Below are 254,613 nucleotides of genomic sequence, written 5' to 3' on the forward strand. Positions count from 1 at the left end.
AGCGATGCGCCAGCCAGCCTCTCATTTTCATCAAGACCACACTGGTGGCGGCTCCTAATCACACCCAGATTAAACCAGATCCGGGGCTGCCTTAAAATTCATGAATTCAGCTTGACACAAAAAGTGCTGATAGAGGAAGTTTCTCCATTCTTAAAAAACAAACAATCAAACAAACAAACAAGTCGGGAGATGAAAGAACATTTCAGGCAGATTCGTCTCCCCACTATCACTCCGGGCTGCTCAGAATTCCACTACTTAATAAATAAAAAAGCGAAAAATAAAGGGAGACCTTGACTCAGTTCACCTCACAGGGGCAGGAGCCAGGGCTGAAGAATCCATCTGCGCTGTGAGAAGGGCCCTAGACTGGAGCTCTGACTTACAACAGAGCATTAGAGATTTAGAGCCGGAACGGGCCCTCAGAAGCCTTTTATTCACATCACCACCCTCTTTACAGAAAGGGAAACTGAGTCCCAGAGAGAGAAAGGGACTCTTGCTATTCAGTTCTCATGTAGCCAAATGAAGGCTGAATGGCTGGGGGTGAAGGGGATTTGCCCAAACACACTCCCTTCCACATCTCTCTGCTAGGGGCTTGTTTCCTTATTAAATCTCTCTCTGGGTTCCTAATGTAGTCTCGCAGGATGGATATCTCAGAGATCACTAAAATTGCAGAAATTCTCTTTTGAATCAGTTTGTTATCCTCTACACCCAAGCCTGAGCCAGGGAAAATCTCTCCTTTCAGTTTACTATCTTTCTTTCAATCTGAAACTACTTACTTAAAGGCAAAGCAAAATAAATAAAAATACTTTAACGACAATTTCAAAATATAGAAATATAGAGAAGCACTAAAAAGCACAGGTTGTAATATGACTTATAGCCAGGGGAACTGAATCTCCCTCTCTCCTCCTTCATGCTAGTTGGAGGGAAAACTCACTCAATGAGCACTTATTTTATTCTATTTTATTATTTTTGCTGAAGCAATTGGAGTTAAGTGACTTGCCCAGGGTCATCCAGCTAGTTCGTGTTAAAGTGTCTGAGGCCAGATTTGAATTCAGATCCTCTTGACTTCACTGACTTCACTGTGGACGCTTCGGAAGGGGTCTAAGAACCCCTTCAACTCTGACACATGTTCTAAGGTTCTTCGCTGCCAGATGTTCAACAACCAATTCTCAAAGGAGAAAAAATGTATGCATGAAACATGTTAAAATTCAACCTGCATTATTAATGTTCTTGATAACTTTCTTAAAAGTCTAGAAAATCAATAAAACAAACCTTGATTTGTAGCATTTGCTAATTTCTGAGAATTTTCAATTCCCACATTGAAAGTTTAACAATGGACTCTTCTGAGTATGAGTTGGTTTCAACATACACAACTGCTCCCAGCTCTGACACCCCCTGTTCTAAACTACCTCCCAGCCCTGACATCCCCTGTTCTAAGCTCCCTCCCAGCCCTGACATCCCCTGTTCTAAGCTCCCTCCCAGTTCTGACATTCTCTGTTCTAAGCTCTCTCTCAGCTCTGACATTCTGTGTTGTTAGGACCCTTACTCTATGTGACTTTGGACAAGTCACTTAAACCTTTTCAGACTTCATTTGTACGGTTGAAGGAGTTGGATTGAATTCCTTAGCAGTTCCCTTCCAACTCTTTCTGGATTCTGTCTGTAAATTGTAAAATAAGAGGGTCAGAACAAGTGACTTCTAAGGTGTCCCCTGACCGCAGAGAGGAGCTACCCCCCACCCTCAGCTCCATTCAGGGTTCCCTCTTCACCTTTGGCACTACTAGGATATCTCTGCCCCTGGAGACCACAACAAGGTACCCCTTGTAGCTTGTGAGTCAATACTCCCTTCCAGGAGCTTCTGGGAGCTGGGTGTGGTGGTAAGGAGCGTGTCCCTCCTGGTCCCCTTCTTGAGCACAAGAACATCAGAAATGTCTCGTCCTCACCTGCAGACATCGGTCCGGGGCCAAGTCCAAGCAGAGTTCTCCACCTGGGCCTGAAGATGGTAAAGATTGATCTGTCCTAGAGGACAGGGCATCAACCTGGCAGGGACCCTATAAGTTACCCTGGAAGCATCCCTTCAATGCACCCATAAGGAAGCCAGGCCCAGGGAGAGTGAATGTCTTCTCTAAGATCATGGAGCTAAGATGAGACTCATGTTTTTTAGTGCCATTCGAGGGCTTTTTCTGTCACCCCCTTTTTATCTCATCCCTTTCCCCCTTGTCTTCAAACCCCTCTGGTTCTCCTAGAATCTTGTAATAGAGCCATCCCTCTGAGATCCAATCCAGTCATTGTTGAATGGCATAAGATATTCCTGTGGTCCATGGCAGGATCCGGCCAGTGGTAAATCAATCAACCAGTAAACATTTATTTGGTGCTTTCCATGTGTCAGGCCCTGTGCTAAGTGAGGGAGATATAAAAAGTCCCTGCCCTCAAGGAGTTTACAATCTAATGGAGGAGACTTGCGTACAAATATATACAAACAAACTATAGACAGGCTAAATGGGCAGTAATCAACAAAGGGAAGGCAGTAGAATTAAGAGGGGCTGGGGAAGGTTTCCAGTAAAACATGGGATTTTAGTAGGGGTTTTAGTCAGGAAGATCAGTAGCAGAGAAGGGAGAGTGTTCCAAGCATGGAACTCAGCCTGAGAGAATGCCCAGTTGTGTTCAGACAGGCTCATATGAGGAACCAGAGCAGGGAGAGTTTCCAGGAAGGAATCCTCTGGGCAAATCTGCTCAATGAAACAGAAGGAAATACAGTGGGGAGAAGAAGGTAGCTATAGGAATGGTATCTCAAGGTCAAGGAGAAACATGGCCATTGTTCCTAAACGCGTGAAAGTGATCAATTGTCTACTGGAGGGGTGCAGTCCTACATGGGGGCACACAGGTGAAACAATGACCCTTATTTGTTGATGACTAGTGAGGAGTCTGCAGAGGCACAATGGAGGGTCAGTCACATAAAGGAGATGAAAAATGTCTATTGCAGTTGAGTGATTAGCTCTTTAACTACCATATCAATCTTTTAGTGTCTCTGAACCTGTGGGCTCAAGACTCCCAAATATTCTTGATTTGGCCAATAATTGTCTGGCTTAAGTTCCCTAGATAAATGACTCTCAGTCTGCCATCTTGATCTGGAACAGAAAGTGTCCATGTATGTCTAGTTCTCAACAGTTGATCACCTTCAAAGTTGGTGCCCTCCTGGCCCTTACTCTCACCATATTTATTTTTTTCCATTCTAAACCTAGTTGCTCTTGATTTGGCCAATAATTGTCTGGCTTAGGCTCCCTAGCTAAATGACTCTCAGTCTGCCATCTTGGTCTGGAATAGACAACATAGGGAGCCCATGTGTGTCCAACTGTTGATCGCCTTCAGAGCTGTTGCCCTCCTGGCCCTTACTCTCACCATATTTAACTTTTTTTCATCCTGAACTTAACAGACACTAAATAAAACGAGCATTTCCATATACAAAGTAGAGTAGATAATGAGGACTGTACACAAAACTGTGACTCTCTATTATGTACAACTTGCTTTTCCTTTGAAGTTTATAATAAATTCACTGTTACTTTTGAAACTGTCTGGATATGGTACATATATTTTGAACAGACACTGCAGATGGGCAATAAACTGGGCCCAGAATGCAAAAGTAGGCGAGAGTCGAGCAAGATGGATTGCACTTGGAAAATTGGACAGAAGTTTCAGCGATCCCAGGCTGGCGCTAAGAAACACCTTTATCACACCATTCTCCTTTGGGGAGCTAATGTATGGCTACAAATCATGAAAACCACAGTGGCTGAAAAATGAGAGAGGCAGAGGCAAATGGAGGGACTGAAGCCATGTATCAGCAATGACTTATGGGGGAAGAACGGTGTAACAGATATCATCAGGGATGTGTAGGACCAGGAGGGAAGGGTTGTTAACAACAGAAGGACTCAAGGAGGGTCTCTTGGGGGAGTTGCCTCTGGAGTTAGGACTCGAAGGGAGTCACTGTGCAATTTAGGCAATCACACACCACCCTGTTGTGGGTACTAGACTTCATGGAAGATGCTGAAAGCACCACCTTCTGTTGGTGACCAACCCTGTCTGCTGGAGCTCTCCAGGGTCCTGATCTCCAGCACTCTAGGCAAACCATTCACCCTCTAAGCAACTGAGACAATTAGGGTTTCCCGACCCAAACTCCAAACTAGGGGCTCCATGTGCCTCAGAGCCATGAAGCCCAATAGTAGACATGATTTAATATTCTCACAGCGTTGTAAGATTTGTAGAAGTTTTTACAGATGTTATCTCATTTGGTCCTTACAATGGCGCTATGACGTGAATACCATTATTAATCTTCATTGTACACAGGAGGAACCTGGGACCCGGTTGCTGACTAAGGGTCACAGAGCTGGTCAGTATGAGAAGTGGGATGAAGGTAATACCAGGTTTTCTTGACTCCAGTGGTAATCCACTGTACTACATTGCCTGAATAGAGTGGAAGCAGAAATTCCAAGATTCAATCCTTCTTCAGATACTGACCTTAAGTAGATCATTTTAACCCCCTTATTGGGCCTCAGTTTCCCCATCTGTAAAACAAGGATGATAACAGCAGCTCCTCACGGGGTTGTGGTGAGGAACAATGCTGACCACATCTAGAAGTCCATTTGCAAACCAACAGAAATATCAGCCATTGTTCTTGGACAGACAAGGCCAAGTGCCGGGGATATGATCTACTCGTCTGGCAGTGGGAGCCCAGGACGGGCCCGAGCCTGCACCAAGACCTGTCCAGTTTACCAACAGGCTGACCTTGAATGCCGTACTCCATCTCTAGGCTTTCTCCTCTTAGGTCCAGAGAAGGCCGAGCTCTCGGGCCCCTCCTCATCCTGACTGCTCATGGGCCCGGCAGCAAGAACTAGTAAAGCATGAAATTAGCCCTTGTGTGTGCATGGCATCGCTAATGTCACCCCCTCCCCTCTCACTCCCCCCCCCCCGGCACACACATGCCCTAAAGAAGATAAGAAGTGATTTGTCTCCTTAATTACTCGCAGGGTGGGATCAGCCCAGGGAGAAGTCCCTCAAGGATAAACATTGAAGGCAAAAGGCAGACAGAGCCAGGGATCTGTCTTTCCCAGGGGCTCCTGGTGGGTGTGAAGGACCCACATCTGGGACCCCCTCCTAAGGCTCCGAGAAGGCAGCTTGGAATCCCCGTGGGCCTGGTGGGACCTGAGACTGCACTGCTTCCCCCACCACTTTCCCCAGCTGTGGTAGGATGCCATGGCTTCCTTCATGAAGCTTGGGGCAGCTGAAGGGAGGAAACGAGGGGCTCCTCTTCACCCACCCCTGGGAGGCTACTTAGAGACAACAGAGAGTGTCAGAACTTGGAGGTCCCTTATGAATCTCAGGGTCATGTCACCTTGTACAAAACCCTTCCATGCTAAGCCTCCGTTCCCTTGTCTATCTAGTGTTGGGGCTGGGCAAGATGGTCTGTAAAAGTCCTCAAAGTCTTGACAAGCTGTGCTCTGAGATCTCAGCTCTGAGCTTTCCTGTTCTAAGCTCCCTCCCACTCCTGACATTCCCTGTTCTGAACTTCCTTCCAACCCTAATATTCCCTGTTCTAAAACCCCTTTCATTTCTCATTTTCTTTGTTCTAAGCTCCCTCCCAGCTCTGACATTTTATGCACCTTGTCAGTCTGGGGGGCAGTTCTCCCCCATTCCCCCCCATTTCATCCTCCTCCAAGTCCCCTTTCCCCCCTGGTCCATCCCTCGGCCTCTCAGCTCCCCCAGATGGGCTCTGTCTTGTTCCCCTGCCTTACACTGTACCACATCTAAGGTTTTTCATGAGCACCATCTTGTCGGCTACTACAGGAGGGAGGTTGGACTTTCTCCTCCTTTTCCCCCCTCCCACCCACAGGAGAGCCCTGGACTCATGTTCAAGTCCCATCTTCCCTTTTTATTTCCTGGTGTGATGGGCAAATCACTTAAACTCTTTGGGACTCAATTTCCCTTTGTGTAAAACGAGGGGGACAATCCCTTCCAGCTCTGAGCGTTTGCTTCTCTAACATCCCATGTGGGAGAAAGGTTGTTGGTAAAGCCCCCCATCCTGAAAAGGCCTTCTTCCCATCCCAGCCACCCTGTTTCCCCACCGTTCTGGGACCCAACAATGCTGGGAGTTTTAAAGAAGGTCTGGAAAGCAAAGTAAAGGACTCAGGCAGGAAATCATCCCCCGGCTCGAGAACACACCACCACACACACACACAGAGTTTCCGAAATAGCTGTTTTTGTTTTTAATTCAATACAATACTGTTGGTTTTCCTACACCTTGATGGTAAGAGAACAGCAGCTACTACCCATCAGCAACTAGGATTAAAATGGTCACATCATAGAAACTGTACATCTGACTGGAAGTTCATTAATAAAAGAGGAAAGGGACAGGATGGAGGGCTTCCTGGAGGAGAGAGAACTGTCCCTCCTCATCCTCCCAGTGGCTATCCCCCTCCCCCAACCCTGGGGTGTCTGAACCTCAAAATTCCTATTATTGCATGGAGACAAGGAGCTATCTGGGTGTGGCAAAAACCGCTGCTCTGAACATCCAGGAAGTCCCTCCCTCCCCAACCCGAGGGCGCAGCATAGGGGTGAGGGGAGTGACTGGCAAGGGATGAGGAGAGCAGCAGCTACCAGATGGATGGGCTGGAGGGAGGGGGGCAGTGTCAGGGGGAGTTTATTTATTGGAATTCTGTGCCTCCACTAAAGTCCTCTGCTGAAGCCTTGTCATGGCCTGGAAGTGAGCTTGGATCCAACTGGGAGCCCCAAACCCCGTCTCTGGAAAGGCTCTAAGGACAGGTCCGAAGACAGACCTTATATCGGTCTTTCACTGAGCTGTAACCAGGACTTTTCCACCCCAGCCCAAGTTAAGCTGTGGGGCAACCCCACGAGGAAGGCACTGGCCCGTCATCGTACACCCCCGGAGGACAGACGGCGCGACTCCCTCTGCAACTTTACAGGACTTCTTAGGGAGGAGGTATTCCTCCCTCAGAGGTGAGCTACACTCTAGGGCAAAGCTCTGTTTGCCCCACCCTTGTTATAGCTCTCACCCTCACCCATCTGTCTATCAAAAAGCATTATTAAACACCTGCTGCGTGCTAGGCACTGTGCTGGGTGCTGGGGATAGGAAGACAAAAAAGACTTAGGAGTGGGCTTTGGCTTCTAGCGGCTCAAGTTTTGGGCTATAGCAAGTTAAGAGACAGAGAGAGCTAGAGAAATAGACAGAAAAAGAGAAAGATGGAGAAACAGAGACAGAGAGACAGAGAGAGACAGAGAGGCAAAGAGAAGAGAGATAGAGACAGAGATAAAGAGACAGACACAGAGAAAAAAGAAGAGAGAGAGAGAGAGGAGGAAGGGAAGGAGGGAGAAGGAAAGAGGGGTGAGGGGCTTGGATCTGCTGGAAGTAGGTGCATTTTTACTTCCATCTTTGTCAGAGAAAGGATGTCCTGTATATCAGATGTGAAAGGGCAGTGTGGTACAGTGAGCAGAGCACTGTCTAGCGGAATCAGAGTGTAGATTTGAGCCCCTGCTCTACTGTTTATTACTTATGTAGTCTTCAGTCATTACTTCCATTACTTCCATTACTTCCCCCTCCCCAGGCCTCAGAAGCCTGATGTCCTAGAGTTTCTGGAGCAGAGTAGGGGGCTTATAGGAATGGGCTGTTCTTTTCCAAGGGTCCCTGGGTGACAGGACAGACAGGGAGAAAGAGATATCGGGAAGACATCCTAGTCAGAGGTGTAAGGTAAGGGTCCAACCCCAAAAAGGAGGGCTTACATAGAGTCGCCGTCCTGTTTTCCAGCCACAAAATTTGTGTACTTTGGGGAAGGGGGACCTGTAAGTATATGTGGACATCACGGCCCATAGTGCCCTGCTAGCTTCAGTCAATCCTTCTGTCAGGCACACCTCTGTTGAGCATTGACTTGGGCCGCTGACCAGATCATGATTTTAAAACAAATTAAGCATTCTAATGGGGGTCTTAAGAAGGCTCCAAGCCCACCCCCATCCCAGCCAATGGACATGTGAGCTAAGGTCACGTTAGTCTCTGTTTCCTCAATTGCCAGAAGAATCAATGGTCTGGGGCCAACCTCTTCCAACTCTAAATCTATGATCCGGTCTCAGTTTCCTTACCTGTAAAATGAGACTAGCTTGATTGGACTAGATGGCCTCTGAAGCTTCTGCCAGACCAAAATCTGTGATCTTGTCTACCTAGTGACCAAAAAACATGGCAGCCTCTAAGGATTGGAAGAAGGATCCCTTTCTTGAATTATATCCAGGTCCCTGTAAAAGCAGCCTTAGGCTTCCTCTTCCCCTTCTGGCTTCTTCCGAAGCTAAGCCATTTCCCTCCTTCTCTCTTTCACCCCCAAAGTGAGAATGATCCACAAAAGAAAGAGCCCAAGACTTCTCTGCTGGAAATCTGTGAATTAATCCTATTCCTTGATCCTTTTCTCAAAGCTGAAGAGTAGAGACCCCCACCCCCACCCCGCCTTGGCCTGGCCATCTATACCAGGAAGCCTTCCCTGATTTCTCCTGATCTTTCACATGGTACTTTCTTGTGCTGCTTCCTTCATTCAAGTGCCATCTGCAGGGTCCTTTTCCGAGTTCATCTCACCTCCCCCCCTCAACTCCAACCTTTGAGACCAAGGGCCGTATCTTGGTTGAAATTCTTTATTTCTCCCTAGAACCCAGCACACACACAGTAGGAGCTTAATGCTGTTAAACATTAGTCAAGGCTCTGCAAAGGAAGTGAAAGCTCAGAACCAACTAGTACTTTGTGGATTCTGAGGCACAAGAGAACCCTTCTATCATTTTTCCTCCCTCTGATCCTGTAGGGACAGATCTGTTGTGATGCTCACTGACAGAGGACACAAGATCATAGAGAAAAGGAGGATGTTGAGGAGAGCCTGAGATCCCCCAAGGCAATACACTCCTCTTTGGGATGTATCTAAGTGGAGGGAGGTTTTCCTGATGTCAAGCCTAAATTTTCCTCTTAACTTTCCCCCAGCCAGGGTGCCTAGTCCTACCCTTTGGGCCAGGCAGAACAAAGCTAAGCCCCCTTCCATCCAACTTCCCTCCAGATTATGAGAGGCAGACACCAGGCTGCCCTGCAGTCCAGTTTCTTCTTGGCCAGACATTCCCACTCCCTCCTAGGACACAGACTCAAATCCCTTCCCATCCTGGCTGCCTCTCCTGGACTAAGTTTTTTCCTCCCTTCTCTATCAGACTGAATGACTCTGAATAATCCCCTTTGCAGCCTGATATCAACCAGACCTGCTGAAGGAAGTGCTTTCTATCAAAGAAATCTAGTCTTGTTAAATCATGCTCAACTTTGGTCCACTAAAACCTTCAGCTCTTTTTCAGGTAAACTGCTATCAAGTAACCCTCTCCTCCTTCATCTTATTTTTATGAAGCTAATTTTTTTAAAGCATGGGGATAGTATTTTACATTTATCTATATTGAAATTTAACTCTAAGATAGGAGATTCCTGTTAGAGTATGGGTTGGGATGGATGTCCTTTTTTGATGATCCTTTGGTATGAACAAACTCAAATCTCTTTGTGAATTGTGTTTCTTCTGACTTTGGACCTCCTAAAAAGAGGCAGAAATACAAGGGAGCCTAAGCAGCCTGTATTCCACTGTTAAGAAAGGAAGAAAGATGGCACAGAAACATTGGCGTATTCCAGTCCTAGAGAAAATCCACATGAGGTAGTTAACCTGTCCCAACCATGTGCCATTCCTACCAATCTCCACCCTTGTGCTGAGCTCCAGTAAGTCAAACCCACCCTGACTTGCCCTGAGCTGAGAACAAAACATAAAACACATCATTCCTTGTTCAGTTTCACCCAGTTTGATAATTATGACAGATTCTAGATTTAAAAACTGACCCAGAGATTCTATATCCAATAGTGTGTGTGTGCAACACTCCACTCCATTTCTACCCCTTCACTAACAAATTCCTCTTTTCTTCCTCACCCTGTTGGCCATCCACAATTTGCCTTTTTTTTTTGACTTGCCACAATTTGACTTGCCAGCTTGGGCCAAGCTGTAGCCACACTTGCTCTCTCCCTGGCTGAATCCAAATCCCTGAAATAAATTTGTGTGATCATGGGCATATCTTAGCTCTTCTATCTGTAAGATGGAAATAATAACCTTTGCCCCACCCACATCCCAAGATTGTAATGGAGATCAAGTACTTTTCAATCCTTAAGGTATTAGAAAGACGGGAGCACTCAGGGACAATGGGGTGGGGGGAATAGAAGCAAGTTCTTGGAACTTGCTACTGTCTGGCATCCTGTCAGCTGGGTAATAGGATCTGATCACTGGCCTGATAAGGTGTAAAGATAAAAGGCCTTGATTAAACTACAAAAATAAAAAATGCAGGCTGTAAAGAAAGGGCTATATGAATGCATAGGAGGATTTATATGTTTATAATTACTTTAGGAGCCAAGTGTCCCGATGACTTATTTGAGAAATGGAGTTGTTTTCTAGCTTTGGCATCCCAGTTAACCCAAATCTTTCTCTTGAGGTGAGTCTCCTCCCTGGGAGTAGACACGGGTACCAACTAACTCCTTTGGAGGTGATTAAGGTGGGAGATGAGTAAATTGGTCTCATCTTCTCCAGTCAGAAAGATCAGCTTTACAACTCGTCATAGAACTTGTTGGGAGGCTCAGAGTGGGGCCTTCCTCTGAACCTCTCATTTCCCTCACATACCTTGATAACCCTTCAGGACTGAGAGTGAGCCCCCTCCTCACCCAATCACAGCTGGGCCTCCAGAAGGGGACAGGGAGATGAAGCCCCCCCATGGGTCTTTTTATTGCTTATGTGGAACTTGACCCAATACTTTGGAGAAGGGCTGGGGAAGCTAGAGCAAGTGTATAAGCAAATGTGTTTCTGTGCGTGGATGTGTAAAATGGCTTACATGGGTATGAACACAGGTATTGGGCATGTATTTGAAAGTAAATGCTGTGCATCCATAAGCATGTTTCTCCCTCTATGAAATGATAAAATTGGGCAAGATGATCTCCATGGTCCCTCCTGGTTCTAAATATGGGGCCTATGATCCTATATAGGAACGTGTAACTTATAAGACATGAACCCAAATTGCCCAAGAGAGTTTGGCCAGGAGGTGTCCTCTGAGGTCTAGCTGCCTACTGGAGACTAGAAGCTTTGGCTGGTCCTCCCCGAAAGCCCAGGCGGCGACGGACCTAGGAGGGTCTGTTGTCTAGCTCAGTGGTGAATGTGTGTTGGTGGGATGGGTGAGTGCTTGATAAGGGGGATCAGTGAGAGTCAGGCAGGGAAAGGGAGAAGGGGGTCCCCAAAGGGTCCGATCTCCACCCCCAGCCTGCAAGATGTGTGCTTAGGACAAGAGAATGGGGATCTGTCCTGCCCTGCCCTGAATTCTGGGATCTGCTTAGATACTGAAGAGTGAGGCGGCTGCACAGATGAGCCCACCCACGCCCAGTGGGAGCCCTCACAGGATCAAAGGGTCCATCTTCCTGGGCTAACCTCGCCTCCAGGACTTCCTCCCTTCCTTCATAAAGAAGACAGAATTGGACTTGGGAATCAGGAAGATCATCATTCAGATTCTGCTTCTGCCACTTGGTAGCTGACTTCTGGGTCACTGTTTCCTCCTCTGTACAATGAGGGATTTGGGCCTGTGACCACCTCTGGGCAGTACACGTGCCCTCTCCCCTTTCTCATGTTTCTTTGTCCATTTCTCTGCCTCTATTGCTGCAAACATTCAGAACTGACGTGGAGACAGAAAGACAGGACGGATGGAGAGATCACACCCTCCAGGCGTCCCCCTCTCTTTTGGTCGAAGGCCTTCCCTCCCCACTAAGATTTAGAGGGAGGCCAGCAAGAGCCCTGGGGGTGGGCCTACTAAGAAAAGGGTCCTACTCTAAGAGAAAATGGGGGCCGTGGGGCCTTGCCCAGACCCTCTGCCCCAGGAACGAGGGAAAAGCAGGGGAGGGAAGACCACATACACGGAGGGCAGACCTTGCTCTGGAGCCGGCCGGGGCTGGTCAGCAGAGGAAGAAGCTGCCCATCCACCCTCCCGTCCTGCCTGCATCAGAATGCCCGACTCTCTGTCAGCAAGGATCCGCAGGCTGGGGAAGAGTCCAGGACGCCCTGAGCGCTTTGGTCCCCTGCCGTTTCTGAGCTACTGGTTCCCCTTCTGCCCCGAGGAGCTGGGATCAGGTGGTGAGCTCTGAGGTGCTTGCCCCCCTGATGCCCCGTGGCTCCCCCCTTGGCTCTGGCTACCCCAGTGAGACAAGCCTGCCTCCTCTCTCCTATCACTGGAAAAATAGACTACCTCCCCGCAACTTTTTTGTTTTTGCTATGGAAAAAAATATATATGTAGCTATTGGCTAATTAGGGTGCCTTTGGGGTTCCTAAAATACAATCAAGAATAAAAGGACAAAAATTCGACCCCTTCCAAAGAGCGGTAGCGACCTCAGGGGGCTGCCCCAGGTGGCCCCGAGTGCCAAAGGCCGGAGCCCCCTCGTCGGGGCCAGGAGCTGCAACGTCTGCTGCCTGACGGGAGTTTTTGCTTCTCAACGCTTTGCTACCTCCCGTTCCTACCTCTCTATTCTTAGCACTTTCTGGAAGTCATAAGCTTTCAGTAAAAAAAATAAATAAATATATATGTCTTTGTGTGTGTCTATATATGTATATATGTATATAGATACGGAAAGGGCCGAGCCCGGCTGCGCTCTGACCAGAGGCTCCACTCCCGCTGAGTGCCTGGGCTCCTCCTCCCCTGCCCACCTGGCGCGGGCACAGGCCATGCTCCACAGTCTCCCGGGGGCTTGAGGTGAGTGGGCTCCACAGCCAGCCGGGACCCCGGCAGACTCTCACTGGCTCAGGGGAGTCTGGGAAGCAACAGCCACAGCGAAAGGGTTTCCCCCACTGGGCGCCCCGCCACGGCCCCCGGGGGCCAGAGAACCTCATCTGTTCCGCTTGGTCACCCCTTCCCCGAGCTCCACCTCGGGGCGCTGCTTGCGCTCACGGCCGCCCAGCCCCTGGGTCTCCTCGCTGGCTGAGTGGCGGTCCTTGCAGAAGTCTGTCCCCCAGGAGGGCGCAGACAGGAAGCCCCTGGGGTCAACCGAGAAGGACTGCATGCCCTCGGTCCCCACGGGCGGCAGGGGGCCCTGGGCGGGGGACAAGGGGGCCACCGTCGACAGGCTGCTTGTGCTGTTGCACCTCTTAGCTAGCCGGAGGCCCGGGGGCGGGAGGGCCGGGGAGAAGAGGGACGTGAGCGAGAGGCTGCTGAGGGTCTCCGACTGCTCACTGCTGTTGGTGCCCCCGCCCCGGAGGCTGCTGCCCATGCCCTCCTCGTCCGAGGGGTCCATAGAGTCATGGTAGGTGCAGCCGGGACTGGTGCTGCCCCCGCTGCTGTGGCTGCGCTGGTGGCCCCGGAGGCTCCGCAGGCTGAAGAGGCCGCGGCCTCGGAGGCTCCGGCGACGGGAGGCCGGAGAGAGCGCCGCAGCCACGACAGTCCTGTGGGCGGCCCGTGCGTGGGGGCCCGGCAGCCCCGGGCACAGGGCGGCCGGGAGGTCCAGGGTACACTGCGGGGAGTCGCTGAGATTCAGGCTGTCGTCCAGCGTGGTCTGCAGGCTGCCCACCGAGCCGCTGCTCCTGCTGTCCTCCAGGGAGGTGTCGCTCTCTGTGGTCTGGGAGACAGAGAGAGGAGGTCAGGGCGGTGAGCGGGGGGGGGGGGGGGGGGGGGGGGGGGGGGGGGGGGGGGGGGGAGGGCAGGCGGCCCTGGCCCAAGAGGCGGGAAACAGGTCTCGGGACCAGGAGCTCCTCCTTCCGGACCCGGGCCTGCTGGGCCAGGCCCTCGCCCCAAGCAGCCTCCTCCGGCCTCAGCTTCTCCATCTCCCCATCTCCATCTGCCCCAGCCACGTGTAGGAAAAACCAAACCAAACCCAGGGTTTCCTCTAGCTCTTGGTGCCTGGCCCTGGACTGAGCATGGGATAAAGAGGGAAAGAGAGGGAGGGAGGGAGGGAGGGTGGGAGAGAGAGAGAGAAAGAGAGAGAGAGAGAGACAGATAAGAGAGACAGAGACAGAGAGACAGAGACTGCCAATCTTTTTCCTTCAACTATTCTCCCCCCCCCCCTTAGTTCTGGCATCTTCTTGTGTGACTTTACACAAATGATTCTGAGGGAGCTGGTAGCCCAATGGATGAATCAAGAAGGCCTGAGTTCAAGTCCAGCCTTAGACATTTATTAGCTGTGGAACCCTTGGTAAATCACTAAATGCTTGCCTCCATTTCCTTATCTATACAATGGGGATAATAATAGCACTATTCCTTGGGCTTATTGTGATGATAAGATGGAATAATAATTGTTAAAGTCCCTGGCACATATTGAGCATCCTATACACATTACCTATTATTTTGATAATTTCACCTCCCTCTCTTTGCCTCAGCACCCCATCTATGGATTGAATTGAGCGACCTCCAGGGGCTTTTTCCAGCCCTCTGTTTCTGATCCTATGAAAGATACTGTTAGAATGCTTGGACACTTTAAATGGATCTCGGAGACTGTCAGCTCCTTGAGGGCAGACACTGCTTCATTTTTATTTCTGTATCCTCAGCACTCAGCAGAGTGCATGGCATACAGCAGGTGATTGAGATCATAGCGTCCCATCGTTTACAACTTCTGAGCATCACTGAGGGAGCATGGCCGGAGAGAGACTGACCTCAGTGCCGGGAGCAGCTCTGGTTTCTACCACCTCAAAGACAATCCAGCGTGTTCTCCTCCTCCTGAAGGAAATATCAATCCACTCCAGTACCTTTGCCAAAAAGGGATCACACCCGACTAAAAAGGAACTAAATCAGATTGCGTTTTTCTCTGTGGAATCCAACGCTGTTTTGTAATCGACAAACAACTGCGAGGGCAAGTTCTGGGCTCTTTGAAACTTTCGGTCCATTTTGTGGCTATGATGATGTGGACTTTTAGAGATTTTCTACAAAAGTCTGACTATTCCCTTCCCCAGTTTTCCTCAAGGACACCCCTGAGGAGTACCTAGACCACAGACCATTTCTAGAAAGATTTTGTGGAGAATAATAGGTAGATGAATCAATTGTTATTGATGTCTTCTAGTTCTAGTATATGGTATCTGTAGATATCTATGTATATGTGTATTTATAAATATATGTACATAAATGCATGTATAATTATATATGTGTATTTATAAATATAAATGCATAAATACATGTATAATTATATATTTATATGTGTATTTATAAATATAAGTGCATAAATACATGTATAATAAATATATGTGTGTATTTATAAATATAAATATATGTGTATAAATAAATGTATAATTATATATGTACGTGTGTATTTGTAGATATAAATATATGTGATGTCTTCTAGTTCTATGTCTTGCTAGGTAATAATATTATTTATGATTTGTTCTGCAGGAATCTTCCCTTCTTTGAGAGAATTGTGAAAATTGGCCCCTGGCTGTCCCTTCACAGATTTCTTCACTAAGTCAGGTCCAGTCCCTCTTGCTGATCCTACTTCCTTAGGGGCACTGGGCATCCTCCCACATGGGGCATTGGGCATGGAGGTGGTAGAATCCAGATAGGGGCGCCCTGTAATCATTGTGGGTGAGACTAAATCGGTGAAAATGCCACGGATCTCTTCCGTTTTACACCTGGCTCTCGTGCTGTTCTTCTGGTTTCATCTGGATGTTCTTAGGATGATCTAAGGCAGTGGTTCTCAAAGTATGGTCTAGAGAATCCTGGGGATCTCTGAAACCCTTTTAGAGGGTCTACCAATTCAAAAATAGTTTTTATTTCCAATATGGTAAATGTCTATAAACATAACCCAGATAAACAAAAACGCTTGGAGAGATCCTCAATCATTTTTAATAGGATAAAGATACTGAAAACAAAAGTTTGAGAACCACTGATCTAGGGCTTAGCCCAATCCCCCACTAGGCTCTGGGAAGGCTCATTTTCCTTCTCCTGCTTTTCACTGTTCTGTGAAAAACCCACAATCACTCCTCGTTTTCTTCTATAATCTTTTGCAAATGAGTTTGTACTCTAAACCAAAGACTATCGTGTGCCTCTCTGCCTGGCAGGGTGTTTGCCGGCCCGGGTATTTTCTTTTTACCTTCCTGCTCTTTCGGTGGGCAGACTTTTCTAAGAAATGGAGACGTTTCATCAATTTCCCATTTTTCAGTCAAAAGCCCGTTTAAATGGGTCGTGTTGAATTATTGCCATCACCCTCAGTGATGTTTGAGCTGTATTTTCTCCCAACGTGGGGTTCACTTTGACCCTTGTTGCAGCCAGTGGATCATCCCACTCCATGTGGATGGCTGATTCAGACAGAAGCAGCATCCCCTTCCCCTGCCTCCCTAATCACTCATTTCCGGTCTGCTGAGCTACAGTCAGTCTCCCTTTTCCATAAGGGCCATGTTCAGAGCCTTCTTCTCCAATGGAATATTCATGGCCTTTTTGCTTAGGACCTTGGAGAAATCTACCAGGCCCTTTATCTCTCAAACCTGAATTATATTTTTCACAAAATAGATTTTCCTGTCATTCTGCGGCTCACGCCAGCATTGAAGCTGCCAGGGATCAACGGGCCACATCATATTCTTCTTGGGAACTTTTTACATCTCCAGTAGAAGTTGGGGATGTCAGTCAGGGAACAAGCACTTAAGCGCCTACTGTTGCCATTACAGATGCTCAGGATACACAGACAACACAGAAGAGTTCCTTCCCTCACCCAGCTTGCAGGATTTCAGGGAAAACAACACGTACCTCTGTATATTCATGAGTAGAGATATATGTGTGTATATGTGCATACATGCATGTGTTTATACATATAAAGCAAATGTGCAAACATGCACGTGCATTTATACACCTTTAATTCTATGGGTAAACACATTTACATACCTATAAATGGATTTATACACATATATTGTGTTTATAAATAGAAATGTATATGCATGTGTTTACCCATAGAATTGTGTTTATTAATAGGAATATATATATAAATGTGTGTTTGTATATATACATATGTCTATAAATAGAAATGTGTGTATAAATACAGATGTATATGTGTAGCCTGGATATTGTGTGTACACATAGAAATATATGTGTAGAAATACATGTGTATGTAAACAGATATGTGTGTTTACACCTAGAAATATGTGTATGAAACGTGTGTGCATGTGTTTATAGAGATATATGTATAAATCTACTGCATGTGTGCATACATGTATATATGTTCACACATAGAAATATATGTATAGAAACCATGTGTATGTCTGTGTATTTATAAACAGAAATGTACATGTATGCAACATGTGTATGAATATATGTGTTTATAAATATAAATATATGTGTATAATACATGTAAATGTATAGAAAATATAAATATATGTGTATAAACACCTGTATATATATATATATATATGCATTTTATGAACAGAAATCTGTGTAGAGATATGTAAATGTATATATTAATGTATATATAATTATGTATGTGTAAAGGCATGTATATGTATAAAAATGCATATATATATATATATGAATGTATAAATATATGTGATGTATATATAAATGTGTTGTGGCTGGATAGATGTAAATATGTATGAATGTATAAATATGTATGTATGAAGACATATGTGTATACAAATATGTATATATGTATAAAGATGCGCACAAATATACATGTATAAATAAATGTATATAAATATGCATAAATATATAGATATCCTGGAGTATATAAATGTACATATAAACATAGATATGTGCACAAATACACAATATAACACAAGATATCTGAGGAGGGGGTGACAGGATTCAAGGAGGACCAAGGAAGGTATCAGGAAGGCAATGCTTGAGCTGAGCTCAGAGGATTCTTAACGGGGAAGGGGAGGGCAGGGCTGGGGGTGGGCAGGTGGTCCAAAGGCCCAGAGATGAGAGGATGCTGTGTGGGAGAAGCAGCAAGGAGACCAGTGTGGGTGGGCTCAGTGGGGGATCAGCCTGAAGGAGGGGACTCCTTGGTCTCCTTGAGCTCAGAGGTCATTTTACAGACCCAGAGAGGGAAGGAACCTTGTTCAAGCTCCACAAGTCAGTGGCAAAGCTGGGATCTGTCCCCAGATCTCTTTGCCCCTCTCCCACCCTGCTGCCTGCCCTTGTCCATAGCACATAAGATCTCAGGGGGCTGGGGGACAACTGGAAGGTCATTGGAGCTTCCCCTCCCATGTTTTACAGAAGAGGAAACTGAAGGTCCAAGAGCCGGCCCATCCCTGCCCTGCCCTTCTCTCCTCCAGCCAACCCTGCCTGGGAGGGGGCTCTCCTAAAAACCTTTCTCTGGGTTCTAGGAGACGGCTGCTTTCACCATCTGCTGGCTAACCTTGAACTTGGCATCTGGGCACCTTTCCTTGGGGCCTGAACTGCCTGGAGGATCACCTGTAAGCCGGAGCTGGTCCTTGACCCAGGCTGGCCCCCAGCCCCCTGCCCCCACCCCAGGCTGGCCCCCAGCCCCTACCTGTCTGAGGAGGGCACAGTTGACACTTGGAGAGCGTAAGGATGCCCAGGAGCCCTGCAGGGAGATCTTGGGGAGGGTCCCCTTGCAGGAAGGCTTCTCCTCCCCCTTCTGGCTGGTGGCCACAGCTGGGTGGAAGAACTCTGCTGGCACGGGCAGGAGGGGGTTGGCGGCATCGGGTGAGAAAGGCCTGGGGGGAGCTGTCCAACAGAGGGGCCCGGGTGAGACTCTGGCCAGGGCAGGGGCAGCACTCTGGGGGACCGCCCGTGCTCCCCACGCTCTGCCAGTGCTCCCTCACAAGGGTCAGACTCTCCCTTTTGCTTTTAGAACAGGGTGAGGTAGCCAGCGGGGGAGGGAGGACTCAAACCCCCCATTGCCAGATAGGAAAGGCTAACAGCCTCCCACACACACACTCCCCAGTGGTCCTGGGGCTCAGCCTTGGACTCTGTCTGACAACAGCTCCCGGCTCTGGGAATCAGCCCATTATAGTATCATCCTAGACAAAGGCACATCACACCCGTGAGACAGGAGTGGTGGGGAAGCAGGTTGGAGCTTGGAATAAGGAAAGACTATCTAACAATCAGAGGTGGCCACCATGGAAGGGCCTGCCTCGGTAAGTGGTGAGCTCCCCATTGCTGAGGATATCCAAGGAGAGGCTCTTTGGCCCTTCTTTGGGGATGCAGTTTGCTCACTAAGTGAGGTTGGGCCAGAAGGCCTCAGGTCCATGGGCTGAGAAGAGTCTAGGACTCCTCTGACGTAGACATCCCAATGTCCCCCCACCCCCTTCCCGCCACCCTTACTTTGACTGCTCTCGTGTTTCAGCCAGGACTGGACGGGATGGAAGGGGTCCTTCTCCATCTCACACAGGTAGCTCTCTGGGGTTGCCGAGACCGCCGTATTGGACAGCGGGAAGAAGCATTCTCCCAGGTCCCCGATCTGGATTGGGTCAGGAGACTCCGACTCTCCTTGCTGAGAAAGGGAGGGCAGATCAGAGGGCTGAAGGGGCTTTGACATCAGGGATCTGACAGTTTCCAATGGAACGAGCGCTGGATGAAGTCTCAGTAGATCTGGTGCTGACCCTGCCTTTATTCTTTTTTTTTTGTTAGTTGTGTAGTCCCCATCAAGACTCTTAATATCTCTTAATATCATCTGTCAAGTGGGTCACTAATCCCCAATCTGTCCCCTACTTCCTGTAGGCTCAGATGCAATCATATCACGCCCCAGGCTTTGTGCTGGGCACTAGACATCCAAAGACAAAAATGGTCCTTGACCTCACGGAGCTAACTCTCTACTTGGGAAACTAGGAATCATGGGAGTGAGAAGACACAGAAGAAGGGATGTCCCAGGTGGACAGAGCCACTCCTTCGGTGTTAGAGTCTCCAAGGATGTCTCCTAACTCTCCTAACCTGTGGTCTATGAGGTGGTTCGTGTTATTTCCCCCGTAGCGTGTAAACCTTTTGACTGATTTCAGAAAAGCCTGAAAAGCTTTCCATGAACTGATGCTAAGTGAGCAGAACCAGGAGAACATTGTCCCAGCATCAGCAAGATGCTGTGATGATCAATTATAATGGACAGTTCTTCTCAACAATGTGGGGATCCAAGACAATTCCTATAGATGGGATGGAGAATGCCATCCGCATCCAGAGAGAAAATTATAGAGAGGCAACGTGGATCAAAGCAGAGGATTTTAACCTTTTTGTTTGTTTGTTTGCTTTTTCTTTCTTGTGATTTTTTTTCCCTTTTGGTCTGATTTTTCTTGCATAGCATGACAAATAACAGAAATATGTGTAGAAAGATTGCATATGTTTAACCTATATCAAATTACTTCATGTTTTATGGAGGGTGGGGAAGTAAGGAAAAAATTTGGAACTGAAAAATCTTACAAACAAATGAATGTTGAAAACTATCTTTACATGTATTTGGAAAAATAAAATACTAGCAAAGGACGAACAAACAAACAAAAAAAGAATGGGAGCCATCGAAGGGCAAGGATTTACGTTTACCTTTATCTTTGCAGACAGAGCCTGGTGTCCTGCACATAGCAGGAATCTGATAAATGTTTGTTAAACTGAATTGCATTAAAGTTTTATCGGCATTTCTCTGTAATATTTGACATAGAGGCTCAGTTTTCTCATCTGCAAAGTGAAGAGGATTTTTATACTGCCTGTCACAGGGACTATTCATCAGATCACAGATCTGTGAGTGAGAAGGGACTCCAGAGGCCATCTAGTCCAACCTTCTTACTTTACAGATGAGGACACTGAAGCTTAAGAAGGTGAAGTGTCACAGGAGAAGTAAGATTTGAAATTTGACTTGAAATCTAGAGTGATTTCCCATTGTATCACACTTCAAAGATTAAATTACAGTCTAATTTCAATGATAAATACATTCTAATATAATCGAATTATTTGACAACTGGGAACTTATGTATTACTTGGTTTCCAGAAAACTAGATTTGCAACCATGAGACCAAGTTTGCTCTTTACTCACTGTATGATCTTGGTCAAGTCATATTATTCTCTGAGCCTCATGGACTCTAAGGTCCCAGCTTTAAATAGAAGATATTATATCCTGGTTTCAAATTCTAATGTTGTCAATTATGTAGTGAATATAATAACATATTACTATAATATGATAACAAAATATAATTACATATTAACTAGCATTTTACTTAACAAAGTACTTATCTCATTTGATTCCCTTAATAATCCTGTGAGGTAGGGAATAGCATCATCTCCATTTTAAAGATAAGCAAACTGAGCCTGAGAAGTTACGTGTTTTACCCAAGGACATACAGCTAGAAAGTATCTGGGGTGAGATTTGAACTCAAGTCCTCCTCACCCCAAGGGCAGGACTTTTACTCTCTGTCCCCACTTTACACCACCTTTCTGGCCCTCAGTTTCTCTCTTTTCCATTTTGATGGCGATAACCTTAGGATTCTTTGTTGGTTCAAGGATCCAGTTCCCCTGTGCCCCCACTCCCCCATGGCCAGAGCAGAGCTTTCTGCCATTAGTCCATTAGGTGAGGGGAACCCTTTGCATTCTGTTTGTGTTGCAGGGTAAACACTCAGGACCCTGGGGAGGGTGAAGAGAATGGTGAAGAAATTGGTATTTCTGGTTTAAAAAGAGAGAGGCTGGATCCAGGTGCGGAGTCAATAAGTGATAAACAGATGAAGTAGAGGGAGACAGGAAAAAGACGGAGACAGACAGAAAGAGAGACAAAGACTGAGACAGAGAAAGAGGGAGGGAGCAAGACAGAGAGATAGAGAGAAAGAGAAGAGATAGAGACAGAGACAGAAACAGAGAGAGACAGACTGAGATAGAGACTGAGACAGAGGGAAAGGGAGGAACAGTGGGAGAAAGAGAGACAGAGATAGAAAGAAAGAGAGAGGAGAGAGAAAGAGACAGAGACACAGAGATAGAAACACACACAGAGAGAGACACACACACACACACACAGAGAGAGAAAGAGAGACAGAGAGAGATATGGAGGGAGACAACAGTTAGTTTCCCTCCAGAAGCATTCACACAAAGCTCTCACTGTCTGGCAGACTCCAAGGTAGGGCTCCTAATGGGGAAAGTTACCAAAAGCTCTTGGTTTTTACTATGAGTCCAGGCCCCACCATCAAACTAGAGGCTACCTGAGTATGGGGGGCTCCTCTCTCTCCATCAGACCAGAGACTTCCTGAGGGCAGGGATTTGAGTCTTTTTCACCAGACTGGGGGAGTTATGAGCTTAGGGAATCTGTCTCCTCCCTATAATCATGGGTTATATTAGAGCTGACATTCAAGCTGGAAGACTACTCCCCCCCCCCAGATCCCTTATTTGACACAGAGGTAAGCTAAGACCCAGGAGAGGGAGCTAGCTTGGGTCGAACAAGAAAGGGAACTTTGGGGGCCAAGGAAGACTGGAATTGTCCCTTCCAGGGATCTCAGAGGGTCTCTTGCTATATGGACAGTTTCTGGGTTGACCTGGACTCTAGACCATAGGAAGAATCCAAAGGAGGAATCAAATCAGGGTGTCTGGGTCTCTTCCTCCTCGACCTCTTGTGAGCTCTGGACAGGTGTGATAAGGGGCTTATTTACTGTGAATAATTCAGTTACACTCAGACTGAATCTCTTTAGAAGCCCCTAGTCCTGAAGCTGCCTTTGCCTCCCATGGGGAAGCAGGTGGGGCTCCCCATATTAGCACTTTTATATTATTTTATTTTATATTATATTACATTAGGCCATTACAATAGTTCAGGGCAGAGGGAATGAGAGAATGAAGTGGAAAGGACCATAAGACGAGAGAGGAGAATGGGTGTTTGTTGTGAAAACTAGACTGGGCGATTGTTCTGACACATGCAGGGGGCCAAAGGAGGAAAGTTGGCTCTGGGGCACTGAAAGGATCCTAACGCCACTGACAGAGTCAAGATTGTCAGGTAGAAGAGCTTGTTTTGGAGTAAAGAAAATGGGGCTGGCTTTCTATAACTTGCACCTTTAGGTACCTGGGGGGGGCTTCCAGTAAGCGGGGCTTACCTGCGCTATCAGGGAATCATGGGATCAGAGAGACATGGCTGTGGTGCTATAGGGGACATTGGAATCCATCTAGTTTAATCATTTTGCAGACAAGGAAACTGAGGCTTGGGGATGATAGGCGACTTGCCCAGGCTCACATAGATAAGAAGTAGCTGACCAAGAACTTGAATCCAGGTCCTGGGGACTCCAAACCCAATGCTTTTGCTTGTTTATTCTGCTGCCTTCCTTCCCTCCTTTCTAAGAAAGGAAACTTGCTTGTTATGGCTAACAAAGCCTGGACTTGGACGGTGGGCAAGATTTGGGATGTATAGGGGGATGAAACAGACTTTAAATTCATCTTGCTTTTTCCCAGTAAGAGAAAATAGGAGAAAATAAAGGTACTCTTAAACATGAGTGGTACGGCATATGCATAGAGCTCCAAGTTTAGATTCTGGCATATCTGAGTTCAAACCTTGCCTCTGACTTTTACTGGGGGGAAGGGGACAGCGACAGACCATTTATTTCTCCAGCCTCAGTTTCTCCATTAGAATATTCCTCTCCAGGTTGCAGCAATGAGATAACCTTGTCAAAGTACTTGGCAAACCTGAAAGGGCTATTAACTTGCAATGGCTGCTTAGTCCCTTTCCCAGGTGTTACCTTCTGGGGTGACCTGGGGAAAAGAATTCCTGTTCTGTTCCCCCACACACACCTCAAATCCAGATCCAAATGTCAAATGACTAGCACCTGCTCTGTTTGATACATACCTATTTCCCCTTCTTAGCTGCTTCCTATGGAGGTCTGTCACGTATAGAGTTTCTTTTTCAAACCTATGACCCCACTTTGTCCTCCTCACTACTCTATGAGGGGAAAGAATTATTCATCCCATTTGGCAGATGAAGAAACTGATGCACAAAGAAGGCAAATCATTTTTCTAGGGTCACACAGATAAAGGAAGCACAGGGACTAAGAATCCAGCTCTCCTGACTTGGATAGTTGGGTGGCCAGGAGCTCCAATGCAATCTTTCTCACACGATGGAAAATCCCAAGGACCCCCTTCAACCTCTTAGGATCAGGGAGAGCTGTTCTGTTAAGCTTCCCTTCCACTTACTCTTTTCTCACCTTGCTCTCCTTGGAGGCCACAGGGCATGCTGTGGGATCCTCCAAGCTGACATCATCCCCCAGCAGGATTGAAGAGGACTTGTCCGAGTTCAGGGAGAAGGCCTCCACCTCAGCCAGCTGGACCTGGAAGAAGTGACAGACCATCTGCTGAGCCCCCAATGGGCTTAAGGGGTCGGCGAGGGCAAGGGATGCAAAGGGAGGCAAGGTACAGAACACAAATATTTATAGCCATTGTAATAGCAAAGGACTAGGGGAAAATCGGGTTCCCATAATGGGGGAGTTATATGGCTCAACTGCTTATGGAATATGAATGTAATGGGATATTACATGAGTCATGGTAAAAAGGTTAGATTCAGAGAAATCTAGGGTGACTCATGAACTGATGCAAACAGAAGTAAGCAGAATCAAGGGAACTATTTAAACAATGGTCACAAAAATTAGGAGGAAAACAACTTGGAAAGGCACATGGACTCTGATCAAAGCAAGGACCAATTAGAAGGCTCATGATATGGTCTAATCGATAAACTAGAGATAGAGCAGAAGATAGACATTTTCAGACAGTTGTCCTTGGGTTTGTGAGAGGAGGGAAAGAACATAATTAAGGAACCATCACTGAGCTTGAAGGATGGCTGAGGGGTGGTGAAAAGAGGGTCAGGGTGGGCGGTGTTACAGTGCATTGTCTCTATACTCAGAGGACCTGGGTTCAAATCTTGCTTCTGATGCTTACTACCTGAGTGACCTTAGGTAAGACAATTAACCTCAATGAACCTCAGTTTCATCATTTGTAAAATTAGGAAGTTGAAATAAAAGGTCTCTGAGGTCTCTTTCCAGATCTGGATCTATGATGCTGTAACCACCTCCTGAGTCACAGCTGGGATTGGAGGTAGAGAGGGTAAAGGGAATCCCATGCTACTCCCACCCAAGGGGCCATTGATAGGTTTGGAAGGATCAGGAGAGACAGAAAGAAATCATAGCACCCTCCCCCTTCCACCCCATCATAGGCTGTCACTAGGCATCTTAAGAAAAAAGGACCATATCTGAGGAGTTTTGAAATTCTGGGATTTTGTAGCTAAAAAGGAACTTTCCAAGTTGCATCCCCAAATTTAACACGTAAGGAAATAGGTGTGGAGAGGAAAAGATATTTTCCTAAATTCGGAGATAATGTTAGAAATGGATGAGTTTTCATCTGGTTCTATTTCTGGAGTCGATCTGCTGTCTCCAAATACTATAGAACCATTTGAGGCTGGGGTCTAGAGCACACAAACTCTATAAGAGACTTCAATCAAGTTAAAGATCATATCAATAGGAGATGAGGGTGGGATGAAGAGATAGGGATCCTAGGAATTGGATTAGATAACCAAACAAGAGAAACCGGGATGGTAGATAATGCACTACAGCTGGAGAGACAAGGGGCTCTTATTCATGGAGCAGGAAGCAGTTTCCTCCCAAGCTAGGCATATGGGAGGACTCCTTGTTGCCCCTCTATCCATTGGAAAGGGAACTTCAAAATCAGTGAACAGAGCTCTCTACAGGCTAGGACTAGAAGAGATTGCCCCAAGGATGCACTGGTGGGAGGAACTTTAGAACACAGAATGTCAGAAGTGGGAAGGACCTTAGAATAGGGGATGTCAGAGCTGGGAGGGGGCTTAGAACAGGGGATGGCAGGGCTGGGAGGAAGCTCAGAACAGGGGGTGTCAGAGCTGGGAGGAAGCTCAGAACAGGGGGTGTCAGATCTAGGAGGGAGCTTAGAACAGGAGATGTCAGAGTTGGGAATAGGGCAGAATGTTAGAGTTGCAAGGGACAAATTCAATCCCCATTTCACACATGGGAAATCTGAGGCCCAGAGATAGATTATAGTTTGCCCAATGTCACACTAGATATAATGGTAAATCCAAGACTCAAATTTGGCTCTCCTCAACTCTTAATCTAGTATTCTCTCCTCTCTTCCATTTTGAGGACAAGGAAAGTCCCCTTAGGTCATTACAAATGCCCTAAAGCAGGATCACTTCAAGCACAGGTCAAGACTTCCAACAGTCTTGACATGAACAGTATATCCCTGGCAGACCTGTAACTAGGGCAGGGCAATCAGAGTTATAACACAGGGTGCCAAAATTTAAAAGGTGCTCAATTAGCTTTTCTGAACCATCCAGAGCTAGAAACAACCAAGCTTAGTGCCTAATTAGGAAGAATAATTAGTTAAAATAGGAAGCTATCATTTAGGGATTAATGAGATTATTCCTTCTGACTCAGCTGGCCACCTTAGCCTTGGTTTCTCTAGCTGCTGCCATATCTCTAGCTGGCCATATCCCCCGTTCTCACTCCCCAGGTCTTTAAAAGACTTGATTTGAGGTTACATTCCATGCCATTTGCCCCACTTAAAGTATGGTTTATTGATTGTAATGACTTTCCTCCATCCCTGTTGTCAATCTATTGCCTATTCTCTTCTTACCATCCCACAAGGTGGCCAGGGCAGGCTCAGACTGGGACCGAACTCCCTGTTTGATGCACAAATTAAATAGGACCCAAACAGGTCATAGAACATGTCACACAGCATGCCACAGAGGGAGACTTGAACTCAAGTCTCCAAAAGCATTAGCCAAGTAGCAACGGTTAGAAGGAGCTGCTCTGGCAACAGAGGAGCACCTAGTGGGGCTGCAGCTCACCAGGCTGCTCTCCCACGCCATATACAGAGCTGCCCTTTACGGACCCTCCCCAACCCTGCCGAGGAAGACACTCTGGCGGACCCCTGTTCATCAGACAGATCCCAAGCTGCTGCCTAAGCCTATGCCAGCCTGGGGGTGGGGGCGGGGTGGGGGATGGCCCCCTCCCCCCAAGACCCCTGCCCAGATGTTACCTCTTGCTGGTCATGATCACACCTCTCGCACACGGCCGGGGAGGAATAATGGTGGAAGACGGAGCCTGACAGGTTATCGATGATCATTAACTCTCCTTCGAAGGAGTCCTTAATAATTAAAGAGACACTGTCCAGCCACAAGTTCTCCTAGGGGGGGACAAGAAGGAAGGGGGTGGGGAGGGGAGAAATTATTGGAAGATGTCGAAGTTGTCGGTGGGAATTTGGGGAGGGGAATTATTTGAAGGAACTGAAGTCGAACAGCAATGGTTGGTGGGAATTTAGGGGGAGGAATTATTGGAAGGAAGTGGAAGTGAAGGACACAGGCTTCCAGGGGCAGTGTTGGGAATTTATCAGATCCAGAGTTGGAGGAGGCTTGGAGATGACCTGGTCTTACCATTTCATTTTACAGAGGAGGAAACTGAGGTCCAGGGAGGGGAGGGGGGGAGACTAATTCTAGGTCACATCGCTAGGAAGTAGGGGAACCAGGATTTGAACCCATATCCTGGTGGGGGCTCTATCACTGCAGCCCAAGTTTTGCCCACTGTTCTGAAAGAAGCCAGCACTTCTGCTCTTAGGAGAGAGAGCAACGGCCTCCTGTCTGCCGGGCCTCCAGGCCCAACCAACCTCCGCCAGACCAGACCTGACCTTCAGAGCACAGGAGGCTCCGCTTCGGGCCTCCCAGAGGGCCCATGTACTTCCCTGCGGGCGGCCACCGGGCCCGCTATCCTCACCAGTCACCTTTGCGGGCCCTGGGCCCCGAGCCAGCCGGCCGGCGCCCCAATGCCCAGCCCGGCCCATCCTGGCCGGGGTCCTGCCAGCCACTACGCGCTCCCTCCCGTCCCGAGGCGCGCCGGTCGTCCCCCTGCCCCCGGGCGGCTCGCGCCAGGTGGTCCGGGGGTCCCCTACCTGTGCCGGGGAGTAGCAGCGCACGCAGCGGCGCGCTTCGGGATCGGGGGGCGGCCCTCCTCCCGGGCCTCCGGGGCCCGCACAGCCCCCGCCCTTGCCGGCGCCCGGGGAGCTCCGCGAGCAGAGGCCGTGGGCCATCTCCAGCTCGATCTCGGCGTCCATCTCGGCGTCCTCCTGAGCCTCCTTGTTGCTGTCGTCCAGGTGCTTCATCAGCACGGCCACCACCACGTTGATGAGCACGAACTGGGCGGTGAGCACGAAGCTCACGAAGTACAGGGGCGAGATGAACTGGAGGTTGCTGAGGCAGCTCCGCTCGTCGTGGGTGCAGTCCCGCAGCGTGTCCTGGGGGCACAGGACCACAGCCCGGCGTCACCTGCTGCCCGCGGGGCCCGCCCCCAACCGCCCGGGGAGCCCCGGACTCCACGGCCGGGGCCAAGGCACAGCTCACGCCCTTTGGCACTAGTTTCGCAGCAGAAGGAGGACTGGGCAGCCTCCAGCCTCCCCTTCCTAGTCTTCCTCCTCCTACCTACTTCAGAAAATTTCCCGGGGTTCTCTCTGCTCGGCGTGAGTCTCTTCGTGGATTCAAAACCCACAAAGTTTTGAAAGGGTCAGTGTTGAAAAATTACCCATGCATATGTTTTGTAAATAAAAAGCTTTAATTTAAAAAAAAAGAAGTTAAAAAAGTAAAAAGAAGAAAACCCACAAAATTTTGCAAGGGTCAATGTTGAAAAATTACTCATACATGTTTTGTAAATAAAAAGCTTTAATTTTAAAAAAGGAAATAAAAAAAGTAAAAAGAAAAAGAAAACTCACAAAGTCATGGAAGTTTAGAGTGAAAAGGGACCTTGGAAGGTCCCTGAGGTCAACTCTTATTTGACAAATGAAGGCACTGAGACCTTCAGAGGAATAGTGGGATGCTAAGGTCACAGCCAGAGCCCACCTCTCCCCATCCCAACCAGGGCTCTTTCACTGTGCCAGGTCTATCTGTATTGTGTGTAGATAGCTGTGTCTATTTTCAATCTCCTTGGAACTTGTTTCCAATATAGTTATATTCCCATGGCTCTTATCTGTGAGCGTCCTGCTCCCTGCTGAACAATATGATCTTTGGTTGTCAGGTCTTCAACATGCAATATATATTTTAGTTATTGGCATTTTCTAAGCGGAACTTTTTGAGGGCACAGACTATGTATCTTTCTGTCCTCCTCAGAGCCTAGTCTAAGGCTTTATTCCTAGCAGGAACTCAATATATATTTGCTGGATGAGTAAGTGAATGAATGAACAAAAACTCAGGCCTCTTGCCTTTAACCAGGATGGTCTCTACTAGCATACACTGCCTTCCCCAAGATAGCACTGGGGGGGAGGGGGGATCGGTGGGTGGTCGACTGGTGAGGAGGGGGAAGGGAAGGCCCATTGGAGTGTTTAAGTCATTTCATAAATGAGTCACTGATTCAAAAAAGTGGGAACCCTCTCCTCCATTTCTATTTAGGTCCCATCTCCTACCTGAGGCCCTTCTAGATATCCCCAGTATTAGTTATGTTCCCTGAAATGACTTCGTATTAAATTTTTCTTGATTTTTCTGTGACTGATCATTTTCCCAGTAGACTGGAAGTTTCTTGAGGACAGGGAGTGTTTTATTTTTGTCTCTGTATCCCCTGCATATGGCACAGTGACTAGCATATAGTAGTTGCTTAGTAAAAGCTTAAGTTGAACCCACTCTAACCTGAAATTTCTTTTCATTGCTTTATTCTTCAACCTAAACCCATTCCTAACTGGGGATTTCTGAGAGGAACATTTTTTCCCTCCTTCATCTATCTTTTCTTTCCTCCATCTGTCCTTTCCTCCTTCCTCCTCCTCTTCCTCCTCCTTTTCCTCTTCCTCCTTCCTCTTCTTCTTTCTTCTTCTTCTTTCCCTCCTCCTTCTTCTCCTTTTCTTCTTTCTTTTTCTCTGTCTCTCTTTCTGTCTCTATATATTTGTGTGTGTGTGTATATATGTGTGTGTGTATTGGAGATATCTAATCTTGCTGCTCAGGAATTTGTTTTGCTTCCTTCCCTACAGTCATTTATCCATTAATTAAATGAATTTGCTTTCTTCCTTCCTCCCTTCATTCATCTGTTTCTCCCTCTTCCCTTCTTTTCATTCTTTCTTTTTTCCATCTGTCCCTCCTTCTTCCTTCACTTATTCTGCCCATACTTTCCTTCCTCCAACTGTCCTCCTTTCCTCCTTTTCTCTATCCATTCCTTCCTTCCACCTTGTCCTCCTCCCGGTCCTCATTTACCTTCATAATCCCATTCCAGTTGTCCCCAGTGGAGACCTGGAATAGCGTGAGGAAGGCCATACCAAAGTTTTCAAAGGTGGCGTGACGGCTCATGCCCTCACAGGGATGCTCATCGCTGCACACTAGAAAAGGCAGAAAAAAAATGATGTTAGACTCAGTAACCCTCCTCTGGGAGGCTTCCTGGAACTGGCTGGCTGGGCATTCTGGGTAGCAAGGGACCGTTGTCATTGTCACTGTCAGACCTCTCCCCCCAATACTCTGCTCTGGTCAGTGGAGGAGAGAGCCAAGTTTCTGGGTCAGGCTGAGCTGGAATTCTTGCCTCCTGGGACTGTGGGGGATTCTGTGAGGGAGAGAGCAGCACTGTTCCTTCTGCTGGGCCAGCCTTCTGCTCTCTGAAGTGTCCGACACATTTCATGGCAAAATAAGCTCAGGGAAGAAGCCTGGTGTGGCAGAAAGGCAGAAAGGAGGCAGAGGACTAAGCTTTGACATCATTTCTGCCCCTTACTGGTTGTGTACTTTTGGCTAAATCCTTGAGTTTTTCTTGGGCTGCTCCCTCAGCTGGAAAAAAAGGGGGGCTGGGCTGGATGATCCCAAAGGGCTCTTCTTAAGTGAAATGGATGAATCTATGACTTTTTTATGGTGAATGAAGAATACACAAAAAAGATGGCACCTTTGTAGGGATTCAAATCCTCAGTGAAATCATGAGACTTTGAGCTATAAGGGAGCTTAGAGATTATATAGTTCAGCTTCCTCAATTTAGACGCAAAGAAACTGGAGCCCAGATAAAGGAAGGGATTAGTCCAGTGTCACACAGATAATAAGAAATGAAGCTGGGAGTCAAATGCAAGTCTTCTGAAGTCAAATCCAGCTATTTCTCTCTCTCTCTCTCTCTCTCTCTCTCTCTCTCTCTCTCTCTCTCTTCTCTCTCTGTCTCTCTGTCTCTCTGTCTCTCTCTGTCTCTCTGTCTCTCTCTCTCTCTGTCTCTGTCTCTGTCTCTCTCTGTCTCTCTCTATCTGTATTGTGTCTCTCCCCCACTGTGACTCTCCCCACCCCATCTCTTTACCTTCCCCTTCCCTGTCTCTCTCTCCTTCTTCCCAACATTTCAGATCACAGATCTCAAACTGATCAGCTCTTTAGGGGCCTTTTAATTCTATTTTCTCATTTTACTGATAAAGAAAGCTGAGGTTCAAAGAACAGAACTGCCCTGCTAAAAGTCAGGCAAATAGTAAGCGGTAGAGTCAGCTTTCAGCTGATCTAGGACTTTCTGCCCTTGGGTTAAATAAAGTACAACTATTGGGTTCCATGATATTACAGAGATTATCTGAAGATCTCCTCAATCTCAGATTTCCTAGCATGTCCAAAGGGAACCCACCCCTTATCCCGTGGCACAAAGCAATGATTTTTCCCAACAATCCCAAACTATGAGAACTCATAAGATCTCGAACCAGAAGAGCCCTTGGAGATCGCCCTTATATTGCAGATAACTAAATGGTGGCTCCCCAACTGCCCAGCAAAGATCAGTGCCAGGGCTCCCGGCCGCCTCTCTGAGAGGCCATCTTGTTTGATGGCATTCTCAACTCTGTCAGAAAGAAGGGGACAATTCTTTCCCCGTCCGAGACTTGACCCACGTGGGCGGCTAACCTTGCACTGTAATGGGAAAATAGCCCCGCTGACTACTCCTGCCCTGCTTACCCAGCTTCCCAAAGAGCTCCACGCCCAGAGCAGCATAGATGAAGAAGAGAAGCATGAAGAGAAGACCCAGGTTTCCCACCTGAAAGAAAAAATGGAATTGTTAGGAAGGGCAATGGATTCCCCTGGCAAATGGCAGGGCCAGAAGCTGATGGATTCTGAGCCTGTTGTCTCCGATAGAGATTCCTGATGCTCATGGAAACCAAGGACCACGTTTGACCTTTGTCTCTGTGTCCCCACTCCCCAGAACAAAACCTGATACAGCAAGTGCCTAATAAATGCTTGTTGAGTGACTGGAAGGGCCCTTTCCTCCTATCACCCTGAGAACTCTTGTTGGTCACTCTGGACAGAGCCTGTGATTTCACCAAACCACTGAGGAAGCCTCCTCTGTAGTGGGAATGAGTACCCACTCCCCAACTTATGAAAGAATAAGCTGAGATCCTGAGTGCCGCCTTTATCCAGGATCACATGGCGGGGATGCACCAAAGCTGGGTCATGAGCCATGCTTTTCCTAACTCCACTGGGCCACGTGTAGCCCCTTAATGACCCTTCTCCTATAACTTCCTATTGTTTCTCTATTTCATAATCCAAGGCTTTGTAGTGGTCCCTTTCCAAATATCCCTCTCTTTCTCTCTCCTCTCTCTCATTCTCATAGTTTCCACCATTATTTCTGCCTGAATGATTCCTCAACTGACATCTTTGATCATGAGAACTATAGGATCATAGCTCTAGATCTTTCAGATCATCTTGTCCCCAATCCTTCATTTTACAAATGAGGAAATCAAGTTGATTAAAAGTGACTCTGCCAAGATCACACAGGGACCAAATGTCGGGAGGCAGAATCTCACTTGAGCCCTGGATGGATCCCTGAACAGTATTTGTACACATCACTTCCTTCCTTAGGCTCTGCAATCCAGCTGTTCACTATGTGGTACTCCATAGCTCACCTCCAGCTCTTGTGCTGCCCCATTTCTATGGCCACCCACTCAGATGCTTCATTGTGGGGTGAGGTGACATCTGGCTCTCAAAGGCCCCGAGAGCAGTACATAAGTTCTGATCAGTCCCACCAAGTGGGAAAGAATACACTGTGGCCTAATGCTGGACCGTGTGGACCAGATCAACTGAGTGGGGAGAGTTCCATGACCTCACTCAGGGCAGCCAACAGATGAAGACTTTTTTTTAGCCACAACGTTGTATAAGACTCTCCATCGTATAATTTAGTTACATAGTGGCTTGCATGTTTTCTCCCTTCCTGCAGATAATTACATATTGGATGGATGACCAGGATCAGGACTTCTCTTTGAGTTCCGAAAGGTTATCCTGCCAGAAATGGGGATTACCGTCCAAATTCTCAGCAACTGAGAATTGCCTTAAATTATTGATGATTCACAAGTAGGGAAGTCATCCTCTCTTTCATCAGAAGAATTCCCCATTGCAGGGTGCCCTGTCCAACTTCAATCGATTAATATTTATTAAGTGCCTACTCTGTGCCGGGTTCTGGGAATACATAAAGTGCCATATTATGCAGATTAGAAGCACCTTAATGGACTTTCCTCCAGCCAGGGATCTTCCAGCATGTGTCAAAATTGTGCCAAGATGAGACAAGAGAGACCCCTTTGCTCAATAGCCCTCTGGTTATTATCATCAAGTGGGAATAAGAAATATCTCTAAGCAAACACACTCATGTCATGGAGAATGTCCAGGGCAGGGACCAAATGGAAGAGGAAATGCCTATATAAAATAATGGCACCTGCAGATGTCCTTGGTTTTGAGTGCCCTTGGATTAACCCTAGAACATCACAGAGCCTCCTTATATAAGAGCCACTATTACCCTGAAGGGTTCTACTATCCACACAGGAAAAACAAAGTGGATGAAAAATGCCCTTTCTCTAGATTTTCTGTGAGGTTGGATAGACAGCCCATTCAAGGTGACCCATTACAGATGAAAAAAGAGCCAGACCCAGAAGTGAGCAGAAGGATAAAAATGGGCTGTATTGCTTCTGGGAAATTGGGTGGTGTTTTTAATGACCCCGAGCTTCTACCAGAAGTACAGGCTGGGTTCTTCCAGGGATATTGAGTGACTGGGAGTCCACAATCTTGGAAGAGTCGGAGGCCACAGAGAAGTGCCCATTTGCCAAGAGACTTTTTGTTCTCATTCTCAGAAGAGGAAAGGAAGGCCCAGCTTGGAAGGCCCCAGGTCCTGTGGTCACCTCCCTCGTCCGCTAGCCCTGAGTCAGTGCTGGAGGTGGAGGCCGAGGGCTGCCTTACCTGGGGGAGGGCCTGAACCACTGTGTCCAGCAGGGCTCGCATCCCGGTGGCCATCTTCAGCAGCTTCAGCACTGGGGGGAGAAGCCAAGTGGCAGGTCAGGGATGGAGAAGGCCGGGAATGAGTGTGAGCGTGTGTACAAAAGGGGAAAAGGCAGCTGTGATCTGGAAGCCTGAGAATGGGGAGACCTAGAACTAGAAATGACCCTAAAGGTCATTAGTCCAGCCCCTCATTTTCCATGTGATTAACCTGACACTGAGAGCTGGAACTAGATGAGACCTTCAGGGTCCACCCCTCATTTCAGAGCCCATTGGTGTAAAATGACTCGCTTAGGATCACACTTTCCATCCTGATCCTTCCCTTCCTCTCCTAACAGCCCCAAAGGCCACAGAAGGAGGTTCTAACCCACCCACTACCACAAGAAGGAGGGCACTGGGGCTTCCCACCCTGCAGCCAGTTGGGCCCTCAGTCCCTCACACGCTCCTCTTCTATGCTCAGGATTACAGGTGAGATTCAGGGATGGGACTCCCTGAGGGCCTCTGAGGCTTGCACAGGACCCCCATGAGCAGCATCCTCCATCCACCTCCCCCCCCCAGCAGCCCCTGGCTCCTCCTCACCTCGGGCAATCCGAAGCACCCTCATGATGCGGATGATGGTGGGGTTGATGGGCAGGGCGGCGTTGATCTCAATCTCCTCCAGGGTGATACCCATGACGGAGAGGAGCACAATGGCCAGGTCCAGCTGGTTCCACCTGAGGACCCAGGACAGAAGATGAGGACAGCTTGGGATAGGAGGGGATGGATTGGGGAGGGACAGGGAGAGGGATGCCCACGCTCCAAGCACCCCCATGCAGCCCTTCGGAATCCCAGCATCGCAGAGCAGACTTAGGGAGAGATGAGACCTTGGGGCAAGTATTTCACAGAATCACGGACGTAAAGCTGGCCAGTGACTTCCCTGGATCACAGATCTGGGGACCAGCCAGGGAGGTTAAATAATCCGCTTAATGTCATACAAATATGGTAATATCAGAGACGGGATTTGAACTCAGGTCCTATGACTTTTTCCTCTATTCCATCACAGAAGACCACCTTAGAGATCATTGAGTCCTTCAGTTTTCAGGTGAAAAAACAAGGCCCAATGAGAGTAAGGGGCTTGGCCAGGGTGGGATCTGCACTGAGTTATACCTCAAACGCAGGACTCCTGACTCCCAAACCCAGAAGTCTTTGTATTACACACATGGCTTTTCAATAGCCTTTACATGTGGCTGATTTGCTTCTGCTCATCTCATCAAAGGGGAGTCCCTTCTATCCTGGGATGGCCCGTTGCATTTTGGGACAGTGGCCACTATACTTATCCCCCTGCAGTTTCCTACCCCCTTCACTCAACTGTTCCTTGTTTTGCCCTCTGGGGCCAAGAGCGTAGATTTTATCCTTCTTCCTCCTAAAGAGCCAGACACTACACCACAGGCTCTCGAAAGGCCAGCTTTCCCTTTAGTTTTGGAAAAGGTCGAGTTTGAGGCATTGATGGAGTTTCCAGGAGGCAAACTGAGAGTTAAGACCAGAATCCCAAGAAGAAATGGGGGGGGGTTATCCAGCTTCCACCAAACCCCCCCTCCCCCGTGAGGAATAACTCATCAAGCTCACTTTTGGACAGCTCCCATCTTAGGAAGTTTTTCTTTACGCTGATCTCAAACTGCCTCTCTGTGCAAGCTTTATGTAACTCGCTCTCCCACAGGACAGCATCATATGATCATCCATACAATAATCAACATACTTGAAGATAATTGTAATATCCCCCCAAGTTTTCTCTTTTCCAGGCTACAAATCCCTGATTCCTTTAACCTGGAACTCAGGACCGGATGTTCTTTTTCACCCTGTGGTACCCAGAATGCATTGTAATAGTCTACATGTGGACTGACCAGGACAGAGGATACTCTGCTCCTGGAATTCTTTTAAAAGGTGACTTCCAGTCCCTTCATGGCCCTCTGATGGTCTCCTATCTGCTGATGCCATTCCCAAAACCTGGCACTCGGACCTCCAAGCAGCACCGAGCAGGAGACTGCTCTCTTATTCCTGGGCACTCTGGCAGCCGAGACCAAAAGTCCAGCCAGCATCCTAGGCTCTGGGACAGGCTCTCCTCTCTCTCCCGTTAGTGTGCCATGAGCAGCTGGAAGCCCCATGGAAGGGAAGGATGCCTTCCAGCTGACACAATCCCACAAAGAGACACAACACAGCGGAAATCCTCATGATTCAGAGTTCAGATTCTGGGTCCTCCATCTTCCCATTGTGTGACTGACTTAGAGAATGGCAGTTCCCCTTTCTAGGCCCCAGTGAGGAGGATGGACCTTATAAGCCTCCTTCTAGTTCTAGAGTCATAACCCTAAATCCCCCAACCTCCTCTGTTTCTTCTGGAGGTCAGAACATTGGGCCAGGTGGCCTTTAAGGCCTCCAGAAGTTTGAAATCTCTGATCCTCTGATCTCAAGTCAAACTGGATTTGCCACCAAATCACAGGCTGGGAAAAGGATGGTGCCCTGAAAAGCAGCCAGAGCTGGCCGTTGGAAGACCTGGCTTGGCTATTAACTCATGGGGTGATTCTGGGGAGAGTTCCAGGCGGAGTGAAATGAGAAGAGACTGTTTTTGGATAGAAGCAATTAGAAAAGCAATCGTTCTTGGAGGAGATGTCAAAATCAATAACCAAAGCCCTTATGGCATTTTGAAATATATAACATTCTATCTCCATTATCTCACTTGAGTCTCGCAGCATCCCTGTGAAGTAGGCTCGATGGGTATTATTAGCCCCATTGTACAGATGAGAAAACTGATGCTCAAGGGGGAATGTCTTGCCCAGGGTCACACAAATGTTGGATCGAAACTGGATCTTGCTGGTTCCAGGACCAACACTCTTTATACCAAGTAATAGTGCCTCTCAAGCCTAAGCTGGGCTTTGAGGAATTAATAAATTGCATATTGAATATAATATATATATGGAGAGAATATATATTCTAGAGAGGCAGGATGTGAAAGCCGTTAATCGCCCTCTGCTTTTTATTGGGCTCGTGGGGAGCTCTAAGGAGACAGAGGAGAGAACGAGGTCACCCCCACACCTGATCCCAGCTTCCCCACAGCACTGTAACTACAGGTGACTCGGGTCCCCCACTAACGTGCTGGGGAGGAGGGGACAGCCCGGGCCACTCACCTGTCTTTGAAGAAGCGTCTCAGTCCAAATGCTACCAGCTTCAGCATGGCTTCCAGCACAAAGACTGTGGTGAACATGTAGTTGCAATATTTGAGGGCAATCTCCAAGGACTGTGGGGGAGAGAAAAGGAGTCAGGGGCCACCTCGCAGAACTGTCTCCCTCTGAGCCCAGCAGGTGCTGAAGGGAGAAAGGCCTGGCCAGTGGCTGCCCCAAGCCCTGCTGGACCCGGGGACTGGAGGGGGCTGCTGGGAGGTACGGCCTGGGCTCCGGCACCTGGGGCTGTTGTCAGGGAGGCAGGGCCCTGGGCTGGGGAACAGAAAGGCAGCCCCCAAACCTCCCTCTCCCTGTCCAGAGCAGGAAATGAAAGCCAGCAAAGGACCGGGCTTCCGGGCTGGTGTTGCCTAACATAGTCCTTATACTACGGGTTTTAAGATGAGTTTATTGACAAAGGAAACGCGAGAGAATCAGGTAATATTCTCTGAGACAGGACAATGTAATTCCAAGGAATTTGGCCTTCCTGATAACTTCCCTGGACGTCCATATCTGTGTTTCTCTTACGATAGGAAAGTTACGGGTGTTGGGCTGAGCTACAAGCTACAAGATCTTGGACTCAGGGGACAAGGACAAACCCTTGACAACCCTTGCTGCTGGTCCTTTCCCTGTTCTCTTGGTTCATGAGGGGTTAAAGGAACTTTATAATCGGTAGTTTTTAAGACCATGACCAGGGAAGCTTCAGAATTGGATCAAAGGTGGGCACACTAGGGATAGACTAAGTTTTGCATGAAGAAGTCACAGCTGCTTGGAATACTTGTCTTCCTTTAAATTCCCACTAAAATGCCACATTCTGCAGAAAGCCTTCCCTAACACCTTCACTCCCAGGTGTTTCCTCTTTAATTACTTCCTTTGTGTAGTTTGCTTTGTATATATTTGTTTGCCTGTTGTCTCCTCTATTAGACTGTAAGCTCCTCGGGGACAGGGTCTGTCTTTTGCCTCTTTTTCTATCCCATAGTGCCTTACTCGAAATGTTGGTTGATTGATGTTCAAGGGTTAACACAACCTTGATCACAGGCACCTGTTTTGTTATTCTTTTTTTCAATTTATACCTCTCTTCTCTCTGTCTGTCTCTATCTCTCTGTGTCTGTCTGTGACTCTCTTTTACTTTCTCTATGTCTGTATCTGTCTGTCTCTTTCCTCCTCTCCAATGTGTCTCTCTCTTTCTCCTGTCTCTGAGGCGCTCTCTCGCTCTTTCTCTCTCTCTCTTTCTGTCTCTCTCTTTCTCTCCCTCCCTCCTCCTTTCCTTCCTCCCTCCCTCCTCCCATCCTCTCTCCCTCTCTTCCTTCTTCCTTTCCTCCCTCCTCCCTCTTTCCCTCTCTCCCTCTCTCCCTTCCTTTTTCCTTCTCTCCCTTCCTCTTTTCCTCTCTCCCTTCCTCTCTCCCTCTCTCCCTCTCTTCTTCCCCCCTCCCTCCCTCCCTCCTCTCTCCCTCTTTCCCTCTCTCCCTCTCTCCTTCCCTTTCTCATTTAAGACTGTTGGGCAGACTCTTTTTCCCCATCACACAGACAATGTCCCGAATGTCTACCAAGGCCAGAATACAAGTGCCACAGCCTCAGCAGAGTATCAAAGGGCAGCATTCTGCCCGTGTTTACGTGATGGGAAGGGGAAATTGGCTCCTGAAGGGCCTTCTTTTCCTTGAAAGTTGCTTCAGTGATTTCTTCCTGCAGGCCTTCAGGCCCTCCCCATCCCCGCCCTGTCCCAGCTGCAGTGCCTCAGAGCCTGGCCAGCCCGTCTGCCCTTTGAAGGATGCTGACAGCCCCGCTCTTCCATGTCAGCTCAGCCTGAGGCTTGGTCCCCCGCCCAGAGCCAGCCTTGCCTATCCCCCTCTCCCCCTCGCTCCCTGCCTAGTCAGACCTGCGCCCCCCTGGCCACATCACAGTGCTCATTAGCAGGATGAGCGCGGCACATTTGGAGACATTGCTAACCCCTGAGGTTAATGTCAAGAAAGGACATTTCACATCCCTTAGTGCCCCCCTGCCAGAGACAGACTCCTGAGCTGGCTGGGCATGAAATGAACCATTTCTGGTCTTATTACCTAGATAAAAAATGAACAGTAAACAGTGGGAAAGTTCTCACAGACAACTAATCTGTTTACAGATCCCTTGTGGCCACCTGTTCATCCCTTCCCCTGAGACATGAGAAAGTTCTAGGGCCAGAACACAGTTTGAGTTCAGAAGGACGGGGTAAGTGAGAAATGAGACAAGACTTCCACAAGCCCCTTCTCCATTATCCAATTATTCTTCACATACTAAACCAAACTTCGAATGTTTCCCTGAATCTATGAGCAGTGTGTCCCCTCCCCATGCCTCCATCTTTATCTCAGCCTTTATCTTTACCTCTTCCCATCTTACCTCAAGGCCCAAGTGAGACCCCACCATCTCCATGAAGCCTCCCTGGATTCCAGCCCCTCTTCCCATTGTTAACATGCTCCCTCTCCTCAGATCAGTTCTCATTATCTTGTCTTTGTATGTCCTGGATCCCCCCAGGAAGGTGTGAACCACAGGCCCCACAGACTGTGGGACAGAGGATGACTCTTTTCTCACCCTATCCCCTCACATATTCTCACTCCAAGTCCAATGTCTTCCCCTGAGACTAAGGCCTGGGATGAGCTTGGAGGCAATAGTAGAAAGAACACCTGGTCTCAAGTCAATTGGCCTGGGAATTCTCTTCTTCCAGTTATGTAGTTAAAGGAACATGGCAAGTTATTTTCACCCTGTGGGCCAGTTTCCTATAAAATGAGAGGGTAGCACTAGGAGGCTCCAGAAATCCCTTCCACCTCTTGCACTATTATCCTATGAATGAAAGGATTCAAATCCCACCTCAGACACTTGCAGTCTCTGCCCTCTGTCCCTTCCTTTGTCTGGATCTCAGTTTCCTACCTGTAAAATAATCAGGTTTTCGGGGGTCTTTTCTCCCTCTACAATCTGACTCTTTCAACCCTGTTTCTGTACCTCATCTTCATCTTTCAAAGTTTCTTTTTTTCTTGTCTCTGTCTCTCTCTTTCCCTCTCCCAGTGATCATGGGATCACTGATATAGAACTGAGAGGAACCTCAGAGTTCAACTAGTCCAGGCCCTTCATTTTACAGATAGAGAAACTAAGACACAAAGAAAAAAAGTGACTTAGCCACTGTCATAGATCTAGAGGGAACCTCAAAGACCAAGCCTAATCCCATCATTTTAGAGATGAAGAAACTGAGGCATGATATGGTTACATGATTTGCCCAAGGTTACATAAGTAATAAGTGTTATATTAACACCCACAGGTAGAATTTGAACTCAGGTCCTCAAAGTCAGCCAGTGCTCTTGCTGTTGCATTGTGTTCCCTCTCCCACAACCCAGAGTGATGGAGAGCTCTGGCCAGAGACATTAAGATGGAGGTGGGTGTGGGGTGGGGGTGGGGGTGGGTGCTGGGGGTCCACTCACCATGGGCTGGTTGTAGTGTTCCAAGGACATGGTCACGACATTGAGGCAGATGATGAAGGTGATGAAGATATCCAGGTAGTGACTGGTACAGACAGAATGAATAAGGAGCCGGGTAGGGCAGTAGGTGGCATAATATGGGAGCCGCTGGGCTTCTGCAGAAGCAAAGGGGAGGGGACCCACCCCAGGACAAAGAGGGGCAGGAGAGAGAGGAGGAAGAAGGTACAAGGGCAAGGGAGCATTGGAATCAAAGGTCAGGGGGATAGGAGAGGGGGAAGTGGGAGGGATAGGGAAAAAGGGATCCAAGGAGATTAAAAAAGAGAGGGGAAAGGGGGAGAAGGAAGGGATCAGAAGAAGGAGTAAAAGACAGTTAGCAAATTCAGGACAATCTGTGAGGTGGCTCAGATCATGCCTCAATGAACTAAGACCATGAATGAGAAGACAAGCTGACAGGAGGAACTAGAAACAGGCAGGAAGTGGAGATGCCCCGTCTTGGACTGGAGGTGAGACAGGAGAGGAATACAAGGGAAGGGAAACTGGGCTCTCCTTCCAGTGGAGCCAGAGCGTAAAGCCTGAGTGAGCATTTGGAAAGTCCAGGGCAGAGAGACTGGAAGAAAACTGGAATTTAGTCTTATTCCTCAGAAAAATGCCTCCTCTAACCTGAGGGCCAGTGGCCAGTATTTCGCTTCCTCTTTCTTGTGTACAAGCAAAATTGGGAAAGGATTCTATTTAGGAGGTGAGAGAATGTTGGTAAGAACCAACGTCCTTGGGGCTCCTTAGCATTTCAGGCATCCCAGATTTAGCATGGTGGAAGATCAAGACGGTGCCCAGATACAGTAGATGTTTAATAAATGCTTGTTGAATTTAACAGGTCTGGATCACACAAGCCCATCCCATCCTCCCCACCTCCATAATCCAAATTAGAGGTAGGGGGAAAATGGATGAAACTTTGGGGAATGAGAGAGGTGGGAGGAATAGAGAAGAGGAGAAGGTTTTGCTGGGAAAACCTCAGCCTACGAACCCAACGCACACTTAGGCTGGGCCTTACTCCTTCGCTTCTTCTCCAGCCGCCGGAGTCGCTTCTCCTCCCTCCGACGCGCCTCCTCTGCCTCCTGGTGCTGCCGACACTTGTGGAAGTTCTCCACCACCACACCCACAAACATGTTAAGGACAAAGAAGCTGACGATGAGCAGGAAGGAGATGAAGTACAACAACATCCAGGGATTGTGATTGGTCACGGGCTAGAAAAAGAGAAGTTGGGATTCAGAGCTAGACCAACATCTTCCACGACATTCCACAATAACCACCAAATGGCCATGCGGCTTAAATAAAAAGAGGAAAACAAGAGAAGGTATCTTTCAGACCCATAGTCACTGGGAAATTGTTAATCAAGATAATACAGACAATTTGAAATGCATAAAATGAAACAGTTTTGTATAAACAAAATCAATGCAGGCAATATTAAAAGATAGTCAACTTAATGGAGAAAAAATCAAATAGCTCTAATAAGATCCAAGACACATTGTAGATAATTTACAAAAACATAAAATCAACAGTTTCTCCAATAACTACAAAGCTAAAAAATTATGAACTGAAATGCAAATGATCAAAAACAATTTGAAAAAAAAAGTTCTAACTGGAAAAGATCATCAGAGTGTTAGAATTACTAAGAGGTTTACTTATTGAATTTATCTAAGGCTATAAAACCTGAGAACAAAGCTAAGAATTTAATTTTTTTTTCTTCCCCCTCACCACCCCAAACTTTGCTCAATAGGGAATGAGGCAACATTCTAAAGCTAAGTGATTGCTTTGGGGAGAATAAGATGTACTAGAAAAGCAAGATAAGGAAAAGAGATGGGAAATGACAGTATATGCCAGCCAGGCTATTCTTCTGGTCCTTTCTTCTTCTTTCCCTAAATCTTGCCTCCAAATCTTAACTTACTCTGTCCCTGGGATATCCCTTGCCTCTTTTCTGCCTATTCAAATCTTCAGTCTGCTCAAGTCTTCCATGAAGCCTGATATGGTAACTCTAAGCTGTAACAAATACTTTGACAAGGACTGTTAGGAAAATTTGATGGAAGGTCAGGTTGTTTCTCAACTCCAGCATCCAACAGCTTTAGTTTCTCTTAATGGTCTACATTGATGCTGTCTTTTGGTAGATTATCCAGCCTTTTCTTGAACTCATGTAAGCTTTTAGGATACCTCCCACCTTTTAGGATCAGAATCAATGAACGAAGATTTAGCAAGAGATTTCTTTATGCCTGGAATTTGGCTAGAAGTTGAAGAATACAAAGACAAAAGTTAGGAAGTTTTGCCCTCAAGAAGCTTCCATTCTACTGGGGAGGGCAACATGTGTGTGTGTGTATGTGTGTGTGTGTGTGTGTGAGAGAGAGAGAGAGAGAGAGAGAGAGAGACAGAGACAGAGACAGAGAGACAGACAGACAAACAGAGAGAGAGAGAGAGAGAGAGAGAGAGAGAGAGAGAGAGAGAGAGAGATTTAAATGGGAACAAGGGAGATCCTAGCTGTTGGGGAGGAGTTGGGTGGGTGTCTCTTTCTCTATGTCTCCCTTCATCCCTCCCTCCCAGGATCATACAGCCATAAATGTCTGAGGCTGGATTTTAACTCAGATTTTCCTAACTCTAGGCTCCATCTAGTTGCCTTAGGAGTCTCATCTCCAGAAGCAGAGAATCCAGAATGAGGGAGATTACAGTCCTTCTCCTGGGTTTGACCCCTCAGGGCACCAATGACAAACAAGCACACCCTTTGGCACTGGAGATCATGCCCATGATCATGAGGAGGACTTGAAGGACCAGAGAAGATTCAACTTGACAAACAAAAGACAATGCCTGAACTATTTAGGCAAATGACTCATGGGAGAGGGATTAGCTTTCTCCTGCTTGGCTCTGGAAGGCAAAACCAGGAGGAGTGATGGAAGGAGTTGCAAAGTGGTGGATGTTGGCTTGATGTAAACAGTCTCTGATAAACAGTCAAAGGGCTTGGGTTCAGATCCCATCCTTGATGTTTACTACCATGTGACACTGGAATAGTCACTTGGCTTCTCTGGGCTTCACTTTACTCACTTACAAAAAGGGGTTGGATTTGATAGCCTTCAAGATCCTTTCAAAGTCCATCTAGCTTAATGATCCTTTGTATCATAGACTGTCTATAAGAGAGCACTTTAAAAAATAATAATAATAGCTTTTTTGTTTTTCAAAATACATGCAAAGATAGTTTTCAATAAGGAAACACTTATTAACAGGGATAATTATCCAAAGTTTTGGGAGGAGGCAGTTTCTTTAGCAATAGACATCTTCAAATGGAAGCTTGATAATCACTTGCTGGATATAGTTTTTTCTAGGCAATTGGGGTTAAGTGACTTGCCCAGGGTCACACAGCCAGGAAGTGTTAAGTGTCTGAGGCCAGATTTGAACTCAGATCCTCCTGACTTCAGGGCTGGTGCTCTCTCCACTGCACCACCCAGCTGCCCTGCTGGACATATCCTGGAGAGGGAACCTCCTCCTCAGAGGTGGGTTGGGCTAGGTGATCTCTGAGGTCACCTCCAAATCAGAGATTCTATAAAATGTGATGTTGAGGTTATCCTAGGAAGGGAGAGGGAAAACCCTTGAGTTGGGGGGCTGATGTGAATGGTGGGAGAAGGGCCCTATGATCTCTAAGGCTCTAAATACTATCCTCCTGAAATAAGGAAGATCGGGAGATTCTAGACATAGTTTAATAGAAATGGGGGGAAGAGAAGGTGGCAGGCAGTCTCAGGAATAACACTGCCTCAGTGGTCCGTGCATACAACAGCTAAGAGAAGCTGGGGGAGCTCGGGAGCTCTGGGAATTCTGGGGAAAAGGTTGGTCTCCAAAGAGGGGATGAGAGCTGGTATTCTAGCCAGTTCCGCTAGAAGGCCATCTTCCCTCTCTCATTAAGGAGGAGGCAGTATGTGGCAGCTACCCTTCCAAGGGCTGTGACTCATGGGGAGCAGGGAATCTGCAATGTGCTGCGCCAGCCGGCGATGTGGCGTGGGTACTGGAACACCCACAGCCGGGACGGGGGCGGAGAAAGCCAGGAAAAGGCCGTTCAGGACCAAGGCCAGCTCCGTTGCCCCTTTCTGCTGAGAGTTGGAGATTCCAGACAAGAGGGGAGTGGGTGGGATGATGGAGGCCCCAGGGTGAGGCTGGGGGCTGGGACAGAGCTGGGAAAGCGCTGACAGAGCAATCTAATCCTTTAGAGCTGATTTTGCTCTGTGCGTTTCTATCCCTTTATGGAGAGTGATGTGTCTGAGCCCCGAGGCCAAGGGAAGTGGGTGTGTTTTTATAAACTGAAATGTAATAACTTGTCATTCTACCTTGATATTTATCTCACATCCCTTCTCCCTGGAGAACTCTCCCCAGTAGCAGCCCATCCCTCGCTTTCTGAGGCTGGGGGAGGAGGGGAGGGAGAGCTGTGACCTCCATCTGTCTGAGGAGAAGGGGAGGAGGATGGCACTGAGGGGCAGGGAGGATGCCGGGCGACTCTGGGGCTGGGTAAAGGGCTAAGGCATTGTCAGGAGCAGGGAGAGAAGGGGGAGGGACTTTTTCAGACCCGATCCCCACCTGTGACTGCCCTCAGGAAGGCCGGCAGCTGAGCTGAGGGAGCAAGAAGAGCAAATACTAGCCATAACTAATGGAGGCACCGGCCTTTCTCCCTGAGGCCACTGGGAAAAGCTATGGGAGTTCAGGCTTCTGGGCTGGTGTTCCTAAACTGGCCCTTCCATGAGCAGATTGACAGGAGGATAAGGGGCAGAAAGCTCTATAGTTTGGGCTACCTCTGGGGGGCTCTCCATGTATGACTGTGTGCCCCCCTCCAGAGTCTGAGTCATTAGGGAGTGCCATGCCCTCAAGAGGTTGGGCAGCAATCAGTCTCTGTCAAGAGATGGGCTCCTGCTGTATGGGGCCACAGCATCCTGAACCCCTCATTTGAGATCAGTGGCTGAAGGATCTGGGAGTCAATGGTCAAGAAACTCAGACACCCCCTTCCCTTCCCAAGGGGTAGGGGAATGAAGCACAAGCAAACTGTGGTTTCTATCTTCACAACGGCCCCCTTTAGACATCTTTTGCTGTTGTATTTCATCACTAAATCGATCTTTCTTGGTCCAATTCCTTTATGAGACCATAGGGGACATGCCTAAAAATTGTCATTCCTTCCCTCTGTCTTCCAAGATATCCAAGGATGCAGCTAGCTCACTAGAGCCAACGAGCTGCATTATGGGAAAGGAAGCTCTTTTTCTCCATTAATAGATCTCTATTTCTTCTCTCAGATAATGTCTGTTTAGCCTGCAAGTGCTTTCTAGTAACCACGACCTGTCTAACCCCAAAGCATTCTGACAAGCTAAAGGAAAAGATATCTGGGGAAAGAAGATCTTTGTGAACCTTCTCTTATCACACTAAGTAGGTGGTCCCTTATTACATCGACAAGGTTATCCTGCAAATGAAACTATTGATCACGACTCTCTTTTAATTTCTTATGTATCAATTAAGTCAGATTTCTTCCCATCCACCTTCTTCATTCTTTCCCCTCCCTTCTCTGTGACACATCAAGAATGGACCTCCCTTACCCCATCTACTTAAGTCCATGCCTTGATCCTGATCTCACCTCCTCTATAAATAAAAGCAATTGTTTCACATTTACACTTCTCCTTGTCCTTTGCCGGGGTTTCCCTTTGCACCATCTTACTTTTCCTTGTCTTGTAGTTGTGTGAAGTGCAGTGTGGTGCAGAAGGAAAGCAATGGAAGTGAGGTTAAAAGACCTGGTTGTTTGAGGTCCAATAATTAATAGCTAATGCAAATGACCAGACCTCTCAGAATCTAATGACCTCATCTTTGAAATAGGGCCAATGATTTTTGCATTACCCATTATGGCTGTTGTGATGAAAACAGTTTAAAGTCAATAAACACTTTAGAAATTTAAGATATTTGCTGCATCATTATTAGTTATTGCCCCCTTCTATCCACCATTAGCCGAAATAATAACTAAGGTGGGGCAACCAGCACTTTACCCAAAGGTGCTGAAATTTAAGAGGGCATGCTTCTTGTCCCATTAGGAAGACCTCAAGACTTCTCGACTACACCAAAGCTTCCCTGGATGGGTAAGGTATCTGTCCCCAGTTTTCTACCTGGAACTTGTGCCGCCCATTCTGATTGTGCCCTTCTCCTGAGACCCCGTGTCCAGCTTAACATATCACTGCTAGGAGGTTCTGGGTTCAAAGGATACAATTACTACAGTTCCTCCTATTTCTTTTCCCCGTGCACCTCATTTACCTTCTGGCCCAATCTCCAGCCTCCTCCTGGAGGCTGAGTCAGCCAAAGCTCAAGCATTGAATGACAGACCATGGCCCAGATTCTTGGGGAATGGGTCCATCCTTCTTCAGTATGACCACACCTTTGGCACAGGCTATACCCATGGCATAGTGACGGTGAAGGTCGGAACCCAGCAGCCCAAGAGGGTGCCCTAAAGCCTTGGTGCAGCCCAGGGGAGCTCCTGTCCAAAGAGATCTGCTTCCACTTCCTTCCTTAGGACCACAATCTCACTTGCAGCTGTCTCCTCCCATTCATTCCCCCAATTACCCCTGCTGCCCCAGGTTCCGTGACTACTGGCTATAGTTGTGTTGCCAGGGGGGAGTCCACTGAAAGCAAAGATTGTCTACTAACCAGCTCATCTTTCACCATGTGAAAGACAAAGATTTGGGTTGGGTTGGGGGGTTTTGTTTGTTTTTGCATATGGGAGCATCTAATCACCATTTGCTGAATTGAATGTCCAAAACATATCTCTTCTTCTAGTCCTCCTGCTCATTCTAGCCCCCTTCCTTCTTACCTTTACCCCCAAATTTCCCAAGAGGAGAGATATAATACCTGCTGGTCGACGGCCACAGCATCTAGCCCGTTGTACATGATGTTGACCCAACCATCTTTGGAGGCCAGGACAAAGAGAGACATCAAGGCCTGAAACAAAGGATGAGAGGATCACAGGTCTGGATGTCTGAGCCACTGAATCCGATCTCCCACCATTTAGATGAGGATACTGAAGATCAGGGTGGTAAAGTCACTTTCCCAAGACAATGCAGGTTGAATCATAAATGTAGAGCTAAAAGGGGACCCCAAAGGCAATCTAATCGAATCGAATCCCTTCATTTTACTGATAAAGAGAGTGAAGCCCCAAAATGTAACTACTTACTCTGGATCATACAGATATTAGGGGTCTGGTGCCAGAAGGGTACCTCAGAGGACCTCAGAAGGTCCCACCACCCCACAGTCCCCCCTTGAGAAACTGCACTGGAGGAAATGCCCAAGTCGGCCCTGCTCCCTCCTCCCTGCCCCTCCACAGCAACTCCTGCCTTGGGCCCACTTGGGGATCTTCCCCTCCATCTCCATCATCCCCATTAAAATGTAAGCTCCTCAAGGGAGGAGACGTCTTTCTTTTTGCTTACCTTGTACTCCCAGCACTCAATACATTGCCGGATACATGGTAATTGTCTGATTAATGCTCTGTGTGTGTCTATTTGTCTGTGTGTCTTGTCTATTTATCTATCTAGACATCTATTTACAAATCTATTTGTCTAACTATATCTGTCTAGGTATCTATTTATTTACTTCTATATTTGTCAATTTGATTGCATATCTACCTATCTACTTATCTATCTAATATGTTTCTTTCCATCTATCTTTCAACTACTTATCTACCTAGATATCTATTTGTATGACAATTTGTCTAACTATCTATCTACTTAGGTATCTATTTAGCTATCTATTTAGCTATCTATCTATGTACTTACCTACCTAAGCATCTATCTACCTATCTCTCTAACTGTCCATCTATCTATCTATCTAGGTATTTATTTATTTATCTACTTATCTGTCTGCCTATATACTGTCTGTCTATTTTATCTGCTTATGTGTTTGTCAGTTTGTCTATCAGATATCTATTTATCTTTCTACTTATCTAACTATATGTCTATCTATCTATCTATCTATTGTATATCTACCTATGTATGTAAGTTTATATGTATCTATCTAGGGATCTTTTTATCATTTACCTATCTCTCTGTCTGTCTATCTATCTATCCTAGTTGTTCATTCTCTCTCTCTCTCTCTCTCTCTCTCTCTCTCTCTCTCTCTCTCTCTCTGTCTCTGTCTCTCCTAGTTGTTCATCTATCTATCTATCTATCTATCATCTATCTATCCTAGTTGTTTATCTATCTATCTAGGTATTTGTTTATTTATTTGTTGACTTGTCTGTCTGCCTGTATACTTGTCTGTCAGTCTATAAATTTACCCTACCTATGTGCCTATTTTATCTCCTTATCTGTTTGTTGGTTTATCTATTTAGATATCTATTTATCTGTCTAGGTATCTATTTATATGTCTGTCCACCTATATATCTATCATATAGCTACCTATGTCTGTAAGTTTACATGTATCTCTCCAGGGATCCATTTATCAGTCTGCCTCCTGGATGTATCTATGAGATGTAGCGGAATATTGCCCCAGGAATCACAGCCTTCTTTGAGAAGGAGGGTTCCAGAGTGCCAGTGTACCCTCTGGCTCAGAATTCTGGGTAACGGTGCTGCCCAAGGTCACCCGGCTCTGAGCTGAGTCACTCAGCCTGAGCAAACCTGGAGTCAGAGCATTGAGTGGGCAGGGCAGCCGAGCCATTGGATGCTCTGAGGCAGTAACTGGAAAGGCCCCAGCCCCTCCCTCTGGCTACCTCCAGACCGACACCGAAGCCCAGAGGAAGGTGCTCGCCACTAGCGCCTGAGACTAATTCCCTACAGCGCTGGTGGAGAACCTTCTCGTGCTGGAAGAGAGAAGAGACAGGTGGCTGTAGGCCTAGGGTATTCCTGGGTGTCTCTCCATGTGTGCCTGTGGGTGTGTTCCTCCTGTGCTGAGCTTTCCAGGAAAGTCTTATATGCTGGGCTAGGCTGCTGATCTCCCCCAGAGCTGAAGCACGAGCACCAACGGACTGACCGCTAGTGCTGGGTTTGTGTGAAGGGCACTAACAGTTGGCCACCCGACACTCCTTCTTCCCTAGGGCAGGTGAGCACCAGGGGTCATGAGATCTGACAGCCAGAGGCCATGGGGCCCTGACAGTCAGAGACAGCAGGTCCTTGAGAGCTGGAAGGCATGAGACCCTCGTAGACAGAGGCCCCGGGACTCTCCCATTTAGAAGTCATAGGTTCCTGACAAGCAGAGGCGGCAAGTCTCTAAGAGCTGGGGGCATTGGACTCTGTCAGTCTGAGGCTGCCTTTTCAAGTGGGAGGAAACTTAGGGCCAAATATGCTTTCTTAGTTCATTTAATGATAAAAGAGGAAAAAGGCCGGGACCCGCCTCTTGAAATTGTGACAAACAGAAAGGGGTCCTTGCATGAGTGATTTTGACCTTGGAGAGCACCCTCGCTCATTCTGCCATCAGCAGCCCTGGGACAACTCAGCTAAATGAGTTTGCAAACTCTCTCCCATTCACCATGCACAGTCACCATGCCCTCCTCCAGTGCCAGGGCGTGGGCACTCCATCACACCACTGGCGTCCACCACTTATCCCTAATCCCGGTTTCCCAGCAATCTTCAGGTGTGTGGTACCCAATCATACGGGGAAGAGGGGGCAATCAGGAATGATAACATAGAGGAGGAGTCGCCTGAGCTGAAAGAAGGCAGATCCTAAGACTCAGGTGAGGAGGAAGGGCCTTCCAGACATGGGTAACAGCTTGAGCAAAAGCACAGTGGTTGGAGATGTTGTGACGGGGAGTAGAAAGTAGAAGTTTGGTTGGGCTCCCAAATGGGTAGGACCCTGTGGGATTGTGAGGGGCAATGCCATGGAATCAGTCTGGAAAGGAGGTGGGTGCCAAATTATGGAGAGCTTTGGCTGCTGGGCTGATGATTTCCCCTTTTATCCTAGAAATAATAGGGAGCTACTGAAGATTCTGGAGCAGGATAGTGACATGGTCAGATGTATATATGAGGAAATTTAGCATCTGTGGATGGACTGAAGAGGGAAAAACTTAGAAAAAAGTGAAAAGATAGAAGACTGATGCTAAACAGTCCAGATGAGAAGGGCACTGAACATCAGTGTGAGTGGAGAGAAGGGAGCAGATCCAGTCCCAATGCCTTATTTCCCAAGAGCCCTTTCTGCTCTTCCCACAAGCTTCTCCTCTGATGCTTATAATCCCACTTTGAGGTGGAGAGGACACACCTTTCCAGGTATTTCTCAGATGGGGGAGTGGACCACCATCTTCCCAAACCTGCTTATCCATCAGGGCTCTTAAAAGACATTTGTTGAATGAATATTGAGTAAAGCCCAGAGGTGAAGGTGCTTTATCACCTGGCAGTCTCGTGATGCTCCTTGACACTCAGCAAGGTATAACCTGGCTCAGATGCCCTGAGGGTCACTCCCTAGAGACCCCTCTCTCTCTTCCGGACAGCTCTGCCTATAGGAAGGTTCTCCCTGTATCCAGATTAGAGTTGTTCCTCTTCCAACCCCACCCCACCCCCATGCTGCCATTGCTCCTAGATCTGCCTTCTGGGAAGGAAGCCTTGTCCCCTTCCCACATGACAGACCCTGATCGTTGTTCCCAGAGCCTTCCCAGCTCCTTCTGCCAGTCCTGGTTCACACAGGAGCAAGGGCTGATCCCTGGGTCTCCCCCTGCCTCCCTGGGGGCCGGGGGTGGTGGGGTGGGGGCGGGCTGCTCACCTGGCCCAGGTTGTCAAAGTTGTACTTGTGGTGCACCCAGCGGTAGTTGGCGGCCATGCAGTCGGAGCGGTTGGTGATGTTCCTGATGTCGACCCCCAGGCAGTGGTAAAACTTCCCCTTGAAGAGCTGGGGGGGGAAACAGCCAGAAGATCAGAGACTTAGGACAGCAGCCCACCTTGGAAGTCTGCCACCCAACCTTCACTTTACAGAGGAGGAAACTGAGGCTCAAAGGCAGGGTAGGGCTTGTCTAAGCCCACACAGAGGCCCCAGGCCCCCAACTCCAAACCAGAGTTTCCCAACAGGCAAATACTGGGATGAAGGTGGGGAGAGAGGGATAAAATGAGACAATGGGACATGGTAGAAAGAGCTTTGGAGGTGAGTTCAAATTCTGGCCCACCATTTGCTACTTCTGTGACTTGGGGCAAGCTTCCTCTGTGGGCATCGATTTACTCAATCTATAGAATAAGGGGAGAGCCCTAAAAGCACAGAAACAACCATGAGCTCTAGAGTTGGACAAAACCTTAGAAGCCAAGTCCCACCCTCTCATTTTACAGATGAGGAAACTGAAGCTTAATAGATTTACTTTAAGCTTTACAAAGGACTTTTTCAAACATCATCTCATTTGCTCCTCACTTCCTTCTGGCTGTTTTACTCCTATTTTACAGATGAGGAAACTGAGGCTGAGTGCATTTACTGATCTTTAAGTTTCACAAAGGACTTTTTCAAATATCTCATTTGATCCTCACTTCCTTCTGGCTGTTATTACTCCTATTTTATAGATTTGAACTCGGCTCTTCCTGACGCCAGTTCCAATATGCTATTGGTTGAGTTAGCTTGCTTCCTTCAGAGTTTCTTTGCAGATTATCCAGAGCCTGGTGAGCTTTGAAGGGCAAGGTAAAAGAGGGGGTGAAAAGGGGAGAAAATCCAGAGAAATCCAGAGAGATCAGATACTGTGTTCTAAGCCGCTGGTCTCTGGGGCAAGAACTCCGACTGTAAGATGTTTGATAGGGAAAGTTGATACAAAGAGGAAAGGGAAGGTTTGAATCCTGGGAACCTGGAACCTGGAAGGATGTGAGTGGAGAGAGAACATTTTCTCTTCCAGAAAATCAAGCAAAGAGACCTAAACCAGCTACCCTCCTGATCCCCTTCTCTCCAATGGGGAGCCTGCCCACCGGCGCCCGCTCTGCGAGGAGGGCATGGGCGGGCATGTGGGCCCCAGGATCCATGCTATGGCCTATCTATAGCTCACTTTTGAGAGGCAAGAAACACCCACTCCCTGTGTTCCTCTGCAGCAGAATCCCAAAATAAAGAACTAGGAGAAGGAAAAAATATCCTTGTGGGTGGACTTGGGCTCGGGAGGCAGGGCTGGCTGTGCCAGGAGGGTCCAGCCTCGGTATAGGATCCCCTCCCCCCTGGGACCCTGCCGCCCTGGCCTGCAGGTTTCCCCAGCAATGCTGCTTCCCCTGAGCAGGAGGCCAGAGCAGCCCCCGCCTCCTGTCTTTCCTCCACAAGTTGCCACTGGGAACGTTGCTACCCGTCCCTTCTTACCTATTCTTGGACTCCCCAGATGTCAGGTCTGGAAGGGCCATCCAGAGTCAGCCCTATCTGAGTAGGGATTAATTACGGAGAAGTGACGTGGTACAGTCAAAAGGGATTCAAAGCCACTTCCTAACGGGGGACTTAGGCAGGACAATGACCCTGTGCCTCAGTTTCCTTCTCTATAAAATTGGGGAATTAGATGACTTTTAATATCCCTTCTAGACCAAAATCTATGATTCAGGCTAAATGGAAGGTTTAATTCATAGACATGTAATTATTAAGCACCTACTATGTGAGGATTTGGGTGTGGGTGGATACAAAGGAAAATAAAAAACAGTTCCTGCATTTAGAGAGCATCCATTTATTTCCAACCAAAAAACCCAGAATGTCAGAGCTGGAGGAAACTGAGGGGTATTCCTGTCCTGCTCCTGCTGAACCTACACAAACCCCAGACTTCTTAACTAAAAATATTACACCTACAAACTCCAGGCAACTCTCAAAAATGGCGAGTCACAGAGCACAGAGTGGTTGCCAACTTGGTCTGGAAGAGAGTTTTCCTCATCCTAGAGATCCCTATGGCCATGAAATCCCATGTCTCTCAACCCTGGTCCTGTAAGCCCTGTAGAATGTTTCCTAAACATGATGCAATTTAATAGGGTAAACTAGTCAGTGAACCCATTAAATTACATTAATTAGGACAAGTATCAATCAATTAAACAATTAACATGCACTAATTAGGGACATTTATTTCCACTCTACCCCACAGTCCAGGGGTGATGATGTCTGTCTCCTGTTCATAGGAGGTAAGGAAGAGTAGGGATTTGCCTAGTCCTAGGAGGCTGAGCAGCAGTCAGGCCTTCCGGGATGAAATGACTGGGCCCGACCTAAACTCAGGTCCTCTAGATCCAAGTCCAAGGATCAGTGTACTCTGACTGAGGGCCCTATCTCTTCCATTGAATTGGAAGCTCCCCAGAGGAGGAGTTCAGGAAGGAACCATAGTAACACAAAGGCAAAAATGAAACCATTTGTGCCCCCAAGAAGCTTCTAGCAGATGGAGAATGGTTTGTGGCTCCCTCTAAAGCCAAACTTTTCCATTCTGGCATCCAAGACTTATTGTCTCTGTCTCTCTCTCTCTGCCTCTCTCTCTCTCTCTCTCCCTCTCTGTCTCTATTTCTGTCTCTCTGTCTTTCTCTTTCTGTCTATCTTTATCTGTCTTTCTGTCTTTGTCTGTCTCTCTCTTTCTGTCTCTGTCTTTCTCTATGTCTGTCTCTCTGTATTTATCTGTCTCTCTCTCTCCTTCCCTTCCTTTGTCTCTCTTTCCCTTCTGTCTCTTTCCCCTGCTTTTCTCATGTCTCTCCTTCTTGAAGCCTTCCCTTCTCCCCACCCAGCAGACAACGATTCTTCCCTCATAAGACTCATAGTATCTTGCACTTCTCTCAGTTTTCTGTAGCTATGTAATAATTATCTTACACATATGCTATATATATATATATATATATATATATATATATATATATATATAGAGAGAGAGAGAGAGAGAGAGAGAGAGAGAGAGATACTCATTATAAAATGGGGCTAGAAATAGCACCTACCTCCCAGGATTGTTATTAGGTGTTGTTAGGATCAAATGATAAGGTGCCATATGAAATGCTTTGCCCTATAGAAATGTCAGGTGTTGTTATTATTACCATGATTTCTCCTGGGACTCTGTTATATAGAACAAACTTGACTATATATATATATATATATATATATATATATATATATATATTTTATATGTATATATATATATGTATATATACACACACACATATATATATAGTGAGATCCTTGAGGACAGGAATCTTTTCCTTTTGGGCTTTTTGGCTCATTGCCTAGCACAGTGCCTGGTACATAATATGCCCTTTTAAAATGCCTATTAATAACCGATTAGTTGATGTCATTCTAAAATGATATCCCAGCTTTTACTTCCTCTTGGCCCACTCTTTTCACAGTTATTGAGGGCACTAGAGTACTAGTATTTTTTTAAAGATTATGATGAGATCTGTAGTCAGAGGACCTAAATTTAAATCTTGCTTCTCCCACCACCTGTGTGGCAAACCGGTCTGCATCCCTGAGCCTCCGCCTCAGCTAGGAAATGGCTAGATCAGGCTGGATGGTCTGTCAGGTCTCCCATCGTCCAAAGGTATAGAGTCAGCTCTGGGCTTCCCACCCTCCCTAAGAGCACTAGCCACTCACCTGCACTCCCAGGATGCCGAAGATGATGAAGAAGGCGCAGCAGATGAGGACGATGTTTCCAATGGGTTTGAGGGATGAGATCAGTGTCTCCACCACAAGCTTCAGCCCCGGGGCGCGGCTGATGACCCTGCAGTTGTATATCAAGATGGGGGCAGCTAGGAATGGGGGAAAGACTCTCCCTCAAGGTTGAAGTCCCTAGACCAGAACCCAGCCTACCCCTATGACACCAAAAAAGTAAAGTGTCAGAGAGTCACAGGGGAACATCTGAGGCTGAAAGAGGTCAGGTGAGTTGCCATCTTATAATAACTAGATTTAACATTAGGGGTTCCCCGGAAATGGCTGCTGGGGCAGAAAGTAGAGGGCACAGGGAGGGGACCAAGGTAGCCTCACCGTAGCGGGCGAAGAGTACGGAGGAGGCGGAGGACACGGAGGACCCCAAGTATGGTAGCTCCTCCCGCAGAAGCCACAGAGACCACAATGTCAATGAGGGACACGAAGACCAGGAAGCCATCCAAGATGTTCCAGCTGCTCCGGAGGTAGGCCTGCTCCCCAAAATACAGGCCCAGGGAGACCACCTGGCAAGGCAGAAGTGGGGCACAGAGACAAAGACAGGGGCCGCTCCCAATTATAAGGGTCCTCAGAGGGCATTTGGTCCAACACATGACTGAACAGAAGTATCTGCTGTTCAAGAGCCCTGATATTAGGAGCTGTCCAGCATCGGTTTCTTCAAACCACAGTGAAGGTGAGGATAGGGCAGCTCTTCACCATTGCTGGGAATTATTCCTGACCTCAAGCCTGAAGTAACCTCTCGGTAAGCTCCCAATTTTACCCTCGGGGACCCCTCTTCACATCTTAAACTTTTAATACTTGAAGAGAGCCATCACCCTCTCTACCCCAAGTCTTCTCTTCTCCAGAATGAACCCTCTAGAAGTCAGAAATTTGGACTTCCGAATCCTTCCTTCCTCTCCCACAAACCTTGGGTACAGAGACTCCTAAGCACTTTCAGAAGTCCTGTCCAGTTTGATCTATGTTACAGAGCCCCAAAGAAAATTATTGTAACAGTAATAACAGCTGACATTTCCATAGGGCAAAGCACGTTACATAATACCATCTCATTTGATCGTAATAATAATCCAGGAAGATAGGTGTTATTACTATCCCCATTTTATAGATCAGAAAATAGAGGTCCACAGAGATCAAGTCACTTGTCTGAGACCACACAGCTTGGAAGAATCTTATATAGGATCGGAACTCAGAGCTTCCTAATTCCAAGTCTGATACCTTATTTACTGAACCACCTAGCTGCTTCTTAGAGAGGTGGGGAGCAATAATTATTAGCCCCATTTCCCATATGGAGAAATTCATGCAAAAGGCGTTGAATAGAATTTAGGGATCCTAATGCTTATGTGCTTAGGACTAAGGCACACTGAAGAAAATAAGAAACTATACAGAATGTGTTAAGGACACCACTATTGTTTATCTTGTTATACAAAACCCTCCTTGCCCAGCCCTCTGGCATATTCTCTGCCCAAGGTTTAACATCCCAGATCATGCCCTGGAGGATGAGACATTCCCCTAGGGAAAACACAAATACCCCAAACAAGGAAAACCCTGCAGACTAGATTCCCTGGAGATGCTCCAATCTGCCAGAGTCATTTCACCTTGTCTCCTTTTTCCAGTCACCAGGTTCAACCCCCATAATATAGAACCCAATCTGAGGACCCCCACCAGACCAGAGGCCCCGACTATCCTTAATTGTGTAAGCTGGCCACAACGCCTTTAGAGTGGGATGGGACAGTGCCCTGATCAGGACCACGGACAGCAGCAGTGGCTACCTACCTGCTCCACAGCCTATCCTTGTACCTGAAGGAAACCAACACTAGACCAGCCCCCTTTCCGCTACATAATAATGTAACTCTGGCTCTGGCCCAGCTAGGAGGGGCACCCCTAATCCCCAAAGCAACTTCTGTGCCACGGAAGAGCTGACGAACCAAGGGAGGGGATGGAGACCCAGCTGGCGTCATTTGGAGGTTGGTAAGAGGCACTTTGTTCCCAGATACCTCTTCCATTGTCCTGTATACTTACAACTCCTTTTAGTGGAGTGGGAGACAGGAGAAAAACTCTTATTTCATTTTTTGGAGCTAAGGCTTAATATCCAAATGTAACTAATAGTGGAAACCCGGTGACTGAAATTCATACTAAGGTGTAAATGACTGATGTAAGAACTTTTGCTGAGAACAAGGATGGACAGATGAGGGAGGGAGCACAAGGATAACAGAAAGAAGGTAAAGAAATAAACTAGCTTATGGAAGAGTCCTCCCCAAGAGATGGGACATATGGGCTGTCTAGCCTACCTTTAGGGTCATCTCTCCAACAAAGATGGCGGTGAAGATATAGTTGGACACAGTGAGGAATATACGCTCCTGGAAAGAGAAAGGGGTTTAAACTGAGTCCTGGGGAGGCCTCCAAGTGCTCTTCCTCCTTTGTTCTCATCCTTGTGACAATCTCATCACTTTTCAACTACTCTCCCTCGTTCTACTCTCCCATCCCAACTTCACTATAACCCTTATCCGTCCTGACTCTCAGACCACCTGCATCCCACTGGAGTCCCTTTGTGAGCTCTATCTCCCTTCCCTCTTAAGGTCGGGGGGAGGGTGAGTCAATCTAAGTTGGGTCTGAGTTTAATTGTTCTCTATAAGAAAGCATAAGATCCGAAGTCTCTGGCTGAAGAGTATAAACCCCTCATCTGGCAGAGGAGGACACTGAGAAAGGGAACAGTCCCAGAGAGTAAGCAGCTGAGGTGGAATTTGAACCCAGGCCCTCGGACTTCAAACTTAGTGTTTTCCACGGGTCCCTCCCATAGTTAGATGGTAGCAGGACCAGGGTCTGCGGGCAGATTTTTCCTGGAAAAAGCTCAGCCCACCCCAGCCCAGCCCATTCCTGGATGGGCCCACTCACGGTGCTGCCAGCCTCTATCTGGGGCCTCTCCAAGGCGATGGTGATACAGTTGAGAAAGATAAAAGCCAGGACGACATAGTCAAATAGCTTGTGAGTGATGATGGTTTGGCAAAGGACCCGGAACCTGGAGGAGACAGATACCCTCAGTCTCAGCCTCCCTCCCTCCCTCAAGCCCGGGCTTGAGCCCACTGGGCAGAGGGGAGGAGGGAACCAGGGAATGAGGAGGGACAGAAATTATGAACCCGTAGAAAGTGGCCATGGCTGCCATGACAGTCCTGGGGGAGAGCAATGGACTCTCTACATCCTTGGGGTGGAACTGCCTCCACTTATGGAAGAAGAAGCCACACTGAGAACAAAAGAACTCTGAAAACCAGTGCTGATCCGGTCCCCTCTTCCATCTCCTTGGGCCACACTTATTTCCTAGTGTAGCCTCAGCAACTCCCCCTTCTCCAAAAGACCTTCTCCGATCTTCCAAGACACCTCAGAGCGCATCATGACCGAACGAGAATCCCTTAAATAGCATCCCTGATACCGGGGACCATCCAGCCCTCTCTGGGAGACTTCCAGGGAGGGAGAGACCAAAGCATTCTCCCCCTCTAATTTCCCTAAAGCTCTTTAGGGCTCTCCTTCACACACACACAACCCGCTCCCCTCCCTTCGCTGTATCATCCTTATGTTTATCTATGCACATGTGCACACATACACAATTGTACACACACACACACACACACACACACGGCTCTCTGGCTCCAAATCCCAAATGTGCCACCCCGCTGCCCCACATCCCACTGAATCAGACCGTTAAAGTGTTTCAGCCCCTCACTTGGCTTATGAAGTGGGTACCACAGGGACCAGACTTCACTGGCTTAGGGAACTCCCAGGTGGGGACACTCTCTACTAATGCAGATGGGCACCTCTGCACAGAGTCTTAGGGGTAGTACTTGACCCAAGTCTTCTTGGTTTTGAGACCAGCTCTATCTTCTGGGTAACATCTGGGACCATCTCCTGTAGCTTCTCATTCCCTGCACTGCTCCCCCTGCCCCAGGGTCCGGACGCTTCCCCCACCCCCCATCCCAGTCCAGCCCTCACTGACCTGTTCTCAGGAGAGAAGAGGTAGACAGACCAGTCCTCCCTGATTTCACACCAGTCAGGCTTGTAGACATCTATCATCTTCCGGATCCGGAAACATAGGCTCTGATGGGGGGGGGGAGGGAGAGGTGAGAGGGCCCTGGGGAGGGGCATGTGAGAACCTGCTCCCCCAACTCCTTCTCTCATGTCTCACCCCTGGGTTGTCCTGGTTGCTAAGAACCAAAATAGACCAGCCCTTTCCCCTGCTGCTAATGTGAGTCATGGCTGTGAGACCCCCCCTCAGCAGGCTCATCTCCTCACTCCTGCCAGACATCCAAGGATGGCTGCCCCCAAATGTGCCGGGGGTTCCCCTCTGCTCCCTTACTCTTTTCAACTTCACATCCTGGGGCTCCCACTTCAGGTTCTTATGTTCTTTTGTCTAGTAAAACTAAGTCTCCCCAGGAGGACTGTAAGCTCTCTGAGGGCAAGGATCATCTCCCTTCCACTTTTCCTCCCTCAATTTCCTTCAGGTGTGCCTCCTTCAAGTGATGACTTAATGCACAGAAACGAACTGATGGACCATCCCTAACATCAGTTCCAGTAGCTCCTTTCCAGGATCTAGAATCATAGTAGGCTTTAAGCTCCCTGAAGGCAGGTAAATTTGTTGTTTGTTCTTTGTAGCTCCTGGATGAGGGAATCTGGATCTGTCGTTTCAACAATGTGGAAATGACACAGATCTGTGGCTTGTTTGAAAGCAGTCATTATCCACTACAGCCATGTTGCCTCTCTCTCCCTTCTCTTAATAAAAGAGTAAGTAAATCTAGGGTGCATCCTAAATTTGAGGAAAATGGATTTCAAAAAGTTCAGAAGAAAGATAAGAATCTCATGGAGTTAAAAACGGTTCAGGGGAAATCAGTCCATGAGGATAAAACATATTCAAGAATGAAATCACTTATAAATGTCAGCTTGGACATTTGGAATCGATTCCAAAGTGGAAGAAAAATAAGACTGGTCTTTAGAGTTGGATGTGGATGCACAGGGAGCTCACCAGTCAGTTGAAATTTTAGAACCAATAAAAGATTATAATGACAAGAGGGATGTGTTTTTCTTAAGCTGTGTTGGGAAGAAAAGGGGTATAACTTTTGCTTGAGATAATATAGAGATGATATAGAGAAAAAGTAACCAGAGGGATGGCATTTGTAAAGAAAAGGGCAGAACAAAATTGACCAGCAGGAAATTGATACCCAAAATAGACAAGGAGAAAAGAAAAGAATATCCAGTTGCCTTTCATAAATTCAAGACCCTTGAGACCAAGGGTATCCTTGGTGTATCCTAAAAGAGCTAGAAGATGTAACAATTAAGTCACCATCAGTGATATTTGTAAGATCCTGGAAAACAGAAGAGGGTTTACAAAAACTGAGGAAGGGAGAATGTCTCTTAAAAATTTCAAAATTGAGATGACCGCAGAACTAGCAAACTCTAAGCCAAATGCTAGGATAGATGTAGGGACAGATGGCATGTTCAACTGACTGGCAAAAGATACAAAGCCAGGAGGGATGGATAACATCGTGGATGACAGAAACAAATTCCAAAAAGAATACCAAGTTGAAATTAATAACCTGGAGTTCAATCTTACACTTGGATATTAAAAAAAAAAAACAAGACCAGAAGTCTGGGATGAAGGTAGCATGTACAGCAGTAGTTCTGAAGAAATCTGAGGGTCTGAGTGGACTGCAAGCCACATGAGTTGGTAGCATGCTAATTTAATTATGAGCTAACTAAAGAGAAGATTAGAAGTGAGAGTCCTCCTGTGAGAGCCAAGGTTGAAGAAGGACATTTATAAGTTGGAACTGAGGATCACACAGAGGAAGATAACCAAGAAGTGAAGGCTCTTTAATCAGTCTCATATGAAGATTAGTTAAAGGAACTGGATCTGATTGACCTGGACAAAGCGGGATTGGAGCCTGCTGTGACTGGGGCCATCGGGCCATGTGAGGAGGGTCAACAGAACCAGGGGTAGTGAGGGAGGGGGAAGCTGCAGGAGGATGTCAGAGCTGGGAGGAAGCTTAGAATAGGTCCCCCAACTCCTTCTCTGGGAGTTGGGAGGGAGCTTAGAACAGGGGGTGTCAGAGCTGGGAGGGAGCTTAGAACAGGGAATGTCAGAGCTGGGAGAGAGTTTAGAACAGGAATGTCAGCACCTGGAGGAACTATCTAGTCCAATCCCCTCATCTAACAGGTGAGATCCCTGTAAGCAGAGGGAGTGACTCACTCGCATGGCTACACCCATATGGCAGGAGTCTGAGTCTTAAAAGACCCCTGGGGTCCTTTCTTGCACTGAGAGGGAAGGCAGGATCCCGGGTGGTCCCCCGCCTCTTGGCTCAGTGCCCTGCCCCTGCCTCTCTCAGTCACAAGCCCACTCAGGACCACTCACATAGTCAATCTCTTCCTCATCCTCCGCGTGGTCCTTCCGGTTGTCCATCTTGGTGAAAACGTCCTTGGCAATGTTGGGCATCTTGCCATTGCAGTCCTGGTGCTCACTGGCACCCAAGCCTGAGCCCACTTTACGGGTGGACCTCAGATGAGCATGAGGGGCTGGCAGGGGCAACTCTGCCAGATCCAAAGAGTCCTTGGTATCAAGGGAGAGTGTCCGCCGGTGCCGGTAGCGGTGTGGGTGGTGGAGGTGGTGATGATGGGGATGGGGATGGGTATGGGGTGGTAGGTGATGGGAGGGGCCACGAGGGGCACTGTCGTCCCGCTCCCCCTCTGCTGACTGGCCCCTCTCCCCAGAGAGGAGTGACTCGTGTTCCGCAGAAGGTGCCCGGTGCTTCAGGCTGTGACCCCGGGCCAGGCTGTTCCAACTGGACCGGCGGCTGGCCCAGGCTCCACTGTGGCCCCAGGCCCCATAATAGGAGCTGCGGGAGCTGGACTGAGAGGCAGACACAGAGAGCAAGTGAAAGACCAGAAGCAGCACTGCTCTCCCACTCAAGAATTTTCTGTGGCTACCTACTGTCTACCAAGGAAAGTACAAACTTCTTTACTTGGCATTTGAGGCCCTTCAGAGTAGGTACTATCCTACATTTTGAGCCTTATCTCATACTGCCCCTTCCATGTGCTCTATGCTCCAACTAAACTTTCTACTCACTCCCCAATGAGAAACATTCCCTATGATCCAAACTATATCTTAAAGCCCCTCCTGAAGAAGCTTCAATGGCCCTAGATAAAATACAGCTTCATTTAAAATGCACAGTTGTTCATCATTTAAGCACAATTCCCCTCCATACATTATTTTTCACCACTTGGTTCTTTCCTGCATTTCCTACTTCCAAGGCTTTGCCCAGGCTGTCTCTATAGTCCAGGTGCCAAGATGCCAACCTCGTTCACTTTGTGGGTGCCCCCTCCTATAGGAAGGTTTCCCCATTTGTGTTAACACATGTACCCAAGTGGCTCTGTGTTGGGATGGGCGCCAGTCCTGGACACTCAGCAGCATGGAAATGCCGTATACCAATGCAGGCTGGCACCTTTCCCATGGTCATGCCAGGGGCACCAATGGTTTAAGCCCCTTTCCTGGGTCCACAGAGCCAGCGGCTTCAGAGGGCAGACCCCTAACAATGGCCCCGTGCTGCAAAGATTTGGTGTCTGCAGTCTGCGTATGAACTGTCTCCTTGTGGAGAGTAAGCTCTTGGAAGGCAGGGGATGTCTTACTTTTGCCAAGCACAGCCTCTGAATATATATAAATATAAAATATATATACATAAATATAAAAATTATATATGTAAATATAATTTTATATTTATATATTTTATGTTTATATATAATTTTTATATTTACATAAAATTTTTTATATTTATATATATATATTCTATTTACAAATGCTTCCTCTGACTCACCAGAGACCGCTGGTCATAGCTCATCCTCCCCAGAGACATCACACTGCTCTTTCGGGAGTCCAGGGCGATGAGCACCTGGTCCGGCTGCAGAGAGTGGCAAGGGCCAGAGGGCATGCCCCCCGTGGTGGCCAGGGTCCCGGGCAGTGGAAGGTTGGGGTCCAGGTGCCCGTTGGGAGTCATGGGGATGGGGCAGAGCTTGATATCTGAGAGGAGAGGGATGGGAAAGTGAGAGTCACAGAGACACAGAGAGTCAGGACCTTTTCCTGGCTGACTTTCTTCTACAAAGGGACCCTCTCCACCTATACCCCACAACCAGTGCAGGCTCTCTGTGTGATGCTGGGACCCCCTCCTCCTGCCCCCCAGGACACCAGACAGGAACTGCCCTCAGAGATGGGCTGTTTTCTCCACCTCGCTTAGCCCAAATGGGGCAGAACCAGGGGAGAGAGACCTGGCTGCCAAGTGGTCAGGGCCTAAAGCTGCTGGACCTTCCCCCCCGGTCAGTGTTTTACCCCTCCGAGCCTGAGGACTGAACGAATGCGCCAGGGCTAGGTCTGGTCTGCTCTGGTGAGGGTCCCCAACATGTGCAGGCAGGGCATCCCTTACCAAAATGGCCTTCATGCCCCTCTCGGAACTTGTCAAACTCCTCCATGTTGGACGAGCTCTGGTCCTCATCTGAGTAGGAGCGGTTGGCATCCCCCTAGAGGGCAGGGACACAGGGACACCTCACATTTCTATCATCCCCTGTGGGTTACTCCTGACCCACTGAGGCATACACCCCCACTCTACAGATGGTTAAACTGAGGCCTAGAGAAACCAGGGGTGGGCAGGGAAGGGAGGAGGGAGGCAAGGGCCTCCAAGCTGGACCACAAGGTATGGCAGACACCTCTCAGCTTGGAGCTGTGAGCACCTCCTACAACCCCATACTCTACCCAGGGGCTGGGATGACCACCTCCTCTTCTCCCCTTTGGTCCTGGAGGCTCCTTCTCATTCCCTCCTCCCTCCAGCCTTCTCAGGAGAATAAATAACTCCCATTCTAAGAGTGCTCACTTCGCAAGGTGGGGCAGGAGAGAGAAGGGTGGGCGCCTCACCTCTGCCTGGAAGCCCTCCACCAGGATGGCCACCAGCAGGTTGAAGAGCACGTAGTTGCCGAAGGTCATGAGAGCCACAAAGTAGAGGGAGGCCCAAGGAGAGGTGGAGGCCATGCCATTGTAGAGCACCATATTCCAGTCCTCTTGGGTCAGGATCTGCGGAAGGGGATTGGGTGGGAAAGCCCAGTGAGGTGGGATGGGGGAGGGATGAGCAGGGCGGGGGAGAAGGGAGGGCAGGGGGCCTGGGACTCCAAGGCCAGGAGGGAAAGAAGCTCCCCTGCTCTTCCTCATGAACACTCACATTGTAGATTCTCTCCTAGAATTCTGCACTCAGTCCCCTGGGTTTGCTCCCACCTGTGCACTGCCCCATCAATGCACTTCTTCACTTGTACACTTTCTCAGCTTTGAACACTCATACTCACACACTTGTCTTGCACATTCTCATGTTGACTCTTATGCTTGTGCATGGTTCTCAGTCATGCACTGTCACCCAATTTGCACACTTCCTCAACGGGCCACTCTCCTCTGCACAGCTTCAACCTTGAACACATCTGCCTGACACATTCTTATTTCTGAGCTCTCACACTTGTGCAAGTTACTCAAGCGTGCACAAACGGATACTCTCCTGTCTCGTACACTCTTGCTTGTGCGGACTCTTATTTGTACACTCCTCAATCCCTGCAATTCTCTCTCCATCATCCTTGCACACGTCTCCAACTTTGCACACTCACACTTGCGCACTCTCCTCTATTGTGGAGGCTTTTATTTATTTGTGCACTACTCAGAAATAAGCTGACAAGTCCCCTTAGTTGTCTTGGGAAGGACCTTTGTAAACTCCAACTTTCATTATTGCCATTAACTGCATCTCACCCCCCTTTCCCTCGATTTCCCAACTAGGGCTGGGTCACTGCTGCTCTTTCCTGCTCTGCAGGGACATCTCTGGGGAAAGGGGGATGGAGAGAAAAAGGGGATGTGTATTGGGGGATGGTGGACTATGCTTGCTGTGGGTGGTGGTCCCGGTCTGGAGGAGGGATGAGGGGAGGGACTTCCTCTTTCTCCCTCACCTGGAACACTGTGACAATGGCCCAAAGAAGCGAATCAAAGTTCTTCCGGTCGGGTACAGTGTCTCCCGTGTCAGTCTTGAGGCTGAATTTGCAGCCAAAAATGTGCATCCCTAGGATGCTGAAGAGAAGAGGAACATCCGTTGAAATATCCCAGCCCCCAGGAGAGAGGGGCATGGAACACAGAGGGATGCACCCTCCAGTCTCATCCCCACTGGGGCTTTTCCCATCAGCACCATCACTTCCTTCCTCCCCCACACCCCTCCCGCCTCCTGGGCATCCCTTCTCGTCCCTCCGAATCCCTGCAAAGCTCTCAGCTCCCCGTTCAGATGACTCCCCACCGTGCCTTCTCCAGTAAAAGCCACCAGGCCGTTTGCCATTGCCCACATCATCACCCCCTCCGGGCCCTTAAAGGCCCAGAAGGCCGTTGCACCCTCACTGTTAGTTCTTGAAACACCTAGCCCCCTGCAAGACTATGCAAGCGCTGCTCCCCAAACGGGGCGGGTCCTGCTCCTCCCACCTGAAATTACGCTCTACCTATCTTCTAAGTGCTCAAATTTGTACTAGGAGAACGGAAGCTCCTTGAGGGCAGGGGCAGTTTTCCTTTAGAGGGTTGCATCTAGAATAAAGTGGCTGCAGAGCCAGGAGGAGCGCCAAGCTCATTGAGCTACCAGGTCAGTTCATATGGCTTGAGCCTGGGCACGTCGGCTCACAGCGAGAGAGTCCTGGGCACCAGGATCTGGCTTGCGCCTGGGCTCTCCCACTGGGCTGGGATAGTTGGCTGGGGAGCAGCTGTGGGATTCCCTGTGCTGGAGCAGATGGAGCCCGGTTCCTGGGCAGCCTCTGGGAGGTGTGGCTGGCACCCTGCAATGGTTCGCCCACCTGAAGATGAAGATGAAGAGCATGAGCAGCATGCAGAAGGTGGCCACGTTGTCCATGGTCTTCATCAAAACCACCAGCTGGCGGCGCAGGGCTGGCATGAAGCGGACCAGCTTCAGGACTCGAAGCAGGCGGAACGTCCGCAGTACCGAGAGGCCCCCGTCCGACTGGCCGATGATCTCCCAGATACTGCAGGGGCCAAGCAGGGGAGGGCATTGAGCAAGGGAGAAATAGAGGGAAGGGGAAGGAAGGAAGAAAACAGGGAGGGCCAGATGCAGGGAGGGGAGAAATGGGGGAGAGGAGGGAAGGAAGGAGAGAAACAGAGGAAAGAACATGAGGGGAGAAGCAGGGAGGGAAGAAGTGGGGGAGAAGAGGGAAGGGAGGAGAGAAATAAGCAGAGGAAGAAACAGAAAATCGAGAGGCAGGGAGCAGACAGAGCAGAGAAGGACGTTTACACCAGAGATAAGGGGAGCATAGAACAGAGAGGAGGAGATGCAGAGGGGAAGGGAAAATGGAAGAAAGAAGCAGAGGGAACAGAGAAGAAAATAGAAAGAAAAAATCCAAGAAGAAGTGAGATGACACCAAGAAAAAGGGGTAGGATGCAAAGGAAATAATAAATAGAATTAAGGAAAAAAGGAGAGGTAGAGGAAGAAGGGTCCAGAGGCAGAGAAATGAAGAGACAGGGGGAGTGGACAGGATGGGGGGGGGGAGAGGAGAGACAAAAAAAAAAAGGGAGAGACCCTCAGGGTAAATTATGAGATGATGCATAGGGCCAGAGAGGAAGTGGGAGGCAGGGAACGAGCAGGGAAGAGATGGGAGAGTTAAAGATGAAGGGAGGGAGAGAGAAAGGGGAGAGAGAGCCAGGAAGGGGGGAGGGAGGAGAGAGAAGAGACCAGAGAGAATGGGGGTGAGGGGGTGGAACAGAGAATGAGAAATGAGGAGATGGGTTATTGCTGTATTCTGCCTGAGAAAGGAGCGTTCTGGTCATGGGGGCAGACCTAGCAGAGTTAATTAAAACTCCCCTACGTCTCCAAGCTGCATTTTAGCCCAGAGCTTCAACCTCCGTACCACCTGCTTCCACCCACCCCTCTGCCCTCTGACCAAAGCTGAGCAAAATGGACTGGTGAGGACAGTATCTCTTTCCATTTGCCTTTCTCAGCCTCCCGAGGACATGCTGCAAGGCAGGTGGCAGGAGGAGGAGGAGGGCTGGGCTGCCGGGCTGCCTGCGTTCTCAGCTCCTGGGGAAGGGGGGTGGGAACGGGTCATGGGGAGGAAAGAGACCAGGAGAAATACCCAGGCATCCTTAGGTGGGTAGACACAGCCTCTGTGCTCAGGGAGGGGGCAGGTTCCTAAATGAGGGAAGGGGAAGGGAGGGAGCGGCCCAGTCCTTGGCACCTGATGATGACGATGATACTGTCAAAGATGTTGTAAGGGTTCCGTAGGTAGTCGAAGAGGCCGAAGGCCGCCAGCTTCAGGATCATCTCCAGGGCAAACATGCTGGTGAACACCACGTTACTGATCTCCAGGATGTTGGTCAGCTCCTCGGGCTGCAGAAAGAGAGGAGGAAAAACACAGGCAATGACCCTAAACAGTCACTACATGTCAGGGCTGGGACCCAGGAAGGGGGAGCCTAGAAAATAGAATGTGAGAGCCAAGAGGGGCTTAGAACAGGGAACGTCGGGTCTGGGGAGGGGCCATAGAGCTAAGAACATCAGAGGTGGGAAAGGTCTTAGAACAAAAAATGTCAGCGCTGAGAGGGACCCTAGCATATGGAATGTCAGAGACAGGAGGGGCCTTAGAATAATGTAATGCCAGAAGTGGGAGCAATCTTAGAACATGGGATGTTAGAGTTGGGAGAAAGTTTAGAACACCAAATGTCAGAACTGGGAAGGACCTAAACAGAAAGAATATCATAGCTAAGAGGGAGCTGAGAACAGATAATAGAAAAATGGAAACCAGAACATATCTCTTGACTTCTAGTCTAGTGTTCTTTCCAGTACTTGAATGTGTGTTTGTGTGTGTGTGTGTGTGTGTGAGAGAGAGAGAGAGAGAGAGAGAGAGAGAGAGAGACAGAGAGAGAGAGAGAGAGAGACAGAGACAGAGACAGAGAGACAGAGACAGAGAGACAGACAGAGACAGAGAGACAGAGTCAGAAAGAGACAGAGAGAGAAAGAGAGAGAAAAAGAGAGAGAGAGACAGAGACAGAGACAGACAGAGAGACAGACAGAGAGACAGAAAGAGACAGAGAGACAGAGACAGAGAGACAGACAGAAACAGACAGAGACAGAGAGACAGAGTCAGAAAGAGAGAGAGAGAGAGAGAGAGAGAGAGAGAGAGAGAGCGAGCGCCAGACTTGGATATAGGAATGGAAGGACAAAGTAGAGGTGGGGAAGATGACCATCTCTCTTACTGGTGAACCTGAATGAGTCCTTATTGGTTATTTGGGCTAACTGTCATCCTGCTGCTGTTCTCACTGACTGGGCAAAAAAGCTTCCCCGAGGCTCACTGCCATCCTCTCAGATTACAAGACACCCACATACCCCAATGAGTAAGCCCCAGTTGGCAGGAAGCTGAACACGGCCATGGTGCTCCCTGAGCTAATGTGAAGCTTGGCGAGCCGGGATCTGGCAGGAGAGAATGGAGCCCACCAACATCCGTGGCTCTTTCCCCTATTTGGGTGATGGCTGCCAATGCCCCCTATCACCATGTGTCATCCCCACTGAGGCATGTACATTTAACTAGGTCCCCTCTGCTCAGGGAAGGGGGGAGGAGATGAAGACATCAAGAGTGGCCGCTTAGTATCTTCCATGAGCACAGCCCCCAGATCCAAAGGATTCCAGCCAATACCAGGGCTTCTCTTTATTGGTTCCCCTAAAATTGGCCAATAAACCCCACAAAACCCCATGGCCTCCAATTTCTGCCAGACCACCCAGAAGAGCCTGGGGGACCTGGGGGAGTTTCTGGGAGTTCTGCTACACATGCTTGTGACTTTTCAGCATCAGACCCAAGAAATGACTGGCTTATAGCCCTGAAGTAGAGGCTACACCTGTCTTGGACCCTTCTTGAATAAGTGAGTTTCTGCCGAGAGGCAACATAACATGGCAGATAGCAGATTATCTCTGGGTTGAGGTGTGACCCAGTGCAAGACGTGCAGCCCCTCCAGGTCCAGGCAACTTTCCAATACATTAAGTTACAGAAAAATTGCCCATCAACCTTCACAGACCTAGATCTGAGAAGAAGGTGCCCAGACCCTCTGGTTCAACCCACCAGTTTTTGCCGGTAGTTTTCTCCACTGGGTCTGGACCACAAAGAAAGGACCTCACAGCGATCTGGTTTCGGTGGTTTGAACCACTATTTATAGGGGAGTGGTTCTCACCACAACCTGAACACCTTACCACTTCCTAGCACATGGGTCAGAAGGACCTTTGGAGGTCATGCTACCCTATGACCTAATTTTACAGATTCAGAGATAACGGCAGCTCAGAGAAATTAAGAGATCTGCCCAAAGTTACCCAGCTAGTAACTGGAAAAATTGGGAGCAGGACCCAGCCTCCTGTGCTCTATGACACATGACCCTGATTTTTTTTTTTAGTGTGAAGGACATTGTGTTTTCTCAATAAAACTATAAGGTCACCAAGATTGGCCCTGAAGGAAAGATGGAAAAAAGCATCTTTTTTTTTAGAGGTGGGACCTTATGGATATAGAATACTGCCCTTATGAGAGGCAACATGGTGCACTAGAGAAAACATTCGCTTTACTGTCAGAAGACCTGGGTTCAAAACCTGCTTCTGACCCTGTGTAAAAGTCTCCTCATCTTAAAAACAAAGGAGTTAGATCAAGTGTCCCCTGAAGTCTCTTCTTGCTCTAGACCTGGGACCTTATGAAGCATGAAGGCTTTGGGAGTATTTCTCCAATCATCCTGTCAGGTGTGGCTGATGGGTGAGCTTGTTTTACAGACTTCTCATTTCTTCTTGATTTCTCGTTTGTCTTGTTTCAGGTGGAGATCTGATGCTCTCTGAAAAGCCCTCCTGGTTCCTGGCTCATCATCTTAGTGTCTTCCATCTTGGACTCAGCCCAGATGGTCAAATCTTGTCATTTCTCTCTCACAAATACCCTTCTCTTGATCGATCACACAGCCACTGTCCTCAGAAAGATCCTCATCACATCACCCCTGTACTGTCTTGATAGCCTCTGGATGGGTCTCCCTGTCTCAAATGTCTCCTCACCCCATTCAGCTGCCAAAGGGACCTCCCTGCGTTTGACCATGTCACTTCTCTCCTCAATAAACTCCAGTGTCTCCCTCCCTCCTAGTCCTCCAAGATCAAAAGCACTTACTAACCTGGTCCCTTTCCATCTTTCCAATCTTCTTATACTTATACCTAATCTATAACCAGCTCCACCGGCCATCTTGCCAATACCACAGCTCAACTACATGTGCCTCAGAAACTTCACACTTCCTGGCTGTGGGACCCTGGGCAAGACACTTAACCCCAATTGCCTCAGCAAAACAAAAAAGTAAAAAATTTTAATTAGATGTAATCAACATTATAAAAAAAAAAGAATAGCAGCTTCTTGAGGGCAAGAATCCCATTGTTGGCTCTCTATGTATTCCCAGCCAGTAGCATAGTGCTTGGCACACAGCAGGTACTTAATAAATGCTTGCTGATAGACTCAATGACTAATCCAAAGCATCAGTAACAAGGAGAAGAGATTTTGAGCTTTAGAGACTGGCCCCTTAGTTTTAAACATGGAGAAAATGAGCACCAGAGGAGGAGAGATGACTTTTCCAAGGTCCTAGAACAAATGAGTAATAGATTTAGATCTGGGAGGGACTTTGGAGACCTCATTGGAGATCACAGCTCACGTCATTCTATACTCCTTGAAATGGGAGTTGTTTCCCAGGGAGTAAAGCTACCGGGGCTGTCCATACTCTCGGCTCTGTCCCCCACCTCACAACTCTGGGAGAAAGACAATCTAGCATCCCAGCCCGTGCTCAGCTCTGTGTGCCCCCCTTCTGCCCTCCCCTGTCCCCTGCCTTGGCCAGCACCTCTTGGCTCCGAAGGCTCCCCGTCTCCCCCGTGGTCTCCCTAATTACTCAGGGAGCCAGCTGATTATACAAATTAGACATCGGCAAGTAAGGAGTAACCCACTAATGCCCGACTCTGAAGGCGGAAGAGGCGGGATAGACTCTAACAAAAACAAACATGAGGGATGTCAAAGAAAGGAGGAGGGAGGGAGGCTGGGAGACTCATCATAAAGCTCCTCTCCTCTGCATCCTTCCCGGGAGAATCTTGGGGAGGTGACAGGCAGGCAGAGGGGTCTCCATTGGCACTAACCTCCCCAACAGTCTCAGGCTGCACTGAGTGGACATGCTGGGCTTAGCGGGACTCAGCTCCTCCTCCTGAGCTGCATTTCCATCCACCAAGAGACCTGGAGATGAGGAAACTCCTTCCCTCCGTGTGGATGGACCCTACTTGTAACTTAGAATCTCAGGGAGTTGCCTAGGCCCACAAGTGGCTAGTCAGCCAACTTAGGGTCCCCAACCCTGGACTTGAACCCAGTTCCACCTGATTCTGAAGCCATTTCCTTCTTCAGCTCATTTTACAGATGAGGAAACTGAGGTAAACAGAGTTAAGTGACTTGTCCAGGATCACAGAGCTAACAAGAAAATGGTAAATCATTCCCACCCCAAATGGAGTCGCAGAGAGTAGGATATTACTGAAACAACTCAGCAATAACAAATCCATCCAAGAGATCACAGTGCCTCTCATACATGAACAAGTCAAGTCAACAAGCATTTATTAAGCACTTACTACATACCAGCCACAACACTAAGCCATAAGACACTTTATACGCATTAAAACAGTCCTTAGACTCCTTATCTGGATGGATGTAAAAATTCTTTGGGGAAAAAATAACATGCAACTTAAATACAAGTGTTGTTATTATACAACAGCATCCCTAGAATGCCTTGAGGTTTTCTCAGAGTGCTTTACATGTTACCTTAGTTGGTTCTTACATCTTATTCTATTTTACAGATGAGGAAACTGAGGTTAAGAACTTGCCCATGGTCATGCATAAGTGTCCGCAGCAGAATTTGGAGTCCTGGGTCTTGGTTCTAGGATCAGCAGCCAATAAAAGTCCGAGTGTTGTTATCGTTACAGGGTCTCACCCTTATTGGTTTAAGCCTGAGCCTTAGGGGGCCATATCCCCAGCAAGGTCATCTTTAGGGGGCTTCTCCATCCTGCCTCCCCTGAGCCAGACTCTAGGGAAAGAGCATTCTTTCTAAGGAAGCTGTCAAGCTAAGGCTGCAGGGAGACTGTATGTGCTCTGAGTCAGGGTGGGGGTGGGAGGCAGGGGGCAGCCTATCCATGTACCTGTACCTGGATGGCAGGTGTGCCCTGGGAGCATCCATGACTGACTGCATTTGCCAGGGACTTTAGGGTTTTTCTCATCATGAAGGGGCATGGTATCCTAGAGCTAGATCTGGAAAAACCCAGTCCCCTTATTTCACAGATGGGGAAACTGAGGCCCAAAGAAAGGAAGGTCCCACAGGGGATAAATGGATCTTGGATAAGCCTCTGGCCTCAGTTTCCTCATTTGTAAAATGAAGAGATTGGAATAGACATCTCCAGATAGTTGTAATAAATCCAAATCTAGACTTGGAGTCAGGAAAACTTTGGTTTGAACCCCAATTCTAACATTTATTACCCATGTGACCTTGAGTAGTCACTTCCTCTGTATGGGCCATACTTTCCTCATTTGGGAAATGGGTTGGCTTCAATGGTCACTGGAGTCTTTTGCTGCCTCTAAACCTCTGAGCTTCACTGAGATCCCTTTCACAGCTCCAGAAGGAGCTCCACCTCCGGTCTCTGTTCCTCTTGTATCAGGAACCTCCGGCCAAATGTCCCCACACTGGAAGCTACAGCTCCGTAATACGCTGCTGGGGCATCCCTTTTCCCTAGCATCCTTGCCCTCAAAGCAAGATGGAGAGAGAGAGGAACTCAGTTTCATTTCCTCTAAGCAGGAAAAAAGGGGGGAAATGCTCTTCCCAGCCTTATGTCGGGATTCTCATCTATATACTAGCTTTTCAAAAATCCAAATAAAAGGAGAAGGCTCTATTTCCATTCATAATTACATTTGAATACCAAAATGGGCCCGAGGAAGGGAGAACAGAGCCCAGAAGGGAGGGAGGGAGGTTTATTGGGAGGAGGAGGGGTGAGGAGAGAAGACCCATTGTAGGGGAGAGAGAAGAAGAGAAAAAGAAAAAAAGAAGGGAGGGAGGGAGGGAGAGAGAGAGAGAGAGAGAGAGAGAGAGAGAGAGAAAGAGAAGAAAGGGGGGAGAGCGCAGAACTGCCAGGCAGTAATGATGTCAGATGCCGGCTGGGCACCGGAGCCCAGATGCTAAGCAGAGATGCCAATTTCAACCTGAAGCGAACGATGATGTCAGTGGTAATGAAAAATGTAGAAGGCGACAGGCCGTAATGGCCGATCATCCCCCGTCCCTGGTGGAGGAGGCCCAGCTCCCCCGGCCCCGCTCCCCTTCGCAGGGCTCGACAAACACCGGGCTCCCCTCCTTTCCCGAAAGGTCGCTGGCTCCTGCTCCCACGCTCCTGCTGACAGCTGTTTCTCTAGTCAAGCACACACCTGTTAATCTTTTCCTAATGGGCCATCCATCACCTCTCTAACCACCTCCTCTGGAGGGAGGCAGGGAAGGCAAGGCCGGCGGAGGGAGTGATGGAGAGGGAAGGAGACGGACAGACTGACAGAGAATCAGAAGGTGGGGGTGATCCCCGGGGGAGCTGGAGACAGTCACAAAGGGAAGAGAAAGGGGGAGAAGGAGGCAGGAAGAAGGGAGGAGAAAGTGAGTGCAATCGTAGCCTAGCGTGAGCACCACCCTCAGAGGCCATCAGAGCAACGCCCTCATCTTACAGATGGAGAAACTGAGGGCTTCCCCAGCTCCCATCAAGGCTTGGTTTAGCTGCCCCCTCCTACCAGAAGCCTTCCCAGCGACTTCTGCTCAAAAGGACCGTAATTCAGCTCAATCTAACAGACAATTGGGGAGCACCTACTGCACTGGGGCACAGAGAACTGACTCGGGAGTCAGAGGCTCTGTTTGAGTTCTGCCGGTTTGTCTCTTTTTTATTTTTAAACTTTTTTCATCCGGGTCATTTTGGACAATTCCCTAAACTACTCGGATCCTCGATTTCTCCATAGATCTCTAGCTCTGTGGCACTACTACGTGCTGGGTTACAAAGACAAAACAAAAGGAAAAAAGTCCATATGCTGAAGGAGTTCACAGGAGGGGCAGATAAGGTGCACAAGGATAGGATAAAAAACAAAATACCAGCAATACGTAAGCGAGGCAGTGTTGCAAAGTGGTTAGAGAACTAGCCTATGAGGTGCTCTGCGGACCTTTGGGAAGTACCACGGAAGGTCAGTTAAGAGTTATTGAAAGTAGGCAGTCTACAGCATGAATAAAAATGGTGAACACACACACACACACACACACACACACACACACACAATTAAGGGGTGGAGCAAATTTACTGCCTCACATCTTACAGAAATTGGATAGAAATTAAAGAAAAATCTGTAGAGAAAGGGTGGGGTGGCCAGCTGGGTGATTTTGCTGATACAGGGAAAGCCCATGAGGAAGTCCCCTCTCTCCATGAAGATCGGTGATTGCTCAGTTTATAGTCTTACAAAGATGTTGAGGCATTGAAGAGGAAGGTGACTTCCCCAGGATCACACAATCATCATGGATCAGGGGCCAGACTTGAACTCAGGTCAGTAACATAAAAAAAAGAGATCCTGAGAAACACTGAGCCTTAGTCTTGTTCCCCTATTGCCAAGGCCCTTGATACAAAATAGCTCAATCCTACTCAGGAAATAGTAAGAAAACGCCCCACCCCATGGAGGGCTCTGCCTTGTGGGAGGGACCCCATGACCATTAGACACAGTCCGGCTCTTATGGAGCTTACGTTTGTATGGACTGAGACGCTAGGTATCCTGTGTCCCCTAAGGGTATTGTTGGCCACAGCCTGAAAATGAGGCAGCCCCAGCTTAAATGAAATCCCAGACTCTCAGAGCTAGACATATCTGACCCATGAACAGCATCCCTAGCAGCGAGGTCACCCAGCCTTTGTCCAAAAACTTCCAACAAGGCGGGTTCTGCTTCTCAAGGCAGCCTGTTCTACATCAGAGCCATCCAAATGTGAGAAACTTTTACTTATTAAGCTCCATTGTGTCTTAAAATGCTTCCTCTCCTTGTTCTGCTCTCTCTGGGGCTGGTTAATCTTTCTTCCAGATGCTCACCCCTCAAATGCTTTAAAACGGCTGCCGTGCCCCCTTCTCCCAAGTCTAAATGTCTCTGTGAGCAGCCATCACCTCCCAACACAAGACTGCCTACTTTACTTTGGGTCGGCTCTTTCTTGGGAAGTTTTTCCTGACCGATCAAACCTGGCCCTTTACAATGGCTCCTGGTTGGGGCCAGAAAGAATTAGCTCAGTCCTTTATGTGCTGTTCTTCCATCACGCCTGACTCCCTCTGATCCCGTGGACCATGGCAAGCCGGGTGCCTTCAATGACCCAAAGGAGGCGGCTCCCATATCCCCTGGAGTTTTTTCTTCTCCAGTCTAAATAGCCGCACTTCCTGCACAGTTCTCAAAACGTGGGCCCAGAACCCCCCAGGATCCTCTTTCTGGGGGGTCCGTGAGGTCAAAACCAGTTTCAAAATAACACTGACATTTTAACTCCTACTGTGGCAAACATTGCTAGATATAAGCCACATAGACAAACGCTCTTGGGGATCCTTGGTAGTTTTAGAGAGTCAGTGGATCCTGAGAACAGAGGACTACTGATCTACACCATCCTGGCAGGTCAAATGATGGGAAGAGTAATAGATCTGGAGGCGGAGGATCCGGCTTTGAATCCAAGTTCCGTTACCTATTCCTTGCAAGACCATAAGCTCTCTGCTTCTCAGTTGCCTCATCTAGGCAATAATAGGAGAACAGACAGCTTCTGAAGTCCTTTTCTGCTTTAAATCTAAGCTCTATGTATTAAGTGCCTACTGTGCGCCAAGCACCAGTGCTGGATGCACAAAGAAGAAAGCGGGACAGTCTCTGCCCTTTCAGCCTATCCCAGCCCTCTCCCCTCTCCCTTCCAGCTCCTGGATGCAGGTATTTGGTGCCTTCTTTTGCTTGGACTTTTAGGATAGATTTAGGAACGGCAGACAGAAGGGGTCAGAGCTGTCCAAATGCAAAAGGGCTGTTTGAGAGGTGATACATTTGCCCTCTTTGGGGCTTTCCAGTAAGGAGTCCCCAGCCATGACTCCAGGGTCCCACGACTCTGGGATCCTGAGCTTCCTTCTGATGATGCTCCCCCATGCTTAGTCCCTGACAGGAGACAGTGGGGGTGGTTTAGCATCACCCCAATACTCTGGGGCATGATTGGTGGAGCTGCAGGAGAGAGAAACTTGTGTTCGTTCTCCTGAGCCAGCAGCTTCCCATCCCTGGAGAAGGCAGGCACTGGGACGGCTGTCTCTACCTGTCAGTCAGCACATCGAAAGTGTGGCAGAGTGACAACGCAGAGGGGTGGGCCGCTCCCTTCTGCTGTTGTCATCCACCCCCCTCACGGCTCACCGATAGCACTTCTCGGCGGGCACGCGCCTTAGACAGAGCATCCTGAAATAAACACGGGGGTGGAACGGTTGCTGCTCTCTGTCTGGGAACTGAGATTAAAAATATCAATCGGCCCAGAACGATGCTTGGCTGACTTGAAACAATTGCTGTTGCTTTATAAAAATACCTTAAAAAAAAAAAAAAAAAACATTCGCCCGATGTCACCCTTATTTTTTCCCTGACAATCTGGATGTCTGGGCTGCCGGGGGAGGATAATAGGAAAAAATGATCCTAAAACTATCGTCTAATGGGCCAGGGCCTCAAAGTTAGAGTCAGAAGTCCTGAATTCAGATTTTACCTCTGAAATTTATTAATTGTGTAACTTACTTAATCTCGCTGAACCTCAACTGCAAAGTGAGCACAAGTTTGTCAGAAGAAAAGCAATTTATAAACCTCAAAAGCATCAAATATCTGTGTTGTTGTTATTATTGCTCTTCATCTGTGGCTGAAGCTACATATTCACGGCTCTAAAAAAAAGTATAGTCTTGTCAGAGAAAAAAAAATCATAAAATTGGCCCCAGGGCTTCTAGTCCAGTGACCAGCATACAGTAGGAGTTTAATAAATGCTTGTTAATTGGCTCATTGGATCAAAATGTCAAAACAGTAAAGGAAGTTAACAAACAGACCCAATGGGAGAAAATGAGTGCCCAAGGTCCACAAGTGGCTCATTTAAAGGACAATAGGAGGTCATGCAAAGAACCCAGACTTAGGTCAGGAGCCTCAGGATTGCCTCCCGTTTCTAACCATTCCTACCTTGATGTCTGGGATATCTTTTGTCTAAGCACAAACCTCTGGGCTCCCCAAGGTCTTTTCTCGCCACCTCCTTCTCTGTCTTGGGCTCCAGCTTCCCCATGGCCATGTTTGCTCTATTTTTCCCAGCCTAAATATCCTCCCTCTCACTGGAGAACAGAATTGTTAGCTAAGGGGTAAGTAGTCCTGCTTCTTTCCCATTAGACATTGCCATGGCCTCGTTTATGAGACTCAGAGGTCCTGCCTGTCCCTTCATTGATATTCTGGATTCCTTAGGGTTTTCAAAAGTCCTTTCTTTTATCCTTGTGAAGGACCAATAGGAGAAAAACTTGAAGAGAAGGGCGTGTCAGGGGAGGTGATTCCAAATTGGTCCAAATCGGAGGGGTTCAGAGGGTATGAGGTAAAAAGCAACATGAGGGAAATCCACACACAAGGGAGGAAATCCCAGTGGGCACTGAGGCCATCACCAGTTACCAACCACCACGTGCTAGGGATATAAAGACCAAAAAAAATCCTCTCCCCAGGGCATCCAGGTAGTGCAGTGGATAGAGCCCCAGCCCCCAAGTCAGGAGTACCTGAGTTCAAATCTGGCCTCCTAACTGTGTGACCCTGGGCAAGTCACTTACCCCAATTGCCTTAGTTAAAAAAATCCCCTCCTCCCCATCCATGTTCCAAACAAACCTCCCCAGGTTCACTTTGCTGGGGTTCAAAAATGACGTATTTGGTCTCCGGACAAGGTCCCTACCCAGTAATCATAGCCAGCCTCCATGTGTACCGACCTGGATTCTCCCTCTTTGCCCTCAGTCATCTGCCTCTACGCTCATCTTCCCTGTGTCCTTTCAAAATGCTAGCTGGTTGATGAGTTCTCCATGTGGCCTCATCAATACCTTCAGACAGTGCCATCTTTCCTTCATGGTCCAAAGCTTTTGTGTCTGCTGCGGCTTCAGAATTTCATTTGTGTGAGCCTCCCTCCCCCTTGGACCGGCTCCATCTGATCTCAAGCCAGGGAGTTCTCTCCTTTTTCTGAACTCTGAAATCTGCTCCCTTCTCCCAAATTCGGGGGGCACACAGTCTTTTCCAGGCCCTCTTCCCCTGGCAGGAACTCCAAAGATGGCCCGCTCACTTTCCCCCAAGTTTCCCATCATTTCCCCTCCAGTCTCCAGCTATTGAGAATCCAGCTTTTGTATGAGAGAGCCATTCCCCTGGTGGTCACTGATCCCTGCTGAAGGATGACCATTCCAGCCAGGTGAGAGTGTCTCAACAGTCCTGCTTCATCGGCGAAAGAGCTCCAGGGCATCTGCAGAGATCCGGAGACCCCCACTGCTTCCCCTGTGCATGTTCCTGCCCATTCCCATCTTGGATCAGTGTTTGAGGACCAACATCCATCTTACAGAAGATAACTTGTCTAGGGTCATGCAACTAGTGAGAGAATTTGCACCCGTCTTCCAAACTCTAACCCCCACACTCTGCCTACTACAGGAGACTAGTGCTCCAAGATACCAGGCCCATCTCAGTGGGCAGCGTGGTCACTGTTAGCTTGGCTACGGGTAGTTTGTTCAACTAATCTCTTTCTCAGAAGCCTGTCTCTTCAGTCTCAAAATCTTATGTCTTGGATGACAGCACCCCTGGGGAGGGGTCAGTCAGGGGGCCTGAGCCTGGAGAGGTACAGAAGATCTCCATTTTCTCCCACCTGATGGGGCAATCAGTCACCGGTCATCCAGTGATGGATGCTAAGCTGTCAGTGAAAAGATACTGGTCCATGATAAATTCTGAGAGGTGGGGAAGGTGACATGACAAGGGTATGGACATGGGAAGATCCTGGAGGCTACTACCACCAGGCCTCTCCTTGTCGAGAGCCCAGGGGTGTCTTTTTTTAAATTAAGTCAGAATGGCTGGCAAACTAGTGACTCTGAACAAAGAAGTAGGTACAGTGCCTGAGCCATTCCCATGGGGAGTATTTAAGTAAATTGAATAGTCTGAGGACTGGGTTATCTAATGAAGAGGGAAATGAGAGTAGGGAGCAGGATGGGGAGCAGGATGCAGAGGGAGGCTGGGAGAAGAGACAGAATCTCAGAGAGGACTGTGTGGGAGAAAATAAAACTTCTGAGACATAAGAAAGGTTACCAGGAAGAGAGAGAAAAATGAGAGGGAGAGAAGACCAGGAAGCAAATTGGGGGGAGAGGAGGTGGGTATGAAGAAAATAATCCTGGAGAAAAAGATCGTGAGATGTGGGACTAGAAGGGACCTCACCCACTATCTAGTTCAACCATCCCATTTTAGAGATGGGCAAAGTAGGGAAGGGGAATGGAAATGGTAGCATGGTATAGTGGAAAGAATATTGGGTTTGGAGTGAGAATACTCAAGTTTAAATCCACTTAATGCCATGCCTGGGACCTTAGTAAGTGACTTCACCTTCCTCAGGCCTCAGTTTCCACAGATGACCTCTAAAGACCCAAGGTCAAATGGGAAGCTAGGAGCAAAAGATGAGCAGAGACTGAAAAGGATTCGAATGATGACAGATAAGATTTATAGAGCATCTTAAGGTTACCAAAGGGCTCTCCATATAAGATATTATTTTATTGGAAAAGGTAAGCATAGAGTGATTGGGTGGGAGGGAACCAACTCTCACTTGCAACAAAAATCCCTCTGGCAACAACGGTTCATTGAGCTTCTTCTCAAATACCTCCAGTGACAGGGAGTTCGTCACTTACCAGAACATTGTTTCTTCTCATTGTTATGAAACCTTTCCTTATTCTGAACCCAAATCTATCTCCCTGATATCAGTCAGAAGGAGCCATGACATTCCCAGACATCATCTCCTGGCCCCCAGTCCTGAGAGATGGTGCCCACCACCGCCAGACAATTGTTGCACGTTGGTAGGCATTCTTGCTTTGCTCCTTGGCCAGAGCCATGGCTTTATCCTTTCTTTCTTTCTTCCTTCTTTCCCTCCCTCCCTCTCTCCCTCCTTTCCTTCCTTCCTTCCTTCCTTCCTTCCTTCCTTCCTTCTTCCCTTCCTTCCTTCTTATCTTCCTTCCTTCCTTTCTTGATTCTTGGATTTACGGGCTAGATTTCTTTCTTAACAACAATGCCTTAAACTCAAATCACTTTGGCTCTCATTGGCCACAAAAGGTCCCAGTTCAGACCCATTCTTTATTTGGGTCTTGACTGCCTCAGAGTGAATGGAAATAGCAACTGTTTCTGTTGTGGTTAAAAACCCTGAAAATCTTCCCCTCCCAGATTAATGTTTTTCATAGTCAAAAAAGGCTATTCTTTGCCTCTTTTCTTACCTAGCCTTAACAGATGAATGAGTAAGTGGTTACCTCAGTCAAACTGAGACCTTTAAAAGACCTTAGCTTAAAAATGCAAGGTCTCCCATTGCATCCAGGGCTATCTCCAGTCATCTTGAAAATTCAGTCAGGTGACCTTGCACAGCCCTTCCTCAGTTAAATCCAACTTACTTCCATGTCATGACATCACCTCCCTGCTGTCATGGTCCTCGTCAAGAAAGGACAGAGCACAAAGTTGGGATTCCACCCCAGGTGCTATTACTTTTAATTCTATCTTCCAGGGAATTTGAGAGCTACCTTCAAATGTCTGAAATACTAAGTATCATATGGAAGAGAACTTAGCCTCATCCTGCTTGGCCCCAGGAGGTAAACCAGGAATAGTGGGTAGAAGTTGAGAAATGACAAGCTTAGGTTTGATGTTGGGAGAATTTTCCCAACAACTAGAGCTGTCCATGAGCAGATCCAGCTTCCCTGGGGAGCTAGTGGATTCTTCAAGCAGAGGTTGGATGACCATTGGTCAGGGAAGATTTAATTGGGATTCTTTTGGGGACAAGAGTTGGACTTTGAGGTCTCTGCAAACTGTGTCTCTTTCCTCGTGTCCTGTCTTACTCTGGATAGAAAAGGTACTGAGTATGTCAATGGCTGCTGGCACTCAGTAAACATTTGTCAGTTTTGCCATTTCTGAGCTGTGTGACCTCAGTCAAGTCACATGATTTCTCCAAATCTCAGAGAAGATGCTTTGGAAACCCTCAAATGCCATGGAAACAGGAGTTATTATTAAGAATAATACTTTAAAAAATAATAACCACTAACTGAGAACCTCAGCATCACTCTGCCCCTTTCTGACCCCCACCCCAAGACCCGGGGCAACACTCACCTGTTCGTGGTGTTCAATGCCCATGCTGACAGTGTTCACCAAGATGGCAATCATGATGCCTCGGTTAAAATATTTGCTGTCCACGATGCCCCTCAGCTTGGCCCTCACCTCCCGCCATATATCCCCACACAGGCTGGCTGCGCCACTGCCTTTTTCTCCCTCCTCTTCCTCCTTCTCTAGGTCCAGAGTTCCTTCACTGCTTCCTCCACCTTCGCCTTCATCATCATTGGCAGAACCTTCCTCCCGCCCAAAGTCATCATCACTCTCTGCCAGGGATAGACGCTGATCTCTCTCCTGCTGGCAATGGGGGCAGTTGCCAGGGTCGGAGGTCTGTGTCACAGAGATGGGTTGCACGAGAGTATGGGATGGGTAATCCAAGGGAATGTGTTTCTGACATAGCCCTGGAAGGCAAGGGAAAAGGTTAAAGTCAGTTTTATGAATTTCTTGTGGTAGTTCCCAAAGGGCCCCAAAGGAAAGGTCTGGACATTGAATGAGAATCCATTATTCATAACAGAAAGAATAAGAATTCAACACCAATTCTATGCACATTTTTCAAGAATCTACTCTAAAAAACCAGGGCTTAGTGTTGGGGATAAAGTCCCGTCCAAGGGCTTTATTAAAAGAAAAGGAATCAACAAAGGAGAAATTTTAAAATCCTTTTATTTGGGGAGGGGGCCCAGCAGGAAAAAAATTGAATAAGAACCTTAAACAGGAGGGCGAGTTTTTTATGGGGTCTTTGCCCGGGTTCTTTTTGAACCATGGTATCAAAAAATAGTCTTTTAAAGGCAAACCCTGGGAAAGGGGAAAAGGAAAGGGGAGGGGGGGGAAAAAAGGGGGGGGGGGGGAAAAGGGGGAAAAGAAAAGGGGGGGAAAAGGGGGGAGGGGGGGGAAAAAAGGGGAGGGGGGGGGGGGGGGGGGGGGGGGGGGGGGGGGGGGGGCGCTTCTTGGGGTCCCGGGCCCAAAAATCCGCCTTTTCCCTCGGATCGGGGCAAATTCACGGTTCCTCAAATTCCAACAAGGAAAGAAATACCAAAAGTCTGGGAATGATGACTGCTTTGGGGCAGCAAGCTCAGCATCAGTTTTATCCCTGACAATATCTTACACTGTCAGAAGTCAAAGGACTTTTGGCTCTCACATTAATGAAATCCAATATTTAGGTTTGGAAGTTCCTGGCTTCACTTGTCTCATCAAAAATAGCAGCAGCCTCTTCACTGATTCTGGTGACCTTTGGGGTGTTTTTTTTTTTTTATCCCTCAAGGATAAGTATAGGGTTCAGGATTAAGAAATAAAAGAGACTAAAGGCATATGGATGACTCAGAAGTGCTCCCAGGCCATCTAGTCCAAGTTCTTCACTTTACAGACAAGGAAATTGAGGCCCATGAATTTGAAAAGTCTTATCCAAGGTCACAGAGGTCGTAAGCATCCAAAGTCAGATTTCAAGCCTCCCAATGTCTTTCCGCTTTCCAGGCTCCTCTTGTAAAGCTCAGAAATCAAGTGTGTAAAGTGATTTGCAAACTTTAAAGTGTTGCAAAAATGTCGATTATTGTCATTTTAGACCCTCGATAATCTGCTCCAACCTCTCAGTCCTGTCTTCTCTCATACAGATGCCATGTTCAAAGACCAAGGATGGCTCTCAGAACCACGGACAGCGCCCAAAATCAAGGCTAGCTTTTCAGAGCCATGGACAGCATTCAGAACCAAGGACAGTTCCCAGTCCCTCCCCTAGAGTCCTAGCTTTTTCTCCCCTGCCTGTGGTCACACCTGCCCTCCTTCCTTCCCCTCCTCCACCATTTTCTGTCATAGTATGCTATCTTCCTGAGGGACTTGAATAAAAGTGAAGTGTTTTGCCTCGGGTCACAAAACCAGTTAAGCATCAGAACTACCAGGTCGTTACCTCTCAGTTCATGGCTCCTCCCCTCCAACTCTGTGTCCCCAGCTCCTAGCACAAAACCCAACATTCAGCAGGAATTCAATGACTGTTTTTTGATCCTGTGAAGTTCCTGTGGGTCGGTTTCAACTCCCAAAAGATGGACCAGTGACTTTTCTTTTCCAGGGAAGGTTGACCTGTGATTTCAATCAAAAATGGTGGGAAATTCCCCGTGATGCATGCTGGCCCTTCTTTGAACGAAATTGCCAAAAAGCAAAAAATTAAGTGACGGCCAAAAGTCCGGCTGGTAGCCATACATCTCATCAGAGATGAGACTTGAACGGGGTCTTCAATTAAAGCCAAAAGGAAGGAAAAGGAAGGAAGGAAAGGGAGAAAAGGGGGGGGAGAAAAGAAGGAGGAAGGAAGGAAGGAAGGAAGGAGGAAAAGGGAAGGAAGGAAGGGAAGGGGGAAGGGGAAGGAAAAGGGGAAAAGAAACTGGGGTTTGGTATTTTTTGGGATGAATGGAAGCCTCACTGGGCCCTACCCCTGCCGGGCACAAGGGAGGGGTTTGTGGGCTGAATGTAAAAGGGAAAGGCGGGCTTGGTTTTCCGGGATGGCGGGCTTCTGGGCTCGCCCCCGGGCCCTTTCCTGGCTTTGGCCCCTGCCTGGGCGGACCCCCCGGCTCCCACCTGGCCCTGGTGGGGCTGGGGGGATGGGAGGCCAGGTTCGGCCTTCCCGAGGGGGAACAACGGAAACCCCGGGGCCCGGGCCGGGCGGCTGGGGGGAGGAAGGCCCCGGGCCCGATCAGTGGTGTTTGCTTGGTCCCGGAGAACGGGGCAGACACGAGGACAGGGAAAGAAAGGAGGGCCCAAAGGGGGGAAAAAAAAGGGGGGGGGGGAAAAGGGGGGGCAAAACGGAAAAAGGGGGAAAGAAACCCGAGGGGGAGAAAAAAGGAGACCCGAGAACGGAAAAAGCAGACCGGGGGGAAAGGGGTTCCTAAAGATTGGTAAAGAGTCGAAACGCCCGGAAACCAAAAGAAGGGTTAGTGATGTCAGCAGACAAAGGGGGTGAAAAAGGAAAAAATCAAAATGGGGCCATCAAAAAAAGGGATAAAGACAAAGGGTAAACGAACCACAAAAACAAGGACAAAAGGGAAAAAGGGCGGAAAAGGGTCAGAATCCGTGGGCAAAAATAAAGTAAACAACAAAGGGAAAAAGAAAAAACAAGAAAAAATTAATGAGGCATAGAGACACAAACAGAGATAGAAGATAGAAGATTGCTCAGGTTGGGTCCTGAGAGAAACACTGTACAGGGAGGGGCTGAAGATAAGAAATCTCTATCTTCTAGGAATATGCTCAGCGCTAGGGTAGGGCTCATTTGGGTGGCTCTAGGGGACTGTGGGCCTCTGCTGTGAGCTCTGAGTCCAGCAGATGATGGCCCCAGCAGGACCAATCCAAGCTAGAGCCTTCCTTCCCTCTCACAACCTTCAGGCAGGAAGAAACGTACAGGGAGGCGTTGGTCTAAGGGACTTCCCAGAGAGGATGTGAAAAAAGAAGGTTCTCTCTGTCTCTCATTCTGTCTCTGTGTGTCTCTGTGTGTTTCTGTTTCTCTCTGTGTCTGTCTCCCTCTCTCTTTCTCTAGCTCTCTTCTCCTTCCTCCAAGGCTTTCACCAGAAGAATGACAGAAAAACCTCAGGTAGAAGGAAACTTCCCAGTGTCTTTAAATGAGGTTAATGCAATTAAATGGGGTTTAAATAGAGACTGAGCTGCCCTCTCCCTTACCCTGCCCGGCCTAAGAGAACCCATTGAGGAGAGGAGGGAATCCTTCTCCAGGGTCATTTGACCTCCCTATGCCAAGGAAGAGATATTTTAGGCCCTCAAAGTCCTTCTCTAACATTAATCAGCTCTCTGCTTGGGTGTATCCAGAATAATATCAATTTGAGAGAATTTAAAAAGTCAACAAAGAGGCACCAATAAGCTCTACCATGTGTGGTACTGAAGACACAAGGGAAATAGGAGCCCTCTGTCCTCCAGGAGCTTACACTCTGCGAGGAGACATGTAAGCAGGCAATTGTGAGGTGGTTTGTGGAGGCCATAGCCTTCCCTTGGAGGACAAGGAGCAGGGGAGCTCCAGCTGTGTCTGGGCCCTACGTGGAGATAGGAAATAGAAGGTCAATTTGGGAGAGTCTCAAGCAAGAGATTTTTGACTGGAATGTATTGTGTTGGAAACAATGAGAAATTAGCCTGGGAGCCTCACTGAGGGGTGGGGGGTGAGGGTGGGAGGGAGGCCTCTGTGTCTTAGGTTATGTTAGGAAAGACCAGAAGTGCAGCTGAAGACCTAGACAGGATCACAAGTCAGTAAATGTTCTGAGGAAGGATTCGAATCTAGTTTTTCCTGATTTAAAACCAGTCTTTTATCCTCCATTCTCCAAGGTCAACCTCTCTTCTTTTCAAGAGACTCCCAAAGCATCGGGTTTTTGTCAGAATCCCAGAATTACCACTTGGAATGAAAGTCAGAGGTAGTGACATCCTCTACCCAAAGGCCTCTGCCAGCTCTGACATCCCCTGTTCTAAGCCCCCTCCCAGCTCTGACATCCCCTGTTCTCAGCTCCCTCCCACTGACCCCTTTCCAGCCCCTCCCCTTCCCCTTTCTCTTCCTCCCATCTGACATCCCTGTTCTCCCCCCCCCCTTCTCCCCTTTTCCCCCTCCGCTCCATCCCCTGTTCTCATCCCTCCCGCTCTGCATCCCCTTTCCAGCCCCTCCCAGCTCTGACATCCCTGTTCAAGTTCCCTCCCGCTCTGCATCCCTGTTCTCCAGCCCCCCTCCACTCTGCTCCCTTTCTCAGCCCCCTCCCACTCTGACATCCCCTTTCTCAGCCCCTCCCGCTCTGTCCCTTTCTCAGCCCCTCCCAGCTCGCTCCCTTTTCAAGGCCCTTCAGCTCTAACCCTTTCTAAAAGCTCCTCCAATCTGTCCTTTTTTAAAAATCACGGGTCCAAAGGGAACTAAGCTGATTTGAACCCAAGGCCAGGGAATCCATACCTAGCACTCTCTTGGCCACATCATTCAAAGACATAAAGCTCCCAACTCCCAAGCCTCTGATTCTAATCAGTTTGCAGCCTGCCAACCCCACCTGCCTCTCTGCCTCCCATCCCCTCAGGTAGTGGTTTCTGGGGCACCCGTGGGTCCAACATCTCTCCCTGTCTCCTTCCTGCACTTTCTCTCCCTCTTCCTCCCCTCCCAGGGCTCAAAGACTGGGAAGTTGATCCAAACTACCTCCCTGAATTTCAAACAAGGAACTCCCTGCTTGCTCTCATTTGTATAAGCTTGCTTAAGAACTGGTCAGAAAGCCTTTTCTCATCCCCTTCAAAGCAGACTCTAAATCCATTGCATGCTGCCCTCTACCCTTTGAATCAATACAGTCTCTTCCCTCCCTTCTCCCACCCTCTAAACTCACTCTAATGCTTCCCTTTCTCCCTTTCCAGAAAGGGTGGAAATTGGTTTTCTGGATGGGATCCCACTGCCCTGGAGGATTCTGGGAAATCCCCCCTGCGGCTATGGCCCACCCTCTGGACAAGCTCGGGGTGTGCTTCTCCTGCCCCACCACTACTCAGCTGAGCCTCCCTCTTGCCTTCTCACAGGAGATGCCCAGGGAAGCCTTTCAGCAAGGCTGGTCCCAATCCTCTTATAGATGAGGAAATAATAATAACAATAATGTTTTATTTTTTCAGCTCCTTAAGTTATAGCATCTCATCTATTGGGCTACAATGTCCTGGTGAATCCAGTCCGGTCTCTGGGGCCACAGATCCCTGACACTTAGAGAAACAGAGACGGCCGCATGTTGCTGCACCATTCAGGTCCCCACTAACTGAGGCAGTTGGGCTAGATTCCTCCACCATCCTTTTTGGTTCTACATCTGTGTCCTTGGGAGCCCCTGATCTGCCATGATCTTTCTCCCCTGATGCTCCAGACCCAAAGCCCTCTATACCTTCGCCCAGTCTCTCTCCCCTTCTCCCTGTCAACACCAGTCCCTCGCCCTGCGACCTCCATCACTCACCATCTCTGCCCATGCTTGCTGTCTACGTGCACTATCTCTTTCCTTGCTGTTTATGTTCAGGTTAGAGGGAAAGTTCAGGTTTGGGGCCCTCCTCTTCCCCCAAGCTGCCAGCCTGTGGCCTTCCCCCCTTTCTATGCTGAGCTCCTAGAGAGCCATGGCCACTCCCTTGGCCTCCCCTTCCTCCCTCACCTTTCCTCCAAAGCTGCCTTCCATCCCCAGCACACCGCTCTTCCTGCTCATCCCATCTCACGGCCTCGGACCCTTCCAGGGCTTCTCGGCGGTCCTGAACCCTACGGCCCCGTCCCTTCTCCCTGCCATGATTTCTGGGACTTGCCCCCCATGATTCTCCTCCTGCCTCTCCAGCTACTCTCTCTTCTCCCTCTCCGTCATTCACCCACGGCCTCCAGAGCCAGCCCGGGAGCTGAGGAACAAGACGTTCCACGGGCCTCCTTGTCTCGCTCTGCGCTGCTGCTAAATCCCATGGTTTCAAATATTGATTCTCTCACTCCAGCCTGAATTTCTGCCCTAACTCCCGTCGGGCGTGTTGCCAACCGCCTGCTGGAGAGCTCCTCTCACACGTCCTGTAGGATCTCAAACTCAGCCAGAAAAACTGCGTCTATCATTTCCCCCCAAACCCCAGCCCCAAACTTCCCATTTCCCAGGAAGCCATTGCCACCCTCCCAGCCCCTTTCCCTCCCTTACCCTTTCCCCTTTCCAGCTGCCAAATCCTGTCCCTTCAACCTTTACACATCTCTCCACCCCAGCCCCTCTCCATTCAGAGATGTGGCTGTGGTTCAGGTCCTCACCACCAGCCATGGAGACACAGGGGCCTCCTCCTCATTGTCCCCCCATTAAAAACCTTCCTGAAATACAGATGTACCGACACCTCTCCTTCCTTGTGGGAGGCTCGTCTCCCTCCAAACTCAGCTCAAGGGACGGCTCTGCCAGGAAGCCTTCTCTGCCTCCCCTTCCTCCGGTCGCAAGTTCTTTCTCCCTTCTCAGTTCCCTTGGTGCCACCCGGTCTGGAGATGGAGGCACCTCGGAAACCCTTGTTTTATAGCGAGAGAAACTGAAGCAGAGCTTAAATGATCACCCAGAGTCACACAGCTAGGAAATATAGGAGGCAGGACTTGAATCCAGGTCTTCCTGAATCCGTGTTCACAGCTCTCTCCACTATGGGAGGCTGTGGACTTGTAGTTTCCCCCAGGGAAGGTAAGTGAGCTTCCAGGGCTGGGTTATTACCCTTTTTGGCCCCTACAGACTGGCTCCTGGCCCCAATAGGGCCTAGGGGGGCTCTGATTTTTCCAGGCTAGTCTGTCTCCACCCACCAGGCTTCTATTCACCACCAGCCCCGTCTGTCCTGTCCCTCCTCTAGAGTCCTCCATAGCTGGCATTTTCTATTTCAGATCAGACAGTGTCCAAGTGGATTCATGTCTTCCTGCTGTTGATGCAGCTGAGTGGGACCCCTTCCCTCCCTAAGAAACATCGGAGTTGTCCTGAAACTTGAACCCACGGGGCCCAGATGGATATAGAGCACCCCCCCTTCTCCCTCGCCCCAGACTCAAGGCCTACAAGGATCTGTCCCTTCCCTGTCCTTCCCAAGACAGCTTTGGACAAGATAACCCTGGCCCCGCTGCCCTGCCTATATCTGGGGGGCTCAGTTCCCAGGGTTCAGGGGCTACTCTCACTTGCAGGTGTCAGTCCTCGCGCCAGCAGGAGGGCTTTTGAGCTGCCTGTATTCCTTGCTCGTGTTCCCAACCTCCCGTCCCAGAGTCCCTCCGGCCAAGCCCCACGGCCTTCCCTTCGACCAGCCGAGTGGCAGAGCCCGGGAGGCCTTGCCCAGTTCCTCTGTGAATCCCTTTTAGTCCCGGCCTCAGGCTTCCTGAATGTTCGGCCTTGCCTTCCCCTAAGTTCACACCCCTCTGGCCTCTGTGATGGGAAAAGAGGGACAGACTGGGGGAGGGGAGGAGAGCCACGGGAGGACAGCCCTGAGTGATCTCTGTGGGCTCTGCCAGCTGTCAAGAAGGGAGGCTCAGCCTGGCTCTGTGGGCTGCAGGGAGGAGACTCCTGCCAGTGCTAAAGGCACGAGCCAGGATTAAGTGGTCCTGAAGGGTCTGGCCCCTTGATACAGAGTCCCCATTTTGCAGATGAGGAGACTGAGGCCCAGGGAGACAAGCTGCCCTTGACCGAAGGTCACCGGGAGAATAAGAGGGAGAGGCCCTTCCTGCTTCCCAACCCCGGCCCCTTTCCAATTGTGTGCCAGTGTTAAGATCGCAGGCTCCTGCAAGGCGCTGACCTCCCCAGCTGGGCAATGGGAAGCTCTCCAAGGATGAGGAAAGGTTCTCAGAACATCTGGGAGAGCTGCCAGGCCCACTCCAGGAACAGGAATGCAACCAAGCCCTTCCCTGATCGGGCTCTGTGGTAAGCAAGAGGAAAGAACCCCAGATTCGAGAGCTGGGGCTAGAGGATCTGAGTTCTAATCTCAGCTTCACGACCTGTATGACCTCGAGCAAGTAATGGGGGACTCAGTTTCCTCATCTGTCTCTGTAGGCCTCTGTGGGGTCCCTTCTGGCCTCACCTATTACTTTGTGACCATCAGCATCCTCCTGTCTCATATGGGATCAACAACCTGGACCCGGGAGGTACCTGAGAGATCTAAGTCACCATTTCTCATTTGACAGATGGTAATATTGGGTCAGAGGGGGTTCAGGGGATGTGGGGTCTCAGGGACCAGGTCTGGACTTTCCCTCCCTTCCCCTGCCCAGGACACCAGCCCAGGGGAGGCTGGGAGCAAGACAAATGATCCCTAGCCAACTCAGCCGAGATCGGAACTTCCAGCCTCTGCCTTCCATCACTCTCTGACTGGTCCAGTGAAAAACGCATTTCTCTCTGCACCTCAGAAGGAGGCCCAAGGATCCGGGAAACCCCCTTCTCTCCAAAGGGCCCCTCCCGGCCTGGCTCCTGGGCCCCCCACACTTACTATAATCAGCAGGATGAAGTAGATGAAGTTGTAGAAGGAATGGGCGTCCATGACATAGTACATGATCTCAACCCAGCCTTCTAGGGTGATCACCTGTGGGGGACAAAGAAGGGGGGGTCAGCTGGCTGCACCTTGGGCCCTGGAATGTTTCTATCCCTAAGGGGAGACTGGGCTCCAACCCTGCAGGAAGCCCAACTGACTCGCTCTGCCTGCTCCGGACCGTCCTGCAGGCAGCCTGCTGGGACACCACGCCCGGCTGACCAGGCCTGCCCCCTCCGGACCCTTCCTGCTGGGACCCCCGGGTGAGCCGGCCCCACCTGGAATATGACGATCCAGGCGTAGCCGATGTTGTCGAAGTTGATGGCGCCCTTGTGGGGGTTGACGCTGCCCGTGCGGCACACGTTGTAATAGCGGTTCCAGTTGACACACATGCCGCTGATGTTGAAGTCCTGCTGGGCCGCGCTGTAGAAGGCGAAGTCGTCCTTGCTCAGGCAGCACTCCCGGCCCTGCTCCTTGAGCGGGGGGATTTCGTGGCAGCCCATGATGCCGTTGTCCCCCGAGAGCGAGCAGATGAACGGCATCTCGTCATCCTCCTCCGGCTGGTAGTAGGGAGGGAGGGCCACATCCCCTTGTCTGAAAAAGCAGGAGGGAGAAAGGGGGCTCATCCCTGCTCCCCTGGAGTCGAGTGCAGGCCCGTGTCCTCTGCCCACCCACAGGCCCCCTTCTCGTAGGGGTGGGACGCTAGAGGAAGCCCGTTCATTCCTTCCCCTTATCATTCACTCATCGTCTCCCTGCTAACTCATCCATCCTTCCAGCCACTCACTTCTTCACTATCGCATTAATTATCAAACAAAGCTCTGCTGGGCGCAGAGCCCTAGGTGTACTGAGTAAGGGGGTTCTGCCCCTTGGAGCACCGAAGCTGGCAGGCAGGGCCGCCAGCCACACAGATCGTGGCAATATTCAGTATTCTGACCGGGTTTCAGAGCTCATGAAGAGCCGCAGCACAAGGGCTGCCTCCCTTATTCAAAATTCCCCCAATCTCTCTTTTTTTAATTGTGTGCCCAGGAACCCACAAGGCTCAGCCAAGGTCAATGGAGTTTACTGTTGTGATCAAATAAAATTTAAGTTAACTTCGTCTCTTGTGTCTCTGTTATTTTGGATCTGTGATGAGATCCAAGGAGGGAGCTCCTGGCATGGACACTCCCTCTAGCCCTGTCCAATGGGTCTCCAGGCACAGCAGGACTTAGTATTTGTCTGTATCTCATAGCTGTATTTCCCTTAATCATCCTCTGTATTTTATTCACTCAAGAGCATGATTGTGAGAAGGGGTGGGTTCTTTGGCAGACTGTTGAGGGGCTCCATGGCCGACCCCAGTCTTAGATTAAATGATTCATCCAGGGTCTTCCCCCGTGTCAGAAAAATCAGGAGGAGAACTCGCAGCCACATTTTCCTGACTACGAAACTAGCTTTTTCCCAGCGCTCCCCACACTCTCTTGGATGCAATTATCAATCCCCACAGATGCATTCATTTCAATTCTCTCAAATTCTCAATTCTCTCAGATATATATTAATTATGTCCATAGTAGCAATTAGGATAAAATAATAAATGCAAGCTAAGGAGCAGTCAGGTCTCCTTCCCTGCCCAGCATCGAACCTCTACCCACTGCGCCAAACTACCTCTCGTGCAATCACACACATGGACACGTATGGGTAAAACTGCCCACAAATCAGGGGGCGGGAGCAGTGGGGAGAGAGCTGGGTGGGGAGTCCCCATCTGGCCTGGAGAGTTACTAGCTGTACAATTCTGGAAAAATCGCTTCACCTCTGTCTTCCTCAGTTTCCTCATCTGTAAAAGGGAGATAATCATAGCCCCTCCCTCCCAAGGGACACATGTAACACAGTCACGGACACAGAGATGCACACACATACATGAACACGTACATACACACAGACACATGTGCACACACATCGCTGCTTCTTGCTCTCCTCTCTGGGGCCTCCCCTTCCCCTCCCTCTGCCATTCAGCTCTCCGCCCTCCTCCCCAGGCCCCCTTTCCAGCTCTCAGGCTCCCAGAATCCGGACTGGTTGGCGCCTGAGGAAAGATACTTGTCAGGATTGCTCTGTTCTGGCCTTTCCCAGGAAGAGAAAGAGCTGACTTAGCAGGAGTTACAGGAAATAAGTGAGCACAAACAGGGGCTTGAGTCACCCGGGCTTTGTCAGAGAAGCCAGGTAGTCCTGAGGCTACATTAACAGATAATTAGAGTCCCAGCTCTAGACTCAGAAAACCTGGGTTCAGAATCTACCTGGGTGTGATTTGGGGGGCAAGTCACTTGATTTCTCTATTGCTCAGTTTCCTTATCTGTAAAGCAAAGGGGGCTGGATTGTATGGCCTCTGAGCTCCCTCCATCTCTGAACCACTGTGATCCCATGAAATGAGGGGCCTACTTACTTCCCCTTGCCCTGAGGAGGCCAGACCTACCTTGCTATGCCAACTTAATTTTACGAGAAAAGTGAAAATCATTAACATATATTTGAATATGTATGACATATTGGATTGCTTGCCATCTAGGGGAGGGGGAGGGGAAGGAGGGGAAAATCTGAATTACAAGGCTATGCAAGGGTGAGTGTTGAAAAATTATCCATTCACATGTTTTAAAATTTAAAAGCTTTAATAATTAAAAATTTTTTAAAAGAAAGAAAAGTGAAAATCATTATTATCCTTTGACTCAGTGATCTCACAACTGAACTTGTCCCCCAACGAGATTTGAGACAGAAAAAAAGGACCCATACCTACCAAAATAATAATGAAAATTCTCTTTGTGGCGGTAGGGCTCTGGAAAGAAAGTGACTGCACAAGTTGTGGTCTCTGAATATAAAGGAATATGATTGTGCCCTAAGAAATGATGATTATGAAGATTTCTGAGACATATGGGAAGATCTGGATGAACTGATTCAGGACCAAGAGAAGGATTCCCATAGTAACTACAGTAATATCAACAAAAAGCAACCCTAAAAGAATCTGGATTAAAGGCAAAGAACAATTCTGATTCCAGAGGAACAATAATGAAACACACTTGGTGTTTCCTCTTGGTAGGATGGTGGTAAGTTACGGGTGCGACATACTGCATATATTATCAGAAGGAGACCACTGGACCGAATGGTCTGGACCGAATGGTCTGCACCACCGTGACTCTAAGCTACCATTTGCATTCCACCACCATGGCGGTCGGAGCTGTCAGGCTTCTAATTAGGGGTCGCCCTCTCAAGGGCTGCATCCTTGGACCCCTTCATTTTCTCCGTAGCCAAGCTGATCCAATTGTCATCCCCCGCATGTGTTTCTCTGCCGCCTTTGAGCTCTCTGACACACACCGCTGAAAACATCTGGAAGCCGCGTTCGGCTCCGGTTCACCGACAAGACAGAGCACATGCCAGAAAGGACGGAGGCAGAGATGTCAGGCTTATCAAATTTTTAGGTGACATGAAGCTGTCAGGGACAGACAAACATTCGGTGACAGAATCCTGATCTAAAAAGATCTTGACAGCCTAGAACAATGGCCAGATCTATTAATAAAAACCCTAGTGCTGATGATTGTAGAGGCTTCTGCTCAGGTTATAGAAAAACCCCACAACGTTGCCAGAACAAGAAAGGGGAGATGTGACAAGGAGCCAATTCCTATAAAGAAGACCTCGGCGCACAAGCTGATTGCAAACTCAATAGGTATCAACGATGCAACAGGACCGCCAAGACCACTAATATAGACGGAGGTCGCCTTGACAGGTTCAGAGCAAAGTGGGCTGGAGAGCTACTAGCCCCCTCCTTGGTTAGACCACATCTGAGAGCAGAACTGTGTTCCATTTTGGGGAGATTCAGAAAGCAATTAAAGAAATGCATCCAGGCTACTAGGTGGCACCATAGTGGATAGAGCATTGAGTTTGTTGTTAGGACAACCCAAGTTCAAATCTCACCTAAGATACTTCCTGACTGTAACCCTAGGCAATCATCTCACCTCTCTCTGCCTCAGTTTGCTCAAATGCAAAATGGGAATAATAACAGCATCAATGTCCCATGGTTGTAAAGTGCTTAACACAGCACACATAGTAGGCGCTGTATAAATTCTTGCTCCCTCCCTATGGATTCTGGGTGATGGAGGCAGGGGCAAGGGGAGAATTCCTTCCCCAGTCCCCAGCTGCCAGGAAATGTGGGAGAAGGAACAGTCACCGTTAGAGGGGCAGCCAAGAGTTATCATGTCTCCACAAAGAAGCCAGCCTCCGTGGGTACCACTGCATGCAAGGACCTTGAAAGAAAGAAATCCAGGGTCACAGATTTAGAGCTGGAATGCTCTCTGGAGGCCATTTTGCAGATGAGATCTAGGGAGATCGAGGCACTTGTCCAAAATCACACAGGTAATAAGGGGGAGAACCAGATTTGAATTCAGGACTCCTGAGTCTCCATCTAGCTTTCCATTGTACTACAATAGAGGAGAGACTTCAGAGTATGTAGTGAAAGGGATGGTAAAGGGAATAATGACTGGGGAGGGAAAGATTTGAATTTAATATGGGGAAGGGGACACTGGTGGTCAGAGTAGTCAGCAGTGGCCTGGGCTACTGACCATCTCCAGCAGTTCTCATACTGCTACTTGAGGATCAAATGAGATAATATTTGTAGAGTGTTCAGTATAGCACTTGACACACAGTGGATACTTAATAAATTCTTGTTTCATTCCTTCTTTTTCTTCCTTATTTCCTCCCTCCCTCCCTTCCCTCTTTTCCTTCCTTCTTTCCCTTTCCCTAATTTTCCTTCCTTCTTTCTTTCCTTCCTCCCTTCCTCCCTTTACTTTCTTCCTTGCTTTTTTTTCCTTCTTTTCTTCTGACTCCTATGGAGAAAGGCCTCAAGCAAAACAGCTCATGCATGGGCCATCCATAGTTGGGTGTTCATTTGCTTATTTCTTTGTGTGTATGTGTGTATACATTTGTATATGTGTTTGTGTATATACATTTACACATATGTGTGTATCTCTGTATGTCTATATCTATACTCCAAGGGCCTATCATAGTATTCTGTACACAGTGCACAGTAATAATGGTGCTTGATAAATGTTGACTTGAATTTGGCTCTTATTCTTCATGCTAGATTCTTAATTCTGTGAGACTGGGAACCATCTTTTCTAAATTTTGTATCTCCCTTAGTCAAGTAAACCTCTCTGCCCAGAGAAGGTAGTTAATAAGCATTTGTTGGATGATTTTGATTTACAATCACTCTAGGTGCCTGAGTGGGAGAGCCAACCTTCCAATCATTCAAATTGTCAAATGAGTTGTCACCATGTGTGGAACACAGTTGGTACTCTATAAATGCTTCTCATTCCCTCCCTCCCTCTCACTCACATGGTGAAGTTGTCCTCCAGAAAGCAGCGGTTCCGAAGCAGGCCGGCCCACAGCTGCACACCGATTATCCCAAAGATGAAGAAGACAAAGAAACACAACAGCAGTACGTTGCCCAACATGGGCAGGGTGTCCAGCAGCAGGTTCACGAGGATGCGCATACCTGTGGAGGAGAGGGTGAAGGTGGGTGCAGGAAGAAGGGAGAGAAAAGGAAGGGAAGAAAGAGAGGGAGAGAGGAGAGACCACATCATTGGGGAGTCAAAGCAGATGGAAGCAAACTCAAGGTGGAGGACTAAGAAATGGTGGTTTCTATCATGGCCTCTCACAACTCCCCAGTTCTCCTCCTTGAGGAGATTCAGCTCAGAGGGTCTTCTCTCTTCCCTCCCTCCTTCCCCTCCTGAAAACTCAGTGACGATGACAGAGAAAGTTCCAAAATCATGCAGCATTTCAGACCAAGCTTTCTCTTGGAAGGTCAGATATGGCAGGATGCCCCGTTTTTACCTCACAACCCCTTATTCAGGCAAAATGGGAACAAACCACTGGCTCCTCCCTTATCACCTGAAATCACAAGTCTGGAAGGAACCCAGCCTAGTCTAACCCGCTACCTATTGAGAAACTGAGATCCAGAGAAGGGATAATGACTTGGCCACTTAAAGGGCTATGGGTCATAAATCTGGGCAGAACCTCAGAGACCACTTCATTCAACCTTCTCTTTTACAGATGAGGAAACTGAGACCCAGAGAGTTGAACCCATTTGCCCGTGGTCATACAAGTAGTAATAGAACTGGGACGGGAACCAAGAGCCACACAGCCCAGTTATTTAGGATCATAAGGTCATAAATGGCAAGATCACAGATTCAAAACTGGAAGAAAGCTTATTCTCCCTTAAATGCCCTCATTTTACAGAAGGGGAAACCGAGGGTAGGAGAAGTCTTGATTTAAGCTCTAGAACGTAAGTTCCCCGAGGTCAGGATTATCTGCTTGTTGTGTTTCCAAGGACACCTTGGAAAGATCACACATTGTCATGGAGAGCTTAACCAGTGCTTTTCCATTCGTTCATTCATAAGGTCATAGATTTAGAGAGAGAACTTTCAGCATGATTTTATTCATAAAATCACCAAGGCCCACAGGAGTTTGTGTCCTCAGAGATGCAAGCTGGGCTTTAGCCCAAGAGCTCCCGAGGAACACTGTTATACAGACCCACTGGACCCTAGGACTGGCTCCTCAGTGGTGTTCAAGATGAGGGTGGGATGACAAACAATAGGGAGGAGAGATGAGAAATGGGAGGGAGGGATCAATAAGGGAGGAGGCTGGTGTCCTTGACCAGAATTCAATTTGTTTGGGGGCCAATGACGGCATCATTATTAACGAGGTTAATTATTTGGGATTTGGATCCCTGGCTCCGAGTACTGCGTGTTTGTGGATCAATAATTAATGCCCACCACCGACTTCTGCCCCTGAAACTAGGTCAGCCTCCTCCTGGGGAAGGCGGCAGCCGATTCTCTCCAGGCCCCAGAATGAGCCAGGAAGCTGGCCCACATCTGAGTTTAGAGCTTCTGCTCCCCCTTCCCCACCCCTACCAAGTGCTGGAAGCCTTCATTGGGCTGAGTTTGGGTGGGAGGAAACATTCAATGGAACCAACTCCAAAACTCTCTTCACGAGTCAACAAACCAGAGCCACTGGCCCATACAGATTCCCTATTAATCCCCCAATCTCGGCTGCCCCTCCCCAGCACATCCCTCAAAGGAAAGGTTCCGTTCTTTCCCCTCTATTAATTATCTTCTCTGGGGATATGGAAATTCGGGAAGAGGATAATGAAATTCGGGAAGATGTTCTCTGAAGGGCTCCCCAACTGGCCTTCGTTCTCAAAAGATTCCCTCCCGCTCCCCTTCCCAAAGTTCTCCTCCTTTCTCCTGGTGTCCTGGGAATTCCAGATCTTTCCGAAAACCCACAGAGTCCAGGCTGTAATTAGCTAATTAGGGATTTGTAACTAGTTCATTACTTCTGCTGCCAGGGAAAGGGGAGCATTGAAATCAGGAGTCAGGGTAGACCCCGGAAGCCCCAGTTAATCCTCTTTTTATGACTGTGGTCAAGTAATTAGCCAAGTCAGGCTGGCCCTCCTACACCATGTCACCAATTCTCAGGGGGACTGGGCTGGAACCCACAGAAGGAAGGAGAATTGTAGAAGAAGAGAAGAAAAAAAGAGGGAAAAGGGAGGCAGGAAAGAAATGAAAAATCAGAGATGAAATGAGAAAAGAAGAAATAAAGATATGGGAGTTCCTGGGGCGGGGGGCCCTAATGCACTGTGGTAGAGGGAGCCCTGAGTTTGAATCCCACAGCAGATGCTCGCTGACTGACACTGAGCAAATCATTTCTGGGAACCTCCATTTTTTCTGCAAAATTGAGATGAATTTACAACCTCTTGTGAGATAGCTGTACGGGAGGTGGCTCTGCAGACTTCAAAGGCTGGAGAAATGTGGGCTCTTCTCTTAATTGGCCCCCAGCCATGATTTCATTGGTTCGGGGAACTTCCAGTCTAGGAAATTCCTTCTGCCAGGGGAGATCAATCTGTCCCTGATCAAAAGAGTTGGCTGGGGCTGGGGTGGGGGGAGTCCCGAAGGGCTCATTGGGACCTGGACGGCTCCCTTGGCCTCTAAGGCAGGATGTGGCAAAGGGGAGGCTCCCAGCTCTTCCTGCTCTCTTCTCCCCCAATGACTGCCCCCTAAGTCATCACAATGACATAAAAAAGCCACCTGGATGCTCCCTTCCTCCTCAGGCAAAGGTCAATGGGCAGATCTTGGAAGGGACCTTCTCCTCCAGGGCCCTTTACATCGTCTGTGTCCTGGGGGTGCCCATGAGCCCTTCCCAGAATCCCTTGTTTAAATGGGGGAAGTAAATCCAGAACATGGCCAAAGAAATGAAATCTGTGTTGGTTTATTTTTTTATCAGAGAATAAGGGCTAGAAGGGACCTTGAAGATAAAAAGACAACTGGCTTTGGGAGCAGGGAAGGGACTTTTCCCGACTCCCGCAGCCACAAAACGGCAAAGCCCGAGTTCTTTCCGTTGCTCTGCCTCAGTAGGATGGGAATCCCCTGCGGAATATCCTGTGTGAGTGGCTCTCTAATGTTCCAGGGACGGGGAACTCACTACCTGTCCTAGAGCCCCAGAGCCTCTGGTTCTTTAAGTGCCTTTTTCTTGGAGATCAGTTCCTGGACCAGATCCTACATTCCTGGAGCTGGTGGGCTAGGGAAAGGGGGTAAAGGAGATGGCAGCTCCACCGCTATTGATCAATCTTCTCTCCCCTTTCTCTTCTCTCTCTCCCTCTCACTCACTCCCTTTTTTGCTTCTCTCTCCCTCTCCGTGTGTCTGTCTTCTCTTTCTCTATGTCTCTATCTCTCTCTGTCTCTGTCTTCCTCTGTGTGTGTGTGTGTGTCTCTGTCTCTGTCTCTCTCTCTCTGCCTGTCTCTGTCTCTGTCTCTGTCTCTGTCTCTGTCTGTGTGTGTGTGTGTCTCTGTCTCTGTCTTTCTCTCTATCTCTGTCTCTCTCTCTGTCTCTCTGTGTCTCTCTGTCTCTGTCTCTGTCTCTTTCTCTCTGTCTCTCTGTCTCTCTGTCTCTCTCTCTGTCTCTGTCTCTCTGTGTGTGTCTCTGTCTCTCAGTCTCTCTCTCTCTCTCTCTCTCTCTCTCTCTCTCTCTCTCTCTCTCTGTCCCTACCACAGAGTACTTGTATGTTCCACGTTCCCACCCACCCATCATGAGCTGACCATGTGGTCACACTCTTCTGGTGGAGAGGAGAAAAACTCAGTCAAGCATTTTTAAAACTACTCAAAGGCAGGAGAGGGGGAGGGGAAGAGGCAGGGGAGATGAGCTTTCAGAGGGAGAGAGAATTGGATTGGGGTCCAGCACAGAGACCTGGCCTGGTCAGTCTCTAAAGGGCGCTCTAAGAAGGCTAAAATATGGGTCCCCTCCCCCATACACAATTTTGTATGCATACCCTACCAGCCTTCCTGTCTGTCTCCTCCTGGCTCAGGACCAGGGGGTCCTGAGGTGGGGGGTAGGGGAGCTATGGGGCAAGACCAGCAGGGAACATCCAGACTCCAAAGTGAGAGGCAGGGCCCAACTGGAAGCACCTGCTCCATCAGGTGACCACGGATCTAGCATGTCCCTCTGCTCAAAACTACAAAATTGTTCCCAACACCTACAGGGCAAGACTAACGATAACAACCGAGATCTCCATAGCACTTTGAATTTGCACTGAGAAGTACATGCTGTTATTTCCATTAACAGATGCGGAAACTGAGGCAAAGAGCATTTAAGTGACTTGCCCAGGACCACACAGTTAATAGGCACCTGAGAACAGAATTTGAATTTAGGGCTTCTTGTTTCCAAGTCCAGCACTCTGGGAAGGGCAGACTGAGCTGCCTCCACAAGAGTCTCTACAATCTGTTCCCCTTCTTCGTTTCTCCCCCCACTTCCTTCTCATACACCCTGTGCTTTATCTAGCCCAAGGGACTAGTTTTACTGCTTTAAAAACAGTAATTCAATATATTGGATTTATTTTGTAATTCTATTTTTTATTAATTTGATTATAATTCAACAATCTTTTATGCATTTAAAAATATTCCTGATAATGGCTGCCAAACCAGATTGCCATTTGGGTCCCTGGTACCAAAAAAAAAAGGAGATCCCTTGTTTTAGCTGAAGTGGATTTTAGTAGTTTCCCACCTAGGTGCTTTTGCTCTAGCGGTTCCCAGTGCAGACGTGCCCTCTCTTGCCCCAGCTAAAGTCCCATATCCTCAGAAGCCCTTCTCAGAGTCTCCCAGGCTTCCTCCCTTCCTCCCAAGCTTTATTCTCCCCCACTCTATTATTCCCATCCCTCACAACATTTTGCTTTTTTATGCCAGGAGGTTGTGCTGCTATTAGTCTTACTAGATTAGACTGAGGCAGGTACTGTGGACCCACTGACTCTAAATCCCAGAATCCCATGGGTTGAAAGGAGCTCGGAGATCATGACCCCCTTCTAACATCCCTGACTGCTCAGGGACCTTCAGTGATGGGGACCCTCTGCCTCCCAGGGCTGCTTTTGGTCGGCTCTGCTTTTCAGAAGGTTTTTCATCCTCCTCACAGCTGGCATGGGGATAGTCCTAAAACCCAGACCCGCTCCTCGCTGTCCAACGCAGGAACCACCAAGAACTCCCTGTTTCTTCTAGGATAAAATTTTGGCTCCACCGACGTGTTTTCTGCCAACCTCCATTCTGGTTTCAAAAAGACTCTTTATTCAGAACTGGCTGGCCATTCCCCATAGAAACCTCTCATTTTCCACCTCTGGGTCTTTGCGTTCAGCCATGTCCTTAATGCCATTTGGGGTTCTCAGGCTTTATCACCCTAATCCAGGTTTTCTAGACAAAGATACTGGAGCAGTTTGCCGAGTCCTTCTCCAGCTCATTCGACAGGTGAAGAAACTGAGGCAAAGGGTGGAGTGACTTGGCCCAGGATGGTTTGCTGTGTTCCTCTCCAGTTCATTTGATAGATGAAGAAACTGAGGCAAAGGGTGGAGTGATTTGTTCCATTTCTGCCTCGGTGGGAGGGCTGGGAAAGGGGCAGAGGCCGGTGATTCTTGAGTGACTCCGTCACCTTCGAAGCCTGTGTTCTGTCTCCAGACAGTCCCCATCACCCTTGGTTAGATGGCCGTTGGTGTGCCTGGTGGCCTCCACTGGGAGCGGGTGGGGGTGAGGGAGGGAGGGGAGAGGCTAAGGGAGAAGGATAGGGGAGCTGGGAAGGAAACTGGGAAGGGAGGAGGGTTAGACTGAGTAGGAGGCTAAGACGGGGAAGGGAGAGAGGAGTGTGTGACTGGCGGATCTGCCCTGAACAGTTTGCTAAACCAGAGAAGGCCTCAGAAATAGGAACTATTTTGGGGCAGAGACTTAGGGGATTCAGAACCAAAAGGGACTTTAGAGACCATCTCCACAGATGTCTTGTCTTACAGCTAAGGAAACTGAGGCTCAGAGAGAACAAGACTCGTGCCCAGAGTCACCCGGCTGACTGGAAACAGCCGAGCCAGAATTCCATTTTGTGCTCGTTCCGGCTCTTTGATCTCTTTCCCTGTAAAGTTGTCCTCCGATTGCTCAGGCCGGGGTGAAGGTAAGCAGAGTTCGTGAAGGCAATGCCAGGACAGGATGCAAGGGGTCCCTCGGGCCTGGCGATGGACCCCGAGAAACACTTCTCATCGGTTTGACTTTGGCCAGGGAGAGGCTGGGCAGGGGCAGAACGACTTGTTCTGAGTCAGTAAGTGAGAATGACCATCACTGAGGGGTTGCAACCCGCCTTGGGGGTGAGGGGAAAGACCCATTCAGACCAAATCATGGATCGTAAAGAAATGATAGTGGGCGTGATGTGTGTAAGGAGGGTCTGGAAAACTGAATTTCCTTGTAGGGATGATGGAGTGAGTCCCACAGAATGCTTCCTTTGCCCAGGCTCCCGGTCTGATGGTGACTGGCAGTAGGGGCAGCAGGAGGGGTGAGCCAGTGACTTCTGACCCAACTCCCCTCGGGATCATGGGAGGGAGAATGGCTTCTGACCCCACTCCCCTCAGCCTTTGGATGGCCAGTGGCTTCTGACCCAACTCCCCCTGGGATCATGGGAGGGAGAGTGGCTGACTTCTGACCCCTCCCCTCCCATGTCTATAGGATGAGGGTGACAGGTGTGACATGGGGAGTGCAGGGCTCGCGGTCAGAGCAGCCCTGTGACCTCGGGGCAGCCCCCTCTGAATTCTAGATTAGAGCTGAAATGACCTTAGAGGGTCAGCTTAGAGGGGACCTGGACCGACCGCTTCCTTTTTTCAGATAGGAATACTGTGGCCGAGAGAGCTTAAGTCCCTTGTCCGAGATTAAGCAGGTAAGTAGCCAAGGCTGGGCCTAAGGACTGTAGATCTAGAATGAAAAGGACTTTTCAGGCCACTGAATCCACTCCTCCGCATTCACAAACGAGAACAGAGGCACAGAATCACATGAGATTCGAATCCAGGCCCCTGGACCAAAGCCGGTGTCTTCCACTGGACCTTGTCACCTCTGGGAAATGAGAGTATTCAGTGCAGTGACTTTGAGGTTCCCCCCAGCTCTGAATCCTGGCATTCTGTGGCATTTTCTTTCCCCATTCTTCCCGCCCCCCCCCCATCCTCCTTCTTGGCCCTCCCTGGGTGCAGGTTCCAGTAACAGCCTTGGGGGTCAGGACCTCCCTGAGGCTGGAGGGAAAGCCAGAAAACCTGAAGGGGATGGGGTGGGGAACAGAGAAGGGGGAAAGCAGCCAAGTTCCTTCTTCTTCTTCTGCCCTTCTCTGGTGCCAGTTAATCAGGGCCACAGCAGGGCGTGCCGGGGGAGGGCGGGGAGAGAGAACATATGGTCCGTGGCTGCCCAGGTCAGAGCCGCTGGCCCGGTACCCAGGCTGGCGCTCCCTTGGCTGGGATGAGGGCAGAGATAGCGCAGAGAGGAGTTCGGTGGCTCCTGCCAACGGGGTGCACAGCGCTCGGCCAGAGAGGGCACACAAAGGCCCAGGGGCCGGGCTCTGCTGCTGCGGCAAGAGCACTCCCTGAGACTCAAATCCCACTTCTGGCACTCTTCCCTGGGTGACCCTGGACAAGTCCGTCACCCTCCACTTCCTGGTCTTCTCCTCTAACACGAGGGGGTCAGCCTGGACTGGAAGTTGGAGACACAGTGGGTAAGGGTGTTGTCTGGGAGTCTGGGGGGCCCACATTCGAATCCTGCCTTGATTTCGTCCCATGTCAAGTGACCAAACCTCACTTAGTCTCACCGGTAAAATGAAGATGTCGGACTCAACACCTTTCAAAATTCTTTCCATCTTTAGATTCCTTTCACCTCTACATGGAAGGAAGAATGTAAGCATTTATTAAGCACCTACTCTATACTGGGCACTATGCTAATCAATTTACAAGTATTTCATTTGGTTTTCCCAATAAACCTGAGAGGTAGGTGCTATTATGCCCACTTTATAGATGGGAAGACAGGGAACAAGTGAGATTCGAACTCACTTCAGGCTCAGCGCTCTATCCACCACATCCCCAGTTGTCTCTACAGCTACAGTATATATCAGTCTATATTCTTCCTTACCTTCAAGGCCTAACCCAGGAGCTAACATTTTCTTAATTTACATCCTATTAGAAGTCTTTTCCAATGCTTCTTAATTCAATGCCTTCCTTCTGCTAATTATTTCCTATTTATCCTGTATATATTTGTTTGCTCATCGCCTTCCCCATTAGATCACAAGCACCTCGAGCTCAGGAATTGTCTTTTTGCCTCTTTTTGTATCCCCAGTGCTTAGCACAGTACCTGGTACACAGTAGGCATTTAATAAATGTTCACTGAATGAATGAATTTAGCATTTTGAAGTATGTGAAGCACTCTTCCTATAATAACCCTGGATGCTATATATGTTAACAAGGATATTAGGAAGGATGAGTATCATTCTCTTCTCTTTTTTTAATAGATGAGAAAAGTAATGTTGAGAGAGGAAGTAATGAATATGTGAAAGAGGCAGGATTTGAACTCAGGACTCCCAACCGTGGGTCTCATTCTTCTATCACTCAGCCTGACTACCTGGGAACCTTTCCTACCCCCCCCACTCTCCCATATCCTCCCCATGAAGCAGTTCTGGGAGCGTTCCTCCCAAGAAAGCCTTCCTCCAGCGGACGCCTCATGGGGGGATGGAACAGACTCTGCCTTCCCAGAAGGCCTGCCAAAGCAGCCCGAGCTCTGGGAAGTCTGAGCTGACCAGTCGTGACAGATTGTGTGTGTACATGTCATCCAAGGGCCAAGCTCCTGGAGCACAGGGATCGGTCACCCAAAGGCTGGCCACAGGCCGGGGGATTGAGGCCGGAGGATTGAGCGACCATCCAGGGAGGCAGGGTGGACATCTCGCCCAGCTCTGGCTCACACTGCCAAAAGGAGAGGAAGGGTCTTTCTGGACTCAGGTCCAGAAAGACCCCTCCTTGTCTAGCCCTTCCTTCAAAGGACTTGCCAGAGAACTGGAAGCTCTGTTCCTTTGGATCATAACCTCTTGGAGAGCTACAAGTGTGGGCAGCGCCATATTCCCTATATTCCCAGGGTCCAGATCAGGGATTTACACATCACAGCATACAATGGGGTCTCCTGATCATAGATTTGGGGTGAAAGGGGTCTTAGAGAGAGATGTCTTACACAGGACGAAGGGAAGTGATCTGGCCCAAAGTTGTGCAATTAGTAAGAGAACCCAGGACTGCTGGTCCCAAATTCACTACTATTTCCAGTACCCTCCTGCCTCCTGCCCAATGGTTAGTGCATTTCACTGAACTCTGACCTAGCCCAGCCCTACTCTCCTACCCAGTGTGCAATTATCTCAACTTTCAGAAGTTTCTTGTCACGTCTGACTGAGCTTTCTCTCACACACATCAGAGCTGTCAGATTGTCACAGCTGGTGGGCAGAGGGGTGGGGAGAAGGAGGAAGAGAAGAGAGAGAGGGGAAGAAGGGAGAAAAAGACCAGAAGGAAAGGAGGAGGAAGGCAGAAAATAGGGAGAGAGGACCAGAATATATGAATGGAGGTGATAGAGAGAGGGAGAGACAGAGAGACAGACAAAGACAGAGAGACAGAGGCAGACACAGAGAGAAGGGAATAGGGAGGGGAGAGATACAGAAAGGAAGGGAATGGATAGAGAAGAAGGGGAAGAGGAAGGAGAGAGGAAGAAAAAAAGAAAGAAGGAGGAGGAAGGGAGAGGAGCAATGATGAAGAGACAGAAAAAGAGGAAGAGAGAATCAAAATATTTAAGTGGAGGTGAGAGAAAGAAAGAGAGAAACAAAGAAAGAAGGAAATAGGGAAGAAAGAAAGAGAAAGGAAGTGAATGATAGAGGGAAGGAGGGGAAAAGAAGGGAATGCAAAGAGAAGAAGGGAAAGAGGAAGGAGAGAGAATTGAGACCAGGAAAAGGGGAGAAGGGAGAGGGAGAAATGATGAAGAGGCAAAAAAAGAGGAAGAGAGAACCAAACTATATGAATGGGGGTGAGAAAGAAAGAGGAAGGAAGATGAATTGGGAGACAGATACAGAGAGACAAAGACAGAGAAGAAAATAGGGAGGGGAGAGAAAGAGAAAGGAAGGGAAGAATAGAGGGAAGGTAAGAAGAAGAAGGGAGAAGAGAGAGAGGGAGGAGAAAAGAAAGAAAGGAGAACAAGATCAGGAGGCAAAGAGAGGAGGAATTATGAAGAGACAGAGAGAGAGGGAGAGGGAAACAAAATAAGAGTGACACAAAGAGAAAGACACAGAGAGAGAAGCAGGGAGGGAGGGAGGGAAAGAGAGAGATGAGGAGAGAGGGAAAGAGGGAAGGAGGGAGAGAGGGAGGGAGGGAAGGAGAGAGATTATGGGAGACAGTCAGATAAGGAGACACAAAGAGAGGTGTGGAAGGAAAGGAAAGAGGAAGAGGAAAGCAAGAGTAGAAGGAAGGGGTGGGGAGAGAAGCAGAGAGAGCACACATGGAGGAGGCACAAAGTATGGTTCCATTGCCCTTCCTCCTCGCTGTGTGGTCTTGGACAAACAATTGATCACTTCTGAGCTCCTGTTACTCACTGAAGGGGCTAAAATCCCCAGCCCTAGTTCCTAATAGGACCCCAAACGCTATTACAGAATTGTGAAGGGGAGCCCACCTCCCCTGCCCCCCAGCCCTGCAGGGCCTCCTCTGCAGGGTTCCTGAGGGATGGTCAGCCAGCCTCTGAGTGATGGAGAGCTCAGTAGGTCCTCCAGAGGCAGCCCGTTCTATTGTTAGACAGCTCCAAGCTGCCTTCCTGTAACTCCCACCCACTGGTCCTGTTTCTGGAGACACACAGAGATCTATTTCCTCTTCCTCATGACAATCCTTCAGATTTCTGAAGACAGGGATGCTGTCCCCACAAAGACATCGGCTCTTTATTTAAAATAATATTCCACCCTCTGTCCCTCAAAGGAGAAGAACATCATCTCTACATTCTGTGCTGTCCCAGGTCCTGATCCTGGAGCAGCTTTCAGACCCTGGAGCTGATAGTGACAATAAAGGTCATCCAATCCAAACCCCTGCCCCCATTTTATATAATGGGGAACTGAGGCCCAGAAGAGTTCCTGATTCTCCCAAAGCCATCCAGATAATAGGTAACAGCCAGAATTTGAACCCAGGACCTCTGTATCCAAATGCTGAACCTCACTACCCACTTGGTCCTCAGTAGGATGAAATTCTTTGTTGATGGCTATGAAATGACCTTGAGACATACAGATTTATATAAATGCCCAGGTCTGAATCATCCAGAGTAGTGTGGAGCCACAGAGAAAAGTGGAACTCAGGACACTGACTTTGTCACCGTTTGGGAGAGTCACCTTTTGGGGTCTCATTTTCCTCTCTGCAGAATGGGAGAACTAAATTACATGACCTGTAACTTCCTTCCCAATTGTTGACTGATGATTTTATGATTGTAATCAGTAGCTCACTGGCCCCTCCATCTGCCTGGACCTCCGGACCACAGATCTGGGGTGTTCTGGAGTTCTTGCTGAAGTGCTATTCCCCCAGAGGGATTGAGTTGGAGAAGGCTGCGTCCCCTTAGGCTCATCTGGGACAGGACCCTTCCTCCTTGCTAACCCTCCCCCCCCCCACCGTTGCCTTGCATGTGCCACACCAGAAATGTCACATCTCCTATTTGCGCAGGCCAATTGACAACTGTTTTGCTCTTAGGGGGTGTTAAAGGCAAGTCCTCTGACTTCATGCATGACAACCCCCTCCACCCACACCCCCCCACCTACCCCCCCACACACCTTTCCCCCTACTGTAGTGCAGCTGTTCTTTCCCTGTCTCTGTCCTTGGTGCTGAACCAGATGTTGGCACCAGATGTGCTCCCTCAACGCTCCCCTTCCTCCTCTCCAGCACTGAACCTCTCCCAGAAAGATGAAGCCCCAGCTCCATAGGTTCCACTCCATTTCCACTCCGTTCCTCCCTTCCCCTTCCCCTCTCTTCCTTTTGGCTGCTGTCCCATTTAGGAAACCCTTCTGGGGGTGATTGAGTCACTCTCGCTCATTAGGAAGGGCAGCTGCACTAACAGGGAAGGCTTGGGAGTGGGGGGGTTGGTGGGAAGAGAACATCCAAAGGCACTGCAGGAAGAAATAGCAGCAGCCCCTCACCCATCCCTCCCCTGCTGCTTGTGCTCAGCCTCTGACTTCATCTTCTCTCTCACCCCTTCCCAAGCAGATTCTCAAAACCACAAATCCACATGGAAAGACTAGTGTAGACTTGCACAGGAACCCCATCCTTGACATCCCCAGCTGGTGGCTATCTAACCTCTGCTTGAACTCTTCCAGTGCCAGAGGTAAAATGGGCTTACCCCTAGAGGCAGCCCCTCGCACTCTGTGGTAGCTTGAATAGCTTCTTATTGGGTCTTTGTGCCTGAAATCTGCCCATCTGAAACTTCTACCCAGCGTTCCAAGTTCTGTCCTTGGGGGCAGAGGTGAATTCCTCCTCCACATGTCAGCCTTTTGATATCACTTTATCTCTTTGTAGGGCCCAAGATCTCAAGGATCTTCACCATCCTTGTTGCTCTGGGTCTTTACCTCCCCAAGGTTTGAACCAAGTAATCTATGATTCTAATCATCCTGTCTCAGGACACTTTTGAACTTGTAAATATCTTTCCTTAAATGTATCCCCCAGAAACCAAAGCCATCTTCCAGAGGGGGACTGACTAGGATAGGAGACAATGAAATAATTTTTGTTCTGTTCTGATCGAATGCCCTTCTGAAGTCAATAACTGGCCCTCGAGGGTACTATGGAGCCCACTGGCCTCAGGGAGCTGAGAAGAGGATAAAGAGGTATGAGCCTTGAAAGACCACCCAAGGCTCCCCATTGTCAGTGATCCTAAGCTCCTTCCTTAGATCTCTGATATAACAATATGAATTACAGATAAGGAAACTGAGACCTGGATGAGCTGAGTGATTTGCCTAAAGCCACACAGTCATTTGGTGGTGTTATTATTTGTCCTTTGTTCTTTCATAGGACCATTAAGTGGGGGGTGCCAATGACAGGCAAGTGACTTGGATTTAAGTGAGGGAGGTCTGTATCTCCATTTCCCCCTTCAGAGCCATCTGGATCTAATGGCCTAATAGAATTCAGGTCTTTTGCTTGGAAGTTTGATGCTCTCTTGGCCCTATACTGACATACAAAGATTGCCATGAAGAGGTAAGGGAGAAAAGGGAGCTTTGTGGATCTATTTAAGGGTCAGGGATGACTAGACAGTCATCCAAAGGTAGGATGTAGAAGGAAATTCTTCTCAGAACCCCTGAATTACCATCGCTGGTTGGAGCAAAAGGAACCCAAGGATCAGTCTTGATTCCCTTCTCTTGCAAGAATTATAATAGGGCAAGAATGCTGAGAAAGTAGTAAAATATAATGGAAAGTGGGCTGGAATCAATGCATAAAATCTGGACTCAAACACTCACTCTCACTCTCTCTCTCTCTCTCTCTCTCTCTCTCTCTCTCTCTCTCTCTCTTTCCTTCCCCCCCCCCCCACTAGATGAGTCGTCGCTTCTCTTTAGACACTAGCTCTTATGCCCAGAGAGGGAGAGGATTGGACCAGAGGATGGTTAAGTCCTGACATCCTGGGAGCCAGGGAGTAGAAGAATCTTAACAAACTGGTATAAATAAGCAAAATCCACAGAAAGTGTGAAGAACCAGCCACGTCAAACTGTGGAAGAGATTTCAAAGGCGTTGACGGGAAGAGATCCCAGAGCTCCAGCTGGCAACTCGATGTTTTCTCACACTGGGAGAGTTTGGGCTGCAGAGCGGGGGAGGAGGAGAAAGCCAGGTGAGCTCAGGAGGGATCACAGGGATGCAATCATGGCTTCATGGGTCTAAACAGCTGGTCAGAAGAGGGAGCAGGGAGGGGGGAACCCAGGAAGCTCTGCCCCCTCCTTCCTCTCTGCCAACTACTCCTTATCCCTTCCCTACTTAGACCTGCCAACCTATAAGGATTAGGGGGAGGCTGGGGCTCTGGAACCCCCAAACAGCTGCTTGGTTGGGACACTCCCAGTCTTGGAGATTTGGGGGTGGACAGGCTCTAGAGACACCCAGGAGACTATCGGGGGGCCTCAGGTGGAGCCATGACCACACTGAAATACTTCAGAAGATTTCCCCACTTGGAAATACCAAATGATATTCTCCTCCCAGCCCCCTGACCAACCACTCACTCATGAGTTAAGCCCCAAAAGACCTAACACACGCTGTTCCTGTGAATGCCATCCTTCCCTTCCCTCCTACTCTGACGAGTTCTGCCCATCTTTAAAGTCCAATGCCAGAGCCTTCCCCTTCCTCCTTGATTCTCTCCCAATACCACTTGGTGCCTTTCTGCTTTACATGGCTCTTGGTTTTGCATCGCTCTGAGGCACCGACCACATAATCCCATGTTATCTGTTGTATGTATCTTATTTCCCTACGAGACGGTGAGCTCCAGGAGGGCAAAAACTGTCTCATCTAAACTTTTCATTTTTTCCAGCAGCTGCTCTAGACACAGCCTAGATACACTAAGTGTTCTTTGTTGGTTTGTGGGAGCATAAATCAAGAGCTGGAAAGGACCATCTGGCCCAATCCTCTCAATCTGAGGGGCCAAAGAGCCTTGCTTGTCCAGGGGCACCTAGACAGTTAGTATCTGAGGGGAGATCTGAATACCAGGGCTATCTAGCTCTGACTCCTGGGCACCTCAGGTTTGGGCCCATCTACTGTTGCCTGGGAACTTCCAGGGCATCTGTGGCACTCGGCATCATGGGTCTGCTGCCAGTCTGGAAGCCTCTTCTATTGACTTGGGAGAGGGCAAGGAGAAGGAACTGTCACCATCTTGGAGAGGAGCTGTCCTTCAGCACCAGGCCAACCATCAGCATCAGGCAACCATGGATGGCCTAAGGCCCCAAAGGGGAAAGAGGGCAAGGCAGAAAACTCTTGAGGGGAACTCAAAGCACTGGGCTTGGAGCTGGGGAATCAGGGGGTTTGAATTCCACATCAGATACTAGCTGTGTGACTTTGGACAAACTGAGATTCTGGGTCTTGGTTTTTTAATCTAAAACAAAAACAGATCAGACAATTGAACTAGGGGGTCTTACTCCATCTAGAGACCTAAATTCTAATGTGGAAGCCCATCAGCATAACAGATCCCATTGGTTGAAAGCTTCAAGGGTTACCCCTTCCCTGGGGCATTGTGGGGAACCCTGGAGGTCATGGGTGTGGATCATGGCCCTCCTTCAAAATGCTTTGTAAATTATCAACTCTTGTTGTTATTATTCATTCGTGTCCTCTCTTAAAGCTCCAGAGAGGAGGGAAGAGGGGAAGGGGAAAGGAGAAAAGAAGGCAAGAGGAGAGGAAGAGGGGAAAAGGAGAGGAAGAAAAACTTTCTGGAGACTAACGGGGCCTACTGTCCCCAGGCCTGCCGGGACTCTGGTGAGGTTGGCCCAAATAAACAGCAGGAGGGGCAGAGTCTGCACTGCAGAAGTTCTTTAATGATCTGGTCTTTCTTCCAGAATGGGGACCGAGGCCTCGAATCATTGCTGTTTGTCACTGCTGGGGACCTTTGGGAACATCCAGTCCAAATACTTCATTTTACAGGAAGGAAATTAAGGCTCAGAGTGGAAAGTAATTGCCTAAAGTCACAGCAAGTTAGCAGCAGTGCCAGGATTAGAACCAAGTAATCAAGTCGGCAGAAGTCCTGGATTTGAATTCTGCCTTTGATGTTTGCTACCTATGTGTGCTGTGACCCTCACTCCCTGTGAGATACTCTGGACTTAAGTTTTCTTCTCTAAAAGTGAGGGGTCCACGCTAGATGGCCCAGAGGCCTTTTCCACCTCTAGATTGGATACTGACTCCTACCCCCAGGCTCCTACAGCCCTCCTGCCACACACTAGTTTCTGCAGCAGTACTTTAAGAGGAGAGAGCATGGGACGTGCAGGCTGATTAGAGTCTCCCTACTGTCCCTCCTTCTAGCTTCGGGACAGGAGGCTGCAGGTCCCCAGTGAGGGGAGCTGTGGATGGTCTCTACTGACCTAAAAGAAAAAGCTATTCCAAGAAGTTCTAATTTGATGAATCTAAGCAAAGAGCTGTCCAACTTTCTAGACCCCGGGCTCATCAAGGACAAACTTAGTATGATGAAAGATGGTGTGATACAGTGGAGAGAGCTCTGGATGGGGAGTCAGAGGACTGGGTTCAAATCTAAACTTTACCACTTATTAGCAGCAAGTGACTTTTCCTTATGATCTCAGTTTCTTCATATGAAAAACGAGGGCTCAGATCAGCTATAGATCTTTATCTCTCCAACTCCAGAACCTGGTACACAGGAGGTGCTTAATCAATGCAAGTCAGCTATAATTTTTTATATCTCTAGAACCAATGTTTAAGAGAACCTGGCACACAGAAGGTGCTTAATCAATGCAGGCCAGCTATAAATCTTTGTATCTCCAACCCTAGTGCTTAACACAGAATCTGGCTCACAGAAGGTGCTTAATCAATGCAGGTCAGCTATAAATCTTAGTATTTCTAACACCAGTGTCTAACATAGAACCTGGCACACAGGAGGTGTTTAATCAATGCATGCCAGCTATAAATCTTTGTATCTTCAATCCAATGCTTAACATAAAACCTAGCACACAGGAGGTGCTTAATCAATGCAAGTCACCTATAAATCTTTGTATCTCCAACATCAATATTTAACATAGAACCTAGCACACAGGAAGTGCTTAATCAATGCAGGCCAGCTATAAATCTTTGTATCTCCAATCCTAGTGCTTAACACAGAATCTGGCACACAGAAGGTGCTTAATCAATGCAGGTCAGCTATAAATCTTAGTATCTCTAACACCAGTGTCTAACATAGAACCTGGCACACAGGAGGTGTTTAATCAATGCATGCCAGCTATAAATTTTTATATCTCTAGAACCAATGTTTAAGAGAACCTGGCACACAGAAGGTGCTTAATCAATGCAGGCCAGCTATAAATCTTTGTATCTCCAATCCTAGTGCTTAACACAGAATCTGGCACACAGAAGGTGCTTAATCAATGCAAGTCAGCTATAAATTTTTATATCTCTAGAACCAATGTTTAAGAGAACCTGGCACACAGAAGGTGCTTAATCAATGCAGGCCAGCTATAAATCTTTGTATCTCCAATCCTAGTGCTTAACACAGAATCTGGCTCACAGAAGGCGCTTAATCAATGCAGGTCAGCTATAAATCTTAGTATCTCTAACACCAGTGTCTAACATAGAACCTGGCACACAGGAGGTGTTTAATCAATGCATGCCAGCTATAAATCTTTGTATCTTCAATCCAATGCTTAACACAAAACCTAGCACACAGGAGGTGCTTAATGCAAGTCACCTATAAATCTTTGTATCTCCAACCCAATGCTTAACATAGAACCTAGCATACATGAGGTGCTTAATCAATGCAGGTTAGCTATAAATATTTGTATCTCCAACCCCAATGTTTGCTACAGAAGCTGTTACACAGTAGGTACCTAATTAATGCTTGTTGATTGGTTTCTATGATGAATTTCTAAGAGGAAGAACCAAGTAGGGAAGGAGGGTCTCTCTCGACTGAAGGTTATCCTTTCCAAGAGGACACTCCGATTCTGGAAATTAGCTCACTGCCTGGTAAATACTACTTTGAAGAACCATTCCTAATAGTCTACTTTTCAGTGTATATTTAGCTTTTTAATAGTGTCCTTTCTTCAAGGGTCAAACAGTAATACCGAGATGTTTGCTTCCTTTTCCCCACTGATTTCTGGGACTGACTCTGATGTAGAATAGTAAACCGTGGGCAGAAATCGGCTGTGTGCCCATAGTGTGGGTAGGAACATGGGGAGGACAGAGGGTCCCACCAGGGGGGTGTTGGCAGAGCTGGCTGTCCCCCCACCCGGGACGCCAGAAGAGACCCTCGTTCGGGCATGAGACCGGGCCGGGAAGGGTCCTCCAGGCTTTGGACGAAGGGAGCTCTGGCTCTCCAGGGCCACCGTATGTTTTAAGTCAGTTCCATTTATCCGGCAATTACCAACCGCATCCATCTGGGTCAGTCTTGTAGCGAGTGGACACACAGCACCTCTGGGAAGCAGGAGCCCCAGAGGAAAAGCACAGGATCAAAGCAAACAGACAGGTTGGGGGTCCCAAGGCCCAGGCCCTGCTTCTGGCTTTGATATTCACAAGCATGAGCAGTGTGGGTAGTTTGATCTGCAGAAGCAATGACACAGCACCTGGGTTCAAATCCTCCCCCCCCCCCATCACTGATCCCAGCAAATCATTTCATCTGCTTCTCTTTCAAGTGAGGAGGGTGGGCTGACTGACCCTCGAGTTCCCTTCTACAAGGGCATTCTGGGAACTGATCCAAGAACTAACAGCACCGAGGAAACGCTACTTCCCAGGGCCTGTGAAATGATCTGGACCTGCTGAAATGGATGTTCTCGTTCAAACGTATCCTGGCTCTTAGAAAGCACTCTCCTCCCTGAGCCTCAGTTTTCTTACCTGTGAAATGGGGATAATCATACAAGCATGACCTTCCTCACAAGGCCAGGGTAAGGAAAACACAACATGCTGCTGAAGGGGGAGTTGTTCTATCAAGATTTCCCTTGATCCTCCAAAATTCTACCTTGGAAGCCAAGAGGGTGAGGAGAGCCTGGGGAGGGGGACAGAGCACATCACACGCAGGGGGTAGTTTGGACCCAGAAAACCTGAGCTCAGGCCTTTTATCACATATTTGCTCTGGGAGGTTGGGCAAATCACTTGCCCTCCCTAGGCCTCAGTTTCCCTATTTTAAAATGAGAAGTTTGGACTTTATGATTTGGAGATCCCTCCCTGCTTTTCTCAGGTCCTTCCCCCCTGTTCTGAGGATCTTCCCACTTCTGACCTCCCCTGTTCTAAGCCCCTCCCAGCCCTGACATCCCCTGTTCTAGGCCCCCCCCCGAGCCCTGACATTCTATAGCCTAATATTTTATGTCCTCATGTCCCTCCAGGCCTGGACAGCCTTTGATCCTATGAAACAGGAGAGTGAGAGGCCCTTTTCTGGTGGTCCCTGATGAGCCCCCCCTCCCTGCCTAGTTGCCCTCTGGGCTCCCTCAGGGCATTTGGAATGGGAACCATTCCAGGGACAAGGAGCTGAGGAAGAGCAGGCTGGGGAAGAGAGATGGATCATTCTGCCTCCGGCCTCTTGCAACAAATGTCCTAGTTTCTTATTAAAGAACCCCCAAGTGCCTTTCATACTTAAAGGCTGGATTAGCAGCCAGAGGGATTACTGGCAGCCTCAAGGTCCAGGATCCTAGAGCTGAGAAGGACCAGGACAGTCATCAAGTCAGATGCCGTCATCGACAGACTGAGGAAATCGAGGCCAAGGAAAGGAAAGTGTCCTGCCCAAAGTCACACAGCCAGAACTCGAGGACTAGGGAAAACAGAACTCTTACTGGTTTTGATCTGAAGATCTGGGTTCGAATCCTGTCTCTGACACAGGCTGTGTGACCCTGGATGGGTCACTTGCTCTCACAGGCTGCCTCAGTTTCCTCCTCTGCCAGTGGCTTGGGAATCTCATTCTCATCTCTGCAGGGACTGAGGGAGAATGCAACCTGGGAGAGGGACGTGGCCATGGGGGTTCCCTGGGAACAACAGCTGGGGCAGTTACACCCTCAGCCGGGCCAGCACCGTGATCATGTGGAAGGAGGATGCTGCCGTAGTCCCTGCTCACCCCACGCTCACAGCAGCTCCGCCCGGGCTCCTCTGACTGAAGCACCGGCTTCCAGGTGCACAAGCATCCCCAGCTCCCGGCCAGGGGCAAGCTCCCACAGGGCACCGCCAGCCCCGATGGGAAGGACGCATCCTTGAGAAGCAGCACAGGGAGCTCCTGCTTCACGCGGCATCAGGAGTCTCAGGGTCTGACGGATCCGATTCTCTGACCCACCCAAGTCTCTGACCCTGTGACAAGGGAGCCTCCCATTGCAGCCCTCTGCCTTGTTTGACGGCTGAGGAAACCGAGGCTCAAGCAGGGGACTCACTCAGTCACAGCCAGCATGCAGGGATTGAACACAAGAGTTTGGACTCCAAAGTCAGCGTTTTTCCTCTGACCCACAGCCCATCTGGCCTCTCCCTGGGAATAAAGCCTCCTTCCTAAAACCGCTGCCCTCTGCAGTACGGGTCATCTCCCAGCATCCCTCGGGCACTTTTCTTCATTCGTTGCCCTGAAGGTGCAGGAGCTTCCTAATGCAGGTTCTCCTGATCCCTGGTTCCCTTTCACAAACTGTTCTCCTCCACAAGCTTCATCCTGAGCCTGGTTCGGGTTTCCCCACCCCCAACTCTGACCTTCTCTCAGGAAAGCTCTTCATAGCCCTATACAGTAAGGGAAGGACAGGAGGAAAGGGGAGGAAATGATCTCCAAGTGTTCCCTGTCCCTGAGAACTGATGTTCTCCCCAACCAAGCCCTGACCCTCCCCCCCCCCACTCATGACTTCCATGAACGCCACCTCTGAAGGAGGAAGGGGCGGGATGGGGGAGTCTCGCATGAAGCCTGGGATGTCCTCTCCCCACAGTCCAGGCCCCCCCTTCAGAGCCAGATTGCAGCCCCTTTTCTCCCTCTGCCAGAGATCGGTTTCCTTTTCTGTAAAACTGGAGGATAGAAATCTCTCCCGACTATGATGCACTTCACATTATCCCTCCCACACAGGGGGGGCTCTTAAAAAGGCTGTTTCTTCTGAAGTCTTTGGGGTTCGGCTATTTAATGGCCATTAATCTCCAGCGAGCATCCATCCCTAGTAACCTGAGCAAGCCAGCCCAGTGCCAGGGCCAAGAGCAGTATGTGGGCCGTAAGCCCCCTATCTCTCCCTGGCACAGAAGCTAAGTCTGGTCTCCCTCCTGTGGGAAGCTCTAATTCCTCCACATCGTTCCTTCCCGGAGCCGAGTCAGGAAAAGTGAGAGTCGGGCAGGGGGTGACTTACTGGGCACGCGATTGATGGCTTTGAGGGGCCTCAGGACTCGGACTGTGCGGATGGCTGACAGGTTGATGTTCTGAAGGTCCAGAGAATATTCCACCATCCTGCAGGGAGAGAGAGAGGGAGAGTGAGGGCAGAGAGCAAGGGTTCGACCAGTGGAAAAAGGCCTCAGATATCGCCCAGACCAGACCAGCCACAATCGTGATAAAGATAAATCGAGAGGAGGAAGCGGCTGCCCCAAAGTCACCCAAATGGTTAGATCTCAGCCAGGACCGAAATCCAGGTCTCCTAATTCTGCCATTCCATCATCATGGCGAACACTCGTATTATGCTTTAAGGTTTGCAGATTGCTTCACAAGGATTATTTATTCCATCCTCACAACAATCTTAGAAGGTAGGAGTTCTTATCATTCCCATTATATAGATGAAGAAACTGAGGCAGGTGGCAAATAAATGACCCATCCCAGGATCACAGCAATTTGTTTAAGGCTAGTTTTGAATTCAGGTTTTCCTGATTCCAGATCCAGTTATGCTTAGCTGCCCACTATGATGTGCTTCACAGAAGGGGAGGAAGACCTCACTCATCATTAACATGACTCATTATGGAGGCAGGATTTTATAGGGGTCAGAAAGCTGACCTCCCAGTCAGTAAGACCTAGTCCAAATTTTAATACATGGCAGATATGTAACTGAACCTCTCAGGGTCACTAACTCTCTACAATTATAAATGACAGAGAGTTACGAACTTGCACTGGTAGAAGGCATTTCCACACAAGGAGTTCCTTATAGTGATGAAATCCAGGTCTCACCTATCCATCCCCCAAAGCAGGAGCGGAAGGCAGCGGAAGGAATACAAAAGTTACAACCTAAAGCCTGTCTTCCAGAACCTTACAATCTAATGGGGGGGGGCGGCTAGGGGAAGGTGAAAGATGGCGTCAGGGACACCAGGTAAACACGAGGGGATTGCCGATGCCCTGGAGAGAGCAGGTGTTCTGGACAACGCTCTGCATCGCAGAGAGAAGGCATCAAAGTCCCTTGGGAGAGAGTTTCAGCATCTAGGAGTTCTCTCTGCTGCCCAAATTGTGGGTCCAGTCCCTAATACGACCCCTAAAAACATTGCAAGAAATCAGTACTGAAGAGCTGAAAGGGACCTTTCTTAGAGAAGCCGCATTTTAAAGATGAGACTTGTCCAAAGTCCGGTAGGTGGGTTGGGCCCAAGTTCCTGTGACCCTCAGCTCTCACGTCCACCACGATCGTGGCCTGACGTCCTCTGCCACCTCGGTCCACAGACGACCCCAAGTAAGTTTGGTATCCATCCATTACCAAACAATTTGGTCTCTGGAAGACCCGCACAGTAACCCGGGAAACTCGGGGAGGACTCTGAAAGGGGGTGCCTTTGCCTCTGGGAAAAACTAGAGCTAGCTGCTTGTCTAGAAGCATCCTCCTGGTCCCTGCTGCCACCAAGACTGATGGGCATCCAGACATTCAGCAAGGAAAGAACCGAGCAGGCTCTGCCCGTGCCCTCTTCTCATTGTGGTGCCAGGCTCTGATGCAGTGGCTCAATCTCATTTAAGACATGCCCAAGTCGGGATCGGTCTATTGTCTGATGAGCATCATGCCCTAGGGGACTTGACTGAAGGCCTAAATCAAGCCTGCCCCAGCTGTTGACCCCCAACAAGCAGAGCCAACTCAGTTTCCATGCTCACACTCAATTATCTGCCCTGGTAGGGAGGAGAAGAGGCTGTGGTTGAATGACGGAGAGTCTGGAGCCTGCGTGTGCCCACACAGTCAGACTCCCACCTTTAGCATCCCCCTGCCCAACTTTAGCCCCTTCCAGCTGCAGAGCCTGGTGTTGGCTGGATCGAAACACCCCCTAACGATCATCACAAAAGGTATGCTGGAGGAGCAGAGAAAGGCTCTCGTCTGAGGTGACACATCCTGTTGTTGTCAGATGCTAGATAGATACTACACTCCTCGGACCTCAGTTTCCTCGTTTGTAAATTGCTTTAAATTCAATATTGATTAAGCAATCTTGATTTTAAAATTTTTTAATTTTAAATTTAATTTCTGGGATGTCTACAAACTTTCTCTCACTTGAGCCCGACACTAATCTTGCTGTCTGGAAGGAGCTGAGGGTAAGCCAATGGGAGGAAAAGGTGAGCAGCTCTGTGCTTTCAAAACCGTCTCCAATGCAGGGCAGAAGCTCCTCAGCTGTGCCTCTGTGGGCTTCTCCTTACCACGGGGTGGTGGTCAAGGCAGGGAGAATTGTTCCCATTCTAGGGAGGAGGAAACTGAGGCTCAGAGAGAAGGAGCCTCCCTAGGGGCAGAAGAGAGACTAAAAGCCAGATCTCCTGACTGCCAATTCTAGGGAGTGTTTCCACAAGTCCTCCTGTCAGATAAAGGCCGCTGGTGACTTAATAACTGGCTTTTCAAGGCCCTCAGATTAACCATCATAGAGACATTGATCTTGGATTTGGAGCTGGTAGGGACCTGGGAGGCCATTTAGTCAGAAGATCAAAGAAGAATGGCTGCCTTGCTGATCAGAGCGTAGGCTTTGTGCTAGAAGAGACCCTGCTCATCGGGTAATCCAGGCACCCCATTTCACAGGTATAGAAATGGGCAGGAGGGAGGCAGACTGCCCAAGGCTGCGAAGGGACAACTGAGGGTAGAAATCTGGGCCAAGGGGGGAAAGGGATGACGGAGGAAATCGATTAGCAGCCTTCATGTAGCAATCTGTGGCTGAGAGACCTAGCTTGGAAATGGGGCTGGAAAGTGAAAAATGGAAATGGGATTTCTCTCTTATTTCTTTGAATAACCTTGAGAGCAGAAATAGTCCTGATCACAGTTTTAATAGATTTATAATAATAATAAAGGCAGAGTAACTGATGAAGCTGATTTTTCTGTGAACAGCTATGAGTGGGCCCACATGACAGAGAATCCTAGATTTTTGAGCTAGAAGGGGTCGTTGAGTCCAGTGACCTCATTTTACAGATTGGGAAATCGAGGCTGAGGAACATTAAATGCCTTTTCCAAGATCACATAGATCTGAACCCAAATCCTCCCACCTCCAAGCCCAGCTTCCCCTAGCTAGGCCCCATTGGTGACAATGAGGTAGAAAGTGCCTATTTTCTTACACTCTTCCTAGACAGGGAAGTCTCCCCAAAAAGAGCTTGTCTTCTCACAATGAACGATACAATCAGATCAGCTGAATTTGAGGTTTTGTCTCTCTTCCTTAACATCTTAGATGTTACTAGCACCGTAGCCTAGGGAGGAAGCGATCATGAAGGGGGAAACAGGGACTGGTGTGATATACACCCTCATTGGGGAGCACTGAAGGTCAAGATTTCAGAGAAAAACTAGGCCCCAGCCTAACAGAGTAAAGTTATACAAGAGGGATGGAAGGTCACAAGAACAAAATGCTGATCATACAAAAGATGTAATTCTGATAGGAGAGAAAATGGGGGTGGGGAAGAGGAGCACCCACCTAGAGGTCTTTAATCAGCTTAATTTTTTTTCAAAAGGGGAAAATCTCTGTCTCTAGTCACCAATCTTCTCTATGCATCTCCTCCCCTATAGAATGTAAATTCGTTAAGGTCAGGGATGGATGGCTAGTGTCCTTATACCCACAATGCCCAGCACACTTCCTGTATGTAATAAAGACTTTTTCATTCATTCAAAGTCTCCTTTAAATCCTGAGCATCATATTTTAAATGTGAATGTGGTGACCCAAAGGAGAAGGAAGCAAAGAGATCTAAGATTAACCAGTGATGTGACCTGGTACAAGATATTACACTCCCAGAGCCTCAGTTTCCTCATTTGTAAATTCCTTTTAATCAAGTGTTGGTAAAGCAAGCTTGAGGTACCAGGCACTATGAGTTGGGGAATAAAAACAATTTAAATGGTGGTCTTTGCCCCAAGAAGGGGGAGGCAGAGAAGATAATAGGTATCTAAGGTACCAAATAGGACATGTGATCCCAGGAAGTAGTTTCAAGGGCTGAGAATGGGGGAGTTGGGAAAGTCCTCCTATAGGAGGCAATAAATGAGCCAGACTTAGAAGGAAGCGGGACAATCTCTGAGGTACAGAAGAATATTCCATCGTTAGGGACAAGGGTTTATACAAACAAAGACACATAAGTAGGATTGTACGATGTGATGATCTCTATCCCAATCTATGAGAGTCCAAACTTCCATGATTTCCCATGATCCTCCAGAATCCATCCAACCTTGAAATTTTCCTCTGGTTCTCTCTGATACCATCGTGGTACCATAAATGTCTACTGGGTTAGTGAGGTGAGAGGTTGTCACCATTTGTAGCTTCACACCTTTGTCCGGTTGTTTCCCAGGCACGCCGGGCCCCGGTGATGTCTGTCAGGTGGCCAGTCTTCTTACACTCTCACACCTACTTTTATACACCCATGGCCTCCTCCAGTCTTATATTGTTCCTTTTAACTGCAGAGATCGTGAGGTGCCAGGACCCCAATCATGGGGTATCACTAGGAGAAAGCCAGGGTTTTGGCCTCTGTGGCAGTTCCGGGTGTTTTCCCCAGTGTCATTTCTTCCAATTTGCAGAATCCCAGAATTTCGAGCAGAGGAACCCGGGAAATCAACAGAAGTGACCCCTTCTTTTTCACAAATAAGGGGCAAAGAGGTGGTGAAGGAGAGAAAGCACCGGCCCTGAAGGCAGGAGGACCTGAGTTCAAATCCAGTCTCACATACTTATCTTTGTAACTCTGGGCAAGTCATTTAATCCTTGTTGCCTGGGGGAAAACAGATAAGGAAACTGAGGACCAGAGGAGGGGAATGATACTTGTCCAATGTTGTTCAGCTGGTAAGTGGCAGAACAGGAATTTGAATCCGGATTAAAACTCTGCAAATAATTGAATGCCCTTTCCATCACCCTCTTTAGCATAGAACGACAGTCAAGAAACATTAAATGCTATATTTGTACAGTTCTGGACATTGTTTTAAGTGCTGAAGACTCCAAGGAAGGTAAAAATAATCCCTGCCCTCAGGGAACTTACAATCTTATAGGGAAACAATATGTAAAATAACTCTGTACATCCAAAAACTAGAGGCTAATGAAAGGATGGGGAGGTGGATGATTTAGAGCTGGAAGGAATCTCCCCTCTGGATCAATTGCCCCCATTTTACAGAGGAGGAAACTGAGCTAAGTGACTTGACCAAATCACACAAATGGATAAGATTATAGCTTTAGATTTGAATCCAGGTCTACCAAATGAATCCAAATCATCCGATCCAGTCCCCTAATTTTGCAGGGTGGAAAATGAGGCCTGGAGAAATAAAATGATTTGTTCGACTCAATTCTGAGAATGTTCCTCTGAGTTCTAAGTAAATTCTAATTCTCATCTCCCCAAGGTTCTTCTAAGCCACAGAGGGGCTTCCTGTGCCCCCATCCTGCCCTCGCCAGCTCACAGAGGGGCCTCCTCTGCCTCCACCCTGCCAGCCCACCGGCCTTCTTCCCCTCCCCCAGCTCCACAGGGGCCTATCTCTACCTGCCACATAGGAGTTAGTGGGAAATGATAGATTTCCCAACACACGGGAGGAAACCTGTCCAACTGTTGGGAGCACTCCCCCCCTCCTCCCACGTCTCCGGTGCTCATGTGTAAGAGTAATTGAGTGAAATAATTCTTTTCCTGAAATGCGGCCGCCTTGATGTATCCCCCAGAGCTGTCACCGCCACACAAGCACACACCGAATGGAAGGAGAGTTTGGGGGGAGCTGGAGAAGAGGGGTGGGGGGAAGGAGGCAGGCAAGTGGAGTCTGATGCTGTGCGGGGATTTCAGGCGGGGATCAGAATATTCATTTTCATATATATGAAAAAAGCTAAACACCAGAGGCATCTGGGAAGCGGAGGGTGATGGCAACAGTGATGTGGAGGAGGGGCAGGAGGCTGCAGCTGCTGACAGGAGGGAGGTACCCGCTGGCTGACAGACAGACGGACAGGGGGCCAGTCAGGCAGAGGGACAGGAGGACAGGCTGACTGATGGACAGGTAGACAGAGAGATAAACTTCCAGACAGATAGAAGGACTGACGGACAAGCTGACAGACAGACAAGCAGAAAGTTGGACAGATGGATAACGGACAGGCAGACAGACAGATAAACTTCTGGACAGATCGAAAGACTGATGGACAAGCTGACAGACAAGCGGACAGAAAGTTGCACAGACGGACGAGCGGACAGTCAGGCAGGCAGATAAACTGACGGACAGATGGACAGGCCGACAGATAAGAAACAAGACACACAGTTCTCACTCTCGGGGTTGGCAAGAACAGCCGAACACAGAATATTACACGTCTAATAGACCTCAGAAGGTAGAATACCCAAGGGCCTTAGGATACATTATTGCCACCGGTACAAACCTCAGAATACAATGTTAGCACCGGAGAGGGCTTAAAACTTACAGTATTTCTACTGAAAACAAAGGATCAAGGGAGATCTCAAACCTGGGATCTATAAATTTGTTTGTGAATACCTGGACCCCCATATTTCATTAGATTTGATACCATTTTAAATACTGTCCATCGGCTTCGGCAGCCTCCAAAGGAGACCTAAAAGGCTGAGACCCACCACGCAAGGTCAACCGCTTCATTTTACAGCTAGAGAAACTGAGACCCAGAGACCCAGGAACCTCGCACGAGTTGGGCTGCTCAGGCCAAGGGGGCGGGAGGCAGTTCTGGGGAGACGGGGAAGCCGGGCCCCCTTCCCCACCCTTTCTCCTCCATCCCTCGTTCCCATCCCAAGCACATCTGCAGATTTGTCCTTCTCTGCCGATTCTCTGGCTTTCTCACCCACACACAGCTCTCAGGCGCTGAGTCTCCCGGACACACATGCACTCACACACCCACGCACCCAGCACAGACACAGGGCCTGTCTCTCCTCCTCCTCCTGTCTCACCCCGACTCTTATCAGCCTTTCCACAAACACAGGGGCAGCAGCTTCTCGGGGGGGTGTTGGGAGGCTAGAGGTTGTTGGGGTGGGGGTAGTGGGGAGGAAAGGGCGATGGGAGGAGAGAGGGAGCCCCAAAGAGCAGCTCAGCTTAAGGGAGGAAGGAGGCTCAGACTGTAAAGTCAGAGGGTTGCGTCTTCTGACCCTCCCCACTCGTTCCTCTCCCACATGGGGCCCCAAACTCTTTGATTAGCTCAGCTCCTCAGACAGGAGGAAACAGAACCACGTCACTGCTTCACACTAACCCGTGTCTGGTCCCACAAAGACCAGACAGCTTTTTCCAGGATTAACCGGGCGGCTGTGAATATACAGAAAATGTATTAAGTGTATGGGGGGGGATTAGAGAAATAGACTGAAATAATGACAGAAACAGAGACTGAGTTTCCTAAGCCCTTATTATTTACCAAGCAGGCGACACAGTGGATAGAGCCCTAGACCTGGAGTCAGGAAGATTTTCCCCTTCCTCAGTTCAAATCCTGCCTCAGACACTTATTGGCACTTAACCCTGTTTGCCTCAGTTTCCTCACCCGGTAAATGAGCATGGAAACCACTCTGGTATCTTTGCCAAGAAAACCTCAAATGGAGTCACAAAGAACCCAACATGACTGAAAAATGACTGAACAACAACCGCCACCACTGCCATATGCTGAGCACACCAGGGACACCGAGTATCTTCACAAAAAAAAAAAGATGATCCTTGCCCTCGGAGAGTTTACATCCTGATGGGGGAAAACAGAACATAAAAGGGAGCTGGAAAAGGGCTTAGAGAAGATGGCTGGAAAGTACAGTGCTGGGCCCATTCTGGGCCAGAGAAGATTAAAAACAACTTCCCTATCAGAGCCCAGGATGGTTGGAGGGGCAGGGTCCTGGGAGGAGGAGGTGGTGAGGTACTCTGTATATTTGTGAATTCTTTATAAATATACATTTTAGGGTTAGAAGGGGTCTTAGAGTTGACCCATTTTACAGATCAGGGGACTGAAGCCCAGGGAGGCAACATGACTCACCCAGCAGGTAAAGACTGAGCCAGACCTGACATTGTACTGTTCAAACCCCCTCCATCCTTCAGTCCCACTTGTCCCAAATCCCCAGGAAGCCGCCTACATCGCTCCAACCCACAAGAATCACGCTTTCCTGACAGTCAAGATTGTCAGGAGCCATTACTTAAACCCCACTAAGTCTGAGAGGAAACTCATCCACAAGGAAGGCCCTCTTTGGGAGTCTTTTAACAAGTGCTCGCAGATTTCTTCATTCTCATCGGTAAAATGAAGGGGGTGGGCTTGGATGACCTCCCAGGGGGTCCCTTGCAGCTCTCTTGTTTGAAGATTTGAGACTCCTGGGAGTCCATCAAGCCTAATCTGCACATGTGGCTGGGAACGTGGCAAATCTGGTTTCCTTTGGAGCTAAGCTCTAGCCTTGCCTTCTTCTGGCAGCTCTTCTTGGGGCCTTCCCCAACTGTGGCTTCCCCTTCAAAACCTTCTTGTGTTCATCTTGGCTACATGATGTATACAAGGGCATGTTGTCTTCCTCCTTGGAACATAAGCTCCCTGTGGGCAGGATTCTTACTTTGCCTTTGTCTCCACGATACATAGTTCAGTGAGTGTCTGTCACATTGAAGGAATTTAAGGAAGACTGACTTATCTAAGATTTGAACCTGGCCCTTCAGACCTCAGACTCAAGCCTTCTCGCCCTGTGCCACGTCAAGGTCACCTAGATGAAGTCTGAAATCCCTCAAAGCTCTGAGCGCTCCCCATCTATGGCAAGTAGGACTGAAGTAGACGACCTCTAAGGTTAACCGTTGTTCTAGGATCTAAGTTGAGACAACTGGACTGGGCGGCCTCTGGGGACACTTCCAGATCTCAATCCGAGGGGAGCTGTCATCGCTCCACCTGGGGCGGAGGGGGCTGGAAGAACCAGAGGGATGAGGGATGAGCTGTGACATCTCAGAGGCATAGCCAGGGGCTGTCATCAGTTCCTATCCTCTTCTGTCTGACTGCTCAGAACAAGGCCAACTCAGCAGGACAGGAATCCTGGAGGGCAGAGCCATGGGAGGCTTTGGGGAGAGGGCGGTAGAGAATGAGAACCATGACCGTGGGCACCTCAGTTGGCCTCCCGAGCTCAACAACATGGGCTCTCTCTTTTTCCTTCCCAACTGGATCATCCCACTCCAGGACCTTTGGATCTAAAATTCTCAGAAATCCAATTTTGGCACAATTAGTAGGATGCTAAAGCAAAAGACAGAAATTGGAGGCAAGGAGAGAGAAAGAGAAAGACTGAATAAGTCCAGTAGACATTGGGTCTCTTCAAAAAGCCCTAACTGCCCAATAAAAAGTTGTACAAGTTCCAATCCATGGTATGATGGAAAGAGCATGGAGCCTAGAATCCAAGTTAAAATCCCACTTCCCATTATCACTTACCCAGGTGACTGAGGGCAAATTACCTAACCTCACCAGGCCTCGGTCTCCCCATCTGTAAAATGAGGGGGTTGGACAAGAAAGAACACTAGAAGTTTCTTCTAACCCTAGATTCACGATCCTAACATCCCATGATGCAATCTACCCAAATATTCGTATACAGTATGCCAGAATTTGTGGGTGTAAAACTCGAACAAGGCTGTTGTTAGACACCTTAAATAAAGTATTTCAGAGCCAAGTACATACAGTGACCCTAGAAAAGAAAACACTAAAAGGAATCAGAATTTGGATCACTAAAAACAGTCTTCCTCTCAGGACAATGATGGACTCCAGAATTAAAATGAGTCATATATTGTCAGGTAAGCATCAATAGGCATTTTGGGCAGAGGCAATTGGGGTTAAGTGACTTGTTCAGGGTCATGCAACTAGTAAATGTCTGAGACCAGATTGGAACTCGGGTCCTCCTGATTCCCAACTAGCTGCCCCTCATCAATAAGCATTTATTAAACTTTCACTATATATACCAGATACTGTGGTAAGTGCCTGGGATATAATGAAAAAAAAAAAGAAAACCTCTGCTCTTTAATGAGTAGATAGCATTTATACGTTGATATAGACAAACATACAGAGTAGATGGAAAGTAATATTGGGAAACTATCTATAGCCGTATGCAAAAAATGCTCTAAACCATCACTGATTACAGAAACACAAACTAAAACAACTATCAGATTGGCTTAGATGACAGAAAAAAGAAAATGATAAATGGTGAAGAGACTGTAGGAAAATTGGGATACTAATGCACTGTTGGTGGAGTTGTGAACTGATCTAGCCATTCTGGAAAGCAATTTGGAACCATACCCAAAGGACTATCAAACCATGCAAACCCTTTGATCCAGCAATATCATGGCTAGATCTATATCCCAAAGACATCCCAAAAATCTATTTGTACAAAAATATTTGGAGTGGCTCTTTTTGTGATGGCTAAGAACTGAAGATTGATGGGATACTCATCAATTGAGAAATGGCTAGACCTTCTGTGATACGATTGTGATGGAATATTTTTGTGCTATAAGAAAGGACAAATAGATGATTTCAGAAAAACCCGAAGATTTACATAAATTGATGCAAAGTGAAGAGAATGTCGTACACAGTATCAACCATTCTGTACAATGAAGAACTGTGAATGATTTAGTTATTCTCAACAATACAATTCAAGTCAATCGCAAGAACTAATGATGAAACACGCTATCCACCTCCAGAGAAAGAACTGATATTGTTTGAATACAAACTGAAACATAATATTTTTCCCTTTCTTTCTTTAACTCTTTTTAAAATTTGAGTCGTCTTGTACAGAATGACTAATGTGGATATGTTTTACATGATTGCACATGTATTACCCCTATCTAATTGCTTACCATCTCAGAGACAGGAAAGGAAAGAACTTGGAAGTCAAAACTTTAAAAATGTTAAAAATTATTTGTGATTAAAGAAAAAAATAAAATATTATCTATTAATTTTTTTAAGTAGCATTGGATTTAAGAATAGCTAGAAGGCCTGGAAAGTGCTTCTTGCTGAACATGGGATTTGAGTTGAGGCTTGAAGGAAGCCAAAGATTAAAAAGCAGAGGTGAGGAAAGAGAGCATTTCAGTAGACAGTAAGTGATGCAGGACAGCCTTCAGGGGAGATACGAGGGCTGGACATATTATTCTGGGAGCCATCAAAATAAAGATAATAATTGAACCCTTGGGAGATGATGAGATTCTTAAGTGAGAGAGTAAAGAGGAAAAAAAAAAGAAAAGAGAATCTGAGAAGCAGCATGGGAGGATGCTCAGAGCCAATGGGCATGTCAAGGTTGAAGATCCAAAAAAGAGGACTAAGAAAGGCTAGGTGATTAAGGGGACCCAATAACTCTGGAAATCACAGTTTCAGTTAAATGATGAATTTGAAAGCCAGGGTGCGATTTTATTTAAGGAAAGGAAGCACAGAAGCACCTGGCAGAGATGGTTTAACCAAAGTTTAACTGAGAAGCGGGGGGAAAGTAGGACAATAGCTAGCAGGGATGACAAAAATTAGTGAGGGGCTTTAAGATAAGGGAGACATTAGCGTGTTTATTAGCTCCACAGAGAGGGAGAAACTGACAATGAAGAGAAAGAGAATAGTAGTGGGAATTTGCCAGAAAAGTTAGGAGAGGATGGAACCAAAGATATTATACAATGGTTGGTCTTGATATGAAGAAGAGATATGTCTTCATTAGACACTGGAAGGAAGGAAGCTGTGAGAGGAATGTGAAGGGGAAAGAGAAGGCCAAGAATGGCTCCATTTTTTTTTCCACGAAGGGAGGCAAGGCCCTCTGCTAAGGGTGGGCTCTTAAATATAAGAACTAGGCAGGGGAGTAGAGATCCTTGGAATAAAGAATGTCACTAATGAAAAAGGAGCTTGGAAGCCATCAGTCCAGACGTCCCATTTTACAGATGAGAAAACTGAAGATCGAAAAGAAGCTCAATGTCACACCACTAGTAAGCTGCAGAGCTAGGGAAAGGGTTCAAGAACCCTTCAGTCCTTCAGTCTTTCAGGTATTTCCAAATTCATGCCTAGAGAATGCACTCAATCCTAACTAAGCAGTTAATGTTTTCAGTCTAAGGCCTTATAATAACATCCTACCCATTTGTTCTGTGTAACACTCTATGGTTACAGAAACCTTTGACCCATATGAGCAGAATCAGCCCACATCTCAGCTCTAGGAGCCAGGATTTGGATCCAGCTCCCAGTATTCTCTGCACCGGATACTAATGATAGTCTTCATTGTCACGGAGCTTTCTGGTTTGCAAAGCATTTGACCTACATTAAATCATTTGATCCTCACATCATCTTTATGCCATGAGTGTTATTATCCCATTGTACAAGTGAGTAAACTGAGGCTCGGAAATGTTTAATGTCCTGCCCAAGATCACACCACTAAAGTCAAAGGTCAAGATTTACAGCCTAGGTTATTATTCTGCCTTCAACTCCTCCATTTGATCTATTTTCCCATGTCACATTCTAAATGTGGAGCTGGTGCAGGATCAGTCCTGATGAGAGCCGGGTGGATGGGAGAAGGGATGAATCAATCCATCAATCAGCATCTATTAAGCATCTACTCTGGACCAGGTACCAGGCTAGATACTGGGGACTGGAAGACAAAAAAAAGCTGTCTCTATCCTCAAATGGTTAAGTCTATCAATATTAAATCAATACTAGATATCTAAATAGATAAACTAAATCTAAATAGATAAACAAGTGGCTTTTAAGCTCCTACTACAAGTCAAGCACTGTGCTAAGCTTTGGGTGATAGGAAGATAGAACTGAATTCAATCCTAAACTCTATTTATTAACTGGAGATAAAGCCTGCCCTCAAGAAATTTACATTCTATTGGGGAGGTAATATATACACATCTAAATAGATCAAACAAGCAATGATTAAGCTCCTACTGTAACATTTCAGGGATTATGCTAAGCTTAGAGGGTACATGTACAAGGAATAAAGCAGTTCATGTTCTCAAGGAGCTGACACAAAATGAACACAAGATAATGGAAGCTCAGGAAAGGCCTCATACATATGGAAGGGACTTTCTCCTCCTCATTCTCCTTTCTTATACACCCATGGTGTTTGGGGGTAGCTCAGTAAGAAGGTAGCTATGAAGTTAACAGTTCTACACACACACACACACACACACACACACACACACACACACTCTCAAGATATCACTCTTAGGAGTGAGAATTTAATTACCAATTACACAGTTATTTCATTGAGAAGTTTCCTGCTAAAAGGCCTTGGAGTTTAAAGGGAAAAAAAGCCCCCACTGTAGCCTGCCAGCTTCAGAGTGCCTAATTGGGTAAGTAATTTGGTATTAAACTCATCATTTCCTGCCTGAGTTTTCCCCAAGGGAAGTCCAGCTGAATGGGAGCCCAGAACTCCTGCTTCCATTCCTTGGAGGGTACTCAGGAAAAACTTCCCAGGGAAAGGGACAAACTGCCAAGAAGATACGGGGAGGGCAGGACCCTGGACAGCGCACTGGGACTTTGGCCAGCTGTGGGAGACGCTGGGGTGGGATTTGAACCAGATTCTCCACATCTGGAGCTGTCTTCACTGCACTTCGACAATGATGTCAGAGCAATTTGAACTTATATTTATTTAAGCACTAACTGTATGCCAGTGTGGTAGGTCTTGAAATAACAAGACAAAGATCCAATAGCCCCTGACTAATTCTGGGGAAATCTAGAGCTTACATCCCCCCTGGAAAGACTGTAAGATGATTCCCCTGTGGTCTGACTAGCAGGTCCAATCTTCCATGTGCATTCCTATGTGATCATGGATCTCTTTCATTTCCAATTTCCTCATCTTTTAAATGAGGAGGTTGGACTAAACTGTCTTTGAGGTTGTTGTGCTCTCTTTGATCAACACAGCAGCACTCTCAGAGATTCATGTTCCCAATTTACAGGTAAATAAATCGAGTTCACACAGCTCTGCCACTTTCTACCTTTGAGACCCTGAAATCTAAGTCTCAGGTACCACACCTGTAAAATGGGGAGAAGGGAACTAGATTATTTCTTAGGTTCCTGCCAATTTAAACCTCTATTCTACAAAACTGGGCATATTTTAATGAACATGAATATTCACAAGCAACTTCTGGAGATTGTGGCTCACCATAGGGACTAAAAAAGAAAGGGGGGATGTTCCCCAATGGGGGAGGGACTCAGGAAGCCTTATAGTTCCACTATCTTAGACTATTCGTGTATTTCTTCTAATTTCCTCAATTCACAGAAGAGGAAACTGAGGTTTAGGGATGGGAAGTGACAAGCTAACATAGAGTTAACAACAGATATGGGACTAGGACCCTGTTCTTCTAAAACTGTCTCCTAAGCCCAATCTTCCAACTCCCCCAGGCTACCTGTAGGAAGATAATGAAACTCTGCTCTCATTAGCACTGAAAGTGGCAGCGGCTAAAGTCCTAGAAATCATTAGTACTTGAGTTAGATTTACCTGTTTACAGTCAAGTCATCCAAACAGGTGTTCAATTAAGGTCTGCTGAATTGGACTTAATTAATTTCTCATGGTCCTCAAGCTAGTTCACTGGGATGTAATAGAATCATAAAATTTCAAAGCCTGAAGTGTCCTTAGAACAGAAAATATTAGAATAAGGCACATCAAAGCAAGTTGGAGGCTGGAGGATTAATCTTAGAGCACCGAATATCAGAACTTGGAGAACTTCAGATACCGAATCCTAGAACATCAAACCTCAGACCTAGGAAGGCTCTCACGACAGAGAATGTCAGAGCTTCAAAATGACAATGGTCACAGCTTCGAGGGCCCTTAGAGATCATAAAAACCAACTGCAATATAAGTCCAAAATTCTCTCTGAAAACATCCCTAGGAAGTAGTCAATTGGTCTCTCCCCCCAATATAGAGTGTTCATTGTTTCCTAAAGTTGTCTTCCAAATGCATCTAGTTCTATATGATCTTAGACTGTCTAATTTATTCATAAATTTTCCTTATGCAGAAATAGTCTCCAAAATTCTTCCCCTCTCCCATTTCTTCTGGTTTTGACCCTTTCCCCACTTCACCCACCCAAGCAAAACAAGGCTAACCCCACTTCCGTATAACATCCCTTCAAATATACAAGATTTGCTACATCATCTTAATTCTTTTCTATTTTTGTTTGTTTTTGCTGAGGCAATTGGGTCACACAGCTAGGACTTGTTAAGTGTCTGAGGTCATATTTGAACTCAGATCCTCCTGACTTCAGGGCTGGTGCTCTATCCACTGCACCACCACCTAGCTGCCCCCATTAATTCTTCTCTTAACTAGAAGAAGGATCTTCAGTTCTTTCAAAAAAAAATCTCACAGGACCCTAGTTTCTATTCCCTCACTATCTGATCATCCCATTCTGGATATATTCCAGCTTTTTAATGTCCTTCCCCAAAATGTGGTGCCTACAACTGAGCACTATGGTCTTCAGGTGATCTAAACAAAACAGAAGACGGAAGGACTGTTAGCTAGCCCTTGCCTAGATCTCTCTTAGAACTGGAAGCTATAGCTCTCAGTAACATTCTCACCCTAGAAGATGCCTCCGCCCCTGCAGCCCCTTCCATTTCCTCTTAGAATTTCCATTTCAAAGAAGGATCCAGTCTGGCCACATTCAATCTTCTTTCCCTCTCCAGGCTTCCCTCCAGAGTCTGGATTTCATTAACTTTATGCAGGTATCTTCTTTATTCTCCATTTCAAGTGCAGGTTACACATACTAAGCACTTAATTGTTTTTTGACTTGATCTCATGCAGCCTGAGAGCACACTAGCTGCCACATCACCCTGTTGGTGTATATTTCGTCTCAGATTTACCAAAATACAGACACAACAAGGGTCTTCATTTGCTACTGCCCTGTTGTTTGTGTGGCTGACTTTTCTAACTTGGGTGAGACTTTATGTTTCATATTATTAAATTAGACTTTATTCTATCCTTCCCATAGTTCCATCCTTGGTTCTATTGTTCAACATATTACCTGAACTTCCCAGCTTCAATACATGAACTTGTGAATATTTGCTAGTGGAGATTCCTTTTGTGTATGGGTTGAACTAGATGGCCCTGAGATCTTTTCCAACTCGCAGGACCTGTGCCTCTGTGATCTAAAAACGTGATTCCATTGTCCTTTTTTATTTGGATGACTGATAGAAATGTGAAACAGCAAAAGGCCAAGGAGAGATCCCTGAAGGACGCATGAATGCACCTTAGATTCTATTACTCAGCCAGTTCCAAATCTATTTAGTTCTATTATCTAATCCACATCTCCCTATATTGACCATTGTGATAAGAAGAGGTTTTGTAAAATTTCTTGATGGCCCCTGAGATCTTTTCCAACTCTCAGAACCTGTGGTTCTGTGATCTAAAAACTGATTCCATCTGTGCCTTTTTTTTTTGGGTGACTGATAGAAATGTGAAACAGCAAAAGGCCAAGGAGAGATCCCTGAAGGATTTCACTGCAGCGTGAATGTTCCTTGGATCTTGTTACTTAGTTCCAAATCTGTTTAGTTCTATTATCTAATCCGCATCTCCCTATCTTGATCATCGTGATAAGGAGAGGTTTTGTAAAATTTCTTGACGACCATCCAAGTATGGCATTCAAGGTCTAAAGTATCAAAGCAAATGAGGTGATGGATGTAAAATATTTGGCAAATTGTAAAGTTCTATAAACATTGAGCTATCATCCTCACATCAGCAGCATCATTATGGCATTTCCATGATCTATCGGTGTATTTACAATGTCAAAGACAATGTTAAAAAAAGAGAAAAGGAAATTAATTTAGTCTGGCATCCCCAAGCTGGCTTTTAGATGATTGCTGCTCTCTTTTCTAAGTACCCACAAACCATCCCTTGGAGAATCCATTCTAGAATTTTGCCAGGAACTGCTACACAATCTTGAATCTGCAGAATTTCCCCTATTCCTGGCTCTCTCTGTTTCTTTGTCTGTCTCTCTCTATCTCTATCAGTTAGGACACCTGCCCATTTCTAGTCCTTTGTTACCTGTCCTATATACCACAATTTTCCATGGAGAAGGGGAAGGGGCTGTTATTTAACACCCCTAATCTTGTCCTGTCAATTGTACTCTAGATGTTTTCTCTTCTAGTTACCTGAGGAATTAAGTGTCTCCTGACCCTCATGGAGCTTCCTGCAGCTTATAAATGACACGGCAAATGGTCATAAGTCCAAGGACTTTCCCTCTGCAATCTATCCCTGTTTTCTTTATAATTAACAATCAGTAAGCTAGTCATATTTTGCACTGTTTTCTGACTTTTGCAGTTACCATTGATATTTATCAGATCTATTTATTCTACTTCCTCAGCTCTAACCTGTCTTTCAACTTCCACTCTCTCATCTTTAACTGTCTTGGGATCCATCTTGAACTGGATGTCTCAAAGACATCTTAAACTCAACATGTCCCAAACTGTCTCTCTCCAAGAACTGTCCTCTTGCTAATCTTCCTGTTTCTATTTAGGGGACCACCATCCTCTCAATCACTCAGGCCTGCAACTCAGGGATCATCCTCTACTCCTCAATATATCCAATCAGTTGGCAAGTCTTTTCATATACACCCTCTCTTTGTCTTTTTCTCTGTCTCTTTATCTCACACACACATACATGCATATATATGTGTGTGTGTAAATATAACAAATTATAATACATAATTCTATTATGTATATAAATAGAGTTACTTGGTTGCATGTTGCTTCTCTTGAGCCTCTTAAGATCAAGGACTGGGTTTGAGGGGTTTTTTCCCTTTCTTTGTATCCTCAGTGCTTAGCACAATGTTTTCTACTTAGTAGATGCTTGATAAATAGTTATTGATTGGCTGACTGATGCATCTATTCTGTGAATGGTTTTCTTGTAATTTCTTAAGATTCTGGGTAAGTCATCCTACTTCTGTTATGTTCTGATGTGCATTTGATGCTTCACTGTTTTATTTCAGATGCCAAGAACACAGCGGCTGATTTTGCAAGGGATTGCAAAATTCTAAATCCCTGAGAGGAATGGGGAGCCTTCTGCACGGGCTGTGCAAGTCTCTGGGGACCAGCTCCATAACTCCCTGTGAAATATAGTCTGGGGTTTCAGTGGAATATTTGTGGTTTGAACAGCAGTGGGATTTTTGAGAAAGCTGGTGAGATTTCGAACCAATGGGACTCTGGGAACTGGATGAATGAGAGAAGGGAGATAAAGGGGAGGCAGCAGGCTTCCCCTTCCCCAGTAGAAGCAACAGCAGCTGGGGGTGAAGGAAGATAAAGAAGCTAGAGCAACACAAAGGATGCCTACGTGCAAATAGTAGCAGCGTTTGGCATTTCTCCCTCCCTGTCTCCTGAGGAACAAACAGGAAGAAAGAAATGATCAGAAGGATAATAACTGTCCTTGGTTACAGAAAGTCCCTCGTTTAGGGTTATGACCCTGGTAAAATACCTCTGCGGAAGAAATGAACTGGGTCTCTCTAAAGAACTGAGAGAATAAGCAGGTTTCTCTTTTCTCCTCTTCTACCTAAATGCTATAGATGGATTTTAAAAGTGAAGTCTCCTATTTCCCTGTCAAGCTGCTTCTTCACTGATGCAATAATATTTTGTTATCCAGTGGCATTGGATGAAAGGTTCTTTACCTTTTTTATGTCCTGGGTTCCTGTGGCAGGCTGCTAAAGTCTAATCACAATTGTGTTTTTAAGTGCCTCAAATAAAACACAGGATTACAATGGAAAGCAATCCTACTGAAATACAGTTATCAAAAAACAATTTTAAGTTCCCAAACCTCAGGTTAAGAACCTCTGCTTTAGATAAAAGCCTTTGTTCATCATCTCGCAGCTATGTCTTTACTTGGGGTCGGGAGATGCAGTTAGCATTGCCGAAGTTGTGTAGCTCACACTGGGTATGACTCCGTGGTAGCTCCGGGCCACCTGGGAGCAAGAATGAGCTAATATTGATTTATTTTTTCTATTTCTATTAATAGCTTCCTCACTCTCCCAAAAGGCAGAAATCTCTGGCACCTGGGACTTTTCAGTCTATCTCTTTGACTAAGCTAGTCTCTGTTGTGCTGAAATTCTGATGATGCACGCCTGGAAGTTTTGTCACTGTGGAAAGTGCGGCCGTTGGATGGCTCGAGCTCCGGAGTTCTGAGCTACAAGAGGGCCAAAGCCCATCATTTGGCTATACTAAGTCTAGCACCGAGAGAGTGAGCTTTCCTGACTTGGAGAGACATGGGAGTAGGCTGCTTACAGAGGAACTGAGCACCTCAAATCAGAAACAGAGCAGATCAATTCTGTCCAGTCAGTGATGGAATTGGTCCCATTTATAGTTCTGTCAAGATGGGAAAACCCAGACTAAAAAGATAGATAGATAGATAGATAGATAGATGATGGATAGATAGATAGATAGATAGATGGATAGATAGATGGAGGATAGATGAATGGATAGTTGAGCGATGGAATAGATTAGATAGATAGATAGATAGATAGATAGATGATGGATAGATAGATAGATAGATGGATAGATAGATGGAGGATAGATGAATGGATAGTTGAGCGATGGAATAGATTAGATAGATAGATAGATAGATAGATAGATGATGGATAGATAGAGAGATAGATGGATGGATAGATAGATGGAGGATAGATGAATGGATAGCTGAGCGATGGAATAGATTAGATAGATAGATAGATAGATAGATAGATGATGGATAGATAGATAGATAGATGAATGGATAGATAGATGGAGGATAGATGAATGGATAGTTGAGCGATGGAATAGATTAGATAGATAGATAGACAGATAGATGGATAGATGAATGGATAGTTGGGTGATGGAATAGATAGATAGATAGTAGACAAATAGTGGAATGGATAGATAGACTAATGAATAGATAAATGAGTGAGTGGATAGATAGATAGATAGATGGATGGATGGATAGATGAATGGATAGTTGAGCAATGGAATAGATTAGATAGATAGATAGATAGATAGATAGATGAATGGATAGTTGGGTGATGGAATAGATAGATAGTAGACAAATAGTGGAATGGATAGACAGATGAATAGATAGATGAGTGAGTGGACAGATAGATAGATAGATAGATGGATAGGTAGATATAAATGTAGAAATCTACATATCTGTAGCTATATACACATACATAGTGACACTTAGAAACTACAGAAACTAATAAGATCAACTTTCTGAGAATCTTATGTTTTCATCGAATCCAAGACTTGGAAAGGAATAATAATAGCTAATAATAGCTAGCATTATATAGTGCCTTAAGGTTTTCAAACCTTAACATGTTAACTCATGTGATCATCACAACAATTCTGTGAGGAATTATCCCCATTTTGTATATGATGAAACTGAGACACAGATCAAATGCCATGGATCATGGATGGTCCGGGGCTTCCTGCCTCCGAGCCTCAGAGTCCCAGCCCCTTCCTGAATGAATGTGGCTCCTTTTCATACCCAAGACACAGCTGCCCAATCTTCACATGCACACCCCTAGGGACGGAGAGTGCAATCCCTTTTGAAGCAGCCTATTCCACCGTGGAACAGCTCTTTTTGTTACTGATGAAAACCTATGTCCCCCAACAGGCAATCCAGAATGCCCTTGACATACTCTGGTCTTGGTTCTGCCTTCTGGGGCTGAGAAGAACATGCCTGATGCCCACTTCCATTCCCATACAGAGCCGGGAAAATGAATGAAGAAGTAGAGAGTAGATGAACTGTATCCCAAGTTACCACGCCACCTTCCTAGCAATCATCAGAAATGATACCTATTATTTAGAGGCATTGAAAAGAAGAGGATGGGCAGCTCGGTGGTGCAGTGGATAGAGCCCCATTCCTGAAGGCAGGAGGACCTGGGTTCAAATCTGGCTCAGACACTTAGCACTTCCTGGCTGTGTGACCCTGGGCAAGTCATTTAACCCCAAGTACCTCAGGAAAAAAAAAGAAAAAGAGGGGGAGGTGACTTTTGCTAGTGGATAAAAGATTGGCGGCTACACTATTGCCTTTAAGTAGCATGGATTTTTCAGAGCATCAATAATGTTTCAAGATGCAATAAAGACCAGTTATCCTGTAAGAGTCTCATCCAAATTTTTAAGTTATGGGGTGGTTTCTGTGTGCCCCACAAGTATGCTGATCCTCTGGGAAGATGTTCAGGTCTGATATCCCCTGTTCTAAGTTCCTTCCCATCTCTGACCTTCCTTGTTCTAAGGCTCCTCCCAACTTTGACATTCCTTGTTCTAAGGCTCCTCCTATTTTTGATATTCCCTGTTCCAAGACCCCTTTCAATTCTGACATTCCCTGTTCTAAGGCCCTGACCAGCTTTAACATTTTCTTCTCAGAACTCCCTCCCATCTCTGCTATTGAGGGTTCTATGAGTTTTCATTTCTAACCCTGTTCTATGATTCCTCCCCCAGTCCAAGTTTAACACCAAGTTAATGGCAAGGTGGAGAGGTAGAGATTTCTCTATACCTATTCAAAATAATTTGTGAATGTTCAACCCTGTCCACTCCTGATTAGCACTCAATCAAAACTTTTATAGCTATAGCTATATCTTTATATGGTATAAATACAATTAAACATCAAACAGTTAATTACAAGGCAGCTTGGGAGAGAGGGTACTAGCATTTGGGGGAATAAGGGAAGGCTGCTCTGAACAATGTTTTTAAAAGCATATAATAATAATAACAGTAATAATAGGATTAAAGAGAAATTATATTGAAATTATATTGAAATACTGTTATCAAAGCATTTTAAAAGTTCATAGATTCCCCTGAATAGAGAGAGAAGAACAGGGCTATTAATGTTAGACTTGGTATAGTTCTCTGATAGACTTTCACCCTCCTACTGCTCAGAACTCCTGAGCTCAAACAATCCACAAGTCACATCCACCTTTGATTGGTATCCATAGAAATTTCCCACCTAATCTTCATCATAATGATTTTTATAGGGCAGCCTTTAGGTGATTCACTCTCCTTTCTCAAGAATTAGACATCTGGCTCGCCATTTTCTTCACCTCAACTCCTGTATTTTATACTGGGAAATTCCCTACCCTTCCAAAGTCTCATCCTCCTAAATCCTAGACCTCATCCTTCACTGCACTTTTGTCTGTCTCTGTCTCTCTCTCTGTCTCTCTGTGTCTTTTCTCTCTGTCTCTCTCTCTGTCTCTCTGTCTCTCTCTGTCTCTCTCTCTCTCTGACTCTGTCTCCCACCCCCCATAACACATAAAACACAACACACACACACACACACACACACACACAAAATCTTATTATCCACAAGTGTTTCACTTTCTTAATTAGAAGCTCTGATAGCTTCTGTTTGGCCATAACTTCCCATCACTCCATCTTTCTCTGTGTTTCACCCCTCCTAACCTTTGGGTCTCCCATCCCGCAGTACTTTCTCAGGCCATTGTCCTTCCTCTGCCTTCACTTTCCTCCCTTTCAATCTAGAACGTAGAGTAAGCCTTCATCTCCATGCTATCTTCCTCCCTTCCTTGTCCCCTTATCCTCTCACCACTCATGCTGCCAAGCCTTGGATCTGGAGTCCTCCCAGCATCTGCTTCCTCAGCTCCTACTCACAGCCATGTTGACTGAGCATGACAAATTTATGCTCTCTACCTTCAAGTGGGTCCTCACTGCAGCAAGGCAGTCGTTTCATTCCTAACTTATTCTCTAGCTCATTCCCTACAGAAGCTATTCCAAACCTTCTTTTCCCTCCTCAAATTTCCCACACTTCTTCCACTAAGAACTCACCTCCTGCTTTACAGAAAAAATGGAGACCATTGAACAGGAATCCCATCTTCTCCTATTTTCTTCACTTTAAACTTTACATTTCTTTAAATTTTCTCTTTCATCAATTTCCCAGTCTTTGACAGGGGGAAGCCCTTCTCCTTGCCTGGATCAATCCACATTGCCCTTGATTCCACCCCCAGCCACCTTTTCCAACAGATGGATCATCAATCATCTCCCCACCCCCTCCCACCATCAAGTCATCATTATCTACCATTTCTTTCCCGTGCTTTCAAATATGTCTGTCTCTTCCACCATTAAAAACCTTTCCCTTAGACTCCACCATCCCTTCAGTAACCATCTCCATATCTCCCTCCCCTTTCTCAGTCTTGGAAAAAATTGTCTTCACAAGCTGCTTTCATTTCTTCTTTTCACCCCTCAACTCTTTACAATCCTTTGCAAGGGATACTTCTAACTTCATCACTCAATCGAAATGACCTTCACCAAAGTCACCGGTGACATCACAAACCATCAAAAGAGCTAGTCTTCACCATTCCTTATCCCCTCCGCTGCAGGCAAGACCATTGGCCCTCTCCTTCTTGCTGCCCTCTCTTCTCTGGTTTTGTGTGATCTTAGCTGTCTCCTCACTGACTGATTGTTCTTTCTCAGTCTCCTTTTCTGGCTCATCATCCCTAACTGTGGGTGTTCCTGAAGGCTCTGTCTTAGACCCTCTTCTCTCTCTACTTAGAGATTTAAGAATCCTGGGGTTCATAGACCCGGGATCCATGAACTTGTTTTTTTTAAATACTTGGATATTTGAAGTAGCCTTCCCTGATTCCTCCAACTATTAGTGTCTTCTCTCCCAAGCTATAATGTGATTAATTGATCAATGATGGACAGAAGCAGCTATACCCAAAGAAAAAACACTGGGAAATGAATGTAAACTGTTTGCATTTTTGTTTTTCTTCCCAGGTTATTTTTACCTTCTGAAACCAATTCTCCCTGTGCAACAAGAAAACTGTTTGGTTCTGCACACATACATTGTATCTAGGATATACTACAACATATTCAACATATATAGGACGGCTTGCCATCTAGGGGAAGGGGTGGAGGGTGGGAGGGAAAAATCGGAACAGAAGTGAGTGCAAGGAATAATGTTGTAAAAAAATTACCCTGGCATGGGTTCTGTCAATAAAAAGTTATTAAAAATAAAAAATAAATAAATACTCGGATAATGGTATTTTAATACAGTTGGTTTCTTTTTTATCCTATTTAATGATATTCATTTAAAAACATTATTTGAAGTAGCCTTCCCTGATTCCTCCAACTATTAGTGTCTTCTCTCCCAAGCTATGATGTGATTAACTGCTTGGTGTTTAATTGTGTTTTACTAAATGTAGTTGGAAGCTTTGGAAGAGTGGGGACATTCATTTCTAGACCTAGCATCCTGCTTGACACATAAGGAATGCTAAATAAATAATTGTTCACTGACCTTTGAGCAATCTTTGATTCCCACTCTCATGGAGCCATTACTCAAGAGACATACAGATATGCAAACTAGTCCCATAAAGTAGAACAGGAAGGGGGAAGGACGCCGGAACCCACCTGCCCTGATGCTGCTCCAGAGACCTGAAACAATGCTCTTGTTATCACACCATTCAAGGCATGGCCACCGCCAAAATTGGGCACAAAAGTAGAATTACAAATGCACTGGAACCATGGGCAAATCCCCCCCAAGGACTGCAATGGTTGCTCTCCTAGGGACAGCACTTTACAGTTTGCAGTGAGATTCCTCATCCTTGTCCTGTTTAATCCTCCCATCAGCCCTTCAGGGCAGGTGATTCTGGGATCACAGTCTGTTTTTCAGAGAAATGAAGTCACTTGTCCAACGTCACACATCTAGGAAGTGGCAGAGCCAGGATTTGGGCCCATATTGTTTCCATTCAGCCATTTAACTGTTCTATCTAGGAAGTATTAAGTCCAGTCCTGGGGGGAGGGGATTCCATTAATGTTAGATCCATATTGATTTATGGAAGCTTTTAAAAGAAGCTTTTTTAGGACATGGGGGAAGGGAAAATGGCCTGCAGCCAGTCACTTTAGGAAAATATATTTCCAATTTAGGATAAATCTCAGGATTAATAATAGCTGACGTTTATTGACGCAGCATAGCTTGGAGGTGACTTGGACTCTCAGGGACTGTGCCAGTTAATCTCAAGCCTGGGCAGGTTCCCACTAAGCCAGGAAGACTTCAGAATCGGCCTAGCGACAGACTGGGCATCTGGTGTCAGGACAAGACTTCCCAGAGTCTCGTCTTCCCAGTTTGGACCAGCAGAGCAAGACTTTCTGCAGCCCAATCAGTTGTGAAGGGGAAGCTGATGCACAAAGGCTAGGAAGGGCTGCAATTTTCATCAGTGAAGGGACAGGCTCACATTGATGAGACCACACATCTTACATAGCATCGAAGTAATACATTTAGAATGTTGAGTCTGGAGTCAGAAAGACTGGTCTTCCCAAGTGCAAATCCTTCCTCACTAGCTATGACTCTGGGCAAGTCACTTCACTCTGCGTACTTCAATTTTCTCATCTGTACGATGAGTTGGAGAAGGAAATGGCAAAGCACTCCAGTATCTTTGCCAAGAAAACCCCAAGTGGGGTCAGGGAGAGTTGGGCTGAAAATTACTGAATAAATTCCTGGTTGCCAAACACTTCTGGATGTCACTGAATCCTCACAAGTTTCCTATAAAGATGATGGTAGAGGGGATACCAGCCCCAATTTGAATCCGATTCAAGGTTCAAAGAGGGAATGAGACTATCATAGGATCACAGATTTAGGATTATGACTGGCATAGAAGATAGGGAACTGAGTCTGGAGTTAGGGAGACCTGTGTTCAAATACAGACACTAGCTGTATGAATATTTGCCTCAATTTCCTTAACGGTAAAGTGGGGATAAATGATAGTATCAACTTTACAGAATTGTTGGAAGGATTACAAAGGATAACACTGAATAAAGAACTTTGTAAACCTTAAACCATTACAAAATGCATCTTCCTCCTCTTCCTTCTGCTCTTCTTTTTTCATCTTTTTTTCTTTCTCTTCCTCCTCTTCCTCTTCCTTCTTTTAACTCCTCTTTTTTCCTCTTCCTTTTTCTCTTCCTCTTTTATCTTCATTTTTTTCTTCTCTTCTCCTTTTCTTTCTTTTCCTCCTTTTTTTCCTCTTCTTCCTCCTTCTTCTCCTGCTTTGCTCCCACCTTCTTCTTCTTTCCCTTCTCCTTCATCTTCATCTTCTTCTTCATTATCTAGAGCTGGAGCTGACCTCAGAGGCCATGAATTCCAATCCCTTATTTTGCATATGATAAAACTCTGATCCTTAGAAAGGGATTTGACCAAATTCTCTTTGACAAAGCCAGGATCCAAACCAAGTGCACTAACTCCAAATTCAGCACCCACAAAACTGCACCATTGCCACCTGTCAAGATTGTGACTTGTCTAGGGTCATTCAGCTGGCAAACACCAAAATAATTTTCCTTACTTGAAAGTCTGATATGTCATTCCCCTACTCAACAAACTCCAGTGGCTCCCTAATACTCAAATATAATAAACTTAGGTATTTGGTCTTTAAAGCCAGTTCCAACTCTTTTTCTAACCTCATTATACTTTACTCTCCTTGAAATAATCTATCGTCCATCCACAATAGACTTCCCTCTGTTCCTTTCTCCCCTCTCTGTACTTTTGTATTAGTTGTGCTCCTTGCCTGCAATGCTCTCCCTCCTCCCCTCCACCAGGCTCATATCACTTGCTGCTTTTTGCATAAAACCTCATCTGCTCCCCCCCAAAAAAACTCTGTCAGCCCCTGCTTCTCAAAGCACTTTGAATTATTTCTATTTATTTAGTATATATTTCAGTGCGTGCACACCTGTCACATCCCCTGAGAGATATAAGAGAACAGGGACCCTTTGGGTTTGTGTTCGCTTCTCCAGCTATGGGCACAGTGTCTGGTGCAGCAAGCACTCAGAAAAGTCTGCTGCTGCACTGATTCTAAGGAACTTTAGCCTGAATCTCCAGCTAGTGCTCTTTGCCAATGAACCATCTGCTGAAAAGGAGATCAGGGCGCTGTCCACCCTCGGTGGTGCTGGAGCAATCGAGGAAATCAAGAAAAGACAGGAACCAAAAATAACAGTCCCTAGGGTCTTCTGCCTCCCACCCCTTTGGCTCCTGAGCAGAGCTTCTATGAAGTGTCTGTTACACCAGGAAAGTGCTTGATGAGCAACTCAGGACAGGCAGAAAGCTGCCAGGAGGAAGAGGTATCAGTGAGCAGAGGATTGGAGACAAGGGACCTGGGCTCAAATCACAGCTTTGCCATTCCTATCTAGAGGGCATTCTCCTCTCAGAGCCTCATTTCCTTTTCTATAAAATGAGAGGCCTGGGCTGTACTGCTCTGGAGGTCCCTCTTAGCTTTCAGTCCATGATGCTAAGAGGCTGGGGAGGGGAGCCAGTTAGGACCCCAGGTATTGCTGCTGCTTTCTATAAAGTAGCTTCCCCACAACTCTGTGAGATAGGGAGTGCAAGGACTGTTATCTTCAAGTAATACATGAGCAAAATGAGTGACCTTCTCAGAGGTGTTAAAGGCAGGAATAGACAAGGTAGGCTACTCCTCAATATGCAGAGTCAGACAAACGAGAGGGGGGAGAAAGGGAGGGAGAGGAAGAGAGAAATGGATAGAAGGATAGATGGATAGATAAATGAATACATGGATTGGTGGGTGGATCCATGAATGGGTATACAAATGGATATATGGATGGATAGACAGATAGAGAAACATGGATGTATATAGATAGATGGGTAGATGGATACATGGATGGTACATGGATGGATAGATGGGTAGATGGATAAATATAGACAGATGGATAGACAAATGAATATATGAGTTGGTGGATGAATCCTTGAATTGATGTACAGCTAGATAAATGAATTGATGGATAGAGAGAGAGAGAAATATGGATGTAGATAGATGGATAAATGAGAGGATGGATAGATTGATGAATAGACAGACAGATAGATGATCAATAGATAAATAAATAGATAGAAAGGAAGAGATAGAAAGATAGATGGCTAGATACATGGATACGTTAGTGGATAGATAGAGAGAGGATGATAAATGTGTGTGTAAACATATATATTATGTGTGTATACATATACATAAACACACAAAGTGTGTTAGAATTTACACAAAGTAAATGCAAGGAAATTTATGGAGGAGGCACTTATATCTTGGGGAGAATTAGGAAAGTCATCCTGAAGGAGATAGTATCTGAGCTAAGCCTTTAAAAAAAAACAAAAAACAAAAAAAAAACAGGAATTCTAAGAAAACAGATATAGAGGGGAATACATTTCAGGGACAACCAAGTGCAAAATTTGAAGGAAGAATAGGATATTTGTCATATGGTGAGCCCCCTCCCCCCAACGTATTCAAGTGGAAGCAGTCAGGGATGTTGTAGCTAATATTCTTGAATGGGACTATACTGGATGGACTCAGTGGTCTAAACTCTAATTTTCAGGGAGTCTATGGATTGGGATGGGGGTGCTTGGGGGTGGGACATGGCCGACGGGAAAGGAAAAAAGCATTCTGGGAATCATCAGTTCCTGTTGCCCAGGAAACAGCACATTGACCACTGAATCAACAGAATCCTGGAGGCCTCTGTGGCATGCCAGGTGTGAGGGGGAGGGGAGATTAAAGGAAAGCAGAAAGGGGGAGTAGGAAAGGGGGAGCTGGGATAAAGAAAGGCAGTGCTTTTGAACGGAAAGAGCAAGGCCCAGAGAGTCTCCAAGAAGATTGGGGTGAAGAGCAGAAAGTGGCAGCTGGGAAGGACAGAGAGATCCCCTGTTTGGAAGAACAGGGGACAAGATGAGGTTCTTGGCCAATGACTATTTCTTTGTCAGATACCCTGCGAGATGATGGAGAAGAGAAAGATGGAGATTCCCACACCCTGCCTCGATGTTCCCCTTTCTCTCCGAAGCTTCCCCTTGGGCTCTTCTCCTGTGCTCCAGAGGGGACCTGCACGGCTCTGGGGCTGTTCCCACCACCCTCCCTTGGCAAAGCTCTAGCAGAAGAACACAATGAGAACAACTACTCCTATTCCTAAAACATCTCACATGGGCCTCTCCACCCAATTCTCCGAACCCCCTGAGGTGGGCACAAAGAGCACCAGCCCTGAGCCTCTCCTCCTTGCCAGCTGGGTAACCTTGGCGCCTCTTGCCAGCGATCAGACTCTCACTACTGCTCCAGCTTTTCCTCACACCAATTTTCTTCATGGATGCTCCAGCTGTCACATTTGACTAACTCATTGGCCCCAGAATACCTCCTGGGCCAGGTGGTACAGCCAACATGGAGCCTGCTGAGGCAGTGGGCCTGCCCTCCCATGGGTAAAGGCTCCAGGCACCTAGGACTTGGAGGTGTCAGAGGGAGAGACCAGCAGCAGAGGGTGGAAAGTACAGGAACTGTGGCTCACATCACCTGGAATCCTCTGACACTAGCTTGTGACCTTGGGCAAGGCACTTCCTCAGAGAGGACCTCTGAGATCATGAGCCTATAATCCTATGAGTCAAATGACCTCCCTCCCTTGGCAAGCCTCCCTTCCCTAAGCCTCAGTTTCCCCATCTGTAAAGTAGCCTGCCTTCTCCCATCTTGTGAGAAATGAGATGATGAGTAAAGAGCGTCGAGTCCTCCATGAGCATCAGCTCTCCTCATTGCCCTCTCCAGCTCCCAGGAAGCAGAGGGCCAGCTCAGGCAGAGGCAGGGAGACCGCCAAGAAGGGCATCCAACAGATACTCAGCAGAACTCATCTGCCCACATGGGCCGGGCAGGGGGGCATCAGCTCTGACCATGAGCACCCACTCAGCAAGCTGAAGTAACTGCACGGACGGATGCTCAACGCTGAGTTTCTAACAGAGGGAAGGAGGACAATGAGCTAGACTGCATGTGTCATGTTCCCTCCACTGCGGTAGTTGAATAGGTTAAAAGGGAATTCAAAAATGTTAACAAAATAAATGAAATATAATAGACCCTAGATAATGTTAATGTGGGAAGGCTTCCTGGAGGAAATGACTCTTGAGATGGGACTTATCACTGGAGCGTATCTTGAAGGGACAGAATTTCCAAGGACCCCGTAACCACAGGGTGTCACTCTGGAAATCTGTAACTTGTTGTGTGCTCTTGGTATTGGAAGGGACCTTGGTTGGTCCACATGATCCAACCGCCATCCCTGATTCTAAAAATAAGAAAGTGGGCTGGCTCAGGGAGTGTCCCCAGGTCCTCGGGTGCTACTCTTTCTACTTCCTTGAATTTAAAACCAAAAAACGAAATTCAGACTATTTGTAAACAAACAAACAAAAATAAAAACAAAAACAAAAAAACAGTAATACACATACACATCTATCCAGTAGTCAGACTTCTGCCAACTCATTTCTTGGGAACCAAGCCATGCCATCATGAATTGCCCTTTGAGGCCTCAGTTTCCCCACCAAAAACAAGAAAAGGGCTAGCCCCTAGTCTTCTGCTTCTATATCAAGCAAATGGGTTCTGTGACCTACAGCAGTCCCTTGCCTCTCTGAGATCTTACTTTCCTCTCTGTAAAAGGAAGGAGTGGAAGCAGGTGACACTAAAGTCCCTTCCCGCTCTGACATTCTATGTTTATGACTAATGATGAAGTGAGATGCTTTTCTTTTCTTCGAAGGCCTGGTGAGCCAGTGCCAGGCACCCAGCAGGCATTCAAGGAAGGCTTTCAGATGAAGGCAAAATCATTGATGAGTGATCCTTATAAATAAATCATCTGCCTGGGAGGCCAGCTTCTGCCAACTAGCCCAGCACAGGGCACACTCGGGATCTTCCAAGGGTACATGCAAGAACAAGTGGGGACCTGTCCAGTCTCAGCCGAGCCAGTCTTGGAGCCTCCCAACAAATGGAATAAGCACCTACTATGTGCTAGCACTTGTGCTGGATGCTGGACATCCAAAGATAAAACAAAGCCTGCCCCTCAAGGAACTGGGAGATAGATAGATAGACAGACAGACAGAATGATAGATAGATGGACAGACAGACAGATAGGTAAGTAGGTAAATAGATTGAAGAGACAGACAGACAGATGGATAGATAGATAGATGGATGGATAGAATGATAGACAGACAGACAGGTAGATGAAAGAGAAAGACAGACAACATAAACAGAAAGACAGACAGATGGAAGATAGATGGACAGATAGAACTGGACCTTTGAGTGAAAGGGACCTGAGTTCAAAGCCCACCTCAGATTATTTAACAGTTACTAGCTGTGTAACTCTTGACACGTCACCTAATCCCAATTGCCTTACCAAAAAGAAAAAAAAAAGGCATGGGAGCAAGATTCTTCTGTTCATTAGAGAGAGAGAGAGAGAGAGAGAGAGAGAGAGAGAGAGAGCGCAATCAGTGCAATATGTAATGGGGGAAGGGAGCACTAGTTCCTTGTCACAGGATGTGGGTTCAAATCCTGATCCTACTTAGTACCTATAGACCCAAAGTCTAACCAGGGCCCAATCACCTTCACTCTTGCAATAAGAATCTTCTAATGGGAAGAGGGGGGATCTTTCCTTAACTTAGTACCTAGCTATTTTCCTAAATTGAAGTCAATGCCCTCCCTAAATTCCAATGGCTCCCTGTTCCCTCAGGGATAGCCCTAGGCTTCGGAGCCCCACCATTCCAGCTCTTTGCCCCTTCGCTCCTAGCTAAGCTGCTCCTCCCTCATGGCCCTCCATCCACCATCTCTGCCTCTGCCCGTATTAGCTCCTGAATCTGAAAGACTCTTCTTCCTCATCCTCACTTCTTAGTCTCCCCACTTCTTCCTCCAAGCCCCAGCTCCACTCCCACCTTCCCTCCTGAGGTTACCTTCCATCTACTCTCTTTCTTCTGCATCCCTGATTATACACGTGTTGTTTCCCCACTAACCTAGGAGCTTCTGGAGGGCAGAAACCATGTTTAGCCTTTCTTTGTACCCCTAATGCTCGGCACAAAATAACCACCCAACAACCGCTCACTTGCTGACTGACTAACTCTCTTTGCTCCAGCTTCCCCATATGTAAAATGACAGAACCATCCTACATTATTTTCCAAGTCCCATCTCAATGTTTGGAGGTTTTTTTAGCTAAAAAAGAAAGATCAGGAAAACAGCTCGAACAAAGCCCATGTGCTTTTCTCCATAGGAGAGGGGCAGAGTCTCTTATATAGAAAATGCAGCCCATTTCATTCTCTGGTTCCTCTAGCAACCTTCAGTCCCCTAACTTACAATACACTGTAGATTAAAGGCGCCGAGAGAAGCTGCTTGCTTGCCAGAATCCTATCCGAAGCAGCGAGCGCTGACAGCTGATGGCTAAGGAGGAGGCAGAAGAAACCTCAACAATAATAAAAACCCAGCAGGGAGGAGCCATTCAGTTTAGCCACAAATGGATGTACAAAGACCTTACCCAGTTGTGCTGGTCAATAACTCAGATACAGCTGTGCTAGTCAGCAGCTCCAACAGCCTGGGAAGAGTCACTGTATTAAGTTCTCCTGACATTCAGAACAAGGATTCTGAATCACCAAGGAAAGGTTAAAGTCTATATTCTGTATAATCTGTCTACTAAGGCAGGGAAGTGAGTAAATATTTTTTAAAGATTTCTATAAATCATGAGTAAAATTCTAAATGTTTCTTCATTCAATGCCTTGGTTATTATGAAGTTTTGCTCACATGGGATACCTCATGCCCCTGAGAAGCCGGATCAATAACCTCATGCTACAACGGAGCTTTTGACCGGCGTGGACCTACTGTCCAAAAGATCACGTGCCTTGGAGCCAGCTGCTTCGCTTAACTGTGTGACTTTGAAGCACTCTGGACCTCAGTGAAACAACCGTCCTAGTTTGGAACTGAATTATCTCGGAGGGGTCCCTTCCAACTGTGACTGACATTCTGTGGGTCGGCGGGAGGCAGGGGAAGAGAGAGCTCTGGCTGGTACCAGATGAGAAGGAGTCACAATTCTATAACCCTTTAAGATTTAGAGTGTGTGCGCTTCCTTTAGAAAAGAGCACACAAAGAGGGTGATTCCCATTTTTCATAGGAATAAACAGAGGTTAAGTGATCAGCCCAAGGTCATGTAGGTAGTCGTTTAACTTGGGTCTCCTGATTCCGAACCCTTTTGAACTAATGTAAGTAGATTCTCAATTAGGACAAATCAAAAATAATCAAAACTCACATATATTCTGACAAGACCAAAATGGAAACCTTCTGGATCTCACTAACAGAATCTCAGAGTGGGAAGGGACTCAGATATCCCTCTCCCACTTACAACTACTTGTGTGACCTTACACAAGTCACTTCTCTTCCCTGGGTCTCAGTTTCCTCATCTGTAAAAGTACTAGAAGACTGCCGAGGTCTTCTCCAGCTCAGAACTGGGATCTCCTCTACAAAATCTATAACAAATATTGGAAGATCTCCAATGAGGGAGAGCTCACCACTCAGCAGACAGGGATTGACTCTGGGGTAGCTCTGAGAGTTAGGAAGCTTTGCCCAATACATGATTCTGCCTTCCAGGTCCAAGAAGAACCAGGCTAACGTCTCCCCCATGTGACCACCCATCAAGGGCTTGAAGACATCTCAGATCCATGGTAAGCAGTAGCTTCTCTACAGGTTGACGTATTCAAACAGAATACTTGAGTTTCCTTTCTTCTGCTTCTATATTCTCTCCAGTCTGTGTTCTTCCTCAAATGTATTATTGGGAATGGACCCAAATCCTCAAGATGAGGGATGATAAGGAAAGACAAGAACAGAATTCTCAGCTCCATCGTTTTGGACTCCCGAGTCTTCTCATTTGTTCTAAGATCAAATTCATTCACCAGACTTTATGATCAATAAACAAGTTCATACTGAACATGTGGTCCATTAGGACTCTCCTCTCCCCTCCCTACTCTCTGTCTCTATCTCTCTGATTCCCAGCAATCAGGATTAAATCACTTGCCCGCAGTCACATAGCTAGTGCCTAAGGACAAACTGGACTCAGATACTCCTGCCCACAGGGCCATTGTTTATTCATTGCACCATCCAGCTGCCCGATCTCTTTTTCACAAAGATGTCATCTCCCTATCACGTATCTGGGCTGGATTGGACCAGCTCAGCCTTGGAACGGGATTGATAAAAGTCCTTGTGATACAATCTACACAATAAATGGTTGAAACTTTGTGACCGAGTCCCTCCATCACATCCCTCATTTTAGGGCACCGACTACCCTAATAATATTGTTACACCTAAAGTTGTACTTTTTTGGAACCAACTAACGCTTGTAGGCTCTATTCCCCTCTCCACACTGCCACGGGTGAAGGACCAGATGTCCTCATCGGTCTCTGATCGTTTCATGGTTGCCGAGAAAGGGTGAGGATCAATTACCCACAAGGCCCCTGGCCAGCCTTCCTCCCCCTTCCAGCCCCAGCCACCATCGCTGTCCAGGCAGAGACCACAAGGCTTGAGACCTACCCGGCCATCACAATGAAGAAATCCAGTCGGTTCCAGGTGTCCCCCAGGTAACACTTCCTGCCGAAAATCCCCAGGGCCACCATCTTCAGCACCATCTCCATGGCAAAGAAGATGAAGATGAAGTCATCAAAAACCTGCAGGGGGTGAAGGGGGGAGGGAGGAGACAAGAAGGGCAGAGGTATGAGCAAAGGTCAGGGCAGTCTCAGATTGAGAGATGGAGAATGGGGGGGACTGGGAGGCCCCTAGGAGTGGGAGCCAGGGCGACCGTACCCGCCCTCCTCTTGCCTGTGTAGGGTCCAGGTCCTGGGCTTCCCTCCCCATGGGCTGTGCTCAGTCTGACCATCCACGCTTCTGCCTCTTACTGAAACATTCCTTCCCTGCCCCCATTTCCTACCCATTCTGGGGCTCCAGCACTAGTCATTAGACCGGCACAAAGGGCCTGCCTCACAGGGTCCTGCAGCCTGCCGTTCTCTCTCCTCTAAGAGGGCAGGGACCTCTTATCTCTGTGTACCCCCAGTAATAACTCCAGGACCCAAAAGTGCTTGGGGAGGAGGAAGGTAGATTGGGCGGCCTCTGAAGTCCCCTGCAGACCAAAATCTCTAATTCTATGATCCTGCTTGTTTGATTTGGAGCCTCAGTTTCTCCAACTGTAAAGTGAGAAGTTTCTTGCAGCTCCAAATCTAAGATCCCAGTATCTATTGTATGATCTAGCTCTTAGTCTGTGCACATAGTAGGTGCTTATTAACTCTTGAATTAGTTTGTATACAGCTAGAGAAGGGATGGATTTTCCTAATTCCTTTATTGATGTCCCACATAGCAGAGGTCTGTTGTACAGCTATGTCCAACAATTCGTTGGGGACCCAGTGTGGGGTTCTCTTGGGAAAGATACCGAAGAGCTTCTCCAGCTCATTTACAGAGGAGAAACTGAGGCAAATAGTGTGAAGTGACTTACACAAGATCACACAGCTAGTACATGTCTGAGGCTGGATTTGAACTCAGGTATTGCTCACTCTAGGTCATTAAGCCACCTAGTGGAGCTCTTTAAATATAAGTGGGTGATGAGGAAGTGGACTTATCTCTCCCCAACGACCCCTCCCATAAGGCCTAGTTTCCCTGTGCAGGTGGGACATTCATGCTACATCCTGGTTATGTGGACCAGCACCCAGGGATCAAGTGGGCCCGGGAGACCAACCTTACCTGCAGGATCTTGCAGCGGTCAGACAGACAATCCATGTCCTCACATGGCTGGTACATGCCCAGGGTGACACAGTTGAGGAGAATCACCAACATGCTGACACACTCGAACCAAGTGCAGGGCAGAGGGCGCAACGTCAAGGAAGACACAGATGGAATGGACCCTTGGACATGACAGTTCTCCCTCTCCCCTCCCCACCCAGGATGTGGGAGTCCCCCGGTCCCACCCCCTCCTCAGTCTAAATACTCACGTAGCCCACATCCCTAAGATTAGAACCACTGAAACTGGGAAGCAGTTGGGCGGAAATTAGATTTAGACAAGCATCTTATATCATTTACTAAAATGAGCTCCACGTGTCTATACGGCCTAAAGATAAAAAGTTATATAATAAAAATTAAAGAGAACAAAAACATACACTTTTCATAATGATGGAAAATAAGTGATAAAGTTGATTCTGAGAGACAAGAAAGACAGTTTTAATTAGACATAATTAAAAGCCTCTAAGAACAGAATCAAAGCAGATAGCATCAGAAAAATACTGGGGCAAAATTTGAATCAAATCACGCAGATAAAAGATTGATATTCAAGAAATGCAGGGAGCTGACATAAATACATGTGATGGGGAGCCATTCTCTGATGCAGAAATTGTCAAAGCATGTGAATGTTTTTCAAAAGAATTATATATTATAAATGATTATATGAAAACATTTCAATTAACTAATTAAAAAATACCGACAGAAAAAAAAGGCTTTGTGATTCTTGGAGCATAAGATCTGAAAGACAGATGAGCTTTAGAAATCATCTAGTCCTGCATCCTCATTTTTAAAAAGTGGGAAAGGAAGGTCAGAGAGGGCAAGCGATTTGCCTGATGTCACACAGTACTAAAATACTACTACTACTACTATTACAACTCCTACTACTATTACTGCTCCTACTACTACTACTGCTACTATTACAACTATTACTACTACTACTACTACTGCTACTATTACAACTACTACTACTACTACTACTACTACTACTACTGCTGCTGCTGCTGCTGCTATTGCTACTATTACAACTATTACTACTACTACTACTACCAAATTACTTTGCGTAGTATTTTTCCATCATTTTGACTCTCGGATTTTCTTGGCAGGGATACTGGAGGGATTTACCATTTCCCTCTGTACCTTATTTAACAGATGAGGAAACTGAGGCAAACAGGGTAAAGTGACTTGTCCAGGGTCACAAAGCTAGCTAATGAGTGTCTGAGGTCAGATTTGAATGCACATCCTCCTGACTCCAGGACTAGCGGCCCATAGTAGTAAGGAGGAGCATAGATTTCAAATGAGAAAGTACCTTTAAGAAGGCTAACTCAACTCATGCGCTCATTTTACAGATAAGGAAGTTCCACACAAGACAAGTTCTCCACAGTGAAGAGAGAAATCCTTTCATGGAGAAAGGATTTGAACCCAGAACCTCTGACACCAGAACAATCAGTGGAACTTGAAATCAGTGGAACTCCCCCTTGCACTGAGCTGAACTAATGCCTCTGTGCCCATCCCTAGGTGCACACATTTTAAAAGCCCATCGTGCCAACTATTTCTATCTATTTTTCTTCACTGATACTCCTCTGCTTTGGGGCATGTGGGAGAGTTCAGTCGGCCTTCAGGGCTAACTTGCTACATGCTTCTCCCATTTGTAAAATGTAGAGAAGCTGGACACAAGAGAGCCTTCCCTCAGTCTTCTCCAGCCCTAAAGGCCCAGAGTCAATGGCCATGCTCTTTGTGGGGCCCTCACCACCACAGGAATCCTCCAAGCCCTTCCCTGCCTCCACTCTCCCGGCCCTGGGAGGACAAGAGTCCTGGTCAGACCCCAGATTTAGGAAGAGGCTCAGCAACAAGAGGAGTGAGTGTTCCCAGAGGAGGGAGACTTGGATTCTTAAGTCTTGTCTTCTGCCTTTTCCAGCTCTCCTATAGAAACTGTTTTATATCAAGGTAGCTTGAGGGAACTGAGCTTGAGGGAAGAGACAGAGAGGAGGACATTGGGATAGAATAAAGACAACTCTGGCCTTGGGGGAGGAAAGGCCTGCTTCTAAAGCCCGACTCTTTCATTCCATGCTGTGTCTTATCTTAGACAAGTCATTTTCATTTCTTTGAGTCTTGGTTTTCTCATCTATAAAATGGGGATGATGGTGTCCATAAGTAGTGACGATGATGCTGATTGATGGCGGTGGGGATGCTGATAAATGGGGATGGTGAGAAATAATGCCTACTTCAAGGAGTGATGGAGGGACAGAGGAGGAAATGGAAAGGAGAAAATGTCATGTAATTTCATGTAATTGTAAGTTCATGTAATTATTGGGATGCAATCACCAGCTTCAAATATTGAGTGAGCTACACGGCCCCTTTTCTGGATCTCTTTTCCCCCTCTGCAAAATGAGAGGAAGGACTAGATAATCTCCAAGGTAGCTCCTAGCTCTTGGATGGTCTGTATTTGGTGTCTGAGCAATGCTGCTTGTGTAGTCTCAAGATCCGAGTTCTAATCCCAACTATATGATTTCAAGCAAATCATTTCTCCTTCTCTGGGCCTCAATTTACAGGAGAGAATCTGTGTGTGTGTGTGTGTGTGTGTGTGGCGGGGAGGAGGAGGAGAGTTGGACTAGATGCCCTGTGTCTTGCCTCTCTGTGGGCCTCTTGTCCCAGTCTCTTTTTGTCTCCCTATCTCTCTGTATCTTTGGGTATTTCTGGATCATTTCTGAATTCTCTCTGCTTCTCTCTATGATGTGTGTTTTTTTTCTGTGTTTTTCTGTTTCTCCCTCTCTTTCTCTGTGTCTCTTTCTCTCTCTCTTTCTCTGTCTCTATCTGTGACTCTATCTCCTTTTCTGTCTCTGTCTCTATCTGCCTCTCTCCTTCTCTGTGTCTATTTCTCTCTCTCTTTGTCTCTTTCTCTGTGACTCTGTTTTCTGTCTCTGTCTCTCTTTCTCTATCTCTATCTCTGTCTCTCCTTCTCTGTGTCTCTTTCTCTCTCTATCTCTCTGTCTTTGTCTCTCCTCCCTGTGTGTGTGTCTCTCTCTGTGTATTTATATCTGTCTCCTTCTCTGTCTCTGTCTCTTTATCTGTTTCTGTCATTTTATCTGGGTCTGTCTTTCTGTCTCCCTCCCTCCCTCCCTCAGTCTTCCTTGATCCCTTTGTTCCCCCCTGCCTCTGGCCTCCTCACTCTTCCCTCCTTTTCCTCTTCCTGCTTGGTCTGAGAGCATCACCAAAGTCAAAGGCAGCTCAAAGGCACTGCAGGCCAGCTCCGGCTAATCTTGAGTCCAGGGGTCCAGAGCAGGGATGAGGAAGGGCCAAGGAGAATGAGCCCAGAGTGATGAGGGGTGCCAGTAGCCAAGCCCTGAGCTCCCATCCAAGTGTGTCTCCTGCAGCCTGGAGCCTGCCAGCCTCGGGAGCTCACTCTCTTGCTCTGTTTTCCCATGAGCACTAACTCCCCCCATCCCCTCTGTATTGGACACTATTCACCTCAGTATTCCACAGCCAGGAGCTAATTAAATACGATATAAACATTTCCCTTTATTACACAGGGAAGACTGGTGCCTTAACTTTGCCAAAAAGCCTTCCCTGAACCAGACTGGGCGTGCTTCCATGCTGCTGTAAGGGGACCCGGGTAGCTGACGCGGCCGAGCTTCTGTTATCAGTGATCGCTCAAAGAAGCCTGGCCTCCCCTAGAAAATCAGGTAAGAACTTGCTTAAAGGAGGACCACTTTAAGTGGATCCACAGTCATTTATGAAGTACCTACTGTGTGCCAGGCACTGTGCCAAACACGAGGGTACAGGACGAAAGTTATAGGTCCCTGGATATACTCAATGGAGACAACGAGCACTGACCAAGCACCTACTGTGTGCTTGTTACTCTTACTGGAGTAACCTTAGCCAAGACCAGCCTTTGTCCTCATGGGGGAAAAGAGTTCAAGGCAAATAATTATAATAGATAATAATAACAAGCACAGTGGAGAAGTTGAGGGAAGTTGATGTTAACCAAAGGAATCAAAGAAGATTTCCTGGAGAAAGTAGCATTGGAGCCAGGCTTTAAAGGGTGGTGAGGGTTCAAAGGGCGGCATGTCAGAACCAGGTTGAACCGAGTTCCCCTGGATGCCAGGCCACTCAACCACTCTAAAACAAGGGAACCCATATGGGAAAGTAGAATCATGGTCAGGAATCCAAACCTCCTCTTTTATAGTTGGGAAACTGAGGCACAAACTAGGGTTAGAGCAATTAAATCACGGTCACACAGTCTGCAAATGTCTGAGATGGGATTCAAACACAGGTTCTCGAGCGAGGTGCCAGACTGAGAGTCAGGGGGCCTCATCTTCCTGAGTTCAAATCCAGCTCCCCACACCCACTAGCTATGGGATCTTAGGCAAGTTATTTCACTCTGTTTACCTTATTTTCCTTATTTATAAAAATGACTCAGAGAGGAAATGGCAAACCAAGAAAATCCCAAATGGAGTCGGAGGAGTTGGAAATGACTGAACAACAATAAAAGCTCTAATTCAGGAACCCCAAACTGCCCTTCAGTTCCAATGGGTTCCTATATGATGCTCTATGAGCTTCTCATTTCTAAGGCCCTTCCAGCTCTGGCGTTCTGGGTCTATAGTGCAAGGTCCCTCTCTGCTCTGACGTTCTCTGCTGACATTCTAGGATTCAGAGCTCTGGGGATGACGCAATTGCAATTTCTCAGCAGCATGCTGTCCATAAGAATGGGTCTGACTGCCAGGCAGGGATCCAGCCCTTAGCCACTGGGAAGGCCATTAGGACATCGAGGGTCACAAGTGAGAGGTTTTCCCCAAACCCCATTCTGCAGAGGAGGAAACTGAGGGCAGCTGGTCAGGACTGCCTCGTGGGAAGGATCCCTCCACTGGGTTGGGAGGAAGGCCTAGGATGACTCCAAAGGGCCCTTGCAACTCCAGTCTTGCTGACTTCTTTATTCTCTGGAGTAACATCACATCTGACTTCAAGATTTCCAGAAAGATCTCAGAGCCTTTACTTAGAATTTGTTCTCATTTGTTCTCAGATCTTAGAGAGTATCCAAAACTCCTCACCCCATTTTATAGATTAGAAAACTGAGGCTCAGAATGAGAAGTCTTTCTCCAGGTCATATAGCAAGCCAGTGGCAGTACTGGAATGATAACCCACCCATGATCAAGGTTTCTGTTTTCACCCCAGTTACCATCATTACTGAACAATGGGAGGAGGAACTCTTGCTCCTTTCTGTCCTCAAATTTCTCAAGTCTTTCACATCAACCCAGAATCATGAAAGGTCTAAAGTTTACATTTAAATCTCAGCTTCTGTCCCATACTGTCTATGATCTTGGACAAGTCACAGCAATTTAGGGAGCACCCAGACAAGTTGCTATAAGTTGTAAAGAAAGTGCCAATCGACATTGGCTCAGTCTCTATCCTCCCCATCTTTGACAAAATCTAACAATAGCTGCACCATTGTAAGGTCTGCAAAGGAGAGAGGAGGAAGGAAAGAAGGAAGGAAGAAAGGAGAGAGAAAGTAGGGAGAAAAGAAGGAAGGAAGGAAGGAAGGAAGGAAGGAAGGAAGGAAGGAAGGAAGGAAGGAAGGAAGGAAGGAAGGAAGGAAGGAAGGAGAGGAAGGAAGGAAAGAAAAAATGAGGGAGGAGAGAGGAAAGGAGGGAGGGAGGAAGGACCCATGGAGCTTGGTCCTTAAGGAGCTCAGGTTCTAGAAGATGGACATGGTCAAAGCAGCCCATGCTAAGGCACATAGACTGAGTTCACAACCAACCAGGAGACATCTGGCTGAAATAGAGAATGGGGCAAGCAGAGTTCACTGAGCTAGGAAAACGATCTTTGAGGCCCCTCTCAGGCCTCGATTAGTGTCTTGGAATCTGATGATGGCCTGAGAATAAATCTTCTTTTGTGTTTTAAAAGGTCCCATGATCTGGAGTTTCCTGAAAGAGTCCCTAGATCCTTTGCTCCCATCCTACAACTCTACCAGCAACCATGGTGAGGCCCTAGTTTACCATGGAAATCCCTCCCAAGGATCCACAGCCCTCCTCCTGCCCCATTTCCAGGCCCTCCTCTTCCTTGCCTTTAGATTCCCTCCTAGTTTCTTGAATTAACTCCTATCCCCCTCCCATAATTTCCCTCTCCTTCTCTCCATCCCTTCCCCTTCAGCCTCTTTCCTCCTCCCCAACTTGTCACAAGCCAGTGATTAATTTTGAAAGCTGCCAAAGCCCTTTGTAGAATCTGCATCAGGCAGACACTAGTTTCATTATTAATTAACTTCTCTGAAGTTCAAACATTCTAATTACAAATGAACTTTTCTCCTTCTTACCTCCTCTTTTCTCCCCTCCCTTCTCTCTCTCTCTCTGCTCTCTGTCTCCCTCTCTGTGTGTGTGTCTCTCTCTGTGCTCTGTGTGTGTGTGTGTGTGTGTGGGTCTCTCTGCTCTCTGTCTCTCTGTCTCTCCATCACTCTCTGTCTCTCTGTCTCTATCTCTCCCTTCTCTCCTTGTCTCTGTCTCTGCTTGTGTCTTTCTGTCTCTCTTTTCCTCTGTCAGTCTCCCTTTCCTCTTCTCTTTCTCCTCTGCCTTCTCTCTCATTCTTTTCCTCCTGTTTTCTTCTTTCTTTTCATCCTTTCACCCGTCTTCTCTCTATGTTCCCCTCCTCTTTATTATTACCAGCATGGGAGTCATTTCAGAATCATCAACTCTCTTTGGATGGTCAGACACCCACTGATCAGAGCAAAGAGCAGAATCAACCCCCCGGAAGATGAGAAGACACTATGTACAACTCCACCAGCTCCTACCTAACCTACTTACATGAAATAGAAGCCTGAGAACTGACTGGCACTCTAGGATTTGACATTCGAGGGAGGGATAAAATTTCCTCCCAGCCCTGAGAGCGATCTGAACTAATGCAATCTTGGAACAAGGAGAAGACGTATCACATCTGGGAAGTTTCCAAAAGATACGGAACATCCAAGAGAACCCACAGAGAGGAATAGAAAAATGACGTTCCCAACCCCTCCTGGAGCCTAATAAACACTATTGGGAAGTGTTGATAGCATCGGCACAACAACCAAGGGAAGAAACCAGGAGGAACCAAAGGCCAGGCTTCTGGGAGGAGGAGATGGGGACAGAGAGGAGGATCAAGGTTGGTCACTGAGTTTCTGCAGCATCTCAGAACAGCATCTCAGGCTGAGGTCATCGTATCCTCCTCTTCAAAGGGAAGTTCCCCAAAGTTGTCTGCTCTTTCCTCAACTTCCCCTACCTGTGTCTGTCTGATAACATGCACTGTGTTAAATAAACCCTGCCTGGATATTTTGCTCCTATCTTTTTGTTGAGGGTATTTTTGCCTACCCCTGCCCTAGGCACTTAGGATAGGGGGCAGGAACCAAAGCATGAGATATGGTCTCATTTCCTCAAACTGCTCATGGGAAAGGGAAGACAGGACACAGTTGGGTAAAAAGCTTTAAAAAGCAGATCACGGTTCACAACAAGCAGCAGTATATGTCACTAGGGCCCAATGGGTGAGATGGACAGTCAGTGCTGAAGGAGTTCTGAGTGCAAGATAAAGATGATCAGAGGAAAAGGTGGGCCTAAAGCAGGCTCCTGAAGGCTGAGGAAATATGGATGAGATAGTCATTCTATACTGAATGAACACTTTATCTATAATAGCTGCACTCAACCAGTTTCCTGAGAGTCTTTCCAGAATATACTTAGATGCTGGATTTGAATCATGGTATGGCTTGTGGGTTGACTTTGTGCAACTCACTCCCCATTTCCTCAGTTTCTCATCTTGTTGGCCGGGCATCTGTTTGGATAAGCTATAGGTCTCTCAAATCCTAGAACAACTAGAGTGCTAGGTCTGGAGTCAAGAAAACTCTTCATGAATTCAAATCCAACTTTAGATACTGAGTAGTTACTGTATAACCCTGAGAAAGTCACTTAGTTCTTTTTGTCTCAGTTTCCTCATCTGTAAAATGATCTGGAGAAGGAAATGACCAACCACTCCAGGATCTTTGACAAAAACTCCAATCAGGGTCACAAGGAATAATTGAAAAAGAACACAATCTTTGAAACCCAACCTGTCCAAAAAACCTAGCACATAGCCCTTCCTATCAATCTACCCATTCTCCAAACTTCCCTACTTCTGTTGAAGGTACAGCCATTCTTTGAACCATCCAGGACCGAAGCCTCAAGAGTCATGCTGAGTTCTTTCTCATCCTATTTCCTATCAGTTGTCTTGGGTTGTGGCTTCCACCTTCCCCGTGTTTGTCACAACCATCCCCTTTTCATGTCATTCTTCTGCTCGTGAAGTCTGGGGTTCCCTCTTGCCTCTAAGATGGTTAATCTAAGATCAACACTATCCATGGTCTGACTCAAACCTACCCATTCCCTCTCACACAGCATTTTGTTGTTCAGTCATTTCTGATTCTTTGGAGTCTTCTTGGCAAAGATACTGGAGTAGTTTGTCATATCCTTCTCTATCACACACTCTACCTTCCAGTGAAACTGCCCTACTAATATAACATTTCATCTCCCACCTCCCTGCTTTTGCACAGACTGTACCTCATGCCTAGAATGCATTCCATATGTCCACATCTTAAAATATTTAGAAGCTTTTGAGGGTCTGCACAGGGGCTACCTCTTACTACAAAAGTCTTCCCTTTCTCTTCTAGTGATTAGTACCTTCCTCCAATTACAGTTTATTTATTTATATAAATGTATGAAGCTTAATAGAAAGCAAACTTCTTGAAGATGGGGACTATATTTTTGCTTTCCCTTTTTATCCCTTGAATTTATACAGTACCCAGCACATAGTAAGTACTTTACTTAAGCCAAATTAAACTGTAAAGCACTGCTGCCTCTTAGTAGCTAAAAACAATTCATTATAATTAGAGCTAACATTTATGTAGTTCTTCATGACTTGCAATGTGTTTTTCACGTGTTACATCATTTGATTCTCACAATAGCTTCGTGAGGAATGCTATCCTTATCCCCATTTTACAAATAAGCAAACTAGGAGATTAAGAGACTTGTCCAAGGTCCTGAAACAGGATTTGAACTCAGCTCTTCCTGACTCAAAATCCAGTATGCTATCTATTCTACCAAGAAATACATGCAATCTCCTTCTCTGGTAATTCATTGAGCTATTCCATGTTAATTTAATTCAACTAACATATTGAACACCCATTAGGTGCCAATTGATGAGGATATTAAGGGAAAAAAGAAGCATTTGGAATATCCAAGGCAAGAGATTAAAAGGTAAGTTGTGCATATACTTTAACATGTTTAACATATATGGGCCTACCTGCCATCTAGGGGAGGGGGTGGAGGGAAGGAAGGGAAAAGCAGAAGTTTTTCCAAGGGTCAGCGTTGGAAAATTATCCATGCATATGTTTTGTCAATAAAAAGCTATAATAAAAAAGAAAAGTAAAATAAATTGTGAGAAAAGTAAGGGCGTCTGTTTGGCCACTTAAAGTACATCAAGGGAAAGGACAGCAATAAAGCTGGAAAGGTGAGCTCCAGTCAGTGCTTGGAGTTGTTATGAGTTAGCACTTCCAGGTAACATATTTGTGTTTTTGCAAGGGCCTTCTGGAGACCCCGACTTAACCAAAAAGGAATAAATCCAAGAGAATTTCCAGCAGCAGCAGCAGCCTCTAGAGCCAAACACAGCTGCTGACTCCAAACCTGAGAAGGACCCAAGTGGCTGGAGCCAAGGGATCAGCGAGTCGTAAAGCTGCCTCCCTGCTGTATACACTCCAGATGTAGCCCTCGCTTGCTGCTTCCAGTGACCTTCTCTGGGTTCAAAGACAAATCCCCTGAAGTTGAGAAAGAAAGTGTTTCTGTTTGAAACCGAGATGTTGGAAAAGACTTAAGTCTGGGAAGAAACAAATATCCCTCTTTGTTCCAGCTCCTGAAACGCCACCCCTCATCATCACCTGTTTAATTAGGGTTCAGAGACGCTAGAAATTGGAAACAACCCGAAGCTGGAATCCATTCTACGATATTCATGGTCATCCATCTTGTGTCTGAAGACTTCAGGAAACAAGACACTCACTACTTTCCAAGGCAGCTGATACAATTGCTGGACAGCTCCTTTTATACTGAGTGAAAATGGGTCTCTCTGCAGCTTCCACCTTATCTCCTAGTTTTGTCCTCAGGATCCAAGAAAAGAAAGGCTAATTCTTCTAACTTTCAGACACTTGAAGACAGAAGTCCTCCTCCTCCTCCTCACCACACACACACACACACACACACCATAAATACATATGTATATATATGACTGTGGAGCTCAAGGGATGCTGGACCCTGCAATCAGGCTTGTTGTGATACAACAGCCACCAACTAGCTTGTAGTTCCCAGTGAGGGACAGGGATGGAAGGAGAATGGCTGGGAATATGGGCATTGGGCAACCTTTCCAGTGAGACTCTTAACTTATCCTGAACTTATTTTTTGTAATAAAAAATAAAAGAGCTTGGATTTGGGGGGGGAGCTGAAAGTTCAAAACAACTCAACAGCATCAATGCCCTACAAGATGTGGGATCTAGAACAAAGGAGGCCCTGGTCCCTCCACTGATGTCTCCTTGGGCCCTGTCTCACTCAGACCCCTTCTGAAGGCCTGGGTGCAGCTCTTGGCTCCACGTTGGAGCATCCCGAGGAGGAACCTTGAGGTCAGATGGCTCAGGTGAAGGACAGGGGACATTCAGTCTGTAAAGAGAAGGTTGGGAACTGAACTGTCACGTTGAAGATGATTTAGATGCACTCGGCTTGGTCCCAGAGGCAGAACCAGCAGCAAGAGGGAAAAGTTACCACAGGACAGATTCAGGGTCAGTAGAGAGAAAGGTTCCTAATAACCCAGAAGTATAACAGGCTATCTAGGGAAGCACTGAGCACCCCATCCCTGAAAGTGTGCAAGCAGAGACTGGATAACTTCTAAGATTTAGAGCTAGAAAGGGGCTTTGAGGCCATTAACTCCAACTTTCTATTTTACAGATGGGGAAATAGTTCCTGGGTGGAAAAGAGGCAAAGGATCACTTTCTAGAGTGATCATTTAAATGGGGGACCTAAGGTTTGAGCTCAAATCTTTTGCGTTCAAAGTCCTAAATACTTTCCATTGAGTCCTGCCACCTCCTTAATAAGAAAGTTTTGCCATAGACTAAGGAGAGTAATTAATATTTTATTTTATTTTGTTTTAATGTTTTAATGTTTAAGAAGACCTTTACATGTTGTATTTCATCTGATCCTTGCAAGAGCTCTGTGTTGCAGATATTATTTTCCCTGTTTTACAGATAGGGAAACTGAGGCTCAGAGCTTGTGACCAGGCGAGCATCACATGGCCTGTGTCAGAGGGGAGACTGGAACCTAGCACCCCTGACTCCAACCCAGAGGCTCTCTCCACTCCCCCCCACTCCCTGACTCTGTTCTCAGATGGTTATTACTCCAGCTTCTGTGGTTGCTATGTCACATTGCTGACTCATTCCAAGATTAAGGCATTGAGGGTAAAGCTTTGAAAGACCCTGTTAAAATGCCAGACTGCTTCCAGGGAGGGGGAGCCCATCAGGCTATTATCTGTGGTAAACACCTTAGCAGAAGCATGTTGTCAGCTGAGCTGGCTCAGAACCGGCCTAGAGGGAATGGGGCTGGGGCCAAGAGAGGGATGAGACATCGCCTGGGGACACGGGGAGGGGGCCAAAGGCCAGGGACTGTCAGTGGAGCTTAGGATGATTCATGGGAGATGCTACAGTTCTTCCTGTCTGACTCTGCCCTCACCCCCATAACTAGGGCCTGCTCCTTTTGACTGCCCTTGACTCCCAAGGAACCAGAATGTAGAGAGATGTAGTCCTGGCTCCATCCTTCCTTGGGCCCTCTGTGGCCTGAGAACCTACTATAAAACCCCATCGTGTTCAAATTCCATTCAGTCCAGCTGAACAAGCATTTATTAAGTGACTGCTGTATACCAGACATGGTACTAGGTGCTGAGCATAGAAATACAAAAATTCAACACTCCCTGCCCTCAAGGTGCTTCCTTCCATTTTAGTGGAGGAAACAAGTAGGCAGAGAAGTGGGTACAAATTATTTAGGAAATAAACAGAAAGTGATGGGTCAGGGGAAACTCAGAGGAGATCCAATAAAGGTCTTCTGTAGGAGATGACATCAGGGCTGAACCTTGAAGATGGGCTCTGAATCTCCCTGTCCCTCTCCTCTCGCAACCTATCAAATCCTGTCATTTTCTCTTCTACATCTCTCATATCCATCCTCCCCTCTCTGATCCCACTGCCAACAACCATCCTCATGCAGCTGCTCATTTCCAACTACTCTGACAACCTCTTGGAACCAGTGACAGACCAGCTTTCCTTTCATGGAGATCCAGACACGGCAATCCTTTGTTCAAAAGTCTTCAATATCTCCCTATTGCCTTGCATGGTGCTCAAGACTGCCCACAAAATGAGGTTTCATGATTCTCCCATCAAAGTGCAAAAGGTTGGACTAGACAGCCTCTGACGGTCCTAGAGAACCTCTGAAGCTCCTTCCAGAGAACCTCTGAAGCTCCTTCTAGATAGCCTCAAACTCCTTCTAGACAGCCTCTGAAGCTCCTTCCAGATAGACTCTGAAGCTCCTTCTAGAGAACCTCAAACTCCTAGAGAGGCTTTGAAGCTCCTTCCAGAGAGCCTCTGAAGCTTCTTCTAGAGAGCCTCAAATGCCTTCTAGAGAGCTTCTGAAGCTCCTCCCAGACAGCCTCTGAAGTTCCTTCTCCCTTCAGGAATACAGTTCTGGAACCCTTCCTTTGCCATCTTTCTTTCAATTTTCACATTCATTCTAATGGAACTGGATCACTCTGTCCCTCAATCTCCCACCTCTAGGCTTTTTTGCTCATGCTATAACAGACTCTCTGCCTCCTTCTGTCTCTCTCCAACAGTGGTCAGGTCCTCATCTAGGCATTGAGGCAGAAAACTTGAAATCTGAGTCAATTTAAGACCCAATTCTTCTAAAGAGAAATCATAGGGACTCTGGGTATCTCACTCACTCAGCCTCAATTTACTCCTCTGTAATATGAGGCAGGATCCCATGGCCTCTAAGTCCCTTCCAGTTCTAAATCTACCAACCCATAAATCTTGCACTGCCATTCCCCCTCCCCATCTCTCACTGTTGTGATTTAAGGAGCTGAGAGGCAGGATGGTGTAGGGGTTAGAGCACCAATCTCAGCTCCGGGGTTTGTGTTCAAACCCTGCCTCTTACCTCTCACTGCCCCTGATAATTATCTAAGACTATCAGCTGCAAAGCAGGTACTATCCTGCATTTGATAGAGGGCACTTTCTCACTGGGAGTTCCCTACTCCAGTGAGATCCTCAAGTATGGGAAAAATGGGGTGGGGTGTGTGTGTGTGCTAGAGCTCTGTCAGCTTTGTCCCCCTCCCTGTTGAGCTCCAGTACCTTCCAAGGCCCAGCTCAGGGGCCACCTCTTCCAGGAAGGCCTCCCTTCCGCCCCTCTTTGTCCCACTGGACATTCTATCTCTCTTCAGACTGTTGCTGCCCACAAACCTTCGTTCTTATGTCCTTTTCACTTTGCCTCATCTCCTAATCTCCCCTGAGAGAAGAGTTACTTGCCCTTCCCCTGGCCTCAGTCTTTTCATCTATGGAATGGGGATGACACTTCCCATGGTTCAAAGCTCTGGGGATTTCTAAGAGAGAAACACTTTGTGGGAAACTTCCAAGTGCTACAAAATCAGTTCACATTTTCGGAATCACTTTTGTTATTAGCCCTGTGGAGAGGAAGGAACCGGAGTCCTGGGATCTGCCCTGGCTAAGTGCTTTATCGATGTTCAACTGAAACGAACTGACCACAAGTCAGGCCTGAGGTGGGAATGGCTCCCTGTGGTCACTGAGAGCCTGATTCCAAGTGGGGCGGTTCTGGAAGGATGATCAGGTCCAATAAGCCCAGAGTTGTTGTTTTTTTACCATCAAGCAGACATCAGGGAGCAGAGGCTCTGCCTAATATCCTGGACTGCTGTGGATGGACCCAGGTGGAGCAGAAGTAGGAGGGCACCAGCAGGGAACCAAGGCACATAAGAAAAATTCACAAGGAATACAAACAATATTTCCTTATGACATATTGAATATGAACATATTCCCTATGAGGAAGGAAAAATACGCTGTATCATTCCCATTTTACGGATGGGGTTCAAAAGAGAGATGATTTCTCCAAATCCTACCCTTTCCAATCCTGAACATGCTTTCTTCTCCTCCTTCTCCTTCTTCTCCTCCTCTTCTTCCTCCTTCTTCTCCTCCTCCTTCTTCTTCTCTTTCTTCTCTTTCTTCTTCTCTTTCTTCTCTTCTTTCTTCTTCTTTTTCTTTTCATCTCCTCCTCTTCCTTCTTGTTCCTCTTCCTCTCCTTCTCCTTTTTCTTCTTCTTCTTCCTCTTCTTCTTCTTCTCTTCTCCTCCTCTTCCTTCTCTTCCTCCTCTTCTGATTCTCTCTGACTCTCTGTTTCCCAATTCTCAGCCCCATCACTACCACTCCCCTACTTAACAGCCTTCAAAAGTTTCCTCATACCCACTTCATCGAATCAAATTCCTCATCTTGACATTCAAAACTCCATAAAATGGAGCCCAGATCTTCCTTGACCAATGCCCTCTGCCATCCTAGTCCCTGCGTTCAAATCTCCACTCTGATGACTACCTGGTCCATCTCCTCTACCCTCTGACCTTAATTTGGAGGTAGCTAAATGGATGGGGTCAAACTAAATGATTTCTAAGACTGTACATTTTGTTGACTCTTCCCAAACCTGAGCTCTCTGCTCCAGCCACCTGCTTTTGCCTTTCTCAGTTCTCCCCCCCATGAACAGTATAGCACCTGGCAGATAAAAAGTACTTAATAAATGCCTGTTGATTGACTTACTGACAACCACTCACAGGCCTGCCTCCCCAAACTCTGCTTGCCCTTCAAGGGCCAGTTCAAACCCCCATCCCTCTGTTCTAAGTTCCTGTACCTCTGTAGTCCATACCCCACCCTCTAATCCTAATTTGCCTCTCCATTCATTCATTCACTCTTTCAGTTTTGTCCCCCGTTGTTTTATGTCCACGAGTATCTCGTCCCTCTGTCTGGAGCTGAGTTCTTTGAGAACAAAGGCTATGTCTTCCCCCTTCCTTCTATCATCCCTGTGGCTGAGCATGTAGCAGATCCCCCAATCTCCAGGTCATCCAGGCTGACTCTCCCATTTTAAAATAGAGAAACTGAGGCTCAAATAGGGGGAAATGGCTTGCTCGAGATCACATCGCAAGTGCACTCAAGGAGCCACCATTTGTCAGGTCCTTCTTCCTCACCAGGGCCTGGAAGCCTCAGGTTTGGGGGCAGAGTTGATGAGGTGAACTTGGAAGAGGTACTTTATAGATGGCCATACAACCACCTGATCTCCCAACCCCAGGAGTCCAGGGGCAAAAGGAAGAGGCCCCATGGACACGGGAGCAGGGCCTCTGCCAGGCAATCTCATCCCAGAACGCCCCTGGAGAAGTGGGGCTGGAAGCCAACAAGGTTTCCATGGTGACCAATATCTGCATCCGATGCCAGTTCACAGCTTCCCATGATTTCAGGGGGCCTCGGTCGGTGAGTGGGGAGGGAGCTGTGGGCTCAGAAAGGGGAATATCTGTCTTTGTCTTAATTTTTACATAATTTGAAATCAAAGAAACTTCCAAGTATGATTATTGGTTGTCTAAATAAAGGGGTCAGGGGACCAAGGAAAGGAGGAGGCTGAAGGATCTGTTTTCTGGAGAGTAGAGAGAATAAAGGAAGAGAATGGGAGGGAGGACCTTGGAGACCCTGTGGTGAGTGACAGTTGGGTGTGGGCCACAAAAAGCTGTGTGTAGGGGGTTGGGCTGGGGGAGAGAGAGAGATCAAACTGGGATTTCAGACACCAGCTTCTCCATAAAACTCGGCTTCTATCTTGCAATCTTGCACAGTTTGTTGTTCAGTCATATCCAACTCTTTGTGATCCCCTTTGGGGTTTTGGGGGCAAAGATACTGGAGGGGTTGGCTCATTTTACAGATGAGGAAACTGAGGCAAATATGGTCAAGTGACTTGCCCAAGGTCACACAGCTACTAAGTTGTCTAAGGCCAGTTTTGAACTCCACAAATGTTTACTGATTGATTAACTGACTGCCAGACCTGTTTCTCCAAACTTTAGGAATACAGAGTTGTGATGAAAAGAGTCAAAGGGCCTGCCTTTGAACCCTGGCCTGTGTGACAGGAAAGTCACTTCTCTGTGGATCTCAATTTTGTCATCTCTAAAATGAAGGGATGGGACAACGTACTTCCTCCAGTCTCTGTTGCTCTAAATCTTAAGTTCCCATTTTACAAATGCCTAGCTCATAGGACAAGCTATGACCTTGTCCAAGGTCATAGGATCCCAGGGTTTGTTCTGTAATGGGTGGCAGAGGTCACCTGGGTTAACCCCCCTCATTTTACAGCTAAGTTGCCTGATTTCAGTTCTGTGGAACCCCCTGACATCCCTACCCCCCACCTCAGCTTTCCTGCTGCCTTTTGTTTGTTGTTTCTCCCTTTAGATTGTAAGCATCTTGAGGGCAGGAACTGTTTTTGCCTTTATTTGTAGCCCCGGCACCTAGTACAGTGCCTGACACATTGCAGGTCCTTCACAAACACTTGTTGACATGACTCACAGCCTATTTCGGTCTGTTCTTTTCTCCTGATTTTGTAAAATTTTATTTTTTAATTCTAAACTTGACACATAGCAAACAACCATGGGAATTTCCAAACATACAGTAGAATAAAAAAGGAGGATTGTCTATGAAATTGGAAGAAAATTTCCAATTTCATAGACAATCTATTATGTACAACTTGCTTTTCTTTCTACATATATAATAAAATTTTTATAGCTTTTTATTTACAAGATACATGCATGGGTAATTTTTCAGCATTGACAATTCAAATCCTTTTGTTCCAACTTTTCCCCTCCTTCCTCCCTCCCCTTCTCCCAGATGGTAGGTAGTCCCATACATGTTAAATATGTTAAAGTACATGTGAAATACAATACATATATAGTAATTTTAATATCTAATTTTCAAAGCTGTGCTGCCTGTCTATTCTTCCTTTGAGCCTTCCTTCTGTTCTCTTCTGTGAATTTAAAAAAATATTTCACTGACCCTCTTTTTCTCTTTTTGGGAAAAGCATTTCCCACCAAAAAAAATTTTTTGATAAAATCCTTAAAATAAACATCCACATTCAAACAAAATAAATTCCTACATTGGCCAAAGCTAATCAATATGTTGAGTCCATCATCTCTCATCATCAGTCTTTTCTTCCTCTTCTGAATTTCTAGGATCCCCCGGGGAAGTGTGATATCATAGAAAGAATTGGTACAGACCTAAGTGTGAGTCCTGGGTCTGATCAGCTGGTCGACTATGAGCAAGTCATTCACCTCTCTGAGCCTCAGTTTCCCCACTTTTAAAATGGGGCTAATCATGTTTACACTGCCCGCCTTACAAGGCCACTAGGAGGGAAGGGCTTTCAAATTCTCAAGGTGCCCCAAATTAAGGACTATTCAAATTCTCTGGCACCAGGTTGTGAGGAGGAAAATGCTTTGTAACGCCCAAGAGAAGCTGTGAATGATTATTATGGGTTGGATGACACAGTTTGCACTTAATTATTCCCAGTCTCCTATTGTTCCAGCACACTCATTCATTAATTCGACAAATATTTATTAAGCACCAACTGGGTGTAAAGTGCTGGCAGGAGGTAGGGTAAGATAAGTAAAACACAGGCTGAATATCAAAGAGTCCGGGAGTCCTGAAAGAAGAGTAAACCTTGGCTAGGAATGCTAAGGACCATGGGGGAAAAGGCAGATCAAAGGAGGGACAGAGCAACTGCCCAGAGAGGATGGGAGAACAGGAAGGGACAGTGACAAGACAGCGGAATGATGTGATTCCTCTGCCAAGGAGAAGGAGCTTCATCCTCAGAAAGATGAAATGCAAATGAGTCACAAGGACCTGAAAATAAAAATAAGTAGAGAGACGGCAGGAAGACCCTGGGCTCAAGTGCAAATTTCATTCAGAATGTCAAAGAAGGCAAGGAAATAACTGTTTCAAGCAATTGGCCAATGCGCTTGGCAAAATTCTAAAGCTTCTAATTAATTAAAGGTATGGTTTGTGAACATTTGGAAAATAAAGCAGAGATCCCCAAGAGCTAGCATGTTCGTTAATAAAGAGTCACATCGGAGTGAAAGAAATGGAACCAGAAAAGCAATGTACCCAATAACTACAACAATGTCGATTGGAAGAACACCAAAATGACACAATGGAAACTAAATGAGATGAAATGGTGGCAATCTAGCTCAGCCCCAAAGAAAAGACAGGAGAAGGTGCAAAAAGAAATGATAGGTATATCAAACACTAGACAACAACAAGTTTTTTTTGATATACTGGTTACTTTTGCCAGAATGAGTTTTTTTCTTCTTTATTATGTAGCTGGATTTCTGGGAGGAAAGGATAAAAGACACATTGGGAAATAAAAGAAGGAGATTTCAAATCAAAAGATAGGAGTAAAATTTATTTTTTTAAATGGACCAAACTAAACAATCCTATCAAGAATCTTATGGATGAAAGAACTAGGCTGAGAAAAATTAAGTGATGTGCCCACAATCACCCAACAAATTTATTTTTTTTAATGGACCAAACTAAACAATCCTATCAAGGGCCTTATGGATGAAAGAACTAGGCTGAGGAAAATTAAGTGACGTGCCCACAATCGCCCAACAATCACCTATCCTAGGGTTATCCAAAAAGGAATTGAATTTAAGTCCTCCTGCCTCCTGGCCCATCACAACAGCCATGATTCCATACTACTACTCAGTGGGAACATGACTCCAAATATTCCTATTTACAACCTCGGACAGATAGGACAGGTTCAAAAACCTAAAGAGTAGCTTCTCTCCTTTGTACATGACCTCTGAAATTAATCCCAAGCCCATTCCCATGGCCATCCTTAAATTCTTAAGTTTCTCCAGCTACCGATTAACTAAACCTAGGGTCCCTGACTCAACAAATGATCTCCAAAGATAAATTTGGGGATCTTCTCTGCTCTGATAAAGGCAACGATCACTTCCATTGAGATGATTTCCAAGTCTCCAGTCCTCATCCCAATCTCACTTGAGTTCTAATCTGGATTTCCAGGTGACTAAGGGACACCCTAATCTGGATATCCTATGGCTATATCTCAAATATTAGGCCCCCCAAGTCTGGAAGTAATTTCCTCTTACAAAATGTGTCCCTCAACAAATTCAATCCAGCAAACATTAATGGTCAATCACAGATCCAGATGCCTTCAGGACTAATTTACCCACATATAGAAAAGCTTTCTAGCAATGGCTTGGCCACTTGGAAATGAATTCTTTGATTATAGAACCCATCGAAAAAGAAAGCTGCCCCATTTCTCAGCTCTTTGTCCTTTTATACAGTAATAATGGAAAAGTTGCCCCAAAAAGTCAGAGGGTGCTACAAATCAGTTTTTAGTTCACCCATCACCTTTAATTCACTTATTGCCACCATGAATGTGAATTCTTGCCCAATGACCAACAAGTGAAAGAACCAGTGTGACATAATGGCATTTAATCTGGAGTCAAGAAGATCTGTATTCAAATCTTGGAGACTTACTAGCTGTGTGACCTTGAGTAAGCCACTTACCTATTCCGTGGCTTAGTTCCTACTTCTCTAACAGATGAGGGAATTAGCCTTCCCACTACCCATGACTCTAAGCGGACAGACTACTGGATGAGCTGGTTTCCAACAGTCTTGACAATCTCCCTTCATGTTCCCAGCTTCCTCTTGGGAAACCAGATAAAGGAATTGGTAGAGTTAATGGGACATTTAATGGCAACAAGAACATGAAGTTGGTCATTTCTTATCTCGGTGCTCACGATAAATACTTGCACAACAAACCAAGATTACTAGTAAATTAATTGCAGCTTATATATCAATATCTGATACAGAGGATGAAGAAACAAAGTAATTCCAATTAAATTAGCTTATCCTTCAGTGAGAATAGGATCGTTTCATTCTCTCTATTTGTATCCAAGCATCCAAGCACCTGGTGCACAGTAGGTACTTAATAAATGCTTGTTGATTGACTTATTGATTGAAAAGAGTAGGGTGGTGAGAAATATCCTATCTTAGAAAACATGGTATTGGAATAAGACAGATGAAAAAGCAAAGACTTGTGGGCTGCACAGAAGCTGAGTCCTATATAGTTGTTGAGTCATTCAGTCGGGTCTAATTCTTCGTAACCCCATTTGGGGTTTTCTTGGCAGAAATACTGGAGTGGTTTGCCATTTCATCTTCCAGCTCATTTTACAGATTAGGAAACCGAGGCAAACTAGGTCATGTGGCTAAGAGGTGTCTGAGTCTGGATTTGAACTGGGTTTGAAGATGAGTTTTCTTGATTCCAGGTCCAGAGCTCTATCTACTACACCACATAGCTAAATCATGAATGTTTTCTCCAAGAAGAGTCAAAAATGAACAGTTCATAGCAAGCACCTCATGACATCAGAGGAAATGAAACTGATTCTATTCTAACAGGAGGCAATTGGCTCCTGCTGTGGGACTCAGTCATGTGTATACAGTCAGATTCTGGCTTGTTCGAACAAAGATAAAAATCAATACCAAATTAGGATGTGAGGTGCGATCGAGGAAACTCCTCCTTGACCTACTTAAACAATTTGCTGATTCTGAAGAAGGGGAAATGGGTAGCAGAGAGCACCACCACCATTTCCTAAAGATGAATTTATTAATTGATACAGATCCTTCTCCAGAAGGAGGAGACCAGAAAAACAGCTGCATTAGCCAAGAGCAATGTCATTTTAGAAAAGAATCTTGCTTTTAAAATCTGATGGAAGAGGAGGTTGCAACATTATGGGCAATATTGCCTCATAAAATAGCAAGAAACGATGGAGGAAACAATGATTTTGAAGAAAGCCTGTCAAGAGACTCATTGATGTTGGATTATCTCGAGTACTGAGATGCTCTGAAACTAGAAGGAGAACAGATAGAAGATGAGAAAAGGAAGATAGAAAAGACAGGGGGCAGCTAGGAGGCACAATGGATAGAGTACTAGCACTGAAGTCAGGGGGACCTAAGTTCAATTCTGGCCTCAGACACTTAACATGTCCTAGCTGTGTGACCCTGGGCAAGTCACTTAACCCCAAAAGCCTCAGCAATAAATAAATAAACAAAACAAACAAACATAAATAAATGAATAAGCAAATAAATGAATGAATGAATGAATACATAAAAAAGTAAATAAACGAATGCATGAATGGATAAATAGATAAATAAATAAGATTGGAACTCTTTTCTCCACCAGTGTTCACATTTGGACTCGTAAGAGTAGGTAACTACTCCACAAACTGTTTCTCATAAATCAACATATTACACAGATTAAGGATTTTTAAAGGTTTACACCAGAGACACATTTGAGCAAAAAAGCAGATTATGTATCGAGACTGAGAGACAACTCATCTTAGACCATATTCTCTATCGGTGCTCATGTCACAATTAGAATGATGCTTCCAGCACGTTGGGTTGTCCTCTGGAGGATTATGGGAGGAAATAAACAAAAAGGCATGGAAGGGCTGCTATCTGTTCTATTGGGAATGCATCTATCAGAGAACTTGGATATCCACGGACGCCTGCATCGGGCATTTTGCTCAGTGCTTCAAACAGAAATCATCCCTGCCCTCAAAGAGTTTCCATTTTATTACAATATTTAAAGCACAGTCATAGTTGAATATGTCCAGCACCTAGCACAATATGTATTTAATAAATGCATGTTGATTGAATAATCTAACAATGATTTGAGCCAATGTTATCTGTGGGTGATTCCATCATTTTCCCAGCCTTCCAGAACCATACAGATTCATTTTTTATTCCTCTCTGTCCCTCGTGTCCTATACCCATTATCTACCAAATCTGCTTGAATCTCCCATAAATCTCTTCTGTTTATCTTCCTTCTCTCCATTAACCTAATCACCACCCCCAGAGTTCAAGGTCTCTATAGTCCATCGCAACAGTTTCCTACTGCCTCATATCTGACTACTCTCTAAAGTATCTCCCATACAGTTGCCCAAATTATCTTCCTAAAACACAAATCTAATCACTCTTTCCCCTGATCAAACATCCTCATTGGGATAAAATACAAAGGTCGCATCCTGACATTGAAAATCACCTGTAATCGTTCTCCAACCTCGCTTTCCAGCCTGATTTCACATTACTTCCCTTCATACCCACCACTCTGCAGTTAAAATGGGCTCTTCTCTTTACCCAGTTTGGACCTGCCACATCCCATCTGCAATGTGTGTGCACGGGCCAGTGGACTCTGGCTTTTTCAGCTACCTTATTTCCCTCAAGGCTTGGTCAAGAGTCACCTCCTCCCTGAAGCCTTCCCTGACCTCTTCCTCCTTCCCTTAGCTAAGAGTAATTTTTCCACCTCAGAATTTCCTGCACTCTTCCCTCTGCAATCCCTCCCAACTTTGCTATGATTTTACCTTTAAATCTCAGCATCTTTGTTATTGTTACCTTGTTTTTCCCCATCTCAGTTCAGTGAGTTCAGAGAGAAACGATCCTGCTCTGCTATTATGACGTTTGGTTTAATGCTCTGGGGACAATTGCACAGGTGGAGAAAATTAGTGGGTTTTTATTGTTGTCATAATTAATTGAATATATAAATGGTAACACTTCTGGCTGCCTCATCATACACATATTCTTGAGAAGAAGGAGAATTATCTGGTATGAAACGAAGGGTTAGACAGGATGACTCTTAAAGGTCCCTTATATTGAGGCTAATATGGGGTTCCCTGGATTGCTCCTCTCATATAATGGGGTCAGCTCCCTGCCACTGTCTGCCTGGTAGAATTGGGCCCAATCAGCCAAAATCTACAAAGATGTCAAGTGGCGACCAAAACGGGGAAGGGGATAGGATGCAGATCCTTAGAGAGGGGCAGCTTGGGCGATGGGTCCCCTCCCTGCTGAGTCTGTCCAATCTATGGCTGCAGGGAGGTGGGCAGTGGGCACAGCTTATGGATTTAAAAAAGAGAATGTAATCTGATTGAGGAGAATCACGAGGACATAATTCATACAGCCCTGGACATCAAGAGAGAAGCCTGGGTCTGAATTGTGACTCTGGTCTTGCTGAGTAAGAGACCCTAGCTTCATTTCATTGTGACAAGTCTCAATTTTCTCATCTGTGAAATGGGAATAATAGTGAAAGAAGGGGATTCAATATGATCATCATAGCTCTAGTCCTGGAGGAGACCTCAGGGTCACCCATTTCAAGATCCTTGAAAACTGAGGTCCATGAAGAGGAAGAAGCTCGCCTGCATTCATATAGAGAGAGAGAGTCTCAGAGGGAAGATTTGAATCCAGGTCCTCTGGCTCGAGAGACAGGGCACTTTCCACTTTACCACCAAGTACAAAGAGATTTGGAATCTGAGGACCTGAGTTCAAATTCTGAATACTGATTCAGCTTGCCTATGAGACACTGAGCAAGTAATCTCTAAGATTCAATTTGCCCATTTGGAAAATAAGAGATCCAGGCTGGATTCAATTAAGTTCAGGCAGATTGAGGACCTACTATGTGCTTATCACTGAAGATACAAAGATAAAATGATAAACAATCTCTGCCTCTATGAAGCTGACATGTAAATATAGAAATCAGTTCAAAGTAATGGGAAAGGAGAATGGGGGAAAGCACCAGTGACTTTCTAGGGATTTGTCTCTGTCTGTGTGTGAATCAATAAGCACATATTAAGTCCCTTCTGTGTGCCTGGCATTGTGCTAAGTACAGGGGTTTTGTCATATACATATACACATGTATGTATGCATGTGTGAATCAACAAGCACATATTAAGCTCCTACTGTGTGCCTATCCCGGGGACTTTGTCACATACACATACATGTATGTGTGTGTGAATCAGTGAGCACATATGAAGCTCCTACTGTATGCACTGTCTAGACTTTGTCACATACACGTGTGTGTGTATGTAGTGTTTATGTTATAAGGGTTTGAGAGCTGACAATGTAGACATAGAAATAGATCTAGATACAGAAATCCATGTTGATACCGAGATAGTGAGAGCTGTTGATACAGAAATAGATACAGATTGAGATGCGGCCACAAAAATTGATGCTGTGATAGAGAGGAAGACAGAAATAGACTGAGCTGAGCACGCTGGGGTCTTTGTACAAGCTGGGGAAGTGAAGATTGGCTGGAGGTCCTTGTGGGGGGACCCGGGGGTGTCTGCCAGTGTCCCGGTGGCACATCTCGGGGTGGGGAGCCACGGGGCAAGGACAGGAGGGACGCCGGCCCACTGCGGGCCCTGGTTGGTGGAGCATCCTGGAGGACGGTCAGTGTGGGCAAGATTCCGGGATAGGGAGGGGCCGGCTGTGTGTGCATACAGGAGGACCTCTGTGGGGATGTTTGTGGAGACATGGGAGAATGGGTGGATGAGGGCGCAGGCAGGCACAACGAGGGATGTGAGTCCGATTATAATGATGTATATTGGGATGCGGGAAAGGTGTGAGATATAAGGGGTACTAGAGCACCGGGGCTGGAGTAGGAAGACCCAAATTCAAATGTGGCCTCCGACACTCATTAGCCGTGTGACACTGGGCAAGTCCCTTCGCCCTGTCTCAGCCTCCTCATCTGTAAAATGCACCAGAGAGGGAACTATCCATCTATCTGTTTATCCATCTGTCTTTCTGTCTTCCTGTCTATCTATCTATCTATGGCGGCAGCCCAGTCCAGCGGATACAACTCCGGTCTCGGACTCGGGACAATCTGGGCTCTCTGTGATGGTGATTGAATGGGGGGGGGAGGGGGCGAGGGTGAGGAGAGCCCTTTTCTTAGGTCTGGGGAGTTAGGTGTATAAAACCCCTTCCTCTGCATGATCCCATGTGAGCCTTGGGGAGCCCCCAGGGATGAGATTCCCAGGAAGCCAAAGTCCCAGCCAGCGCCAGGCCCACCTAACGATTCTCAGGTTTCCCTCAACTACAGCCTCTGGCCAGAGATGAAGGAAGCCGGCCCCCATCCCAGAAAAGGCAGGCTCCATATGTGACGGGGGGAGCAGGCACTGCCCCCCAGCCCGGCCGCTTCTGGGCATCCCTCTCCTTAGAGAACAGAGAGGACTTGGCCCACCCTCCTCCCCAGAGACTCCTGGGGCTTGGGAGCCCGGCGAGACAGCAGGCCTGGGGGAGGAAGAAGGGAAGGAACAGAGGCTGCCAGCTCAAAGGCAAACACCGGGCCCAGGGTCCCCGGGACGGGGGCATCTGCGGCAGGAGGGCAGGACACCTCCCGGGAACAGGGCCTGGCAAAGGCCCAGGAAGCCCAGGCTGGAGCTTTCCGTCTGGTGGCTCAGACCCGGACTCGGTACAGTCAAAGTCACGGCAGGATTTGAGCCCAAGCTTTCTGGGGAAGGGCCTCTGACTCCCAAGCCCGGCCAGAGGTGCCAGAGCACGCGAGGGCATCGGACGGTCCCCTGGGCTCTCCCGCCTCCCGCTGATCGTCTCCCCTGTCGCTGTATGACTGGGCCAGAGGCCGCCCGTGCCCTTTTTCTCTCCCGCACTTAATTCAGCGCCTGGTCCCTCGGAGGCACGTCACTTTTGCTGTCTTGTGGTTGTCTCCCTGGCGGCCAAGCCAGAGCCTGGCTTAATGAACACTCGCCGACTGATGGATGGATTGGGCCCGTCCCCAGGCCGCCATCTCACCCTGCTGTGCCCCCAGAGCTCCAAGCCCCGAGGCAGAGATGAAGAGGCCCCAGGGAACGGCCTGTCCACGCTCTAGGCCTGGGCCGGTTCTGCTCACACACACCCTGTGCCCACGAGTGCTCGGGCAGATGCACCTACCGCCCTCCGCCTGATGCCATCCTGACCACCTCATACACCAGGCTCGCCCAAAGAGAACCCCCCAGAGCTCCTGTTGCTACTCCGTCCTCAGCCTGTCAGGCCAAGGAGAGCCCCCAGGTGGGGGGCAGGGGGGAAAGCCGGGAACCAGGAGTTCCAACCGTGGGGTCTCTCCCATCACAGCATCTCACCCGCAGCATCCCCCACAACTGGAAGACCTTCAGTGAAAATTCTCCTGGCACTTTAGGTGGTTTCTGAACACTGTGCCCAGAGTCTGAGGGTATGGGTACAAATCCTGCCTCAGACACGTTCTAGCTGCAGCTTTAGATGCATACTCTCAGTCCAGGAAGTGACTCCTTTTCCAGTTCTCCCTCCCCACCAAACACGAGTGCTTTGTCTAAAAAACTATCTGTGAGACTATGCAAGGGTCAGCGGTAAAAAATTATCCATGCATGTTTTGGAAATAAAAAGCTTTAAAAAGTAAAAAAGTAACTGTTTCCACCATATATACATATGTATCTCTCCCACCTTGGAGGCTACAAGACTAAATAGACGACTTGGAGGACTTGGAGTCAGTACTGGATTCAAATCCCTCCTCAGATCCCTCAGATGGAAGTGTGACCTTGGACAAGTCACTTAAATCTCTCTGTGCCTCAGTTTCCTCGTTTGTAAAATGAGGCAATTGAACTTGATGACCTCTAAGATCCCCTTCAGCCCAAAATGTAGGATCCTGTGACTTTTCACTTTTATCTTTACATCCTCAGCGCCTGGCACTGGGCCTAGCATACAACAGACACTCAATAAATGCTTATAGCCTCCAAAGCAATCCCAATAGATGCTGGTCAGAAAACACCATCTGCATCCAGAAAAAGAACTAAAGAGACTGGATGTAAATCAACACATTTTATGTTCACTTCTTTTTTCTGGTTTTTTAATGTCTCCCATGGTTTCTTCCTTTTGTTCTGATTTTTCTCTCCCAACATGATTCATAAAGCAATGTGTATTAAAAAGAAGTAAATTTACCAGAAAAAATAAACCCTGTAACTAAAATAAAATAAAAAACAAACACTAAAAATAAACAAATAAATGAATAAGTAGATGGTGGATGGATAAGTAAATAAGTGAAATGCTTGGAGCTTGTAGACTTCCCAGTGGATCTCCACCTCTCATTGCCCGGCACAGGCCACCCTGAGTCACACTCATTTGTGCCCATATCCCAAGTCTCCCTCCATCCCCCACCACAGAACATAAGCTCCTTGAAGCACTATAATATTTTTGTCTCTGAGTGTCCAGTACCCAGCCCGGTACATGGCACCCAGTAGGCATTTAATAAATGTTTGTCGGGCTGAGCTAGAGCTCTCCCATGCTTCCTCCCCCACCTGTCTCCTCTCTCCACCCCCCTCCACCCACCCCACCATGCTCTATTCTGGGCTTAATTATATCCTGTAGAGATGGGAAGAGGGAGAAGGGGGGAGTGGCACCTTCCAGCCTTCTCCCTTCTCCGTGGTGCGCCCTGGAAAAAAAGGAATCCAAGTCCCAGCCCTTTGTTCCCTGGAAGAACAATGCCCCAATTCCTTCCCTTGCCCTTCTTCCATTTCCTAAGGACTCCACCGGGGCTGTTGGGGGACAGCACTACCCTATGCTGGATGGCACTGGGAGGGGGAGGCGATGGGACTCGGGCTCCTGAGCCCCTTGAGCATGTCTAGAGACATCCCCCATGCTTCCAGCGTGCCCTGAATCAGATTAAGATGGCCCAGGGAAATATTTAACAAAATAAAAACACAATAAAACACAGATAAAGTTAAGGAACGTATGTGCCATCCAGTGCTCCAGTTTTACATGAAGACAACCCAACTGTTCTGCTGTATTCCTCTTATTTTGCTGTTGGGGAAACTGAGGCATGGAGAGGCCATCAGGACAATGAGTCAGGACTAGAAGCTGAGCTCAGCCAATCAGAGCTCAGATCGGGCCAAGATGATGTTGCTCTTTTTGATATTCCCCCCACTACCCTGAGCCTATTGGAGGGGGCAGAACCATCCCCTGTATACAAGATGTTTAATAAATAAATGTTTAAATAAATAATAAATACTTGTTGATTAACTAACTGACTGGCCACAAGATACCACACCTACTTCCTGGCTCTAAGGGCAAGGGCAGAAGGATGGAGGAAGGGGCACCGGAGAAGGTGCACTCCTGGAGAGCTCCAAGCAAGCCACCTAATGCTGGGCCGTGTCTGGCACCATGTAGCCACATAATGAGGATCTGTTGAGCTCAATTGAATTAAGAACCTGGCCAAAGGCTGGAAGAAGGCAGAAAAGTGTGTGAGGAGGAAGGTACCTCAGGGAAAGCCATGACAGAAAAAAGAAAACCACTTTTGGGCTGATTAAAACGACTTATTGATTTCTCTCAAAAGGAAACAAATATAGGAGTTTGTCTACCAGCAAGAGCAGGAGATTGTCCAAGGGGGGAGGAGGAGGGAGAAATGAGGAGAGATGGAGGGAAGGGAGGCAGAATTGGGGAGAGAGAGGAGAGAATGGAAGTAAAGGGGGAAAGAGAGAGAGGGGAAGAGAAAGAGGAGAAAAAAGAGAGGGAAAGAGGAGAGAGAAGGGAAAGAGGAAAGAGGAGAGAGAAGAGAAGGGAAAGAGGAAAGAGAGAGAGAGAGAGAGAAGAGAGAAAGGGGAGAGAGAGGAGAGAGGGAGGGAAGGAGAAAGAGGAAAAGAGGGAAAGGAAGGGAGAGAAGAAAGAAAAGAGAAATAGAGGGGGAATGAAGGAAGGAGGGAAGAAGAGAGAAAGAGAGAAGAAGGGAGGAGAGCGGGCTGGGGAAAGATTCATTCCTAGAAGATTGTAACTAATCCAATCCAACATTTATTAAGCACCTGCGTGGCCTGTACAGGTTCAGCAGTTAAAGCACATGTAGGACAAAAAAGGAAACAATTCCTCGAGGACCTTAGCAAATGGAACGTTGTTTCTGAAGAGCAGCAGGGGAGGTCAGTTTATCTGGAAGAGAGGGTCCATGAGCCTGGAAGGATGGACCCCAGCTGGAAACACTGGCTGTAAATGCTAACAGAGCCGTCTGTATTTTATCCCAGAGGCACCATGAGGACAGACTGGGGTGGGAGAGTCCCGAGGCAGGGAAACCAACCAGAAGGCCATTGGTGAGGTCCTGAGATAAGATGGTGCCTCAGTAGGGTACAAAGAAAGGTCCCTGGGATGGAACCAGAGCTTGGCTCAATTTACGGCAACAGCTTTGAACATTTAGAGGCAAAGGCAATTTTCTCCCATCCCTCCACAGTCACTCAGCAGGAATACACTAAACGCAAATAAAAAGTGAATCCATCCTTGTCCTCAAAGAGCTTATGTTCTATCAGAGAGAAATATTATTTGGGAATAACTTTGTGGAGCAAAATCATCTAGTTTGTCTCTTGCATACGTGGGCACTGCAAAGGCAGAGAAGCAGAGGACAAATAGTGGCAAGGATATGGGTCAAAATCCTACCACTCTCACTACCCTTAAGGTCTTAGACAAGTCACTCAACCTACTTGGGCCAGAGTTTCCTCCTTTGTGAAAATGCAGAAATTGAACTGTGACATCTGAGACATCCTCCAACTATAGAGAGATAAGTAAGTAGATAGATGATGGATATATAGGTGATTTATCAACTTAATTGAATAGATGAGTGAATGATAGGTGGAGATAATAGATGGTTGGATGATAGATAAATAAATGATAAATTGATGCTAGATGGGATAAGAGATTGATGATGATTGATGGTGCTTGATAGATGAATGATGGATAATTAGGTGATCGATGGAAGAATATAGCTGGATGGATGGATGATAGATGGAGATAAGAGATAGTGAAAGATGGATGGATGGATGGATGGATGATAGAGATAGCAGATGATTGGATGGCAGACAATGGATGGGTAGATAAGTGACTGATGGATGATAGAGAGATGACACATTTATAAAGCGTCAGGCATTGTGCTAAACAATGGAGATACAAAGGCAAGCACACAAGGTGGGATCTGGCTGGTTAGATGCTCTGAGTTTCTCCCCTAGAAAATGTGGGGGTTGGACTGCATGAACTCCGAGGTCCCCTCCAGCTCTAATCTTAAAATGCTAAGATCCAAGATGAAGGCCAAAGGACAGATCCTGACAAAGCACAAGGAGAAGATGGACGGGAGGAGAGACGGCTTTCAGTAAAGAGGAATAAAGATGCCACAAGCTGGAGATGAGATGGTGACAGGACACAGTGCGGGCAAGTACACAGAGGAAAGAGGGTGCCTGGTGAGTGAATGAAGGGCTGAGGAGGCCAGCTGGATCAGAGAGTGAGAGATGAGGAAGAGGACACGGGGGCGGAGAAGTCACAGAGAGACAGATTGGGGAAGGCAAGCTCTGGCCCTGAGCAAGCCACGTGTGGAGCCGGGCATATGGGGATGTCAGCCATCCATATCCTGCTCGAAATCCTCTGTTCCCCAAAGTCCAACCACCTTGGCTCCTCCACCTTATCCAGCCTGCCTAAGAATCCCCTCAACTGCCGACCAGCCTACCCGGCTCTGCTCGCAGCCCTCGGGTGACAGAGAACTCACTATCTCTGAAGCAATACATCGATTCTCATTATTAGGAAGTTCTTTCTCCCATCAAGCTAACCTAATCTCTTTGCAGAAGCAGTGGCTATGAGGGCATGAAAGTAGAGTGTGTTACTAAATTACCTTTATATTTGTATAGATTTTGTATTTCTATAGACCTTTCACAAGTCTCAATAAGACCAGTTGGCTCTCCCATTAGAACGGAAGCTTTTCTTCTTTGTATCTCCAACACCTATTACTGATTGATTGATTTGCAACTTGTATATTTATATAGATTGTGTATTTCTATAGACCTTTCACAAGTCTCAATAAGACCAGTTGGCTCTCCCATTAGAACGGACTGCTTTTCCTCTTTGTATCTCCAGCACCTGGTTTAGCACACAGTAGGTGCTCCGTAAATATTGCTGATTGATTGATTTGTAACTTCCTGACTGCTCCTGCCTTTTCCCTTTGGGACCAAGAAGAACCAGTCTATTCCCTCTTCTAAAAGTGATAAGACAGCCTTTCCACAATCCCCACTGAGCTGTATCTTCTCTGGGCTAACCATCCCCAGTTCCATGTCAGATCTAAAGTGATAGGTTCCTATGAAATGCAAACATAAGACATGGAAATTAAAGCATATTATCAGTAGCAGACAGTTGGGAAGGTCTCAAAAGCAGGAATGAAAATTCAAATGCAATCAAGGGCCCGGGAGCGTATGTGCTCGTTGTACGTTTCGATTTATCACTGTTTATCCCCACTGAGCTATACCGGGTCCAACATACAAAAGTCTGATTGCCTTCAGAAGGACGGCCTCAGAGCGCTTTAGAGGCCAGAAGGAGCTTCATGTATGGAACATCAGCGGTTCAATGCAAAACTCCTTAGCGCCCACCTGTTGGTTCATTAGTTGGACCCCCGCTGACTTGTTCTGGACTGTGGCAGCTGATAAATGTTTGGTTACAGACGGATTCAGCCATCCCAGGCTCTCGGGCTCTCCTCCATTGGGCACTTACTCCCCCCCAGACCCCTTTGAGGGATACCTGGATAAAAATCATCTCCCAGTAGCCCTCTCCTCACTTGATACTACTTCTTCCTAACCTAATTGCTGCCTGACCATCTATACTCCACTCTCCCTATGACCACTCTCTTTTTGCTTCGGTTTTCTTGGCCAAGTAGGATCCTCACTGAGCTGGAAAAACAGAACCAAAAATGGCCAATGAGAGTTGAAAGCCACGATGAGTAAAGAGACAGAAAAGCACATTCAGAAGCCTTTGATGAATACAAGTCACCTGGTCTCTCTGAGCTCCATCCCCGGCCCTTGAAAGGAGTGAGTGTTTAGCCAGTCAGCAATCTTGGAATGATCGTGGGGGGGGGACACGGGGAGAGATTCCGGCAGGATCGCACAAGGGCAAATGTTGTCCTGGTTTTTGGCAAACAAAAGAGACTGAAATGTGCTCACGAGCTGGATCCCGGGCCAAATTCTAGGACACGTCCCCGAGAGTGGTCAGTGAACATCGAGGAAGGGAGGGACTCTCACCAAGACCCGGCGGGGTTTCAGCAGGAGCGGGTCAGACCTGACTCATCTCGTTTCTTTCAGAAGGGTCACTAAACGGATAAATCGGGCCATGTTGTAGATTTTTATCTACCGAGGTTTAAGCAAAGCTTTTGATAAAGTCCCTCGAGCTATTCTTGTGAACAACATAAAAGATGTGGGTCAGATAACAGTACAGTTATCCATCAGGAGGATGGATTCCAAGCTGGCTGAGCAGCCGGAACCAAAGAATAATTGGTCATTAAGGCTCCAGTGTCAATGTAGAAGGATGTCCCCAAAGGAGCCATCCAGGCTTCTTGCTCACCCTTTTGCTGTTTGCCATTTTTCCTGGTGCTTTTAATCAGTGACTCCAACTGTACACAGTCCACCTCTCAGAACCCCTAATCCCCTTATCACATCACCAATTACACCCAGCCTTGGATCACTCCCACGTAGGGGCTGCCCTTCACAAACAAGCTCTGGGCATTTTCTCTGGTTCTGCCCACTGGGCTCTCTAGTCCTGTAAATCTCAACTTAAATCCCTTCTCTTACTGAAAGCCTTCTCCAATCCCTCTTAATTCTAGTGCCTTCTCTCTATTAATTCCTTCCTATTTATTCTTCATACAGCTTAGATATTTGTTTGCATGTTGTCTCCCAAATTATATCATAAGCCCCTTGAGGGCAGAGGCTACCTTTTGCCTCAGCACTTACCACAGAGCCTGGCACACAGTAGGTGCCTAATAAATGTCGATTGATTGATTGATTTGGATAAAGGCATAAGCAGTATCTTGCTTTGGTCTGTACCTCTGATTTCACTGCTATAGAAGAGGACCTCCTGGGAAGGAAAATCCCTCCACTTGGTAGGCTGGACATCCCATGTCCACTTTGCAGTTGGCCCCTTCTCGGTGATTTAGTCTTAGAGAGTTGAAATTACTCACCTGAGGTCATCTAGCCAGTAGGTATCTGAGCCGGGATTTGAATCTGGTCTTCCTAATTCTGAGGTACATTGTGCTGGGATGCCCCTCACTGGGGGCACAGAGCTAAGAGAGTCATGGATCAGGCAGGATAAAAGAGCAAGATCCAAACAATTCCAGAGCTTGGGCCAAACCTAACTAGGTGAAATCTAATGGGAGGAAACAAGGCCTTGGAGCTGCTTTCAGAAAATCAGCCTCACCAATGGGTGATGGGCAGATTCAGCCAAAAGGCAACTTATCCATCAGTCATGATGCGATGCAGCTGTTGCCCCCCTCCCCACAGGGAGCCTGGAGACTCAGGGGCCAGAGGGAGTCACATACTCAGGGACCTGGGCAATGAGTTTATTTTGCTCGTCTAGGGAAGGGTTTAATTTTTCTTGTTTTTTCAGGAAGGAAGAAGAGAAAAAATAAATACATAATGATTGAAAGAAATTAATTTTAAAAAACGGAATGTTTGAGCTGGGAAGGACCTTAGAACATGGAATATCAGAACTGGGAGGGAACTTGGTACCTGAAATATTCAAACTAGAACTTAGACCATGGACTATCATAACTGGGAAAAATCTTAGAACATGGGATTCCAAACTGGGAGGGGGAATCTTAGAACACAGAATATCAGAAATGAGGACCTTGGAATATGAAATATCAAACCTGGGTGGAGGGAAGAGACCTTAGAACATGGGATGTTCCACCAAAAGTAATTCCACAACAGTCACGATGAAAGAGGCTTCTGATAGGAAAGTGATGATACAAAATGAAGATTGAGGCAATTTTTTTCTAACACAGGCAGTGTAGGAATTTATTTGTTTTGCTTGACTATATGTGTTTGAAAGAGAGGTTTTGTTTTTCTTGCTTTCTCAATGTTGGGAGTGGGAGGTGAGGAGGGGAGTAGGAGGGAGAGAAGGAAAATCTGAAAAAAAAAGAAAATTGAATTAAAAAGAAAAAACACGGAATGTCCAAACTGGAAGGAACCTTTGGGACTATGTTGTCTAAATCACTTATTTTTCAAAGGAGAAACTGAGTCCCGGAGAGGGGGAGGGACCTGACCGTGCTTACATATTGAAGTTAAATAATGAGAATGCTACAAGAGATATCACAAGTCCAGATTCCCTCCCTGCCCATCCCCCTTTTCTCGACTGATGTGCTATAGGCAGTTTTAGGCTTTGTCTCTAAGGTAAGAGGAAAGGAGAAGGGAGAGAAGGGAGAAGAGAGGGAAGGAAGGAAGTGAAGAGAGAGCAGGAGAAGGAGTGAGGGGACAGGAAAGGAGAGAAGGGGAAAACAAGAGGGAGAAAGCAACATTCAAAGCAGGGATGTCCATGCCTCGGGACAGCCTTCAAGGCCTTCCTCAGAGGCACCCAACGGACTCACAGACGTCCGGAAGGGCGTCAGGGACATGTAACGGAGCTGGCCTGGAGGGGGGACGGCCACCCAGAAAGTCACCAGAGGCTTGGGTTCAGGTGCCCCCCCCACTCCCTAGTTTGTGACCCTGCACGAGACTCACTCTACTCTTCTCTGAATGAGGGTGATGACATGGACAAGATGCAGCCAAAGGCCCAAGGGCTGTCCCAATGACAGTGTGCTGGGCATCCAGTCGGTGCTTAATAAGTGCTTGGCATGACCTTGACTGGCTGTAAACACTAGGAGATGGGGGCCACTCCCCTCCTCCCTCCCTCCTACACCCACCTCCCCAAGTATCTTCGAAAGCCCAGCCCTGACTTTTACTCAAAAGAAAAACAACCTCCCACCCAGATGGAAGAAGTCGGACCATTTCCCAGACATCTGCTGTGTCCTCAAGAAAACAGTGGGCCGGGTCGCTCAGCACAGGCAGGACAACCTGGGGATGGGAGCCAGGCTCCAATGGGCAACAAGGGATGGAGCACGGAACAATGAACTGCAGCTTCTGTGGAAGGGAATGTCAGAGCTGGGAGGGTGCTTAGAACAGGGAATGTCAGAGCTGGGAGGGAGCTTAGAACCCAGGATGTCAGAGCTGGGAGGGAGCTTAGAACAGGGGGTGTCAGAGCTGGGAGGGAGCTTAGAACAGGGGGTGTCAGAGCTGGGAGGGAGCTTAGAATAGGGAAGGTCAGAGCTGGAGGGGCCTTAGAAGACAATGTGTCCCAATGTTTGATAATCTAGCATCCTGAAACAAAGTCCCAGATGTTTCATACTCATTACAAGTCTGGGCTGAGAACTCCCTTCCTCCCTGGGTCATTGTCTCACCCTGTTCTGTTGGGGTCACCCTGGGGGAGTTCCACCCTGACTTGGTCATTCACTTGCTCGGTGACTGAGTAAAGCCATTTCCCCTTCCTCAGTTTCTATTTATCTTTAAAATGGGGGGGTGAAAGGGGAACACTGCTCAGAGGGAAGAGCCTTTGCTAGAAGCACCTGTATTCAAATTCTGCCTCCGCTACTTACACAGGGTATAAATTCCCTGAGCCCTGGTTCCCTTGCTACAAAGACAGGGGACCAGCTTTGGAGGCCTCTTGGACCATTAAACATCTCAGAGATCCTCGTGAGCCAGCAGTCCAGCCTGGCAACTCCTGCCCTCCTGCTGCAGACTCTGGCCGGCCGGGCAGTCTGTCCTCCCGGCCCCTGTCAGAAATCTTGCCTGGGCCCCCGTGGGGTCCCCAGAATCCCCTCTCTCACATCCAGCTCCGTTCCATGGCTCTGCTTGGCTCCAGAATCTCATTACCACCTGTAGGCCTCCTGCCTCCCGTCCCCACTCCGGTCTGTCCCTGGCCACACCCAGCCTCCTCTGCACGGTTCTGCTCAGGCTGGCCCCGGCTCCCACCCCACACTCCCTCCTCCTAGAAAAGCTCCCACTTCCTTTGCCTGGTGCTCAAGGTCAGTCAATTAGCAGCTACTCAGTGCCTGCTATGTGCCAGGCTCCAGGTACAAAGAAAGGCAAAGCTTCCCATCATTCCATCTCCTCTCCCTCCCCACCCCAAGTCCTCGAAAATGACCCAAAAGGAACACAGGAAACACAGGAGAGAAACACACAGCCTGGAAAGTTCTTGGCAGAGTGGCGAATCGGTCCGAGAATCCTGGGTATCATTTGGACCCGTACTTTTAAAAAATCATTAAATTGTGCATCCCCTCGGACCCGGAGATATCACGACTCGGCTGATCCTCCCGGGGAGATCTGGGAGAGAGGGAGGGGGCCCATATGTACACAGATATACACAGATATTTATAGCCACACTTCTCATGGAAACCAAGGGGTGCCCACCTCCTGGGGCCTGGCTGACGAATCATTCAGGTAATAGCACGATGACATAAGCAGAAATGATCAAGTAGAAGGCTTCCGAGAAATCTCGGGAGACTTCTGTGAACTGATGCAGAGTGAGATGAGTAGAATTAGGAAAGTAGTTTCCAAAAGAACAGCACTGTAAAGACAGTTGAAAGACCTGAGAACTTTGGTCAACCTAATGACCATCCATAAAATAAAATCTGCCCCCCCCCTCCAAAAAAAAAAGAAAGGAAGGAAGGAAGGAAGGAAGGAAGGAAGAAAAAGAAAGAAAAGAAATAAAATCTGCCCCCTTCCCCCAAAAAAAGAAAGAAAAAGAAATAACATTTGCCCTATGTCCCTTATGGAGCTGCCCGAGGTGCAAATGTGTGAACACTTCTGAACATGCTGCATACACCTTCACTAGGGTTATCTCAAAGACTCCTTCCGGCACAGACATTCCAGGCTCTCGTGTCCTCTGGGTCCTCCCAGCTCTTTCTGATTCTATGATCTGTTCTAATGGCCTGAAGACCGTGAGCCCCCCCCCCCCACCTTGTGGCTCGGCAGATAAATGCTGGGACTTGGAGGGATCCCCTTGGTGCTCCCATTTCCCAAAGTCTCCCTGCCTTTGATGGAGCTAGGAGAGAAAAACACCTGCCAGCCCGGGGCTGACCTTGGATTTAGGACAAGGCTCTGTCCCTTTAGAGGATCTTGGTTGTTCCCAGGAGGATGGGAGATGGGAGCAAGAGGATCTTACCCCAGAACTCAGGGCTGGGGAAATCATGGGAAATATAAGCTGGGAGACAGAGGCTGCTCAGCCCCCGGGAAGTCCTTGCTGCCTCCTAGACAGAAAGGAGCCCAGAATCCAAGGCCTCTCTCTGAGCGGAGGTGGTGGAGGCTGGGCAGGAACCCCGAAGCCGGCCAGGGAAGCTCTTATGGAACTCATTGCACCATCCCAGAGGCCCACGTCCCAGGGGTCAGCAGGACACCTGCCCAATGGCTCAGTGCTACTGTGACTTTGGGCACATCGGTGCTCCTCCTGGAGCCTCAGTTTACTCAGGCTGTTGACATTACTGTAGAATGAGGGGTTTGTATTAGTGTCCTAACACCCTACACACATGGATGATTTGTGAGTCTGTAAGAGGGAACCTGGAGGCAGAAAATATGGCTCTGTCCCAATTGAAAATGTCAGGGCTGGGAAGGAGCCTAGACCAGGGGATGTCAGGGCTGGGAGGGAGCTTAGAATAGGGCAGGTCAGAGCTGGAAAGGGCTCGAGAACAGCGGATATCAGCATTCAGAAGAACCCTGGACATCTTTTTGTCCCATTGTCTTATAGGGTCAATTGGCTCGTCCGGATCGCAGAGCCAATAAGTGTCAGAACATCTGTCACATGAGGCCATTTGGAGATGGCCCCATCCAGTGGAAAAGGCTCTGGGATGGAGATCAGGCAGGACTGAAGCTATTTTCCTGCTCATTACCTGCACAACTTTAGGCAAGGCAATTGAATCCTCTGAGCTCCAGTGACCTTATCTGTAAAGAAGGCTTGATCTGACCTCTCCTTCCTACCTCAGAGAGATACTGGGAGGAACTCACTTGTAAAATGCTGCAAAGCTGCAGAAACAGAGCCGGTTTCATGTCCAGTCTGTCACACGGCTCTGGCCTCCCCCTGCCTCTATTGTCTTGCACCTGGAGGGGACCTAAAGGGTAACCCGAGGCTGCAGCCTGGATCACCCTCTGCCTGCTCTGGGGGTCCGACCTCACCCCTTCCCTCTGCCTTGCTCCGGGTCTCTGAATTCTGGCCTGGTGATTCCTGGGGCCCAGTACGGTCTGACCTTCCTCAGCCATCAGATGCCCCCTCCCCTTACACATCTGCTGGATTCTCCCTGCAGCCTCACAGTAAGCCTTCCCTTATAGCAAAGGGGGAAAGGAGCCAGTTAAAACAAACCAACAATTTAATCACACAGTGTACAGCATTCTGCACCCATAATCCTCCAAAACACCAGAAACCCCAGCCTTTAGACACAGGTTTCCTGGGGGGAGGGGAACGAGTTCCTTAAAGCTCTACTGAAAAGAGCGCAGCCTTCCACAGGATCCCAGGCCTGTCACTTCCCATCCGTGAGCCTCAGTTTCCTCCTCTGACTCAGTGATCTCTATGATTACTCTTCCCCTTTAAAAAGCTGCAGCCGAGCAGCGTCCGGATCCCCCAACTGCCTCGGACTTAAATCTGCCCTCCTGCTATTTATCCTGCATGTTTGTATACGATTACCCCCCCCCCCGCCTTAGGACACGTGCTCCTTGGGAGAAGGGACTATTTCATGCTTGACTCCTGCCTCCCCAGCCCAGTGTCTGGCACTAGTCAGGGCTTAATAGCCACTCGTCGATTGCTCGGTTGCTCAAGCAGAAAAGGGATTTGAGTCCATTTGTTGGAAAGGAGTCCAATTCAGATCCTGGTGGGGGGTCTGCACCACTCCTTCCAGCTCCTACTTGCTGGGATTCTAAGGCAAGGTCTTTTGGGGCCAGAAGGAGGGAGGCTGGCTACAGGAACTGGGCCCTGGAATTAGGACAGCCAGAAACGCGGCCACGCTCACCAAATCCTGACTCTCTGGGCCTCAGAAGCTCCCCATGAGGCCTGGAAAGGCTGGGCAGTCACGCCATCCTGTTTCTAGCACAGGAGGTGAGCTACAAGGCCCCCAGAATTCGCGCCTCAGAAAGGGATGGTTATGTTTCAGGGAAGTCCAGGACGTGCAGCATCCATCCCTCACCTTGGTTGTAAAGCTTTCCCATTGCCTTACGCTTTCCCATCCAAGCTCTTTCTGCAGGGTCCTCTTCTGCCAGAGCAAGCCTTCCCATCTTTTCAAAGAAAAAATAATCCTCAAAAGGACCGACAAACTGATAGAGCATTCTAGAATCATGCCCCCCCCCCCGTCCCTCTGATAAAAGGATATTCTTGTGCTTTAGCGATTTGTAGGGGTCGATGAGAAAACCCTCCCACCTCCTGGCCCTCAGGAAGAGACAACCAGGTGGGAAGCTAAGGCCAAAAGGCCATCTGGCCTCTTATCATGGGGTTCAACCAGCCCCCCTCATTCCTGGCTTCCTGGCCAGAGGTCAGTGCTATTGTTCCCTAAGATAGGGAACCCCAGAATCACAAAATGGAAAGGACCTTGGAAGGCAGTTAGACTTTATGCCCTCCATTTTACAGATGGGGAAACTGAGGCCCAGAGGGATGAATGTAGGGTAAACCAAGCTCGCCACTGGCAGATGGGACCCCAAATCAGGTCTTTGATTGTCAGTCTGGGGGTCTTTCAGCTCTGCCGCTGGACAGCTGGCCTGTGGCAGCACTGGGGCTATTACATTTCAGCATCCTGTCCAAGGAGAGTGTCCGCAAGCCCGGAGCTCAGACTCACACCGAAATCCCCACCCAGGCTGAGGGGGCTGCAGCGTTGGGGGGGAGGGGGTGGCATTGGAGGAGAGGGGTCGGCCTTCCTGGAGGGACATCAGAAGGGCCTCCCAGATTAGCCCGGAGCAGGCCTCCCTTAGCTCTCGACTCCTTTCAGTTGGGAAGACTCTTAGAAGACTCAGTTTCTGGAAAGGGTCTCCTGCTAAGTCTGAAAGGGGCCGCTGCTGTCGGCAAAGGGGCTTCAGGAGTGGCCAGAACCGGCAAAGACCCACCATCGGTGCACCAGCAAAATTGCTGGTTCCGAGCCCAATTCAGTAAATATTGATTAAGCTTTAGTATGAGGCGGGCGCCATGCTAAGGGATGGGGATTCACAGAGTCCCCACCCTCAAGGAGGACATGTGGTCCCTGGGAAATCTCCAAGGCCTTTCTGAGCTTAGTTTTCATCTGGAAGAAAGAAGACTGGACTCGGTGACCCCCGAGGCCTCTAGAGATACAGAAAACTGAGGAAAGCAGCCAGCCTGGTCCTAATAAGTGTCAGAGACGGGCCTGAAGCCACATCCTTCTGGTCCCAAGGTCAGGGTTCTTTCTTTAGTGCCGAGTCCCCATATTCAGCCCCTCTGAATCTCAGACACTCCGAATCACAGAGAGAAGGGCCTTCTAGGCCCCCACACACCAGAGCCATGGATGCCCCCTCCCCGGCGTTCTCTCGGCCTGTCCAGCGACAAGTGGCTCACTGGTTGCCAAGCTCATGCCATCATTAGGCAGCTTTCCCTGGTGGAAAGTTCTCTTTCTACCTATCGTGAGTCAGCCTCCTGCCACCCCCATACTCTGAGCCCAGTGATGGGGCCCATCGGGCTTCCCAATGGGGCCGGTTCCCACCAGATATCATTCAGAGCTTTGGAGGGGTGGCAACCGGGCTGCCTGTGGGCCCGCCAGCCATCTGCCGCTCCTGCATGACGGGGCGGTCCTGGTGGGGTGCCCAGTTCCACAGGATGCTCCAGCCCACAGACCTCATCACGGGGGCCCTTGGCCAGCACTTCGCTCGTTCCCTCGTGGGGGCAGAACTGAGAGACACCAAAGCGGAATGAAAGCCAGGCCCTGGGATTAGCTGGCAGCCGTGGGGACAGCGTGGGTGCCCCAGAGAGGTGGGACCAGGAGGAAGGAGGTAATCCCATGCCTTTGGGCCGTGCCAAAGTGGTCCCAAGCTGGAGCGGGGCTGAAGGGGGAGGAGAGAGATGGGGAGGGGGAGCATAAAAATACCTGCCTAACTCCCCCTTCCTTCCCACGGAGTGTCACCTTGGGGTCTTCCCAAGACACGATGTCTCATCTCCCACTAAACAAACTCTAAGTCCTTGGGCTACCATTCAAGGCCTTCCAGAGAATCAGAAAATTAAAAGGGACCTCATAGTCTACACAGCCTGGAGCCAGCTCAGAATCCACACACACACAACATACCTGACACGAACGACATTGGGGGCATTACTATACCCTATTACTATAGGGCTGTCCCAGCCCCAGACAATGTGGCCACCCCACTGTCCCCTGTACCTGGCATGCCTCCTCTCCCTTCCTATGCTCATAAAAACCTGTCCTGACCCCCCAGCACCGTTCTTCATGGCTGCCCCCTCCCTGAAGTGATTTTCCATCAATGCTGCCCAAATCTGGCTTTGATTTATCTATCTGCAGCACTCCTTGAGGGCAGAGACCGTTTGGTTTTCCTCTGTATCAGAGCTCAGCACACAGTGAGTGCTTGTGAATGAACGAATGACAAACAAACAACCATGGACTCCCACGTTCTGGGATTTTGAGATCACAGGACTCTTCTGGCAGCCGCATCACATCCTTGACTCAGACTGAGCAGTCAGGCAGGAGGTCCTCTCAGACCTCACTGCTCCTCTCCCTCAATCCCTATTTCTCTGTGGTTCCACCCTCATCCCAAACCCATTTGTCATCACAGGTTCTACACCACAATCAATTTGTACCACTGGCTGCTCCTACACACTCTGGGTGGGCAAGTCAAGTCAAAAACATTGTTAAGCACCTACTATGTGCTGGACACTGGGCTTTCCCCTGGGTTTCCAACTGCTGATTGTTAAGCACCTATTATGTGCCAAGCACTGGGCTCTCCCCTGGGTTTCCAATTGCTATTAAGCACCTACTATGTGCCAAGCACTGGGCTCTCCCCTGGGTTTCCAGTTGCTGAAAACTTACCCATCTTTCATAGTGCCAAGTCAAAGGCCACCTTCTCCAGGGAGTTTACCCTAATTCCTCCCACCCCCTCCCTCTCTGTAGCTTTATTTTGAGCTCCCAACAGGGCTTGGTCTGTCCCCCTGTTCATGATAGTCATCCTTCCCTGGCTCTTGGCACAATTATTTGCTTCCCACCCTTCACAGATTGTAATTGTTCGGTTCCTTGGCAGAGACACTGGAGCGGTTTGTTGTTTCCTTCTCCGGCTCATTTTACAGAAGAGGAAACGGAGGCAAACAGGGCGAAGTGACCTGCCCAGGATCCTACAGCTGGAAAGTACCTGAGGCCAGATGTGAATTCAGGAAGTCGTCCTCCTGGCTCCGGATCCCACACGCTACCACTGCCTCCTTGAGCGGCCCCTCTCTTGGCTGAGCTCAGCACAGCGGCCTCCCTCCAGCTCAGAACTCCCTTGATGGCTACATCCAAAGGGAAGGCTTTGTTCAATCACCCTCTGAGTCCTAATGGCCTAGAACCATAGAACGTAAACCCAGAAGGGATCTAAGAAGTCAGCATCAGATTTCTCATCTTGGAACCTGAGGTCTAGAGGGAGCTTTCCTCAGCTCCCATTTACCACAATTCCTGGAACCTCAAAAAAATGCTTCAGGTTCGGTTCCAGACTTCCACAATAATACAAATATCATAATAAAATGAGTCATGTTTTTGTTTTCCAGTGCCTATAAAAGTAACATTTCTTCCGTACTATAGACTATTAAGTGTACAGTAGCATTATGTCTAAAAAAAGTTTCATTCCTTAATTAAAAAACACTTTGTTGCTTAAAAAAAAAAAAAGAAAAGAAAAGAAAAAAAACTTAATCATCCTCTGAGCCTTCAGCAAGCCACAATCTTTTTGCCGATGGAGGGTCTCGCCTCGATGTCGATGGCTACTGATTGATCAGGGTGGTAGATGCCGAAGGCTGGGAGAGTCATGGCAATTTCTTAAAATAAGGTAACAATGAAGTTGCCACATCGATTGACTCTTTCTTTTCATCAAAGATTTCTCTGTAGCATGTGATGCTGCTTGATAGTATTTTAACCAGAATAGGACTTCTTTTAAAATTAAAGTCAAGCCTCCAAAATCCTGTCATTGCTTTTTCAATAAGTTTATGTAATATTCTTCAATATCGCTGCACTTCAGGGAATAGGAAGGCCCACAGAGAGGGAGAAAGATCAGTCAGCCGTCCATGTTTATCGATTAAGTTCATCATTTTACTCGGGCATGGTTCGTGGGACCCCAAAACAATTACAGTAGGAATATCAAAAATCACTGGTTGCAAATCGCTGTAATAGACATCATAATAATGAAACAGTTTGAAATATGGCAAAAATGTGCCACAGACATGATGGGAGCACACACTATTGGAAAACGGCACTGATAGATTTGTTCCACGTAGGGTTGCCACAAATCTTCGATTTGTTAAAACACCCAATACATAGTATCTGCGTAGAGCAATGTTAAGTGTTTCCCAAGGACACTCAGAAAGACCTGAGTTCAAATCCAACCTCAGACACTTCCTAGATGAACCTCGGTCTGCTTCTGTTTTAACTGTAAAATGGGGATAATAATAGCATCTCTTTCCCTGGTTGATTGTGGGGGAAGGGGGGAATGAGATGACATTTGTAAAGCATTTTACAGACATTTTATTGTTGTTCAATCATATCTAACTCAACATGACTCATTTGGGGTTTTCTTGGCAAAGATACCAGAGTGGTTTCTCATTTCCCTCTCTAACTCATTTTACAGATGAGGAAACTGAGGCAGACAGGATTACTAGACTTGCCCAGAGTCACATAGCTAATAAGCACCTGAGGCTAGATTTGAACTCAGGTCTTCTTGATTCCCAAACCTGGATTTATAAATACTAGCTATTATTATTGAGGCTAGTACTAATAAATAGTTGGCAATAATGAGGTGATTCAGGCCAATTCCGATAAATGTAATAAAGAGAGCCATCTGCATCCATGAGAACTGAGTGTGGATCACAACACAGTATTTTCACCTTTGCTGTTGTTGTTTGCTTACTTGTTTTTTCCTTTCTCATTATTTTCCTTTTTGATCTGATTTTTCTTGTGCAACATGATAAATGTGGAAATATATATAGAAGAATTGCACGTGTTTAACCTATATTGGATTACTTGCCTTCTAAGGCAGGAAGGGAGTGGGGAGAGAAGAAAAATTTGGAACACAAGGTTTTGCAAGGGTAAATATTGAAAACTATCTTAGCATTTTGAAAATAAAAGCTATGATTTAAAATTTTTAATAAATAAATAATTGTGAAGTAAGAGAAAAGGAAAAAGAGGTGAGAGAGGAGAGAAAGGGAAATGCAAATAGGAAGAGACAGAGGCAGAGAACAGGAGAGGGAGAAAGGAAGGGAGAGAGAAACTCCTTGAGGGCAGAATGTTTTTCCATTTCTTTGTGTCCTCTTGTACCTGGATGCAGAATAAGCACTTAATTGATTCTTATTGGTTGATTACTGTCTGAAAGAGAGAGCAAGAAGAAGGGAGGAGGAGAGCAAGGAAAGAGGGAGATAGGAGAGAAGGGGGAAGGGAGAGAGCGAGGGAATTTGAGCAGATGCAACATGGTGGCACATTAGCTTTGGAGGCAGAAGCTTCTGTCCCTTTGTGGGATCACGGGCGAGCTGCCTCAGGCCTGTCATGGTCCATTCTGGCCACCCCCGGGGGTTGCTCCAAGGGAAGCCACCAGTCTACACCATAAATATGCTGAAGCAGGTTTCCACCCACCATCCTTCCCTCCCTTGCCCTTTGGAGCACTCCCAATTTTGAGTCTAGAAATGGGGGGGCCTCTATGATTCATAAGCATAGATCAGAGAGAAAATAGGATGAGAAACAAAACAAGTTTCCTTGCCCAGTTCCTCGCAACTCTCAGTGAAGAAACAGAATGTGCCGGGAAACGTGCTGGATTTGGAGGTGGAGATTGTAGGTTCAAAACCTGCCTGCACAAAGTAGGGAGGAGGAGGGACTCAGCCAGTGGCTCTTCTGGTGCTGTGGGAGACAGAATTGGTGCTCTCTGAGGATCCTTCTAGCACCAAGTTCATAATCCCCAAATGCTTTGGCTATCTGGATTTGTTTAAGGGATGAACCCCTATTTAGTCAAGACAAGGGGTTGTATTTGCCCCATTATAAGCTTTTAATCATAGACCTCATTTCAGAATTGAAAGGGCTTTTAGAACAGGGGATGTGAGAGCTGAGAGGAGCCTTAGAACCTAGAACCTCAGAGCTGGGAGAGATCTCAGACCCTAGAACCTCAGAACTGGGGTTTTGGAACCAAGAACTTCAGATCTGGGAGGACCTTAGAACCCAGAAGATCAGGTGCCCAGATGGGCCTTGAGAACCTAGAACCTCAGGCCTAAGGTTTTGGAATCTAGAACTTTGGAGCTGGGAAAGATCTTAGAACAGGAAACGGCAGAGCTGAGAGGGGCCTTAGAATCTAGAACCTCAGAGCTGAGAGAGATCTTAGAACAGGGAATATCAGAGTTGGGAGGGACCTTAGAATATCAAATAGCAAAACTGAGAGTAGCCTTGAAACATAAGAGGTTAGAGCTGGAAGGGACATTAGAACTAAGAATGTCAGAATCAAAGTGTTCTTCCAATCTCAACTACTTTAAAGCTCTCATTGCAAAGGCCTTGACAGGAGACGTTGATTTACCCAAGATCACCCAACAATGGGATAACCCAAGTAGAATGTGACCTCAGCTCTGAAGCTCCCACAACAGGAATCTGAGCCCCAGGCCAGTTTGTCCCCACAAGACTTCACCCATGGGGCTTTGAAGGAGTCACCTTCTCCCACCATCTACGGTTGGGTTCTCCTGCATGACAGGCTGCTTCCTTAAGCAGAACCTCGAGTCTAGACCAGGCGTGTTCCTGAGTTGCTTGAATGCACCCACCCCAGAGGAGGAGGAAGAGGGGTTGGACATTTGGGGAAGCCTTTGCAGCCGACCTACTCTGGCAGTTCTGGGCCATGAATCAGGAAGATGACTCAAAGAACAAAGTCCTTTCACTGCAAGAGTGTGCGGGGGGGAAGGGGATTGAGGGACAGCATGAAGCCTGAGTCAGAGCAGAGGGAATAGACAATGTCAGAACTGAGACGGATCTTAGAACAAAGAAGGTTAAAGATAGATCAGCTTTTAGAACCCCAAACCTCAGAATTAGGAAGGACTTTAGAACCTGGAAGGTCTGAGCTAGGAGGAAATCTTAGAACTTGGAAGGCCAACAGAGCTAAGAATGTCAGTTTGAAGGAGTCTTAGAACTTGACATGTCAGAACTGAAAGGAACTTTACCCATCATTTAGTCGATGACCTCATTTTACAGAAGAGAAAACTGAGTCTGAGAGACAGGACAAGTGACTTGCCAAAATGCCCTCAGCCAGTTGGTGACAGACTAGGATTCCAAGCCATTTCTACTGATTCTGACTTCCAAGCTCTTTACCTGATGACATAGCTAAGTTTAGCAATGCAGCTTTCCTTCCTGACAGGTGGGACCAGATATCGTGAGAACCCTGGGGCTCACCAGCCTGCCCTTGAAGGGCCTTCCCCATCTCACTCCAGCCTAGTCATCCATCTTACTAATGTGAATCAATTCTCTTCCCACACTCTTCACTAATCTAGGGGCCCCCCAGCTTCTTCAAGCTCAGCACTCCCTACATCACACAATCCACCCCCCAGATCTACTTTTCCCTCGCCTGAATCCTTATCTTTTCTCCTCCAAGAAGCCTTAGGCCTTATCCCCAGCCCTGCCCCTTTGCTAGTGCTCCCATGCCTCCATCAGTAATTTCAGTTTGCTGTTCAGGAGGCAACATAATACGTCAGGCACTGGAGATCTATCTGAAGAGCAAGGAAACATTTCTACTTACTTTATATATATATATGTCACACACACACACACACACACACACACACACACACATACTCCCTGAGGGCAGAACAGTTTCCAAGAGGACCTGCCTCTGCCACATATGGGCTATGGAACTCTAGACAAATCACATCACTTCTCAGAGCTCTGGGTAGTTCTGTGATGTTATAAGCTATAGAGGAGGTGCACTGACAAGGGAGTTTCTTCATGGAGAATTCTCTGTAACTTTGCTATCAAAGGCCTGGATGCCAAAAAGTTCCCAGGACCTAACTTGGCACCTTGAGTACCAAGAATTTAGGGGGATAATGCCACAATAATTATTAGATTGAATTGAAGGGGAGACCACTGTTGCTGAGGATCTAGAGGAAGGTTCCCAAGACTTCATCTACTTGCTTCTGTGAGGACCATTCTCTATTGCCCTTCTCTTTTCCTTTGCCTTTCTGCACTCTTCAAGGCCTCAAGGTTCCTTTTGTTCCCTCCTCACTTTAATGTAATCTCCTGGAGAGCAGAAACTTTGTCATTCTCTTTGCATAACTTATGCAGATCAAGGGGTTCTGTAAATAGCAGTCACTTAGAAGGGAAGAACAAAAGTTTATCACATCAAGCTTAGAGCATTTGTGTTGACCACACTCCTCTCTCACTACCCTCTTCTTTTTAAAAGGAAGATGTAATATGGACATAAATATACAAATAAACAATTAAAACTGTGAGTGTGAATGGGTTAACTCACCTATAAAATGGAAGAGGATAGCAGAATAAATTAGAAAGCAGAATCTAACAGTATATTGTTTGTGAAAACACATATAAAAACCTACATCAATTTCAAATAAAAGGATGAAGTAAAATACATTATGTTTCAACTGAACACATAGGAAGTACATAATAAAATATCTGGTCAAAGAAATGTGAATCTCAGATTTGGAAGGTCAGGTATTGTCTTCCCTATTACAATATAAGCTCTTTGAGAAAAGAGACTGGGTTTTTTAAATTGGTTTTTGGGGGGTTTTTTTGTTTCTTTCTTTCTGTGTATCCTGTAATTAGTGCTGACTTGAACATAATAAATAATAAAATAGAGTTTAATAAGTGCTTGATTAGAAAGACATCTAGTCCAACATTTATCTGAGCATAAATCATCTCTTATGACATCCCCACCTGAGGATTTTAGGAAGGATATTAATCAGCTAAGGAGGGTCCAGGGGAATTTAACCAGTGAAATCATGCCATGGAAATATCAGTTGAAGGGATTGAGGAAGAGAAGACTTAGGAGGAACTTGAGGTCTGTCTTTAAGAATCTTAATAGCTTCCAAGTGAGAAATGAACCAGGATTGTGCTTAGATACAAAAGTCAGAGCCAGGAGCAATGAGAAAAATGACAGAGAAGCAGAATGAGACTTGGCCTAAAAGAAAATTTCTAAATGATATGTTATGTCCCAAAGCAGGATGGGTCCCCACTGGAGGTAGTGGATTTCTCCTCCCCAGAGGTCTTTAAAGAGAAACTGATCAAATGTTGAGAATATTGTACAAGGGGTTCCCATTCAGAATGGATTAGATTGCATCTGCCAACTCTGAGAATCCAAAATTCTGGGCCCATTCAGCCTCTTTTTGCAATGAATTTATCCACTCCCATTGAGAGCTCAGAATCTGTCTTTAACCTCAAAAGACTTCAGACCCCAGGTTTGTGTTCTGAGGTACTCAGGTCCCTATGTAGTGACATCTCCACAAATCATACCCTTTTCACAGCCCTAACCAAGGGGGCCCTGAAAGTTTCAAACTTGGGGAATTTCCAGTCTTGTACTTGCCAAAAAGCCAATGGTCCCACAAATGGTCCCACAATTCTTGGCCCTGATGTCTAGGGTCAGCTGCAACGCTTTTTAACAATGCTCAGGCCAGTCCACAAAGCAGAGTTCACAGGTTCAGCTCTTGTACCCTGTTCTTGACCACCCAAAACTTCCCTCTACCAAAAAAAATTAAACAAGTGGATTCCTTGTCCCACTCCTAACTTTTGCCCTCTAATAGCTGGTATGAGTCTTTTCATTCTTCTCTACTTGCCTCAAGTCCTAGGAAGGTTTCAGGATCAGAAAAAAAATGTGATGCTGAGTAAAGCCTGGAACCAAGAAGGGGTTGCAGATTCAGAAAGAGAGAGAAAAATAGAATCCATCATGATGAGAAATGGAAACAACAAGAGAAATGAAGAATAACAAAGAAAGGGAAAGAAATACAGACCTGGAGATAAATGGAGAGGGGAAAGACATTGACTAAAGGAAAGAGACAGATGGAGATGAAAGAGGTGAGGTGGACATGGAAGGAGATGGGAAGTGACAGAGACAGAAGGTGATGTAGGAAAGAAAAGACAAAGCAGATAGAAAGATGATAGATAAAAGATAGAAAGAGATAAGAAAGAAATAGAAAGATACAAAGAGGGAGAGAGAGAGAAACAGACAATAAGAAAGAAAAGGAGGGAAACAAAAGAAAGAGGCAGATGGAAAGATGACAGGGAGACAGAGAATAAGATGGGATAGAGAATGGGGTAGAAGTGAAAAGAGAAGACAGGGAGATGGATGGAAAGGGAGAAAGAGATAGACAGAGATAGATCAAGAGTGAAAAATGGAAACTGACAGATCTGGAGAGAAACTGATTAAAGATGAGGAAAGGAAGGCAGAAGCCTCTAGTTCCTGGCCATGGCCCAGTCCCTGTAGCTTCCAGGCAACTGATCAAAGAAATACTGTCCCTTGATATCAACTCCAGACCTACATATGTCCTGCTGCTGCTCCTTGCTAGCATCTGGCTTCCCTAGGGGAGAACTCGAGGGAAAACGCTGTTTGCCTGCCTTCCTCCCTGCACTCTGCTCTAATCTCTTCCCTCTGCATCTTTACTCCCCTCCATCCCACCTCATCCTTGTTGTCTCTCCATCCACTGTCTCTCTGCTGGTCACCCTGGCTTCTGTCTCTCTTCCCAATATCTCTCTGTCTCTATCCTTCTGTCTGTCTCTGTCTGTCTGTCTATTTCTCTCTGTTGGTTTCCCTCTCTCCTTCCTTCTCTTTCTCCCCCTCTCCCACTCCTTCTCCTTCTCCCTCTCTCTTTTCCTCTCTCCCTCTTCTTCTTCTCCTTCTCTCTTTTCTTATCTCTGAGCCTCTCCCTCTCCTTCTCCTCAGCTTGAGGAACCCAAGTGGGCCTAATTCAGAATCCTCAGAGATTGCAAGCAGTGCTCAGAACCCAGAGCCCTAAAAGTCCGAAAGAGAGAGAGCCCAGAGACCGCAAAACCCTACCCCCACACAGAAAAGGTGGATATCCCTGACAAAGGGAAACCCTCTCTGGTCAAAAAATCTGCCCCAGTAGCATGGAAAATGATGAGATTCTTACAAATGGAAGAACTTAAGGGTCTTCCCACCCCAGGACTTCAAACTCCCACTGAAACTGAATGATGGAAAATTCTCCAGTTATAGTCCTCTGCCCTGAGATCCAAGGAAGTAGTCACTAGACAAGCAAAAAGAGAAACTAATACTTGAATAACAGGTGTCCAAAACTAAAGGGCTACAAACTAGAAACTAAGGAAGAATTTTGGTTTGAGACAATGATTTAGTCCAACATTCTTTATTTTAAGGCCCTTCCCAGCTCTGACCTTCCCTGTTTTAAGGCTAAGGCCCCTCCCAGGTCTGACATTTCTTTTTTTTTTTTTTTTTTCCTTTTTCTTTTTCTTTTCTTTCTTTTTTTTTTCCTGAGGCAATTAGGGTTAAGTGACTTGTGCAGGGTCATACAACTAGGAAGTATTGTCTGAGATAGAATTTGAATTCAGGTCCTCCTGACTTCAGGAGGTCTGACATTTCTTGGGGGGAAAGGGGGTGTTGTGGGTTTGTTAACACTTCAGTGACCACTTTATTAATCTTTTAATAGAAAACAAGACTTTATTTGCCAGGAGGGACACTGCCATCATACTTTGACTGGAACTAGCACATTGGTTTCCTCTTTGTTCCTTCTAGATTTGGTTCTGATTGTGTCACTTGTCTGTGATGCTGAACTCAAGCCCGTCCAGTCCTATATAGACGTCCAAGCCATAGATGTCGATACTTGGGCTGTATTTATTTCAGTCTGCTCTTTGATCCCAAAAGCCAAGATTGTCGGTGTCTGAGGAGTCTTTTTTCCTGACTGTATTCTTGCATCTTCATCCTCTTCAGAATCTCTTCAGCTTTGGCTCCATGAACCGCACTGTGAATTGTAATCTTCTCATTTCTCCAGATTCCAAAAGATCCAACAGTTCAATGAGCTTTGAAGAATGCTGGTGTCTGGCCTGGGAGTCACTCCAATTCTCTGGCCACTGGGATGGCTGGTCCCCATTCTCCCCAACATAGATGTTGAGACAGACCTTTCAGATGGTCAATTCTCAAGTCAGGTTTTCCTTTTTACCCTGATCTTGTGGCATAGTAGTGAACCAAAAGGATATCCCCTATTTTAGGAACCCTCCCAGCTCTGACATCCCCAGTTCTAAGCTCCCTCCCAGCCCTGACATTCCTTATTCTAAGCTCCCTCCCAATTCTGATTCCCTCCTAGTCCTGACATCCCCTATTCTAAGCCCCCTCCCCACTCTGACATTCCCCATTCTAAGCTCCCTCCCAGCTCCAACATCCCCTGTTCTAAGCTCCCTCCCAGCTCCAACATCCCCTGTTCTAAGCTCCCTCCCAGCTCTTACATCTCCTGTTCTAAGACATGAAATTCCTTGTTTTCAGAGCCCTTTCAGACCAATATTTCTGAAGACACTAGTATTAATATAATACTAGTGCAGAACAGTAAGATGGAAAGATCACTGAAATCTGTGTCACAAGACCAGGGTTCAAATCCTCTTTCTGCCTCGTGATTACTCTGTATAACCATTTCATCTTTTATGTTTTTGGCTGAATCGTTGTGAGGTGAGAGCTTTGTAACCATGAGATGAAGGGGCATTGTTAGCATTATCCATAGGGTCCCTTTGTGAGGCAGCGTTTCCCTGGACAGTTTTCCCCAGGGCCCACATTTCTTGTTCCAAGTTGCACCTACTAGAGCGTGAGCTCCCTGAGGGCAGGATTCCTTGACATGGTCCCTGCCCTCATGGAGTTTGCAGTCTATAAGCAATTAAAATGTTCACAGATAAACATGCTACAAGTGCGTGGGATCTCCTTCCTCCCCTTTCCTTCCTCCATCCTCGACCACATTCTATTCCAGCTCAAATCCTTCTCAAGCCATGGTCTGGCTCACGCCTTCCACTCTGTACCTTGTATTATATTCACCTACTGAATGTCCTATATATCCGATCCTACCCAAGCTCCTGAGGGCAGCAATCATATATTTCTAGTGTCAAGCACAATCTTTTATATATAAAAAGCACTAAACAAATGTTTTTTGAATGAATATAAAATATAATGAGTGCACAGGTCCACACACATGGACAAGGGTATGATGATTCCCAGGGGTATACATACACAAATACAAATTCCTAATTTCATCAGCTCAGATATCTGCAGCAGAGAGGGACCATAGAGACCTTTCAATCCAACTGAGTCCAACTCCATCTTATTTTATAGATAGGAAGTTAAACAACTTCTCTAAATTCCTGAAATGGGATTAAAAGGGAACCAAATCATGCTCTATCCCATCTAGGTCCTGTATTCTCATTGGGTCCCAGAAAGATCATTGTAAACAAATTCTCCAACATCCACACTGACAGGAAAATATATAGCACCTAGAATGCTGAGTTCTACCAAAAAGCCAAGATGAATAATCCCTAAATCACTGCATCATGAAATAATTGAATCAACAGAATCAAGGAATCAAGAGAATCAAAAATCATTGAACCAAGAGAATTTTTTAAATCACTAAATTTTGGAATCAATAGGATCTGACAATCACAACATACATAGAATTTTAAAATCGCAAATCCTAGAATCAACAGAATCTGAAAATCACCAAATCAATAGAATTTTAAATTGTGAATCCTGGAATCAACAGAATCTGAAAGTCTCCAAATCAATGGAATTTTAAAATCACAAATCTTAGAATCAACAGAATCTGAAAATCACCAAATCAATGGAATTTTAAAATCGCACATCCTAGAATCAACAGAATCTGAAAATCTCCAAATCAATGGAATTTTAAATTGTGAATCCTGGAATCAACATAATTTGAAAATCATCAAATCAATTGAATTTTAAAATCACAAATCCTGGAATCAACAGAATGCAAAAATCATGGAATCAATAGAATTGCATAATCAATGGAATCCCGAAATCATAAAATCACAGAATCAGCATTTTAAGGCTAATCATTTCACCCCCCAAGGTCCTATTATTATATTATATTATATTATATTATATTATATTATATTATATTATATTATATTATGTTATGTTATATTATATTATATTATATATTAGCATTTAAAACTCAATACATCAAAACCAAATTAATCTTTTTCTTCCTTTCTCTTTCCCAATTTCTCTTTTTCCATGGAATGCCCCTCAGTCTTCTCCTGTTTCCCAGACTCTCAACTTTGGAGTCTCTGATTCTCTTTCGGGACGTCCACCCTCCGGTTTCAATGGCCACCTCAAAGGAGAGAGTGTTCCTCCCAGAGGAATCCCCTCAAACTCAATCTCTCTCAGAGAGCCTCCTCCCCAACCATTCCTAAGTCTCTTTCTTGCATCACCACCTCCTCCAGGGCCCTTCCCCACCCTGTGTCCCCCATAGCCAAATTGTTTCCCTTCGTGCCTTCCCCTCCTCCCTACTCCAGACCTTTCACCTCTCCCACCTGCTCCATGGCTCCTTCCCTCCAAGAGGCTGCAGCCAGAACCAGAGCAGAGACCAGACCACAGAGAGTCCACCTCCTACCTGTTGAGAGGAAGCCGGGGTGGATTGATGGGCAGTGGCCATGAGGGAAAGAGTCTCAAAGGATATGGATTACACACCATCTTGATGCACCAGTTTCGAGGGCTGGTGGTTTGTCGGAGACAAAAAAAGACGACGGGGGCCAGATCGGGGTGTGGGACGTCAGGGTCAGTGCCGGGGCCGGGCTCCGGGGCCGGAGAGGAAGGTGGGGTCCGAGGCTGGGGCTGCTGCTCCGTGACTCCAGGCTCTGAGGCAAGATCAGGCACGGAGCGCCCGGGGGGCAGGGGGCTGGGGCTCCAGGCAGCAGCGGGCAGAACACCCTCGGCCATGTCGGCACTGAGCAGGAAGCCCTGGGGAGACCAGAGAGGAAACATATGAGGACACGGCCAACTAGAGAGGCTCTGCAGAGGGCAAAGAACCAGCTCCCAGATCACCACCGTCTCACAGTCCGGGCTGGACTACTGGCCAAAGCCTTAATAGGAAATTCAAGACCCACAGAATGCAGTCCTAAAAGAATCCTTGGAACAGGGGATGTCAGAGCTGGGAGGGAGCTTAGAACGGGATGTCAGAACCAAGAGGGAGCTTAGAACAGGGGATGTCAGGGCTGGGAGGGAGCTTAGAACAGGGGATGTCAGAGCTGGGAGGGAGCTTAGAACAAGGGATGTCAGGGCTGGGAGGGGGCCTAGAACAGGGGATGTCAGAGCTGGGAGGGAGCTTAGAACGGGATGTCAGAACCAAGAGGGAGCTTAGAACCAGGAATGGTAGAGCTGGGAGGGGGCTTAGAACAGAGGGTGTCAGGGCTGGGAGGGAGCTTAGAACAGGGGATGTCAGAGCTGGGAGGGAGCTTAGAACATAAGGATAATGCCATGGAAAGAATATTAGAGCATATTATATCAGACTATAGAGCAACAGTACTGTTTGGAAGGCTGACCTGGAAGGTCTGGAATCCATGATGCACATGTACTCCTCTGTCTCCCCCTTCCTCCCACACTACCCTCCTGCCCCCTTTTCCAACCATCTGCTCTCCTCCCCAAGGACCTGTCCCCCTAAGGCCCCCTGGTTTGAAGGGGCAGCTCCTGGGGACAGGGAGTAGCAGCTGTGCCTCAGGATGGCGCTGCGTGCTCCCCTCCCCGGCCACCACTGGCCCTCCCTGCCCCGAGGGCTGAGCCGCTGGGCCCCTGCTTCCCAGAGATCACACCTCCACCTGTGGAGGGCTGGGCTGGCTGTTCCCTGGCTCACGCAGCACTGAATGGAGCCTTGGAGAGGGCCCTGGCCAACTACACACACACATTTTACAGATGAGAAAACTGAGGCCTGGAGAAGGAGGAGGAACTGGCCAAGATCCCGTGCCTAGCAGAGCCTGTAGCTCCCCTGCCCCACACCCTCCCACCCGCTGCCTGAGTGCCCTGGGGATCCGCAGGGGGCCGAGAGAAGGGGGAGGAGAGGCTTTCCTTGCATACCCATTTCAGAGACAAGAAAACCGAGGCTCAGACTGCCTCAGCTCCACACGGTGGCTCACCCACAGGAAAGCAGGGGTCGGTGCTGGCCCTTTGGGGCAGACAGAGGCAAGAACTCGGAAAGCGGAGTCAGAGAAGCAGGCTTACGTCCCTGCCTGGCTCCCCGGGGCCCAGGGGGTTCTGGGCCGGCTCGGCTTCCCTAGGCTCAGTTTCCTCCTCTGTAAAAGGTAGAATTAGACACAACACGGTCTGGGTCCAGCTCTAGACCAGTAATACAGGGACCCTCCCCCTGATGCCTTGGGGGGGATGTTGGGATGGCACGGGAGAAGTGTGACATGGCGCTGGCCCCTCGGCCCTGCCGTTTCCTGCACCCAGGCCCTGGGCGTCAACCACACAAACAACAAGCACTAAATAAGCGCTGACTAGATGCAGGTACAACATCCTGGCTGGGGCTGGGCCTCGGACCCAGAAAGAGCCGGATCCTGAAGGGCCCAGGCTCGTGACAAGCCCCTGCCGCCTTCGGCTCTCCAAGAAGCCATGTGGCCAGAGAGGTGCCAGTCCCACTGGCCCAGGGCTTCCTTGCGGGGATTCCATGAAATCACCAGTGCCCAGCTGAGTGCCCGTCTAGGTGCCTGCTGTGTGCCCTGCTATGTGCCTGCTGAGTGCCTGTCTAGGTACCCATTGAGTGCCCGGCTGGGTGCCCACTGGGTACCCATTGAGTGCCTGCCTGGTTGCCTGCTGAGTGCCCATCTAGGTACCTGCTGGGTGCCCATCTAGGTGCCCACTGGTGCCCAGCTGAGTGCCTGCTGGTGCCCGCTGAATGCCCACTGGTGCCTGGCTGAGTGCCTATCTAGGTGCCTGCTGAGTGCCTGCTATGTGCCCAGGTGAGTGCCCATCTAGGTACCTGCTGGGTGCCTGGCTGGGTGCCCCCACTAAGTGCCCATCTAGGTGCCTGCTGAGTGCCTGTTGGTGCCCAGCTGGGTGCCCCCACTAAGTGCCCATCTAGGTGCCTGCTGAGTGCCTGCTGTGTACCCAGCTAAGTGTGGGCTGGGCCTGGGCCTGGGAAGGGTGGGGGACCTCAGAGGGCAGGCAGGGAGGGGCGCTCCCTCAAGGCACTTCCATTCCACCAGGGACTCTGGAGCAGTCACAGTAATGGCAGTTTGCAGACATGTCACTAATGCGCCCCCTTTCATCCCCACGGCAGCCCCCGGGGGGAGGAGCCGCCACTGTCCCCACTTTTCAGACGCTTTCTTCAGGACTGCACTGAGAGGGACGGTGAACGGTGCAGTCCCCGGCTCCCCTTCCTGTGCTCCCTGGGACGGGCCAATCCTGACCCAGGACAAAGCCGAGGGAAGACGGCGGGAGTCCTCCCCCACAAGCGCAGTCCCCCGCCCGCGCCCACCTCCTCTTGTCCCACGCCCCACTTCCCTCACCCACTCTCCAGCCCCACACAGAGATCGTGCTCCTTCCTCCCCCTTAGTGTCCACCTCGGAAGCACATTGCTCCTGCCAGGAGCAGAGGGAGGGGGCCTGCCTTTCAATGTCCCCGGGGCTTCCACTGTGCAGGGAGGGCAAGGAGCACTCCGGGCCCGGGGAGCAGGGCCGTGGAGACACAGAGCACCGTCCCTGGGCCTCCCGGGCCTGCCCACCTGGGCCTGGGGGGGAAGCCCAGACCTCCAGGGGAGACAAATCCGCTGCATTCGGAGAGCGCTCCCTCCCCTTCTGGTAGAGCTGGGCTAAGACCAGGCCTGTCCCCTGAGGGAACATGGCCGGCATCGGGCGCAAGGGTCCTGGATCACTGGCTGTGAGTCCCGAGACAAGGCTCCACAGCTGCCACACATCCCACAGTTCCCGGTGTCCCTGACTGAGGTTGGGCTCAAGGCCCAGGCCCTCTCCAGCCACTTGGGGCTCAGGGAAGGCCCGAGGAGGGGCCTGGAGGCCAGCCAATCCAACCCATTCCTCTGACACCCTCGGAAACCGAGGCCTGAAGGAGGGAAGGGGCCGAGGAGCCAGTCTGAGGGGGGAGGCCACGGGATCCCAAACCCAAGGGTCTCCCACCCTCACAGGGGGCAGCCTTTCTTTAACTTAGCCCCGAGAACACCTCATCTCTGGTTGCCAGTACAGACCCGGCCCTAAGGCCCAGCTGAGTTCATCCCCCAGGACGAGTCTTTGAGGAAACCCTCCTGTCCCTTTGAAATTCTCCCTTCCCCAGGGAAAATGCAATATTTGTAAAGTGCTTTGCAAATTTTAAATAAATGTGTGATTATTATTCCAAGATAAAAAAAATCCCACTTCCTCCAGGTTCCTCCTCACCCATCAACCAGACACATCTTAAGGGTGTTGATGAGCAAGTTACCGGCTGCTAGAACCGCTTATTCTGGGGGATGGGGGAACCCAACAAAGGATGAGTTTCCTACTGGCTCCATTCCCTTCGCCCCTCTGGCAGCAGAAACCATGGGAAAGCCCCCAACAATAAGGGGCAGGGTCCCCACTCCCAGAGTGGCAGCCCCTGGTGGCCACCATGAGCCAAGGAGCACGGCCCGCTCTTGTCGGCCCCCAGGCCACCCTTGCCTTGGATTCCCTCTGGCTGTGGCTTCCTACTGAAGGCCTGCCAAGAGGAGGCCAGGCCCAAGGACCCACAGAGCCAAGATCAGCTCTAAACCCACAGGAAACATTGGGGGAAATGGCCGCAACAAGACTGGAAAGTCAAGTGGAAGCCAATTTTCCCACTGGGACAAGTTGGCGTAGGGAGGGGAAGGACCCAGGGGGACTCGGGCGGGTGCAGCCTTGGAGGGAGGGAAGGAGGGAGGCCGGACTCTTCATTTCCTGTCTGCTCTCTCTGGGCCAGACCCCTAAAGGGGGAGGGCCTAGATCTCTGAGGGTCATCCCGGACCCCCCTCTTCCGGACGAGGCTGTTCAACCTCCTCGTCCCCTCGAAGGGCAGCCCTGGATGGCTGACTCTGACCCAGACCCGAGCATCTCCCCCACAGTGCCCAGAAGCCCCAGCCAGCCAGGCCCCTCCAGCCCCGCTTTGGACAGCCCGGAGGCTCCCCAGTGCTGGAGGTGGAGACCGTGTTTGTGTGTGTGTGTGTGTGTGTGTGTGTGTGTGTGTGTGTGTGTGTGTGACCGGCGGCCTGTCACGGGCCGTGCACCGCATCCGAATGCAGCTTCTGGGACTGGTCTTGGGGGCTCCAGAACAAAGCCCAGTTTTCCCGCCTCTGGGGGAAGGGGAAGGATCTTAGGCAAGGAGGTGGGGGGGGGGGGTCTGATCACCCATGGGAAGGAAGGGCCAAGGGGAGGGAAGGAGCCAAATGCTTTGGACGGAGAACTGCAGAATCATTACCATTCGTTTGTTCAGGAAGGGGAGGGGAGAGAAACCCCAAGGGGACATGGGAAGGACACTGACCATGGAGTCTGAAGGTCTGGGTTCAAATCTCCCCCGTGTCCCCTACAAACGGAGTGTCCTTGGAGCAAGCTCTTCCCTTCTCTCCAAAAGGAGGCTGGGCTCGGGGATGTCCATAAGGAGAGGCGGGAGATAATGAATGTGGAGCCTTTCCTGAGAAGGGACTGAGGAAGGCCCTCACTCCAAGGCCGGGGGATCCTACTCCCCGGAGCCCAAGATCACACAGCCAGGCAGCAGGCATAAACTAAGCGCCTACTATGTGCTGGGCAAAGCACCCAGAAGCCAGTCCACCATCCCACAGGGGAGACGGGGCACCAAGACCTGTGTGCAAACAAGAGGAAAGTTGGGACTGCTTACAGGGGGGACGTTAGGGAAGGGCTGAAGAAACTCCAAGGAGGTGATAAGGAGAGTGAGGGTTTGAGACGTCCTCCTCCCCAGCCACGGAGCCAGGACCCCCAGGGCCGCGGGGAGGAGTCCCGGGACTTGGGCCGGACAGCAGGGAACAGGGATCCCTGGGCACGGGATGTCCCGAGTGCTCCCTGCCCCCTCTGAGTCTGCAGGCCCAAGGAGTAAAGGCTGATGGCTTGTGGCTTTGGATCCCAGTCCTCCCTGGCTGTGACCCTGGATAAGTGTCTCTCAGGACTCAGGAAAATGGACTCCATGGCCTCTCCGCCCCCTCTGGCTGCTAAACTCTTGAGCCTGCAGGACATAGTCCCAAAGCAGGTCAGGTCATAAACTCCGGGGGCAGCCTGTTCCCTAAGCCCGGAGCTTGGAGTTCTGTGTCCAAGAGGCGGTTCCCAAGCCCTCGGAACGTCTGCCTCCCTGCGGCACTGAGGGCCTCTCCCCCGGACCGACTCCAGAGGGGCACCAGGCCAGGCCCTGCGACTGCCCCCCGGCCTCTGCCCCCTGGCCTCTGCTCCCCATCCGCTGCCTCCAGCCTCCCCCTCGTTCCCCAGGTCACAAGGACGTGCGCTTGTCTCGGCTTGAGAAACTGGAATTTTTTTAAACACCTTTCGGTCAGAAGGCAGAACCTCCTCCTCTGTCAGGATTCCTCCTGAGACCCGGCCAGCTGAGGAGGTGGAGGCTGGGGGGAGGCCTGGAGGTGTCCAGCACAGACACAGACACACACACACACTCACACTCACATACACTCACACACACATACACACACACACTCACTCCCCAACAGACCGGGCGCTCTCCTGCTTTCTCCAAAGGGGAAAGTTTCAGAGGCCACCAGTGGACGTCAGAGCTGGCAGGTTCGGGGAGTGTGTTTGGCAATCTAATCAGGAGGCTGGTGCAGGGGCCAGGATGGAGGGAGAGGAGCGTCTGGGAGGGGTTTAGGGAGACCCCGGAGAGGGCTACCTGGAGGAAAAAGGGGGAGCCAGAATCTCTAAGTCAAAAAGCAGCCCCTCTCTGCTCTTGTCCCCCCAAGATCCCCATGACAAAACCAGCAACCCTGAGTCTGGAGTCGGGAAACTGAGTTCCGGTCCCCTTCTGATCTCAGTGCAAGCCCCCAATTCCCTGCCACTCCTCTGCTAATGGGGAGCTCCCTGAGTTCCTTTCCAGCACAGATCTGAGGTCCTGAGGGTGACCTTGGGCCTCAGTTTTCCTCATCTGCCACATACGAGGGTTGAGCTATGGAACCTCTGGGTCCCCTCCAGTCCCAGGTAGAGGATCCTTTCCTCTTAAGCAGAACCCCTGATGGTACAGAGCTGCATACACAGAGACACACACACACAAACACACACACACACACACACACACACACACACACACAAATTCACCCCCTTCCCTGCAAGCGTCCCCCTCAGGGTCCCCGTCCCTGCTTGTCCCTGATCCCCCAGGTGTCTCGCTTTGGTGTCCTCAGAGCCCGCTCCCACCCCCACACCTCCCAGGGGGCTGAAGGGGAGGAGGGGCGAAGGCAGGGGGGCGACCGGCCCCCTCCTCACCCACGGGCCTGGCCCTCGGGTCTCCTGGTCGAGGCAGGAGCTCACCCGGCGGGTCCCACCATCACCAGGTCCTTTCCCCCACAAAGAGATTTCCATCCTCCCCACCCCCAGCCCAGTGTCCCCCCACCACCAAACAGCAGGCGAGGACGCTCGTGGCAGCCGATGCTGGGAACAGACAATTAAGACCCAATCATCATAAACAGTGATTATGTAACAAGACCCAGAGACTCGACGATCCGGCCCCCAAACAGAACACGGGCTTCTGTGACCCCGGTCCCCGCCGATGGGCCTTGATCCTTCTGGCAAAGGGAAGCCACGGACTTGAGGATCTGGGGAGGGGGGAGCCTTTAACCCTTCCCTGCCCCGACCAAAGTTGGCCGCCTCTGGGGCTCGCTCGTCCCCCATCCTTCCCAACGGCTCCCCCTGGGTTTCTGCGGTCCCCAACCTCGGCCAGCCCCCGGACTCCCGACTCCGAGCCTGCCCAACCTCACCAGAGCCCCTTCAGGTTTCCAGCCAGCGTCACAGAGCCCTGACGGAGAGAGGACCAGCGGAGGAAGTCGGGAGCCAGGACCGCAAAGCTGCCGGGGAGGGGGGGCCCCCGCCTCCCACCCTGGCACCTCCAGCCCGACTTGTTGAATGGGGCAGGCAGCCCCGCCGCACACACCGGCCGGCATTGCCACAGAAAGAACTTTCATTACCGCCGGGATGGAGGGGGGAACCAAAGTTTCCCATCGCCTGCCTCCCAACGCCTCCCTCGGGGGGGAACGGGCGCTGGACTGGGATGGGAGGGAAGAAGAGGATGGGACTTGGGGGGGGGGAAGGCCTCCGAGGGCTCTTTTCAAAAGAACCACCCCCAGACCTCCAGTGAATTACCGGAGCCAGGTATGTGCCGATCCCATCGGCCCCCTCCCCCAATACACACACCTACCTTCTCATGGAAGAGAACGCTTTGGAGAGGTCCAGGTCAGAGTGGAGCCGGGGGAGAAAAATATCCCCCCCCAAAATCCCAACCAGAAAAAGGAGGGAGAATGCCCCTCACCCCCAGTTCTCACACACCCATACCCACCCCCCAAAAAATCAGGATCAGCTGAGTCTCCGGGGGCCGAGAAACTGCAGGCACGAGCCGGGGGGCTGTCTCAGCTCCATAGCAGCCCAGCAGTTGGCTCTGAGGATGAGGATGGAGATGACCAAGAAGCTGGTTCTGCTCAGGCTGGAGCCGGGGACTCTATAGAGTCAGAGTTAGAGAACGGCGTCTGGGGTGGGGGGGGAGGGCTGGGGAAAGAGGTCGGGATTGTATTTGGGGAGAGGGGCTGAGGGGGAGGGGGAGGGGAGTGGAAGGAATGGGGGGGGGAGTAATCTCCTTTCTGAAGGACCAGTGGGGATAACAAACAGATGGGGTGGGGGAGACGGGGGGAGCAGAGATGAAACTACTCCATTCCAAGGGGGTGGGGGGAAGGAAGGATGGATACGAAGGATTGGTTCTCTCTCTCTCTCTCTCTCTCTCTCTCTCTCTCTCTCTCTCTTTCCGTTCTCTCTCCCTGGAGCTTACGATAGGTTCACCAAAGCCTTATTGCAGGGAGAACGGGTGCCAGCCAGGGAATATGAGCAGATCTGTGCATGCAGAGAAAGCCATGCAAGGGATAGACCATCCTTCTACTGACACCACATGTCTATAGGGGAAGTTACAGTCACAGGGAGAGAGCGCTAGGAGAGAGCTCTGGCCATGGTGGGGATGCCGGAACGGAGCAAGGGGCTGGGAGTGAAGAGCCAGCCCACCTTCCGCTCCGCCCGTCTCTCCCCCGCTGGGTCACCTTTGGACAAGCCCTTTCCTCCTCTGAGCCTTCATCTACTCCTCCGTCCGTGGAAGGTAACAAACCCGGCAGGGCCGGAGAAATAAGGAGTCGCTGCTGTTCTAAAAGGGAGATCCTTGCCTTTTCTTCGTGGCCATAGTAGAGAGAATCCCGTCCCTCCCCCCAGCTCCTCAGCCCTAGGTACCACACTCCCAAACACACCATGGGGAGGCGGTTCAAGACCGCAGCCCTTCCTCTTGCTCCCCGCTCCCTTCCCAGAGAGACACAACTTGTGGGGATGGGCAGGGAGGCTCGGTAGGAAGAGCCCTGGAGCCGAGGCCCTGGGCTCTGAAATCTTGTCCCTGCTATTGAGGATGAGAGATGCCCTAACAGCGATGGGGGGGTCCCCAAACAGGTTTTTATGAAAGAATTCACAAGCTGTCTGCCATTGATGTGATCTTAGGCAAACTGCTTCTTCTTCCAAGACCAAGAGGTCTCTCTAGATGCACGATAGGGGAACTGAGCCATGTAAAAGGAAAGGGTTGGACTAATCATCTCAAAGAGTCATGGGAGCAAAAAAAAAAAATTTTTTTGAGTTGAAAGGGATCTTAGGGATTCTCTACTGCAATGACCTTCTCATACAAAGAAGGAAACTGAGGCTGGAAGATGAAGAGATGGGTCAAAGCCCCCTCCAGTATAAAAACCTACAAACATCTCTGTTTTGTCCTTGATTACAAGAAATAGCTCAACTGCGATGGAGGGGCAAGGATTGAACTAGAGATAAAGGGACATCAACATGAAACATATCAATACAAAATTGAAGCCTCCGTGCGGCACCTTTTATAGTAGCACAGAAGTAGGGGTGAAGTGGGTGCCCATCGTTGAGGGTGGCTCAATGGACTGCGATGAACAATTATTACTTCACAAGAAAGGCTCAATGTGCCCAAACCAGAGAAGTACCAAAACCCATCTATGAATCGATGCAAAATAAAGTGGGTAGAACTGGGAGATCCATAGATACAGAGTAATGGAAAGAACAAGAAAGATTTCCTCTATATACTATATAGATAGATAGATAGATACAAAGTCACATAAGAAGCCATCCCCTCTTAAGGGCCACATGTTTAATTAGGGGAGGCAGCTTGTGCTACATAGTACATATATATGTAGTAGAACCCCTTAAGAGGAGATGGCTTCTTATGTGACTTTGTATCTCAAAAGGTAACACTGAATAAATAGTTGTTAATGGATTCATTATTATTATAATTAATAATATATATTATAATTATATATTAATAATATATATTATAATTATAATATATATTATTATTATAACAGCAGAGGTCACTACCAGAGTTGAGAGGAACAAACTTCCCACTTTTTACAGCACAGGTGCAGGACAGGTGCACAATTTCACATACTCTACCAGAGATGGTTGGAGTGCCAGTTGTCTTTGCTTAACTGATTGTTTTTCTTTGTTATAAAGGAAGAATCACAGAGTTTGGTGGGGATTAAATGAGTATATGTTTGGAAGTGACAAAAAATGTACTTATAAATTTTTTTTTAATTTTAAGACTACAAGCACCTCAAACCCAAATGAGGAAAGTAACTGGAATGTCAGAGATAAGATTGGTTTTAAAAAATCCTTAATTCTAGTTCTGGGTCTGTTAATTATTGTCTTTGGGGCCTTGGTGTCAGATCCCTTACCTCTCTGGACTTCAGTGTCTTCATTTATATAGTAAGGAAGTTTCTAGTCCTAAAAATCTTGTAATTCTAAAACCTATGCTTGATTCACCGGCAAGACATGAATAATAAGACATGAAAACCAGATACAGTCATATTATGGTGTGATCTTGGGCAAGTCCCATTCCTCTCTGAGTCTTAGTTTAGTCATCTATAAAATGAGGGGACTGAACTAAGGGTCACTTCCAACTCTCCATCTATATTCTTCTGATGATCTAACTTCACTCATACATCTAATCCATTACCCAAGAGCTCTCATCTTCAGAAAGTCCTACCTAAAGCTCTCACTTTGCTTCCTCATCTGTAAAATGGAGCTAACAGTAACCTAGCAGGCTTATTGTGAAGATCAAATGAGATATTTGTAAAGTGCTTTGTAAGTCTTAAAAGCTCTGTTGGAAATTCTAGTTATTGCTATTAAACTCTTTAAATACTAGGAAGGAAGGAAGGAAGGAAGGAAGGAAGGAAGGAAGGAAGGAAGAAAGAAAGAAAGAAAGAAAGAAAGAAAGAAAGAAAGAAAGAAAGAAAGAAAGAAAGAAAGAAAGAAAGAAAGAAAGAAAGAAAGAAAGAAAGAAAGAAGAAAGAAAGAAAGAGGAAAAAAAGGAAAGGAAAGAAAATAAAAGAAAGATGGTTCTATGTGGGGTCTAACCTAAGTCTCTCACATGCCACTCTTCACCCCTACCCTGCCCTCATGCCCTATGGCAGCCTCTTCTTCTTTTCCTTCCCTGGATAAATAACCACCTTTCTAAGAAATGGTATCTAAAGTAGGAGAGAAGTTTCTGGGAGCCAAGAAAGGGGATGAGAGAGAACAGGAGAGGGGACAGGAGGGAAGGTGGCTCAGAAGGGCCAGTGCCAAGTTGGGGTGAGAGGGAGCTGACCAGGTTCCTCCTGGTCTCAGTTGGAAGTAACACTCCCCCATCACCACCCGCTTCGTTCTTCATTATTGCTATTTATATTTGGCCTAATATTTGTGGAGTGCTGTGTAATCACTTATCAGCTCCGCACATTCATTAGGTCTTTTGAGGGTTTTTCAGCTCTCCCTGGGATTCGAGCCTCAGTGATGCACAAAGCCCCCAAGACCATCTCCAGTTGTCCTGATCTCTATCTGGCCGATGGACTACTTGGCTCTGGAGAAGGTGAGACCCGTGACTTTGCACAGCTCTCCCTCATTTCAATCCAATTCGCTATCAAGTCATACATCAACTTCCTGAGGTCACCGACCTCTTGGAGAATGAAGGATAAACAATAATCTGACTTGCAAACAGATTGGGTGATAATCCCTTGTAGCTGTCCAAGATACTTTTCATTTTGGACCTAGAACTTTTGCCTACTTCCTATCGCCCTGATCCCTAGAGCCCACCACAAGCCTCCCTCCCCAAGCTCTCGGGATGGCCATGGCCCCTGACCCTGCTGGGCTTTGGCTCCAGAGGGTCACCAACCACAGCTTATCCCTTCTAACACTGATTTAAACACTGATTCAGAGCCTTAGTTTGAATCTTAGCACTGGATGGACTTTCGGTAAGTCACTTAATCTCTCCAGATCTGAATTGACTCAACTGTAGGAGGAAGAAGAACACTGAAATGACCTCCAGGTCACACACACACACACACACACACACACACACACACACATCCTGTCCCACAAAAAAAGATAAACTTCTCTTCAACCTACTTTCAATGGAAAAGAAAATTGACAGATTTTAAAACAGCAAAAACATCAAGGGTAATGATGGAGAGAGTTCTGGACATGGACTCAGGAACAACTGGTTCCAATCTCACCTGTAACAATAACTAGGTTTGTGGTTACATATAAGTGACCATTTAGTCTCTCTGAGCCTCAGTTTCCTCATCTGTAAAATAGAAGTGACTATACTTACATTAACCACCTGACAGAGTTGTTTTAAGCAAAGAAAGGCATTGTAGAAATAGGAGTCATGATTGTCATTACTCCAGTCCCAGACCAGATGACCAAAGAGTTTTCTTTTTCTTTTCTTTTTTCTTTCTTTTCTTTTTTTTCACCTTTAACTAAAGCTTTCCCAAGGCTGATCAAGCCCTACTCCCCCAATCCATGCAAAACTTGTCCGGAAGGCTCCTGCCCCCCCCCAGGAGAATGGCTCTTTCCTCCCAAAGCACCTCCAAAATAATTTAGGGAGTTGCCCACCTGAGAGTTCTTTGGGGCATTCTTCCAATACCTAGCTCACTCTCAGTGGATAAGAAAGTCTCCTGGGGGTCATATGGGGTTTGTGATGCTCTACTCACACTTGTACAAAAGCTGCCTGGGTACCCGGCCTCCTTCTGCCCAAAGAGGGAAGGGGGAAGCAAATATAAACATCATGTAATATTTTTCCACCACTTCAAAAATGAGTTTAATTCCATCAGACACACAAATTCTACAGACCTCATCTCTTTCTTTATGGATGCCTCCAGCAACAAGACTCAGGAGACACAGGGTGATATAGTGGAAAGAATTGAATCTGAAGTCAAAACAGGATCTGGGTTCAAATCTTTTTTTTCTGGGTTCAAATCTTAGCTACCATTTACTATCTGGTTGAAGACCATGAGCCTCCTCTTCTCTGGCCTCCGAAATGAGGCAGTTGGAGGATGGCCTCAGATCTGTCCAGCTTCAGGGCTAAGAGTGAACTCTGCTCTCAGAAGCCTTGATTCACTTTGCTTCAAGGTCCCAGAGTACCGAGCTGAGCTGTCTCCCTCCTCGGTCCCAGTCCCAACCCAACCTCTGTCTCCGGGTTTTCTTAGACAGACCCGACTTTCCTTCCCTCTCTCTCCTTCCCTCAGGCCGGAGTGGGAGAGGGGACTGGGAGGGCCCATCCTCCACCAAATGACAAACCTGAGAATTAGATGATTTTGAATCCTTGCAATTTACAAACAAGCTCCCTCAGGGAGAAGAAAGGAAATAAATTGAACTCATTCATGCATGAATATCAATGAGAAGAGGAAAGAGGGGAAGAAGATGGAGAGGAAGGACAGGGTTGGCTTATGAGAGGAGCCCCGCTGAGCCCAAGAGGCAGAACGGTTTTATTTGTCTGGGTGACCCCACGGGACTTAGGAGAGGTTGCAGAATGGATACATGGACCCTATAGGATTTTTGCCACTTCGTGTGGCAAATGGGGAAACTGAGACCCAGTTACAACTTGGCCAAGGTCACATAGGTAGAAATAACCCTTCTCAACTAAGCTGTGCTGCAGGAGGTCCCAGTGAGATAGAGGGGTACACGGGGGTTGATAGAGGGGGCCCGATGGGGGACTTAGAGCAGGTCCCTTCTTCCTTCTGGGAAGGATGAAGGGATTAGAGTTTGAATTGGATGTCCAGTAGACATCATCCATGTCCCAAAGGGAACTCATCATCTTTCCCCCTTCCTGCCTTGTCCAGAATTGTAGAAGGCACCCTCGTTCTACCAGGCCTGAGGCTCCCAACTTAGGAATCATCCTGGTCTCACAGCCCCCTATCCAAGCTCTTCAGTCCCAGGGTCTCCATCTTTGTGGCTTAGATGGCCCCTCCTCTGATCTCACACTCCCACCACTCCAGAACAGGCCTTCATGGCCTGCCCCTGGAGCACAGCAATGACCTGCTGGGGAGGGCGGGGAAGGGGACTGAAGCCTGGTCCAATGGAAAGAACGCCAGCTCTGTAGTCCTGAGGTCAAGAGGACCTGGGATGAAATTCCAGCTGATGATTACTTCCAGTAGAATTATGGGAAAGTCATTTACCCTCTATGTTTAAAAAGAAAGAAAGAAAGAAAGAAAGAAAGAAAGAAAGAAAGAAAGAAAGAAAGAAAGAAAGAAAGAAAGAAAGAAAGAAAGAAAGAAAGAAAGAAAGAAAGAAAAGAAAGAAAGAAAAGAAAGGCAGGAGGAGGGGGCAAGGAAGGAGAGGAGAAGGGGGGCAGGTCAGGGGAGACTGGGAATGACTGAGGAAGCTGGCCCAAGATGGAAGAAGCGAGGGATGGGAGCTGGGTGGCTGCCTGTCCTCCCACCCTTCCTCCCTCCCCAGTCCTCTCCACGGGGCCTCGGCTGCTCCAGTGGCTCTGAAGAGGAATAATAAAGCCCATGGCTCCGTCCCTTTCATTACCTGAGCTGGTCTCTCCGCTAACAAAAGCCCAGCCTCCAGTCTGGCTTAGTAGAGCCCCCAGCTCCCAGCTCCCTCCGGGAAACCGACTTCAATGGTTTCTATTAATGCCTCCAAGAAGGGGCAATTACCTGCATTGTCCTGAAGTCACACACAGCCAGGGGGAGGGGGGAGAAGCAGCCAGCCAGCGGAGAAAGAGCCCCAGCCAAGGTTGACAGGCTGAAAATCTAATCCATCCTCCCTTTCCTGCTCCATCTCTTCTCCCTCTCCCATCAAAAATGCCTCCCCATCTCCCTTGTCCTGGTCCAGCCTCCCCCCCTCAGAGCTGGGGGGCTTCAGGATCGGTCCTAGGAACTGTAGAGACAGCCTCAGAAAAGAGCAGGCGAGGAAGCCAACTAGCCAGGGTCATTTCAAGGACCCCCAAGTCCTTCCCACTAATCAAGAGTGAGTGCCTGAAATTACTCCAGTCCAGATGAGTGAATCCATTGAATTTCCCATTTAACTTCCTTTGAAAATGGAAAACTTCTAGAGGGAGGGAGGGAAGGAGGAACAGGACAGCATTTGAAAATATTATATTATATTATATTATTATATTAATAAATATCCTCCACTGTCAGAGCAAGACATAGAACATCTAGAGAAGGACTTTGGGACACAGAATGCATATTTTATAAAGGATCTATTCTATAGGGAAGCTTATGCCTACGAGATTGAGAAGGACCTCAGAAGAAAGAAAAGGGGAGTTCAGAGATCCTCAGAAAGAGAATGGCAGAGGTGGGAGGGGCCTTAGAAAGAGAATGTCAGAGCTGGGAGGGAGCTTGAAACAGGGGATGTCAGAACTGTGAGGGGGCTTAGAACAGGGGATGTCAGAGCTGGGAGGGAGCTTAGAACAGGGGATGTCAGAGCTGGGAGGGAGCTTAGGACAGAGGATGTCGGAGCTAAGAGGGAGCTTAGGACAGAGGATGTCAGAGCTGAAGGCTTTAGAGCAGAGAATGTCAGAGCTGGAAGGGAGCTTAGAAAGGGGGATGTCAGAGCTGGAAGGGAGCTTAGAAAGGGGGAGGTCAGGGCTGGGAGGGGCTTTGTGACATGTATAAAGAATATAATAATTCTCCAAGGTTTGCAAAGCATTTTGCATGCACTAATGCCTTTATGACAAGCCTGTGAGTTGGACAACGTGAGGACAGAGAGCTGACCTTGGACCCAGAATGTCTAGAGTGCACATCCTGCCTCTGATTCACACAGCACCAGGGATCCTGAGCTGGGCCTCCTTTACCTGCAGCTCCACCTGGCAAAACTGCAAGTTTCTAAGACTATAAAGATGTCGCTCTAAATGTAGGAGTTTCTTCACTTGGGAGTTCCCTTTGCTGATGAGATCCCAAATCCCAGTCCTGTCCCCTTTCAACTTTGTGAGGTAGATAATAGTTATTATTAAATAGGCATTTAATTTTTACTATTTTACTATTAATTTTAACTTATTATTAAATAGGTATCCCTCATATATCACTACTTTTCAGTACAGTAGAGGACCTCTCCTGAGGGTGGCCATGGCAGAGGACATAAGGGATGCGCTCTTAGTGAGAGGAGAGGGCCCATCTCCAAATAGAGAGATGAGTCATGAGCTCTGGGAATACCCTGCACATCGGAGGCAGCAGGAACAGTCCCTGTGACAGTCAGAAAGACCTGAGTTCAATATCCCACCCCTGACACTCACTATGTAACCAAGGATGAGTCACTTTTCTTTTGAGACTCAATTTCTTCTTCTGTATAATGGGTATAATGATAGTACCTACTTCCCTTGGTTTTTGTGAGGCTCAAATATAGGCAAAGTGTTTTGCAAACATCAAGTTCTATTTAAATGGCAGCTGTTATTCCTAATTTTTTCTGGCCAATGGCCAATGTAGGTGTTGAATAATGGCTGATTCATCCCTTAGGATGGAAGCTTGAGAAGGGCAGGGACGGGCCCAGTTTATCTTTGTATCGTTAGCATCTCTTACAGGGCTGGGGACAGTGTAAGTGCCTGAGAAATGATGGAGGGTTGCTGGATTGCTGTATTATTTATATCATTTATATCATTAATAATAATAGTGATACAATAATAAGTTAATACCTCCTAGAGTACTTTAATGCTTTCAAAGCACTCTCAATGATGACCCAGAGAGCTAAGTAGCAGCGGAAGGCTCCTCGCCCCCATTTTCCATCTGAGACAATTCCTCCAAGGTCATAGTGCTGGGCGGACAATAACAGGGCTCCTTCCATTTCACCAAGGATGGGAGGGGCCCACTAAGCTCAGTGATCACCCAGTTCTTAGCAAGAAGACAGGAGGTGGTCTGGACAGGACTCATGTTCCACAGCTCCCGAACAAAGATGGTGGCCACCCTGGGAGACCAACTTGGGACCCCTGAATGGGCTGAAGCAGTCGAGAAAGGCATCCTGGGATGGATACTACTCAGTGCCTCGGATCAGGGAATGTCCAGCTAAGGCCCTACTCTAGCTTGAGCAAAGAGAAGACTGTGAGTGAGCCCTTGTGGTAATGGGACCCTGTGCACAAAAGGGCAATCCCCAGCAATCTGAGAGAGCGTTGCTGAAATCCCAGACTGAACACATTAATCACGATTTTTAATAATTGATCATAAGAGCAGATATTTTATAGTCATTTAAAGTCTATAAATTGCTTCACATCCATTATCTTGCCTGATCCTTATAGAGTTTCTGTAGGGTAAATGATAAAAATATAATTATCCCCATTTTACATATGGGAAAGTTCAACTAAAGTCCATTTCAAAGGTTTCATTGTGAGTGGATGTGACCCTGGCTTCTCAAAAGGCAAAACCAGTAGAGGGTGAGCTCTGTAGGGAAGCTACAAAGGTCCTGGTGACACGGTCTGGTTGGGGTTCAAGAACCACATTCAATTCCATTCAATTCAACAAATACTCAGCTCCTCCTACAGGTCCAGAGCCATATGGGACTCTAGGGATAGACAAAGAATGAGGGATTTATATTCTGTCCAGGACATATGAGCCATCCACCACTAAGCAAACGCTGAGGGATACAAAGGGATGTCTGGAAGGAACTAACAGCTGGGGAGGGACAGGGAGAGAACACAGAATGTTCTTGGACGGGTGGTACCATCTGAGCTGTGCTTTGGTTGGGAGTCAGGGCCTCCAGAGGAGAGGTGGAGGCCCAGGGAACATAGAAGTGGAGTTCTGGGTACAGAAAGTAGTAGCTGAGCCAATGTGGCTGTTAGAGACAGGGAAGAAAGTGACAAGTCTGGTGGGACTTTAGATGCCACAGTGATGAGCTGGTAGTTTATCCCAGGGGCAATAGGGAGCCCCAAAGGCTTTTGAGTAGGGGAGCTAATTAATCAGAACTGTGCTTTAGGAAAACAAATTTAGCGGCTCTGTGGAAAATATATTAAGATAGGAGAGATGGGAAGCAGGGTTTCTGCTACTGGAATAATCTAGAGACCATGAGGGTTTGAAGTAAAGAAAAGGAGAGAGACAGAGATGGAGAAAGAAGAGACAGAAAGAGACAGAGAAAGGAGAGAAAGACAGAGATAGAAAGAGTAGAAAGAGACAGACAGACGGAAACAGAGAATGAGAGACAGACAGAAAAAGGAAAAAAACAGAGAGAGGAGAGAGAGGCAGACAGAAACAGAGAGAATGAGAGGTATAGACAGAGAGGAGAAAGGCAAACAGACAGAGAGAATAAGAGACAAACAGAGAAAGAGAAAGACAGAGAGAGAGAGAGGAGAAAGAGCAGACAGAGACAAAATAAGAGACGGACATAGACAGAGAAAGGAGAGAAAGACAGACAGAGAGAGATGGGGGGGAGAAAGAGGCAGACAGACAGAAACAGAGAATGAGAGATAGAGACAGAGAAATGAGAGATTAACAGAGACAGAGAGAATGGGAGGCAGCGGCAGAGAGAGAGAATAAAAGACAGAGAGAGAAGGAGAAGGGTAGGAGAGACAGAGAGAGGACAGACAGACAGACAAAGTTGGTGGAGTAAAATTGCTATCTCAGCAATTCACTGCACAAGGGGAATGATGGAGAAGGAAGTCACCACCACCACCAAGGCTGGACAGGGAGCTGGAAGGATGGCTATCTGCCAGCAGAAATAAGGACATGAGGAAGAGGGTGAATTGCAGTGAATTGGGGAGAGAGAGATGAGTTCTGTTTTGAAGATGTGAGGGAGATGTCGATGGGACATCCACTGGGAACCATTCCACGGGCAGTGAGGGGCTCCCTCAGGGGAGAGATGGGGCCTGTATCTATGGCTCAGAGTCATCAGCGTTGAGACGGGAAGTGGGCCCTCGGAGCCCGGCCAGGTTTAGAGAGTTTCATCGCTAGAAATCTTGACATCAGGTGAGGATTTGGGGGGAGCCACAGCATCTCAGGGAAATGTATATAAGGTGTGGAGGGCTGGTCATTTACATTGTGATGAAATCATACATGAATGAATGAATGAGAAAGCATTAGGATATGTTAAGTCCCAGGGCACAGAAATAGAAACTCAAGTCAGCCCCTGCTCTCAAGAAACTTGTGTTCTAATTGGAGGGAAACAACACACACAATCCCAAGTGTTGAAGGACAGGGGAATTAACCCATTCGGAATAAGTGACCTGTCCAAGGTCACACAGCCAGTCTGAAGGAGCCAGGACCCCCATGCAGATGTTTCTATTCCAAGCCCAGGGAGGCCTGGACATCTGCACCAGCCTGTCCTGAATTCAGAACCGTTGCCTCATTCCTCAGGCATCCTTGGTTTCAGCGTGCTTCCTCGAGGACAGAATGGAGACCCCCCCAGCCTCAGCCTCTCCACTGCTGAACTCAAACCTCTGACTCACCACCCTGAGACAGTTGAGTAATGACTTGAGGGCACCCAGAGACCCAGGAGACCGAGGTTCTAAGCCTGCTTCTGACAACAATCTTTTTCACTGACTTTCAATAAGCCTTTGAACTTTTCTACGTCTCAGATTTCTAAAAATGAGAGGGAAACATTTAGTAGGGACCTATTATGTTCAAAACAGGGCACTGAACCTTAGGAAAGGATAAGCTTCCCAGACCCCTTCTGGCTCTGACATCCCTTGTTCTCGGGCCCCTCCCCTCTCTGAGATTCCCTGTTCTAGACTCCATCCCAGTTCTGACATTCCCTGTTCTAAGCTCCCTCCTGGCTTTGATATTCCATGTTCTAAGGACACATTGTGGGCCAAAGAGCTATAATTCTATGAGATCAAATGAGGTCAAATGATATAAAAGGCAAAGATCTTTATTCTTCCCATGAATCCTGGGACAGTTTCAGCAGTATAGGGTGCATTTTTTACATTACCAGTTTTTCAGAGGCCAGAATATCTCATTGTTCCAAGGTTATCGCACCAGGCTCGTGGCTTCAGCGTTGATCCCATAATCAGTTCCTTCAAATAAGCTGCTACTGAGCTGTTCCCACCCCTTTTCTCTGGTTTACAGTCTCAGGGACTTGGCCCATCTCCTACCCACTCCAGTCCCCAGCCTGGGATTGGGAATTAGCAGCAGCTCCACAGCACTGCCAGGCCAGAGTGACTGCCTCTTTCTCCTCTCTGCCTCCATCTTTCTCTCCTTTCTCTGGTCTCTGGAAGTTGCTGCCCAACAGGGTAGCAAATGTACAAATGTAGTCACAGCTAAGATTGGTCTCTGCTTCCAGAGGAGTTAAGCAGTTCCCGAGCCTTGGAGATGGCCAGGAGAGGAGGAAAGTGTGTGTGTGTGTGTGTGTGTGTGTGTGTGTGTGTGTGTGTGTGTGTGTGAAGAAACATCCCACTGGGGAGAAGGACAGAGATCTGCAAAAGAGAGAAAGTCCATGTTGGCTGAAGGAAAGGTGTGGAGAAGGAGGGAGAGTTGGGAGGAAGATGGGATAGGGGGCAGGGAGAAAGAGATAATGGGAGAGAAGAGAGGGAGGGAGAAGGAGGGGGGAGTGAAAGAAAAAGGGGATAGAAAAAGTAGAGGGAGGAGACAGATAGAAGAGAGAGAGAAAGGGGAGAGACAAAAGAGAGGGAGGGATAGAGATGGAGAGAGAGAAATAAAGAAAGGAGAAGAGAGGGGGGAAGAGGGAGAAAGGGAGGAAAGAGGGAGGGAGGGAGAGAAAAGAAAGGAGGGAGGGAGGGGAAAGGAGAAAGGGAGGGAAGGAGGGAAGAGAGAGAGAGAGAGAGAGAGAGAATGCAAATGTGTGATTTGAACCTAACTTTAGCTCCAGAGTGGGATGACTCACTCTTCTGGGGGGAGCAGCTGAAGCAATTCCAGGTTTCTGTTTATATACCTAGATGAGCTAAATATACAGGCTGAAAGGTTCCTCTGTTCTGGTCCAACAGCTCTTTGGTGCCTTTACTCCCTCCTGTCCTCAGCGTCCCCCAGCACACGCAAGCCCCAGGTACCTAGCCCCCCTCCTCCTCCCCAGGCCTCACACTCCGGGGGCCCCCACGCTCTGGCACAGAGCACATGGTGGCTACAGGTCCCCGGCAGCTCTGCCAAGGACCGAGCAGGCAAGTGGAAGGCCCTGGAGGCCTATCCGCAGCCTAGCAGGACCTGGGAGAGTGCACAGAGGGAGCCCCCTCCCCCCCTGCCGCCCAGCCACCCCCATCCCTGGGCCAAACAACACAAACACGAGGGAGATTTAGTGTCACCATGGAGCGGAGCTGCGGCCCTGGGCACTTGGGTCGGGGGCACACTGGGAACCAGGAGTGTCCAGGACCCTTGGCCCGGCCCTGCCAGGCTGGGAGCAGGGAAGGGTCTCGGAACAAAGAAGGAAGCGTGAGGAGGCTGGGAGGGGCCGGAAGGTGAGACGCAGAGTGCAGAACACTGGCGCTGGGAAACACTGGCTCCCACAAATTCATTTTGCAGAGGAGGAAACCGAGGCTCGGAGCAGAGCCGGATCCAGGGGCACACGGGGTGCCAGGGAGGGTGAATGCTCTGCCAAAGCAGAGTGGATGCCGACTGAATTAAGGGATCCCGAGCCGCACTGATGGCCGCACCACTCCCCGCACGCGCTGCGGGCCGGGCTGGGATGCCCAGAGTGGGACCGGCCTCCTGGCGGAGCAGGGAGGCAGGGAGGCCGGAGCCAGAAGAAGCCGCTGCGGATGGCGCTTAGCCCAGCTCGGAGCTCGTTCTCTTCGTCCCCGTGTGGGGCGTCTCACAGGGAACCGAAGAGTGAGAGAGGAGCTCCCCGGAGGGGGGGGGCCGGGGGCTCGAGGACGGACTCCATCCTCCAGCTTCCCCGAGCCCCTCCCCCGCGGCCCCGGCTCGCTCTGGGCCATACGTGGCCATTCACTGGCCGCCTGCCGTGAGGGCCCGTGGGCCTTGGGGCAACTGCTTGGGTGGGGCAGCCCCCCTCCTTGGGTGCCCCGAACTGGCCGGGGCTTTGGGGGGAGAGGGCCCCCAGCACACCGGGAGGTGCCTTTAAGGGATATTTAATACACCCCAAAGGAATCTGGCTTCCTTCCTCTGCACTCGGGGTCCCTGGCTCCCTTTGGAGGAAGGGAGGAGGTCCTGACAGACTGCAGGGAATAGCTGGCCTCCCCTCAGTTACATCATACCCCGGCCCTGACGTCCTGAGAGGACAGGCGGGATTGGGGGCGGAACCCTGAGGTTGCTAAGCAACTATAGCCTCCTACTGGGTCTCAGAATCTGAAGAAATTCCCTTCCACTCTCCTCTGAAACCCGAACCCCATTCCCGGGGGAGTCCTGGGCACTCAGAGAGGGGGCCCCAAGTGGCTGCTTAACGCAGTCCTAGCATTTCAGAACCGAGAGCCCAGAGGAACCCGGTTAGAACTGGGAGAAACCTTAGAACTGAGAACTTTAGAAGGCCAGTGCTGGAAGGTAGAATATCCAAGCTAGGAGAGGTCCCAGAACACGGAATGTCAGGTGAAAGGGACCACAGGGATCATCCCATTTTCCTGATAAAGAAACTGAGGTCAGGAAGTAGGCAATGACTTCCCCAGTCGCCCAGGGAGCTAAAGGAGGCCCTTCCATGGATGGAGTACCTTCCCTCGCACCATCAGAGTTATGAAAAAAATAGTCATTTGGGGCTCAAAGTGAGCCAGACAACCCTGTACCCCCAACCTGGCTCCTTCCCTGCAGCCTCCAGAGGAAGCTTAAGAAACTCAGGAAGGGTGTGGGCTTCCCCCTCTCCAACACCCCACCTGTAAGCAGGAAGAGCCATTGTTCTGTGGAAATAATGAATTATTCCTAATTTAATTACATCTTTAATTCATTCCAGTCTCTGCGGAGTTGAAGACATCATCTGAGTGAGCTTCAGTGTTTCATGGGGAAGGAGAGAAAGAAGCAGAGATGTCTTTATATCGTATCCCATTTCCCAGAAGGAGGGAAATCAATTATAGCAAGCCACAGCGCCTGGGGGACTGAGGCAGGCTCTCCCCCTTCCCCCTGGCCATTGTAGCCTGATTAGGAGAGCATGGGCCAGCACCCCAACATGAGCGGCGGGGATAGAAGCAAAGGAACTGGGCCTCCGTATTCTCATCCATAAAATGGAAGCAGCGATAAGAATACCCACTCTGCCAATTTTGCAGAAGGCCATGGGAATCAAATGGGATAACGAATATAAATCACTTGGCAAGATTTCTAGGATCCGAAATCTGGAGCTGAATGGGATCCCCCATTTTTACTGCAAAGGGCAAAAATGAAAGTCTGCCTTCAACGAGTTTTTATTTCACTGGGGAAGAGAAAAGGCAGGAAAGGCAGATGGAACAACGTCCGCATGCTACAAAATATAGACCATGTAAACACAAGATAATTTCATGGAGGGGAACCGGAATTTGGGGGAATCGGGAACATTCTCCCGGGGTGCTAGAGCTGAGCTAAGGATTCTAAGAATCCAAGGGGAGAAGGGAGTGCACATCAGGTGGCAGGCACTGAAAGCTAATCTGTGCAAAAACTGAGAGATGGGAGATGGAATATTATATAAATCAAACTTCATTTGAATCAGAGCCAAAAAGGGCTCCCTCGTCTATCTGGTCCAAGCTGCCTTCCTTTCACAGATTGCATGAAACAGCTTCTGGAGTCCTGTGCACATCAAGCCCTATAATGAGCATCACTTTTGTAGCCTAGTTATTGAGGAGGAAACTATTGATGAGGAAACCAAGGCAACGAGAATGAGCGCTGGACTTCCCACAGAAGCCCCTTCCATAGAAGGACAAATGCATGGGGGGCTGGGGATATTGAGCCAGAAGAGTCAATAACTGAGGAGGAGAGTGATGAAGGGCTGTGATTAGGAGGAGGAGGGGGTGAGGTTTGTTCTGTGGTAGGGGGAGGGAAGCAGATCTTCTTCTTTACAATAAGGGCAGTTCAAAATTGGAATGAGCTGCTTGTGAGGTAGTGAGTTCCTCATCAGTGGAGATCTTCAAACAGAAACAGGATGGCCCCTTTTCAAGTTTCTGTCCCAGGGAACCTCTGAGATTCTGTTCATCTGAAGGCAGTGTGGTCCATGGAAAGAACATCTGCCTCTAAAGTGTAATCCTGAACAAATTGCAGCTTTTGTGGGCCTCAGTTTCCACATCTATAAAAATGAGCTTTGACTAGCTGGCCACCAGGGTCCCTTCCAGCTCTGGCTCTATTTATGATACTTAAGATGCTGTGATTCGATTAATACATGTGAGAGGATTAGGCTAGATCAGCTCCATGGTCCCACCAACTCTGACATTCTCAGATTCGAGCTTGATACCCCGAGACAGGGGGCTGGACCAGGTGACCTCCTGAGGTACCTCCCAGTTTTATGATCCTGACAAGAGTTGGAGCAGGAAGTGAGGATTCTGGAGAGCTGGAGAGGGTGGGCCCCTCACAGTACCCACCCAGCAAAGGCCAAAATTCTGGTCACGATCATCCACAGATGGACGCCACCAAGGCCAGCAGTAGCCATCCTCCTCCAGTCTCTCCTGGCCAGGAAGTCCTAGGGATGACCAGTCCTACCCCCTCAGGCAGATTCTGCTGTTCCCCCTTCCTCCTCCCTTCTGCCACCCCCAAGACCAGGAGGCTCTATTTGTTGACCTGGACAGGGTAGGGGTAGGGAAGGGGAAGAATAGGGCCTAAATATAGATAAGTAGGAGTCCCTAGGGCCACAGGAGGGAGAAGGGGACTGGATGAGGCACCAGGCACTATAGGGAAAACCGTGGCAAATCTCTTCCCGTTTCTGAGCCTCAGTTTCCTCATCTGTAAATTGGCACTGCTAATACTTATTCCCATCAAGGGTAATTGTAAGAAAAACACTATTTTAGTTACCATGAAAATGAGAGCTCTTGGTTTTATTTCAGCTGAGTCCAGATCCTTCCTGAGCAGGATGGCATATGGTGTAGCCCCCAAACCCCCCAAAAGCCATGAATGTGAAATCCAAGAACCAGGTTTCAGCCCTCAGCTTTGCCTCTCTTCATATATGACTTTTGTCTACTTCTCCTCTCTCATCTCAACTTCCTCATCTGACAACTCTTCTTAGGAAAGTAATTCATAACCGAATCGGGATAGAAATAATCATAAAAGTCGAAGCAGTGTCAACTACATAAAATTAAAAAGCTTGGACACAAATCAAAGCAACCATAACTAGAATATGAGAAGAATTTATTCTTTAATGTTTGAATTTGTCTCCTTTAACTGCAATTCTTTGTCACAAGGGAGGTTTGTGTTCTGTTTGGGGTTTTTAATTTGGGGAGGGAGGGGAGAGTAAGTGACAGAGATATCCAAAAAAGGAGGATCACCAAAAGTTTTTTTAAAAAACATAGACAAGGGGAGATTTAGAGGGAGACACAGACAAGCAAGACAGCTTTAAAATTAACATGCTTTGTTTAATATATATTGAACTACCTGCCATCTAGGGGAGGGGATGGGGAAGGAGGGAAAAATTTGGAACACAAGGTTTTGCTGGAAAATTATCCATGCATATGTTTTGAAAATAAAAAGCTATAATAAAAAAAATTAAATTAAATTACCATGCTTTGTGTTACCTATATTGAATTGCTCACTTTTTCCACGGAGGGGAGGGAAGGAAAGGAAGGAGAGAATTTGGAACTTAAGAATTTTTTTAAATGAAAGTTAAAAATTGTTTTTACATGTCATTGGGGAAAAAATAAAATACTTGTCTGAAAAACTTACAGTAACACTTAATAATGTGTTGTTATTTAAGAGCAAGATATTTATAATAGAATTTGAGGTTTTATATTCAATCCTTTTATTCTGTTCTCCTTCATGTGGAAGATTATGTTACAATTGTCAAGTTCAGAGCAAACAGTTTTTATTGCTGATCGGGGGGAAATGTTTACATCAATAACTCCTGATGATTGCCTGATGTTAAAGATACACGGGGAACTGGAAATGCCCATTAACAAGCATTTCTTAAGCCCCCGAGAGCCGTTCTCCGATAGACAAGTGGTCAATAGACATAGAATCAATGATTCCCAAAAGAAGAAATGTAATCAATTCGAGGAATGAATGCTCCAGATCACTAATGATAAAAGAAATGCCCATCAAACTGATTCTGAGCTGCCGCATCAAAGATGGCAATTACAGCAATGGTCAGTGGAGGAAGAGCTACGGGGAAATGGGTACTTGATGGAGGTGTCCATTAGTCCAACAATTCAGGAAAAAAAGAACTTGGAACCACACAAGAAAAGAACCACACACTTTGAGCCAGCATTCCTGGCACCTGACACAGGCAAATCACTTGATTTCTCTGGGCCTTGGGTTCCCCATATGTAAAATGGGGGGAGGTAGGAACTAAATGCTTCACAAGATCCCTCCCACCGTTGACATTCTATAATCCAAGGTCCCTTCTATTCACTCCACAATCCAGCCACACTGACCTGGTTGCTATTCTTCATATGGGACACTCCATTTTTCTATTCCTGAAATATATCCTCCTCATCTCTGGTCTCCTGGACCTGACATCCTTCAAACCTCTGTTCCTCCCCCTTTTCCTGATCCCCCAGCTACAACTGCCCCCCCAATTACCCTATGGAAACTTCTGAAGGACAGAGACTGTCATTTTTGTCTCTATATTCCCATCACTTAATACAGTGCCTGTCATATAGTAAGTGCCTAATAAGTGCTTTTTTATTGATTATAATTCTCTGATCAATAGGAGCCCCACTGAGTGATTTTCAGCTGGAGCTGTTAAGTTTAGAAAAAAGGTACAATGTCTGTATCCCTTTCCCAGAGATAAGCTAAATTCACATGTGAGCTGAAAGTCAGAGGAACCAAGCTCTGTTGAAAGTTCTCTCCAATTCATTCACTCAACGAGCATTTAATAAATCCTTACCCCAGAGCACCCGTTTCCCACTCCCACACCTCTGCCTTGGCTATTTCTGTCTTAGTCCAGAGAACACTGACCTTGCAGGTATAGAATGGACAATTTGACTGTTGGATTTTGTTCAGATTTTCTTGGTGACAAGGGACGATCCAATAGAGGGAGAGGATAGATATTGGGAAGTGATTCTGCATCCAAGGCCCTCCCTGTGTGGATGAGACTCATTCCTAGAGCCTCCAGCTGCCTCCTATTTTTGTTTAAAAGATTCTCTTTGGTGACCATTATTTTTGCCCCAGTCCACTCCAAGAATGAAAGACAAGTTTGTGTCCACCCTACTGTGGGAGAAAAGCCAAATATCCTGGAGAGTCTGGAAACGGGAGAGCTGGCAGGATGAGCTGGATGAAAAGTCATTGGATTGGAAGGACCTTGAGGATCATTTACAAGTAATTTACAGGTCATTTTGCAAATAAGGAAACCGAGGTTTTGTCTGTTAGTCACAATCTCAGTCCTTCCTGACTCCAAGCCCTGAACTCTATTCACTTTGCTATGCTGTCTTTCTGGAACTGACCTTCTCTGAACCTCAGTTTCCCCCCTCTTTAAAAGCAAGGAACCCCACTAGATGGCCCCTAGGTCTTTCCAGCCCTAACTCCCTAATAGGAGAATCCTGGGATTCTGCAGAGAGCGGATGACTTTGTGTGAGGGATAGGGTTCATTAACTAAAGAGAACTGAATTATAGTGGAAAGAGCTCTCCCAGGCTCCAGAATCTGATCCCTCTTTGGACACCCATTTAAGCCAATAGCTTCATTTATTTCCCTTTGCCTTAGTTTCCCCATCAGAAAAATGAGCATGTTGGTCTGGGGGCCTCTAGGACCCTATGAATGCCATTAGATCGGGAAGACCACCATTTTGCCTGCTTTGTGGAGAAGGGGCTGTGTCAGCGGGTCTCCCTTTTCTCCCTCTTTCTCTAGAGGAAAGAGCCTCTAAAGATTTGCTAACCCAGCCCCTTCTCCATGGGGTCTTTCCAGACCTAACCTCTCCTCTGGGTAAGACTGAGGCTGATCTCCATGCCTGGCTCCCTGCTGGTTTTTCAGGGGGACGAGTCTGCTTTGGAAGCCGCTGGAGGTAAGCAGACAGCAGCAGGAGACAAAGGTCCGGCGCTAATCAGCCAGATCCGAAGCAGACTGAACAGCCCTGGGTAATTATCACCCTTCTTCCTCCCTAAACCTCCACTTCAGGCCTCCACTTCTCCAGCTCTGTATCCAGGATGGTTTCTAGGACACTGAACCTGCTGCCTCTCAAATGTCCTTTACATTCTAGCTCCTCTCCAGGACCCTTCAAGCCTCTGCTTGGATTTCTCCAGCAATAGGGAGCTCACTACCCTGCTACCCTCTATTCCATGGCTGGACAGCTCTGGACATTTTTTGAGTCTCTTCCCTAATCCTGAGCTGGAATCAACCTTCTGAAACTTCTCTCTGCTGCTCCTGGTTCCTTCTGGAATCATCCAGATTGAGCCCATGTCAGTGAAAAGCACCATCCAGGGTCCAAAGCCTGGTGCAAATTAACTAGGCCCCTGTGTTAGCTCAGGCCTCAGGGGGTGGGGTGGGGGTCTTCCCTGTGCCTTCAGGCTCATTAAATCTGGAGACCAAAGGAAAGGGGGATATGGAATAAAAGGGTCAAAGTCACCTCCACTCTGCCCCCCACTCACCCCCACATCCGGGGCCACAGAGCATCTGACCCAGCCCAATCACACCGAGGAGAAGGAAGGGAAGGAGAGCAAAGAAGAAAAGGGAGGGAGAGAGGGGCCGAGTCCATCCAACCACTCTGGGGGCAGCAGAATGAAAATCAATTGGCCGCCTTGGCGGGAGCTGAATTGGCTGTGACAGGCCCGGACTCTCTGCACCTGGGATGCGCCCGCTGAGTGTCCGGGAGAGACAATGAGTCCTGACTACCTGTCAGATGCAGCCAGGGACCTGTCAATGCTGGAGAGGGGGCCCCAGGTGCTCCACCCAGAGCAAGCAATGGAGTCAAGGGCAGCATTGCCCAGAGCAGAAGGAGGAGGGGAGGAGGGGAGAAGGACACCAGAGGTTGGGGGGTGGGGAGTATCAGCTGAGCTGGGAGGGAGAAGGCTGACCTGGCGGCAGGACACACACACAAAAGTCAGCCAGCGCTCCCCTCTGGTTACTCACTGATCAAGATTCTCCCTTCCCACAAAGACTTTACCTTCCTACTCCCCACTCACACAGGACCCCCCCGCTGGGGCCCTCCAAGCTGAGATCTAGAATCAGAAAATTCAATTCCAAATTCGGGCCTTGATGCTGGGAAAACTTCAAAAAAATGACTCGGGATCTCTGGACTTGTGACCTCATCTGTAAAAAAGAGAATCCCATGTCCAACTTGTGTCCTCATCTGTAAAAAAGGGGATCCCACACTCTATACTACCTCCCTGGTTTATTGTTGTGGAGGTCAGAGAGGAGAGACTTGCAATGACTGTTCCCTGGTACCTGAGGATGAGAAGTGGATGACAAGATGATGAACTGGCCGGTTGATTTTCCCACAGCTCTAGGAAACTTTCCTACCTGAAAAAGGGGATCTGACCTCTGAAACCCAGAGTGAAAAATGGTTGAAATGCTGCATCCTGGGGTGTCTAATGCTTCCAGATTTTTAATGAGGTTCCTTCTAGCCCTGAATCACGGGGATACATCTAATTACCCAGCTTGTTTCTGCTTACCAAGGGCAGGATCTCTGCCTCAAACCCTATCTGACTTAGGGTTAGAAAGTCCTAGCTAACCACTGCTTTGTATCCAGTCACCAAATCCCTTTTCAACAAGAGGAGGGCTACCCAAGCTGGAGCCTTTCACAGTCCTTTCCATAGCCCCAAGAAGACTGATTCCTAAAGTATATGAACGAGAAAAGGAAAGACACAGGAACAAGGGAAGCCAGCTGCTTTTCCATAACCATAGTCCTTTGCTCCAAATTCCTGCTTTACTTCATATATTTGGCCCTCCGTGCTAAGCACTGTGCTAAATGCTAGAGATACAAAGACCAAAATGAAATACTCTCTGTCCCCCAGAAGTTGACCTACTATTGAGGGAGATACTCCCTAAGAGTATATGATCCTAGATCTAAACCTGAGGGGTACCTCAGAGGCAATCTAGTCCAACCCCCTCATTTGCAGAAGGGGTAACTGAGGGCCAGGAAAGGAAAGGTCACAAAAGTAACCAGCATCCACTTAGGAGTTGATCCAAGGTCCTTTAACTATGCCCTTTCCACTATACTGTACCAGACTGGACCTGGATGGTCATTCAAAAAGGAATCCGAAAAGTTTTGCTAAAGAAAGGGCGCCGAGCCATATATGAGGTTCTGAGAAAGCCAGAGAGGAGGAGGAGGAGGAGGAGGAGGAGGAGGAGGAGGAGGAGGAGGGGAGGAGGAGGAGGAGGAGGAGGAGGAGGAGGAGGAGGAGGAGAAAGAATAGAAAAGGAAGAAAGGAAGAAGAAAAAAACAGAAAGCAGATGTAGATGAGTAACAACAGCATTTGAGGCAGTAAGGACTAATGGATAGAGAGGGCTGTATTGGAAGACCCAAGTTCAAATCCTACCTCAAATATATCTTGGTTGTGTGACCCCAGGAAAATAATTTCACATTTCATTGCTCCCAAAGAAGACTAAATTGCAGAGAATACACTGCCAACTCTCATCAGCAGAGGGCATTTCCTCTCCCAGGAGTGCCCTGCGCCAGTGAAACTTTCAAGTCTTATTCCTGTCCCACATGCTGCTTTCCCAATAAATGTAAGCTCCTTGAGGGCAGGGGCCATCATTGTTGTCTTTGTCTCTCCAGTGTTTGACACATAGTAGGTGTTCTTAAATGTTCGGTGATGGGTTGATTCAGGGTTTGTTCAGCTCTGGTGCACCCTCCTCACCCCCTCACCCCATCTGCCTGACTAAAGCTGTCACCTCCCTCTTTGGATGTCTGTGTGTTCTGCCCCAAACTCTCCTTTGTCTCACATTTCATTCCCCAACTTGTTAGATCTGTCCTGTATGCTCCCCGGAAGACTGCAGCTCTTTGGGGGAAGGGACTGGTGGGTAACTGAAGACAAACCCCGCTTTGTAGCCCTGCTCTTGATCCCCTCCCCTCCTTTCTCTTCAGGGATCTCCCGAGATCCTTTCCTTCTCACCCCCCTCCCTTTCTGATGGCCCCTTCCCCGACACCTCCAAATGAACTCCCCATCCTCAAAAATAAAAATATCTGCACTGCCTCATTGGACCCTGCCGTGTCCCCAAGCCCTCGCTGCCACCTTCCTAGAAGGCACTGTCTGCTCCTTGTTCTTGTTCTCCTTGATCTCCTCTTGTTCTCCTTCCCTTGCCATCTGCCTCCTGACCCCAGCTCTCAACTGCAAGGGCTCTGTCCAAGGTCCCCCATCTCCTAACTGCTAACTCCAGGGCCCTGACCTTGTCTTCCTTGACCTTTCTGCAGCTTTCAACGCTGTCAAGTGCTGCCCTTCTGGGCTCTCTCCTCCAGTCTCACCGCTCCTCCTCAGCCCCCTCTCCCTTGCTGGAGTCCGACCCAGCTCTCCCTCCCAGGCTCTTCTGAGCCTCTGCTCTCTCCTGGCAACCTCATTAGCTCTCGTCCTTTCAGTTATCACCTCCTCCCTCTATGTACGTCATCCTAATCTTTCTCTGAAACTCCCATCGCTGCGGACTTCCAACTGCCTGGTGGACAGCTCCACCTGGCTGCCCCAAAAGCAATTCAAATAATATGTCAAAAAGGACTGTCTGTCTCTGTCTCTTTCCTTTCTCCTACCTTCTCCTCTCCTCCTCTTCCTCCCTTTCCTCCTTTTTCTTCTCCTTCTTCTGTTCTTCTTTCTACGTCCTTTTATTTTTTCTTCTTTTCCTTCTTTTTTTGCTCTCCTCCTGTCATTCTTCTTTTCTTTTTCTCTTTTTACTCTTTTTTCTTCCTTCTTTTGTTCTTCCTTTTCTTCTTTCTTCTCTTCCTTCTCTCCACCTTTCTATCTCTCTCCTCTCTCTCTCTCTCTCTCTCTCTCCCCCCTCCCACCCCAACATTTTTCACAAAGCTGATAAGACAATCATGGACATGAACATATCTGATTGTGCTGCACCTCCTGAAACACCCGTGGCTCCCTAATGCTGCTAACGCACCCACTCTGCAGCCTGATGTCTATGGCTGTCCACAAGTAGTCCCTTACCCACCCTTCTAGGCTTGGATAACTCCCTCCTTCACATTCTATATGTTTCATCCAAAATGAACCCCTAGCTCTTGTTTGAACTTGCTATTCCATCCCCCACTTCCTTGCATTTGTATAAAGGATCCCCGATACACCCTTTGTATAAGCATCCTCAAAACACCCTTATCCATTCAGTCAGTCAGTCCATGCTTAATAAGCACCTACTGTATTCCAGACACTGAAAATACAGGATTAAAATTAAAAGTCTCTGATTTTAAGGTGAGAAAAGGCATCCAAGAGGTCCATGAGGTTAATGGCTTGAGTCAGGACTCAAAGATAAAAAAAGATAAAAATCCTAAAGCAGTATCCAAACCCAGGTCCCTTGCCTCCAGGGCTAGTGTTCTTTGCACTCTGTCACGCTGGCAGAAGAAAGGCAGGGACAGGGACAGCTGGGGGCAATCAGGAAGGCCTCATGGCCTTGCAGCCCTTCTGTGAAAGTTGAGGAGAAGTGGGCACTAACAAGGAGACTGTGAGCAGCTCACTGGCTCCCTTGTCTATGAAACCAAGATGGTGGTTCCAGGGCTACTGCCTCCCAGGACATCCCGGGAGTCCATGGGGAGGGAGCTGGGTCAGTGAGTGCAGGACTGAGGCCAGGGCTGGCGCTTCACTTCTGAATGACAACTAGACAGTGAAGGGGAATGCAGGGACAGGACTGCTCAGGAGGCAGAAAGGAGATCCTCAGCTAAGACAACCCCCCTAATTTTACAAATGAGGAAACTAAGACCTGGAAAAGTTGTGTGATTGCTTCAATGTGGTATGGATGGTGAGGGGAAGCAAGATTTGAATCCAGCCCCTCTGATTTTAATTCTAATCTTTTCCCACTTTTTCCACCTGGGCACAGAAGCAGGCAGAAAGACCTTTGCCCACGCCCCCTGCCAGGGGGAATGGGAGCCAGGCTGCTGCTGAGTGCACTTCAGCCCCTCACCAAGGCACCTGCAAAGCCTTTTAGAAAGGGGCTTCTGGGCCAGGTCCAGAACACGGCCCCCAGCTAGGTATCCATGGCCTGGAGCACACACACCCAGCTGGATATGGGGCCTTCTGGCCCACCCCAGGCCTTCCCTACTGACCTAAGGGAACTGCTAGCTATGTGTCCATCCTCCCAGTGACACTGGACTTGATGGTTGGGGCAAGCATTTAGAGCTTCTCAGACCTCATGTCCTTCCCTTCCCCCACCCTCCCCCAGAGCCCCTCCTGGCCTGGGGGCTCAATCCACCACAGAGTGACCCCCTGCCCTTAGCTGTCTCCTCCTGTTAGATCCATCCAACCTGCCGGATCATTCAGGCAATATGGGGAGAGAGTCCTCTGCTTACAGGCAGAGCTCAGGGCCCTGGCTGCATCCTATCCCTGTCACTGAGGGAGGAAGGGAGGAAAGGAAGGAAGGAAGGAAGGAAGGAAGGAAGGAAGGAAGGAAGGAAGGAAGGAAGGAAGGAAGGAAGGAAGGAAGGAAGGAAGGAAGGAAGGAAGGAAGGAAGGAGTCAACAGACCGACTCAAATCCAACTCCAGCCATTTCTTATTTGGTGACCTTGGACCTCCATTTCCTCTCCTATAAAATAGAGTTAATAACTCCCACCCTGGCACCCTTGGAGGCTGATATGAGTGGAGACCACGGGCATAGCATAAGTCTGAACCACAGAGATTGGGGAGAAGGTGGAAGGGAGGGATATCCAAGGAGAAGGAGGAAGGGCTCCCAGGAGGGGAAAGTGGGCAATCCAAGGGGAATTTCTGCATTTCTCGGTGCTCTTGTGTAGTTTAATGGAACGGAAAGTGTGCTGGGCTGGCTGTCAGGAAAACAACTGTGAGAGGCCTCCATCCATTATCATTACAGGGAATCCTCAATCCCTTCCCCTTTTAAAGATCACCTCTCCTCTCATAAAGCACAGCCTAATAAAGACTCGGAATTCACTTCTTGTTGCCTTTATCTGCAGTTTCACCCGACAGAAGCAGCTCCATGTGCCCAGAGAAAACCCCACCTGACTACAATTCCCTTTAAGAAGCTGTGGGTCTGCAAGGGGAAAAGTGGGGAGGGGGGAGCCCTGCCAGCTTATTGTTAATTTCTTTCAGGATAGAATCCCAGAATCTCTGCTACAGATAAGAAGCTAGTCCAGGGTTTTCTTAACCAGGGATCTATAAACTCATATTTTTAAATATTTTAATATTTAACGAGCATATTGTTTACTTTGTAAACCGATATATTTTATTTTATGCATTTAGAAATGTGATTCTCAGAAAAGGTCTACGGGCTTCATCTGACTGCCCAAAGAATCCAGGACACAAGAAAGAGTAGTAGCCCTTCTCTAATCAGTCTGACCTCTTACCCTTGACCATGACCTCCCCCCAACTTCTTCTCCAAATGAGTAACCAACCAATGCTTGAATGTCTCCAGGGATGAAGAATTGAGAAACAGATTTTTCTGCTGTCAAACAACTAAAGATTAGGTCTTTCTCTCTGATATCACAGCAAAATCTAGGAGGATTACTGTGAGACCGACATAATGAATGCAAAGAAGCTTTAGAAGATCTACATGAACTGATGCAGAGGGAGAAGTCAGCAGAGCCAAGAAAATGGTCTCTGCAATGACAAGGACAATGCAGATGAAAGGAAACACAGAAACAAATCAAATGTGAATATTGCAAAATGACAAAAAACAAGACTGACTCCCAAAAAGAGACATGAGAAGCCACTCCAACCCAAACCGTGACACAGATAAGTAGTCCCCAAGAGTGGGACGCTGCACAGACTTTCAGAATTTTTCAATGTGTTGATACATTTTGATAGGGTTTTCCCTCTTTTTCTTTTCCTTTGTTTTTGTTTGTTGGTTTTGTCTTTAAGATATTTGTTATATAGGATGGTTCCCTCACAAGAAATCCTCGGAAGAAATTTTGGCCATATTTTTAAAAATCAATTAAAACTTAAATTTTTTTTAAAAATAAGTGATGTAAAATTATAAAGCACAATCATGGCTCCAAGGAAGAAATATGAAAAAACACTTTTCCCTGCCTCCTTAACAGAGGTGAGTGCATGTAGTGTCAAGGTTTTTTTGTTTATATGTTTGCTGCATTGATTGGTTTTGCTGTTTTTTTTCTCTTTTTCTCTACTTCTATTATTATTTTTAATTCATAGTTATAAAGTTTGACTCTCTCAGAGCAAGAAGGGAAAGATGACTAAGTGGGAAAGGGAATAATCATTTGCTACTATATAAATGCTTTCTTCTTCCCTACTGTGTGCCAGGAATTAAATACTTTTTGCAAATATTATTTCATTTGATCTTCAAGGCAACACTCCAAGATAGGTGCTATTATGATCCTCATTTTACAGTTGAGGGAACTGAAGCAGGTAAAAATTAAGGACTTGCCTGGGGTCACAAGTATCTGAAGAAAGATTTCAACTCTAGTTATCTTAACCACAAGTCCGGCACGCAAATCACTACACTACTCATTGATGTAATAAATATAATATGATGGTATATATTATAATTATGACATGATATAATTATGACATAATAAGATATGATATATTTAGGTCGCACAAAAGCAAGAGACTTCATGTACATGTGGGTGTGTGAGAGAGAGAGAGAGAGAGAGAGAGAGAGAGAGAGAGAAAGAAATATATTTTTATTTACGTGAAATCTGCCTCCCTGTATTATCCAATTAGTGATGTTGGTTTTTTTCCTACAGAAAAAGTTCTTCTAGAGAAATAAAAGCAGTCAGGGAGACCTCGGACATCATCTCCTCCAACCAATTTCTCTCTGGATAAAGTCCAGTTGTTTATCCCATGAGCACTGTAGCATCATGGGAAGAGCCCTACCACATTCGTGCATTCAGCCAATCATTTATTTAATGTCTCCTAGAGCAGAAGTAATAATAGCAAACCTTCCACTAAGGATATTTTTTACGTAGGCCTATGATTTCACTGCCAGAGGGAATTCTCTTCCCTAAACAGATCAGCAGTTTTCTTGTACCTTATTGCCTTAGGATGCTTCCTGGGGCACTGAGACCACAATTTGTCACAAGTAAGACATCATTATAATAACAATAATAATAGCTAGCATTTGTGTAGACACAGTGCTGAGGGCTTTATAAATATTGTCTCATACAATCCTCCCAATATCCTTGAGGAGGGAGGAGGTACTGTTATTATCCCCATTTTACAGAGGAGGAAACTGAGGCAGACAAGCTTAAATGACTTGCCTGGGTCACACAGCGAGTGTCTGAAACTAGATTTGAAGTCTTTCAACTTCAGGTCCCTCACTGTCCACAGCACAATCTCGCTGCTTTGAACCCGGTCTCCCAGGGCACCCTTTCCACCACCACTTCTTTGCCCCGTCTCTCTTTACTTCTCTCCTTCTTCCTAATCTCTACATCAGTGCAGGGGCCTTCCATTGTGCTAAGACACAGAAAGGAACAACCATATACCCCTGCTCTGGGGAGCTTAGAGTCTAACTGTGTTGAAGCTGGAAAGGGACCCCAAAAGATTGGGGTCACAGACCAGTGTCGCAAAGTGTCTCGAAAAAATTGCAGGCTTAAACCCATTTCCTGGTCAAGGGGCAGATTTATTGTAATTGTAACACCATTACAAGCAGTCTCAATTCCAAGAGAATTTAGCAAAGGACAGAAGCAAAAAAGGCACATTCATTTAGTCCTTCATCTTGGGATATGCTAACTTTATGGCCTGGAGGGAGGACCAAGGAGTGGTCTCTGGAATTTGGTTATCACTGACCAACAGACAGTAATGTTTCTTGCCAGAGAGGTTGAAACAATAATATCTTAGGTTGGGGGTAGCAGACCTTGGGGTCAGAGATTCCAAAGCCAGGGTTTTGCTGGCTGATTGTTGTTCTTAGATTGGATATGGGAGTTTCCTGAGGCAGACTCCAGATTCAGAAGATTTGGAATTACTGACTTATTGTTAAGCTGTATTACATCATTTCCCCTCTCAAGCTGTCATACCCAAATTCATGGTTCAAAGGGATGGAGATTTCACTTTCTGGGGCTGCTTCATGCTAAGGGACATAGAGCTGTCCCTGCCTGGCGGGGTCCAGACTGGGGGGAGGGGAGGAAAGGGGGAAGCACATGACTTAAAGATGGCGGCAGTAAAATCTAAGGCATGTTGAGTGTCTTGAGAATCAGTTAGCCCATGATATTCAGGTTGAATGAGCAGCTAGAAATTCATAACTTGGGGCCTGGAGGAAACAAATCTCACAAGTAGGTTAAATGTGCAGGGGTCAGATAGGAGCAAAAACAGAATAATTAAAAGTGGAGTCAGTATGAGGGTTAGTAGGGACAATAGCCAGGAACCCCACCCAGAGGAAGACTGGGGAGGGCGGTGAGATGAGATTTTCATGGGGGCCTTGCATGGACAGGATATTCTCATGTTCTAAATATCCTGTCCAGGGAACTAGCATTGCTGCCTTTCCTTCCCAAGGAGACCTTGTTCCCAAGTGGGTAGCTTGGTGTAGACCAAAGTTTCCACTGACTTGCTTCTGGGATTAGAAGTTGGCCTGAGAGTGCTTGACATCGCCCAGAAGGAGCAAGGGTACGTCCCCTTTCTTCCGTGAGGAGCTATAAGAAGGGGTATAGGAGTCAGGGAGCTGGGGAATTAAAGGTGCCATGGTCGGGGGCAGCTGAATCTGCAAGCCCGCTTCCCTCACATACTTAATAGGAGAATTGTTTACTGCCAAAGTCCCCTTTCTTTCCATACAGCTCCATGAGGGTGCAAGATATGAGAAGCGTATCTGGAGTCTGTACAGATGTTCACTCTCATTCCTTCGCCCAATTCCAAAGCCCTAGTGAGGACAAGGGGTTCAGCTCTCTGGGCAGAAGTCCCAGTGGGCAGTGGCTTAGCCTTCCAGGGGCTGTTGAAGGTCACCACAGAATAACCTGCCTTCCTTTCTCCATTTTCAAGAAAATCGGACCCACTGTAAACCATTCGCCATCTGGGTTATGAATGGGAGCAAGGTGATGATTTCTCAGGAAGTCCATGAAATGAGTGGATTAGACCTGAGGCCTAAGTTTCTGGAAGCTACATGACCCCCAGGAAGTAGACAGCACCGCTGACCATTGGTGGGTGTTTGCTTCCTTTCCATCCAATGAACCCAAGCCTTTTGTTGTTTAGCCAAATTTGCTATTTCTGCTCACACCAGGCAGAACTAGGAGCTGAGAGCTCTGGGTCTGCTCTGGTGTGCTTGGATCTCTCCTCGGGAGGACCACAGAAATGCTTCCTCTTTATGTCTGACGTCGTCAGCTTGGGTCTCACACCGTCCCATTAGTTGTAATGTCCCCTGAGTGTTGTCAGGGCCAGACTCGGGGAGCCAGGTCGGGGGTGTCCAGCAGGAGAGCCCCATACAAGCGCCCACCAGCAAGCCGCTGATGACCTTAGCTTCCGAGTGCTCTGACCCCCAAGGGAGCTGGGAGGCTTCCTCAGTTAGAAGGGCTGGGCCAGCTGGCTCTAAGGCAGTCACCCCAAAGACACTAAGTGTCTATGAGAAGGAAGCCAGGGCTCTGGCACAGGGTTCCAGAGACCCCAGGACCTGGCCCCGCCTTCCTAAAAAGGCTTTAGGAAGGTTAGGAGGGGGCAGAGATTGGTTTAGCTCCCAGATCCCACAAACCTTGGTCCATCCGGGCATGATAAGATTGTCCGCTTCCGTTCCCAGAAACAAAAGGGAGGTGGCCCAAATGCTTAGGCCATGTGGGCCTTCGGACAAAGAAAGTCCCTCCCCAGGAAGCAACAGGTCAAGGTTCTTTGGCAACAGCCAGAGCAGCCTCCAGGCCTGGGCTGCAGACCAAGATATCCTCTACATCCTTGTATTGTGCTCAGGGCCTCTCCTGACCATTTGCTCTGATTATAGAAATTTGCTATAAAAGGAAAAAGCAGGGACAGGACTGTAATCGCATCGAAACAGGTCTTTCAGACCTCAGCCAGACAGCACACACATGACAGGAGAAAGCATCCTTACATCTGTCTGACAGCCGATCGTGCAGCAATAATCCCACCTCATAGGGAAAGGGACCCTCCACGTGCAATCGGTGGCAGCCCTCTTTGTAGTGGCAGAAAACTGGAACCTGAGTGGATGCCCATCAATTGGAGATTAATTATGTTATGTGAGTGTGATGGAATATGATTGTTCTGTAAGAAATGATCAGGAGGATGATTTCAGAGAGGCCTGGAGAGACTGACAGGAACTGATGCTGAGTGAAGTGAGCAGAACCAGGAGATCATTCTATACTTCAACAACAATACTGTATGATGATCAATTCTGATGGGCGTGACTCTCTTCAACAACAAGGTGATTCAGGCTAGTTCCAATGGTCTTGTGATGGAGAGAGCCATCTGCACTCAGAGAGAGGGTTGTAGACTGAGTGTGGATCACAACATAGCATTTTCACTCTTTTTGTTGCTTGCTTGAATTTTATTTTCTTTCTTATTTTTTCCTGTTTGATTTGATTTTTCTTGTGCAGCACAATAATTATATAAATATGTATGTATATATTGGATTTAACATATTTTACCATGTTTAATATATATTGAATTGCTTGCTATCTAGGAGAAGGAATGGGGAAAAGGGGAGGATTGGAACACAAGGTTTTGCAAGAGTTAATTTTAAAAAATTATCCATGCGTGTCTTGTGAAGATTAAAAAGCTTTAATAAAAAAAGAAAAGAAAAAAGAATTTCCCCTCCTAGCCAGACTCAGGAATAATCATGGGGGAAATAAAGAAACAAAACTGGGAAACTGAGTCAGAAGGATCCCACCTTAAGCAGAGGCTAAGGGTGACCTCCCAACTCTTGCCCAGATAAGACGTCCACCTAGAAACTTACGGCATTTCTACTGACAATGATTAGGCAATCAAATTCAGAACACAAAGGAATATCAGTTACAGTCCCAAGAGATTTTCTCTCTAATAGCAAATTCTACTAATTGCAGCTTAGGGCCAGATAGATTATTTTTCAAGTTTAACAGAACTTAAATCCATAAGAGATATTGCTTATATTTCATATGTTTAAATTTTTCCTAGTGCAAAGGATCAATCATTATACAGGCTTATAAATTCTTAGTAAACTATAAATCCTAAACAGGCTCATTTCTCAGGGCTGATGACCTTGCTTACCCTGAATGGTTTCCCAAAAAATGGCAAGTTTATAAATTAAGGGGAGTTGACAGAACCCCTGGGGAAGGGGTGAGCCTGCTGTTGCCCACCCCAACTATTCGTAGTGTTTTTATTGGCTGTGCTGTTTGAAACCTCACCCTGAAGGGGGAAAAAAGCGTTGCACATCTCTTACTTGGAGGTGAACTGATAAGGCCTTCACCTCATCCCTCTTGATCTACACACAGTAATTATCAATTGTAGGTTCAGCGTGATGACAATAACTCCAAGTAACTTAGTTAACAATTTTAAAATTTCCTAATAGCCAAATAGTCTTTTTTATTATCATTCTTATTCCCTTAGATAATTGTTATTTAGGATATAATCCCAAATAATAAATAATTATTATTATCATTTTATTCCCTTAAATAATTATTATTATCATTTTTATTCCCTTAAATAAGTTTCCCTTTTGTTTTAGGGAGAAAACAAGACAATTCTTAAAATTGAGATAGAACAGATTTTGAAACGGACAACTTTAGATAATGAGACTCCCTAAATTCTGATTAAAGATCCTAGACAAACTGAATTGCCTTTTAGTTATTTTCCAATTCACGCAAATCATTTCTCTTTTGTCAGCCAGAAATAGGATTAAGGTGCCAGTTTTTACCAACAGGGCCCTTGGAAGTCTGACTCTAGATAACTAGAGTTCTTAAAGTAGTCCCAAACTCTTCGGTTAACAATCTCAGTACAAAGAGATTACAGTTTACATATCCCTTTAGTGGACTTTAATTAGCGCTCCTTTAAAATTGCTTTTACTCTTATATCTCAGACAAATTTTCAAATTACTTTACAACACCTAGAAATCATTTATCTGTTGGTCACATCTAAAAACCCATAAAGTTATCAAATGTGAAGCAATTACAGCTAATAAAGCAGTTAACATTCATACAGTATGTTTCATGCTAAGCACTTTTGCACACAACCATTATTTCTCTTTACAGATCAGAAAACTGGGCAGAGATAAAACAAGTTGCCATAAATTACACATCCATAATTGAAACAGAGAACGTAGTTTACCAAAAGCAGAGGCTGACTGGCTCTCTTACCTCACACTGCCATGCTGGATCGTGCCGGGGATATCCAAATTCTTCCCAGGCAGTTGCTGGACAGAACCTGCTGAAGGCTGGAGTGACGTGCCAGGATCTCCCTTTGATGGTAGTTTCAGGTCCCAGGACTCAGGAATGGGGCTTAACCTCTACTCCATCCCCCTTCCCACAAGCTGGCAAAGTTGTGTGGGATCCCCATAACTGCTTCCCCTATTTCTACAGGTGAGGCAGAATTTGAGTTTTAATCTGATCTGAGATGAACAAACAGAGGGACTTGGGCTATATTGATCTTGTTAATAAACCCCACAACTGAGATACACTCAGGACCATTCTGAGGAGTGGAGAGGGTCCCTTAATACCTTCTGGGGTGCTTTCCCAAAAGAGCAGAAAGGAACTCTGGACAAGATAAGGGAGAAGGAAAGGTAAGCAAAAAGTTGCTATTTACCTGGGTTGTTTTTCCTTTTTCTTTTCTTCCAGAATGGGATAAATTCCTGGAATTATCCCCAATGTTTCAGGAATTTTTCTTGCAATCTTAAAATGACTGATTGCCAAACTCCTTAATCATTGCTCTCAAAAATTGTGAGACTCTGCTAAGATGTTTGTTAATTTAGTTTTAATTAGCTAACTTTATTTCTGTAGCCCCCAGCTGGGCCAGAGCTGAGTTCCACAGGAAAAGTCAGGCTTTTTAAGAAATCTTCCCAGCATTCTAACTACAGCATAGTGGTTATTTTTTTTCCTTACTGCTTATGTTTTAAATCTTTCCAGTAACAAAATCTAGCTCACAGGACAAACGTGACACAGACATTCTGCACAGACACAGAAACAGGCAAAATGACATGAAAGGGGACTGTCCCATTTTTGCCAAAAGGCATAATATTTTATCAAAAGCCATCCTATATATAGCACTTCATCTCCTCTGACATCCCAGGTGAAGAGTGGCAAAGGTTCCCTAGAAGCTTTGCTAAAAATTGCAGGATTTCCCAGTCTGGATGTCCCAGTCAAGGAAAACTTACTGAGTGTGGAGCTCATAATGACCCAGACAAGATTTTCTCTAGTGGCTTGGGGTGTTCCAGCTATAGGATTATAAGAGAAAAAATGGGGGGGGGGGCTTACTTTGACAGGAGGGAATCAAATCAGGGGAGGCCATACTCTCCCTGTACTAGACCACCAAATGTTATGGTTGGAAATGAAACCCCAAAAGATTGGGGTCACACAAGAAAAGATGACAAATGTTGGAGGGGATGTGGGAAAACTGGGACACTGATACATTGTTGGTGGAGTTGTGAATGGATCCAACCATTCTGAAGAGCAATTTGGAAGGAACTATGCCCAAAAGGCTATCAAACTGTCCTTTTGATCCAGCAGTGTTACTACTGGGCTTATATCCCAAAGGGATCTTAAAGGAGGGGAAGGACCTCTATGTGCAAAAATGTCTGTGGCAGCCCTCTTTGTAGTGGCCAGAAACTGGAAAATGAGTGGAAGCCCATCAGATGGGGAATGGCTGAATATGTGATGGTACATTAATGTTATGGAATATTATTGTTCTACAAGAAACAACCAGCAGGAAGATTTCTTTTTTTTTTTTTTTTAATAGCCTTTTATTTACAGGTTATATGCATGGGTAACTTTACAGCATTAACAATTGCCACACCTCTTGTTCCAATTTTTCACCTCTTACCCCCCCCCCCAGATGGCAGGATGACCAGTAGATGTTAAATATATTAAAATATAAATTAGATACACAATAAGTATACATGACCAAACCGTTATTTCAGCAGGAAGATTTCAGAAAGGCCTGGAGAGGCTTACAGGAACTGATGCTGAGTGAAATGAGCAGAACCAGGAGGATCATTGTACACTGCAACAAGATTATTATATGATGATCAATTCTGATGGACGTGGTCCTTCTCAACAATGAGGTGATTCAGGCCAGTTCCAGTGATCTTGTGATGGAGAGAGCCAGCTATATTGACAGAGAGGACTGTGGGAATTGAGTGTGGATCACAACATAGCATTTTCACTCTTTTTGTTATTGTTTGCTTGCATTTTGTTTTCTCTCATTTTTTTTTTCCTTTTGGACTTGATTTTTCTTATGCAGCATGATATTTGTGGAAATATGTATAGAGGAATTACACATGTTTAACATATATTGGACCACTTACCAACGGGGAGGGAGAGAAAAAATTGGAACACAAGATTTTCTAGAGGTGAATGTCAAAAATTATCCATGTATACATTTTGAAAATAAAAAGCTTTAATTTTAAAAAATAAACAAATAAAAAATTGGGGTCACAGACCGGTGTCTCAGACAAGGTGTCTCAAAAGAATATGCCCATTTCCTGGTCAAGGGGCAAAGTTTGTTGTAACTGTAATTCCATTACAAGCAGTCTCAATTCCAAGAGAATTTAGCAAAGGACAGAAGCAAAGAGACACATTTATCTACTTCTTCAAGTTGGGGATATGCTGACTTTATGGCCCGGAAGTAGGACCAAGGAGTGGCCTCTGGAATTTGGTAATCACTGACCAACAGACAGTAATGTTTCTTGCCAGACAGATTGTGAGAACAATAGTATTCTTAGATTGGGAGTAGGGGACCTTGGGATCAGAGGTTCCAAAGCCAGGATTTTAGACTCAGAGAGATTGTTGTTCTTAGATTGCATATGGGAATTTCCTGAGGCAGACTCCAGATTCAGAAGATTTAGAATCACTGATTTATTGTAGAACAAAAACCCCCTAAGAAAAAATCATTGCTGTCTTTTCTAGAAGCTATATTACAGGACCACAGTCAACCAACTAGCCACATTTATTAACCACCAGATGTGTCAGACTCTGTTCGTTTCAATCCCTATAAGACTGGTGACTTCCATGGCGTGGTTCTCCCTCCACCAAGTCAGACAGCAATCCCTCTGCCTCCAAGTAGATTACAGATAGAGTCCTATATGGATCTAGGCACGGAAAGCGCCCTAGAGAGAACAGAAGACAATTTCGTTCCTTTACAGATGGGGAAACTGAGGCCCACAGAGAAGGGACTTGGCCAGTGCTAAAACAAGGCTAAGAATCTACATCTCCTGGCCTTATTCTCTACTTACTCCATTTCCTTTTCTCTATAAAGCCCTGCTTCTCCCACTAGAAAAAAAAACAACCTGGCCAGTCCTGAGGCACAGGGGGCCTGTGTGAATAGGGGAGCGTGGGAAAGGGGCAAGAGTGCCCGTTGCACAGGCCCCAGCTCCAGCTTCCCCAGGGGAGGGGGGAGTGACACTGAACCCCAAGGACTCTGCCGGGTAGTCCAAGGAGAGGCAGGTCTCCCTCCCCCCACCCCCACCCCTTACTCCTGTTGCTATGACAATACAGGCGGGCTGGCAATTCCAGAATCTAAGCGGAAATTTGCATTTTAATGGGGACACAATTAGAACAGAGATAAAACAGAGCTGCTTTTGCTATGGGGACCCAAGCCCCATCACGTGTCAGCTCTGATTCTGATGCTCCTCCCACGCTGGGTGTCTCCCTGGTACTGGCTGCATCATCTGAGCCACCCCCACCCCTCAGTCCTGGTCCTACTCCCCTAGACCCCACAGAACCTTTACCCCCTATACACACACAGATGCAACCTGGCCCCCACAGGCTCCCCCTCCCAAGCACAAACCCCAGGGAACCTCCTCTCCCCTCACAGACCACATCCCAGGCCACACCCCCAAAGCCCCCTCCTCCCTCATGGACCCATATCCCAGCTCACACCCCTACATGTAGAACCCTCACCTTTCCCATTCCCCAAAACCCAGCCATAGAGCTGAGCAATGCTGAGGGTGAGTAATAACTGTTGAGGTTCAGAAGGAACCCCGAAAGGTCGGGGTCACGGACGAGTATTGTGAGGTGTCTCAAAAGAATCTGCAGGCTTGAATCCATATCCAAATCAAGGAGCGAGCTTTATTACAATTGTAATGCCCATTGAAGCAGGCTAAGTTCCAAAAGAATTTAGCAAAGAACCCGGAGCAAGGAGACATGTTTATCCAGCTCTTCATGTCACTACTAGGCTAACTTTATGGCCTACAACTCAGGTACAACTCAGGAGTGGTCTCTGGAATTTGGTTATCACTGAGCAGCAGACCTAGAACTAGGCCAGAAGACTTAAGAATCACTGACAGATTGTCAGAACACTAGCACTCTAAGGTCCGAGGGGACCTCAAGATCACTGATTCTAAAAAGCCAGAAGGCTTTAGACTCAATGACAGATTGTTAGAACAGAGCCCTCCAAAGTGGAGGGAGGACCTCCCCTACTGCTGCCTGCTCTGGACCTCCCCTACTGCAGCCAGAGAAGCTACCTCCATGGTATGGACATGACTGCCAGGTTTAACTGGTGAGGGTAATGTTCCCCTGGATTTATCCCTTGAAGATACTCCATCATTTTCCCCTCTCAAGCAGTTTGAACCCCAAATTCACTTGGGACAAAGGGACAGAGGTCTCATCTTCCGGAGCTGCTTCATGCTGATAAGGGGTGTAGAGCTGTCCCTGCCTAGTGGGGTCCAGACTGCGAAGAGGAGGGACGCAACTTGAAGATGGCGGCAGCGACATTCGGGGGATGCTGAGTGTCAGAGTCGGTTAGCCGATGGTATTCAGGCAGAACAAATAGTGGGAAGTTCATGGCTTGGAGTCTGGAAGAAACAAATCTCACAAGTAGATTAAAAATACAGGGGCTAAATATAAGCAAAAAATAATAATTAAAAGTGCAGTAGTATGGGGGTTACCAGGGACAGTAACCAGGAACCCCACCCAGGGGAAGACTGTGGAGGTAGACATTGACTCTCATGAATATCTCTCATCTAGACAGCTTTTCCTAGGGTAAATATCAAAGAATATTTCCCCCAAATCCCTGCTTTTTTCTCCTCAAAGGAGTAGGGGTAATGGGTAGAGTAGTGTGGTGCTATACACAGTGAAAGGAGTGCTCAGGAACCTAGGGTGCAAACACCATAATTTTTAAAAGGGATTAAGCATTGGGTAGAGAGGGAGACATGGAGTGGAGATGATAATTAATCTTATGTGGGTTTGATCTCCTTTAGCAAAAACTTCTGAGCCTTTTCAGTCTTACAAGGGAAGGCTTTTTTTACCCAACTGGTAAAGGTGACAACAAAAACCAAAAGCATTTTGAAGGCCCTCGGAGGGGTCATGTGTAAAATCCATCTGCCAGTCCTCCCCGAGGTGGGCTTCGGAAGAAGGGGTTTAACAGCCCTTTCAGGATTCACTGGGGCACAAACTGGGCAGACCTGACACTTCTGTTTAATTGTTTCTCCCAGCTAGTGACTGGAGAAAATAGGTTTCAGAAGGGATTGGAGGGCATTCTTTCCCAAGTGAGTCGCTTGGTATGAGGCACAGAAAAGTTCCCCTCTGGGATCAGAAGCTGGCCTGAGGGTGTTTGAAATGTCTCCCCTTTCTTTAGCAAGGGCTTGTTCCTGGGAGCTACATGAGAGCGTAGGAGTTGAAGAGTGAAAGGTGCCATGGTCAAGGGCAAACGGGCAGCAGCATGGGCAGCTGACCCCGCTACCTGTTTCCCTTGGCCTGACGTGAATCTCCCTTCTGGTGTCCTTTACAAAACAACAGAAACCTCTTTAGGTCAATGGACAGCTTGCAAGAATTGTAGAATTTCCCCTACATACTTAATGAGGAATCTATTTCTTTAGTTAGTTATTTGTCTGCTTGTTTTTGCTGTCAAAGACCCCCTCTTTCTTTCCATATAGTCCCGTAAGCATGCAAAATATAAAAGGCATATTTGGAGTCAGTATAGAGGCTCATTCTCATTCCCTTCCTCAATTTTAAAACTGTGAGGGCAAAAATGCTCTGAACCCAGGGGGAAGGGGGGAGGGAGGGGCACAGAAGTAAGGGGTTTTATGGCTGCAGCCAGAGAAGCTACCTCCATGGTATGGACATGACTGCCAGGTTAACTGGTGAGGGTAATGTTCCCCTGGATTTATCCCTTGAAGAGCAAAAAGAAAGTGAATCTTTATGCAATGGGGTGCAAAACAAATCATCTTTAAGATCTCAGGTAGAAAACCATCGTGTCCCCTAGGATACTTATACTAGGCTCAGGGCTTCTACTGACCATTTGCTCTGATTATAGAAATTTGCTATAAGAGAAAAAAGCAGAGACATGATTATAATAGCATCAAAACAGGTCCTTCAGGCCTCAGCCTGAGAGCATACACATGACAGGAGCATCTTAGTTCTGTTTAACAGCCAGTCATGCAGTAACAATTCCACCTCATTGCCGGACTCAGGAATAATCAGGTGGGAAACAACGAACTGGGAAACTGAGTCAGAAGGATCCCACCTTGAGCAGAGGCCAAGGTTGTCCTTCCAACTCTTGCCCAGATAAGACATCCACCTGTGACACCTCAGGAAGGCATCCTTCTGAGTAACTTAGGGCATTTCTCTCCAATGGTGGGTTACTGACTTAATGATCGTAAGGTAATCATACCCAAATTCAGAATTCAAAAAAAATATCACAGTCCCAAGAGATTTTATCTCGAATAGCAAATTCTACCAATTGAAGGTTAAGGTAGATACATTATTTTAAAAGTTTAGCAGGACTTAAACCCATAGGAGATTTTGTTTAACATGTTTGATATATTTAAACTTATCCTGGTGCAAAGATCAATCATCATGCAAACTCATAGATTCTTAATAAACATATTCCTTGTTTGGAAACTATATATCCCAAACCAGCTCATTTCTCAGGGCTGGTGACCTTGCTTACCCTGAAGGTTTCACAAAAACTTGGCAAGCTTACAAATTAAGGGGGGATTGACAGAGACCCCAGAGAAGTGGCTGAGTTGCTGGCGCCCACCCCAACTATTCTCAGTGTTTTCATGGGCTGTGCTGTTCGAAACCTCCTCCCACTCAGTGAAGGGGGAAAAAGGCGTTGCACATCTCGTACTTTGAGGGGAACTGAGAAGGCCTTCACCTCATCCCTCTTGATCCACACATAGTAATTACCAGTTTTAGGTTTAGCATGATGACAATAACTCCAAATAACTTAGTTAACAAGTTTAGGATTTTCCTAATAACCAAATAGTTTTAGCTGTAACTTCTTAATTTTCTAGCAAAAGTGAAAATACTTCCTAGATTACATTTATAAAGCATTATAAAATGGATTGACAAGGCTAAATAAACTTTCCACCTTCTTTTAGGTGATAGAGGCCTTAGAAGTCTGACTCTTTGATAATTCAAAAGCAGGGTGTTTGTTGCCAAAGTTTTTCGAGCAGCAGCAAATTGCTTTATTCTGGCCCCAAGCTGTTGCAGCTTTGGAACTATTCACAATGGATTTCTATTCCCTTAAATAAGTTTCCCTTTTGTTTTAGGGACAAAACAAGACACGTCTTAAAATTGAGATAGAACAGATTTTAAAATTCACTTAACTTTAGTTAATGAGACTCCCTAAATTCTAATTAAATGTTCTAGACAAAC

The 254,613-nt window shown here is 47.4% G+C and overlaps 2 protein-coding genes and 1 long non-coding RNA gene across 4 annotated transcripts; 1 reads left to right on the forward strand and 2 right to left on the reverse strand.

Annotated features, from left to right (window-relative positions):
• Positions 1-7,310: 7,310 nt before the first annotated feature.
• CACNA1I (calcium voltage-gated channel subunit alpha1 I) lies at positions 7,311-152,628 on the reverse strand. The gene is made up of 34 exons (XM_031940123.1): positions 152,485-152,628; positions 151,288-151,421; positions 117,106-117,203; positions 96,118-96,277; positions 91,053-91,368; positions 90,654-90,828; positions 81,835-82,313; positions 67,635-67,786; positions 66,243-66,428; positions 65,364-65,481; positions 64,300-64,455; positions 63,815-63,908; positions 63,212-63,414; positions 61,756-62,250; positions 59,350-59,450; positions 58,257-58,380; positions 57,653-57,721; positions 55,689-55,873; positions 55,299-55,425; positions 51,522-51,647; positions 47,691-47,780; positions 41,845-42,037; positions 40,800-40,951; positions 37,324-37,433; positions 34,745-34,878; positions 34,130-34,200; positions 31,865-31,943; positions 30,173-30,294; positions 27,898-28,239; positions 26,992-27,138; positions 24,138-24,260; positions 19,321-19,489; positions 18,524-18,720; positions 7,311-13,678 (listed from the first exon to the last, which is right to left on the reverse strand). The coding sequence occupies exons 1-34, from the start codon at positions 152,575-152,577 to the stop codon at positions 12,953-12,955; spliced, it is 6,246 nt and encodes a 2,081-aa protein (XP_031795983.1). The 5' UTR covers positions 152,578-152,628; the 3' UTR covers positions 7,311-12,952.
• A 52,947-nt stretch (positions 152,629-205,575) lies between these two features.
• LOC116419632 (basic proline-rich protein-like) lies at positions 205,576-214,331 on the reverse strand. Of its 2 annotated transcripts, none has more exons than XR_004229893.1 (2): positions 213,783-214,331; positions 205,576-206,393 (listed from the first exon to the last, which is right to left on the reverse strand). XR_004229893.1 is itself a non-coding variant. In XM_031940712.1 (2 exons), exons 1-2 carry the CDS (start codon positions 213,547-213,549, stop codon positions 206,043-206,045), a joined length of 555 nt encoding a protein of 184 aa, XP_031796572.1. In that variant the 5' UTR covers positions 213,550-213,561; the 3' UTR covers positions 205,576-206,042. The 2 variants fall into 2 exon arrangements, 1 of the variants encoding a protein (XP_031796572.1); XM_031940712.1 differs by lacking the exon at positions 213,783-214,331 and adding an exon at positions 213,346-213,561.
• A 30,879-nt stretch (positions 214,332-245,210) lies between these two features.
• LOC116419303 lies at positions 245,211-248,964 on the forward strand. Its single transcript, XR_004229580.1, has 3 exons — positions 245,211-245,252; positions 247,054-247,580; positions 248,934-248,964. It is a non-coding gene; the product is annotated as an uncharacterized LOC116419303 (long non-coding RNA).
• Positions 248,965-254,613: the final 5,649 nt, after the last annotated feature.

This window comes from Sarcophilus harrisii, chromosome 5 (assembly GCF_902635505.1).
Source record: "Sarcophilus harrisii chromosome 5, mSarHar1.11, whole genome shotgun sequence".
Taxonomy (NCBI): Eukaryota; Metazoa; Chordata; class Mammalia; order Dasyuromorphia; family Dasyuridae; genus Sarcophilus; species Sarcophilus harrisii.

What these genes read in the sequence shown, in the direction of transcription:
- LOC116419632 (XM_031940712.1), bottom strand. Translation starts at nt 213,549, where the DNA reads ATGAAAGTTCTTTCTGTGGCAATGCCGGCCGGTGTGTGCGGCGGGGCT. An exon ending in GGAAACCTGAAGGGGCTCTG is followed by an intron (nt 206,394 to 213,345) that starts GTGAGGTTGGGC and finishes TGGTCTCCCCAG; the next exon opens with GGCTTCCTGCTCAGTGCCGA.
- CACNA1I (XM_031940123.1), bottom strand. Translation starts at nt 152,577, where the DNA reads ATGTTGGTGATTCTCCTCAACTGTGTCACCCTGGGCATGTACCAGCCA. An exon ending in CTCTTCTCTCCTGAGAACAG is followed by an intron (nt 58,381 to 59,349) that starts GTCAGTGAGGGC and finishes TGTCTCCTCCAG; the next exon opens with GTTCCGGGTCCTTTGCCAAA. An exon ending in CTGTGGCCGTCGACCAGCAG is followed by an intron (nt 42,038 to 47,690) that starts GTATTATATCTC and finishes CTCTTTTTCTAG; the next exon opens with CCCGTGACCAATCACAATCC.